The 288,358-nt window shown below is 43.6% G+C and overlaps 2 protein-coding genes, 1 non-coding gene and 1 pseudogene across 5 annotated transcripts; 1 reads left to right on the top strand and 3 right to left on the bottom strand.

Moving 5' to 3' along the window:
- Window positions 1-13,158, bottom strand: part of LOC127547001 (leucine-rich repeat flightless-interacting protein 2-like) — a 19,528-nt pseudogene extending 6,370 nt beyond the window's left edge.
- Window positions 4,638-4,742, bottom strand: LOC127552634 (U6 spliceosomal RNA). Its single transcript, XR_007951492.1, has one exon. It is a non-coding gene; the product is annotated as a U6 spliceosomal RNA (small nuclear RNA).
- Window positions 13,159-127,339: 114,181 nt separating the features above from the next.
- PHYHIPL (phytanoyl-CoA 2-hydroxylase interacting protein like) lies at window positions 127,340-191,369 on the top strand. 2 transcript variants are annotated; one of them, XM_051982625.1, is made up of 5 exons: window positions 127,340-127,612; window positions 177,532-177,728; window positions 179,067-179,241; window positions 184,325-184,442; window positions 190,260-191,369. In XM_051982625.1, exons 1-5 carry the CDS (start codon window positions 127,504-127,506, stop codon window positions 190,792-190,794), a joined length of 1,134 nt encoding a protein of 377 aa, XP_051838585.1. In that variant the 5' UTR covers window positions 127,340-127,503; the 3' UTR covers window positions 190,795-191,369. The 2 variants fall into 2 exon arrangements, with proteins under 2 accessions (XP_051838585.1, XP_051838586.1); XM_051982626.1 differs by lacking the exon at window positions 127,340-127,612 and adding an exon at window positions 169,505-169,521.
- FAM13C (family with sequence similarity 13 member C) lies at window positions 191,351-269,399 on the bottom strand. Of its 2 annotated transcripts, none has more exons than XM_051982623.1 (14): window positions 269,168-269,399; window positions 259,773-259,829; window positions 255,800-255,977; window positions 236,806-236,924; window positions 226,041-226,104; window positions 215,101-215,185; window positions 207,045-207,255; window positions 206,321-206,453; window positions 204,059-204,140; window positions 202,268-202,482; window positions 199,467-199,562; window positions 197,435-197,634; window positions 196,477-196,578; window positions 191,351-193,033 (listed from the first exon to the last, which is right to left on the bottom strand). In XM_051982623.1, exons 1-14 carry the CDS (start codon window positions 269,227-269,229, stop codon window positions 192,910-192,912), a joined length of 1,728 nt encoding a protein of 575 aa, XP_051838583.1. In that variant the 5' UTR covers window positions 269,230-269,399; the 3' UTR covers window positions 191,351-192,909. The 2 variants fall into 2 exon arrangements, with proteins under 2 accessions (XP_051838583.1, XP_051838584.1); XM_051982624.1 differs by having other exon boundaries at window positions 197,435-197,631; window positions 269,168-269,395.
- Between the last annotated feature and the right edge of the window lie 18,959 nt (window positions 269,400-288,358).

The following is a 288,358-nucleotide window of genomic DNA, read 5'->3' as shown; positions in this document are numbered from 1 at the left end:
GAAAAGGATATTCTTGCTCACATATACTTGTGATTAGCTGACCCTTCAAATTCTGGGATTCCGTACTTTCCCCCAAGTTAATCATTAATGTTTGATATCAACCTGGAGGACATTTTCTAATGGCATGAGCGCCCCAGAAATTCAGCCTTGATCTTGTCCAAATTAGCATTTTTTTCATTGACTCAGAGATAACCTTTTATCTATTTCAATGCAGCTGCTTAATAGAGGTAAATGTGCAGTTCTTTATTGAAGTTCACAATGAAAACATGCATGAGGTAAACCAAATCAAGTTAATAAACATTTAACAAGCACCTACTATGTGCCAGATATTATACTATGTGGTGGTAAAAAAAAAAAAAATCCCTTCCCTCAAGGAGCTTACATTCTAACGGAGAGACACTATGCAAAGAATGTATATACAAGATAGATAAATATGGATATTGTAAGCATATTAAGTAAATTGGAGATAATCTCAGAGGGGAAACACTATCAGTGATGGGATGAGGTTAGAGTGGGAATGGGGGCATCAGGGATATTGAGATTATATTTTATCTAAAATAAGATCTTGGGATTTTAGCAGCCTGAAAATTTATTGAATCAGTTGGGTGATATTCCAGCCACCAATCCCTCATGTGATATGAGAGTTATAGTATTCACCAGGAGGGAGGTGAAACTCTCTGTCCTGGATTCTGGCCAGACTACACCTGAGTATGGTGCTTGGGTCTGGACATATAAGTATAAGTAAGCTGGGGATTGTCCAGGAAAAAACAACTAAGATGGAAAGGGCTTTGAGACTATATCATCAGAGGATTCACTCAAAAAACTGGGCATATTTAGTTTGAAAAAGAGAAGATTGGATGGTGGGGGAAGTAATTATTGCCTTCGTACATTTGAAAGGTTGTCATATAATGGAGGGATTATATTATTCTTTTGGCACCAAAAGGCAGAGAAAAGAGCAATGTATGAGAAGTTAGAGAGACCGATTTAAAATGGATATAAAAATAAACTTGTTAACAAGCAGAGCTTCCCCATCGTATAATGAGCTGCCTCTTGAGAGAGTGACTCCCAACTCACTATGTCTTGAAAGGAGAAGGTGATTGGTCAATTATCAAGAAATATTGTAGAAGGGATTAGGACAGATGTTCTCTGGGGCCTGTCCAGCTCAGAGAGTCTATGATTCAAGGAGTGATACGGCTGAAGCTATGGGAGTGGACGAGATCATCACAAGGCAATAGTTTGTGAGAGTTGAGAAAAGGATTAAAGCTATAGTGGGGATCACCCACTTTAATAAATGGCAAAGAAGCTAACATCCAGCAACAGTAGAGAAAGAGAGAAGGGAGATCTAGGAGACTCTTTTGTCTAATAAATCTTGGCTGGGGGAAGGAAGAGAGAATGAAGATAAGAGATAAGAGTCATTTAAATGCTTTAGAAAGAACTAAGAATATCAAAGAGGAGAAATGCATGCATAAGGGAGAAGGAAGAAAGGATGGAGGATCTGGTGCCATAATGGATAGAGAATTAGGCCTAGAGTCAGGAAGATCTGGATTAAAAATCCAGTTTTAGTCACTTACTAATTGTGTGACCATAGCAAAATAACTTCATTTTGTTTGCCTCAATTTCCTCATCTGTAAAATAAGCTGGAGAAGAAAATAGCAAACCACTCTAGCATCTCTGCCAAGAAAACCCCAAATGAAGAGTAGGGCAAGGCTGAAAATGACTGAATAACGATGGGAGACTTAAAAGACCATTGGATTTTGAGTTATAATTCCAAGATCATAGATTTAGAACCTATTTGTGCAAACCTGAGCAAAATCTTTTGCTCTCTGATCTCAATTTCTTCATCTGTAAGATTAAGCGGTTGTTCTGGCTTATTTCTGTGCTCCTTATAGTTTTAAAACCTGTGTGTTTACAGTCTTCAAACAGAAGCTGGATGAACGTTGATCTGGGATGTAGTTGAGAGAATTCTTGTCCAAGTATCAATTGAGCAAAATAGCCTCTGAAGTCTTACCTCCAATTCTGAGCTTGGATAATTGTATTAATGAACTAATCTGAAGAGTTTTTTTCCTTAATTGATCACCTAAGAGCCAGATATCAGTTCTAAAGAAGAACTTAACTTTTTTGTGATCACAATCAGGGTTAAGTGACTTGCCCAGAGTCACACAGTTAATAAGTGTCAGAGACTGGATTTGAACTCAGGTCTTTGTGATTCTAGGTATGCTGCTCCATCCACTGCTGTCACTATCTAACTGCCCCAAGAATAAAGCTTTCATATCACATCTAACAGAACTTTGCAGCACAATATTTGCTTGCTGTCTAGGGGCGGGGATGGGGAGAAGAGAGAACAATTTGGAAAACGAGGTTTTGCAAGGATGAATGCTGAAAACTATCTTTGCACATATTTTGAAAATTAAAAAGCTATTATTAAAAAAAATTTGTATTATGACTTCCAATTTTAGCCAGTAGCTTTAGAGATCTGGTATGGCACTGAACTTGCTGCCACATTTAAATCCTGGCTCAGCCATTCATTGACCTTAAATTAAACGCTTCTCTCAGCCTCAGTTTCTTTCCTCTGTATTTTATATTCTTGGATTTATTCACTGCTAGGCTTCTGTTTGGGGTTTATTTTTATTCCTGCTTACTCATCTGTTCCATTGATTGACTTTCCTATTTTATTTAGCGGTACCAGATTGTCCAAATGATTATTTCTCTCTGTAATATAAGTTGGCGTCTGGTACAGTTTTGCTTCCTTCATTCTTAGCCTTTCCCCATCATTTCCCTGAAGATTATAGACTTTTTCTTCCTCCAGATGAATTATGTTATTATTTTATCTGGTTCTTCATAGCATCCTGAATAGAACAACATTAAATCTGGAAATTAATGGAGATAATATCATGATCTTTATTCTTGTTCTGTGGATTGGGTTGAAGTACACCTCGTTGGCTACTGAGCCTGCATCCTGGCCATGCATGGATCCATGAACCTTGAGATTTAAGAGCTTGCGACGTTGGAGCTGGTTCTCCATCCTGTGATAGCAGAAGGGCCATCACCATTCGTATCAGTCTGTGGCAAAGAGCTTCCCACTCTCACCGGCTTCCTGTGAGGGGCAAGGGAGGGGCCACATGTCCCCCACCCTGGAAAACTTGGAGAACTTCAAGAACATGCAGATAAAATACATATATTGGTTGAAAAGCTTCAGAGGCTGAATCTCAAGCCCAGTCTCTGTTTTCTCTGTGCTTCCATCCTGAGCACCATCTCAAGAGCGATCTGGAGACATATGGATCCAACCTTGGATGTAGTCTTAAGGATTTGGGCTTTCTACAGCTAATAATTCCCCATCTGGAGGTGACTAAGCAACAGGAGAAGCTTCTACACCAGAGACATGACCAAGCTCAGAAGAATGAGCTCCAATATCAACCTGGCTTATTGGGATGTATGAGCTCCAATACTGACCTGGCTTATTGGGAGGTGTGAGCTCCAATATTGATCTGACTTATTGGGAGGTATGAGCTCCAATATTGATCTGGCTTATTGGGATGTATGAGCTCCAATATTGATCTGGCTTATTGGGAGGTATGAGCTCCAATATTGATCTGACTTATTGGGAGGTGTGAGCTCCAATATTGACCTGGCTTATTGGGAGGTATGAGCTCCAATATCGATCTGACTTATTGGGAGGTATGAGCTCCAATATCGATCTGGCTTATTGGGATGTATGAGCTCCAATACTGACCTGGCTTATTGGGAGGTGTGAGCTCCAATATTGATCTGACTTATTGGGAGGGATGAGCTTCAATATCGATCTGGCTTATTGGGATATATGAGCTCCAATATTGATCTGACTTATTGGGAGGTATGAGCTCCAATATCGATCTGACTTATTGGGAGGTATGAGCTCCAATATTGACCTGGCTTATTGGGAGGTATGAGCTCCAATATTGACCTGGCTTATTGGGAGGTATGAGCTCCAATATTGATCTGACTTATTGGGAGGTATGAGCCTGAGGGAATTTGGCTGACTGGTGCAAAGCTGAGGTGCAGGTGAAATGCCAGTTCAGCAGTACCCATCCTGCTTCAATTTTGGCGATATTAAGCCTCAACCTCTTGAGAGAGTATAATAGTAATTATAAGTTATAGCTTATTCAAGTCTTAATTAATTAATCTCTTGTGCTAAGCATTTCTCTTGCATGAAGAAAATAAAAAGCTGTCCTGTAGCTGATTTATATTATAAGGAGAGCATCCTTCTACTTCCCCTTTTGGAGTCAGCCTAGTCATGAGCCAAATATAAACTCTAAGTAATTTTCCCAAAGTCTCAAAGATGGGAGTTTGAGTCATTTAAAAGTTTAAAGAGAGAACACAAGGACAGAAGTAACTTTCTTTTCTCTTTATTGATCATATTCCTCCAGGAGTTAACCTAGTTTGCATTTTTGAGGGCAGAGCTAAGAGGGACAAGGGCCCAAGCTCGGCCTGCTTCCAAAAGTGGCCATTACTGCTATTATACTGTATTATTATTGTATTATATTGTATTATACTGTATGTTGGCGCTCTCCAACAATAAGCAACAAACTTTTCCACAGTTAATTGTGTTTCTTTATTCCTGAAAAGAAGAGTTAAATTTATTTGAATCTTGTGAGTGTCTTAAAAATGTGGAGCGTTCCATAAACGTGGTTGCCTTCCTTTTGCAGGGACTATGCTCGTTTCCTCTAAACCATTTCCATTTTAGTATAGATATATATTCAAAATAAGAGCCATATCCCTCAGTTTGGCAGATAAAAAAAAAAGCTGGAAGAGAGCTAACAAGCTAAATGACAAAGCTGGAATCCAGAAATCCCTTGATAAATTTGAGTATTGGTCTGAAACTAATCATATGATTAAAAAATTCTATTGATATCTATTGCTATCTTTCACATTGCTTTCATTTCCCCATATAGAGTCCCCACCCAAAGAGTCAATTCTTATAAGAAAAGATAAAAGCAAGAGAAAAAAAAAGCAGTTTAATAAAACTAGCCAACATGCCAGTTGAATCCCACACTAGAGAAAAAGTTCCAAATTCATGGCCCCCATCTCTGCAGAGAAGGGAGGGAGATACGTTCTTACATCTGTCTAGTTGGATAGATACAATGACTTGGAATTATTCCATTTTTTGTTGTTATGGTTCCGGGTATTTATGCTATTGTCATAATTGGACATATTCTTTTCTCACTTGACTGTATGAATTCATATTGTCCCTTTTGACAATTTACAATTGTCATTTCTTATCATATAGTAACAATCCAGTCTATTTATTTGTCATAATTTATTTAACAATTTCCCAATGACAGCGCATCTGCTTTGTTCCAGTTAAGGTGAATCTGAATGGGGCTAAATACAAAATCTTCCAGTCTGGTTCCAGCATTCTCGGCATGGAATGGGAGCACAGAGCAAGAGAAGAATTTGTTCATATGAAAAAGTTCCAGAATTTTAGGAGTTTCCCCCACAAAGACAGCATCTGCTGCTCGGCCTGGGTGACTGATGTGACCCCGGAGACTCGTTAGAGTAACCAGTTCATTGGTTCCGACAGTACCTTGATTCGAACGGCAATTATAATCGGAAGTAGCTCGGTGCAGCATCCACGCTCACCTCCGCGGAATTATAGGCTGGAGTGAATAAATAGCTCTTCTGACCCCATCGCTCATGTTTAATACCTTTCCTTTAACAAATACTAGTAATAAATGCATTCCCTGGAGATCTGGGGGTAAGAAAACTGAGAGATCTCCATCAATCACTCAGTGGGAAGCTATTTTCTACGTCCAGCTGTGGAGATTTTTGCCTCTTCTTCGGGAAGCGGACATTTGCCAATGGTACAGAAACCCTTTGTTCTTTTAGGGTCAATTTAATCAATTCTTCTTAGAAAAGGTTAACAGCTAGCCTGCGCGTGGACCAGCCTGGCCTGGTTATCCAAGAAGACAATTGCTGCTGTTTTGTCTTATGGCAGATTTTTAGTTTGGATTCTGGAAATTCTCCAAGGAGGAAGTCTGACAAGCTGGACTTGGAGGGACTCTGTTTCACTGTAACTCTGGGCAAGTCCCAGAAGCTCTCGGTGCCCCGGCAGATATTTAAGGCCCTCACCCAGGAGCTGGTGCATACCTGGCTGTTCAGAAGGGGGTTTTTGCCCTTTACTGTAGTTCTCCAGACAGTGAGTAGAGCACCGGATCAAGAAAACCCGCGCTGAAATTCTTTCTTAGACACATACTAGCTGGTGACCCAGTTCATCTCGTCTGCCTCAGTTTCCTCAATTATCAAATGTGATAATAACAGCACCTCCCTCTCGTGGTGGTTGTACCAAATGAGATATTATCTCTACAGTGTCTTGCAAACCTGAAGCAAGTTTATGGATGGTATTACCACCACCATCATCATTATATCTTAGATCCAGTTAAAAATATGTCTATTTGTAGGTAAATTATCTATAGAGCAATACTAAGGTCAAACTCAAGCCCATCAAGGCAAAACAGCAAACCACCTGCAACTTGTAATTTTTAACAAGGTGTGAAAAACACCGAGAGGCTCACACCCACATCCGCAGGTGACTGCGTCTGTCTATAGTAAGTCCTCTTGTATTTAACAGCAAGATCGGAAAATATATATTTGTAACCTTGTTATGCTCACGCTTTTGCTCAAGGCCACATCCGGGCATAGAATACATTGTGCACTTATTACTCACAGGATATTAATATATACTATAATATATATACTATATATATAATATATATACTATAATACTATATACTATATATATATAATTACTATAATAATATGTAACATATATATATAATACACACACGCACACGCACATGCATACATACATATAGTATATTTCTTGGGGCTGTTACAACCAGGGTTGGTCTTGATTTTGTGAGTCACAGCTCTTTCTTGCCACCTCACCCAGATAAATAAAGGATTTCAGAACGTTGTCCCTAACTCACCCACCAGAACCGAATGAACAGCCAATTGGAGGATTCAAGAGAGGCAAAAATGTGCGCTCACTAAAAGTAACAGAAAATGCGAAAGGAAGTGACTTAGAAAATTCACATCCATGAATAAAGTAGGATGAGCCCACAGAGAAGCTCCTAAGAGTTGGAGAGTTTGTTGAAAATAGCCCGAAGCCTTTTGCAAGGTTCATTAATGGCCTCCTCGCTTGTGGATCTGTATTCATCAGATCTTACCTGATACCCAGTAGAATGTCCTGACCATGTAGGGCGTTAGACCAACCAAGGATTTCCTCCATAATTGTGCCCCAGAAATGTGTGCTTGGTCCTACCGTGTTCCCTAATGGACTTCTGGGTCACAGGATTATGGTTTTGTTTCTGAGAGAGAATGAAGAAACTAATGGGTTCAAGCCTTACGTTTTGCGTCTAAGGAAACTGAGGCTGAAGGGATGGAGTGACTTCATTTCTTGCCTCTTCGTGGCTCACCAGGCTTCTCGCCAGATTCCTCCCTCATTCCCCAGGAACCTCTTCATCCTAGAAGATGATGTCAGCCCTCTGCCTTGGAAGCACCCCCCCCCTTTGGCTAGACAGCTCTTTCTAGAACTTCCATTTAGGGAGAAGCCAAGGCCATCCCTCTCATCAGTTCTCATCCCACTGCACTCCCACACATCCCCTCTCCCCTACTAAAGCTATCTTTTATGTGTTGTCTTCCCCATTTGAATGTAAGTTCCTCAAGGGCAGAGAAGGACTTTCTTTATAGTATTTGTATTTCTAATATTTAGCATAGAGCCAGGCATATAGTAAGTGCTTAATAAATGCTTGCTGAGTGATTAATTGCCCAGGGTCACGTAACTATTAATTGCCTGAGGCAGGATTTGAACCCCAGGTTTTCCTAACTATATGCCCACCTTCCTATCCGCTGTACCACCTAATGATGCCATCTATGTAACTTTGATTTCTTAGGATTATGAGATCTCAGATTTAGAGCTGAAATGGAACTTTGCAAATCAAATAGACCCATCTCCCAACCTAATAGATGAGGAAACTGAGGCACAGAAAAAGTTGGAATTAATGATGGTCTCATGAGAAATAAAAGGCAAGGGAAAGGTCCAATCCCAGCCTCTCCATCCTGAAATTCCAAATGGAAGCCACCAATTACCCCCAAGTACATAGCGCCAGTAACTACATTCTCTCACTGGTGTGGCAAGCACCTGGATTCTAATTCTGCTTGATATAAATAAGTTGCGCGACCAAGAGACTCCGTTATCTAGTGGATAGAGACACTTCGTAGCTCAGTGATCCCGGGCAAGTCACCTTTCTCAGCCTCAGTTTCCTCATCTGTAAAATGAAGGCTGTAGATTGGATCAGCGCTGAATCTAGAATCCTCTGATGAGACTTTTCCCTTCTCTGAATCTGGATCCTTTTCACTGCAAGTTGAGAGATTAGACTGATCTCTCAGCCTCTTCCTAACTACATTTTATGCTGACGTGAAATCAGAATTTCACATGCCCTTCTAAGCCCAACTCTGATAAAAATAGAAAGTGTTTATTAACAGAACTCGAACCTGTCTGCTTAGTAATACAAAGCAAACGGGCAAACATCGGAAAGAAATAAGCCGAAGGAAAAATTGTAAACCCATCCTAGCGGCTCTGCTCTTGTTAGCACAGTTGGTAGCGAGTTTGTTTTTTTCCCTTTGACGTGGAAGAGAAATTTCTCTGTCTAAAGACTCACCTCCACTTGGCTGCTCAAAGACCTTTGCTTCCAATGCTCTTTTTAATTAGCATCAGAGACCAAGTTGGTCACAAGGGAGAACAGAAAGTTCCGACAGAGAAGAAACTGTTTTATATGTTGGCTTTCTATCCCAGGCAGCGCCCAACACAGGTGTTTTGTAGTAGATGTCAAATACTCGTTGTACTGGATTTTGAGCCAGCAAGATTCATTCATTCATTCCACTATATCTATTAAGCTTCTGCTACATTCAATATATTGTGTAAGGAGCTGAAATGAACACAGATTTATATAAAACTCAACTCCTGCTTTCAAGGAGCTTACAGTCTACCAGGAAGATCACCTGTACATACACGCACGCGCGCGCACACACACACACGCACACACACACACACACACACACACACACACACAGCTAGAAGATGTTCTATAGTAGAAAAGGGAAAAGTACCAAGTACTATGGGAATTTAGAGACAGCACACAATCTCTTCTGCCTCGGAGTATTCATCATCATCTCCTCCAATATCCACTGTCTGAAAAAAAAAAAAATCATCTTCTTTATTGAAAGTCCACCAAATGTGGTTTATTCCATGACTTTCTATTAATTAGAACCTTTGAGATCATTCATCCACTTTCTCTTGTTTTGTGGATGCTCAAAGATAAGGGATTTATTTAACATCACAAGGAAAGGCGTGTTTGTTGTTATTGTTCAGTCCTTTCAGCTGTGATTGTAATGCGGGAGAAATAGAGGCAACATAGAGATTAGAGAGTATTTAATCATTTATTTAATGGAGAGATTTATTGGGACCAAATGGATCCATGGTTTGGTCCCAGGGCTGAATGAGACCATCGTCTCCAAGATCCAGCAAAACAATGTGAGTTCTCAAAGACATATATATACGTGGCTTGGGTAGACTGAGGCAGGGGCTGAGTCAGGGTACTGAGAGCAGGAACGGGATTCTGACAGGGTAGGATGAGCCTCCGGAGAGGGGATGACATAATCAGGGAGAGGCATCCCCGACATGAGGGAAGGCATCTTGATAAGATGGTATCTGACATTCCAATAGCTCCGGATGGGGAAAGGCATTCTGGTATTTTAAAACATAAGATCTTTTATCCTTATCAAATATTCTGATAAAGAGGGAGGGGAGGTTTTGCAGAACTGAGAAGCAGGGAAACCGAGGCAGGACTGACTCAGGATAATTAGGGAAACTGAGTCAGGACAATAAAAAAGAATTGTGGCATAACAAGATCAATTCTTTTGAGGATCTCTTGGCAAAGACAATGGCATGGTTTGTCATTTCCTTCTCCAGCTCATTTGATAGATGAGGGAATTGAGGCAATTAGAGTTAAATGATTTGCCCCAAGTCACACAGTAGTAAAAACCTGAAATATAATGAGTTTTCTGACTCTAGAACCTATAATGTTCCATCTAGACTCCAAATCTCCTAACTTACATCAGGGCTATTTCCATCATATCTTGTTTGATTCTGGCACTCGGGAGGACATTTAATAAACGCTTGTTGATTGACTGATTGATATCACTAGGCTTCTGGTGGAGAAACAAATGCCCAGGGAAAAGTTTCCTTAGTGTGAAGTGAAGGAATGGGAGTAGAGTATGAGGAAGTGGACCATCTGCTAGCTTCTTAGTTTAACCGATTTCTCCTGCTCACTCGGTTCTCGCTGCTGATAAAATGAAAGTGATGGTAAAATGTAAATTTAACACATTTTAAAATTATCTGTAAGGTGTGTGCTGGCCATCCAAGATGTGTAAATTCATATGAGTTGCCTAAATGTGGCTTGCAGAAAGGCGGGGATGATAGCTCTGGAATCTTGCCTACCCTTCTCTAAGAGAGATTGCGAGTCTTGCCTTGAGGGGAGTAGGAAGAGGGAACATGAGGCTGACTGGCTGGTCTGTTCTCCGCCCAGAGGGAGACAAGAATATTATCTATTTACCATCAAACACTGAGGGTCCTGTGACTTAATCTTTTGGTTCAAAAACTACAGGTCACATATCTTAGAGGAAAAACATATACAACCCAAGTTTATTCCTATTGTCTTGGTCCTTTCCCACCAAATGCTAATTACACAAACCATCAAAAATAGTGACTAGCCTGTAAATCCCTTTATCTAAGAAAATTCTGAGCAGAAATCAGAAAAGTTATACAGATAAACCAGAAAATCCATGAGAGTGAATGAACTCTTTAGAGAGGATTAGAATGAGATCTTGGTCCCAGCTACTGAAGAGTCTTCTCTCTGAGATTACCATCTATTTACCGGGTACATATCCTGTTATTGGTGGGCCTTTTTCCCAGTTAGAACTGGTTAGGATTGTATTTTTTACTTTCTTGGTATTTGTAGAGCCCAGCACAAAATAAGCACTCAATAATGCTGTTGATTTGTTGACTAGAAAATCTAACTCGAAGCCATTTTTTTTCCCCGGCTTAAGACTAAATCTCTATCTTTGCATTTTCTTTTCAGTGCTGTAAGTTTTTTGCTTTGGGGATCAAGCAAAACAAGCCAAATATCTTTTCATCACGGCCGTCCTGTCCTGACTTTCTTGAAAACTGCTGCTGTGAGTCTTTTCTCCTCCAGATAAACAATCTCAGCACAATGGGAGAGCCGTCACTATTCCAATCTTCGAAACCCTCTCTGGTTTATCAGCTGGGGTGCCCAGAACCGAACTCCCCCCTCAGTATCGAGGATGGCTCCAGTCACAGGCAGAAGGACCACCCTCTCCCTGCTTATTTAGGCGTCACTAATACATTCAAACCATGTTGATATTGATGAGGCTGGATCCATGGGTGTGACAAACGGGCGTCCCCTTCCTCCGAGGAGCTGCCATGGACCAGTGACCCAGACAGAGGAGGGCTGGAGGCGGGCTGCAGCAAAGGACATCTCCAAGATGGCCCCCAGGAGGGGAAGAGCTCTGATTCCAGAGAGAGATTCAGGCAGTTTTCTGTGTGACCCTGAGATTGTGGCTGAGTATTGGGAGTCTGGGTATAGGAATTCTATTTCTATATTTTGCAGGTTTGTGTTTATGATTAGATGTTTTATATATGTAACCAGAGTGAAGGACTCCAAGGAATAGGAGTGGAAGATATCAGGGAATTTTGTGACGGCGAGAGGAGATTGGGGGGTAGGGATGATATCAGGAGAAATCAAAGATGGTTCCAGTTCTTACGTGGAGCTTCCCCAAGGGGCTAACTATGGGACTGGAAGAATCAGAAAGCATAAGCAGACACGGATGGGTTGGGGCGTGCATCCCTAGTGAGAACCTCCAAATGTATAGGATCCCGAATTCTTTGGAACATTAAAAATCCTGTGTGATGGGTACCTGATAGAAAACAAACTCCCTTGAGAACAAAGACTATTTTCCATTTTGCTTTTTTATTCATAGCTCTTAACACGGTAGATGCTTACTAAATGTTTTTTCCCAGTGAATACTGTGTAATGGAAATGGATGACCAAGAAGGAGAGTGAGCAATCACAGGGCCAAAAAGGAGAGTGAGCAATCACGTGGCCAGAAGGAGAGGCGATGGATAGACTGGCCAAGTATCGGACTGAAGGACACAAGACATTAACCGAGAAAGGGAAGTGATCCCAGGGCCTTGGGAAAATTCCCTAGTGCAGGCTTAGAGTGAGACACAGAAAAATTACCCAAGAGCGGGGCTGGGTTACCATCTGCACTGGTGGAGGGAGCGCCCCCAGAGAGGGTCCCACATCGCTGGAGAGCCGCAAGCTCTGCTAAGCCGGCGCCAGTCTACCTGCTCAGGCTGCTTTCACATAATTCCCCTTCTCTGTTCCAGGCAAACTGGGGAGCTGGCTGCCTGCTCCCCACCCCCAAAGCCATCTGCTGCTCGCGTACATCCCCGGGCCTGGAAGGCTCCTCCTTCTCGGCCCGACTGTCAGACCTCCCTGCTGTTGGAGGCTCACTTCTGCCCCATGTTTTCCATGTCTCCCACTTTGTCCCCCCCTCTCCTTCCTTAAATGTTTCTGGGATGCTCTATCCACTGCCCACTTTTTGTCTAGCTTCCCTGGCCCATGTTACCCTCCTCTCTCAGGAGAACGGAAGCTCACTGGAGGCAGGAATTGGACATGTTTGTTTTTGCATCTTCATTGCCTCGTTCCTGGTGGGCGACTGCTACACATTCTATGAATTGGAATAAATATGGTCCCTTTGCCTTGCAAGATCAGAAGGAATTAATGGATGACTAGTCCAAGGCACAGAACAGGGGAAAGAGGGCTGGCTCTGACGTCACAAGCTCAGGTTCAAATCTTGCCTCAGGAGCTTCCTGTTTGTGTGAATTTGGGCAACATTAGTTATTGACTGGTAAAATCAGTAGCTTTATTTGTTTGTTGTTGCTGAAGCAATTGGGGTTAAGTGATTGGCCCAGGGACACACAGCTAGGAAGTAGTAAGTGTCTGAGAACAGACACTTACCTGCTTCTTCCTCAATGGCCATTGTTTCTAGTCTCCATCTCCAATGATATAAAAACTTTGTAACTATCCACATAGGGTAGACATCTCGAGATTCTCCTGGTTATTTTATCTTTTCAACAGGCCTAATAAACAAAATAAGTATCTGTGACATACTTTTGAGTTTAATTTGGATTATTAATATTTCCTCAATCATTTTTAAAGTCGTTACAATGGAAAAGAAGTAACTTATGGCCAGTGTTAGCAGTGCTGTGGTAGATACAAGACACATATAGAAAAGAGCTTGCCCTCAGGATGCTTACAATCTAATTGTAATCTGGGTGCACTATTCAGCTCAATAAAAACCAAACTGGCTAAAAAAGAGCTCTGGGTTTGGCCAGAATCAGAATTCTATTTCTTACCACTTTTCTCAGGTCATTTCTCATTGGAGCCCAGTTTGGTCTAAATGGTCTCTGTGATCCCCTCCAGCTCTAACCAACTCTCCATGGAACCTCCAAAGATGGCCTCCTGCCCCTCTGGCTGGGGCAGCACTAGTTAATAATTGGATTTCCTTTCTCTAAAACCTCAAGAGGTTACTTCCTTATGTTTCTATTAATTCCCCTTGAGAGGTCAGCTATGTTTTCCCAAACTATGCCCAGAAAGTGAACTCCCGTCCTACCTCCTGACTCAGATTCCAGTGAGGCAGTGAGATGATTCTAAGGTTAATCAGTGTCTGAGTGGTCAACAATCCTGTTTGTGTAGGATCTGGCCAAAACCAGAGTTAAAACTAGGGCAGGTCAAGCAGAGTTTTGCCCCAGGGCTCTGACATTTAAAGGTTATTGTTCCAGAACATATTTAACTGATTTAACCATCTCCACCTGGCCTTCCTCCTCCTTGCCCCTGGCATAAAATTCCTCCTTAATTATTCAGGATAAAACTCTCCATTACTGCCCACTTACCCTCTTCTCTTTGAGAAAATAACTGATCACCAATGGACTTGGTGTTAGGAAGATCTGAATTCAAATCCCATTGCAAATACTCACTAGCTCCATGACCATGGGCACATTATCTCTCTGTGCCTCAGTTTCCTCATTTATAAAATGAAGGATTTGGTCTTGCCAGCCTCTAAGTTTCTTTCTTTCTCTCTAAACCTATTATGTCCTGTGATCTCTGGAAAAGAGAATATTCCCCAGAGCCTGTGTTTCCTAAATAGGTCCTCTAGAGCCAAAAAAACAGAATTTCAGCTCTTTCTTTCAACTGATTAAGAATACCAGCTGCCTACAGAAGATTAGTAATCCATACAGAGTCTTAATCCAGGCTCAAATCATAAAGACAATTAAATTTCTCTTGCAATTATATCTGAGCTTTGAGATTTAGCAGGAGGGAGCCTATGGAAACTAAAATTAGTCATTAAATCTACATAAAGTATGCTGGTAGTAATTGGCCAGACCATTTGAACGTCGCAATACGGAGTATTAAATAATTTTGGTCTCAATAGCCATTAATTGCAATTTTGGATTTCAGAAGGGGAAAAAAAAAGATCTGTCCATCAGAGCTGAAGTAAAATGTATCAGAAGCTGAGGAAATGCGTTCCTGGCAAGATTGCCAGTCACCCAAAGGCCCCTGACTCCTAGAATCGTTGACTCAAATCTAAGAGGGCTAATAGAGGCCATGTAATCCAACCTGCTTGTTTTTTCAAGTGAGGAAACTGAGGTTTGGAGGAGGTGCTTGTTTTTTCAAGTGAGGAAACTGAGGTTTGGAGGAGGTTAAGTGCTTTGCCCATGGTCACAGAGCCAGTGAACAGATCAGACCACGCTCTGGCATTCCATGTGGAGAGTAGCCACCCCCTTTCGGTCCTCAGGCATAGGGAAACCGTCCCATTGGGTTAGCTGCCCAGAACTCGGGGAGCCTCCTGGGAGACAGTGGGGCTGAGGAAGGCAGTCACAGCAGACCCCGGGGCCTGGACCTTCTAGGAGAGGAGGGATGCTCCACAATGAGCTGCTGCCCCTGGGATCCTCCCCTCCTTTCCCCCACTCCCTGCCCCCATTTAATCTGTTCATCTTTCATTGTGATCTCATCTTTTCCCTCACCAGAACTCCAGCTCTCAGCATCATAAGGGACTTCAATGGTGGCAATATTTTCTGAAACCAAAATTGGAACAAACGGTCGAAGAGCAGGTGTTGTTTTTGCAAAAAACAAAATATCTCAAAAAGAAAGCTTCCTTTTCTTAAAACTGGGACTTTCTTCATTCTGTGTAGCCCAGATAGGACAACGATGACACTTCTTAACTTTGACCCTTTTTCCTATGTCTGTAATTCTGTATAGACTCATGAAAAAAAAAAAAAACTGAATTTAGAATTGGAGGAAATGATTTCACATTTCCTTATTAGACAATCTTCCTCTTCCCCAACATGTATGTAAGTCATCATGGCCTGGACTTTTAAAAGGTAGAAATCCCCCCCTTAAATCTCAGCCCCTGACACGCCTCTAAGGCACAAGGAGGCTCCCTGCTGTGCCTCCAAGCCTGGTTCTGTACCTGGGTTGGTTAGCCAAGCCAATCTGGGGTCACAGAATATATACTTTGGCTTAGATATTCCCGATATCCTGCCATTTGACTCCATTGAATTTAAAAAGCATTTATGAAGTTCCTACCATGTGCTCCAACTGTGCTGGGGATTGGAGATACAAGTAAAAGCCAAACAATCCCTGCTCTTCAGTCCTTTATATTTTACTGCAGAGAAACAAGATAGGCAAGTGACAGAGAAATGCAAAAATATCTACAGATTAAGCACAATAACTGGGAGGGGGCGGTGGGGACCAACCACTGGGTAAATCTGAGAAGACCTCCTGTAGGTGCTGGCTTTTGAGATGAGCCTTGAAGAAGAGGCAGAAGAGGAGAGAAGGAGAGAGAGAGAGACAGACAGAGACAGAAAGAGAAACAGAGAAAGACGGAGAGAAAGAGAGAGACAGACAGAGACAGAAAGAGAAACAGAGAAAGACGGAGAGAAAGAGAGAGACTGAGACAGAGACAGAAAGAGAGACAGAGAAAGACGGAGAGACAGAGAGAGAGAGAGAGAGAGAGGAGAGAGAGAGAGAGAGGAGAGAGAGAGAGACGGAGAGAGACAGAGACAGAGACAGAGACAGAAAGAGAGACAGAGAAAGAGAGAGACAGAGACAGAGACAGAAAGAGAGACAGAGAAAGATGGAGAGAGAGACAGAGAGAGAGAGAGAGAGAGAGAGAGAGAGAGAGAGAGAGAGAGAGAGAGACGGAGAGAGACAGAGACAGAGACAGAAAGAGAGACAGAGAAAGACAGAGAGAAAGAGAGAGACAGAGACAGAGACAGAAAGAGAGACAGAGAAAGACGGAGAGAGAGAGAGAGACAGAGACAGAGACAGAAAGAGAGACAGGGAAAAGACGGAGAGAAAGACAGAGACAGAAAGAGAGACAGGGAAAGACAGAGACAGAGACAGAGAGACAGACAGACAGACAGGGAGCAGTCCAGCTCTAGAGGACAGATGGAAGGACAGCAAGTAGGTCACTTAGGAATGGATAGGGAGGTAGAAAGTCGGGCAAAATAGGCTGCAGCCAGATTGTCCAAGACTTTAGTTTGTTTTTGTTCCTGAAGGTCCCAGGGAGCCATAAGAGCTTCCTGAGTAAGACAGTGGTTGTTCTGACTTGCTCTTTGAGAGTATCGTTCTGACCCCTGTGGGAGAGTGAATTGGGGAGGGGTCATGGGTGGAGGGAACCAGGTCTGGGGTGAAGGCATGGCTAGTAACAAGGGAGGGGTCCAGAGGGCCCAGGGAGGGCAGAAGGGTGAGCTCCCTTTGGCAGGGGGTGGCCGGGGCATTCTGCCATCACTGCTGAATCTGCTCCATCCTGCGGCACCCGCGCCAAGCCAGGAGGTGCGTTCTTCCCCAAGGGGACGGAAGGGGGCGTGGATGGGGGACTGTTATTAGGCCCACGGTCAGTAAGGGGCTGGCTGATGGAGCAGCTAAAGGTCCCCCACTGAAAGCAAGGATAGCACGGCCATGCTGTCAGCGCCTGGGCACACAAAGCTCCAGCCAGCGCGCTCCTTACGTCTCCGTATTGAGAAGAGATTTTGTCCAGGTTCAGGTTGAACCAGATGTGTCTGAGGTTCTTTCTAGTTCCTAGTTTTGACCATTCTGGGGAAACTGAGGCTTCCAGGATTCACTCTACTCCCAAACGCTCCTTCTTGGCCCGAGGCTGAGTAAGATTCCTTCCAGGGCAGCAAACGCCCAAAAAAGATGTTGCTCCCAGGCTGATCCTTCAGTGACTGTTGCTATAAATAATTACGGAGCTGCTCACACCGCGGGAAGGACTGGTCTCCATAGAGTCCCACCCATGTAGCCAAAACGGTTGCCGGAGCCCAGTCCTCCCTCGGGGAGAGCTTTGGCTTTGGGTTCCGAGCGCCCCTACAGAGTCCAGAGCACCAAGTGAGAAGAAATGGGCTCCCTTACATTAAAATAGACATGTACTGCACCTGCCCGCAAGAAGGTGGCAGTGTGGAGCAGCGGGCAGAGGCCTGGGACTGGTTTGTTGTCAGGAAGAGGGTTCAACTGTTCTTTCCAGCCGAGTGACTCCGGTCAAGCCCCTTCCCCTCTCTGAGCATCAGGCAGCTTCGTGGGTCTCTAAGGGGTCCAGGATGGGCTAGATCTGCCTCAGGAAATCACCCCTGCCTGAGAGTGGGCATCCACGTATTAGAGCGCCTCCGTGTGACCTTGTTTGGGTTCTCAGTTGTCCAAGGGGAGGGGTGGGAGACATCCATGACTTTATTTTTTGAAGTTACTTTGTATTTTTATTTCTACTTCTCCGTATCTGGGGGACTTTCCTACAGGAGAACGGACTCTCCTTTAGAGCCCGGTGGATTGCGAGCATCCTCGCTCCCCGGCCCTAGCCCGGGCCTGGAATACAGTGGGTTTTTCCCAAGCGCTGGTGGAGTAGAAGCGAATGGCACCCGCGAGGGCCGGTGTCTGGCACAGGGAGCCCGGCCGCTGCCCTTTAGTCGGAGAGCGGAGGCAGAGGAAGCTGAGACAGTTGGAGGAGACCTAAAAGCCTCCTAACCCAGAGGTTCTTGGCTTTGGGGGCTGCTCCGGCACGAAGCCCACCAGCCCATTCTCGGAAGGATAGTTTTAAAGGCAAAATTAAGTGCTCAGGGAAACAACCACACGGGAACAGTCACCAAAATGTTCTGAGGCAGGCTCACGGAACCCACGTTAAGAACCCGGATGTGACCCAGCCCTTCCTTTCCTCCCGATGAGGAAGCAGAGTTTTACCAAGGTCCTGGAGCCCCCAATACCCAATCCCGTCCCCCCGGGCCCAGATCCGGTTCTGCCTCCCACCTCGGAGGGACTGAGGGCCGAGAGCCGTCAGGAAGCCCGAGATTAGAGGGATTATTTTGGGCTCCGGCGACTGGACAAAGAAAGAGCTTCCTCGGCCTCTTCGTAGGGAGCGTGAGAACAGTTCTCCCGGGCGCCTCCCGGAGCAGGGCCGGCAGAGCCCCGCGTGGCCAGGCCCAGGAAGGAGCGGCCTCCTTCTTCCATCCGGGATTGTTCCTCCTTGCCCCAAGCGCTGCTGGGAAAACGCCTCGGAACCTCCCAGTCAGTGCCTTTGGCCCCTTCCCAGCCGGGCGACCCGCTTTTCCACGGGAGGCAAAGCCAGCCCCATTGCACCGCCCTCCCCCACCTCAGGCTGTCCTCAGTCGCCCTAATCTCTCGATGACATAGACGTGAACATTCCCATCCCCGCAGGGTCTCCTCCCCCAGGTGGGAGCCGCCCGCCACCGGCGCCTTCCCGAGAGCCTCAGTGACCCTCTGGGGAAAAGCGGCTCCTCAGCCGGGCCTGACGGAAGGAGCCGGGGCTCCACAGAGACTTCCGGGGGCTGGCCTGGCCTTGCACAGGCCCGGGGGCAGCAAGTGGGACTGAGCCGTCACTGGCGTTTTGAGAGTGTGAGTGTGAGTGTGTGCGCGCACGTGTGTGTATGTGTATGTGTGCGTGTGCGCATGCCCCATGCTTGAGTGTGCTTCAGTGACGCTGTTACAAAAAAGCAGACAAGCGCACCCAACTCCCCCCCCCCCCCCATAACCCGGCCTGCCGAGGCGGCTTCGGAGCGCTCCGCCAGGCTAAAACGCTTTTCAGAGGGGGAGGGGAGGAGAGATCGATGACATCCCAGATTGATTTTACTTTCACGAAATCTGGCTTTGGCACCTTCTTATTATAGATCGTTGAAGTCAGGAAATGATTATCAGAAAAGAGATGCACATTTGGGGGGCAGCGGCTGGCGCAGTGGATGGTGCACCAGCCCTGAAGTCAGGAGGACCTGAGTTCAAATGTGCTCTCAGACACTTAACTCTTCCTGGCTCTGTGACCCTGGGCAAGTCACTTAACCCCAATCGCCTCAGCAAAAAAAAAAAAAAGATCTCTATAACAGCCTTGGGAAGTGGGTGCCATTTTTATCCCATTTTAATGGTGAAGAAACTTAGGCAAACAGAGATTAAGTCTCACAACTAGCACATGTCTGAGACAAGATTTGAACTCGGGCCTTCTTGATCCCGGAGGTATTCTTCTCTACCTACCGACTCACTGGATGCCTCGGACAGCACACCACGGTGCCATCAAATAGATCCTGACCCCTTGGGCTAAATCTAAGAGGATGAAATTTAACAGGGAGAAATGTAAAGTTTTTCAATTGGGCTCAAAAAATCAGCTCCCTTTGTTGTTTAAAAAGCTGGGGATTTCGCGCCAATCCCAAAAGGAGCGGAGAGGATGGCCTAGCAGCCCCCGTGAGCGCCATACTGGCTCCATAGGAGAGCCGGGGAGTCCGCGCCTGGGGCGGCCATATCGGGGCCGCAGAACTCATTCTTGTCCAACCGCGTCTAGATACGTCCGCTTGCCACAGGCCGAGGAGCACGCTGGGAAGACGGAGGCTGCCCAAAGCAGTCAGCCGGCGAGGCGGAAGGCCTCGCGCTCATTGCAAGTGAAAGACCGGCCGGGTTCTTCCCGGGCCCAGAGGAGAGATCCGGGAGAAAGGGCAGCAGGAAGAGACGGACTTTAGAGCTGACTCGGGGAATCTGCTCTTGCGAAAGGAAACCCTCCTTCCGGATCTCTCCCCTCAGAAGCCGGGGAGTCCTTGCCGAGGCCCTCTCCGGGAGAACTTTGCCGGCGCAGTTAGACCTCTGTCCTTGATTCTGTGATTTCTGGGACATTATACAACCTCCGTCACCCTTTGCTTTCAAGAACAGCCGGCTGATTTCATTGTTCATAACACTCCAACTCAACAGGCAGCTCCAATGGGACAGGCCCTGGGCTGAGCGGGGGGAAGGGAGAAAGGGGGGACGGGCCCAGGAGGTGGGGAACCACCTTCACTCCTCGGAGCTCCTGCAGTGACCCCTCCGGCTTCTGCATGCACAGGGGAGGGGGGCAGGGAGTCCTGCTATGTGGGAAACCCCTGAGGAAAACGGGGAAAGCCACCCAAGTGACCTCCATGAGTGAAATGAGCGCGATGCACGGGGAGGGGCAGTCGCACCATGTGCGTGTAGTTAATGTGTCCTACACGAATTTGCTTTTGTTATGTAATCATGACTTTTACGCATCATTCAATGAGAATTTATTAAGTATTTGCTTGTGCATATGCTAATATGTGAGGTTTTAAATACACTAAATGGTTTATGCAACACACATGTATGTACAGTCCATATGCGCACATGTACACAGAGATTCATACATGTACATGTACAACATACACACTTCTGATAGCCCATACATACTCCTATATAACATACATATATACACAACACATTTCATGTCTACATATCTTATATACATATATGTATACATATATAATACACATATATACATGCACAATGCATACCTATACAGTTATATATATGTAAATACCTTTACAATATACATATACACATAGTATGAAGACATGTTCGTGCAGAGGAAGGCACCCTATGTGTGTACATGTATGAGCATAAGTGTACATGACATACCCGTGGCTAGTCAGTGCCATATATTAAGTGGCTCAGGAAGATGAATTTAAATCCTGCCTCAGGTAATTACCTGCTATAAAATCTTAGACCTATGTATGGACATGTATGAGCATAAGTACACGTGCATGTACACACTTGTAAGTGTACATGACATATCCATGTGACTGGTCAGTGCTGTGTATAAAGTAGCTCGGGAAGACTTGAATTTAAATCCTGCCTCAGGTAATTTATAAAATCTTAGACCTATGTATGTACATGTATGAGCATAAGTACACATACATGTACACGCTTGTAAGTATACATAACATATCCACGTGGCTAGTCGGTGCCGTGTATAAAGTGCTGCCGCTGGCTCAGGAAGATGAATTTTAATCCTGCCTCAGATAATTACCTGCTATAAAATCTCAGACAAGTCTATCTGCCTTATTTAGTCATCTGTAAAATGGGACTAAAAATAGCAGCTTCCTCCCTGGGTTGTTGTAAGGGGAAAGGAGATTGCATTTGTAATGCACCGTTTAAGCCTGAAGTTCCCCAGAAATGCCGGCTCCTGTTGTAGATGGATGCGGGCGCTCTGCGTCCAGGGGGACTTGGGGTTTTGATGGAGATGCCCGCACTGCTATCAGGCTGCGTTTGCTTACATGGGTCCTGTTTGTCGGAAGGGCTCATGTTTAATGCATAAGCACACCACCAGTGGCCCAGCATGAGGAGGCCCGGGCTCCAGCGGGAAGAACACCGGCTCCGCAGGCACTGGGTTCAAACCTCATCTCTAGCACCTGCTGCCCGTGTGACCCTGGGCAAGCAATTTCTTCCCCTGTAAAAGGTAGGAGTCACCCCTGCTGGTCTCTGAGGTTCAGGAGGTATGAATTAGAGGTAAGAGTCTCCACCCAGATAAAATTAGGTCCCTGGCAGCCATATTTCTGTGGTCCCAGCAAGGCTGGGTAGCCAGGAGCCAATGAGAAGTCATAGAATCAGACATTCAGAAGCCACCAAGTCTGATTTCCTCGTTTTAAAGATTAAAAAAAAAAAAGGGGGGGGGGTTTGTTTTGTTTTGTTTTTTTGTTTTTTTTTTTTACTATAGCGAGAACTCAAGTAGGAATCGGAACCCAACTTTTCCTGGCATTCTAAGGTCTAGCCACTGCACTACAGTGCCTCCTCTCTTTATTCCTAGAGAAATCAAAATGCCAAATTGAGGTGACCCCCAAAAGGGTCATGAAGAAAAGTCCAGTGGGTAGAAGTAGGCGGTAAGAGATGACCCACAAAGACCAATAACATTGCTAGACTTCTCCATATTTGGTTGATGCATAAAAGCAATGTAAGTTAGGTCACTCCAATGGAACATAAGCTCCTTGAAGGTAGGGACTGTTTCATTCTTGTTTTTAGTTCTCTAATTCTCGGTTTTCAGTAGGTGCTTAATAAATGCTTGTCAAATTGAATCGAATTGAAAGGATCACAGGCTCATAGATTTATTTATTTTTCCTCTTAAATCATTTTTAATTAAAACATTTTATTTACAAAATATATGCATGGGTAATTTTTCTCTTTTTTATTATAGCTTTTTATTTACAAGATATATGCTTGGGTAATTTTTCTGCATTGACAATTGCAAAACCTTTTGTTCCAATTTTTCCTCTCCTCCCTACCCCCTCCCCCAGATAACAGATTGATCAATACATTTTAAATATGTTAGAGTATAAGTTAAATACAATATATATATACATGTTCATACAGTTATTTTGCTGTACAAAAAGAATCGGACTTTGAAACAGTGTACAATTAGTCTGTGAAGGAAGTCAATAATGCAGGTGGACAAAAATAGAGGGATTGGGAATTTTATGTAGTGGTTCATAGTCCTCTTCCAGAGTTCTTTCGCTGGGTGTAGCTGGTTCAGTTCATTCCTGCTCCATTGGAACTGATTTAGTTCATCTTCATTGTTGAATAGGGCCACGTCCATCAGAACTGATCATCATATAGTATTGTTGTTGAAATATATAATGATCTTCTGGTCCTGCTCATTTCACTCAGCATCAGTTTGTGTAGGTCTCTCCAGGCCTTTCTGAAATCATCCTGTTGGTCATTTCTTACCGAACAATAATATTCCATAGCATTCATATGGCACAATTTATTCAGCCATTCTCCAGCTGATGGGCATCCACTCAATTTCCAGTTTCTAGCCACTACAGACAGGGCCACAAACATTTTGGCACATACAGGTCCCTTTCCCTTCTTTATGATCTCGTTGGGGTATAAGCCCAGTAGAAACACTGCTGGATCAAAGGATATGCACAGTTTGGTAACTTTTTGAGCATAGTTCCAAACTGTTCTCCAGAATGGCTGGATGTGTTCACAATTCCACCATCAATGTATCATTGTCCCAGTTTTCCCACATCCCCTCCCACATTCATCATTATCTTTTCCTGTCATCTTAGCCAATCTGAGAAGTGTGTAGAGATATTTCAAAGTTGTCTTAATTTGCATTTCTCTGATCAATAATGATTTAGAGCACCTTTTCATATGATTAGAAATAGATTCAATTTCTTCATCTGAAAATTATCTGTTCATATCCTTTGACCATTTATCAATTGTCGAATGGCTTGAATTCTTATAAATATGAATTCATTCTCTCTATATTTTAGAAATGAGGCCTTTATTAGAACCCTTGAATGTAAAAATGTTTTCCCAATTTATTGCTTCCCTTCTGATCTTGTCTGCATTAGTTTTGTTTGTACAAAAACTTTTTAACTTAATATAATCAAAATTGTCTATCTGGTGTTCAATTATGAGTTCCAGTTTTTCTTTGGACACAAATTCCTTCCTTCTCCACAACTATCCTATATTCTTCTCATTTGTTTATAATCTCATTCTTTATGTCTAGATCATGAATCCATTTCGACCTTATCTTGGTATAGGGTATTAGGTGTGGGTCAATACCTACTTTCTGCCATACTAGTTTCCAATTTTCCCAGCAGTTTTTTGTCAAATGAAGAATTCTTATCCCAAAAGTTGGGGTATTTGGGTTTGTCAAGCATTAGATTACTATAGTCATTGACTATTTTGTCCCGTGAAGTTAACCTATTCCACTGATCAGCTACTCTGTTTCTTAAACTCATAGATTTAGATATGAAAGGGATCTGGAGATTGTTTATTCTCCCCCTCCCCCATTTTACAGATGAGGTAAATGTAGATATTGAGAGGAGTGACTTGTCCAGCATCATCTCGGAAGTAAGTTTGCATGCGGGGATTTGAATCTAGTCCTTCTCTCTTTCCTATCCACTGCCTTCAACAGCACTCTCCAAAGCCAGAGGGGACAGCAAACAAGCATGGATTCTGGTTAGTCTGCAGACCACGCCGTCTGTAATAAAGCACAGTATCTTTCAATCCCATGTGTGCCCATGTGCAGCATCTCTCCATTCTGCACTCCCCCGCAGAGCTGCTGAAAGTCTCTATAAGTTTCTCGTAAATGTATCAGTAATCAATCGACAGAGTTCAAGGCGCCCTATGAAGCGACTAGCAGCTTGTTTACCGTCTTTCTCTCTCATTTAGAAAGCATACAATAAAAGTGCCTTGGGAAAGGTGGGAACCAACTGGGGAGTCTTGTACACATTTACATTGCAGGGAAAATGAGGGTAGGACCAATTGCAAGATAGATGTGCCGTCATATAGATCAGGCTGATCGATGCGGGTCGGAATTGACACAGGCAGCGGTGGTATTGACCTGAAACTGGGCCTGCCATGGTTGTCCACCACTTGTAACAGCTAAGATTCAGAAATGTCTTTTAAATGACTCCTGTCCCTGGGAGGAACAATCGGGTGATCCTGGCAGCCACGGGAAAGACTTCTATAATGAAATGAAGAGAAAGAGAGAGAAGATGGAGAGATGGAGATAGAAATGGATGAGGCAAAATGGATCAGTACTTAGCAGGACAGAGTTAAGGGAGAAGGGAGGAGAAGAATTGGAGGATTTGGAGTGGCCCGGTTTTATTATTCATGTCTAAGTGGGGCACCCTTTAAATATATCAGAAGAAATGACAAGACAAAGAAATGACAGCCCAAAGGTGGGTTAACATAGGAGATGAGGAGGAGAATTTGTGTTTCTTTCTGACTAAGTCCCAGGCTAAAAAAAGGAAATCTGATGATTAGAGAATTTGTATGGCATAGAACCCTACTTGAATCACCTTGGATTGACCTTTGTGATATTATCTTAAAGCATAATGGATGGATCATCCAACCCCACCCAGCCCCTCCCTCCACACTCACACAAAAGGACAATAAAAAACTGGCCCACCATCTTCCCCATCCCCTCCTTGGTTCTGACATACTGGGGGTAAAGTGAAGGGAAAGGGGGCAGGAGGGCTAGAGTAAAGCTGTCTGTCCACATTAACTGACCTGTTGGCATTCCAAATGTGATAATTACATCCGGGAGAATACCTGGCTCCCAGGCCAATTTGGGAAGTATTATTAATTTTAAAGAACATGAAAGCAGCATTTGGGAGCTGAAAGCTTTGACTAGTTCCAGGACTATAATTAGCTGCCTAGTCTTGTGCAAGTTACTGCCTCCCTCAGGTTTTCTATTCCTTACTCTGTAAAATGAGGCAATTTGACAGGGGACCTAGGAGGTTCCATATGGCTCTAGGCTTCTTGGTCTGTTTTGATGTATCTGTGTCTTTCATGATGTCATAGTGAAAGTCTGAAATGTCCTATTTTGTGCTTTTGAGGATCTTTTGCAAGAAAAGGCACTGACTGTACTTTGATCAGCAGTACTGCTGTCAGGTATGTACCGCAAAGTAGACAAAGACAGAGCCGCGGGTCCGATGCGTGTCAAATTATTGAGACAACTTTTTTTGTGACAGCAAAAAATAGCCACAACAATAACAAAAATAACCTGGAAACGATACCCAGTGACTGAATACGTTTTGGTGAATGCAAGGATGGAATATCATTGTATGCAAGAGATGGCAACTATAAGGGATTTGTGGAAACATGGGAAGAGTTTTCTGAAATGATCCAAAGGAGAAAAAAAAAAAAAAAAAGCAGAATCAGGGTGACAATGACTAAGGAACATAAAGGAAAATTCCATTAAAAGACATCATAGCAGTGACAAATGAGGGACCAATTTTGATTTTAGTAAACTGGAAATGAATGACATCACCACCCTCTTGACAGAGATTAAGGGAACTATAGGCCCAGAATACAAAGACAGGTACCTCTATTATCAGATGTGACCGATGGATTCATTTGTTTTGCTTAGCTGTGCTTTTTGATTATAATTATTGCAAGCAAAAGTTTTGTGGGACAAGGTAAGGAGCATTACAAAATGAAAGGATTATGGGTATTACAAAATGACAAAATGACCCAAAAAAGCCATCAATAAAACTTATTTAAAGGCAAGTGTAGTTGACATAAAATTAAACTTTGGAACTTCAATTTCATGAGTATGTGAAACTCTTACTGTGGAAATTCCCATCATAGGTGAAGATCAGCAACCATTGGTAAGTTAAATGACACATCTAAGATCACACAAAAAGTATGTTATCAGAGAAAGGATTGTGAATTCTAAAAAAGGTCTGTCAACTACTTGTCCAATTGTTTCACTCAACCTCAGTGTGACTTCTCAGACTACAATAAACTTCTCCTGTCACCACTGAACTTTCTGCAACAATGCAAGATCCTGGCTTGAGGTGCCTTTGTATTTATATTCCTCCCCGTTAACATGGTTCCCAAAACAAATGTACTAAGAGAATTTCTAATTTTTCAATATTTGATCCAGAATAGTCATTTATTTTTTAAAGAGAGCCATCATAATCAGCTGAATCTTTTTAGAATTTATCTGAGAATTCTAAAAGTTTAACTCAGGGGATTCGTTGGTTAACAGTAAAAAAATTTTCTGGCTCAACTTTATTAATTCTCTTTACTTATAATGAGCCTTTCCTGGCTAGTTTGCAAATTTCAGAATAAATCCCTATTGTTTCCTGATCAGTTTACTGTTTACCTGATATGAGATCTTATTGTTCTCTATGTGTTCTTCACCAAGTAAATCTTTACCTTCTCTCTTGGCTTTCTGTAAAAATTCCAAATGTATTCATCCTGCCTTGCCCTAGATAAGTTTTTTGAAAATGCTACTCATGACCCATTAGTTTCTATGTGCTCTAAGCACATAATAAATGGGTTATGAAAAATCTCTGCATATTAATAACTATCGATCGATAAACATTTATTAAGTGCCTACTGTATGCGAGGCAGCAGTATTTTTATATCACACAGTAAAATATTTAATAGGTGCTTTATCATTCCGGACTCCAAGGTCAATCTTCATTCCATTACAGATTGCTTTCTCTTAACATTAATGGAAAAGAGGTATCTATATTTATATATATTCAATCAAATTCGCTAGCATTAAACGGCCTATTTCTGGTTCTATTATTATATAAGCTGGTTATCTCTGTAAAATGAAATCTTGGGTCTTAATGTGGATGAAAGGAAATGATGAAATGTTTCCATGTGATCTCCTTGAGGCAGGATGTTTTACAGGTGCGATCCAGATCAGCAAACATTATTTAAGTGAATCTTACATTTTTCCAGCCATTCTGCTAGGCACTGGGGCAAAGAGCAGTGTCTTTCCTCCAGAGGCTTAAATACTGCTAAGAACTGGGAGGGGATATACCAGAGACACTAGTAAGTAAACACAAGGTCATTTGAGAAGGGAAAGATTTCTACCTTCATTATTTATTTATTTTAAATATTCTTTTTTTTTTTTTAATTTGAGTTCCAAATCTCTCCCTCCCTCCCATCTCCTACCCTTTCCACCGAGAAGAGAAGCAATATGATGTCAATTATACATGAGATATCAAGCAAAACATATTTCCATATTAACCGTCAGGGAACCGGCTCTAGCAACTGAGAGCATCGGAGTAGTCACTTTAGTCCTTTAAAAACCCTCTCGATGAAGTGATGGTATATAGGACAAACCTCAAGCCACAATGATCACTGAACAAGTACAAAGGCTATTTAATTTATGCTTGGTTTTTTTTTTGTTGTTGTTGTTGTTTAAAAAAACACTTTTAGAATTGCACAGATTTAACATGTATTGGATTATTTGCTGTCTAAGGGAGGGAGTGCAGGAAGGGAGGGAGAAAAAATTGGAACAAGGTTTTGCAAGGGTGAATGTTAAAAACTATGCATATATTTTGAAAATAAAAAGCTAAAAAATAAAATAAAAAACACTTACTTGATTTGATCAACATTTTTTTAAATATGGGAGGAACTCATTAAAGTAGATGAGATAAAATAATCCATATTTCAAAATTGTTGTAAGGAAAGTACATTGCAAATTTAAAAGTACAAGTGTGTGTGATTATTAATTATGTAGTCCTTCAAAAAATGTTCATTTGAAAGGTTAATAGCACATTTTATTGAATTTGGGTTTTGAAAGGCTGTTCCCATCACAGAACACTCATGGCTCCAGATTTATAGGACAAACGGGAAAGGATGCCAGAGCAAGAGCTAAATCTAAGACATTTTGTATCTAGAGCAAGAATGGGGCAGGTCTTAGGCAGAAGGATGAGAGAATGGACATGCTTAAGGTCTTGGGGATGTTGAGAGCAGTCTAGTGTGGATTTCAAAGTCCAGTTGGTAGGATTATAGAATCTTAGGTTTTGGAACTAGAAGCTACCTCGGAAGCCATCTAATCTACCCTCCTTTTTCATTTACATGGGGAAACTGAGGCGGTGATTTGCCCTAAGTCACATGAGCAATAAATCTCAGAAACAGGATTTGAATTTGTTTCTTCTGATGTCAGTCCTCTTTCCATCATAACACGATAAGGATAACGTCCCACAAGATCTACTTCACAGAATCGGTTTGAGGCTCAGGGAAATGAAGCCCTTTGCAAACTTCAAAGTTCTATAGAAATGTCAGCTGTTAAAATTACTTCTTCTGAGTGTTTTGCAAATGGCAGGCTCCTTTTTAAGCCTTTGCGGAAGCCTGAAGACGTCCCATATTTACCAAATGACTCAAACGATCTTTTTTTTTTTTTTTTGATGGATTCATCTGAAATAGGGCAATCAGCATGATTACTGCTGACTACTGACTCAATGGAACAGCCACAGGATCGACTATTTCCCCAATTCTCCCAAAGAATCAATGAAGCCAATGACTTCTTTCTTATCCTCTTTTTTTGCCAGAATGTTTTTTTTTTTCCATAAAGATGTTTGGAAAATGTCCAAATCATCCCACCGGATCCTTTGAATCCATTTAGAATTTGCCCATTTACCGACTTCCTGTTCTTCAATGCCAGAAACCCCTTTCATTCTACCATGTAAATAAATCTTTTGGAAGACACAGAGAGGTGATGCATTAAGCTTAAATAAATTCTCACAAAGAAATAAATGAATTCAACAGGGGTCTGGAGCACACGCAAAGAGCCAGGGATAGCATCATCCCATGGGGAAAAGATAAGAAGCTCCGGGAGAGTCACAATGACATGGAATGGAAAGACCTTGGAGAGACTGAAGAGGGTTCCCAAGCAGTCTGTAACTGGTCCCAGCCTGCTACCCATATATTTAGGGAAAATCTGTTTTGATTGGCTGTGTAGGTGGAACAGGGGGTATCTTCAAAAGACTGAAACATCCTTGGTCACTGTAGGTTCAGCTGTTCTCAGGGGAGTCTTGTTGGTCTTTTCTGCCCAATCCCATGATTTTTTAAAAATGCTATAAAGAGAAAGACTTTGGAGTTTTCTTGCCTTGGAGGGTATTTAATCTTGTCAAAGAAAGGACTGAACTTCTTGCCTCTGCGTCCATCTTATTCCATTTTAGGTAAAGGATCTCTGATCTGGTGAGTCGGGAAGGGTGCTCTGGCAGTCCAGTGTCCCAGGTTAGGAACTGCATAGAACACAGCTTGATGCCCTGAGGAACAAGAAGAGTGGGCTTCATGATGGATCTGGGGCAGCTGAGATGAGGAGTCATTGGTGGGACCATTGGTATATAGGAACGGTACCCCAAGGTATTGGGGAGAAATAGTTACATGTTTGTTATTACTTTATCTTAAAAGTAAACACCTCTTTGTAAAAGGCAATTAGTGTTAAGTAGTTAAATAGATCTGGGACACTTGTTATTGCTTAGGAAAGGGAAGAAGATTGGCCAGAATCCTGAGGGTTTCAAGTAATGAGAATGAACCAGAGGAAGACTCACAAATAATTGTTCCCATTTACATAGTGATTTAAGGTTGGCAAAGTACTTTACAGATATTCTCTCATTTTGTCCTTACAGCAATCCTGGGAGGTAGGTGCCATTATTAATCTCAGATGAGGAAACTGAGGAAGGCAGAGAGTAAGTAACTTGTCCAGGGTCACAAGCTAATAGGCCTCTAGGGCTATATTTGAGTTCACATTGACTCCAGATCCAGCACTTTATCCACTTGCTGGCTTCATGTAACTGCTACAGAGGTTCTAGATTCTTTACTGAGAGGATCTCTTGTTGACATGTGAACAAAGAAGGGGAGATACTTAAGGATATGAAAATAAAAGACTCCACAAAGGAACAGGGAGAAAGGATAAAGAATGGAGAGGGGAAAAGGACTGGGTTTCTCAGGAAGTTGATGTTCAATGATCCTGATGTTCAATGTGACCTTGCACTGATCATTTCGTCTCAGGACCTTAGTTTCTTCCTCTGTATAATAAGTATAAAATAATGGCCTCCGATCTCTAAGATCAATTTAATGATTGACCTCTTTGGAATGGAGTCATAGGAGACAATTTAATTTCAATGTAACTTTTAAATTTATAGACTCACATGGTTACAGATAAATGAAAGAGTGGAAGAGATTATTGAGGCCATTGGTCCAATCTCCTAATTTTACAAATAAAAGTTAGAGATTTAAAGGCTTAAACTAGATTTGTGATTTCTTAGACACTGATTAGTTTCTTATGAAAACTCTCTCCACAGTTGCAGAAGGACTATTAGTCTCCATTTGACAGTCTGAGAGAATTCTCTGGGGTCCTAAGAGGTTAAGTGACAACCATCATGATACAAATAGGATCCAGGATGTAAAGATGGATCTCTTCACTCCCTAGTTGGCCTTCTACTCTCTCCCTATTCTTTTTCTTCCTGAAAATATTATGATTCCTTTTTAATAGATATGGAAACTGAAGCTCAGAACAATCAAAGGATTTCCCAAGATCACAGAGATGACAAGTGGGAAGGGCAGCATCTGGATCCTGGCCTTCCAAACTCCAAAGCTAGTCTTTATCCTGTATATCACACTTCCTCTCATAAGAATAGACTATTCAAAAGACTGTCTGGGAGTTCTGAGGATCAATTCTGTACTGCCTCTCTCCCCACTCCAAAAAGAAGAAAAATGAGATGTCAAAAAAAAAAAAAAAACATAAGTGGAGATAAGATCTCAGCTTCTTGAGTACAGTCATCCTCACAGAATGGCCTTTTCCTGTTCTAAAATATATCTCAGTTCTATGGAGCAGTTAAATGCTAAAGACCAAAATCCATTTTTTTACAAACTTCATTGTCACATGGGCTTATTCAAGGAGTTCTAAAAGCTACCTTGGAGAGCTCTCTCTGGGATGTATTCTAAGAGAACAGAGTTGTGTCCCTTTGCACCATGCATCCCCGTACCAGTGTTTTGGAGGCAAAAGTCTAATGATTTGGAGTTTGGAGGTCGACAAGGCAGAGAAAGCAGCAATAAAGGGAAACTTTGTGGGAGAGTGGAACAAAGTATGGGCTCTGGAGTCAGAGAACCTAGTTTCAAATATTATTTCTGCCATCTTGGGAAAGTCACTTAGACTCTTTGATCTTCAGTTTCTTCATGTGTAAAATGAGCAAGTTGGACTGAAATGCCTTTGTGTTCCCTTCAAGCTATAAATCTTTAGCTTTGAGGCACTTTAGAGCTTGGTCAGACATCAAAAATGTCTAGATCCTCCACTGGTTCCAGGCCATCTCCACTGGTCTTGACTTTTGTCCTGCAACTTGGATGACTTAGGAAGGTAGTGAGACTGATGGTTGTGCACCTCTCTGCCTCATTTAAGTGATTTATGCACAAGACATCACCTGGGACATCCTGAGTATTCTTTTAAAATGAAGGAGGAGGAACAACATGCCCCCCTGATACCTGTGAGACTTTGACCAAGTCACTTCTTCCCGGTAGATCTCAGTTCCTCCATCTCATTTTCAAATGAGGATATTTGAGCAGATAATTTTAAGTTCCCCTATGATTTTAAATCTATGACTCAATGGAACATGCTACTTTCTGAAAATCTATGCAAATATATGGGCTCAAATCATTACCTGAATAATGATGGAAATGTTCTTCTCATGAAGATGTAGCCTGTTGGAGAAGCAGGGGAAAAGAAGCCAGTTGAGGGAATAAGCTGGCTGGACACCTTCTTCTCAAACAAGAAAACATCCCTGAAGCATCTTGGGAATCATGGGCATCTCTAGGCACAGAATCGACTTTCCAATAATGGATTTTTGACAGGGGAGAGAGGGAAGTGCATTATGTTTGTAGTTGAAAAGTGTAATTTTTCTGTGCCTGTCTGGAAATTCAATGGGCCCTATCCTGCAGGAAACAATGTATTATGTGGCGATAACTGTGAGAAAGGTGAATTATATGGTGGCTGTTGGACCAGAGGACTAGATTGTGGCTCCAGGGGGAGGAGGGATGCTCAAACTGCTTATGGACTTGTATAGGTGCCAGTAGCTCCAGGAAAAATGGCTGTCATAGGTTTGGAACACCTGCCAAAGACCTGCCCTTCACATCTGCTTTGCCTCGTCTGCAGGCTTCCGGAGGCTCCCCTTCCCTCACTGGCTCCTCTCTTTTCCTCTTCACTCTCTGGAAGTGTGACTCTCCTGCCCACTCACTTTTCAGAGCTGCCTCCGTACTTCTCTCCTCTTCTCTCTCCACCTGTTTCTCTCTCTTTCCTTCCCATCCTCCTCCCTGACTTTCTCACTCCCTGACTGTGCCTTTGCCCCCGCCCTTGAACTCTTCCTCCCTTTCCTTTCTCCATTCTGTCTGCTTCCATCACCAACTACAGCCTCCCCCTCATGGTCAGGGAGCTGGGTCAAGACTTCCCCACAGTCCCTAAGTGCTAGATGCCTCTGACTTCCTCTGGTTTCCTTCAAAGTTCAGATTAAATTCCAGCTAATTCCGGAGGGCTTTGTGTCTCCCTAGATAATAATGGCTTCTTGAATATCTTGATGACTATTTCGATGTTATTAGCTTTCTTTGTAATCTTTGTAATCCTATGTATTCTCAGAAAAAATCCACAGGATTCAACAGAATGCCAAAGAGGGATCCATAACACCCAAAGGCTAATGTCATGATAACAACAGCAACAACAGCAATAAAGCCTATATACTGTGCTTTGAAGTTTTAAAAGTATTTTTACCTATGTTATCTCATCTAATCCTCAAAGCAACCTGTAAAAAAAGTTCCTTTATTACCCCCATTTTACAGATAAGAAAATTGAGACTCAGAAAAGTAATTATCCTCATTCTCATCCTCAACCTCATCATGTATCTCTCCTACCATAAAGCAAGCTCTTGAAGACAAGGACTATTTTGTCTTTTTTTGTATCTTTACCACTTTGTACAGTGTCTGGCACATTATCAGTCCTTAATAAATGCTTGTTGACTCACAAACTAATCATGATGCAGAGTTGGAAGGGCTTTAAAAACCATTTAGTCTGTCCCACTTATCTTACAGATGAAGAAACTGAAACCCAATAATAACGGATTGAAGGTCCTACCACCGGTGGCGATTTGGTTGGGAATTTGACCCCAGAGTCAATGATTTCCCCACTCACCACACTGTCTCCTTGACTGTGATCAAAGGGTTGGTCCAGAGCCATCTCACTCCAATAGATATGTTTTTACTTTTTCTACTGACAAATGTTTTTTTTTTTTAATTTGAGGCTTTGGCAGTGTCCCGTCAGTGTGTGGTTAGTCGAATTATCTCACCCTCTTGAGGGCTTTCAATGCATTTCTCCCAACTAGTGACAAACCAGCTCGTCTCTCATTGGTCATCTCCATTCTGTGGTCGCGAGCTATGGGTTATTCATTTAAGCCGCCAGCTCACTCCTTTGTTGGGTACAACCTGACCACCGATCGATTGTGAGTGGGATAAAAATGATCAAGTTTGCCACCTGCTTCATTTCAAAGCTATTTACAAGCTTCACTGCTGCAGCAACTGCTTAAAAGTCCATTACTTGGATCTACACATTTTGGAGCATGAGACAGAGTTCTCAGGCTTAAGGGAATTACCTCCTCTGACTTTAGTCCCAACCTTCCTCTTCCTACTAAGCATGTGATCTCTGAGAAGTCTGCGCTGATGTGTTCCCATCTCTTTGGAGATCCACAGATTTCACATGAGGATTGAGATCAGGGATACCTCTGGAGATGTCCATCATCTCCCTGGGGGTTCCATCACTCTCACCACCAAATGGAAGACTGGGATCAGTGATGATGACAGCCATTGTAGCCTGGGGAGGGGTGTCCCAGAGTCTTTGTTCATCTCCCCTTCTCCAACCTCAAACTAATTTTATCTTTTTCCCCAGGTGTAGCTTAAACTACTCAAGAATTTATCTAATATGAATTATTAATTCATCTAATATCTAATATGAAAAATAGACATCCTCTGGCCTTTTGCTGTCTAAGCTCCAGATCCACTCCCCTATTCCTGTCTAATATCCTGTCCTCTTGTCCATCGCTGGAAACTTTTGAAAATGTTCGTACCTCAGTTTGTATAATGAGGGCCATTTCAGTCACAAAATCTGACATCCTATGATGTCAGACGCCCTTGAGCAAGAACCAATCCTCTCTCTGTAAAACCCGTGACCCTTGCCTTCATCCCTGAGGTACTATGGAGGTAAGGCCAGAGAAGGTTAGCTGTCCTCCTTTCCAGAGTATGCAGAGGAGTTAGATACGTACAGCTCTAGGACAGCTTCCACAGAACCACTGTGGGTCCTTTTTTTTACTTCTGAACACCATGATGCCTGTGGTTCTAGCAATGTTGCTTCTGTTTCGTTTGCCTATTTCTTGCATTATTGTGTCAAGGTTCTTTTTTTTTTGGTCACGACTGTCAGGCAGTGCAATTATTCTTCTATTTTCTCTTCTTGATCTGTTCTCCAGGTCTGTTGTTTTTCTTATAAGCTGTTCCACATTCTGTTTTATTTTTTTCATGCTTTATAATATGTTTTGTTATTTCTTGCTCTCTCATAGCTTCACTGGCTTCCCTTTGCCCAATTCTAATTTTCATCTTTGAGACTCTATATCTCCTTTGCTAGTTGGTTAACTTTTTCTGATAATCTTTTTCTGTTTTTCTTGGATGGCAGAGACATCGTTCCTACCCCTGAGAATCTCTTCACAGGCCTTAAACTTTCTTTTGTGTAAATTAAAGTGGTCAATATTAAAGTTCTGTAAAACTAATCCCAACCAGATTGCCTGATTAATAAATCCTACATAGGTCCCAAAACAGCAGAAATAGACTAGAACAGTTGGGCTTCATAATACTAATATGGTCCATTAAATGCTTTGGGGGCGGGGTAAAATGTCTGTCCCCAATAATATTTACTTACACCTTAGAAAATCAATTCAAATCAACGAGCTAAATTTCTGGTGGAATGAATAGATTTTTGGACATGAAGTCAGGAAGAAATGGATTCAAATGCTGCCTTTGAGATCATAAGCTGTGTGACAAATCACCTCACTGAGTCTCGGTGTTCTCATCTGTAAAATGAGAGTTTCAGGTCCCTTCTAGCCCTAAATGTACAATCCTATGATGTATCAGGCACTTGCTAGACTCAAGGAATACAAAGATGAAAAAAAAGGCCAGTCCCTATCCTCAGGGAAATTAGAATCTAGTTGAAAATCAGATAGGGTTAGAAATCAGTACTCTACAAGATGAAATGTGATGAGGGAAATGGAGAGATCTAAATTGCTTTTAGAAAAGGAGAGTGAGAAATCACTTCGGGAGGAGGGGATATATAAGAAGCCTTCAGGGAGGAAGGGACACCTGTAGGGGCATGGTGGGTAGAATGCTTGACTTGCAGTTAGGGATATATGAACTCAGACCAAACCATAGATGCTAACTGTATGTCCCTTGAAAGTCATTTAATCTCTCCTTGTCTCATTTGTAAAATAGGGATAATTAGCAACACCTACTTCGTGGCATTGTTGTGAAGATAAAATATGACACTTGCTGGGCATCTTGCAAACCTTCAGCTGCTGTATAAATCTTACTGTTATTATTATTATTATCACGACCAAAATTGTTCTAGCCATTGTCTGGCCTGAGTCTTGAAGGGAGGGAAGTTGTTCCCCAGACGAGATCCCATTCTGATCATGGCAGGAAAGCCTGAGGCAATGCACAAAGGTAGAAGAGTATAAAATGAAACTGGGTAACACTAACCAATCATCTAGTTGGAATCAGATCTAGAGTGCCCTAAGGGTGAGAAGTTAGATAGAACTCTGGCAGAGAGAGCCTAAAATACCAGGCTCAGAGTGAGCTATTCTCCACACTTTCATCCATAATTCATAGTCTCCCCCTCCATGGCATCTATATGGAGCCTTAAGATTTACAAAGGCACCTTATATACACGAGCTCTTCTGCTTCTCAGTCCTATACTATTGCATCTTGGAGAAAGAAGAAAGAAGATCATGCACTTGTTGTAAGCCAAAAGTTGGTGATTAGTGAGAATTCTAGAAAACTTTTCTGCTTGTGTGATTTTACCAGGAGACCAAGCAATCTAATCCAATCCCTTTGTTTTACAGAGGAAGAAACTGAGTCTCGGAAAGGTTAATATTGGTTCGATCACCTCGGTACCCCGGGTCCTTCCCATGACATTAAATATGAGCCTACTATGTTCAAAGTGTCTGGTATATAGTAAATGCTCAATAGATGCTTGTTGCCCTCCACTCTGGGGGTACAAAGCAAACCATTAACGTAATGTAACCAATGTAATGGTACAAAACCATTAGATTCTCCTGAGGTTGCCAAAGAGTGATAGTCTGGACAAGTCCCTTGAATTTCATTTGCCTTAAACCACTGGAAAAAATGGCAAACCACTCCAATGTCTTTGACAAGAAAACCCCATGGACAGCAATGGAACACAGAGAGTCACAAAAATCAGACGCGACTCAACAAACAACAAAGCTTATAGAATGGAAGACCTTGAAAAGCCTTTCCCAGCTCTAAATCCTGTAGTGCAAAGCCAATTGTCTAAGGACACAGACCAAAAATGAAAGAATCAGAGCCCCGGATCAATGGCCCCCAAGCCTATATTTGTCCATTAGGCCTCTAGAGTGGAGGTCAAAGCACTGTCTTAGTTTTCCAGTCTGAACAACTTCCCTCTTCCTTCTCTAAACAGTAGCTTTCTCTCCTCTTGGAGTCTTCCTGTACTATGTCTCACCATCCCCACAGGAAGACGAGCCAGGAAATTCAGTCCCACAGAAGGGGAGAAAGCAGATGGTTTTTTTTTTTTTTTTTACAAGATTCAAGGGCTGATTTTTCTAGTTACACAAAGACGCGGTAGGTTTAACAGAATGGGCATATGTTCAGTTAGAAAAATCAGGGTTTAACAATAACAACAACAACAACAATGACTCACATTTCTATAGTTTACAAAGGACTTTCTTTACAACCACCTCCCATAATGAATAGTATGAATATTATGATATCCATTTTACAGATGAAGAAACTGGCTAAAAATTCACTTTCCCAGAGTGCCATTGCTAGGAGCTAGTAGAGCTGATAGTAGAACACAACTCTTTCATATCCGTGACCTTCTAGTCCTTAGAATAGGATTGCCCCAGAAAGAGGAGATTGTTTGATTTTTATCTTTAGATCCTGGGTACCTAGCACAGTGCCTTGCATATAATAGGTGCTTCATGAACACTTATTGATGAACTAATTCCATGGATGCTGGTAAGCCATCTATACTCATTCACTTGGTGAGAATCTTGTCAGTATCTTCAGAAATATCCTAAATAGTTATCGATCCAACATGCTAGAGCCCTTCCTCTTCCTCTTTCATCATTTTGTGAGCACTTCACACTTCGGCTGCCCAATCGACATCATTTTCTCTTGTTACATGACTGGCCCACTTTCTTTGGACTTTGTCCTGTCATTTATGCTCCATCATGTCCAAAAGTCATTACTGGTAATAAGCTGAAACTTGCTTCCAGCCATCATGTGTTTTGCCATTGCCCTGGGGTCAATGCGATTCTTCTGAGATCATGACACTCCATGACTTTTGGCAATCTCACATCATCAGGAGAATATTGATGCTGAAATGATGGACTTTTGTAGCAAGGGGCAGCCAGAGGTCATGGAAATGGCTGCAGAGACTCTCAAACGTGACGGTGCAGGCAATGACTCTCCTCTCCTCCAATTAGTTAAGTACCCGAAGGGCTGGGGCCTGGGTGTAGGATTAGTCTTCCTCTGTTTGGTCCAGAGTACAAAATAAGAAGTAATAGATGGAAGTTGAAAAGAAGCCAATTTGGGGTCTAAATAGAAGAAATCTGCCTAACCACTTGAGCTGTCCAAAAGCACAAGGAGCTTCCTTGGGAGGTGGGATTCCTTACTGAGGATGCACTGATTGCACAGGATCAGATGACCAATCGCCAAAAATACTGCAAAGGAATGGAGTAATTTGGGTCTATGCCCAAAGAACCATAAAAGCATGCATACCCTTTGACCTAGCAACATCACCATTAGGTATGTACCCTCAAAGAAGATAAAAAAGGAAAAAATCTAGATATTAAAAATGTTTGCAGCAGCATTTTCTGGAGGCAAAGATTTGGAAATTGAGGAGATGTCCATCAATTGTGGAATGGCTGAATAGATGGTGGTATGTGATTATGACAGAATACTGTTGTGCTCTAAGAAACGATGAGCAGAATGCTCTCAAAAAATCCTGGAAAGACTTTCATGAGCCCATGCAAAGTGAAATGCACTAAGTACAAACTAACATTAATATTGTAAGATGATCAACTATGAATGACTTGGCTATTCCCAGAAATAAACTGATCCAATGCAACTCTGAAGGACTTAAGAAATTGCTATCCATATCCAGAGAAAGAAGTGATTGTATTTGAATAGATTGAAACACACTTTAAAAAAGAATACTGCAAAGGAGAGTCCTCTTCAGTTATGTATTGACGTTAGTTGTTCCCAAAGAGGAAGTGGCTTCTGGATTGGGCATTATGAATATTTGGGGAGAGGACAGGAAGCTACAGGAAGAAAAGGGAAGAAGAATGTCTTAAGGGAAATTTATGACAAGAGACCAAAGTTGAACATATACTGATAGATGGTGGGTGGACAGATTTCAACAGATTCTGGGGAAAGATAGGTATAATTTGTAGATTCTACAAAGAAAGGCAGCCCAGTAGTGCTAGGAAGCTCTCAAGAATGAAATTTAAAATACACAAAGAAAAAGCATTTCAATGAGAAAGAATAAAGGTGATAAGTTGAAGAGACAGATGTGAATGCACAGGGGACTCACCAACTAATTTAGATTTTCAAGGCATTTACCAAAGATGGAAACAAGGGCAGGTAATTAAGGAAAACAAAATTAAATATCTTCTTTAAAAACTTGTATTGGGGGAATGGAAGAAGGAATAAGATAAGATAGCAGGATATAGTGTTTAGAGGTCAGGATTTGAAATCAAGAAAGTTTGTGTTCAAATACATATTTACTAATTTTATGGCCCTGGGTAAATTACTTAACATACAATCTACCTCACTTTCTTTATCCATAAAATGAGGGATTGGATTCAATTAGAGATATTTAGATATAAATATAATGCATTTATTGAGTGCTTACTAGAGTCGGGGAGAAAGGTGCTGGAATACAAACATGACTAAAAGAGTCCCTATTTTCAAATTTTCCTTATTCTCAAGATTGCAATAATGAGCTGGATGCTAAGTTATGGCTGTGTTAATCTAATAAATAATAATGAAAGGATCTATGTAAGTATAGCCCTCTGAGCTTTGGAAAACCATGACTCCAAAGGACAGGTGATAAAACATACTACCCACCCCACAAAGAGTTGATGGACTCAAGATATAAAACGAGACATATATTATTGTTCATAACCAATATGGCAATTTGTATGGTTCAGCTATGCATATTTACTCATGAATTTTTTTTCTTTTTCCTATCTTTCTTCCTTTCTTTTTGGTTATTGTGTATTTGTGAGGGATAGGGGGAAAGAGCTTATATTCTCATGGGGAAAAACAATATTTAAAATGGAATTGGAAATCCTGTGACAAGGCTTCTAAGGGGAAAAAAAAAACAGTCTAGAGTAGAGCCAAGAGCAAAATTAGTATAATCTGGATATTTCATGAATGGTGCTTCAGACCAGAGACTCCCATTCTGAGGGGAAGACCAGAAAGAGGAGGAATGTCCATGGGAGAAGGCTGCTGTAGAGGACATGAGTTCTAATGTCTTTCCTGGTTCTAAATTTATGATCTTATGAGTGATAGAGTAAATTGGATGATGATAATGGAAAAGAGAGAGGAAAATAAAGCTGGCGTTCTTTCCTTTTGCTTCTGCTTCCTTAGCCAAAGAGAAAATCCTTTATATTAGAAAAAAAAGATCAAAAATAGCTAAGATACCTAAGATAAACAGGTTTACAGTAAATGCCCTTCATAAATTTAAATCACCAAGCTCAGCTGAACTCTATCCCACAGAGCATGAAGACCTGATAGATCTGATTGCTGAACCACTGTCAGTGATCTTTGATCTAGTACTTCAAGTACTACTACTACTACAAAAGTAGTACCATGGAATTAGAGACACAAAAAAAAAAAAAAAAAAAAAGGAAGAGAAGGGCTTTGTGAACTATGATATAGAAGTATCAGGGTGGCAGATTTAGCAATGAAAGAAGGAAAATCTTCCTAATTATGAAGACTGAATGAAAGAGTGAATGAATAAAAGAAAAGCATTTATTAAAATTTGTATGCAATGAACTCACTGTGAATATAAACATTTTTAAAAGCAAGACAATCTCTGCTCTCATGGAACTTATATTGAAACAGGAGAGACAATGAACCTGGAATCTGTAACCTCTGAAGGTGTGGGTTCTTCGAACTACAGATTCACAAGCAAAAGAAGCATGGCCATTTTTGGAGATATCAAGAAAGGATTCTTGTTCAAGACGGAGTTAAAATAAATGACCTCTGAAATTCCTTCCAACTCAGATTCTAAGATACTGAGATTTGGTCCCACTTCAATATCCTGGAGTGGTAATCCACTGAAATAAATGGCCTCCCTTAAATGTGAATCAATCAATCCATATGCAATTTAAAAATTTTAATATTTTATTTTTATTACATATGAAAACTTTTTTACATGTCTTTTTTTAAATTTTAAATTCCAAATTCTGTCCCTTCTTCTTTTTTCTTCCCACTCATTGAGGAGGCAAGTAATTTGATATAAGTTATACATGTAAAGTCATGAAAAAAGACATGTTATGAAAGAAAATAGACCCTCCCAAAATAAATAAAATTTTAAAAATCACACAAAAGCCTAGGAAGACTTACATGAGCTGATCTATTATTTTCCTTTTATGTCATATTAGCCTTCTAGGTGAATTACAGTTGTTTTCATTTGTATTTCTCCAATCAATAGTGACTTAGAGTATTTACATATGATTATAGATAGCTTTGATTTCTTCATCTGAAAACTGTCTGTTCAAATCTCTTGACCATTTATCAATTAAGAAATGATGTATTCTTATAAATTTGACTCAGTTTTCTATATATTTGAAAAATGAGGCCTTTATCAGAAATGCTGACTATAAAAATTATTTTCCAGATTTCTTATGCAAAAACTTTGTAATTGTCATCAAAATTATCAATGTTATATCCTGTAATACTCTTTATTTCTTGTTTGATCATAAATTCTTCCATTACCCATTGGTCTGAAAGGTAAACTATTCCATGTCCTTCTAATTTGCTTATATTATTATATTTTATGTCTAAATCACATAATCCATTCTGCTATCTGTATCTATTTTTTGGGTGAGTTCTTCCCATTCACCTTCACAGTTATGATTGCTACATATTTCCTTCCATCCTACTTTTCTTTTATTTATCTTTCTCACTTTCTCCTTTCATCCTATCTCTTCTCAAAAATATTTTGCTTCTGACCACTGCCTTTCCCTATTTCCTGATCCCTCTTCTCTCCTGCTTCCCTGCAGAATAAGATAGATTTCTATGCCCAACTGAGAATGTGTATTATTACCTCTTTAATGAAATTCAAATAAGAATAAGATTTAAGCTTTACTCACTATCACTTCTGTCTTTCCCTTCATTGTAAAATTCTTTTGCACCACTTTTACATGAAATAATTTACCTTATTCTACCTCTCCCTTATTTTTTCCTAATGCATTATTTTCTCATCATTTAATTTTATTTTTTTTTAAATTTAAAAAATTATCTCATCATCCCATCCCATCATACCCATGCCTTCTGTCTCTTATACTCCTCCTAAGTGCCTTAATGATGATAAAGTTCTTAGGAGTTAAAAATATCTTCCCATATAGGATTGTAAATAGTTTAACCTCATTAAATCTCTTTTGATTTCTTTTTCCTGTTTATCTTTTTATGCTTCTCTTGTGTCTTGCATTTGAAAGATAAATTTTTTATTCAGCTCTAATCTTTTCATCAGGAAAGTCCTCTATTTCATTTTCATTCCATTTTCCCCCTAAAGGATTATATTCAGTTTTGTTGGGTAGGTGATTCTGGCTTCTCTGTGAAGACCAAGTTAGCACGCTGGATGCCTTAGAATCAGCCAGAGTCAGGATAAGCAAAAGTCCTTGGTCTTTAGGGGTAGAAGCGAAGAGGATGGACGCAAGCTCTCCACGACCTCACTTCTCCTTGTCTACCACCAAAGTGACCCTGGCTTGTCTTACTCCACCCCCTAATCCCTCCTACAATTATCTGTATACACCAAAAGATTAAGACAGCACAGAATAGTGAGAAGGGCCATGTTCCAAGCATATGCTAATAAAGTATTGTCCAATTGGTAATTAGCCTTAAGGGCTCGGTTGTCTGATTCCAGTGTATCAACTCAGAGTTTCAACCCTTTACATCTCCCGCTTTCTTTTGTTTTAGAACACAGGTGATCACAGCCCTCCCCCTCTCATCCCCCCGACTTCTCAGGGAGGTGAAAGCACTAAAAAGAAGATGATCACGCCCTCCCTGACATCTCAGGAAGGGAGATGAAAAGCACCAAAGGAAAGTGGGGGTTGCTAGCAGGTCTCTGGTCTGAAGGGTTTTATTAGAAACAGGGATGCACAAGCCCATCAGCATGGGAGGTATTACACAAGCACATAGAAATAACACAGAGTCTATTAGTGATGACTCTCCCCACAGTCAGTGCAGGCTTGGTGTGGTGTAACAAACATGAATTGTACATGCAAGTAACGGCATAACAAACAACATAAATCAACATGGTGTTGGAAAAGATTGCCAGAAGTCCTAGAAGGAGGGTATGTAAACAACAATTACACATACACCTTCTTCAGCAGCTAAGAGATAGTCCAAAACCAATCTATTGTCCATTGCTTCACATATGAGGGAATCCAATGGTCCCCACAAGTTTTTGAAGTCCTGCAACAGTCTTTTTATATGTTGGGCAATCAAATGATTCCTGCAGATTTTGAAATCCTACAACAATCTTATCATGTCTCAGAGAATCCAATGATTCCTGGAGGTTTTCAGGTCCTAAAACAGTCTTATCATGTTTCAGAGAATCCAATGATTCCTGAGGGTTTTCAAGTCCTCCAACAGGCTTATCATATCTCAGAGAATCCAATGATTCCTGAGGGTTTTGAAGTCCAACAATTTTCTATGTCCATGAGTCAAATGCCAAAACTGCCATGCTCTTTCAATGGTGAGCACAATCAGCAACAGAACCACCCAATATTTCTTGGGTCTTCTCCTTCGTTTCAAGGGTCTGCTCTGTCTCTCTCCAATGGATGAGATTGGCTCATTGGCACCCATCTGATTCTTCTCCACCTGTAGAGATACAAGCAAACCCTCTCCCCCAAGCAGTTAACCTATCTGGTCCCTTCCATTCACCACTTTCTGGGTCTCTCTACATCACCTGGCGATTATCTAAAGATAGTGGAGCTGCTCACACTGGACACTGCCTTTCCAGTGGGTTATAAAACTTGTCTGCCGGAGCCAGTGCATCTTTGTCAAAAATCAAGAAGTTAATAGTATAAAGAGCTACATTTAGAGATTCTCTAGGGTTACTTGTGGCTCCCCCTTTCTTTTGTTTTTGGAGGAGCATTATCTTTCCCTGTCACTCTAGCCAATCTGACATGTGCATAGTGATATCTCAGAGTTGTCTTAATTTGCATTTCTCTGATTAATAATGACTTGGAACATCTTTTCATATGGCTAAAAACAGTTTCAATTTCTTCATCTGAGAACTGTCTATTCATATCCTTTGACCATTTGTCAACTGGAGAATGGCTTGAATTCTTATAAATTAGAGTCAATTCTCTATATATTTTGGAAATGAGACCTTTATCAGAACTTTTGACTGTAAAAATGTTTTCCCAGTTTATTGTTTCCCTTCTAATTTTGTCTGCATTCATTTTATTTGTACAAAAACTTTTCAATTTGATATAATCAAAATTTTCTATTTTGTGGTCAATAGTGATCTCTAGTTCTTCTTTGGTCATAAATTCCTTCCTCTTTCAGAGGTCTGAGAGGTAAACTATCCTATGCTCTTCCAATTTATTTATAATCTCATTCTTTATGTCTAGGTCATGAACCCATTTTGACCTTATCTTGGTGTACAGTGTTAAGTGTGGGTCAATGCCTAGTTTCTGCCATACTAATTTCCAATTTTCCCAGAAATTTTTGTCAAATATAATTGTATGCTATTTGTATAGCTAGTGAGCATAGATCGGTCAGCTGTCATAGCTGCTGTTCAGTATATTCTTGAATTTTGTTGTTTGGAGTCAGAATCTGGGTGACTATCACCAGATTGCTTATTAGGAGTCTTTATCAGTAAACCTGATGCTACTACTTCTCCTGGATGATGTTACACATTGTCTACCTGTATTAGTGACTGAGATATTATCTACACATTCCCCAGTTTCCCACATCAGTGTATGGCTGGACATTGTTTTGTACATACTCTCAGGAGATGAAATTGCCAAGCCTATTGTTCCTGGAGGCAAGGGATCCATAGACTGGAGAGGAATAGATTTCACCTCTCCAAGGGGTATCTCAGTAGTCCCAGCTGCATACAACTCTATTCTCCCCAACTGCAATCCTTTTCTCCCATCAGGTTGCTTCCTGGCTGATTGATTGTGTCTGGGTATTGAACTTCTAAAGGCTCTCTGGGTGTATTTTTTGCCTTGGGCCCTGGACCCCTCATCCTGTTTCCCTGAATCAGTTTACATTCTGATGCCCAGTGGAAACCTCTGTTGCATTTTGGACATGGGGTATTGGGTCTTGTTCTCTCACCCTGTTTTCTCACTCTGTCTCTATGCCAACATTGAGCTTTCAGATGCCCTACTTTAGCACACTGAAAGCATTGATGAATATCCCTAGAAGTCCTTTGCCAAAAGGGACCCTATCTTCCCATGTTGGGATCTTGGGAAGTCTGCACCATAGCCTGTCTATAAAAGGCATTTGTGTCCACTGAGGCACAGCATCTTATGAGCTCCTCTAAAGGGGCATCCTTGTGTAGTCCTAGTACAATTCTTCTACAAACCTCAGCATTTTCTTTAGCAAGTTGCCTTATCATAATGTCTGTTACTGCATTTTCACCATTAGTTCATATGACAGCTGTCTGCAAACGTCCCACAAAGTCACAGAGGGTTCATTTGGCTCTTGGGCAATTTTTGTGAAGACTTCACCCTTGTTGTGGTTACCAGGGAGGAAACCCCATGCTTTGATAGCAGCAGCAGCAATTTGCTCACATACTGCTATGGGGGTAATTAATCTGTACTAAAATGTCTGCATAAGAACCTACACCTGTTAGTTGGTCATAGGTGATTGGAGTATTAACTCCACTATGACTATTTTGTTGGGCTCATATCCTACAGAGCTCACTATATTCACTATATTCAGAAAGCCACAACAAGTTTTGTCCAGGTTCTAAGCATGTCCTTGCTATAGATTTCCAGTCCCTAGGGGTTAAGACTTCATAAGCCAAATTCTGTAATAATATCTTAACATAAGATGATGTAATCCCATAAAGAGTGCAAGCCTTTTTCAGGTCTTTGAGGATTTCTATATCAAAAGGAGTGTATCTTCTACTTTCTTGACCTGAAGAGTTAAACTGTTGAATCACAGGATACATTCCTGTTATCAAATCAGCTAAATCCTGCCCTTCTTCTGTGGCTTTAAGTAGTGCCTTTTGCAATCTAGCCATAGGAGGGAGTGATGCTAGGGGGGAGGTGCTGGGGTGTCACTGCCCCTCCCACTACTCCTCCCTCCATCCCGGAAGGCGAAGTTGATGGGGGAGTGTCAATGACCTGCTCTGTAGGCAGAGTTGAAGCTGCCTTATGAGATAGAGAATCACCACGCCTTCAACATCACTTAAGTTCTCATGCCCTCTGGTGATATAGCCATTAATCCATCCTTTGTCTTCCTCTTTTTCCTCACACTTCCTCATCTGGCTGTTCTTAAAACTTAAAACTTTTCTTTTTTCTATAACTTGCAGGATTCTTTAAGGCCAATTGTATTATGTTGCATATAGAGAATGTTTCCTTGGAAATTAAGTCAGGACCTTTATCATTGTAGTATTCACATAGTTGATCTCCTACTAGTTTCCAATTATCTGGCCCTATCTCTTCTTCCTTTAAGAATCAAGGGGACATGTGTTCCAATTTCAGCCAGAAAAGATTACTAGTTTAGCCCTTAACAAAGTAAGTTCCTTGTTTGTCTATTAAAATACTCACCCTATTTCCTGGTCACTGGGGACTTCTTCAGTGAAATTAGGGTCCTTGGTCCACATGTTGGGCATCAAATGTGAAGACTGAGTTAGCACCCTGCATGCCTTAGAATCAGCCAAAGTCAGGATAAACAAAAGTCCTTGGTCTTTATTCTTGGTCTTTAGGGGTAGAAGTGAAGGGGATGGACACAGGATCTCCACAACCTTTCTTCTCCTTGTCTATCACCAAAGTGACCCTGGCTTGTCTTACTCCACTCCCTAATCCCTCCTACAATTATCTGTATACACCAAAAGTTGGAGACAGCACAGAATAGCAAGAAGGACCATTTTCCAAGCATATGCTGATAGAGTATTGTCCAATCTGTAGTTAGCCTTAAGTGCTCGGTTGTCTGATTTCAGTGCACACATTCAGAGTTTCAGCTCTTTACACTTCTCTATCTGTCAGAATATCATAATGCAAATCCTCTGATCCTTTAGTGTAGTAGCTTCTAAATCATGTGTTATCCTGATTCTGACTTCATGATATTTGAATTGTTTCTGGCTGCTTGCAATATTTTCTCCTTGATCTGGGAATATTGAAATTTAGCTATAAGATTCCTGGGAGTTTTCATATTGATATTTATTTCAAAAGGTGATTAATGGGTTCTTTTCATTTCTATTTTTCCCTCTTGTTCTAAAATATCAGGGCAACATTTCTGTTTAGAAAGGATATAGAGATCTTATGTTTTTGTCTGGGACACCGAGTTTAGTAATTCACTTTTCTCTGTCCCTCCCTGCCTCTAATCATTGGTTTCCCTCAAGACTTTGTCTTGATCCCTCTCTTTTTTCTAAGTCTTTCTTGGTGATCTCATCAACTTCCACTGACTCAATTATCATCTCTGTATAGATGAATCTAGCCTCTCTCCTGAACTCCAGTTCTGTGATGAATATGAAACTCATTATCCTTTCTAATATATTTACCAGTCTCCTAAGTGAAATGCTTCTCCCACACACACACAAAGTTCCTGCTAGTAACTGACTTTCAAAACTACAGTGTCATCTTCAATTTTTTTCTTTTCAATCCCTTCTCCTAACTATCAACTGCCAGGTCTTGTTGATTCAATCTTCACAACATAATATTTGGGTTACCATGGAACTGTTCTTACCCTGATAGGAGACTGTGATAGTTTGAAAAGACTTTGATGATTCAAACTGAGCAGTTTTAGTCTGTAGTTCAGAAGTTAATTAGCATTTCCAGGAATGATGATAAAAGATGGTTAATCTCCCTAGCTTACAGCCTAATTAAGTTGGTAACAACTTCATTTGCCTAACTAATCCTTTAGAATGATTTGCCTTCTTTCTTACTTTCCTTCCATCATCTATTTGTCTCTCTCTGTTTCTCTGAGTCTTTAACTCTGTGTCTTCCTCATTGAGTCTCTCTCTACTTGTGTGTATAGGTATTGCCCTTTATGTCTTAGGTCATCTTTCTTTCTTTTTTCTCTTTTATCTATATGTCCTGCTCCTCCCCTCTACTTCAATCAACCAAAAAACAGAATGTAGGCTCTTTGAGGAAAGATGCTTTTTGTCTCTATGAACTTATTCACTGTAGCATAGTGAATAGGAAGACCTGGGTTCAGTCCTGATAGATAATGATTATTCAACCCTGCGAAGGTCATAAAATCTCTTAGTTCTCTGGACAATTTTCTAAAGCCCATTAAATGGCAGAGCAGATGGCAATCTATATTGATAGAACTAGAAGTTCACTATTCCAATGGTATCATAAATATAGTCCAAAACAAAAACAAAAGCCATCAGGAATTATTTGGGATATCAGTCACGCTGCCTTTCTCTGTCTCTCTCTTTCTCTGTCACTCTCTGTCTTTCTCTGTCTCTATTTCTTTGATTCTCTGTGTTTCTCTGTTTTTCTCTGTCTCTGTTTTTCTCTCTATTTCTGTGTGTCTCTGTCTGTCTCTCTCTTTTTTCCTCCATCTCTCTGTCTCTCTTTGTGTCTGTCTGTCTTTAGTGCTCAGAGTATTGGCCACCAATCACTCCTTAACTCTATCCTTGGGAAGGTGGCTCCTGAGACTTTTGTGCCTGAGTCACTCTAGGGGCATAGATTGATATTTATTCCAATCAGATGCTCTTGGCTCATTCTCTTTCCTGACCCAACCAACAACCTACTTGTTAGGTCACTAGTTGTGTCTCCTCCACTCACACCTATAAAGGACATTTTATATTAGAATGGAAGCAACAAATTAAAGCATGTAGTTTTCAATATACTCTAGTAGTTCATCCCCCTCCCCATCTGTTCCAAAAGTGACAGATGGAACAGAAGCCCAGAAGTTCAGGTCCCCATCACTGTCACTGGGATCAGATAAGAAGGTCATCAATTTAGAGCTAGAAAAACCTTAGAGTCCAAACTTTCTGTTTTACAAATGAGGAAACTGAGGTATAGAGAGGGGACATAACTTCCTTAAGATCACAAAAATTAGAAGACAAGATTCAAATCCAAGTCCCCAGATTGGTCTTTTTTTCTATTGTGCCATGTTGCCCCTTTCACCTAGTTTTTCTTTCAAAAACAATCTATAAATTATTTCACTTTGAAAAATGTTCAATAATCATTTTTGCACTCAAAAAAGGTATCAGTAAATTTGTTCATTTTCACATTGTTGTAATGCAGCACCTCAGAGACTTCTAGAAATTTCTGGAGGCAATAAACATTTCCAGCTGTTCTTCTCAGGAGTACAGAGCTTAGAAGCTGGACAGCTCCGGAAGCTGGGTTTGGGGTCTCTACTCTCTCCTTTCAGGGAGATTTTCTCTCTTTTCTTCTCCTTTTGTTGAGAACAAAATCTGTTGGGCTCTTTCCTCCAAGGCAGTGGCAGCTATTAGAAGCCCATTCAGGGGCAAATATCCTAAGGGAGAGCCAACTCCCCGTTCTCCCTCTTCTTGACAATCCTGCACACCAGCAGTGCCTCTTGCACAAGACTGAGGGTGTATATTCCCAGCCAGCTACCCATAGTAGAAGTATTCTCAATTTTACAATCAGGTCACCAGATTAGTAACATGAGCAAAAGATCTGGAGGCTGAAAACAGAAGACTGAATTCATATCCCAACTCCAATGAAAGTCACATCACCTTACTGATCCAGCCATTCTAGAGACACTATGCCCAAAGGGCTATAAAAGTGCGTGTACTCTTCGATCCAGCAGAGCCACTACTGAGTCTGTAGCCCAAAGAGAGTTTAAAAGAGGGGAAAGGACCCTCAGTTTCTGCACCTATAAAATTGGGATTAAAAAGAACACCTACTATGAAGGACTGTTATGAGGATCAAAAGAAATGATATTTATCATCTGGCATAAAGTACTATTTAAATGCTTATTATTTTTATTATATTATATGTAATATATATATCATATATGAGTCGCAATTAATTATTATTCATGACAATCATTAGTAACAATAATAACTTATTATTTTGTAAAGGAATCTATAAGCTTCATGGAAGGACTCCATGACCCTCCCTAAAGTTAATAACTTCTGGCCTAAAGGAGATCACATCCAGGATCAAAAATCTAGATTCAGAAGGAAGCTTAAAAGTCATTTAGTCCAATTTGTTCATTTTATAGATGAAGAAACTCAGGTACCTCGAGGATCTGGGCTTATTGGGCTGGCGAAGAAAATTCAGAAAGGACACAGTAGCTGTCTTCAGATATGTTAAGAGGTGTTGTATGGAGGCAACAACTTGCCTTGTTTGGCTCCGAAGGGATGAATCAGGAACAAGATCTACAAAGCAGACAATGCTTGATGTCAGGAAAACCTTCCTAGCAATTATACTTGTCCCCAAGTGACAGGGGGATTCTCAAGTTTTTGATGTCACGGACCCCCCTGGCAGCCTGTGGACAGCCCCTTCTCAGAATGATGTTTTCAGATGCATTTGTAATGATTTAAGTGATTATAGGGAACTAGGTGCTAGTTACTGAGCCCCTAAAGTGGGGGGAATACAATAGATTGGGGCTTGAACCAATGTCAGAGATAAGAGACTTCCCAGCCCTGTAAGAGTACTAGAAAGGGGAGGGGACCCTCAGGGAGGAAGCGCCAGAGAAGCAACATCAAACATAGAATTAAATATGTAGAACATAAAGGAAACCAATTGTATATAATTATAAAAATATTTTTAAAAAACCAAGTTCACAGGCTCCCAGGTTAAGAACCCTTGCTTTAATTGGAGGTCTTCAAGCAGAAACCAGAGAACCTTTTATTGAGGAGGTTATACTAGATATTCCTTTTGTGTAGTTCTTTGTTTGCCCATATCAGCAACTATGACCACCAACATCCAACTTTGAAACCCTGAGAGGCTGCATTTCTGGCCCAAAGTCATGTAGTTAATTGAACTTACCAAATTTGAACTCAGGGCCTCTGATTCCAATTTCTATTGTTGCTGTTGTTCAGTCAGTTTTCAATTGTGTCTGATTCTTCATGACCCTATTTGGGGTTTTCTTGGCAGTGATACTGAACTGACTTGTCATTTCCTTCTCCAGCTCATTTTACAGATGAGGAAACTGAGGCAAAGAGGGTAAAGTGACTTGGCTAGGGTCACACAGCTAATAAGTGTCTGAGACTGGATTTGAACTCAGGACATGAGTCTTCCTGAGTCTGGGTCTAGCACGCTATCCACTATGGCGCCGCCTAGCTACCCTAGTTACATGTTCTAAATCACTGTTCCTCTCCAGGGGACCTTGTCTGCACTCTCCCGCCATAAGCTGCAGATTGAGTCAGGCTTTGGTACTCACACCTTCCAAATGCACCCTCCTTACTTATTTTTCTGTTCTGGTTGGAGAGCTAAAGAGGAGAGCATTACACTCCTCCCAAAGACCTCCTTTATAAAAGGCTTGCAATCTTGCTGATAATTCCAATCTCCACCAGCAGCTCTGCTTTCTCTCCCTTTATCCTGATGTCCATTAATGGTCATTCCTCTTTTTCCAACTTCCTTTTGTGTATTTTCTTCCCCCATTAGATTGTAAGCTTTTTGAGGACAGGGACTCTGTGTGTGTGTCTCTCTGTGTCTCTCTGTCTCTCCAGCTCTCATTCCCTCTCTCCCTCCTCCTCTTTCCTTCTCTCTCTCTCTCTCTCTCTCTCTCTCTCTCTCTCTCTCTCTCTCTCTCTCTCTTTCTCTCTCCTTCCCTCCCTTCCATTCTCCCTTCCTCCCACCTTGCCTCTCTCTCTCTCTCTTTTCCTCCCTCCCTCTCTCCCTCTTTTCTTCCCTCCCTCTCTCTCTCCCTCCCTCTCCCTCTCTACTTTCCTCTGTTTCTCCCTCCCTGTCTCTATCTCTCTGTCTCTGTCTCTCTTTTTCCCTCCCTCCTTCCCTCCCTTTCTCCCTTTCTCCCACCTTGCCTCTCTCTCTCTCTCTCTCTCTCTCTCTCTCTCTCTCTCTCTCTCTCTCTCTCTTTTCCTCCCTCCCTCTCTCTCTCCCTCCTTCTTCCTCTCTACTTCCGTCTGTTTCTCCCTCCCTAATTCTGTCTCTTTGTTTCTCTATCTCTGTGTATCTCTCTCTGTCTGTCTCTTTCTCTGTCTTTCTCTCTTATTTGTATCCCTAACACTTAGCACCATGTCTGGTACATAGTAAGTGCTGAATAGATGTATATTGAATTGATTTGAATACTGCCTCTCTAATATTTAATCCTATTATTCACTTGTTTTTTACTTCCATGTTCCCTTAGTCTACTCTGCAGCCCAGCAGCCTTTAACTTGACAAACAGGAACAGCAACATAGTGCAATCCTACTTCCATCAGATGACTATATAAAGCTTATCCTCCTTCCTACCAAGAGAGACGATAGTTAATCATTTCCCTATAGTTTTCAGTCCAGTCACACTTGGTATTTCCAGCTCACCTGATAAGACTTTGGGAAAGTTTGGTATTCCACAGAAAAGATGTACTGCAATGTGCAGACCACCGTTCAAAACCGTGATACTTCTTTGTATCCTGAAGGGACTCCGCTCGGGTATCCAGGACCCTTCCCTTGGCCAAGCAAAGGCCACGTGGAAACACAGCTGAGAAAGCATCAGGAGGGTGATGAGTAGGCCGTGTTGTCAGACAAAAGGAATTGGAGTAAGGGAAGCCAGCTGGAAGGCAAAGATGAGCAAAAGTGATGAGAAACTCAACCAGGATGAGAAGTGCTCTGGAAATAGAGGGTGAGGGGGAAAGGAGAAAGGAGAAAGCAAAAAGAGATGGAAATAATAACAGTATCAATAAGAATGAACTGGGCTACATACCCTCACCCATCCCTACTGTGTCCCCTACTAGAATGGCAGCTTCTTGAGGGCAGATCGTGTCTTTGGTCTCCATTTAGCATTATGTCCAGAATATATAAGGGCCTCAATACTTTTTTATTTATTTTATTTATTCATTCGTTCTAGAACACTTGAAAACTTGCACAATGCTTAAAATACATGAACTTATTTGATCCTCACAAGGAAGAGAGGGTTTATTATGATCTCCATTCTACACATGAGGACACTGAGGCAGCCTGGATGAAGTAGCCTGTCCAGGGTCACATAGCTACTGTGTCTGAGGTTGGATTTGAACTCAGATCTTCCTGAGTCCAACCTCAGGACTCTATCTCCAGGGCCACTAAGCTGCCACAACAGTTGTCACTTTAAATGAAATCAATAAATCAAATGTTTAAGAACTTCTTATATAGAGAGGATTGTCCTGAGTACCAGGAAAGATGCCCAGGTCAGGTGAGAGGCTCCTTGCCCTCAATAATTTTAATGTAAAACATTATTATAAAGAAGTGTAATATTCAAGGTGACATAATAAAGCAAGGAAGTATGGACACAGTACATGTTTGGGCACTGAAAGCCTTCCGGAGTGTCTGGAAGGTAGAGAGGAGATATGGGATGCTGTAAGTTGTCATCAAGTAACCACGTGGCTCAGTGGATAAAACCTGAGTTCAAATTTAACTTCAGACATTCACTAGCTACGTGGTCTGGGCGAGCCACTAGGCCTTTGCTTCAGGTTTCTCAGCTATAAAAAGGGAATCAGTATAGCACCATTCACGGAGCTGTTACAGGGATCGAATGAGACAGCAACAAAGTGCTTAGCATAGTGCCTGGTTCATAGCAGTCACTTAATAAATGATAGTTTTCTTCTTCAGGAATTGCTTTTGCCCAAAATTTCACCTACTCAGAAACCAGAGTCTCAGTGATGAATATCTCCATGCTTGGCTAGGCTGGTCACTAAATTTTAGAGTAGGTTGGAAGCCCAGCAGCCTTCTGATCAATCTTTAACTGAATAAGATTTCCTTTTGTGTTCCAAGTATGGCATCTAGTTTTTGTCTGAAGAATTCCAGTAGAGAAGAACCCATTAGCTGCCACTGTCACCCATTATACAGACCACTCCAATTGTAAATAAGGTCTCTGAATGTAAATCTAAATCTGCATCTTCTCACCATCTACTCACTTGGACAATGATCTATCCCCAAGTCCTTACTCACTGGACATGGCCCTTGATCAGTGGTCTCCTATCAGGCCCACGCTCACTGGATGTGGTCTTTGGATAATGATTTCCCACCAATCCCACACTCATTGGATGTAGTCCTTGATCAGTGATCTTCTATCAAACCCCAACTCACTGGACATGATTTTTGGACTACGATCTTCTATCAACCTCATATTCACTGGACATTGTCCTTGGACAATGATCTGTCTTATTGGACCTGGTCTTTGAACGATGGTTTCCCACCAAGCCCACATTCAGTGGACATGATTTTTGGACTACGATCTTCTCTCAACCCCATATTCACTAGACATTGTCCTTGGACAATGATCTCTCTTATTGGACCTGGTCTTTGAACGATGGTTTCCCACCAAGCCCAAACTCACTGGACATGATTTTTGGACTATGAATTTCTATCAACCCCATGTTCACTGGATCTTCTATCAACCCCATGTTACTGGACATTGTCCTTGGACAATGATCTCTCTTATTAGACCTGGTCTTTGAACGATGGTTTCCCACCAAGGCCACACTCACACCTTTTCTGCTACCTAAGTCTTGCCAGAGATTGGATAGACTGAGAGGATATAGGTTAAGCTCCATTTCATCAAGAGGAAAAACACTCCCCAAGTCAATTCAGCAGGTATTCTACACTGTGTAATGCATGGGGCTGGGTCCCTGGGATATGCAGAGAGAAGAGAAACAGTCTCCATTAGAAGACTGAGTCCCAGACTCCAAGAAAATATTAAACGATTCCCCCCGCTTACATTACAACCCAAATTAAATGTAGAATTAGCAGCGCTGCCAAATTGATCTGACAGTCAGCAGGCTATGTGTTTTCTCCAAAGACCTAAAGCAGTTCCGAGAAAGGGAGGGGGGCAATAATTGCAGCAGAAAAGCTTCGCCTCGGTTACTCTGATTTCTTGAAATGGGCCTGTGAAGACAGGTAGTCTGGGAAGAAATCCCTCGCACTCAGTGTGGGATGAACACAGCATGAGAAGACTCCCGAACTCAGCACAATAGAGAGGGAAGGTCGTAGTTCTAGAGACATTTCAGCCCATCAGCATGATTAAGACCCAATCACTGGGACCTATTCGAGTCCCGCCCTCAGAGAACTTACGTTCTCTTGGAAAAGACCTTGTGGGCATGTGTAGGTATATGTGAAGCAGATGTAAACGCGATTCATGGAGACGAGGGCCAGGGAGGAAGGACGCAGGATCCACGGCACTGGAACGGCTTCGTGTGGAAGGCGGCACCCGGGCTAAATAACAGCAGACTGCCTTTGAGAGAGTATTCCCAATCTAATAATCAACAAGCATTTATTAAACATCCACCATGAGCCAGCATGTGCTAATTCTCCTACGTTATCTCAAATGAAGAGGTTAAATGATGATGGGATCACAGCTAATAAAGAGATGGAAAGTAGTTTGAACATGGATCTCTCCTGATGCTGGTCCAACACTGACCTGAACCAGAAGTGGTATATTCTTGCCACTCTATCATGGAGTCAGACAGAGATGTGTTCATTAATCTTATCTTCCCACCACACACACACACATAATGATTCATCAGTCAAAGGGCTGAGATGGCACCTATGGGGTCCTGTGTCCCCGGGAGATTATTGGTAATTCTGGGGGGAGAAGTATCAATTCAATCTTGGAGTCAGAAGCTCATAAGAAGAGATGCATCAGGAATATTGCTATGTGACCTTCAGACAAATGTAGAGCCACAGTATTAGAAGTAAAAGGGACCTTTAAGCAGAGGGTACTAGCCCAGCAAAATTCGAATCCAGGCCCCCTGACTCTTCAAGTCCCTCTTGATGGCAGGATACACCTAAGGTCATTCTTCAGTGTCTCACCTTTTAAATCTTTCTCACAGGCCTAATTGAACAGTGTTTAAATGACTCGGTGCTGCTTATTTCTGTGTGTACCCTAAGGCTGCGTTCTCCCTCCCCCCCCAGCAGAAGTGGACCCATCCAAATGGCCACTGGTTCTTTGCCGTCACAACTACCCCCAGCAGCAGGGGTGGGGCTGTCCGAGTTCTTTCTGAAGGCCCCACTCCCCTGACCACGAACCTCCCTGGAACTTCCTGTGGACTCCAGGCTCCGAGGGAGGTCTGGGACCCAGCTCGGGCTCTGTCACCCCTTCCTCCCAGAAGCCCAGAGGACAAACAAACAAAGAGCAGCGTGGGTCTGTTTGGAAAGGCTCTCCCCTGCCTACAAAGGGCTCTGGGATTGTTCTGCTAGTCACAATATGGCTTGCCACTCTCAGGGAGACACATGGTTACATTTCTGTCAAACATGGTGTTTTTTCCAGCGACTATTTATCATCCGCTCCGTGAACAAAAACGAGAGGCAACGTTGTCAGCCTCAGCAAGACAATAAGCAGCGCCTGGGTATCGCCACGTTAGCAGGAGGGGGAAAGGAAGGGGTGGGGGAGGAAACGGCTCCTGAACGCTAGCGAAAAGCATCTGTGTTTTTCCACAAGTTAATAGTACCAACTGTGCCCACTCACTGGAACCACCCAGCGAACCAGCCAGCCGGCAGAAACAGCCATTCATCCCCCACGCGCGTTCAGGTGCTTCTGGGGGAAGCACAAAGGACCAAGATCAGCTTCCACAATTCTTGGAAACGCAGACATTTCTATTATTTCCCCCTCTCCCCCACAAGTCCCTCTAAGGGTGGTACTGTAATACCTGAACACTCTGCCCAGAAAATCTCCCCAGAAGGAAGAATATGAAATGATCCTGGAAAACCACACAAAATTGTACACCATGCTGCCATGTCTCCACGAAAGGCAGGGAAACTCCTCGGGCTTCCCTGCACGTGTTCGCCAAAAAGGAAGCTCCTGGAGGACAGATCCCGTCCCATTTGTCTGTCCTAGAACTGACATTCACGACACACTCAGTAAAAGTTCACCTGGCTGGCTACCTAAGAATAGATTTGCTGGATGGACTTTTTCTTCTAAGCTTCCTAAGGCTCCTGGGCCGTAGGCAAGACTACCCAACGTCAGGATGGATCAGACTCTCTGGATAACCAGCCGGCTCCTCTGACGGGTACCAGTGTCAGGTGGTGGCGGGGGAAGTTCAAAAGGGGGATTTGGGTCCGAGACAGGATAGTCAAAATTAATCCTCCTCTAGCAAAGGCTTCACAGAAACAGAAAGTGACACCTGATTCCCCTCTGACTGGAATTGCAGTGACAGGGGAGTCACTTTTTAAGAGGAGATAGGAAGTTCTTTTGAAGGCATATTAAGGGAATCCAAAAAGCTGGAAATGGCGGATTGGGGGATGACTGAAGAAAACCGGTACGTGAGCGGAATGGCATATCGTTGCACTTTGTGGTTGTTGTTTGTCCTTTGTTCTCAAAGAGGACCGTGAAATCAGGGAGGAGTTGCCGTGGCCCGCAAGCGAATTAGATTTAAGTGAGTCCTCTGGAACCATCTGGGTCCAGGGCCAGAGAGAGACCAGGATGACTGAGCTGGCCCCTACTGTACCTTAAGAAATAAGGAATATGAGAAATTTAGAGAAATGTAGGAAGACGAATCAACTGATGTGGATTAAAGTAAGTAGAATGAAGGAAAATGATTTAACAATGGCCGTGATGCTCTAGAAGAAGACGACGCTAAATGGGATCAGAACTCAGGGCAAACATAATAAAAGTTCTTATACCGAGAGGACCGAGGCACTCTCAGGAATGAGACAGCGGCCTTGGATGTGGAATTAGACAGAAGATGACATCTTCTCTGAAGCTTTTAGTCTTCAAGGGTCACCTAGAACAGCCAGAGGTTACCTGGCTCGCCCTGGAGGGCGGCCCACATTTCAAAGGAGAGGACTAGGAAGGGAATGACTGGTCAAATCATTTCATCTTTTTCCGCTTTAGTTTCCTCATCTGGAAAATAATGGAACTGGACACGATGATCCTTAAAGTCCCTTCCAAAGCTTGAAATGTCAGGAGTCTATGATTTCTCTTAATTGGATGACTCGGTGGCAATCATTACCTCACCAGCTCCTTCCTCCACTGATGATAATATAATACTTTTAGGTTCTCTGGGAACCTTGGGTATTTTATCTAATCTTCACAAGAGCCTCATAAATGAGGCAGTTCTGGGATTATTCCATTTAGTCCCACTTCACAAGCATTTATTAGACCCTTACTACGGATAATGTGATAGTCAGGGTCCTAGAAATACGAGTGCAGGAATAAAGCAGTCCCTGTGCTCAAGGAGGTAGATTCCATTTGGGGTTATAAGAATGGGGGGGAGTGTTGTGTGTAAATACCAAGTGTGTAAGGAAACTTGAGGAGAGATGGAGAAGAGAGACACAAGCTGCCTAGTCCAGCTTCATCTTTTCACAGCTGAGGAAACTGAGGTGGGACAAGACTGAGCTGTCCATGGTTACAGAAATAGCAACTACAGGATGTAGGATGAGGCAAAATATCATAGAGGAGATCACTCCCCATTTTACAGATGAGAAAAGTAAGGCCTAAGGGGGTAAGTATCCAATAAGTGGCAGAGCAGAATCCCAATCTGCCATGTTGCCCTTTCACATACGGTGTGTGTATCTATCAAGCTCTAATAGCTAGGGATTTAATCCTAGGCTTTTACGCAAGTTTCATTTGTCCTACCCACACCCACTCTAATATTCCAGCTCCTGATGTCTACCCTGAACATTCAAATTAATTCACTCATTGGCCATTTATTAAGCACCTACTGTATGCTTGTATTATGTGACCGTTTTCAACTCTCAATTCCATTGGACACTACCCAAAGAGAAGTTTCAGTGATTATGAAGCAAATGGAAACACTGATTAAAAAATAGCAGTTTTCAAGGATGAGAATAAGGTATCAGAGGGAGCTACCCTAGCATAAGCTGTCTTCAAGTCATGAGGGATAAAGAAGGCCTCAAATCTGCTTTCCTTTGAGTCAATCTGTCAGGGTTGAAAAGCATTAGTCTAATTACTGCGACGGATCTTTGATGTTGGAATCTGAGCTCCCCAAGAGCTGGGCAGGTTTCGGAGACAGAAGCTGATATTTCACTTCTATCCCTAACAAGGCACTAAATGCTAGAGGTGCCTTTCTTGGAAAGAGAAGGCTAGATTTCTCCCGGCTTTCTGCCGGAAAGTCCCGATACTCTGTCAGCTTGACCCAGGTGTGGAGAGCACTGCTTCATGGTGTCAAAATCAACAAATCAACAAACGGTTCTCGAGCTCTCCTACGTGCCAGACGCTGCTGAGGACTGTTTAACATAAAAACCAAACACTGATCGCATTGAGAAAGACTTTGCTGCTGTGTCAAAGTGGCCCCCATTTCAATGGTCCCTTTAAGGACTATGGGATGCTTTCCTAGATGGCTGGCCAGTTCAGTCAGGGGGACTTGAACTTCCACGGAGACATGCAGGACCGAGAGATTTTCTTTCATTGTATGAGTCAGTGGAATAAGATAACTAAGAAGTCTAATCCTAACCCCCCAGCTGATCGCTTCCTTTGCTAACTCTTCTTACTGGGTAGCTGAGTTCTAGTATGCTATTTTGAAAGTCTTCCAAATTCACCACCTTTGGCTCAAATACTTGTTGCCCCACCTTAGTTTTACTCTGGTAAGAGTGAAATACGAGCTCTGACAGGGCTTACAAAGTTAATTAAGTGTCTTAACTTAACACGGGCCTACTGGCCATTTTCTGTCAGTCATCTGAGGAAAGGTCTCGCTCGCTTTGGCATCGGGGTTTGGCAATGACACGGTGGGCACCGTGACACTGGATGACCATCTGCTAAAGCACAGACGGCTTATAATTTGTTTTGGTGGAGAGAGGAATTCAGGAGAAATCGGAGATCCCTGGTGGACTTAAGACTGATTATTATCCCATCAAAAGGGTGTAGAGGTTTGAAATTTAATGAGAACTTTTCCAACTAAAGCCCTTGTTTCAACCCCAAAAACACTAGGGTATCTGGATACACAATAATTGGGAAGCATTGAGCTAGATCACAGTCTGTGGTCGCTGGTTTTTTTTCCCCTAAAATTAAATTTTGTTCAAAGAAAATTTCTAAGATACTAGAAGTAGATGTATCCTTGAACTTAATATACTCCTTCTCAGTGGTGCATGTTTCAGGCACAGGATGAAGCGTACTTTTAAATCGCCAGTAGGTTTTCAAGATAGAGAGCGTTTAACTAAGTCATTCAGGTCAAGCCAAAGTTAGCTTCCATGTGAATAAGATTTTCTATGTACAAGTATACACAAGGACAACCCTTCATCCCATGCAAAGACAATGCAGTCAGAGGCTGAGATCATTCTCTGCACAAGTAGCACAAAAGTCTGCCTAAAATAAATTACATTTGGCCAAGTGGATTTCGTTGTACTTTAATGAATTAAGGAACCTAATGTATACAGTATTCTGTTTGGGGCTAGCCTTTTCCTTAGTGGGGTGAAGAGGAGGTTTGATGGAAGGGAGATAATGTTATGATTTCATGTACCAGCCCCTCTCCGCTCCTCCCAACTTACTCCAGGAACCTGGGCTAATGCTTAAAATTCAACTTGGAGTTTCATTCATCTAGCTCAAGGCCTTGATTCCTGTAAAAATGCAAATCTTGGGAAAAGCAATATTTGCAATCTTATCAACTCTCTCTCTCTCTCTCTCTCTCTCTCTCTCTCTCTCTCTTTTTTTCTCTCTCTCTCCCTCTGTGTGTGTGTATGTGTGTGTGTCTATCTGTCTCTGTCTCTCTTTCTCTCTCTTTGTCTCTCTGTCTCTCTTTCTCTCTCTTTGTCTCTCTGTCTCTCTTTCTCTCTCTCTCTCTCTCTCTCTCTCTCTCTTCTCTCTCTTCTCTCTCTCTCCCTCTGTCTTTGTCTCTCTGTATCTCTGTCTCTGTCTCTCTCTCTCTCTCTCCCTCTCCTTCTGTTTTTGTCTCTTTGTCTCTTTCTCTCCCTCTGTCTTTGTCTCTTTCTTTCTCTCTCTCCCTCTCTCTTTGTCTCTCTGTCTCTCTCTCTCTCTCTCCCCCTCTGTCTTTGTCTCTTTCTCTCTCTCTCTCTCTCTCCCTCTGTCTTTGTCTCTTTCTCTTTCTCTCCCTTTCTCTTTCTGTAAATTAATCACTTTCTTTATAGGGAAAAAGTTTAGAACTAGGAAAGGGAGAATTGCAGAGCATTACCTAAAGCAGGGTAAATGAGGCTTTACCCCCTCCCCAGAGATTTAACATTTTGTAGCTGAGGAAACTGAGGTACGGAGAGATGTTTTGACTCATCTAAGGCACAGGGTAGAAAATGCAGCAATCATATTTGAGCTCAAGTCCCACGACTTCAAGTTCATCACTCACCACTTAATGAGGGGCCACTTTCTTCAACTGGGAGGCATTCCCTTCCAGGTAAGACATGCTTCTTCCTCACAGAAACTGCCACCCCATGCCTCAGGACACTATAGGACCCGAGCATCCCCTGGGTCACCATCCCTGAGGTCCCTTCACCTCTTTTTCAGGAAGTGCTTGGGTCAGACTCTGAGCCTGGGCTGGCCCCACTCCGGACATAGTTACTCCTGTGAATGGGCCGAGCTCTCTGTCGCTGCTGCTATGGCCCCTTCTCCTCCTCCCTCATCAACTGACTGTGCCCTAAGCATCCGAATCCTAATCAAAGTTCTGCGAAGATGTGCTAGGGCTGACTGCATGTGTGAGGGGGAAGGAGGGACCATGGGCAGGGGAAAGCACAACAAAACAAGAAAGCTAAGGTCACAATCTTCACAAGCCTTCGTCTCTATGAGGTAAGATGATTAAAGAACTAAGGAAATAAAGAAAGATGGGGTGTGTGTATAAATTACACACACACACACACACACACACACACACACACACACACAAACTTTTGGCAATTTCTTTCTCTTTCTTGAACCTCACAGACTCAGATTTTGGAGAGCTGAAGAGCCCTGGGAGATGAACAACAGGTCCCAAGTCCTCATTGTCTAAGGGTCATAGAGCTCAGGGATTTTCCAGAATCACACTGCTGCTCCTAAGTGTCTAAGGCACCTGGCTCTTCATTCTGGGTCCTGTCTGCTGCACCCAGTGGCTGCTGAGTTTCCTCCTCTATTCAGGGAGGGAGTTGTACCTCTAAATCCTTCGATAATACTCACAAGATCAAATTCAAAATCCCCCTCAATATTCTCCAAGGCTATGGGGTTTAGCACAGATGGCTTAGGTACAGCGCAGAGTTTATAAATACGCTTTCAGAGAATTTCGAGTCAGATGTCCTGAGTTCAAATTTAACTTCAGACATTCACTAGCTACGTGGTCTGGGCGAGCCACTAGGCCTTTGCTTCAGGTTTCTCAGCTATAAAAATGGAAACACTGATTAAAAAATAGCAGTTTTCAAGGATGAAAATAAGGTATCAGAGGGAGCTACCCTAGCATAAGCTGTCTTCAAGTCATGAGGGATAAAGGAGGCCTCAAATCTGCTTTCCTTTGAGTCAATCTGTCAGGGTTGAAAAGCATTAGTCTAATTACTGCGACGGATCTTTGATGTTGGAATCTGAGCTCCCCAAGAGCTGGGCAGGTTTCGGAGACAGAAGCTGATATTTCACTTCTATCCCTAACAAGGCACTAAATGCTAGAGGTGCCTTTCTTGGAAAGAGAAGGCTAGATTTCTCCCGGCTTTCTGCCGGAAAGTCCCGATACTCTGTCAGCTTGACCCAGGTGTGGAGAGCACTGCTTCATGGTGTCAAAATCAACAAATCAACAAACGGTTCTCGAGCTCTCCTACGTGCCAGACGCTGCTGAAGACTGTTTAACATAAAAACCAAACACTGATCACATTGAGAAAGACTTTGCTGCTGTGTCAAAGTGGCCCCCATTTCAATGGTCCCTTTAAGGACTGTGGGATGCTTTCCTAGATGGCTGGTCAGTTCAGTCAGGGGGACTTGAACTTCCACCGAGACATGCAGGACCGAGAGATTTTCTTTCATTGTATGAGTCAGTGGAATAAGATAACTAAGAAGTCTAATCCTAACCCCCCAGCTGATCGCTTCCTTTGCTAACTCTTCTTACTGGGTGCTGAGTTCTAGTATGCTATTTTGAAAGTCTTCCAAATTCACCACCTTTGGCTCAAATACTTGTTGCCCCACCTTAGTTTTACTCTGGTAAGAGTGAAATACGAGCTCTGACAGGGCTCATAAAGTTAATTAAGTGTCTTAACTTAGCACGGGCCTACTGGCCATTTTCTGTCAGTCATCTGAGGAAAGGTCTCGCTCGCTTTGGCATAAGGATTTGGCAATGACACGGTGGGCACCGTGACACTGGATGACCATCTGCTAAAGCACAGACGGCTTATAATTTGTTTTGGTGGAGAGAGGAATTCAGGAGAAATCGGAGATCCCTGGTGGACTTAAGACTGATTATTATCCCATCAAAAGGGTGTAGAGGTTTGAAATTTAATGAGAACTTTTCCAACTAAAGCCCTTGTTTCAACCCCAAAAACACTAGGGTATCTGGATACACAATAATTGGGAAGCATTGAGCTAGATCACAGTCTGTGGTCGCTGGTTTTTTTTCCCCTAAAATTAAATTTTGTTCAAAGAAAATTTCTAAGATACTAGAAGTAGATGTATCCTTGAACTTAATATACTCCTTCTCAGTGGTGCATGTTTCAGGCACAGGATGAAGCGTACTTTTAAATCGCCAGTAGGTTTTCAAGATAGAGAGCGTTTAACTAAGTCATTCAGGTCAAGCCAAAGTTAGCTTCCATGTGAATAAGATTTTCTATGTACAAGTATACACAAGGACAACCCTTCATCCCATGCAAAGACAATGCAGTCAGAGGCTGAGATCATTCTCTGCACAAGTAGCACAAAAGTCTGCCTAAAATAAATTACATTTGGCCAAGTGGATTTCGTTGTACTTTAATGAATTAAGGAACCTAATGTATACAGTATTCTGTTTGGGGCTAGCCTTTTCCTTAGTGGGGTGAAGAGGAGGTTTGATGGAAGGGAGATAATGTTATGATTTCATGTACCAGCCCCTCTCCCCTCCCCTCCTCCCAACTTACTCCAGGAACTTGGGCTAATGCTTAAAATTCAACTTGGAGTTTCATTCATCTAGCTCAAGGCCTTGATTCCTGTAAAAATGCAAATCTTGGGAAAAGCAATATTTGCAATCTTATCAACTCTCTCTCTCTCCCTCTCCTTCTGTTTTTGTCTCTTTGTCTCTTTCTCTTTCTGTAAATTAATCACTTTCTTTATAGGGAAAAAGTTTAGAACTAGGAAAGGGAGAATTGCAGAGCATTACCTAAAGCAGGGTAAATGAGGCTTTACCCCCTCCCCAGAGATTTAACATTTTGTAGCTGAGGAAACTGAGGTACGGAGAGATGTTTTGACTCATCTAAGGCACAGGGTAGAAAATGCAGCAATCATATTTGAGCTCAAGTCCCACGACTTCAAGTTCATCACTCCCCACTTAATGAGGGGTCACTTTCTTCAACTGGGAGGCATTCCCTTCCAAGTAAGACATGCTTCTTCCTACAGAAACTGCCGCCCCACGCCTCAGGACACAATAGGACCCGAGCATCCCCTAGGTCACCATCCCTGAGGTCCCTTCACCTCTTTTTCAGGAAGTGCTTGGGTCAGACTCTGAGCCTGGGCTGGCCCCACTCCGGACATAGTTACTCCTGTGAATGGGCCGAGCTCTCTGTCGCTGCTGCTATGGCCCCTTCTCCTCCTCCCTCATCAACTGACTGTGCCCTAAGCATCCGAATCCTAATCAAAGTTCTGCGAAGATGTGCTAGGGCTGACTGCATGTGTGAGGGGGAAGGAGGGACCATGGGCAGGGGAAAGCACAACAAAACAAGAAAGCTAAGGTCACAATCTTCACAAGCCTTCGTCTCTATGAGGTAAGATGATTAAAGAACTAAGGAAATAAAGAAAGATGGGGTGTGTGTATAAATTACACACACACACACACACACACACACACACACACACACACACAAACTTTTGGCAATTTCTTTCTCTTTCTTGAACCTCACAGACTCAGATTTTGGAGAGCTGAAGAGCCCTGGGAGATGAACAACAGGTCCCAAGTCCTCATTGTCTAAGGGTCATAGAGCTCAGGGATTTGCCCAGAATCACACTGCTGCTCCTAAGTGTCTAAGGCACCTGGCTCTTCATTCTGGGTCCTGTCTGCTGCATCCAGTGGCTGCTGAGTTTCCTCCTTTATTCAGGGAGGGAGTTGTACCTCTAAATCCTTTGATAATACTCACAAGATCAAATTCAAAATCCCCCTCAATATTCTCCAAGGCTATGGGGTTTAGCACAGATGGCTTAGGTACAGCGCAGAGTTTATAAATACGCTTTCAGAGAATTTCGAGTCAGATGTCCTGAGTTCAAATCCCATCTCTGCTCCTTTGTGTCTCTAGATTTCACCTCCCTAAATTTCAATTTCTTATATCATTTCTTATATTTTTTAGATATTTTAGAAATATCTAAAAGGGGGAGCAGATGATGGATGAGATTACAGCTGAGACCCCTGAACCCAGGAAGCATTGCCACTTCTAGAGACTCTTAAAAGCAACTGGTTTAGTCCCAGCATTCCTCGAGCCTACATCTGGAAACTAGAGCCAAGCACTGCGGGGCTTGCTGCAACACCTGAATGATTACATTTTATTCTCACAGAAGATAGCTTGAAAAAAAAAGACAAGAAAAAGAAATGTTCAGGAATGATTGATTGTCTTTGAATACAAAAGACTTCACAGCTAGAGAGAAAGGAAGAAATTCTCCTAGACCATGACCACACAAAGCAAAGAAGACAGGTGGGAGGAAATGTCCTAATTGGGCAGCTTCTTCTCTCAGAAATCAAGGCATGTGTAGACAGCAGCGTTCGCTTGCTCTCCCTCTCCCTCCCTCCCTCCATTTCCCTTTCTCCCTCCTTCTCTGTCTCTCTCTCTGTGCCTCTCTCTGTCTCTTTGTCTCTGTCTCTCTCTATCTTTGTCTCTGTCTCTCTGTCTCTCTGTCTCTATCTGTCTCTCTGTCTCTCCTCTCTGTCTCTCCTTCTCTCTGTCTCTCTCTCTGTGTCTTTCTGTTTCTGTCTCTGTCTCTCTTCTCTTCTTTTTTCTTCTCTCTCTCTCTCTCTCTCACATTGTATTTAGGTCACCACTCATAGCTCTTTTCTAGACTGACTGAGCCCTCTTTCTTCCCTTCTCAGCCACTCTTGTTGGGATCAGCTAAGGATACTCAGGTGCTGGGGGTTACTCATGACCTTTGAAAGGTACCAGTTAAAAGCAGAACTAGCAAGGGAGAAATAGTTGGGCTATGTGACCCAGATCTCTGAGGGGGAAAACAAGCTGTCCTGGAGTTGTACTCAGGTGAAAATCCCAGTTTTATCCTCCTATTAGCTATGTGACCTTCAGAAGTGTTATAAAGTCACGGACCTACTGGGGTTCTTAGAGGCTGTTTGTTCCAACCTCCTCGCTTTACAGATCAGGAAACTGAGTTCCACGAATATGAAGCAGCTTGCCCAGATCCTACAGGTCAAAAACATCAAGCACCAAGTCTAAGGCCAGACTCTGACTCCAGAGCCAGAGTTCTCTTTACACCACGAAAATAAATCTGGTGTTTTATTCTCTACCCAACTTTTGCTCTTCATAACTCAGAGTCTAGGATGAAAGCATTTTGTAAAGCATCCAGATTGGCTTAAGTAAACATCCTTCCTTCCTATGGTCAGCAAGAGCATCCAAAAGGAAGCAACTAGAAGAGGAAGAGATATTCAGCAATGCTCACATTCTCCTAACATGAAGGATGATGGGGGTCACAAGCACCTTTTCTCTTTCTCATTCCCTGGACTACCCTCTCTTCCAGAAAGTTTTGACTCGGCTGTGGAAGTGCAATCATTTATAGGAAACGTGATTTTCCACTTTTTAGTGTCTCCTTAAAACACCTTGATTTGGAGCATCCAAAGTTCAAGGAATTAGGACCTAAAACATCAAGAATACTTTCCATTCTTCTGATTTTATCCAAAATGACTTTACAAAATTCTTACCAGGTAAGTTAAGTACATCAAGGAGTCTGTCCTCTGGATGTTTATAATCTGAGACAGATGATGCTGATGTAAACAGCGATATGAAGGTCATAGATGAAATGATGAATAAATTAAATGAGGGAATTTTTATATGCAGCAAAGCCAGTGATGCATGTTAGTGAGTGATAAGTAAAAAAGAAGGTGCCATAGTCTCAATGAAATCACATTTAAAAATGCCATCTTTGACACGGACAATAGACAATCCCGATAGAAAATACTGATGTGGTCCGACATGCAAATGGACCAGAAAGAGTAAAGGAAAATCTGTAATAACATGCAGACAAGTAAAGTATTCAGATGGGGAAAGAGAGATGTGATTAAGGAGATATGGAAGGGCCTTCCAATTATACAACTCATAACCTAGCCACATCTGCTTATCTTGTTTGCTTATGCAGCCTGACAATGAAGCAGAGCATCATCAGGCACTTATTAAACATTTGTTATATGCCCTAGCTCCGCTAATCATCGAGGGTACAAAGAAAGGCAAAAAAGTTGTCCCTTTCCTCAAAGAGTCTGCATTACAATAGGGCAGATAGGTAAATATTAGGTAAATATAGAATTAATGGAAATTAAAAAGAGGCAGAGACACTAGCAGGGCACCAGGATTGGGGTTAGAGAAGGTCTCCTGTAGAAAGTGAGAGCTGAGTTGAGTCCTAAAGCAGGGGGGAGAGAACAGAATATCCCAATAATGGGGAATAAGCTGTGGTGGAAGGTGAAGAGTTGTGTTCAAATGTTCCAAATACATCGGTAAATCTAAATCATCAAATAAATGGAAGGGAATTAAGCATAAGACAGATGGAAATGTGGGAAGGATGCCAAAGAGAGGATTCATTTTTGATCCTGATGCTAACAGAAGTTCATTGAGCAGGCGTGATATTTGGTGGGGAGAAAGAAGGGGTGACATGGTCAGAGCTACATTTTAGAAAAATTATCTTGACAGTTAATAAAGGTTGTGTTGGAATGGGAGAGACTTGGGAAAGAGAGAACAGCTAAAGGGCTCTTGCAATAATCAAGGTGAGAAGTGAGAAAGGTCTGAAGTAGGGCTATGTGAATGGAGGTGAAGGGATATATTTGAGAGATGCCGTGAAAGAAGAAAGGAAAAAAAAACTTGGGAAGGGATTGCATCTTTGGAGGGAGTGTAGGAGGGATAGCCAAGATGACAGCAAACTTGTGAGCTGAGTGACTAGAAAGAGATGGCAGTACCTTTAATTATAATGGGAACATTTGGAAGAAGGTGAAAGGAAGAGAAAGAGATCAATCCTATTTTAGACATGTTGGATCTGAGATCCCTAGAAGCATTTATGATAAGATGTGCAAAAGCTTTGGTGATGAATGGAGTCTCTCAGGAGATGGACTAGGGTGGGATTTATAGCTAGGGGAATCCTATGCATGTTGGTTATCATTGAGCTCATGAGAACTGATTAGCTCAACAGCCAAGAAGAATAGAGCAAAAAATAAAAGCGGGCCAAGACAGTCTTGGGGTACATTCACAGTTAGTGGGTGTGATTTTGATAGAAAACCAGAAAAGGATCCTGATTGAATAGCTGAGATAAAATAAGAGAAAAGTAGCAAAAACCTAGAAAAGAGAAAATTTTGAAAAAAAAAAAAAAAATGATAAATATTTCAGAGAGGAAAGAAAAAGAATAGAGTTTTTTTTTCCTCAAATGGCTTTTCTCTGCATTTTAACCTGTTGAATGAATACCTATCCTTTAAAATCTCTTCCATGATGTTTCCCTTCATTCCTTCTGGGCATGAGAAACCTCTGTCACTTAATCCCATACAGCATTGTGTTCTGCATGTCTTCATTGCAGGAATATTTTTTAACCTGAGGTCAATTAACTCTTTATTTAGAAAATGAAATCTAGATAAATATTTCAATAAAATTGTTTTCTTTTGCAATGCTATGTAGTTTATTTAATGCATTTAAAAAAAACAATTCTAAGATCCATAAGCTTCATCAGACACTGCCAGAGGGCTCCAGGACACAAAAAAGTTAAAAATCCTCAATCTATAACAATTATGGAATAATATGATAAAGGAATTGGTAAGCCATAAGCTTTATAGCTAGAAGGGATCTTAAAAATCACCTAATCTATTATCCCTCATTAGACAGAGGAAGAAAATGAGACCTTGTCACAAAGTAACTATAATAAGTCTGGGAAGAGCTGAACCTGGCTCTCTCATCCCAGTCGCAACGTTCTAAGGTCCTGATGTACAGAAAATTTTCATTTCAGGTCTGGGGGGAAGAGGGTCCCAAGCAGTTCTGGTGCTTTTCATGGAATACTGACTCTGCTTTATGAGTATATTCCCTATTTTTTATGATTTCATGATTTTTGGACCTTTCAGGGGAAGCGTCCATTTGTATTAGATGCTCTTCTATCAGTTGATTATTCACAAAGAGGGAAACTGATAGAGTGAGGTTCGTTTTATCTGTGTTCATTGTTTTGTGTCCATTGGCTGAAAAATAGCAAATATGAAGTGGTGAGGGCACAAAGGGGGGGGGGGAGGAGACAAAGGCAGAGAGAGGGAGGGAAGGAGGGAAGGGGAAGACAGAAGAGGAAATGGAAGAAGAGACCGAGAGAGACAGAGAGACAGAGCAGAGAGTCAGAGAGTGTCAGGCCCTGGTCATGCATGGCCCATCCGTGATGCATCTTGCATAATGTCACATTACATAAGAAGAAACTTACGTAATCATTAGCCAGATCATATTGTGGATGTGTATTTGCCATGGAAAGATCTATATCTAGAGCCTGAGGGTATCAAGCACGGCTTTATGCCTGAAAAGAGCTAATTAATGAAAGGAAGGGCTCAAACATGGGATTCATAACTCATCCTGATAAAAATCTGTACATCTGGTTGATTTTCATTAGGTCTCTGCAAACAAAAACAAGCTGTCGGAGGCAATTCCATGGACACAGATTTGCCACCTCCAAAAGAGGAGAAAAAAACCATTTTATTTTGTGTCAAGCTGTTTAATATCCAAAAGGGGAACTGTGATCTCTTTTATTCAGCAGACCTATATTTTCATCCTTTGTTTTATAGGTTGAAAGAATCTGTGACAAACTTTTTTTTGCTTACCAACCAGTCTCTTCCCTCCCTTCCTCCATTTCTTTCCACCTTGCTCACGTCTTCCCTTCCTCCCTCCCTCTCTTCCTCTTCCCTTTTCTAGCAATGTCTTGCACGTACTAGTCACTTAATAGAAAGCTTGTTAAATTTGAATGGTAATCACCTGACAAAAGACAACAACATAAAAAGGCAAGAAGCATTTAGTAAGCATTTTTATGTGTCTGGCTCTGGGCTAAGGGCTGGGAAAATGAGCAGAAGCAACAAAGAAAGAGAACTCCCGTCCTCAAGGAGCTAACATTCTAATAGGTGGCTACAACACACCCAGGAGAGATGAAAAAGGAGGGGAGAAGGGAGAGGAGACAGGGATAAAGTGAACTGTCTTGAGAGGGGGAAGACATTGAAGTTCAGAAAGTTAGAACACTGGGAGGGAAAATCAATCAATTAATAAGCAGATAAGTTCCTAGAGTTCAGGGCTTATCTCAATTTTTCTCTGAATTCACAGAGCTTAGCACGGGGCTTGACATATATTAAATTCTTAATAAAGTCTTTTTGATTGATTAATAAGAATTGTTGTTTTTGCATTATTTCGAGCATGTCCATTTTTCATGACTCCATTTGGGATTTTCTTGGCAAAGACACTGGAGTTGTTTGCCATTTTCTTCTGTAGTTCAGATGAGGAAAGTAAGGTGAACCCTGTGCCCGGGGTCACATAGTTAGCAAGTGTCTGAAGCCAGATTTGAACTCGCGTCTTCAAGCCTGACACTATCCACTGTCATCTAACTGCCTTTTAATAACAATAACTCACATTTCCATAGTGCATTAAAGTTTACAAAGTACTTTCCTAAGGTATTAATTATCATATCCATCTTGTAGATGAAATAACTAATACTCAGAGATATTAAGTATTTTGCCCGTGATCAAATAGCTGATAGTGTCTTTCTCCCTAAATTAAGTTTGATTCTGTTGCCTGTTTAAAAAAAAATCTGTTCTGTAATATCCATGCTGAACTGCTCTTTTAAGGATTGTTGGAGAACTGCTCCTGGTAGTTAAGAGACCAAAATATCTAGTCTGAGTTTGGAGAGTCAATAAGTAATCTGTCAGTGATAGTAAGAGCAAAAATAATAAGTGGCATTTATATATAATCTTAGTTTGCAATGCACTTTACATACATTATTAAATTATTTGACAAACAAAGCAATAAGCCTGAAAACAAATATGAAAAGGAGATCTGTTGGAAAGGGTTGAAGGACAGTTGCAGGGGTCCTCAAACTTACTGCTCACGGGCCAGATGTGGCAGCTAAGGATGTTTATCCCCCTCCCCCAGGGCTATGAAGTTTCTTTATTTAAAGGCCCACAAAACAAAGTTTTTGTTTTTACTATAGTCCGATCCTTCAACAGTCTGAGGGATAGTGAACTGGCCCCCTATTTAAAAAGTTTGAGGACCCCTGAGTTAGTGGATGAGAACATGGTGTAGCAGATAAGTCGAATAAAACAGCAACCAAGATGTAAATCAAATTGGCTTGTTAATTATCAATCAACCAATCAAAAAGTATTCAACAAACATTAAATGCCTCTTATGTATCAGTCATTGGCTCATCAACAAGTATGTATTATGTCTACTATGAGTTAAGTTCTGGGGATTCAAAGAAAGAAAATAGTTCCTGCCCCTAAAAAACTTAACTTTTAATGGAGGTAAACAGAACATGCGTGGATAAATATATGCAGAATTTTTAAAATGTAATTAAATATAAGTTGGGAGATGGGATGTATAGCTAGAAGAACTGATAGTAAAAAAAATTCAGTGTGAGCACTTATACTTGAAAAATCAACTATAAATCAGGGCTTGATTGTTTTGATGATTGTTTAAATGTAATAAAGTAATGGTGAAAATACTAATAATTGTAAGTTAATGTAAAAGTATATCATGTTTATATTTCCCTCCTCCCTGAGAAGCTGTTATACACTTACCAAACCAGCCCTGGAGGAAGGGGTCAGACAAAGCTTCATGTAGAAAGTGGTGCTTGGGAAGAATCTTGAAGGAAATTGGGGGCTCCTCTGTGAGAGGAAGAGAATTCCAGGAAGAGGGGCAGTCTTTGGTCATAGTTTTAGAAAATTTCAGTATCAAAAGGGACTCAGAAGCCAAAGCTTATATATATACCAGGACTAGAATCTACTCTACAAAATAACCAATAAGTCTTCAAAGACACAGGGTTGGTATATGAAGTATTGTGTGTAAAGAATCGCAAGAAGGCCATTTTGGCTAGACCCTTGAGTGCATGGAAAGTGGTCCTTTGTCAATTCCTGGAAAGATAGGAAGAGACCAGGACGTGAAAGGCTTAAAACAGAGGACTTGATGTATTTATCCCAGAATCAATAGGGACTCATTGAAGTTTGTATACAGATGGAGGGTATGTGTGAGAGAGGTGTTAGATGCTCAGACCTGTGCTTTAACTATCGGAATAGGGGGAGACTTGAGGTAGGGACATCAATTAAGAGGCTACTGCAATATAGTAATGAGACAAGAAGTAATGAGAGACTGATCTGCCTGAGTAGAGAGATAGGTCTACTTGTGAGTGATGAGTGGCAAAATTTGGCAATTCATCACATGTAAAATGGATGGGTGAGGAAGTCAGAGTGATCCTGAAGTTTTTAAACCTTGAGAAAATAGAGGTCTGGTATTGCCCTCAATAGAACTAGAAAAATGAGTTAGACTAAGACTCAAGGAGAAAGATTATGACTTCTATTGACAAGTTGTATTTATGGAAAAGTCTGCTTCGTTAAGATGTCAAAGTTGAAAGGGGAGAATAAATTAATTGGTATGGAACATATTTATTTTCACTTTCAAGATTAGGTCCCAAAAGTCAGTTTTTTGTTGTTTTTTTTTTTTTTTATTGACTCCTCAAGTCTTCTGAAGTGAAATAGCAAAAAGGAAAATTTATAAATGAAAGAACACATAGTCTACTTGCTCCCCACTCCATGGAACTGCATATATTTTCTCTTAGACTTCTTTTCTGCATTTTTTTATGTTACTTTGGTAGAATTCAAGTTCCCTGAGGGAAGGGATTGATTCAATTTTTTTGCCTTCATAGCCCCAGCACATTCCCCATGCCTAGAATACAACAGGTGTTTAATAAGTATTTATGTACTTAAATTCAATTGATCTTGAACTTTTAAAATGAGATGAACAGAGGCTTTTTCACCAAACTCAATTTCTCCAACCTCAATTCCATTACCCAGCCTCTGAGTGTTGACCCAGCAATAGAGCTCTATATTGAGTGATGGGCCAGGGACCATAGTGTGCATCCCCATGGATTTCCTTCAGGGGCTGCTATCAGGTTCCTCAGCCAGCCTGGGTAGACTCATTAATAGTTGCTTCTCATTTGGAGAATACCCAGGACTTAATGAGGTAGGAAAACGAGGATGTTCTTTGGGGGAGCATTTTCACAACTGGGGATAGGTACCTTTCTCAAATGGAATGTGTATGTTTGATGTCACATTAAAGCACTGCAGCTCTTTGAGTCTCAGTTCTCCATCTATAAAATGGTAGGTAGCAAAGCTTCGGTACCCAACTCACAAATTTGTGACGAATAAACACTTTGTCAGCTGAAAACTGTGCTATAAATGTGAGCTAGCTTCTTAAAATTTCTTAGAAGATGTCTTGAGCTTTGTAAATTCGTGTGACTTGGGGAAAAAAAAACTTAGTTACTAATTAGCATACAACATATTCACAAAGCAGCCCAGAGCTACAGAAGAGATCTGATAGAGCAGTCTACAAATCTGGAATCGTGTGTTTTTAAATAGTAACAGCCTGCAGGTATCTGTCACTGTTTAGAAAAGGGCCAGGGCTTCTTGATTCTTGTCAGCAGAATCAGGGAACTGTCCAGCAGTAGTCAGATCAGAGAAAGCAGGTAGGGAAGACTGTGGTCATCCCCCCAGGCATAAAACCCATACAGATAACCCTGGAAGGTATCAAGTATAGCAATCAGTATGAATACTGTGTGGGCCAGAAAATGCTTTTATTTTTTTCATAGAACTCTTTATTCTTTAGGCTCAATTTGATTTGAGTGCTATTGCTTCAGTCTTCTACTTCTGACTCTGTCTGACCCTGCACAACTGATTCCATGTTTTTTTTTTCCTCATTCTCACCTTTCCTTACTCCCCAACCCGGGGGGCTTTCCATCTGTTATATCAAAGGCCCATATACTCAGTCCATGACAACTTGGTGTTGGCCCATAGCCAACAGTGGAATAGTCTTTCTCAGCTCTAGTTTTTCTAATGTAGACCCAGAAGGGGCTGACTCCTGGGGTGATGTCAGACATATAAAAACAAAACTTTGGGGGAGATTAATTAGCACAGAGAAAAAAAATAAGTTTCAAAGAAAAGCAGCAGTAGGCCATCTATTCACAAACCCTTTTAGGAGGTCTGTGTCTAGAAGCAAGCCCAATTTCGGTTTCCACTTAAGAAATGTTGAGTGTTTCCACTCACCTCCTAGTGTTTTGCTTTCCCATTTGTTCTTATCAACTTGTGCCGTGGGTTCTTATAAGGATTAATTGGGAGGCAGCCTAAAGGATTTGATACTCCTTGGGAAGGAAGCGCTCATCATAAAGAAAAATAATAAGCATCCTTTTTCAGTGTTATGTCTCTAGAGTCAAGCTGGGTTGGAACTGAGAGATGAATTCATTTTTGTTATCCAACTTGACAAAGAAAAGTAAATTGTGAGGTCAAATCTTATATGATTGTAGTCCGTTATTTATCGGATGAATGGAGACGAAAGTCTCTAGCATATGTAGCTTTTAGCATATTATTACTAAAGATGCCATCAGAGAGATGTATAATTGGGAATGGATGAAGGGCAGCCAAGTAGATAGAGTGAGAAATCTTTAATAGATGACTGACACTAGTACCCAGAAAATCTCAATAGATTGAGAATTCCCTCACTTTCACTCAGTGCATAAGGTAGACCACCTATGGAGGATTTGTACAAGTGGAAAAGAGTCATTCGGATGAGAACTTGTTCATGAGTATAGTCCACATTGCCTACATCAGAAAAACAGATTGAAGTATGAATGTAATAAACACTTTCTTTATGGAGGAAAATAAGGAAGTTTTAGTCATCTGATGACCTAGAGCCTAAGTTAGTTGGAAGATCTGAGCCATCTTGTGATTAGAAAAAAGAAAAAAAGAGGCAATGAGAAACTCAACTGAAATAAAGCTTTAGGGAATTGATGTAATGCAAGTGGATCTCCATGCAGCCATGGCACTCTTTGTTGTCTGTCACATGTACTCTCCATTTCCTATGCCTTTGACTACCCTTAAACTTGGAATTTTCTCTCTTAGAATCCCTAATTTCCTTCAAAACACTTCTCAAACTGGATGTTTCTCATGAAGCTTTTCCTAAGCTCTCTGAATATCAACCAACTCCCTCCTCAAACTATTATATATTCATTTTGCATATATTATTTATATACTTGTATATATACATGTTACCTTCCTTATTAGGATATAAGATTCTTGAGGGTAAAAGGTTATTTCCATTTTTCCATTGTATCCCCATCACTTAGAAAGATGCCTGTCACACAGATGGCACTTAATAAATGCTTATTAATTATGTGTACACACAGAGAGAGACATCCATATGTCTCATGGAGAAATAAGACAAATGAGGATTTGGTGGTGATAATGCAATCACGGTGTCTCTCTATATCTGCTAGGAAGACTAAGGAGAATGTGATACTTAATAGAGCTATGGAAAGAAATGATGTGAATATCTGACTATGTGTGAACTAGAAAGAGTAGAATCTGGGGAGGGGAAGAGAGAAGAGTATCAAGGACTTGACTTGGTAATGGGATGAACTAGGTATAATTTGTATTTGACATATACTTTTGTTTTAAAGAACTCTCCTCCCCCATCCACATCCCTCCATACACTTCATTTGTGATCTTATTTTCAATTTTTTAAATTCACTAATTATCTACAAAAGTTATTCTCTGATGACTCATCCTGGAATCATAATGATGTTTAGAGGTCAGAATATCCTGCTTGGAAAGGTTTCAAAGTCAAGTTGGTGATAGAAACACACTAGCTGCCTAATTACTAAGGACCAGCCTTCCTAAAATTAAAGATGCTTATCACAAAAATTTTGACATTTGAGAATGATTATTCTTGGCCACAACTCACAATTATGTCAGTCAATATGCATTTATTGAGCACCTACTATATTCCAGGCACTGCAAAGTGCTGAGGAAATGGAGAGGCAAAAGACAATTCCCTCTATCAAAGATTTCATAAGCTAATGATGAGTTATATATGTACAAACAAGTTATATTTGTTATAAATAGAAAATAATTAATACAGAGAAAGCACTTGTAGCATGAGAAAAACTTTCTGAAGAAGGTAAGATTTAAGTTGGGACTTAAAGGAAGCCAGGGAAGCCAGGTGGTAAAGATGAGGAGATAAGGCCCTCCAGGTATGCATGAGGGACAGACAGAGATAACATCTTTATTCAAGAGACGACCTGTCTTGTTGAAGAACAGCAAGGAGAACAGTGTCACGGAAGGTATAGAGGGATTATGACTTTTGGATCAGGTTTCCCTATTGATGGCATTGTGGATCACTGAAGTATTGAAATCAGTCATTCACCAGTTAATGGAGCATTAAAAATGGTTTAAAACTCCCAGTATCCATTCCCAGTTAGCTGGAGTTGTAGTATAATGGATAGAGCACTGGGCCTGAAGTCAGGAAGACTTAGACATTTACTAGTTGTTGTGATATTGCTTAGCAGAGTGCCTAGCACAGAGTGAGCATATTTATAAATTAAAGCATTAATTTATAAATGTATAAAGACATTAATAAATGCCTTTTTTTTTTCCTTTCATCTTTTTCTTTCTTCCTTCCTCCTCATACTTCAGCTTTTTTCCATCCATTTAATTATACCCTCTTTCCCACTTAATTTCCTGGAGCCAAATTATCCTCATTGGTTGTAGGATTGTGGATATCTAGCTATAATTTACCTTAGAGACCATTTAGTCCAACTTCCTCATTTTACATATGAGGAAACTGAGACCCAGGGTAGGGAATATACATACATATATGTAAATAACCAGAGAAGTGGATAATAATTGAAAGGCAGGATTTGAAGGATTTGAACTTAGATCACGTGTCTCCAAGTTAAGCATTCTTTCCTTACCGTTTCTTTTGAGTAAGTGAGCACAACTCACAGAGCTCATTGTACGTGGCTTGACCAAACCTCTTGGTTGAAATACTGAAGAAGCACTTGGTCATCTTTCTTTTCAGAATTCCTTGTTTATCGTTCAGGGGAAGCATTCTGTGTTGTAATTCTTGTCCCTCGCTTTTCTTGTTTTGTAATCTTTCGGAATTCGCTTTACATCCTTTCTATCTTAGTCATTTTTCTTCTGTCTGTTCTGTATATTCCCTATAAATAATCTCCCTTCCTATAGTTTATACTATGGCTTTGAGAGCAAATGAACATGACTATTGCTGCTGTAAAGAGGGCACTGATCAATCTCCTGTGGTTCCAATCTTTCTAAGAAAATATCCTTCCTTATGTTACTTCCATATATATGTTGTCTTCTCCCATTAGAATAGAGTTGGGATTATGTCTCTTTTGCATTTATATGTTTACCACTTAGGGGTTTAATTGGCTCATATTTAGTACTTAATAAATGATTTTTATTCATTTATTTTATCCCTTCTTTTCTTCCTCTTATATTACCCTTTTCTTTTTTTTAACCTCTGACCTCTTTTTCTTTTGATTTGTGGCTTCTAAAATGGCAAGTGAAGAGTGATAATGATGATGATGGTGGTGATGGTGGTAGTGATGATAATAAAAAAGGTGCAGAATGCTGTCATGTTAATTTTTATTTTGTGCACACCACAGTGTTGATCCATTGAGTGCTTCATCTTTAGAAATTTACATGTACTTTCTGAAGAAATGTCCCCAGATCTAGGACTTATTATTCCATGTATCACTAAAGACCTGGGGGAAGACCTAGTCTAGTACATTGGGTAGATCCTCCCTGAGTATTCATTGGAGGTTGTGCAAAAGAATTGCACAGAACAAGAAAATACAGAGGGATTAAAACTCAAAGGAGTGTAATTGATTCATTGAAATAATGAAGAAGTACTTGGTCCTATTCTTTCTCAGAATTCTTTATTCATTGTTCAGTGGAAACATTTTGAGTTGTAATTCTTGTCCCTCACTTTCTTGTTTTATAATCCTTCAGAATTAGGGGGTGAAGATCAAAGAGAAAAGGAGACAGGAAGTGAGATAAATTCACTCAATCAGGCTTCTCCTCACCCAGAAGGCTCTTAGTTTGAGTGTTATCTGGGTACTTCTGCTGATCCTAAGAATGTTTCTATTTGCACAAAACAGCAGCTGGAAGAGCTGTCAGGAAACAAGGTCCAGATAAAACCTCTGAAGCCTGTGTAATTTTATGAATTTAAGAGAGAAAATAGGTTAAATGATTAGCTCAAAGTGGAAGATGAATTTAGGTGTATTTAGTAATTCATCCATCCCATTTTGCCCCACCAGCCTCATGACTTACATTGCCAGGTCATTGGAGGCTTTCTCACTGAAATGATAATGGGTGTATGGCAGGGTTGCTTGCCAAATCACTTGACAATGTTGTAGAGTTGTTTCTGCTTTCAGCCATTAGCTTCCAGTTCCCTTCTCTCATTTGCCATAATCAACAACTGGGAGCCCTCAGAGGAGCCAGAACAGAACCAAGATGTCTTCTCACAGTGACTGTGCTTCAAACAGAACAACCCCAGCCCAAAGAAATTTTCTCAAATCACCTATAAATATGCCAGTCAGTTTGATTTTTCTACCTGATTCTTAAGCATTAACCAGTAATAGTTTTATTAATCCAGTTCATCTTTAGGGGAAAAGAACAAAATCAAATTCTCTAGTGGGAATCGCTTATTAAAATAATTACAATAGTGTTCTGTATAATAATTCAATTTAAGTCACTTGGTTAGGAAATAGACTCATTCTTTTCAAATTATAATTATGCCTGCCAAATTTTGTTTTATAATAAATCTTCCTAGGTCTTTGGGATTCTACGTCATATTCATAAATTTGCAAAGAATGGTGATAGAAATCCACGTTTATCATAATTGCAATATAATTTTTCACTTATCCAACTTAGAATTGAGCATCGTGTACAACAGGCCTGTTTAATACTGACCACCAGCTCAACAGATTTTACAAAACTGGTCTACGGTTGACAGATCAATGATTCTTTGCTAAAGAAAAACAGAATGAATTTTCCTGCAATAAAAATCATTCCAAAAGAGTGAATTTTCCAGAAACCTTATCATGTCTCTTTTTTGGGTCACTTTTTATATGTTTGATTTATTCAGCATGCTGCAAATCTAAAGTACCCTTTGAAAATGTAGAATTAAGCATCTTCTTTTCCGGATAAAAGTTCTGAGGTTAAAAATGATGCATTAAACAAACCCAGTAAAATGCAATTTTATGTCATTAAAAAGTAGAGTTGGATAACAGAACAATCAAATGAGATTACTTGGGATAATGGACAAAGTACTGTGCTGAGAGTCAAGAAATCTGAATTCTTGTGTGCTGTGTATGACTTTAAACAAATTACTTAAATTCTAGGCCTCAAATTCTATAACTAGAAAATGAAAGTTGGCCAGGATAACACAATATCTAAGGTTATATAAATCTAGATGACTTCTCAGGGTCCTTTCAATTTTAAAATTGTATGAAATTACATTATTAAACAGACTCTCTTTCTAAATATCTTCAGACATGGACACTATGAAATATAAGCAATGCAATAGCTTTTTCACCCAGAAAGAGTTTTAGGATCTTAGCATTGGAAAGAATTTTATATGAATTTTGATGCAACGCCTCATTCAATGAAGAAAATTCTCCCATCCCTTCAAAATATTCAGCCTTTCTCTTTCATTTATAAAACACAGGTCTTTGGTTCAATATTTAAAATCCTCCACAAATAGGCTCCCATCCACTTTCTCAATCTCCTGCTCCTGACACCATCTATGTGCTTATTGCCAAATTGGCCTGCTGGTTGCTCTCCACAGAAACCATTTTATGTGACAGCCTTGTGTGATGGTCCACCATGTCTGCAATGTATTCTCTCTGCCTCAGTAAGTAATCCCCATTGTTTGAATTTCTTTTAATTCATCAATGAGTTATCCAATACAAATAACTGGGGCAGTCAATGGCTTCCTCCAAGTCAGAGCTCAGGTCTCACTCATACAAAGACCCTTATAACCTTCCTTATATGTCTCATTTTGCCACTCCGCTGCCCACAAGCCCTGAGATGGATCTTCAGTGTCTACATCATAAAGTTGGTCTACTACCCTCCCATAAACTTGCTCCAACCATTTATCAAACTATTCCTTTCAGGTATTCCACAGTCAAGAAAACTGGCCTGCTCATTCATTCCTGAGTTTGCCTATCAATCTGCCTGGGTCCAGACACAGACTTGGAACCTGACGGGCTACCAGATGAGAATGGCCAGAAAAGTGCAGTTTGGAAAAGATGGCAACTAAGAACCGAGAAGGAAGAGGAGCTGTCGGGTTTGGAGAAGATTTGGGGAAATTCTACTCTTCAAACATGTTGAGCCTAAATACAGAACTTGTGTTATCCCATCAAGTTTCATCCTGTTAATTAGCTCCTTGTAAAAACCTGTTGCAATGTTTTGAATCATAAAATAACAGAATCTGATGATTGGAAGGGACTTTACAGGGCCGATCTCTCATCTGATAAAGGAGGAGGAGGAGGAAGATGTGGAGGACTGGCAGAGACCAAACTGGCGTGACCATCTTCCATATCTGGATCTCCCACTTCTGTATAAATGCAATCCAAGATTGTAGTAGCTTTTCTGACACACTCTTGACTCATTTTGATCTACTAATGCCCTCAAGTATTTCCCTTATAAAACTGTCCTTAAAGCCACATCTCACCAACTTATATTTAGGTTCAAAAAAATCACTTTACAAGTACAGAACTTAATTCTTATCCAACAGTCATCTCTCCATCTGGTGCGTCAGAACATTAGCAGAGGCTTTGTTAAACATCAGGTTCACTTCCATTGCATTTTCTTCATCTGCCAGTCCAGCAATTCTAGGAAAAGAAATCTGTATTCTGTCAACTTGCATATTAGCTATCACTCCTGGCTGCACGCCATCTACAAACTTGATCAACTTTCCATCCATGTCTTCATTTCAGTTAATGTCAGACTCATTCATCTGTAGTTTCTGGGATCCTCTTATTGAAAATTCAATTTATTTATTAATTTTATGTCAATTTCCTCTTGAGGAACATTAAACAGCAAGTCATCATCCTTCTCAGAAAGGACCTTTTGATATTTGAAAACGATAATCAAGTTAACTCAGTCCTCTCTTCTCCAGGATAATCAACCCTTGAGTCAAGATAGTACAGTTTAAAGATGTGAGGTCAGAGGAGGTGGATTTGAAGCCTAATTCTACTACACACCAGCTGCATGAGCTCGAGTAACTCACTTAAGCATCTAAATCTCAATTTCCCCTTTTGTAAAATTCATCGTACTCAGGATATAAAGAACTGTTTGAAAAACCTCAACTAGCTTTTTCTTTTAGTTAATTCATAGAGACACCCAAGACTTGAAGTTCAAAGGGGCTTTATCCCTTATTCAGTCCAACTCCCATTTTAGAGGTTATACTACTGAGACCCTCTGACTTGCCCAAGGTCATCTTGGAATTAAGTGACAGAACCAAGATTTGAGCACACGGTCTGACTCTAAAAACCAGCATTCTTTCCACTGAATCATGTAAGTTGAGACATGCTATTGTGCCATACAACTTCTCAAAACCAAAAGCCTCTGTTCTGTTTCTCTATAATCTAGCATTTCTTGTTGGGTCTTCCATTGGCCAAAGAGTACAGCAAGAAAGGCATGGGATTTTTTGATAAACTTCCTGACATCCTATATTATGGTAGCATCACAGATCATAGACTTAAAGCTGAAAGGGACCTTAGAGACCATCAAATCCCCCTTACTTTACAGTTGAGGGAACTGAGGCACAAAGGTTAACGAACTTGCCCAGAGTCACACAACCAGTCAATATCTGAGATGGGATTTGAATGCATTTCTTTGTGACTCAATGACCAGCACTTAATGCCTTCACATAAATGCTTGGATTCTTAACCTTTTGTCTGCGAACTTTTAAAAAAAAATTGGGATAATTGTATTTTAATAGAATTGTTTTCGTTGGCAAACCTATTATTTTTTTTTATAAGTATAAAATGGTATTCTAAGAAAGGATCCCTAGGCTTCGTCAGACTGACAAAAGAGCCTGTGACACAAAAAAGGTTAAGATGCCCTCCATTAGAGGATGGAATCATGACTGCCCAGCGTTGCACACTAAGTGAGCCAATTAGTCATTATCTGTTGCTGGAGGGTATTGCCATCAGCATTCTCTGTATTTCAGTACCCAAGGGCAAAATTCTGCTTGCCTCCAATTATTTATATTTCTTTTTTCCCTTCATATCTCTTAAAAAAGGGGCAGTGACCCAAATTCAACCCAGTCAGTCTGATGAAGTTTGATTAATACTGGGTCATTTAAAAGTCCTTATGTAACTTTCAACCTCAATAAGTTTAGACTTACTTGTAATCGAGGCACACTGGAAATGGCATATAAAAGCTGAAATCTTAAAGTCCTAAAAATAATGGAGCTTAATTTTTTTTAATTTTCAACCTAGCTGTCATAATTTATGACACAATTTTCTTTATTGTCTCAATAGTATTTTATTTTTCCAACTATAGGTAGAGATCGTTTTCAACATTCATTTTGTAAAACTTTGTTACAGATTTTGTCTACCTGCCTCCCTTACTTCCCCTCTCTCCCAAAGAGCAGGCAATTGATATAGGTTAAACTTGTGCAATCATTTTAAACATATTTCCACATTTGTCAAGTTGTACAAGAAAAATCTGAACAAAAGGGGGAAAATCACGAGAAAGAAAAGGCAAGCAAAAAAGCAAAAAAAGGTGAAAATAAGCAAAAAAAGGTGAAAATACTATGCTACTGTGTACATTTAGTCTCCATAGCTCTCTGTGGATGTGAAGGGCAGTTTTCATCCCAAAGTTATTGGAATTGTCATGACACATTTTTTAAACTAATTGTAAACTCATTGAAAACATTCCTCATGTCACTTGATAAAGAAAAACTATCCTAATACAACATAAATACTTTATAAACTTTAAGAATTCACAATTTTATATGCTATTTACTTTATATTTATGTTATATGTATTTCTAAGGTTATTAAAAGTTTGAGTTACACAATAACTTTATAGCCACACTGTTTTCTGGCATAAGGGAAGATTTGCTTTGTTGTTCTTATATCATCCCATTTATATCAATCAGTTCTTAAAACCCAGCTCCCAAACAAGCTAAAATTGGTGAGTCATTAGTTTGCAGTCAAGTAAAATGACTTTTCTTTAACACTGTCCCCATCATCTCTGTTTATTTTTATTATTACTGTTGCTATCTTCCTTTTCATCATGATCAATTAGGCCTTAATTGCACACACCTGAATGTACCTGTTGAATTTTATTCTGTTTTTATTGGACTGTGTGGGGCTGATTTCACCCAGAAGAGATGCCTTTGTCTCTGTCAGAGTCAATTATAAGAAGGTGGAGTCAGTCCTGAGATATTTAATAAGGGACATGTGAGCACCAAGAATATCTTTACATGTTCCACTTCTCAGATGAGCCTTGTCTTAAGCAGGATAGGAAAGCATAGGGGATAATCATCAGACATTAGGGGGGAAGAGACAGATGATGGGGATGAACTTCAGAGAGATCAATAACCTGAGAAAAATAAAGAGAATTGTAAGATGATAGAGGAATAGCTGGAATATTCAGTGAAAATTGATAAGATACCAAGATAAAAACTGAGAAAACATTGTCACTTATACAACATGCAGCATCCCTCCTCAGAGATCCTAGGCACTTAACATCCAAGTTCTGATTCAGCCAAGGTCACGTTCAATTGTATTCCTTTCTTCCAAGAGTCTCAGCTACTCCTGATGGAATATCATCTGCATATTTGATGAGTGTGTTCTCAATTTCTTCATCTAAGACATCAATAAAGATATTGAACCAGACACCGTTTAGAACTTTTCCCTTTGGGACATCACTCAATCTGTCTGTCCAAAATGACCCTGAACTTGTGGTAACTAATACTTCTGTGACTTCAGGCAGCTGTTCTTCTCAATCTATTATCATATAACCATATGATATCATATAATCATAAGAAATAAATAAAAAATAAGAAATAAAAATAAAGAGATTAATGCTAAAGCAAACTGAGCCCTTTGATCCTGCCATAGACAAATGATAGAAAACCAATACTAAATTAATATTAAATATATCATCAAAAAAAAAAACTGTGATGGCTATCACTTATATAGTATATCAATCTTAGCTACAACAGCTGATCTGGAAGCAGACTTGGGGGCCCTGCTCTTCTTAAGGCTTTTGAATCCTGGTCTTTATCTATTGAGATCTGAAGTGTGTTGAGGTGGATCCCCTCCTGTCTCTTCTTTCCCAGTTCATGGATAAAGAAATTGTTGTGTTTTGCTCATGCTTATAAGACTGATAAGAGGCTTTGAACTCCAAACTTCTTAATGCCAGTTTTAACCCAACACCCATTACTTTCCTTTACTTAATATACTTTAATACGTAATTTAGTTTTGAAGTTTTCAATATCTGGTTACATCTAGAATCCCAAATCAAATTAACCTTAGCAGTAATTATAACCAAATAACTAGACACAAGAGGAAAAATGTTGAAAAAAAAATAGGGGCACCTCCACTGGGATGGTCTACATTTAATCCTACATTGACTGTGTTAAACATTTAGAGATCTATAATCACATTTTAAAAAATTAACACAGTCCATGTTTCTATCTATAACAATCTTTCTCGTTCATTTATCTGGGGGCAGGAGCAATAACAAGCCCACACTGGGGCCTTGTCCACACATTCTCAGGGGGTTGCTGTTGAGCCATTTTTACTGACAACCTAATTTTCAGTTACTTTCCATATGTTTTGTACATGAATTTAATAACTTAGCCTTCTCTGTCTGGCTCCTGACATTTCAACAGTAGCCTCCAAGTGGGCCCTGTGACTAGATTAAGAAAGTAGCTTTACATTGTTAGCAGGGCAAGAGCCTTGTGCTTCAAAACTGACTTGCCCCATGAAAATGGAAAAATGGATGTCACTCAGGTCTGGCAGAGTTTGCAATGTAGAAGGGAAAGTCTTTGTGTCCAATGTTAGAGATCAGAGGTAAAGCAGTCTATATTCTAGCAAGGAGAGGTTTAGTAAGGAGAATGGTTGAATTAGAATTGGGATTGTAGAGAAAGGAAGGAAACAAACTCAAAGAAGGAAGGAAAGGAGGGAGGGAAAGAGAAAGGAAGGAAGGAAGGAAAGAAAGAATGAAGGAAGGAAGGAAGGAGAGGGAAGGAGGGAGGGGGGAGAAGAAGGAAGGGAAGGAGAGGTTAAAAAAATATGCTCCCTCACCTCCCTGTCAGATGCCCAAACTCATTTGATCTTCACACCAACTTTGCAAGATGTCTCAAGCAAGTATTATATTCCCCTCTTTTTACTTGTTTGTCACTAAAGTTCAGATATATTCAATAACTTTTCAGTCACACAACTAAGTAATGGTAGAGTTGAAACTTGAATTCAGGGTTTCCTACTTCAATTCCATTTATTGTTCCATGATATCACATTATTTATTTTAATACATTGAGAAACCTATGCTGGTTTTTCTATTGACTAACACAAAAATAATTCTATCTGTTCTTTTTAAGGAAATTATTATTGTTAATAATCTTTAACCACTAATGCTATCTTTCATCCCGAGAATTTCCTAAATGTGTATAAAGACCCAAGGAGTAAGGAGGAAAAGGAATAAAAATATAGCTGCTTTTCTGATAAGTGTGCTCGGTGTAAATCTCACCTGTTGTTACTCTTACCATTAAAGTATTTAATAAACATTTGAGGACTGGAAGTAAATTAAATAGAATTACTGGCAGGACATTATGTGTAGCTGACAATTAACCAGCTATCCTAAGAAGAGAGATCAAATCCATTGTTATCAAAAGATTGATTTTCTGGAATCTTCATTTTATAGACAACTCCCAAATATCTATGCTAATGAGGAACAAGAATGGCATTAATTAATGAAATCCACAAATAATAAAAAAATTCATTTTGTCTATTACTTTGGGGTTGCATCTATAGAATTGACTGGTTGGAGATTGGTTAACCAGTTCCTAAGGGACAAAAGTATGAACATCTTTTTTGGAGGGGGTTGGATGTGGAAATATGGAGGGATTGAGGGAAGTTTCTTTTTTTTTTTTTTTTTTTTTATTTTTATTTTTTTTTTATTTTTTTTTTAAGTTTTTTTATTTAATAATTACATTATATTGACACTCATTTCTGTTCCGATTTTTTTCCCCTCCCTCCCTCCACCCCCTCCCCTAGATGGCAAGCAGTCCTTTATATGTTGGATATGTTGCAGTATATCCTAGATACAATATATGTTTGCAGAACCGAACAGTTCTCTTGTTGCGTAGGGAGAATTGGATTCAGAAGGTATAAATAATCCGGGAAGAAAAACAAAAATGCAGATAGTTCACATTTGTTTCCCCGTGTTCTTTCTTTGGGTGTAGCTGCTTTTGTCCGTCATTTATCAATTGAAACTCAGGTCTCTTTGTCAAAGAAATCCACTTCCATCAAAATATGTCCTCATACAATATCGTTGTCGAAGTGTATAATGATCTCCTGGTTCTGCTCATTTCACTTAGCATCAGTTCATGAAGGTCTCTCCAAGCCTCTCTGTATTCATCCTGCTGGTCATTTCTTACAGAACAATAATATTCCATAACATTCATATACCACAATTTACCCAGCCATTCTCCAATTGATGGGCATCCATTCATTTTCCAGTTTCTAGCCACTACAAACAGGGCTGCTACAAACATTTTGGCACATACAGGTCCCTTTCCCTTCTTTAGTATTTCTTTGGGATATAAGCCCAATAGAAACACTGCTGGATCAAAGGATATGCACATTTTGATAATTTTTTGGGCATAATTCCAGATTGCTCTCCAGAATGGTTGGATTCGTTCACAACTCCACCAACAATGCATTAGTGTCCCAGTTTTCCCGCATCCCCTCCAACATTCATCATTATTTTTTCCTGTCATCTTAGCCAATCTGACAGGTGTGTAGTGGTATCTCAGAGTTGTCTTAATTTGCATTTCTCTGATCAATAATGATTTGGAACACTCTTTCATATGAGTGGTAATAGTTTCAATCTCATCCTCTGAAAATTGTCTGTTCATATCCTTTGACCATTTATCAATTGGAGAATGGCTTGATTTCTTATAAATTTGAGTCAGTTCTCTATATATTTTGGAAATGAGGCCTTTATCAGAACCTTTAACTGTGAAAATGTTTTCCCAGTTTGTTGCTTCCCTTCTAATCTTGTTTGCATTAGTTTTATTTGTACAAAGGCTTTTTAATTTGATGTAATCGAAATTTTCTATTCTGTGATCAGTAATGGTCTCTAGTTCATCTTTGGTCACAAATTTCTTTCTCCTCCACAAGTCTGAGAGATAAACTATTCTATGTTCCTCTAATTTATTTATAGTCTCGTTCTTTATGCCTAGGTCATAGACCCATTTTGATCTTATCTTGGTATATGGTGTTAAGTGTGGGTCCATGCCTAATTTCTGCCATACTAATTTCCAATTATCCCAGCAGTTTTTATCAAATATTGAATTCTTTTCCCAGAAGTTAGGGGCTTTGGGTTTGTCAAACACTAGATTGCTATAATTGACTATTCTGTCTTGTGAGCCTAGCCTTTTCCACTGATCCACTAATCTATTTCTTAGCCAATACCAAATGGTTTTGGTGACTGCTGCTTTATAATATAATTTTAGATCAGGTACAGCTAGGCCACCTTCATTTGATTTTTTTTTCATTAGTTCCCTTGAGATTCTCGACTTTTTATTGTTCCATATGAATTTTGTTGTTATTTTTTCTAGATCAATAAAATATTTTCTTGGAAGTCTGATTGGTATAGCACTAAATAAATAGATTAGTTTAGGGAGTATTGTCATCTTTATTATGTTCGCTCGGCCAATCCAAGAGCACTTAATATTTTTCCAATTATTTAAGTCTGACTTTATTTGTGTGGAGACTTTTTTATAATTTTGCTCATATAATTCCTGACTTTCCTTTGGTAGATAGATTCCCAAATATTTTATGGTATCAACAGTTATTCTGAATGGAATTTCTCTTTGTATCTCTTGCTGTTGGGTTTTGTTGGTGATGTATAAAAATGCTGAGGATTTATGGGGATTTATTTTGTAGCCAGCTACTTTGCTAAAATTATGAATTATTTCCAATAGCTTTTTGGTAGAATCTCTGGGGTTCTCTAGGTATACCATCATATCATCTGCAAAGAGTGATAGTTTGGTTTCCTCATTGCCTACTCTAATTCCTTTTATATCTTTCTCGACTCTTATTGCCGAGGCTAGTGTTTCTAATACGATATTAAATAATAATGGTGATAGTGGGCAACCTTGCTTCACTCCAGATCTTACTGGGAAAGGTTCCAGTTTTTCCCCATTGCATATGATGCTTACTGATGGTTTTAAATATATGCTCCTGACTATTTTAAGGAAAAGTCCATTTATTCCTATGCTCTCAAGTGTTTTTATTAGGAATGGATGTTGGATTTTATCAAATGCTTTTTCTGCATCTATTGAGATGATCATGTGGTTTTTGTTTGTTTGGTTATTGATATAGTCAATTATGCTAATAGTTTTCCTAATATTGAACCAGCCCTGCATTCCTGGTATAAATCCTACTTGGTCATAGTGTATTATCCTGGTGACAATTTTCTGTAATCTTTTTGCTAATATTTTATTTAAGATTTTAGCATCAATATTCATTAGGGAGATTGGTCTATAATTTTCTTTCTCTGTTTTCAGCCTACCTGGTTTAGGTATCAGTACCATATCTGTGTCATAAAAGGAGTTTGGTAGGACTCCTTCAATCCCTATTTTTTCAAATAGTTTATATAACATTGGAGTTAATTGTTCTTTAAATGTTTGGTAGAATTCACATGTAAATCCATCTGGTCCTGGGGATTTTTTCTTAGGGAGTTGATTGATAGTTTGTTCTATTTCTTTTTCTGAGATGGGACTGTTTAGGATATTTACTTCTTCCTCTGTTAGTTTGGGCAAGCTGTATTTTTGGAGGTATTTTTCTATTTCATTTAAGTTGTCGAATTTATTGGCATAAAGTTGGGCAAAGTAACTCCTAATTATTGCTCTAATTTCCTCTTCGTTAGTGGTGAGTTCTCCCTTTTCATTTTTAAGACTAACAATTTGATTTTCCTCTTTCCTTTTTTTAATCAGATTTACTAAGGGTTTGTCTATTTTGTTGGTTTTTTCATAGAACCAACTCTTAGTTTTATTAATCAATTCAATAGTTTTTTTACTTTCAATTTTATTGATCTCACCTTTTACTTTTAGAATTTCAAGTTTAGTGTTTGACTGGGGGTTTTTAATTTGTTCCTTTTCTAGCATTTTTAATTGCAAACCCAATTCATTGACCTTCTCTTTCTCTATTTTATACAAATAGGCCTCTAGAGATATGAAATTTCCCCTTATTACCGCTTTGGCTGCATCCCATACATTTTGGTATGATGTCTCATTATTATCGTTTTCTTGGGTGAAGTTATTAATTATGTCTATGATTTGCTGTTTTACCCAATCATTCTTTAGTATGAGATTATTTAGTTTCCAATTATTTTTTGGTCTACTTCCCCCTGCTTTTTTGTTGAATGTAATTTTCATTGCATCGTGGTCTGAAAAGGATGCATTTACTATTTCTGCCTTACTACATTTGAGTTTGAGGTTTTTATGTCCTAATATATGGTCAATTTTTGTATAGGTTCCATGAACTGCTGAAAAGAAAGTGTATTCCTTTCTGTCTCCATTACATTTTCTCCAGAGATCTATCATATCTAGCTTTTCTAGTATTCTGTTTACCTCTTTAACTTCTTTCTTATTTATTTTCTGGTTTGATTTATCTAATTCTGAGAGTGCAAGGTTAAGATCTCCCACTATTATAGTTTTACTGTCTATTTCTTCTTGCAGCTCTCTTAGTTTCTCTTTTAAGAATTTAGATGCTACCCCACTTGGTGCATATATGTTTAATATAGATAGTGCTTCATTATCCATGCTACCCTTTAGCAAGATATAGTGTCCTTCCTTATCTCTTTTAATTAGGTCAATTTTTGCTTTAGCTTGATCTGAGATCAGGATGGCTACCCCTGCTTTTTTGACTTCACCTGAAGCATAGTAGATTTTGCTCCAACCTTTTACCTTTAACCTGCATGTATCTCCCCGCTTCAGGTGTGTTTCCTGTAAACAACATATTGTAGGATTCTGGCTTTTAATCCATTCTGCTAACCGCTTCCTCTTTATGGGGGAGTTTACCCCGTTCACATTTATGGTTAGAATGACCAATTCTGTATTACTTGCCATCTTGTTAACCCGGTTTATGCTTTCCTCCCTTCTTTCCCCTTTCCCCCCCTTCCAAGTATTAAGCTTGTGAGCACCCCTTGTTTCTCACAGCCCTCCCTTTTTAGTGTCCCTCCCCCGCCTTAGAGTTCCTCCCCCTATCTTACCCCTTTCCCTCCCAGTTCCCGTATTCCCTTCCGCTTAGCTTATTCCTTCCCTTTCCACTTTTCCCTTCTCACTTTTCAATGAGATGGGAGAAGTTTCACCATAGATTGAATATGTCTTAAGATTTTTCACTTAAAGCCAATTCTGAAGGCAGTAAGATACCCACTATATTCATCCCCCTCCATTCTTTCTCTCAGATATAATAGGTTTCCTATGCCTCTTCATGAGATGTACTACCCCCACTTTACCCTTTTTCTGGTACAATGTCCTTTCCACATCAATTTCTAGAACAAGGTGTACATGTATTCTTTATGCATCTATATAGTCAAAATATAGTTCCCAAGATTAATCTTTACCTTTTTAGATTTCTCTTGAGTTCTATATTTGTAGATCAAACTTTTTGTTAAGTTCTGGTTTTTTCATCAGAAATAGATGAAATTCGCTTACTTCGTTGAATGTCCATCTTCTTCCCTGGAAAAAGATGCTCATTCTCGCTGGGTAAGTTATTTTTGGTTGCATACCAAGTTCCTTAGCCTTTCGGAATATCATATTCCAGGCCCTTCGATCTTTTAATGTGGATGCTGCCAGATCCTGGGTGATCCTTATTGTGGCTCCTTGATACTTGAATTGGGTTTTTCTAGCCGCTTGCAATATTTTTTCCTTCATCTGAGGGTTCTGGCATTTGGCCACTATATTCCTTGGTGTTTTGATTTTAGGATCCCTTTCAGTGGGTGATCGATGAATCCTTTCAATGTTTATTTTTTCCTCTGTTCCTATGACTTCTGGGCAGTTCTCTTTGATAATTTCCTGGAAGACAGTGTCCAGGCTCTTTTTTTCATCATGTTTTTCTGGGAGTCCAATGATTCTCAGATTGTCTCTCCTGGATCTGTTTTCCAGGTCTGTTGTCTTCCCCAGAAGGTATTTCACATTTTTCTCCATTGTTTGATTTTTTTGGATTTGCTTGACTGATTCTTCTTGTCTCCTCGAGTCATTCAATTCCACTTGTTCAATTCTGATTTTCAGTGAAGTATTCTCTTCACTCACTTTTTTAAAATCTTTCTCTAATTGTCCAATTGAGTTCTTTTGTTCTGTGGACTTTTTTTCCATTTCGCCAATTTTGTTTTCCAGTTCACTAATCCTATTTTTCAAGGATTTTACTTCTTTATCCACTCTCTCTTTAACTGACTTCTCCAGGCTCTTTTGCCAAGCCTCCCTCTCCTTTTCCCAAGCTTCCTTCTCCTTTTGCCAAGCCTCACTCTGCTTTCCCCATTTTTCTTCTAGCTCCCTTGTGAGAGCCTTTTTAATCACTTCTATGAGGTTCATCTGTGCTGAGGAACAGACGATCTCCTCCTTTGGGGAATCACCTGGGGACTGCCTGTTTTTAGTCTCCTCAGGATTTAGAGTCTGCTCTCTATCTGTGTAGAAGCTGTCTAGGGTTAAAGTCCTCTTCAGCTTCTTGCTCATTCTGTCTATTAATCAGAGACAAACTACCAAAGAAAAACAGAAAAAACTGGAGTCTTTCTTTGGGGGGGGGCTGGGTGTGTTATCGAGCTTCCTCTACAGACTGCAGGGGGCAGCAGTGAGGCACTAGCAGGACTGTGCTGCGCCTGCGCTCTGAGATCCCAAAGCGTGCTGAGTCACTGAGGGGGGGGCGGGGGGGGGCGGCCAGGTCCTGAGAGACTCCAGCTGTTTGGGGTTGTGTTCTTCAGCCCCGGTGTTTTTAGCTTCTCTGCTGGGCTGTTGACTTGCTGCAGGTTCCAAACCTGTAGCGAAGCTCTCCCCGCAGAGACGGCTACGATCACTCCCCACCCCTCTCAGCTCTGCTCCCGTGCTCTCACTGCCGCTGCCCGCCGCCTGCGCCCGATCTAAAACCGCCCCAGCCCTCCAGTAAAGACAGACCTTTCTTGGCGGATCTCAAGGATGGCTTCTCTTGGTAACTATTTGTGGGTTTTTTTCAGTCAAGCATTGATTCAGAGGCTTGTAATGAAGTGGATAGTGAGAGAAAGCGCGGAGCTTATGCAACTGTGAGCCTCCTCTCCGCCATCTTAACCGGAAGTCCCGGGAAGTTTCATAAAGAATCAATGCTGGGTAGTGGGAAGAATAGTAGACTAGGACCTAGAAGGCTTTAATGCAGGACTGTAATCCCACCTCTGATCCCATATTAATTCTTTGAGCTTGGGTAAGGCTGACTTTCCAAAGGAGGGCAACCAGGATGTTTGAGTTCATGTGACAGAATGATCTATTAGGGGAAATGGGGATGCTTAGTTTGGAGTAAAAAAAAATGTTGGCAGGTGGGAGGCAGGACATGATACCTATGAATGTGAAGGACTGTCACATGGGAAAAATGACTGGATTCGGTTCCAGCATTATTTTCTACATCACAGACTCTTCACCATTTTTTTGTGTCATGGGCCCCTTTGGAAGTCTAATGGAAGCAATGGATTCCTAAAAATAAAGTTTTTAAATGTATACATAGACTCTTAAAAATGTTTTTAAATATACATATATAGGAATTCTTTTTTTTTCCTTTTTATGCTGAGGCAATTGGGGCTAAGTGACTTGCCCAGGGTCACACACCCAAGAAATGTTAAGTGTCTGAGATTAGATTTGAACTCAGGTCCTCTTGACTTCAGGGCTGGTGCTCTGTTCACTGTGTCACCTAGCTGCACCACACATAGGATTTCAAAGGAAATAATAATTCTTCCCCTCTACATGAACTCTCTGAAATCTATCCACAGACCCTAAATTAAAAATCCTTAGTTCCACATAAAAACTTTACTAATCCCCAAAATTCTCATGGCCTCTCTGTCAAATATCTTATTTTGTAGTTATTCTATATAAATGGATTTATATTAATATTGTTTCATGCTGTCTTCAATGATGGAATGTCATAGACATTTCATTTCTGTCCACACATTCCCAGCATTTAACACAGAACCTGACACATAATAAATTCTTAATAAATGTGTTAATTAGTTGAATTGATAGACTAGGAGGCAAAATCAATGGATTAAAGTTGCCAGATTTGGGCTTGATATAAGTACAAACTATCTGATAATTAGAGCTGCTCTAACACACAATGAGATGGTGTGGGAGATAGTAGGTCTCTATGCCCCAACATAAAATCTTCAAGCGAAGGCTGAATGGCCACTTTACACTTTGTGTCATAAAATGTTCCACTTCAGTCATGAGTTGAACTAGATTGATTCCACAGTTTCTTCTAGCCTTAAGATTTAGCTTATTTCTCTGAGTATAAATTTTTCACTTATAAAAACAAGAGTGATAATATTTGGACAATTTAATTTGGGATGCTATTGTGAGGCTATAATGAAATTTGCAAATCAAAAGCACTGTATTAATACTAGTGAAGATGATAATGACAATGGTGGTGGTGGTGATTCGGGAGGGAGTGGAATTTGAAAAATATTGGAGCAATTAAGTAGTGCAGTGGTTGGAATCAGGAAGACTGATCTTGCCAAATTCAAATTGGGCATCATACACTCAGAAGCTATATGATGAGTAAAAGAGCTAAAGAAAAAAGTGGCAAATGAATGAAAACACAACTAAATACTAACACCAATAAGAGAAATAGAGATTTATTTCAATAGATAAAGAATTGGAAAAAGGATCTACAACAGAGTAGAATTGAAGAAAGGAGCAAAGAAAAGTGCAGGACCTGCTTTAGAAAACCACATCATTCAGTGTGATTATAGCACAGAGTATAGAGTTTTTAAGCGGTAATAGTGTGAAATTAAGTTAGGAGGATATATCAGGATCAGATTGTGGAGAAAATGCAATGGAAGCTCAAGGAATTTGTAATTCATTCTAAGGGCCAGGGGGATTCGGAGAGGGTTTATGAGAAGAAAAGAGTAATAGATCTAACAGTTATAGCAAGGACAGATTGGAACAGGGAGGACATGGAGGGATTAATCAAAAGACCACTGCAAAAGTCCAGATGAGAACCTGAATATGGTTGGCAAGAGTAGGAATGAAGAAAAGATATATATATATATATCTGAAGAAGATCAGGCAATTAATTAATTTGAAACGTGGGGAAAGAAAAAGAATAATTGGAAATAACTCTAAAGTTTCCATAACGTGAAGAATAGTGGTATCTTTAACAGAAATGGCAAAGCAAAAAGGATAAGAAGCAGACTGTAAAGAGCTCAGAACAGGTAGAATTTGAGGGGCTTGTAGACCATTCATGTAAACATGTACAGTGAACATTTGAAGTGTAGATTGATGATCTAGGATAGAAAATGTAGTTTTGGAAGTCAACTACATGGAGATAGGAGTTGGATGAGTTTACTGAGTGAAAACATAAAGAGAAGAATAAGAATGGAACTTGAGTGAATATCACTATTTAAAAAGCTGGAGAAAGAAGACAGAGAAGAAAGTGAAGTAGAAAACAATCCTCTGTAAAGATGTAGAAGAGAACCAAGAGAATGCAATGTCATGGAAGACAAGAGAGGGGAAAGAATTAATTATTGAGTGATCAATGGGATAAAAAATACAAAGAGGTCAAAGTCAATGTTGTAAACAATTGTTAAGTATTCACTTTGGGCAAGAAACTATTCCAGTTCTTGTACCTATAAAGCATAGTCTTTACTTTCAAGAAATTTATAGTCAGAGAAAATGGTATCTATGATGGCAGATTAGATGCACAAATACCCAGCATGGTAAATGAACAAAATGAACAAGACATCTCAAGATGAAAAGGTAAGTATGATTTCATGGACTAACTGAAATTTAATTTTTTTTAAAAAAAGTGATCACTGTTATAAAGTTTTTAAGTCCTTACTCTTCAGGAAAATTCTGGGTTTGAGAGATTTCTTGTCCAGTAAATTCTACCACCATTTAACTGAAATAAGATTAAACAAGATTCTAGAATAGGAATTTTTTTAAATTTCCTTTGATATAGTATTTGCTTGATAGGCAATCTTCATACTCTGTAGGGGTCAATCTTCTGTAAAACTCCTAGATACAGCAGCTGCCAATCCTGGAAGTCTTCTATGGAGGGGGAGATGTTTCTTAATAATCTTTGGGTCTGGAAGCCATATTCATTTATTAGTCTTGGAAAGAGTGTGTGGGAACACAAGAGACTCTCCTTAAGAGTTCTGGAACTTAGTTATAATGAATACAGCACACATACACTTCATCTATAATCCTAGGAGGTGGACCAATAGGTCTTGGAGGCCAGTAGGAATGCTCTTTAAGAATCTCAAATGACATGAATTGTAGAGGGGATTTAAGCTTGAGCATGGGATATACTAGATGAAATGTCTGAATTTAAAAGCCTATAATACTATGAGACATTAGATTTAGTATCAGAAGCCCACTGGTAATCTTCAAGAGATGATACTGATCAAAATAGTAGGACAAAGGCATATTGCAAAGGAGTATAATTGAAATAAAAATTTTAGTATGGGAAATAAAAATGTAAATATTCTTTCTACTTTGACAATGAATAAGTCAACAAAAGAGATTGCAGCTGGGACCAATGAGGAGAACACAGTACCTAACTTGTGGTGGGGCAACAGTGAAGGCAGGGACAATAGCTGTTATTTTCCTTTCCCTTGAACCCAACACAACAGTAAGGAAACCCCTCTACACACCCATTTCTCCAAGCATCTTTCTCCAAACCACTTTCCATTTATATATATAATTCTGTTCTCTTTATATAAACATCTGTGGTCAACTTAAAACACATGCATTTGACTTTGTTTAATTGTGGTCAGAGAGTGCAAACTCATTGAAGCTCTGGTTGATTGATGTCACAAAATATAACTGGTTACCTAGTTTAAGGCAAAGACTCTAATCTTAGGCTAATTGTTAAAGGATTTCTTATTTTTATATCAATAAATCTACAAACTCAAAAGGACAGAAACAGTCGCAGCTAGCTAACAGCTGTATATATGTACATGTATGTATATACATACATATACACACACATACATCTGTGTGTGTTATCAATGATAGCTGCTAAACTGATATTTGTAAAGTGTTCAGCAAAGTGTCTGGGTACATTATTGCACTATATAAATGTTTATCACCTTCTCTTTCTCTTTCCCCTCCCTTGTTAAAGAAACAGAAAAGAGGGCAGCTAGGTGGCACAGTGGATAGAGCACCAGCTCTGAAATCAGAAGGAACTGAGTTCAAATCTGGTATCAAATTCCTGGCTGTGTGAACCTTGATCCCAATTGCCTTAGAAAAAAAAAGAAAGAGAGAGAGAGAGAAAGAGAGAGAGAGAGAGAGAGAGAGAGAGAGAGAGAGAGAGAGAGAGAGAAACAGAGAGAGAGAGAGAGACAGAGAGAGACAGAGAGACAGAGAAGAGGGTCCAGAGATTGTGAATTATTGTCTTTTAACATGTATGATCTTGGGCATGGCTGATAAAATCTCCAACTATGACTCTAGTGAGAAAGGAAAGGGAAGGAGACCATGGCACAAAAAAAGTCTCTGCCCTTTTCCTGAAAGGAATGAGATCAGTGTAGAGGAGGAAGTGGTTGTGCAAAGGGAAAACTGTCTTGGGTCACCTTCATGAGATGGAGATAGGCAAGGTATGGCAGCATTCATCCCTTCTATCTTATACCTTCCATCTTTTATCTCTCTGGTTGAGAGGGTAAATTAGGACCGTTGCCACTTAGTCAACTTTGCTCTCCACATTGATACCTGCAGATTACATGTAAAGTAGGTAGTATGAAATAGTCTCAATGTTCTTTTTGGCCTTCAGAGACAGAGGACAATATGCCCTTCTGGGTGTTAAGGGATCTAAATCATCCCTTTACTTCCTTCTTGCATCTTTACCTTCATTCAGTCTACGTTATTCTGTGGTTTTTCAATAATCAGTCCCCAAACCCCTACCTTTCTTCAAATTGTCCTTCCCTGCAGAAGACAAAAGTTAAAGGTAGCATCAGGTCAGTTTTGTCCCCAAACTCTAATGATTTATTGAAAAGAATCAATAAGTAGGGAGATCAAAGAGAAGAACTAGAGATAAATTTAAGGAAGATCAAGTTTTGTAGAGTAGGCTGAGAGGTAAAACCTCTGAATTTGAATGGGGACAGGAAAGATAATTTATCTTTCCCAAACGAACAAAAAAATTTAAGAAGGTTAGGCATAAGGGTGGACAAAAGGAAAAAGGGAGAATCACCTAATATTCTCATCTTTAAATGAGGAAGTGAGAATTGAACTAGACAGTCCATAAGGTGCCTTCCAACTCCAAATCTTATGACCTGTAATACTTTTTTCTCTTTATTAAGATCTCAGAAAAGAGAGCATACCCCAATCTCTCTTAGAAAGCCATTACAAATTCTAATAACCCAATAGTCAGGAAATTATTTCTGATACTCAGATGAAATCCACCATATTTCAGTTAAATGATACCACTAGGGTACAGACTCATTGACAGTATGGAGGAAAACTAGGCAACTTGCCCAAAAATAGTCCATATTACTTCACAGACCACCAGGCAAATGCCCTTTAAGAGAACTCATTCCTGGCAGAGAATCAGCAATCATAATCTGTGTGGTTTTTCACATCTTTCAGATGTTTGACACTGATCTTCCAAAAGCAAGTTCTATATTCCCAGTTTAATCATAGTGTTTGCTCAAGTGGAAGGCAAAAAAAAGTATTTCAAAATTGTTCATTAAGATCAAAAAGAAGTAGCCCAGGATACATTCACAATTACTCAGAATTTCTTCAATCAAAAGAAAAAATGCATCTTTGTAGTATTTCAGTAGTTGGAAAAACACTCTACAAGTAACTATTGGGAAATTCTATCATATGAAACACCATAATCATAATTTCAAATTTATCCTCAGACACTTACTAGTTATGTGATCCTGAACAAGTCATACAACCCTGTTTGCCTTAATTCCTCATCTGTAAAATGGGCTGGAGAAAGAAATGACAAACCACTCCAATATCTCTGCCAAGAAAACTTCAAATGCCATTACAAAGAGTCAGACACAGCTTAAACAATTCAACAAAAAGAAGAAGCTTTTGATTGCCATTCTTATTGTGGAAAGGAGTGTCGCAGTCTATATAACCAAGGCTTGACCCTTTTCCCACCAGGTACATAGCTAATAGCAAAGGGATCTTTTTAGTAAAACAGGTATCTGATAAAGTACATGTAAGAAAATGCATTCGAGATAATACGGATTGAAGGAACTTTCTTATTGGGAGTTTCTTGACTCAGTTCAACCTGGAGAGAAAATCATAAATCTTACACAAGGGGAAAATTTCCCATTGTCTCTAGCATACCAAGCTAAGGATAGGGACATAATAGAGACTGCTAGCTCCTCTCTATTGGCTTCTTTCCAGAATCTTTCACTCCCTTAAGTAACATGGAAACAGTTTGACATCACAGATCTTCTCCCAAAAGCTGGATATCAAAAACTCAGGAACTCTATTGCATTCACTAACTCCACCCCAGCCCTCACTGGGCAGTAAGCATGAGCTCCACTAAACAGTGGAGAGTCTTTCCCAATGGGAAATATCCCCAGAAGGCTGAAATGCACCCAATGCCCTTCCTAAAGTGTCTCCTCTCTATAAAAACTCTAATGTTAGTTATACGTAAGAAAGCACATCATTATTCCTGCAACAACTTGATCTCTATTCCTGAAAAGTCAGATACCCAAAAGGGACTTCTCTTTTTTAGCCTAAATGTGGACCAGGGAAGTACAAACTCCTCCCCAGAAGAGCAAGTCCCCTAAATGACTTCTGAGAATGAAAAGCAGTCCGAGGAATATCACTTCCACTAGGTGACTCCCCCATCTAATTACTGAGCCCCAGTCTGTCCCTCATATTACATCACCTATTGCCTTTTGGATATCTCAAACTGGACAACCCAGAGGATTTAAACTTGGTTCATAATCTTGACATTGTCCAGGACTCCTTACTCTCCCTCATCCTCATATCGGATCAGTTATCAAATCTATCCATTTATTCCTTCACAACATCTTTTGCATACTATTCCTTCCCTCTGTACAAATAACTATCACCTTAGTTCAGGCCCTCATCAGTTCTCATGTAAATGATTGTAAATCCCTGGGTCTAGTCTCCCCATCCTACTGTCCATCCTACACACTGCTGCCAAAATAATTTTCCTTAAATTTAAATCTTACATGTGTCTCTCTTTCTCAACCAACATCTCAACCAATTGTCTCCCAGATCAAAAATAAACTCTTGCCTCTAGCTGGTAAATCCCTATAAAGCCTGGCCCCAACCAATCCTCAATCTTCATCAGGTATTACTCCTTGTCCCACACTCTGTGATCCTGACAAACTGGGCTTCTCTCTGTACCTCCTTCACCTTATACTTCTTTTCACTGACTATTCCCTATGTCTTAATTATAGATCCTTTTCTTATTTTAAGACAGGGATCCTTAAATGAGGTCCAAGGGCTCCCAAGGGGTCTATGGACAGAGTTCAAGGAATCCATGAAACTGGGTGGGGAAAAACAACATACTTATTTTCACTAACCTTTGGTTTCATTTTTCATCTAATGCATTTTATTTTATGCATTTAAATACATGATGCTAAGGATGGGCCCATAGGTTTCACCAACTTGTCAGGAGGTAGTTGATCCAAAGTAGAATAAAGCCACCTTACATCATCTTTGTGAAACGCCTTTAATCCTTTCAAATTATCCTGTATTTAACTACTTTGTATATATTTATATTTATTAACTTTATAATTATGTGAAATAAGCATTGTGAAATGGATATTTGTGATTTCATATAAAATTCTCTTTTTTGTTGTGCTATATAAAGAAACACTCTTTTTTGGTTTCTACATCCATAATAATTTTTTAATATTTTAATATAACAGATTTTTAATTTAAAAACAATAATTTAATTATTAAACATATACTTGTCTCCTCCCATTAGAATGTAAGTTTCTTTAGAGTAGGAATTTTTTTAGTCTTATATTTGTATTCCCAGAACCCAGGATAGAACCTGACACATAGTAGATGATAAATAAAAGCAAATAATTAATTAATTGATTTCTGCACTGCAGAGATCTCTGAAGCTGCTTTATATTTATACTCCAGATTGTCATGCCCAGTAAGAGCATGATCTTTAAGTAAGACATATCTGGCAGGGACACCATGAGGAAACATGCCCTCTAGGATATTGGTGTCCAGGACAAAGCTCTGATGGCTCCAGTCTGGTTACAGCTCTGGTATTTCCTCCTGGAAAATGCCTTTGAAGATTACTGCACCAACTGTCTATCTCAGCTGCTTTGATCTCTTGGAAATGTTCCCTTTAGACCTGCCTATTTTCTACTTGTTCACCTCAAACAGGTGAGTATTCGTTTTTATCAATCAAATGTCAACATTTTTTCAACAACTCAGAGTCGTGGGCTCAGAGGCTTACAGAGCCAGACCCAGAAAGGACCTCACAGCCTAGCGGGACCAAACCCCACCCATTACGGATGATGAGCTGCAACTTGCTGAAGTTCACACAGGTAGGAAGTAGTGGAAGGACTTACTCTCTGGGGTTGGGGGACCAAATTTCTCCCTCCATGTTAAACATTTTTTTCTAGCTAGAGCTGATGCGAATCACAGGATCCTCATCCCCACGACGTATACTAAAGCATCATCTGGCAGGCAGATAGCTGTTCAAGAGGGAGGGGACCCAGAATTGTTCAGCCATACATCATGAATCTACCTTGCCATATGAACAATGCATCAATCAGCCTTCAAGCTTTAGTTCTCATCGATATCTCCCAGCTCATCAGGAAACATAAGGATTGTGCTGCTACACATTTAAGTTATGTTTCTGTGCCTGCAAATGGCCATAAAATTAAACAATTCCAAAGACTAATTGCCCATTATCTCCTGGAAAAAGGCATAATATAAATAGCAGTTAAGTCCACATCCCCAAGTAATTTTGTATATCCATCTGAGGACACCGATTTGTGATTTACAGGGGAATTTTAGCTTTTGTATGCACTGGGTATTTTCCGCCTTTTTAGTGAGAATAACTTCAGGGCCACCATTAGCTCACTCTGCTTGTGGATTTGATGAGGCAGGCAGCAGAGAATGCAGCCTAATCTGAACCTAAGCTGATTTACCCAGAAGGATCAATCAGAGTTTCCAGAAGGTCTCTTCCATCACTCAGAAGACTTGGGGAATGATGTTTTCTTTTCCCTTTAAAGATACATTTAATTTCAAATTAAGCTGCCAAGTGGAAGGAAATTGTTTTCTACCAATATGGATGGGACCAAAGCACTGAAGTCTCTGAGAGAACAAGACTCTGCTAGGGCAAGTCTGGGTAACCTGTTAGCTGTTGCCAGAGCCTTAAGTTTCTCATCACTGTCAGAGTCAATGAGAAATTGCCTAGCAACGGTCTGCATCAAGCCAGCATATACAAAAAGAAAAATAAAACACTGAAAATGAATGTGTGTTTGGTGTTTTTCTTCTTCAAAAGGTAAGAGCAGTGTGAAGTAATTCTTCCTTTGTGAAATAATAATTACAGGAGGAAGTCATCAAACTCTTACCTATTGTCCCCCTTTGCTTTTCAGAAAATAAAAGCATCAATCTTAGTTTTGGAAACATTTTTGTCAACATGGCCACGTGAGACCCAAACTACCAATTGAATTGATTGATTCATTTTGAAACACACACACACACACACACACACACACACACACACACACACTAAATAATCAATTCATTCAAAAAAATTAAATGGATTACTTACCACGTGATTGAATTCCTCTTTCCTTAAGCAACTATATTGTCCTGCAGGTATAAAGCCAGAAAGAAGGAAATGTAGAACAATGAGAAAAGTCTGGAGTCAAAAGCCCAAGAATCAAGGGACATTACAGGTTTACAAAGCATTTTACATACATAGACAATGTAACTTCCCTGAGAGGGGTAATATGCAATGTACACATTTAATATAAAGTAGAATACACAGCTCCTGCTTTAAAGGGTATATACATTTACTTAGGTTCTCATCTAACATTTGTCTTGGGAACACATCCAATTCACAATTATATTTTAGGTGACAATTCATCTTGGCTGATCATAACTTTCTTAGGGTAACAAGGCTTCAAGATGGAAGGGACTCTAGAGACCATCTAGTCCAGCCCCTCATTCCCCAGAGGAAGAAGGTGAAGATGAGACATGATTTTTTAAACATCCAAGTCATGCATTGAAAATGTCAAAGGCCAAATTTGAACCCAGATCTCCTAACTCCAATGTTGATTCCATACCTCAAAGTTGATAGCCTTTAACCTTTGGGAATTCAGAATTTTCCATCTCATTATGAGCATTTTCTTTATAGCAGATTTTAATTAGAAAAGAAATGACCACAGATTTGTTCAGCATCTCATCAGCAGAAGCTTAGCTGTGAGGACATGATGTGGGCAGTGAGATAGGGCTTAACAACCCAGAAAGCCTTCTCCTGAGACAGGGAAGGATGGTCAGCTAGATCTAGACAGGAAGTACCCTGTGTAGGAAATCAAAAGTGGGGTACAGAACTGTCAAAAATTTTACCTGCAAGTCCATTTCTTCTGTCTCCAAATTCATCCCTCTTTCTACTGAAGATCTCAGAAATAGAATATTTTCATCATTTGAAAAAAAGTAAATTGTAATCCTATAGTATACTTTCTGTGATTTATAGGCTGATTTCTATGTTATCAAATGGCTCTAATTATAGATCAATATCAGGTCATATTTTATATATATATATGTGTGTATATATATACATATATACATATATATATATGTCAATAACAGCTATATTTTATGTCAGTAAGAATTAGCCATCTTTAATATTTCGTAGATCTGGAAGATCACTGCAGTGCTTTGTATACCAGGACAAAAACTTCCTATGACCTTCATGAGTTGGTGAAGTCACTTAGAACTCAATTCTTCAAACAACAGTTTATTACTGAATCTCCATTCAATCCCAGTAAAACTTGCCCCAGTTTGTCGTCTACTAGCAAAGTCTTTGAAAAGCCAGGGTGACCTTCACAACAAACTGAAGGGCTGGAAGGATGGCTTCAGTGGAGGCAATAATGACAACATATGCTCACATCAATTCAAAATTATGTGTGTGCTTATGGAAAGTGCTTCCTAGAGCTGAAAATCTCATTGAGATAAACAGTGGAAAATTAAATAAAATGATTTTTATAGAGCAATGACAGTATAAAGTGTTATTTTATTAGAAAAATTCAAGATACCTACTTGGAGCATAGACTGGGGGTCTATTTGCAAATCTTTTGTAGAGATTATGGGCTACAGCAGCAAAGACAGCACCATAAAACCATCGAGTGCAGTTGTTTCTGTCTTGCTTTGTTTAAATATGTGGACAGAGACATGAGTTAAGGTCAAAAATATGAAAAGAGCCCTGGTTTTATTTCAGAGAAATAAAATCCTGATGATTATGGAAGAATAAAGTGTCTGAAGCGCTCTAAATGTTAATAGTCATGGGTTTTGAAATGGGTGGTGATGATTGATTGTAACTTTAATTTCTATCCTTTTCACGAATGAAAGTAAATATTTAGAGTGTGAAATATAATAGCTCAGAAACAAACAATGCAGATTCTACATTTAGAAGTAGATTTTCTCCAAGAATAACTCTGCCAGACATTCTTGAAGGGTCCATTAGACATAGACACAACCAGGAGATGGAGTATATCACCTTGATGTATATGATGACAAATCATAATCCTAGGATTTGGAGCAAGAGGGAGTTTGGAACTTCTCTGGTTCAATCACCTTTTTGGGAAGATGAGGGAATGCTTAAGGAACTTGCTCAAGATCACAGAGCCATTAAGTGGCAGAGGTAAGATTGAAGTCTAGACCCTCCATCTCCTAATTCCATGCTCTTCTCATTGTCAAAAGCTGCTTCCCTATGTTGTTTATGGAAGAGGTGACAAAGTCCCAGCAGAATTTTCTCGTGGTCTCCCTGACTGACGATGAGGAGGGTTAATGGGACTGACATCAGATCCAGCCAGTTCATAAAGTTTTGAAGAAGAAAGGGCAGAGGCAAGGTACAAAGGCACTTGCTGAGCCTCCGGCCAGTTCCATTACTGGGTTCTGAGCTGAGCTTTCAGTAGTGCCCTTGAAAGTAGGCTCAAGGACAGACACCTCCTCCAGGCAAAATGAACACAGTTGAATTCCAGACCCAACAGCAGAGTTCCCAGAACCTGCATCTGGCGTCCTGGAATCCTCACAGCAGCGACCGCACGAATCCCTGACACTGAGATATAACCAGGTATGTTCCATCCACGCTTTCCTGGAAGATGGGAAGTCTATTGTAGGATACTAATTTCTGGGAGAGTTCACTACTTCCTGGGTTCTACAAATGGAGAGGGGAAGAAGATTCCCATGGGAGAGAGGGTTGGAACTAGGAAGGAGAGGACTTTACTCTTTTTATTCTTCTTTTATCCCATTTGATTCGGCTGCCCTATGATTTGAGTGTACATGTTGTTTCTCCTAGATTGTAAGCTCCTCATTTTTGTCTTTGCATAGTCCCTGGAATCAAGTAAGAATTTAATAAATATTTGTGGAGTGATTGAGTGATCAACCTTGAGTGATAGTTTGTGACTAAAGAACACTGGGTATGGAAAGAAAGGGTTAGTCAAGAGTGGGATAGCCCTGTAAGTGACATGTCATATTAAAGTATCCTCTTTCATCAGAGTCCATGGTATAACAAAGAGGGTTAGATTATTGAATGTTTCACAGAAAATTTTCATAGGTTTCAAAGGTTCCAAAGTGGTTAGTGCTGAAAGTGTTTAGATTTGGGACTGTTACTAAATCCTTCAACCCTTCCCTTGGAAGCTCACACTATACTACCAAAAATATAAGGTATATCAAGATGGAACCAATCCATCAAACATACTTTGGCTTAGATCGTGTTGTCACATATATAAATTAGGGGGAAGTAGTTTCCAGGGACAAATGAATGATTTGAAGAATTGATCTAAGTCTGTTATATTGTTAACGCAGCCCTCCTTATCAAAGTATATTATAGAGCCTGAGGAATCAACATAAGGGTTCTTAAGCATGCATTCAGTTCTTAGGCTATTTAAGATGAGTAATTAATTTTCATGAGGATCAATTATAGAAAATTCTCTGGTCAGATACCATGGTAACAAAGCTGATATAAGTAATTTATATTTGTATCGGCTCTAGCCCCTAGCCACTTAGAGAGTAAACATTGAAATTTCTTTTTACTTAGACTAGAGGTACAGAAAAGCTAGGCTGGTTGAACTCTTGAAATTGGTGAATGTTTCATTTTTAGTTGGATGATGGAGATCAGATGAATTAGTCAAGACTGAAATTAAATGTTTTGGCTGTCCTAAAATGCAAGCATTGGAGAGGACCCCTAATGTTCCTTCTAGTTCTAAATCCTGTGATAGAATAGGCATAATAACCATCAATCCCTGATTTCACCTTTTAAAAGTATCCAATAAATAATAAAGTAAAAAAATAAAAGTATCCAACCACTTTTGGACATGTTTATGGAGATCTGTTCTCTAAAAGCGTTTAAGTAATACCCCAAATCAAAATAAAAAGAGAAAAATCTGTCAATGAAAAGGTTTTCCGGATGATTACATGAAACCCTTAAAACACTACAGGGCATCTCTAAAGAAATTCACAATTGCTCAAAAGATACTAGATTGAAAAACATAACAGACAAAGTATTCAGATTATGACAAGAGCTATGTCTAATGCATCCTCTATGCTCATGTATGGATGTTATAGCCCATTGATTTAGGCTAATATTATATAGACAGTGTACTTCAATAAAGAGTTAGTCTTTCTCAGGCATGTCTTCCATAGAAATATTTATCTTCTATAGGTATAAAAGACAGAGAATGATACAGATCCTCCATAGAAACATTTATCTTCTACAAGTATAAAAGACAGGTAATACAGATTCATCTCCAAATTTAATAATAGGGCATTAGTCAGGATTTATTTGGGAAAATGTATATTCAATTATTCCAAGTGGTTCTCTCTTGCAAAATCCCAACTTCTTATTAAAATAATAGTCCATTTGCTCCCCCCCAAGTTTTTCTCCAGGGATAAAAATTATTATATATCATGGTCTCAGAAAAATCAGAACTGTATGTGACTCAAAAAATCAGCTATCTTGTTGTGTATAAGTAGACCACAGCCTATTGGGAGAACTATCTTGTCACAAAAATGGTCAGCAAAGATGTCATTAGTGTCCAATAAGACTGGCAAAGGGGGATGTATCAAGCATAAGAGATAACCCGCATAATACACTGGTATCCACAAGATGCTAAAAATACTAGACAGGTGCCTGTTGTAAGTTGGGTGGGTGCTTTAGGGAGGATTTAAAGAAATAAACTATCAGAATATCCACTTTTAAAAGAAATGGATAGTCTCCCTGTGCAACAAGAGAACTGTTTGGTTCTGTAAACATATATTATATCTAGGACATACTGCAACATATCTAACATATATAGGACTGCTTGCCATCTAGGGGAGGGGGTGGAGGGAAGGAGGGGAAAAATCAGAACAGAAGCGAGTGCAAGGGATAATGTAAAAAAATTACCCTGGCATGGATTCTGTCAATACAAAGTTATTATAAAATAAAATAAAATGGGAAAAAATAAATGGATTAGTTTTAAATGGAATTAGTGGATAGAGGAAACCATTGCTTATGAGTTAAAGAATGTGTAGCCTATAGATTCCTAAACATGGCTTGCTCTTCAGTTCACAATGTTAAAGCTTCAAATCACCACCAGGATATCTCTTCATTCTAGACCAAACCAAAGAACCATTAATTAAGCAAAGATACTTCATTAAAACAGAAATGCAAGGTAATAAACATCCTACACAACTATTCCCAAATGGCAAATCACATGTTATTTCACCTAAAATAAAATAATCCTCCACTTCCCAAAGCAGAATGCTCACTAGATCACTAAAGGAGAAGTACAAGGAAATCCCTTTGCAATGGGAGTTTTAGGAGCAGTCACTTCTCAGTCACTTTCTCAGAAATTTCTGCAGACTTTTCTGAGAACAGGAGCTAAAATCTAAGATATGTTGAGTGAGATCTCACAAGATTTCATTCAAGTCTGCTGGTTGTGACGGCCCCAGAGATCTAGACGTGGCTGTTGCAAAGTCTCTGGTCTTCTAAACTGGAACTGCCCCTCTGCAGGCTGTCGGTATCCCCATACTCTGAGGCCCATGTCAGACTGCTGGAAGAAGCTTCTCTTGTGTAGAGAGAATTTCCTCCAGATGAATGAGGGTCACGTGGGTATGAGCACAAGCAGTGTGCACATACCCTTACCTCACCACAGATGTGTTAACTGGACAGAAATAACCCCTGGATCGTCCAGATGAATCTGAAAGAAAAGAAAGGAATATCCAGGAAGGCTCAAAATGTATCAATACTTGTCTGCAAGTGAGACTGCAAAGTCATTGCAGTCATATTTCTATCAGAATGGCTTTTGCTGCCAATAAACATGACAGTGACTGATTTGAACAAGTGTCAGTGCTGAAAATATTAGAAGATTCACATCTAGATATGGCAAAAAGAAAATGGCATTAGCAGTGCTTCGGGAAAATTAGTTTTCTATATAACAGTAAAACAATCATTGGAAAAGTACAAAATCAATTGATTGTTTTGTTATGTAATTTCAAACAAGTATGGCTGCTTTTCACTGACTTGACAGATTTCTAAAATCTGGCCACTTGTCTTCTGTATGATATTTATAGTCACTGTTTTTCAGTGAGAAATAAGCAGCAGCTTCAGAAGCAGAATAGTGGGGTAGAAATGTAATATAGATCCCTAGGATGGAATCTACATGTCTGCTTCTGTCCTGTGTGAGCTCAGGCAAGTCACATCATTTCTTTGAGACTCATTTTCCTGGATAATCTCTAGGATCACTTCCAGTTCCAAATTCTATAGTCCCATGAGAGCATTTAGGGAAGAGTTTGGGGACGTGTTGAGATGAGGGGTTTTGTTTTTACTCCAGAGTCTGATAAGAAAGGAGGCAAAAAGGATAGAACTGAAGCTTATTGAAAACCGGGAACAAGAGTGACTACTCTCATGTATTGCTGGGAGGAGGGGAAACCACCTGAACCATGAATCTATTCTGCATAATTAAGAAACTGGAAAGTCTTTCCTATCATGTTGGTTTTGTCTTATTTTTTGCTGAGCTAGAAAACTTTGCATAGTCTCTAGATCAAAAGGAGGTTCCTCTTAGAGGTTTTGTGAGGACCTCGCATTTTAGAGGTCAGTCATTTTCTGGCTGAATTTCTGTGTGTGGTGTATTGGGGGGTACAGGGGTTTCCTCTTCCACCTTTGGAATCCACTTGTCACCCTGTGTAAAATGGGTGAGTGGTGAAGCAGCAGGTGCAGCTACACCAGGAGCTGTGGTCACAGCCCTGCAGACATGTGACCCAAGCTCAATAGGGTCATCTTCTCATTGGACTGAAGCAGCAGCCCCCTGGCTGTTTGAGCAACCCTTTTTAAGGACCCCATTGCTCACCTCCTAGATCTGAGGAAGTTGCTGGGGAAAGGTAGCCTTCATCCAACCCTAATTTTTTATCACTAATTTATCACTAATTCTACCATGAAATTGAAATACACACATACACACAGAAATATATTAAAAAATTATAAAAATGATTCTACTCACCATCTATACATGAAATATACACATGCTTATGGATAACACGAAATCCAGTAGACCTGAAATACAAATAGCTCCTGTGTGAGAGAACTCAGCAGCCCCAAGTGAAACAACACTGGCAAATGAAGACCAGCCTACCAATGTGTGAACTGGATACACATTTTTCTGGGGTGGCCATAGAGAAAGGGAGTACGGTGAGGGGAGCTGGTATAGATTTTGCAATAAAAACTAATCTAGTCAACAAATTTGTATGATTCCCAAACTGAATGAACAACGAATCGTGATAGTGTGATTACCATTTAAAAGAAAGGGCCATACCACTATCATCAGTGTATGTGTTCTCATAGTTACAGACTCTGAAGAGGTCAAAGGAAAATTTTATGAAAAGTTGGAGACCCTCTTCATCAATGTGCCAAAAGAGCACAAGCTTATAATTCTGAGTGACTTTAATGCAAGAGTAGACATAGACTAACAGACATGGCAGAGAGTCCTTGGGAGGAATGGAGTTAGATACAACATTAATGATTACTTAATAGAAATCTTATTAATTTCTGATCACCTAAATGCAACAAAATATCATGAACACGCACTTGCAGCAAGCACTGGCGTTTAATAAACTATCATTGTAAGGAGAAGAGACAGTCAGGATGTAAAAATGACTAAGACCATGTGGAGTACAACGTGCTGGACCAATCATAGATTTATCCTCTCCAAGATAAATATTCACATTCAACAGAAGTGGTGGCTCCAAGGCAAAATGCCTACCAAAATACTTAATGTCAATAGATTGAAGCACTTCTCTGAGAAATTGATAACTTTGTTGTTAATTCATAAGGAAAGCTGACCTAACACCTTTGTAACAGTTTTAATGGTGAATGGAGTTGAGTGGGGCAGAAAAGGATGGGCAGCATTCAGAGATTTGGTATATTTGGTGTATACCACTGGGTACATTCATCTGAGCCAGAATACTCACATTTGTTTGTGATTTGTTTTGATTAATTTGAGAAAAATGATGGAAAAATTCAGAAACTGCTAAAGAAACAAATAAAAAACACCCAAGAACTCCAGCAGGATGATTTGTCTATCTCATAGAAATAAATCCATCAAAAATAAAGTACAAAGAAAGCTAAGAGAAATCTTGGCTCAGCAAAAAGGCAGATCAAATTCATTTTTACACTAACAGTCCAGTGCAAAGCACTTCTATGAAGTGGTACAAGGACACTCTCAAATCTGCCGTAAGAACTTTGGAAATGGCTGTGAGACATGGGAGACACTGGCCCAGGACCACCGAGTATATCAAGCCCTAGTGAAAAAAAAAGGTCTTTGAGCAAAGCAGAATTGCAGTAACTCAAAAGAAATATGAAATGCACAAATTTAGAAATATTTCCATCCTAAATATTCATATGGACTGTTTGTGTCTGACCTGCAGTAGAGCCCTGCAAGCTCACATTCATCAGCTCAACCATAGTAAGACACATTTTACATTGACTCCAACATTGTGATGTCATTTGGGTATTTTTTGAGCACAAAAGACAGACAACAACATCTCTGTCTGTGTGCATGATGCACATATGTGCACAAAGTGCTAGGCAGCCCTATGCTATAATGAGAGAAGTATCACATTAGGAGTCAAAGAATTAATCTCCCTTATCAATACACCAGCTTTAACCAAGGCCTTATATAAAAAGAATTGTTCAGCGACTCTCCAAAATTAGACTTCTTAAAAGATTTGCAAGACATGTCAACACCTTCCACACCATCAGTGATTTGCCCAAGATCTGACCCACCAAATGTGTGATTCTACAGACACTTTGTCATTCTCTGGCACTTATCATACATAGACAATCTTATTATCGAGATTTGTGATGCTCCTTGAGTGAAGGTCTTAGGGATCATAGAGCAGCCAAGAGCATACAATGCAATGGGAGTGCACAGCAGTAGTCATTTTCATTTGTGATTTGTCATGCAAAATTAGCTTTTAAGGCAATCCGTGATTTTGCAAAGGGTACCTGTAGGCATTTATTTCAGATTGGAAATAGAAAATTTCAGAAAGGTTTGTTGTGAGGAATAATAAATGTCAGTGATTACAGAGGGCTTTTCAGAGTGCTAAACAAATGTCTGCAGATAATAAAAAGGGGAAGGAAGGAAAGAAGGAAGGAAGGAAGGAAGGAAGGAAGGAAGGAAGGAAGGAAGGAAGGAAGGAAGGAAGGAAGGAAGGAAGGAAGGAAGGAAGGAAGGAGGAAGGAAGGAAGGAGAGAAGGAAAGAGTAAGAGAGGGAGGAAGGAAGGAAGGAAGGAAGGAGGGAGGGAGGAAGGAAGGAAAAGAGGGAGGGAAGGGAGAGAAGGAAAGAGTAAGAGAGGGAGGGAGGGAGAGAGGGAAAGAGGGATGGAAGGAGGGAAAAACGAAAGGGGGGACTAAAGGAGGGAGGGAGAGGGAAGGGAGGAAGGGAAGAGAAGGAAGGAGAGAGGGAAGAAGAAAAGAAGGGAAGGAGGAGAGGAAGGAGGGAAGAAGGGAGGAAGAAAGGGAGGGAGGAAGGAAGAAAACCAAAACCTTTGTAGCAAATATGTACAGCAAAGTAAAATAAATGCCCATATTGGCCATATCCAAAATTGTGTTTCTCATTATGCACCTTGAGTCTATCACCTCTGTCAGGAAGCAACCTTTTTTTAAAAGCATTTATTAATTGTTTACTCCGAGCCAAACATTGTACTAAGTACTTTATTAACATAATCTTATTTTATCTGCACAACAACTGTGGGAAGTAGGTGCCATTATTAGCTCCATTTTATAGATGAGGAAACAGAGGTAAAAGGAACTAGTAAATCTAAGGTCAAATTTGAATTCAGATCTTTCCAACTCCAAACCCCGGGTTCTCTCTGCTGTGCAAGCTCTTCATTATCAGCCTTCTGGAATCTTTGTTGATCCTTGCATTGTTCAGAAATCTTAAATCTTTCAAAATTTGTTTTTATAATGTTGTTACAGCATAAAATCGCTTGCCTAACTTTGCTCACTTCACTCAGTATCCCTTCATGCTAGTCTTCCCAGACTCCTCTGAAACTTTCCCTTTCATAATTTCTTACAGCATAGTAAGTATGCCATTATATTAGTATATCATAATTTCTTTAGCTTCAATTGATTCCTTTCTCAATTGATGGGAATTCCTTTTGCTTCCAGTTATTTTCCATTATAAAAAGAGCTAATATATATTTATACATAAATATGCATGTGAGTCATTTATATACATACAAAAATACATGTGTGTATGTGGAGAGAGACAGAGACAGAGAAAGAGAAGAGAGACAGAGACAGACAAAGAGAAAGGAGAGAAAGACAAATGAGAGATAAAAGAGAAACCAAGAGAGACAGAGACGGAGAGCGACACAAGAACATCTAAAATGATCCTGAAGGTTCTGAGCATACAAACATCCCTAGGATCTGCATATAGGAAATCTGAGATTAGTCTCTCCCCAGGTTTTACCCCAGCATTTGGGTTACTGTCCTTGGGGTGAGTGATCACTGCTGTTTGAGTCACCCAGGCCTGATGACCACTGCTGCTAGCCCCTTCCTCTCTGTCTTGTCCAGATATTTGCTGTGGGACAGTGTCAAATACCTTGCAGAATCCCAGCCTCCTATGATCATGGTGCTTCCCTGAGAGGCCATTCTCACACACCTGTCAAAAAAAACCTGACCAGTTTTTGATGCCGGCTTCATCACTGTCCCTCCTCCTAAATGCTCCCATGTTGTCCATTTAATAATACATTCTAAAGGGTTGTAGGAATCAGAGCGAAGCCTTCTGGCCTGTCGTTTGGTGAGTTTATTCTTTCTCTTTTTCCTTTTTGAAGATGGACACATTTGCTCTCCCTGTGATCTCACTCTTTTCTCTTGTGATTTCCTAATGATCTCTGACAGTGTCTCAACAATCAAAACCTCTGGTGTTTTCAGTGCTCTGAAAGAAGCCAGGAAATAAGCATTTAGTAAGCACCTGCCGTCTACCAAGAACCATGCTGAGCACTTTACAGGTAGCATCTCATTTGATCCTCATAAAAACTCTAGGAAATAGGTATTATTCCTATTTTACAAATAAAGAAACTGAGGTAGACAGATGAAATTAACTGTCTCGGAGTCATATAGATAATCAATATCTAAGACTAGATTTGAACTCACTGACTCCAGGCTCATTACTCTATTCATTGGGCACCTCCCCACCTTCCTCCAGCAAACAGTTTATACAAATCCCAGGACTCAAATTCACTGAATTCAGTTCAATACTTTCCTGTCGTCTATTCATAGAGATGCAAAGGTCTGGGTAGAGCTATGAACGAGTCCAGCCATCCTGGAAAGTAATTTTGGTGTCCCAAAAGTTAGCATAATCGCTGACATTTATATAATGCTATGTTCCAGGAACTGTATTAAACACTTTACAATCATAATCTCGTTTTGTCCTCAAGAACCCTGGATTCTGTCTCTGTCTCTTTCACTCCCTCCTTCTTTCTCTCCGTCCTTTTTTCTCTGTCTTCTCCTTTTCTCTGCTCTCTTCAAATGACCATATATATCCTCTTCTACTTATATCCCCTTCTCTGCATTTAAATATGTATAAGTTCTTTGAGGGTAGAGTTTTTTTAATCCTTACATCCCCAGTGTCTAGCACACAATAGGTGCTTAATTAATGCCTGTTGCACTAAATTATTGCTAGCTAAATGGGTGAGTTCAAGTTGCCTCAAGGAGAACTACAAAGAAGTCAGCCAGTGTGAAAAGCACTTTACAAAATCTCAAGGACTATATAAAATTCAGTCCTTATTACGGCTGCTCATACATGAGTGAAGTCGGCTTTGATCCTCGAGGTGGACGCCCTCGGCAGACTTTATATTCCATTCCCACCCTTGCGCACCCACATCCACCCTCACACAGACCCATGGGACCGGCCAGTTGTCGGCCCAAATCTGTTAAGGCTGTGATCAAGTGGACGAGGAAGCGGAGGACAAGGAGGACAAGGAGGAGGAGGAGGCCAAGGAGGAGGAGGAGGACAAGGAGGAGGACGTCAGCAAGGGGATCAAGTTCAGGTGGTCGTTTTTATTCACTCCGGATACTTTCATGAGTAGCAACAAGGGAGCTGGGGGGAGGGGTAACCCCCTTAATTAATGAATACTGCCGTTTCTGTAAGCCACTGAGATTTTAAGAAGCTTTAATACGCGTGACGTGCTCACTTTACAATAACTCTGGGGTAGATGGTCATGGGCAGCCACGTTGGACAAGGGGATGGTACGGAGGGCAGCAATGGCAGGTCTGAAGCCAGAAAGACTCATCTTCCTCAGACGCTTGCTGTGTGACTCGGGCAAGTCCCTTACCCAAGCCTGCCTCGGTTTCCCCATCTGTACATGAACCAGAAAAGGAAAGAGTAAATCACCCTGCCGGGAAAATTCCAAATGAGGTCATGAAGAGAAACGACCAGCAGCAAATGCTCGCTTGTTTGCCGGCTCACGCCCCCATCCAACTGCCCATTTTACAGATGAAGATGGGGACTCATGACCGTTAGCCCGGAGCTTCAGAGGCAGGAGCTTCCCCGGGTCAGTATTTGAGCCACTGTGGCCCACCCGCTCCAGTCTGAGCTAGACCCCGGGCCACTTCCGGTCCTCACAGTGGCCTTGGCGCGCACGTGATACAGACCCCGGGCCACTTCCGGTCCTCGCAGTGGCCTTGGCGCGCACGTGATACAGACCCCGGGCCACTTCCGGTCCTCGCGGTGGCCCTTGGCGCGCACGTGTCCCGTTATTACTCCGCGCTCCTCGTGGTTATTTATAACTCAGCCCCATCAACCCTGTTCTGACAGCAAACAACTCAGGGCCGGAAAGCCTTGCAGCGCTGACGGATCCTGCTCCTGCCTTCACTGTCTCGTGCGGCTGTGTGTCACGTGGCGTTGCCCTTCCCCATTCCTTGAGAGATTTCAGAGTTACAGAAATGGGAGGTCACCCAGTCTCAGCCCCTCATTTTACAAGTGGGGAAACAGACCCAGCGAGGGAAAAGAATCGGCCCGAAGACTCAAAGGAGTGAGCAAATGGTTCAGAGTTCAGCCCCGTGGCTTCTGCTCCAAATCCTAAGGATTTCTCCTAACCAGCCACTGTATTTCACACATCTCTTCCCCCCAAGGCGCGCGCGCGCGCGCACACACACACACACACACACACACACACACACACAGTAATTCCTTGAAAATAGAAGCCGTCTTGTTTTTTGTCTCCTTTGCACTCGACACATCGCCTTACAAATAGTTGCCTAGTATTGATTTTAATTTGATTTTATTTTAATTTATAGGATTATTAATATTAAATATTAATGTAAAATAGTTTTATTAATTTGATTTAAATTTTAAAATTTAAAGAATAATTTTATTTAAAATTTAAATTTAAAAAATTTAGTAAGCACCTACCATGTACCAAAATTTAAAATTTAAATTTAAAAATCAAATAAGTTAATAAAATAAAATTGAGTATTAGTTAAATAGTAGAATACTAAATATTAATTTATAGGAATAATGATTGGACTTGTAATTTCACTGGTATAGGGAGCTCCCAGATGAGAAGATTTCCTCCTCCATTTCTGGTTTGGCATCCTCTTTGCAACTTAAAGGTTTTAGAGAACTTCCCAGAGTATTGATTAAGTGACCTGCCCAGAGTCTGGCTTTGTTGTCAATTCCCTATCCATTATATCATCTTGCCTCTTAAACTGCATTGTATTAAGTAGGGTCCATCCTATTGGAATGGCATCGGTAGATATGGATACACAAATATGAACATCGAGAGGAGACAATTAGGAGACTGATCTCATTATCAGGAAGAGATACCATTTGATAGATAAGATGTTGACAGATTTTGAAAAACTTTGAAATTTAGATTAGAGTTTATTCCTGATGTAGTACTTGACAGGGAGTCATTGGAGTTCTTGAGCAAATCGGTAACCTGATAGAAGCAATTTTTTATTAACAATAATCTGTTATAAGGCTTTGTGAGATGAAGACTGGGAGGAAGTAGAAGTACTAACTCCAATTAAGGAATCCAGGCAAGAAGAGATAAGATACTATGTTGTGGGGTTATGAAAAGAAAAGGATTAATCTGACAGACACTGAAAATAAGAATCATCTTAGTGATAGATTCAGTGTAAGGACAGAAAGAAAAGATAATGGAAAGATGATTAAAATATTTTGAACTGGGAGGTTAAGACAATGTTGATGTCACAGTTTCATCTTTATAGAGGTGATTTTGAGTTGATAATAAGATGTCCTAGTTTCTCTGGAGCAAATACAGATGTTTTTGTTTATCTTTGTATTTCTCATGCCTGGTACAGTATTTTTGCCCATGGTAAGTACTGATAACCATGCTTGTTGGATCAATTTGGAGTGTAAAGAGAAATTAGCAAAGGGTAGAAAATAAAATGAGCGTTCACAATTAGAAGGCAGGAGGAGAACAGATTGGCAAAGAGATGAGAGAACCAAGATAGTTCCATATCACAGAAATCAAAGAAAAAGATACTTTCAAATAAGTAAGGTGGGGTATCCAACAGTGTCGAATGCTGCTGACCAGTCGAAGAAGATAGAATGAGAAAAAGCCTTAAGACCTGAATAGAAAGAGGCCAGTGGTGATCCTTAATAGTGCAATGTCAGGACAGAAACAGGAACAGATTGGAGAAGATTAAAAAGTGAATGGATAGTGAAGATTTGAGCAGTGAATATAGCTTTCTCATTTGAAAAGTCTGTCAAAGACATTAAAAGGAACAGTAAGCCCAAATGAAGGGATTACAAAAAAAGATAAATGACATATCACCATGTTTGAGATAGAAGAAAAGATTACAGAATCTAAAGAGGGGGCAAGTAGAGAATCAGGGTCCTCTAGGAAGAAGAATGGGTAAGGATGAAGAGCAAATATAAAGAAGTTATCTTTGGAGAAGAAAAAAGACTTTTCTTCTGCTAAGACTGGAAATAAGGTAGAGAGGATAGAGCAGTGGTTCTCAAACTTTTGTTTTCAGTATCTTTATCCTATTAAAAATTATTGAGGATCTCTCCAAAGCATTTTTGTTTATTTGGATTATATTTATAGACTTTACCATATTGAAAATAAAAACAATTTTTGAATTTGTAGACCCTCTAAAAGGGTTTCAGAGATCCCCAAGATTCTCTAAACCATATATATTTTGAAGAGAATAAAATCCATCTTAAGTTTGATAGCCTGAATCTTTTTCAGGAAATCTACTGAGAGTGAAGGTGAGGGTAAGTAGGTCTCCAAGTTTAATGAAAGAAGAGATGGCTGGAAATAATGATTTTGTAGGCAGTAACCCTGAAAGTGCACATGAGAAATATTAAATAATTGACCACCAGCAGCAAGGGTCAAATTGAAATTTGACAGTTTCATTTTGCAGAAGGCCAGATCTCCATGGTTCTGCATTTTTTTTTCTTGCTGCACTTGTCAGCCTGGAATCAAGAGCAGAGGAGTCAATGTGGATGATCCAACATAGAAGTTTACATGACAGGTCCAGCAAATGGTCAAATGAATGTCTTGCTAAATTAAAATCAGAAGCCAAATTACCTAATACATATATGTGTATATGAAATCAAACTCAACCAAACCACAGGAGAATTCAAAATATGGAAATCCTCTGTTCCAAAATACTATTCAAAATGTTTCTTAAGTTTTTTTTTTTTTTTTACCTGTGGAATAAATTGTTTTCCCTTAAAATTTGTCAGCTAGCCCTGTGTGATGAAGTTACTAATGTCCTTGCCTCAGGGAGGTAGATCATTAAATCTTTACTTCAGTTTAGCAATTTAGAGGCTAGCCTAAAATAATCCCAGCAGTGGACAATCTAGTAGCACCTTTCCAATTTTCAGGACCTAGGGGTAAATTCAATTTAATTTTGTCCAGTGAGTAATTGCTCCTAGTGGGAGCTTCACCATGGCAGACCCAAGCACAGAATTCACCATGATCATGATGGAGTGGCTTTTTAGAAGATGTCATGTGGTCAATATCCCCATTCTGAGTTCCCAGGAGGCAGAGTAAAACTAAAAAAGCTCCTCTACTTACTAATTCAGATTTATATTAACATATAAGAATGGACACTGTTTTCTGCTGCATAAAACCAAAACTGGATAATTCAACCAACCAGTTCAATTCAGTGAGTCAGTCAACAAGCATTTATCCAATTCAATGCACCAATCATTTTTCAAGGAACTGTTCTGGGCAAAGCTGTGTTAGAGGCTGAAGATACAAAGACAAAGTGAAAAGGCAGAACTTCCCTTAAAACTACCAGTAGCAGCAGTGGCTCTACTGGACTTGTATCCTATAGAGATCTTAAAGGAGGGAAAGGAACCCACATGTGCAAAAATGTTTGTGGCAGCCCTTTTTGTGGTGACTAGAAACTGGAAGCTGAGTGGATGCCCATCAGCTGGAGAATGACTGAATAAATTATGGAATATTATTGTTGTGAAAGAAATGACTGACAGGATGATTTCAGGAAGGCTTGGAGAGACTGATATGAACTGATGCTGAGTGAAATGAACAGAACCAGGAGATCATTGTACATGGCAATAACAAGATTATACAATGATCAATTCTGATGGACATGGCTCTCATCAACAATGAGATGATTCAGACCAATTCCAATGCTCTTGTAATGATGAGAACCATCTGCACCCAGAGAGAACTATGAGCACTGAGTGTGGATCACAATGTAGTATTTTCACTTTTTGTTGTTGTTTGCATTTTGTTTTCTCATTTTTTTCTTTTTGATTTGAGTTTTCTTATGCAGCATAATTGTGGAAATATGTATAGAAGAACTGCACATGTTTAACATATATTGGATTACTTGTCATTGAGGGAAGGAGGTGGAGGGAAGGGGAAGAAAATTCTGGAATACAAGGTTTTGCAAGAGTGAATGTTGAAAATTATTCAAGCATGTATTTTGAAAATAAAAGCCTTTAATTAAAAAACAGAGGATGCTAACATGGAGATGTGATATTAAGAAGAATGATATAAAATCACAAAGATATCAATGAAACATTTGAAAGCCAAAAAAAAACTGGGGATAGAAGGAAGGGGCTGTGGTGTTTTATACAGATTAGTTTATAAGATCATTGTCAACATGTGAGGGCACTGACATAACAACTAGAGGTATCAGGGAAAGCTAAGTGAAAAATAGAGACCAGTCTTCTTAGTTGAATTAAGTAGATGGTTGACATGGGGAACTAGTCCAATAAGTCAGAGCAATTCAAATAGACATAATCTTATAATCTGAGGAAACAGCATTCTTCTTTCTCTCTTTTTTAATTTTAATGAAATTTCTTGGAGCCCTCTCTCCTCCTTTTACCAGGGAACCATTCTATATAATAAGAAAAAGAAAAAACACTGGGGTAGCAAAACTAACAAAGATATCAAATCCAAGTGATATTTTGTGGTCCACATTCAAAGTTCCTGATCCCTACATAGAAGGGAAGATTCATATATTTCTTCTGGGGAGTGTGTGTGTGCTAATTTGATCATTATTATTACACAACATTAAGTTTTGATTCTTGGTCATTGTTGTCTTTCCACTTGGATATTTTAGGTATTAAATCTATTCTTTTTCCCTTTTTTTCCCAATAAAAGATAAATGTCTTTTTTACTCAACTTTTGAGTTGATCATGTAAGTAGAAAAAAGAAAACATTTATTTTTTATTTGCCATAAATATATTCTCTATTCACCTGAGGTCATATGGGATTTTCCAGAAGCAAAGGGTATTCGGGAATGTCCTGCTCCTGAAAACTCATTGAGCCATAGTGGTAACCCTGGGTTATCAACGATAATACCAAAGGAGTACAAGTTTTGGCAGGTTCTGCCATATTGAAAATATGGATTCTACCATATGGTCTGAAGACAACTGCTTTCAGAGGACCAATTTGGCTACAAGTAGAAAGGGTTAGTATCAGTAGTCTGCCCCTACTTGATGACTTTTTTGGTAATGGTGACCAATGAAAGCTAGAAAACTGCAAAAAGATGGCCCTGTGCCATCTTCTGCTACTTTGGAATGATGATATAGAAAACAGGGAAAAAGGTACCCAGGATCACAATGGGAGAAAACCATCTGGATTGTGCCAAATATATAAATGAAGTCTGTACTGAAGATGACACAGTTTTGCGGTCATAGAAAGACTGAGTCTCAAAGTATCTGAAAGAAGAAATACTGAATGCTTTAAAAATTTACAGATATAATTCAGAGATGTATTATCCCTAAAAGGCAATCAACAGAATGAGTGATATTAACAATCCATCTATCTAAATTCTCATCTCTACATGATCTTGAAAAAATTTTATATGGGGGGGCAGCTAAGTAGCATAGTGGATAGAGCACTAGCCCTGAAGTCAGGAGGACCTGAGTTCAAATCTGACCTCAGACACTTAACACTTCCTAGCTGTGTGACCCTGGGCAAGTCACTTAATTTCAATTGCCTCCGCAAAAAAGAAAAAAAATTCTATAAAAAGAAAAGATTTTATATGTATATAAAAGATATCTTTAGATGAAAATATAAAAAGTAAACAGGCAAGTACTTACAAATTACAGCCTATGGAATCCAACTTCAGTCACACAACTGACAGAACAGAAAAGGCAATACAAGATTTCATCACAAATTATCCAATTCTCAAGGATGCAATGCTCACTGTTGCCTTAGGGACCATGTGACTATGTCATAATGAAAAGAAAACTGTATTTGGATCCAGAGAACCTGGTTCTCTTATGTATAGAAGACCTTAAAAAATAATTTAATACCTGTATTAAACCCATGGAAGTTCTCTTATATAAACTGTGGTTGGGTTAGATAATCTGCAAAGTTCCATTCAGGTCTAGATTATATGACTTAATGCAAGCCCAGAAGATAATCAAAGTGGTTCAAAACTATCAAGGCTGCCCTGTGTACAGATTTATTTGGAAGTGTAAGAACTACCGAATTAGGGATCTGGTATAAAACACCAGTTAGACAACCAAACAGCCCTATTAGGAGATATCATCTTGCTTGAAAACCAAAGCACATATTAAGTACATTTCACTTTAAAATGTACAGTTTCTAACATAAATTTAGTCAACCTGTAGCTGTGCCAAGTCTTGCCAGCTCATTTTAGCTAGTCCTTAAGGTTTATGGGGTTTCAATTAACTAGATTTACTAATGTTATGACTAAATAGATGTGACCAGAAAGTGTAGCATGCAGCACTGTGTATGCAAATTGGTACTTTATTGTTTAACATTTATGTTCCAAATTGAAAAATCAATAAAAAAGAAACTTAAAAAGAAATCACTGGTCAGAATTTTTTCATTGAAATATCAATCCTATGCCTCTCCTGAGAGAATAGCTGAATAAAAGGGGAATCCTTAGATTATAAGGTAGGAGTGAAATTTGGGTGTTTTCCTAGTAAAACCATGAGATGATGGAGTTATATAGGAAGGATCTTGGTTATCTAGTTCCCAGTTTCTTAAACTATGGTTTGTGACTCCACGTGAGATCTCATGACTGAGTGTGGAGACCACAAAATGACATATCATTAAAAGTTTGATTTACATCTACCTCTGTCTTACTCTTCTACACAGCATGTTCTTGATAAAGAAGGCAGCATGGAGTAGTGGTCAGACCACTGACATTAAACCCATCTTAAAAGCTTGCTTCTGAAACTTGCTAAAAGCCTTGCCCTACATCTCTATGCTTTTTTACCTGAAAATCCATTAACAAGCCTTTCTTGAGTTGTGTGCCAGACACCATGCTAGGAACTGGCGATAAATACAAAAAAATGAGACAATCCCTATTCTTAAGAACCTTGTGTTCTAGTGGAAGCGACAGTATGTGCTTGCAAAAGTATATACAGAATAAGTAGAAGATAGATGGATGTGAGAAAGCCTCAGAAACTGAAGAAAACCAGGAAAGGCTCTGTATAAAACAAAGGCTCTTCGTCTGGGGTTCATAGATCCTCAAGGAGCTCATGGATAGATCATTAAGTGATTCATAACCTTGAATGAGGAAAATTACACCTTTGTTTTCAATAAAACCCCCAAATTTTAATTTCATTCAATTATGAAAAAGGGAAGAGTCAATAGGCTTCAGCAGATTGCCAAAGGGGTCCATGAGATAGAAAAGGTATAAACTAGTGGAGATTATGTGATGATCAACTCTGATGGACGCGGCTCTTTTCAACATTGAAATGATCCGAGTCAATTCCAATAGACTGTGATGGAGCGAGCCATCTGCATCCAGAGAGGGGACTATGGAGACTAAATGTGCATCAGAGGTAGGATTTTCACTTTTGTTGCTGTTTGCTTGCTTTTTTTTTTCTTTCCCATTTTTTTTTCCATTTTGAGTTGATTTTTCTTGTACAGCATGGTAAATGTTGAAATATGCTTAGAAGAATTTTACATATTTAACCTATGTTGAAATACTTTCTGCTTAGGGCAAAGGGGAGAAAAATTTGGAACACAAGGATTTGCAAGAGTGAATGTTGAAAACTATATTTGCATATATTTTGAAAATTAAAAAGCTATTATAAAAAAAAAGACCTAGAGGTTTTAGTAGGAAAAAAGAACTGGTGTAGAAGATGGCATATGAGTTGTATCTCTGGGGGACAGATTCTATGAGTAGAGGTGAGGTAAGGTAAGGAGGGGAGTACATTCTAAGTGTGTTGTTCTGTTCCCCAGATAATTTTACAGATGAGGAAACTAGGGTCACACAGCTGAGGATGGATTTGAACTCAGGGAAATGAGTCATCCTGACTCTATCCACTGCACCATCTAATTGCCCCATTCCAAATATTGGGGATGGTTAATGCAAAGATACTGAGATCTAGAATGAGAATATCATGAATGAGACAGACATAGAGAGCTGAGCCCGACTTCTTAAATTGTGGTTCGCAACTCTATATAGGGCCTCATAATTGAATTGGGGTTTGTGAAATTATGATTTATTATCAGCAAATGTTTGATTTGTATTCCTATTTTAGATTTGAATACTCGGGGCCACGTAAAAATTTCTTAGGTGAAAATGGTTAAGGCCTGGACTCTAGAATACATGGAGGGGAGTGACGTTTAGGTTAAATAGGTTATATCCCAGAAGTAATAGCGAGCACCTAATCTTACTGAGCTAGGGAGGGATGGGGTCAGATCCGTGCTTGAGAAAAATCACTTTGGCAGCTGCTTGGAGAACTGACTGGCAAGGACATGCATTAAGAAGCTAATACTGTATTTCAGAGGAGAGGTAACGGGTGCTTATCCTAAGGCCCTGGCACTGGAGACGGCAGAAGAATGCAAGAAATGGTATGGAAGTCAGAGGGAGAAGAGATGGCAAATGTTTGCTCTGAGAGCAAAGACTAAATGGTTCTATAAAGTGGTGGGGAATAGCCTCAACCCACCCTAAGCCTCAACTTGACTGCTCTAAAACAGCCCAGAGAAAGTGCTTTGTGAAACTTCAGGTGCTTTCCCAAGGCCAGTTATTGAGCTTCATGCCATCTGTCTTTCCATTTGGCCCTTTGGAAGAGTCCTCATTTGGTTTTTCTGAGACGGGTGTCCTGTGCCCTGCAGCTACATGTCCTCACTTGGAGAATTCTAGTTTTCAAGAGATGTTTATTGAACTGAAATGAAAATCTCTGCAGAAAAAAAGCCTTAGCTTCCGGAAAGGGAGGGGAGAATGATTGTGGCTCTTTGGCTCCTGTAGAACTGACCCAGGTTTCTAGGGTACTTTTCCAAGGCATTTGCCTAGCTCTAGATCCCTGCTGGAAAGCTGTGGCTGCTCTCCCCTCCTGGGAGGCTGGTGGAGAAGGGCAGGTCCCTTCATATCTAGAACCCTTTTAGGGTTGGGATCCAGAGCTGTGTAAGGAGGTCCTGGAAGGAGCTTCCTCCGCAAACGCAGACTGGCCCCTTACCTGAAATTTCTCTTCAGAGTCGGCCAGGCCCTGAGAGCTTGAGGGCCTTGCCATGGTCCTCAGATATGGGAGGGAACCCGGTATTCCTGATCCTCGGGCTGGCTCTGCTGCCCCTCCTCCTGGCACGCCGAGGGCTGGATTCTAGATTCTTATCTGTAGTTTCCTACATCTATTTTCATGTAGAGTTAGACCATCTCTATACACACAGACATATAGGCAAGTGTTTGATGCTGCATAGATGCACTCTCCACAGTGGGACGCGAGTTCCTCCAAGGCAGGAATCCCATTTCTGTGTCTGTAGCCCCACGTCCAGCTCAGAGTCGGGCGGTGAGGAGGGATCTAAAGGCTTCGGCATTGTGCCAAAAAAGGGGAGAATTCCTTCTGCAGAAGGTGGCGCAGAAGCCGGGTCTTCATGGAGGCCAGATGGGGCGGCGGGAGGAGGAGACGCGATCCGGGCGTGGGCCAGTCCAGGCAGAGAGGGGAATGCTGCTCAGGGAGGAAAGGCAAGGCCGGGGCACTGGGGCCGATGGGCCACGGAGCGCAATCGCTGTCAGAAACTTCTTCAGAGCTTTGGGGGGTGCGCTCCCTCGGCCACTGCGGGGAGGGGGTGGGGGGTAGGGAGGAACGAGGAAGGGTATCTCATTAGCACCTGCTGTGACTTGCCTTGGAGAGCTGCCTGGGGCAGGGAGGGGGAAGAGCCTGCTCCAGGCGGGGAGAGGCAGGGCTGCTGATCATGTCCAGCATTCCTACCTTGTTTGGCGGTTACACAATCTGCCCGGGTCCCACTACTGTTATCCCCATTTTACAGATGAGCAGATTGTGACAGCAAGCCGATAAGTGACAGGGACAGGGTGAGCACATGTCTAAGCCCCGATTGGGACTTTTATCATCCTGGCTCCAAGTGCAGCCTTCTCTTTCCACGGAACCACCCAGCTGCTTCTACATGTCGTCTCCAAACACATGAGGATCATGGGATTATGAAGTTAGAGCTGAGGACAGCAGAGAGCAGTCAACCCCCACTGAGAGAAACAGAGACAGAGACAGAGAGAGACAGAGACACAGAAAGTGAGAGAAATAGAAACAGACAGAGGTACAGAGAGACAGAGAGAGAGCAGAGACAGAGATATACAGAGAGACACAGAGATAGACAGAGACAGAGAGCAGAGATAGAGATATAGAGAGAGACACAGAAAGTGAGAGAAACAGAAACAGACAGAGGTACAGAGAGACAGAGAGAGAGCAGAGACAGAGATATACAGAGAGACACAGAGATAGACAGAGACAGAGAGGCAGAGATAGAGATATAGAGAGAGACACAGAGATAGACAGAGACAGAGAGGCAGAGATAGAGATATAGAGAGAGACACAAAGTGAGAGAAATAGAAACAGACAGGTACAGAGAGACAGAGAGAGAGCAGAGACAGAGAGAGAGCAGAGACAGAGATATACAGAGAGACACAGAGATAGACAGAGACAGAGAGGCAGAGATAGAGATATAGAGAGAGACACAGAAAGTGAGAGAAACAGAAACAGACAGAGGTACAGAGAGACAGAGAGAGAGCAGAGACAGAGATACACAGAGAGACACAGGGACAGAGAAAGATACAGATACAGAGAGAGGGAGAGAGACAGAGACAGAGTCAGGGAGAGAGACAGGGAAAGAGACAGAGCGATGGAGACAGAGACAGAGGAGAGTCGGAGACGGAGAGAGGGAGACAGAGACACACGGAGACATCTGGAGCAGACAGCTATAGGGACAGACAGATGCAGGTGGAAAGATAATTACAGAGAGCAGCGATGGCTAGACAGACAGACAGAGAGACACCAGCACACAGATGCCTAGGCACAGGTCATCCCTGCAGACACACACACCCCGACACAGCGGGGGCGCAGAACATCGGCCGGCTGAGGGCAGACGCTGCCCGGGTCCGGGTGGCGCAGCGCCCAGCGCCGAGCCTGGCCCCTAGGGGACGCTCTTTCATCACCGCAGCTGGGGGGTGGGTTGCGGGAGGAGGGGGAGGGGAGTGCTCCTCCCCGGGCTGCGCACGCGGGTGGCCGTTTTCTTCTCGCCACCCCCACGCCCCCACCGCTCTCCTCACAACACACACACCTCTCCCAGCCCCTTCCTAAGCCCGCGCCGACGAGCCCCGACGCAGCTCCCGCGGCCGTTGGCACGAGCACAGGCTGAAGCACGAGCTCGAGTTGACTGAAGGACCGACGGGCGCGCGCGTGAGTTCAGGAGCGCCCGCGAGCCGGGCGCCCTCCCGTGGGCGTCAGGCCGGCCTGGTCTCTCTCTCCCCACCCCCACCCTCGGGAGCGCGCGCCCTCGCGCCCTCCTCCCACCGCCTCCCTCCCGCCGCCTCGCGCCCCCCTCCCGCTCTCCGCGCACGCGCGCCCGCTCCCTGCCCGGCTCCTCCGCCTCAGTCGGTGTCAGACGCTCACACGGCCGGAGCTGCCGGAGCCGCGTCGGACCCCGACGCTGGGGGAGAGCCGAGAGCAGCTCAGCGGAGCCGGGAACGGAAGGAGGGAGACAGACTGACAGATAGAGAGTCGGAGCCGGAGCCGGACCGGACCATGGACGTGCCGCCGCGCCTCGACCCTGCCCTGGGCAGCCCGGCCAGCCCGTGCGAGGACGTGATCAAGAACCTGAGCCTGGAGGCCATCCAGCTGTGCGAGCGCGACGGTGGGTCCGGGGGCCGGGAAGCAGAGGCTGTTGGGGAGGAGAGGCACAGCGGGAGGGGGTGGATGGGGGGGCAAGGACGGACACAGCTGGGGGTCAGGGAGGGGCACAGCGGGGAAGTCACTGAACAGAGCGGGAAGGCTGAGAGGAGGGGCACTGTATGAACCGAGTCGGGGGGGGGGGTCAGGGAGGGGCACAACGGGGAAGTTGAGGAGGGTGCTGTAGAAACCAATGGGGATCGAAGGGGGTCCGAGACGGACAACGGGGGCGGGGAGCTAAGTGGAGAGCCTGGTGAGGGGATCAGGGAGGGGCACAGCAGGGGGGCTGAGAGGAGAGGCACTGTGGGGAGCAGCGCGGTGGGGGTCAGTGAGAGAAGGGTGCAGAGATGGGAGCTAAGTGCTAAGGGCCGAAGGCCTCCCCGCGGGGTGTCAGGTACGGACCCCGACCCACAGAGCCGGGGAGCGGGCGAGGCCCCGGGAATGGGGTGGGGAAGGTCTCGGGGGTCAGCGGGCTGGGGAAGCCGTTGGAGGAGCTTACCGGGGGCAACAAATGCAGAGATCCGAGGTGAGGGACCCGAGGGGGCAAAGAAAGGGACGAGCTGGAACCTGTAGGTTTTTTTTGCGGCTCTCTGGGGCTGGAGCCCCGAACCCCCCAAGCTGGGCACGCGGACACCCTCATACACACTCACCCTCGCCCCCTCGGAGAACAAAAGAAAGCCGAGCTCGCCCCCTTCTCGCGCAGGGCAGAGGCCGCCTGGCATCCTCCGTGCCAGAGGCCAGACACCTGCCCCTGTCCAGCCGTGTGACCTTGGGCAAGTCACTTGGCCTTCCCCGGAGCCTCGGTTTGCGCGTGTGCCCGGGCTTGGGCGCCGTGCCCCGCTGCCCTGGGCTGCTGCTGACTGCGGCAGGCGGGAGTGCTCGGCCTGGAGGTGTCGGAGCCCAGGGACACCCGGGAGGTCCCCCTGCCTCTGCACAAACTTACCCTTTGTCTGCGAAAGAGTTTGAACCGTAGAGCCCACCGCCCATTTCCAGCGCCGCGTCGAAGAGCCCACCCACCCATTTCCAGCCCCGGGTCGAAGAGCCCACCCACCCATTTCCAGCCCGCTCCCGGCTGCCCGCCATCAGGTTGGACAGCCGGGGCTGTGAGCCTTTCAGCACCACGGACAGACCCAGCTTGCGAGCCTGGGGCTGCGAGTGGCGGGGCCCAGCGGGAGGGGGTCAGGAGGCCGGGCGGAGGCAGCGCCTTTTGTGAGCTGAGCCTGAGCCCCCAGCTCCCCGGCAAAGTTTTGTCTCCGGAAAGGAGCAGGCTGGCACACGGTTACTCTGGCATGGGAGTAGATGGGCTGGGCAGGCGGGGCTGTTCCACTAATGCAATTCACAACTTTATTTCTTTAAAAATCGTCTGCCTCGTCAGAGCTTTGCCTTTGACTAGGAGAAACAATTTTTGTGTTCTTAAGAAGACAACGTTGTCAGATATGAATTAAATTTAACATTAATTGTGGATAAATGAATGTTATCTTAAAGAATTTCTAGTTAGAGCAATGCACAGATTGGAAGAAGTTCACATTTTTGATTGCCAAAATTATTTTGATATATGATCCTCATATTGGTGAGCAGAGGGTTCTTCTGGCCAAGTAATTGAAAGGGTGATAAATTGGTTAGACATTTCAATTCAGTAGAGGGTTTAGGCAATTTAGGACCTCATATTGTTGAAAGGAAATAAACAAGATCATTATTGTTTTTGCAGAGTATTTTCATTTTAAAGGCAATATTTTGTCATATTGAGGCATTTACTTATTGAAACTTTAAATTTTCATCCTTTCACTTTTTATTAATAGTACATTATCCATCCTGATTTATTTCAGACAATGAGGCTTTTTGATTTACTCTGTGCTACTCATAAAATGCTCTTTTTATGCTATCATATCAAAATACACTTATTTTGTTTTGTACTGTATATATATATGTATGTATATGCATATGCATATATATGTTGGTTTGAAAGGAGAAAAATTTTATTTTCACAAAATACAGATTTCATTTTTATTTACTTTGATCATTTATCAAATGCTTATTGCTATAGCAACTGAAGTGGACAACTCATTATTTCAACTGTCAACCCATTAATCTCAGCTTGAAAGAAACTGAGTTTATTATATTGCCCTATACATTTCAGAGAATATTAGAGAAAATTATGCTTTGGTTAAACATTCAGATACATAATACCAAAATATGTCAACGTTATGCTTCCTTTCTTCTGAAATAATAGATGTATTGTTTTGATAATGTGAGTACGGTTGCTTGCACACACTATAGACCTCTGTGATTGGACATATCACATAATATTCCATTTCTTTAGGGTCATCTCCAAGTAGTACTTAGAGTACTAATTGTTGCAGATTTCTAGTTGATTCAACATAGTCTAATGAAGCAATATTCAACTTTATAAAAATAACTTTTAATTTACCAGCCCAAAGAGTTGACATGTATATTTGAAAATTTATTAGAAAAAAGAAATAGCCCATGCAAAAAGTTTATATGAAGATAACTTTCTCTTAAAATCATGCTTTGCAAACTATTGCTCAGGAAACTCAATGTACTATGTCATCTCTATTTTAAAAATAATAAAATATAACGCACATGATAATAATGTTTGTTACTTGTTGAAATTGTCATTTAAAAATCTCATGTTAAACCATAGTTTTTATGCTAGTATATTTTTAATAGAAAGTATTTAAGGGCTTCTACTCTCTAATTATCTTCACTTCTCCCAATTTCCTAATTCTCCACCTCTCTCTTTTTTTCCATCTATAAATCTATAATTTAGAAAGGACCAGATGACACAAAACAATTATAGCCATCTTTTTGACTGGTTAAATTAACTTGAATATTTTTATAGGTTATATTCAGCAGAACACCTCTGATTTATTTTCCCTTTGCATCATCACTTTTTTTTTTACTTTTTCACTCTATTATGATTCCAACTTTTTTACTCTATGAATCTGAACATACTCAACTACTCACACTGTGAACATAAAGCAGAGATTTAAAAAAATTTAATAAATTTGAACAAAATATTCAAGAACTAAAGTAAGTGCAGTTTAGTTGAAATGTATGACTTTCTTTGCACTATTTTTTACTCATAAAGATGTTATACGTTGTTTTATATATTTCCCATCAACAACAGTCATAGTTATAGTATACCATGTGTAGTATCTCTGTTTCTCATGCTATCCTTTTTCTTGTATGTCTGTTTCTCTTGCCATTTTCATAGAATGTAGATTATTTTAGGGATTAATAATAAGATACAATGGCTATCCTTTTTAATATTTTCCCAATATCTTACTTTTATATTCTGTAAGACACGGATATTGAGTCCAGGAAGTACCATGCTTGAATACTTCTTTGAGCAAAGGGGTTATTTTATCTGTCATTATTTTGGATCAGTTCTAAAACCAATATGTTTCTCATGTAATGGATTTTTTTTAGTCCTATGCATCTTTGTTCCTAATATAAAACCATCCCTTACCTAAGTCTTTCTGACAATTTTATAAGCCAAAAGTTCTTTACCTTTGTGTATGTCATGGATTTTTGGGCAGTCTGTTGAAACCTATAGACCCAGTATCAGAAAAAGAAGTTTGTAAATGCATAAAGCAAAATAATATGATTACAAAGAAAACAAATTATATTGAAACATGGTCAAGATATTTATAAATTACCAGATCCCATCTTAAGAATACCTGGCCTTAATAGACTTCTCTCTAGTAGGAAGTTACCACAAGGCTTACCAATAAGTCTCTTACATCTGTTCATTTAGGGGGACCTGCCTGTTTACCCATATCTGCTAAAGGCAGAGGTTTCTACAGACATAAAATATCTGTTTTTTCAGATTGTGTACATGATGGATTTTAATTGTGTTCTTTTGAACAAAGATAAAGATAATCCATATCTGGAGGCATCAATAAAGTGGAACCTACCTACTTCTAACTCATTCCTCCTTCCTTTAGACATTTGCTACCCAGTGATGGGACAGATATCCATCTATATTTTCTTAATCCTTTTATCATATATGTACACAATTCCACTATTATTTTTCATTCTAGAAACAAAACAATTTTATCTGTTTTTTTGTAAAAACTTGAATCCAAGTTCTTTATTTTTTATTTTTAAACCATTTAGAAAGAAAATACAAAATTAATTTTTAACGTACAGCATCGGAAAATTATGTGCTATCTCCCCTACACCTCACTTTCCAGGTGGTGTTAGTTCTTCAATCAGGACATTTTTGTTCGCCTGCATCTACTTCATCCTATGGATAAAAGCTTAAGATGTTAGTCAGCAAAGAACATATTTTAAATGAATTATGTAGTCCAGGTTAATAATTTTTTTCTGTCTGTTCCCAACAAGGTGTTTGTGATGTTGATAGAAATTTTAAAAAATGATACCCTAGCCTTTACACATAAAAAGAATGGGGTAGCCTTTTAGTTAAGCATTGTAATTCCCCACATTGTAGGGGTTCCCTATTCTATGGTGATTTATATGTAAATGATTTAGTATAGATTAACCAAATTTGAAAATCTAAAAGGACATAAAAATAATATGATGCTATTAAATGCAGCACTATATTATTATAGCTTCATTCATGAGGATAAAATGAGATAAATTATGCAAAATGCATTGCAAATCATATGAATATTAGCTATTATCATTACTTTTTCTGAGCCAGCGAACTAATTGTAGTAGTTCTACCTGTTAGAAGTTATCTCTATTAAAAGAATAGGATGACAGACCAAAGATGATTGACACTAACCTTGGAAAATTCATTTTCATGTCTCGAGGTGAACTCGTCCTCTAGTATTGCCATTGATTGAATTGTCTTGTTTTTTTTTCATTCCTGCTACTTATCATTATTAGTTTAGATAAATTACTTTTATCATTTCATTTCAATATCCTTACATGATTGAGTGGATCAGTAGATCTAATGAGAGAAAGAACAGTGTCTTCAAAGACATTTGATTTTTTCTTAAATCTTTTATTTTAATATGCTATTAAATATAAGTAGCATGGAATAGAGAATAGAAATTATTCAAAATAAGAATAATCTGGGTTCAAATCCAGTCTTGACACATAATGATTTTGAGAACTAGAACAAATTATTTAACCTTCCTGAGCACACCCCTCAACCCCCCACACCTCAGCAATCCTCTAAAACAATCAGTTGCAGAATGACTTGGCTAACTGCTTTGGCAGTTCCCACTTCTCTCTAATACCCTCTAACCTTAATTGACAAGATCATTGTCAATTTTATTCCTAAATGCTGTTTTCATTTTCCATTTGAACAAATGTAATATCTTTTAAGCTGTTTGATACATTTTCTTAAACACATTATTTTCTACCTAGATTTTTAAAAACTTTTGAGTTCATTGTAAACTTCTTTTGGCCCTACTTTACAATTGTTTTTATATTTTACTGAGTTGCTCGTTAGTAGCTCATTTGTCCTTCAAAATCATTTTTTGTCTCTGTTATGTATAAAACTGCATTGAGTTTTCATTGAGTGGTGGGGGGAAGACCCCTTCAACAATGTGAGTTTATGTTATAAAGCAATTTATGTTAGTAGGAGTTAGTGGGGTTTTTTTTGAAGGTAGACCAGAAAGCCATTTGAAGAAAAGTCACATCAAAGTAGATGTAACTTGGCTCCCTCCAGTGGTAGGAATGATTCATATCATTATTAATAAGACTGGCCATGTGAATGTGCTTTTTAGTTAGGCTGAAGCCTTCCTTTTTGCAAAATATCTAGGAAACCAGCATAAATTTTACATCCAAGGCACTCGGATTTATTTTTAGTAGTATTTTCCCTTAGCATAAATCGAGTTTCTCTCTTTTTAGAGAGTTACTTGACCTTTTATACACACATCAGGTAACTATAATGCATAGTCTAAAAGGAGAAAGATTAGTTTATGTTATGTATATATGGATAGACAGAGATAGATCGATTGATCCTACTATAGATTTATCACTCTGGTCCTTACCCAGCACTGACTGGATTGTCCTCTATCAATAGTTTTAACACCAATTAGAGTTTGATTTTCTTTCAAATTGTCCTTGTAAAACTTTTTTTCTATTCAATATTTTAATTTTACATTTTGGAATTCTCTTCCTATTTTATGCTTATTTTCCCTTTCTGCTGATTTTTTAATAAAAAGGTTTTCTTTGTTCTCTGTTGATTATCTAGGTTTCTTTTTTCTTTTTTCAAGCTATGTACATTACCCTTTAGCTATAGGAAATCTTTTAAGATTACTAGTTATCTGAAGGATTTATTGAACACATCTTGAGTTGCAATGTTGCTAAAGGATATGAAAGGGATCAATGTACTTCATTAAGTATAGTTGAGAACACAGTACATATTCACATGTAAGTATAGATACATATAAAGAATGATTTTATAGAACAAGAAATAAATCCATGAAAAATACTATTCAGAAGTACTGAAAAGGCCTAACAAAGTAAATATCTATTCTAATAGCTTCAGTTGTGGAATTCTAATTTAAAAAAGTGAATTTGAAGTGGATTTTGAAAGTAGTAAGGGCCATGTCTAGGGGAGATGTGGAAAGAAAGAAAGGAGGCTAAGATTTCAGGCAGAAGAAATGAGTTGTGCTAATACAGAGGTTCTTATCTTGGGATTCATGATCAGATTTCAAGGGCTCTATGAATTTGGAAAGAAAAAAGTTACATGTTTATTTTCACTAACCTCTAACTGAAAATTAGCTTTTTCTCAAAATTTTAATTGAGTGTTAATAACACCCATGAGACATGAGTGTTCTTTTGCTTCCTTGAAATGGAGGCAAAATGAACATGCAGTATGTGGGAAATGGCAAGCAGATTAGTTGATCTAGAGTAAAGAAAGTCCACAAAGTGATATTTGTTAGGTCATGGAACTTGTGGATTTATCATGGAATGTAAAAAGCTCTAGGGTTATAAATGTATAGTCACTTTTTAAAATGGAGTATGAATGTAAATGGGGCAGTTAGGTGACCTCAGTTCAAGAAGACCTGAGTTCAAATACGGTCTCAGACCCTTATCAGCTGTGTGACCCTGGTCAAGTCACTTAACCCCATCTTCATTTGTAAAATGAGCTGGAGAAGAAGATGGCAAACCAACCCGGTATCTTTGCCAAGACCCCAAATAGGGGTCTTCTTGGCAAGAGGAGTCAGACAGGATGGAAACTACTGTATAACAATACAAGTATAATAATAACAATATAAATAATAACTCATCTTTTGTATAAATTTAAGGCTTACAAAATACTTTTCCCATAACAACTATTCAAGGTAGATAGTTTTGTTTTTTCTATGATACAGAAGAGAAAATTCAGGCTAAGAGACTGTAATTGGCCCATAATCAAAAATAACAAATAAATAAACCATAAACTCTTAAGTTGTAAAGGACCTAGTTAATGATCAAGTCCAACTTGTATCTGAACAAGAAACTCTTCTTCACTATACTCCACAAGTGAGGCTCCAGCTTTTGCTGGAAGTGGGAAGTGGAGGTTGGCTCACTCATTCAAAGCAGCCTGATTCACTTTTTAATAGTTTGCATTATATAACTGTAGATAATATAAAATATTTGGGAGTCTATCTGCCAAGACAAAGCCAGGAACTATAATAACACAATTGCAAAATACTTTCCACATAAATGAAGTTAGATTTAAACAATTGGAAGAATATCAAGTGCTCATCATGAGTAGGCTGAGCTAATATAATAAAAATGACAATTTTATCTAAATTAATCTACTTATTCAGTGCCATCCCAATCAACCTGTCAAAAATTACTTTATAGAACTAGAAAAAATAATAATAAAATTCATCTGAAAGAACAAAAGGTTAAGAATTTCAGAGAAATGAATGAAAAAAGAATAGTTCTTATGGTAGCAAGTTTTTCTTTACCTCAAACATAACTTTGCTTCCTTATAATTTCTATCCAGTACAAAAGCGCTTCTCTGGAAGGCCAAGAAGAATAAATCTATTCTCTTCCATGTGGTGGTGGTGGTGGCGTTTGTCCTTTGTTCTTAAAGAGCACCATGAATTCAGGGAGGAGATGACATGACATGTGGGTGAATAGGATCTAAGTGAAGGAAGGCTGTGCAAAGTCACTTGCCTTATTTTCCCCTTCAGAGCCTTATGAGTCCAGGGACTAGATATAAATCAAGAGCACTGGAGATGATCCTGGGTGCAATGGGAGACTGTGGTCTTTTAAAGCTAAGGTCCTCAACAGGTATCAGTTTGACTAGGGCCACATCCATTCTGTGATTTAGGCAATGGAGGTAAAGAATCTCCTCTTTCACCTAGTCCAAAAAATCTAAATGAATGAATGGATGAATGAATGAATATGGGAGGAGAGAACCCTTGGGTTTCCGGCCAGAGCAGAAATGATTGCTATTTACATTCAATCTGAGTCCATCAGGACCCAAACAGTGACCACATGGGGCTTGACCTAGGATCTATTGATGGATAATTAGAATCAGATTATTTTGGGTTTAAGGCCTGGTCCTTCATATACTTAAAGAAATTATAGAACATTCCTCCTTGTTGCCACCTGTCTTGCCTTCTCTGAGATAAACATCCTAATTTCTTCAGATGATGAATGTGTAACATAAACTTAAGCCCCTTATCTTCTTGTTGCCATCCTTTGGGCATCCTCCATATTATCAATATCCTTCTTACAGTGTGGTGCCTGTGTTGGCCCTATATTTGTATCATCCACTCCTCTCCACTTATTTGATAATCCTGGCCTCCTTGCTCTTCTTCTCTTATATATATAATACTCCATTTCCTGACTGACCCCATGCATTTCCACTGATTGTCCTTCATGCCTGGAATTCTCTCCCTTCTCATACCTATCTCCTGGCTTCTCTAATGTCCTTCAGGTTGCAGCTAAATTATCATTTTCTAATCCTTTTCTAAAAGCCTTTTCTAATTCTCCTTAATATCATTGCCTTTCCTCTGATTCTCTCCAATTTATACTATAAATAATTGTTTGTACATAGTCATTAGCATTTTATCTTCCCTGTTATTAGACTGTAAGCTCCTTGAGAACAGGAATTTTTGTTTGTTTTTTGTCTTTATTTGTATTCTTAGAACCTAACACAGAGCATGATACATTAATATATATTTAATAAGTGCTTATTGTCTTCACTCGTTGACTAAACAAACTTAAGTATCGGAGGTGGGAGTTGAGTATCACGATCATCTGGCTATTCAGTCAGAATGTACAAAAGTCAATGATCATTCCACTATATGGAACACATATGGTTTTTCTGTAAAATGTTTCAAGCAGATTCTGTTGATAGGTCTGCACTTTGTGGCTTGGAATAACTAGATGATAAAATTAGGAAAACTAGAATCGATTCTGTTTGAATGATGAATTGCAACTATAGAAAAAAAAGAAGGGGAGGAATGAAAGCAGTCCTCTCCAGAGGGGAAAAAATGGTGATGGATTGGCCATTTTGTTCAAAGAAAAGAGAAGAATAAAAAAATAAATAAAAATTTTCATCCTTTGGGAATGAGAAAGATGATGACAGTGATGGGAATGAGGAAACCAGGAAACAGCAGTTATTTAAAAGTAAGACCATAATGGACCCAGATTTTGACATATTTAGAATTCAAGTAGGATGCCCTGTAAACTGCCATCTTCGTTCTCTGAATCCATCTCTGTTCATAAATATGGATATGTACCAAATTTCTATCTTTGTCCCTTTCCTCCTTTCTTTCTATACTCTATTTCATCTCCTACGGCTTCAATTATAATCTCTATGCAGATAACTTCTAAATCTCTCCGTATAACCTTCATTCTTCCATGAGCCCCACTTCTACCATTTCCACTACCTGATCTCTTCTAGAAACATATACTATAAGAACTCTAATGCAGTATATCCAAAACTGAACCCAACATCCCTATAAAACCTGCCTCATCTGGCAGCTTCTCATTTCTGCTCATTCCTGATCTCATCAATTTATCATTCTCTCAAAATTGTAGAGTCTGGGTTGCCAGGAATCTCAGTGAATATCTAATCTAACTGATATTTAAATAATAGATTGAATAAACACATTTAACAAATAATTGTTATGTGCTGACTTTGTACAAAGTGTCCTAGGCACTAGAGATAACAAAAGCAGAAAACACAAACAGCCAGTTCTTTCTGGAGCTTTCATTTGAATGGGGAAACACAGGTCATGCACATTTAAGTCTGATACAAGGGAATTTGAATAGAGGGAAAAAATCAACTGTTTAGATGAAGGGAAGACTTTTTGAAGGAGATGGGCATCTGTGCTCAGTCTTGAGAGAAAGTAAAGATGCTGAAATTTGAAAATGATGGAGTAATTTCAAAGCATTTGGGGAGGAGCACAGATTGAAGGGGCTAAGTTCAGGGCACAGCTAGTAGTGTGATATAGAGTTCTTGCTCTGGAGTCAAAGGACTTAAGTTCAAATGACCTAGTGGATAGATGCTCTGAAGTCACAAATAGCAAAGTTCAAATCCAGCCTCAGATACATATTAGCTGTGTGATCCTGGGCAAGTCACTTAATGCTGCCTCAGTTTCCTTATCTGTAAAGTGAGCTGGAGAAGGAAATGGCAAACTACTTCAGTATCTCTGTCAAGAAAACCCCAAATGAGATAATATCTAGAAAAAATTAAGGGGTAAGAGAGGAATGCATTAGAAGAAAGAAAAAGAGTTTGAATAGAGTAAATTATCTCACATAAAATAGGCAAGAAAAAATTGTGGGGGGAGGTAAGGGAGAGTGAGAGAATGTTCCTCTCATCAGAATTGACTCAAAGTGAGAATAACATACACACTCAAATGGGCATAGAAATCTATCTTATATATAGGAAAACAGGAGGGGAAGGGGATAAGAAAAGCAGGAGGGAGGGAGTATGGAAGAAAGCAATAGAAACAAAACATTTTTGAGGAGGGACAATGAAAGGAGAGAGACAAATTAGGGAAATAGAATGAAGGGAAATAGAGTTAGCAGTAACTGTAGAAAAAATTGAAATATAATTCTCTGATAAAGGCCTCATTTCACAAACATATAGAGACCTAAGTCAAATTTTTAAAAATAAGAATCTTTCTCCACCTGATAAAATGATTAAATGATTGTTTCAAGGTAGACAATTTGCAACTCAAAGTCTTAAAATGAATGTTAAAAATTGTTTTTACATGTAACTGGAAAAAATAAAGTACTAAATAACTTTTTAAAAGAAAACCCCAAATAAAGTCATAAAGAGACAGCCCCAACTGAAATGACAATAACAACACCTCTATAAACTTTGGCAAGTTCCATCCTCTTGGACTCTTCGTCTCTATAATAGATCTTGAACAGGATGATCTCTGAGAGCTTTTCTAACTCTAGGTCTAGAATCAGGGTAGCCATTTTGTCATGAGTATAGAATTCTTGAAGGTGGGAAACTATTGAAGAACTTTGGTAGAGAAATGGCAGTGTTGGAGCCGTGGTTCTGGTCCTTGTTTATGTGGAGGTTAAATTTAAAAAAAAAAAAAGAAGAAGAGAAAGACTGAAAACAAAAAGTCCATTGCAGTGATTTAGGTCAAAATTCTAACTTGCTTCTCCTCCCACTTTCCTCATCAGGCCTCCTAATTTTCTTCTCTCTGTCATTAGATCTAACTATGGGCATCCCCATTCTCTGCTTGGCTCCTCTTCTCTCCTCCCTCTATACTGTTTCAATTCATTATCTCGTCAGCTGCCATTGATTCAATTATCATCTCTATTCTGATGATTCTTGAACTATTTATCCCTGTCTGACCTCTTTTTTGACCTTCATTCTTATATCTCCAACTCCCTGCTGGACATTCAAACAGGATGTTCAAAACTATATTAATTATCCTCTCTCCTTCCATTTCTTAAACTCAAGAAGCTTCCTGTCGTTCCTGAATCAAAAATAAAGTGCCCTGTTTGGCATTTGAAGCCCTTTATAACTGACCATCTCCTTTCTTTCACCTCACTCATGTATGCTGGGATCCAGCCTTCTTACTATTATTCCGGTAAGATAATTCAGGCTCCTAACTCTGGGCAGTTTCACTGGATCCTCCAGGCCCAGAATTCTTTCCCTCCTCATCTCCACCTTTTGGCATCCTTGGCTTCTTTCAAGTTCTAACTCAACTTCTGTCTTCTACAAAAAGTCCTTCCTGATCACCCTGAATGCTAGTGCTTTCCTTCTGTAGATTATCTCTGACTTATTCTTTTATATATCATGTTTGTACATCATGTTTGCATATTGTTTCCTTCTTTAGATTCTGAGATACTTGAGAATAAGGATGTGTTTTTTTTTCTCTAGCATTTAACGCAATGCCTTAACACAATGCTTATTAATAAATGAATATTGGTAGATTGACTGAATTCTAGTTACATCCACAATGAATGAAAAAAACGTTCTGTGCTTAAGAAATTTAGACTATATTGGAAGGATATAATATGTCAATAAATTAATGTATACTTGAAAATTTCAAAAATAAATTATCCTCAAAATCATAGTTTCCTGAAAAGATAAAACATGTAAAAACAGGTTAAGGTTTTTATAATATGAGGAGTAAAACCCTAAAAATTAAAGGAAACAATGATAAGATTCCCAAGGAAATGTTTTATGAAATCTATCTGTATCTGTATATATCTATCTAGCTATAAGTGTATATATATATATATGTACATGAATGAAGCTAAGATGTAGAAAATATGAGGAAAGATATTCCAGCAATAGGAAACAGTGTATATAAAGTCATGGAGACAGAAGATGGAACACCAGGTTTGAAGGATATCAAGGAAGCCTGTTTCTTTCAAATTTAGTTCGTGAAATATTAGTATTAATAATTCAGTAAGCCTGAAAAGATAAGTTCAAGCCAGTTTACGAAGGATTTTAAATGTCAAATGAAGGAAGTTGTCTTTTTATGGATTCAATCGAAAGCCAGAAAGCTTCCTAAAGTTAGTGACATGGTCAAATTTGTGATATTGGATGGTTAGCCTGGCCGCTATGGGTAGATGGATTGGAGATAGAAGGGTCAGAAAGCCCACAATCCATTTTGGAAGCTTTTGTGAATTCTCATGCTGAGCTAAGGTGATGAAAGTGTCAGGAGAGATGAGAGATTAGATGAGGAAGCATCATGGGAGGAAAACTGGGAAAACTTGGTAAATTTCTAGATATACAGAGTGGAGGAAATCAAAATGTAATAATGACACTGAGTTTGCAAACCTGGACTGGAAGCATCAGGTCATCCTCAAAAGAAGTAGAGAATGGGTCAGTTTAGAGGGTAAACTGATGTTGTAAGGTCTCTTTTGGAAATGATGTTGTTGATATTTATTAGTAGGATATTGGTAGGAAATATGTTAGAGCATTTTGTTTCTATAAAACAGGCAGATGAGGATCTGGGACGTCGGCTTAGAAGAGAACATAAGACTGGATATGTAACTCTTGGAATCATATGTACAACAGTGAAAATAACCCGTGGGATTGAATAAAATTGTGAAAATAAAGAATGCAGAGGGAGAAAAGGAGACCTAAAAAGAACCTTGAGGAAAACTAGTTTTTAGGGGGATAGAAAATGGTTAATAATTCAGCAAAGTACACCAAAAATAGAATGAATAAATAAGCAGGAGGAGAACTAGGTAAGATCAAAGCCATGAAATCTAGAAAGAAGAGAATACTTAGAAGATGGGGTGCTGATTAAGGTGAAATATTGCAAAAATGTCAAGAAATATGAGGAATCAAAAAAGGTCATCATACTAAGCAACTGATAAGTCATTGGTGACCTTGGAGAGAGCAGTTTCTTTTGATTGATGAGGTAGGAAGTCATATTAGAAAGAGTTGGAAAATAAGAACTTAGAAGAAGTAGAGAAAGCTTTTCTAGAAATCTGACTTTAAAGGGAGGATTGCTCAATCAATCAATAAGTAAACATTTATTAAGTTCTTTCTATATGTGAGGCACACTGCATACAGAATAAATGGAAGATAATTTGCTGTAGAAGTTGGGAACAGGAAAGATCTCCCACAGAAGGTAGGATTTGAGGTGTCTTGAAGGAAGTCAAGATGTCTAAGAAGTGTGGATAAACAGAGAACATGAAGGAGCAAAGGCCCATGGAGAAGGGAGATGGAGTATTGTTTGTCAGAAATGTCATTTCTCAATATAGCTGAATTTTAGACTTCAAGGAGGGGAGTAAAAAAGACACTAGAAGTAGGTGGAAACTAGGACTTGTAGAATTTTTGCTTAATACTGTCATGCATAATTCTTTTCATCAACATGGATCAAAAATCATCCCCAGATTCTCATGTGATGTGACCATTTGGCCATTTTTCTCCATAAATACTTTAAGGATGTTTCATCAACATGTCTTCATTTAGACTTCTCAACATTGCATGTGTACCTGTAAAACACACAGATTGTTCATTGAATTTCCCTTGCTTTGACTACAGGACAAGCCTGCTTCCTTTTCTCCTCATACTTTTTTCTGATGATATCCTTTATACTTCTCCTCCTGACTAATTCTTCATTGTTTAGGTGTTGCATCCAAAGAAATAAGGGGAAGGGAATAGGATAAAATGGGGTATGTGTAGTGTTTTTTTTGGGGGAAAGACATCTTATAGTCAAAGCAAGAGAAATCCAATGGATGAGCAAATGCTCACGTCACATGAGAATTTTTGGGTGATTTTTGATCCATTTTGATGGGAAAAATTACACATGACAATATTAAGCAAAAAATTGTTATGGGGATCAAAAGAGATAATAATTTTAAAGCAATTAATACAATTCCTAGCTAAATACTATATAAATATTACAGACCCTCTTCAAATAGATGAGGAGCTCAATGACTCCTCAACTGCTCCATTTTCGTAGTTCTCACCTGTCTTTTAACAACTGCTAGATGTAGAAACTTTAAACTTGATGGACTAATATACATATATTAAGCGAGCACTTTTTACTTTAGTTACCCCTATAATCAAGATGATTTAAAGGTGATATTGTTCACTGCTTTTGATAGAGATAATATGATTTTTATATAGATGATTCTTTGAAATAATATTTTCTGTGATGTTTGTCCTCCCATAATAGCCAAGGTCCTGTTTTTCCTAGATCAAGCAAAAATAAAGAATCTGAGGAAACAAAATGGACACCCTAGTCCAGTTGGCCTGCAGCTGTCAGAGATGGGTGGTCATTTCCAATTGGGATAGTATGTTAGATAAGCCTATGAGGCAAAATTGAGATCAAAAGGGCAGTGGGTTTTCTATATTTCTTCTGGCAAGCATATTAAATATATAATTTTCAATTTCTTTGTGTGCCTTCACATATAAATTTCATATAAAATTTCCCCTCATTAGCCGTATATATAAAATAAACTAGCTACTGGAATTCAGAACAGTGGGGAAATAATAGTACTGAGACTAAAGAAAGACAACACTTCAGCAAGTTTAGTTTGAAGATTTTTTCACTGCATACAGTTATATACTGCCAGAGGTTTTATTTAACCTTGAAACTATTTATTTTAACATGTTTAATGAGGCAAATATTTGTTTACTAGCATCCCAGCTCAGCCATAAATATTCTTTTCAAAAGTTCACCCATGTCTTTGAATAAGTCTTACTGTGCTTATGCCATTTGCATTTTTATAGAAACATTTTTTAAAAATTATTATTTATTGTATTAAGCATTCTTCAAGCTATGTTGAAACTTAGAAGTTATAACTTTTATAATGTATTTTTTATGATGCTGTCTGTCAGTTAAATAAGCCAACTTCCCTAGGGTTTTACATAAATATATATATTTATACGTGTGGGCATTTGTATTTTTAATGAGAAAGCAGGAAAAAATGTTTTTAAATCTCATGGCCAAGAAGCAGGAGATCTGAAATTTGCATCTCATGTTCTTCTAAAGAATCTTTTCTTCATTGAAATTCTAGAAGTAAATTTATATAAGTAAGTTTTAGGGAGAAATGCTGGTAAATATTTGAACTATTATTTAGCAACATTGCCTCCACTTTTATTTTGTACTATTATATAGTTTTCTGTATACTTCATTATTTTCAAATAACATCAATTTTTACATTATTTTGACCCTTTCATTAAGCATTTAGCTCATTCTGTTTAATGCTTTGAGGAAATTTTTTGTTTGTAATTTAGTTTGTCCAATTTTTTTATTAGAGTCTTTCCCTTCATTTATTCCCTTCCGCAGTGCAAATAGACTCTAGAAGGTCATGTTAACAAAATATAAACCCTAGGAGGTCCTACTGAGCTGCAAAGACACTGAATCAGGGCCAGACACTGGGATCATCCACTGCATCCCAAACTATCTCCAGTTTCTTTGACTTTTGTCTTGCTATTTGTCTCTGATAACTCACTTAAATCCAATTTATGCGTGAATCAAAAGATATCCCCCATATCATTTTTACCTATTTCAGAGGCCTGTGGCCATGGGTGAGTGACCAAGCAGCAGATACACTGGGAATGGTAGTCCCAGGCCTGCAGCAGCTCAGGCTACAGGGTCATCTTCTCACTGGACTGAAACAGCAGTGGCATTTGGCAGCCCCTTGGTGTCCGAGCAGCTTTTTAAAGGTCCAGACTCTTTGCTTTCTAGCATTAGGAAGGGGCTAGAAAAGGTGGCTTAAATATTGTCTGCTTCCCCAACTCTGGCCTGCTCACTATCGGAGGCAGTAATCCCACCCTGGAGTATAAACACAAATATACATATATGCAAACACATGTGTGTGCATGTGCATGCATACATATATAATGGATGCATAATATAGGAATATATTTGTGCATATATATATGCGTGTATATATGTGTATATATACGTGTGTGTGTGTGTGTGTGTGTGTGTGTGTGTGTGTGTGTGTGTGTAGATATATAAAAGCTCCCACATAGAAGCAGGGGCCAGAAGCAACATGGAAAATCCATTGTCCTTTTGAGCACTGTTTTGAGGCTTCTTTGCCTTAAAGACATCACTAGACCCAGTAAACCTGACCGCCAAATGACTCTGGTTGTCACATCTAAGTAGCAGCCCTCACTAAGCTGGCGGAATGAGGCTGGCTTGCCAAAGCCAGAGCTGGATGTGTGGCCATGGGGAGGGGAGTACCCCCAAGCTGGTGTTCTAGTGAAACATTTTATGAAAAGTGGGGGCTCTCACCAGCAGGGCGCTGAACAAGGACAAGCTTATGGCTCTGGGATGCCCTAATGCCCGATTGTGCCTGGGCCAGCAGATGTGGCGGGAGTCCTCGGGAACCACGACTGCCACTCACAGACGCGGCTCTCCAGATCTCCCACCTGCATTTACCTACATGCAGTAAAACGTGGTGGAGGCCCTCGTGGAAGAGACTTGACAAATAAAGACTGTGTTCTTGTAAGAAAAGAGCCGAGATGTGAGAATGCAAAGGGCCTGTGTGCCTCAGAGGCCCTCACGGATGTGGCCTCTGCAGCAAACTGCTCACATCTGGCAAAACGCCTGGGAGAAGGCAACACCAGAGCTTCTCTGAGCTGCAGCCGCTTGGAGGGAAAGCTGAGCTCAGTGGGCGGAAGAGGAGTGGGGGAGGAGGGGCTCTCACAAATGGGCTGCTCATCTGGGCCAGGACTCACACAAACCTCCAGACTGATTTGACAAAAATGAGGAGGAAATTCAGAAGTTGCTCAATAAAAAACAAGAACTTCATAGGGTTTGGTCTGTGATTCTCTAAGTCATAGCTGGTAAGGTTCTTGCCAGAGTCTACATTAAGAGACTGATCCTTCACCTGCAAGATCGTCCTCAAGCTGAGTGTGTTATTAGAAAGGACTGAGTGATTGCTATAAAGGTATTTGCTGCCTGACAATTCCAGCAGAAATGCCAGGAGGCAAACAGAGGCCCGTCACATCTGTTGCTCTGACCAAGGCCTTTGCTACTGTCCGTCCTGAGGGCTTATGGAAAATTATGTCAAAACTTGGGTGCCTGGAGCAGTTCATCGGTGTTGTATGGGACTTTCATGGCAGCGTGCTTACATGGGTTCTGGATAATAAGCAGTGGTTTCTGTCCCAGTCACCAGTGGAGTAAAACAAGGCTATGTGCTTGCTCCCATGCTTTTTAGCGCAATGCTTTCAGCCATGTTGTCAGACAGCTTCAGTTAGGACACACACAATCAAGGTCAGTTGTCACACCAATGATAAATTATTTAACTTAAAAAAGGTATGAGCCAAAACTAAGACGGAAGGAGAGCTGGTGTATGAGTTTTTTGTTTGCAGATCATTGTGAACTCAGTGCAGCCTCTGAGGTAAGATGCAACAAAGATGCTGCTGGTGCTAATTTTGGCCTGACAGTTAACACCAAGAAAACACAAGTTCTCCAGCAGTCAGTACCACACCATCCAAACATAGAATCATCAGTTGCAGCAAATGGAGAAATTGTGAATGTTGTGGCTGAGTTCACTTTCTAGGGATGTACACGTAGATGTTGAGTTATTTGTGAGGCTCTGAAGGAAAGTGTGAAAGAGAAGAGGTGTTAGACTGCCTGCTAGACTGAAGGTCTACAGAGCCATTGGGCAGACCTTGTTGTTTTCCTGTGATATGTGGGCAGTGTACCAGCGCCATGGCAGGAAGCTGAATTGCTTCCATTTTAATTGGCTTAGGAAGATCACCTGGAAAGACAAAGTAGTGGACACTAAGGTCCTTTTCTTGCAAAGATTTAAATTCTTCTACAGAGAGCACAACTCCAGTGGGAGGCCCACATTTTATATTTACTTTAAAAAGACTATTTTGCAGAAACTCACATAAGGCAAATCACTCAACATGAAGGTCTGAAGAAGTGCTACAAGGACACTCTCAAAAGTCTTTCTGAAAAACTTTGGAATCATTTGCATCAAAGAAGATTCCGTGCTCTAGAAGCAAATCAGAATTGCAGGAGCTCAAAATAAGAGGTGTGCAAATCTAGAGACATCGTTCCTGCGAATGTGCACATAGACTATTTGTACCCAACCTGTGATTGTTCTGAGCTTATATTGTCTGATCAGCCACAGTCAGACACACTGTGCCTTGACCATGACTGAATGACATCAAGGAAGGCCAACAAACAACCAGCTGCTTTTGGAAAATCTCATTTGCAGAAGGGGTACACGGTTGCTTTTTTTCTGTAAGTATATTTCAATAACATTAACTCATAAAGATATCTTTTAGTAGAATAGAATCCAGAAATTCCCTTCTGGATCTGATTCTCACCAGCAGGAAACAACTGGTTCCTGAAGTAGAAGTAATGTGAATCCTGTAAGGAAGTCAACATAACAGCCTCAAGTTTGTGGCAGAGGAGAAAAGGTCCTTAGGTCATGGTCCAAAAGGCATCCTGGATTTGAGGAAAACGGATTTTGGAGTTCCAAGGAAAGTTGGGCATATTTTCTTGGAATAAAATGCTTCAGGCTAAATCAACCCAAGAGTGGGGAGAAATGCTCAAGAATGAAATTCTGAAGGCATAAGGGGCAATAATTTTAATGAGGAAAGTTGGATTTCTGTCTATAGTGATCAATGTGGTCTACAGCCCAGGGATCTTGCTAATCAACTTAGACTTTTAAACAGAAATGTATAAAAGCTAGAACTAGGAAGAGGAAACAGAAAATGAATATTAGAGGATGGTACAGTCCAGTGAAAGCCCAGAGTGAAATGAAGCTGAAAAAGGAAGCTGAGCACAATAAAAAGTGATGGTGTTTGTTCTTTGTTTCATTGTCCTGGAAGCGAAAAGTAGGATTCAGTAAGGGGAAGGTCTTTGCTAGGGCCAGATGGGGCAATGTTAAATGTTAGCAGAACTTCTAAGTTCTTTATTGGTTTGTTTCTCTTTTCTCTACAAAGTAGAACAGCTTGTTTACTGGCAAAGACAAAATAGAATTGACTTAATGATTGTGCCACCCAGCTGCCCTGATTATTCCTTTCTTACAAATCTCTTCAATCCATTTTGAGTTCTTTTGCATTTTATTTGTTTTTGTTTTGTAACCTAGAGCTGTTATCTGTGTTGTCTCATCTATTGGATTAGTATACCTGTCCAAAACTAGAGGGGCAGGGGGTTAGTGCATGAAGGGAAAAAAATGGAACCATGGCCAAATCCCCTTGATCTACATTTCAGCTCTGTGGAGGAGAGATTGGTGGGCTTTACAGCATTAGAGTATAGGCCTGATTCTCTTACTTAGCAAAAAGAAGTCAGAAAATGTATCGGGGTGATGTTGTGCATTTGGTCTGCTGGATATAAATGAATAGGCAGCATAAACTGGCTTTCACATTGATAGAAGTTGACTGCATATAGAATCTGGAAACTTAACAGGCATAAATCATTAAAAACCGAATGGGAATAAAATGAGGACATTACTGCCACAGGACTCCTAACATCCTCTTCTGTTTATCTAATGAGCTCAAAGGAAACACCCCTTTTTTTGAAACTTTTGTGATGTGGTGCAGGTATAGAAGGACCACGTGATTCCACTCTTGCCACTGAGGTCAGAAAAGAGTCCCAAAAATTGGTGGCCACCTCTGCCTCTGTAGGGCAGATTCCTAATGGTTCTTTGGTCAGGTTACGCTGATAAAAAGAAACTTTTCCCAGTTTCTCTCTGGAGTAGCACCATTTTGAACTCTTTATAAGACCGGGCCCATGATTGCAAGTGCAGTGGCAGCAACTGGATAATTATTCTCAAATATTCAATTTTGTGACAAAAATGAGCAAAAGGTATGACTGGATCTTTACCCTTCTAGTACCTGATATATGGTTTTATATGCCTTGCAAGTTTTGATGGAGTTAGTTAAGACAAATCTTGAAGCATTATCCCATTAGTGATTTAGCAAAACTGACTCTTATTGGCAATGAGGTAACATGTTGAGTCATGAGACTCTTTGTGGCCTCTATGTGCCAACAGCCTACACAGGGGACATCTTAGTACCAGGCCTGCTGACTTGTGGTGTTGGTCAGTCATTTCAGTCATGTCCAATTCTTTGTGACCCCATTGGTGGTTCAGGTTCTTTCTCCAGTCATTTTACAGATGAGGAAACTAAGGCAAACTGGATTCAGTGACTGGCCCAGTGTCGCACAACTAATAAGGATTTGAGACTGCATCTGAACTCAGCTACTTCCTGACTCCAGGCCCAGAACTCTGTCCACTGAACCAGTTAGCGAGCTGTAGCTGTTCACCATTTCTGGCCCTACTGTCCCCTCCCTCTCTATGTGTCCCATCCTTTTCACTTCTATCTCTGGGAATAATAATTATATCAGTGCTACAGTTCCTAGAAAAGACTTGTCAACTTTGTTCTATGACTTGAGTCACAATTCTTATAAGCTCCTTAAGGACAGGGATCCTTGAATTTTTCCTATTCATATTAATAGCCTAGAACCTGGCACAAGTAAATAATAAATGATTTTTCATTTTTACACCATCCTTGCAGTCTAGCCATTTTCTAAGGTATAATTATTATTCTCTCTCTCTCTTTCTCTTTCTCTCTCTCTCTCTCTCTCTCTCTCTCTCTCTCTCTCTCTCTCTCCATATACATACACACACACACTGTACTATATATAATGTTGACAAATTTATGTGAAGTTCACAGACTACTTAAAACTCAACTGAAACAAATGCTGAGCCCTGGTCACAAATGAAGACATCTGGAAACTGTGTGTCATAAATTATTGAAAGAATTTTGATTGTCACAGTAGAGGTTTGAGATGGAGCCTAGGAGCAATTCAAGCAATTTTGAGGAGCCAAAAAGGCCTACTAGTCATGAAAAATCAATATAGATTCTGGATCAAAGCTTCTTGCTCATATACTATGGAAAAATAAACGCCTTTGGCTAGTTTCACTCTTATTAGAAAATTTTCAAAATTAGAAACAACACAATACCATATATAGCTTCTAGGTTAAGGTTTTCATGAGACTGATTCCTGAATCTACTGTATGTGTCTTCAAAATAACATTCTGAAATACATGATGTCCCACCTTCTGGACAGCAACATATCTTTCCATAAAAAGGTATTGGTTTGACCAGACACTCATTCTTGTTCATGAGTAAATAGCTTCAGTTTATTAGAATGCTTCTCTGTTGGCTAATTCATTTACATCTAGTTCAAGGTACAAACTAATATGTGTGATTTGTTAAGACTGAAGCTGGGAGGATAGGGGAGCTCTTCTGAGATCCAGCCTTTCTGCAAAAGTGCCAAAGCATTAAGTAGGCTCTCTCGTGGCAGATTGTTCAGAGCCCAGCCTTCCATTTTGAATTTACAGATTTGTAGGTAACTATATAATTGTATGCATGAGGCCCAAGATACCAGTGTTGTCTACCTGTTTACATCATCAAGTATGTAGATTTAGTTTTGACCCTACAAATTATAATGACAATTTTGAACTTGTTGGTTCTCATACTACCAAGAAGAGTATTTTTCTCATTCATTGTATATAAGTACATTCTAAAGAAAACTTTGTTTTTGACTAGTATTTGGTGCCTTGTTGTTATCTGGCATTTTGTGAGAAACTTCTAGTACCTCCAGATAAAGTATCAGTGATAAGCAGAAGTGGGTGCTCATCATTAAGAACTACCAGATTGAGAAGCTAACAACTATCGAAATCACAGAATGAGAGTTTGTGCTACTTGAGTCCAAGATCCAAGAATGACTCCTTGTCCTTTATTCCCCTCAGTAGTGGATTGATAATGGGAGAAAAACATGGTAGGGAATGATGTATGACTGTGAAAATGGGACTATGAGGAAAGAATGCTATAAAAATTGTTGCTTGTAAATTGTGGTGCTGGAGAAGACTTTTCAGAGTCCCTTGGACAGCAAAGAGAGCAAATCAGTTAATACCTAAAGAAATTAATTCAGGCTATTCCCTGGAAGGTCAAATATTGAAGCTAAAGCTCAGATGCTTTGGTCATATGGTGAGAAAGTGGGACTCATTAGAGAAGACCCCAGTGTTGGGAAAGGTGGAAGGCAAATAAGGGGATTGCAGAGATTGAGATGGATAGTGTCATAGAAACAATGAACATGAACTTGGACAGATTGAGGAAATATGGAGGATAGAAGGCCTTGGTGTGCTATGATCTGTGGAATCACAAAGATCCAAATATTACTGAACAACTAAACAACCACAACAAAGACAAGAGGATGACAATGGGATTTGTGACTTCATATATCTTTTTCTATTCTTTCCACTGAAATTCTTGATATACTGAAATGTTATAGACCTTCTTAAAGACTTTTTTCCTGAGGGCTTGAAGAATGCTTCGTTTTTGGCTCCATACCTCCAGTATAGCATGATGCCATATAGATAACAGGTGCTTAAAAATGTTTGTTACATTTCATGTTGAGTAATGAACTTAAAATCTGCCAGTTGCTGCTATGATCAAAACATTATTCCTGAACTGTACAAATCAGGGTCACCAAAAAACACTAGAAAAAATTGAGATCTGACCTGAAATTGCCAAATTAGAGATGTTCCACAGCTAATAAATTGAGCATTTTCAGCAGTGACAGCATTCGTTGGCTGCTTATAAACTTAACCTCAGCATTAAGGTTGAACATTAAATGATGACATTTTTGAATCTGTGAAAGAGGCACAGAATTGCCAGGGAGTGCAACCAGATGAATGGGGCTGACTAGTGCGCTTTAGTATTGTAGATTTCTGGTGTCAAAGACATACTGGAAGTATGTGAGATGCCACCTGGGAGGCTGACAGTGCCTACAAAGAACCTCAGTGCTTTTGAGCAGTTCTCCCCTAAATGCCACACAGAAAAGGCATAGAAAAGATTATAACCAAAAGACTGATTACGGTAAGAACAGGATTAAATAGATCCTCAAAAACTAGAATAGCAACTTCAGGCTGGTTAGCTCATATGGTTCTATTAGTTGTAAATTAATTCTGGCAAGAAAAATGGTGACTTGGAAACCCTAGATGATCTCAGGAGAGCCACCATCAGAATTGGCCAGTACAGCCAAAGTGACCTATCTATGGTGTATAATTGCTGTAAAACCCTTTAAACATCTATTTAAGTACTATTTTAAAAATAAAATAAACCGAAGTGAGGAAGTAGAGTAGATGGCCTCTGAGTTCCCTTCTATCTTTAGATCTTGGTTCATTCATTCTATTGATTAATGAGCAACTTATTAAGATTTCCTCTGGACTTTGTACTCCTTCATCTGTAAAATTAGGATAATAAAATCTGAACTCTGTAAACTTTCAAACATTAGACAGGTAAGAACTCTTAACACTACTTCACATGTGATTATGCTGAGATTGTAGTGAATAGCCCTCCTACTAAGGAACCAAACTCTTAGGATTTCTTCCTTCCCATTCCTTATGTTAGTTTTTAATGCAGAAAGTTTGAAATTAAAACTTGGTATTCAGGAATTTCTTAAAATTGGGGATGCAAATAGAAAACAAGCCAGAAGCTTAATAATTAACTGTTTTAAGATTATTGGCTCAATGGAATATTTCCAGCCATTTACCTGAAGCTCTTATATCTGTACATGAGGAAATTATCTTGACTGAACTAACAAAAGCAGAAAGACCTTTTGTTTTAATTGCGGCCACAGAAGGTCAGATCAGAGCAAAATGTTGTGGTCTGTGGAGTGTTCAAGGGCACAGCTGGGTTTCGGAGGGACAAATATCCCTTTTTTTTTTCAGGGCAAAATATCATCCCTTCCCACTGACTTTAGTTGTCCAAATAATGCTCGAGTCCCTTATTTTATTCTTATGGGTAAATAGGTTTAAGGTTGCTTAGCAACGTACATTTAGAAAAATTAAATCAAAAGAGTTGTTTCAAATAGAAGTAATAGCAATGTTGTTCTCCAGCTTGCATGTTTTATTTTTCAGTCCGAGGCTTAAATCACTATGATTGTACAAACTTCCACTATAATGAGTTCTCAACTATATTTTATGTTAAAAATTGCAGGGAATTGAAAGGTTATTTTGTTATTCCCTAGCCAGTGAGATTTAAAGTCTAATTGCATACACTTGAACAAAGTTGAGTGATTAAGAAATTGGTCCCACATCACGTGTAAATTACTTGACTTGTTCTCTTTCATGTAATAAAAAGATCTAAAAAAGACTTCTCAGCATCACAATTCTGATACAAAAATCCATGTGAAGGTGATCTTGTGAAAGTGGACTTAAGCTTGTTCTGTTTGGCCCTCGAGGGAAAGAACTAGGAGCACTGGGGGAGAGTTTGAGAATGACAGGTTGTGATGGAGAGGATGGAGCTCCCCCAAAACAGAAGGGACCTCCACTTTGGAGGATGGAATGGAGTTCCCCCTTGCCTAGGGTCTTCAAGCAAAAGCTAAATGTTGTCTTGTCTGCTCTATTAAGTGGGAATTCCTGTTCAGGTGCAAGTTGAACAAGATGCCCTGGAATTCTTTGATGTCAGATGAAGGCCTAGAACAACATAAGAAATTCTGGGTATTGTTTGGTCAACTGGAAAACGATGGATTCCTCCCCAAAACTCTGCAAAGCTTAGAGTAGGAGGGCGGAGCCTTGGTGATGGAGTAAAGGCATCACCCAACCTCTCCCCAAACCGCTCCAACTTCTTTTAAATAATAACTCCACTCACACTTTAGGGTATCAGAACATCCAGAAAGACAGAGTAGAACATTTTCCAGCCAAAGGAAACTTAGAAGTTTGGCAGAAAGAGTTTGTGACCCCAGAGCAGGAGTCCTACAGGCAGTTCCAGCCTGGCCCCTCACCAGGAACAGAAAGGGGTCCGCATGGGACCTCTGAGTCAGAGTCAGTCCTGGAAGTTCCTGGACCTCTCAGCCCAGACACACCAAAGGTGACTCTGGAACCAGCTGGGAGCCTAGCACAATCCCAGCATAGGCCCCACAGCCCTGGCTCCCCCTCCTGGCCCCAGCTGCACAAACCTCCTGAAGCCTGGGACAGAGCACCCTCCACCTGGAAACAGCCCTGCTTTAACAGAGTTCAAAGTGAATAAGAGGCTGGGGAAATGAGCAGGCAGCAGAGTTTCTGATCACAGGAAGTTACTATGGTGACAAGGAAGAGCAAAACACACACTCAGAGGAAGATAACAAAGACAAAGCTTCTGCATCCAAAGCCTCCAGTAAAAATAAGAATTGGTCTCAGACTATGGAAGAGCTCAAAAAGGATTTTGAAAATCAAATAAGAGAGATAGAGGGACAATTATGAAAAGAATTGAGAATGATGCAAAAGGAAATACAACAAGCCAATGAGGAGAAGAATGCCTTAAAGAATAAAATTGGCCAAACGGGAAAAGCTCACTGAGAAAATTATTCCTTAAAAATCATTTTCAGTTGAGCAAATGAAAGCTAATAAGTTTATGAGAACTAAAGATTCAATAAAGTAAAATGAAAAATAGGGGAAAATGTGAAATATCTCATTGGAAAAACAACTAACCTGGAAAATAAATCCAGGAGAGATTATTTAAAAATTATTAGGCGACCTGAAAGTCATGATTAAAAAAAGAGCCTGGACATCATCTTTCAAGAAATTATCAAGGAAAACTGCCCTGATATTCGAGAACTAGAGGGTAAAATAGAAATTAAAAGAATATATTAATCACTTCCTGAAAGAGATCCTAAAATGAAAACTCCCATCAATGCTATAGCCAAATTCTAGAACTCCCAGGTCAAGAAGAAAATATTTCAAGCACCCAGAAAAAATAATTCAAGTATAATGGAGTCACAGTCAGGATAACACAGGATTTAGCAGTTTCTATATAAAGGACCGGAGGGCTTAGAATTTGATATCCTGGAGAGGAATGGAGCTAAGTTTACAACTAAGAATGACCTACCCAGAAAAACTGGTTATAATCCTTCAGGAGAAAACATAGATATTTAATGAAAGAGAGGATTTTTAAGTATTCATCATGAAAAGGAGAGAGAAAATAGAATAAATAGGGGAGGGAGAATACAGTTAGCAATAGTAACTGTAAAAAAAATTGAAAAAAGTTTCTCTGATAAGGTCTCATTTTTCAAACAGAGGAAACAGTCAAATTTATAATTTATAAAAAATAAGAGCCATGCCCCAATTCATAAATGATCAAAAGATCTGAACTATGCCCAAAAGACTATAACATCATGTACATCTTTTGACCTAATGATACCACTACTAGACATGAATACCAAAAGAGATTTATTTTTAAAAAAGGAAAAGGATCTATATGCACAAAATTATTTGTAAAAAAAATTATAGCAGCTCTTTTCAGAGAAAAATTGGAAATTGAGGAGATACCCATTAAGTGAGGAACGGCTGAATAAATTGTGGTATGTGATGGTCATAAAATATTATTGTTCTTTAAGAAATAATGAGCAGGAGGATTTCAGAAAAACCTGGAAAGTCTTCCATGAGCTCAAGCAAAGTTAAAAGTACTGTATACAAAGTAATAACAATGTTCTGGGATGACCAGTTGTAAATAATTTTGGTATTCTCAAGAATAAAATGATCCACGACTACTCTGAAGGACTTATGATGAAAAAGTCCATAACCAGAGAAAAAACTGACTGTCTCAGCACAAATTGAATCATATTTTTTCTTTCCTTTTCTTTCCCTTCTTTCTTTCCCCACTCCCCCTCCCTCCCTCACTCCTTCCCTCCCTTCCTCCATCCGTCCTTCCCTCCCTCCTTCCCTTTCTCTGTTTGTTGAATGTTTTTATTAGGATGGGAGAGCTAAGTTTTCTTTTACAACATAATTTTTATGAAAATGTTTTGCATAACTTTACATGTGGTTTCTTAATGAGATTGGGACTAGGGCTAAGGGAGAGAATCTGGAACTCAAAAGTTTTAAAAACAAATGTAAAAATTGTTTTAAATGTAACTGAGGAAAATTATTTTAAAAACAAAGTAATATTCAACAAAACAAATAAGAACTATTTTCTAAAGTATTATAGATTTAGAAAGAAATTTCTTTCACACACACACACACACACACACACACACACACTCATTCACACATTCTGGCCCCCAGTCATTTTCTGGATTGAAATTCATCATCAGTTTATCCTTATCTTCTTTTACAATCTCCAGTTCTCACTTAAAAGTTTGATAAATCTATGTTGCTACCTAACAGGGTCTATGTGAGGATCAATATAGGCATATAAAAGCTCCAGCTTATTAATAGGCCAGGATGGCTGCATGGCAGGAAGTTTTATTGCCACTTTTGCCGGATTAGATGCTTCTATTTGGCTGTGCTTTCATTATTATGAAAACACAGCCATGTCTCCGAGTTCTCTATAGATTGTGGGATTTTGCTTTGGCCCTTGCTCTGGTCTAACTTCCCATGACCTCAATAATTGAAGTGTGCCAATGCAGAGTGACACCGGTCTGCCATTTAATTCTAAATCTAAGAGAGCTGTAGTGCCTATGGAATCTTTCCAGTGGTAGACTGTGATACTGACTGTGGATTAGAGATTTACATCTCCGTAAGGCATATTGGAAAACATCATAGGTTTTATTGTTCCCTGCAGCCTAGGGCAAGTGTATTGCCAGACCACCTCCCGAACGATGTGGTCACTTATGAAATACAAGGCGTTACCTGCTTGTTCAGTTGTGCATCATTTGCACAAATTAGAAACTATCGATGTAGCAGAATTTAGTCACTATTTGGATTCATTAATTGTCATTTTTTGCTTGCATGTATTATTTTGAAATGGTGGTTAATGAATTTATTCTTTCTTATTCAGACTCACTGTTAGGTGCTAACAGTTTTATATTGTATCTGAATGTCTTCCTCTTCTCTGCCTCATGGCTTTCTTCAAATCCCACTGAAATCCCACCTTCTATAGGCCACTTTTCCTGATCCCTTTTGCTTTCCCTCATCTCCAGTCTATCCTGAATCCAGCTCTTCCTTTGTTGTCTTCCTCATTAGGTTGTGAGCTCCTTGAGAGTTGTCTCCTAAGAGCTTCCACTTTCTGGCACTCTTTCCCCATTCTTAACTGGGGCGTTGTTGCCCAGAACCCAGGCATGTCTCTTTCATGGGTAGAGCCTCCCCAGAAGAAGAGCACAGCTTTAATGTCTAAGGTTAAATCAAGAAGCTGTTAACACACACAAAAATCTGGACCTCTTGGGGGAACTTTTTCTCCTCTCAGGGAACAAGAGTCTTTCTGGCTACTTAACTTTTTCACCCAATTGACACTGGTTTTAGGCAGATCATTGGGGAAAGTATTTTCAGATGGAAACTTTGTGGCCTTCAAATGACGCAGGAGGTCTCTGTCCACCTTGCTTATGGAGCCAAACCAATCTTCAAACTTCAGTGGGTGACAAATGACAAGGCAGGGGGCTCGGGAGCAGTGGCTCCAAGGAGAGAGCCCCCGAAGGAAGGTGCCTGCCCTGAATCACAGCCTCAGGAGGCAGGCAACACAGAGGTTCCGGGACCCTCCGAACTACCCTTTGCTCCATGAGAATGCTGCTAGCAGGTGGTGACTATAAAGAAGACTATGCTCCAGGAAGGTGAAGGCTGTTTCTGGGCCCATCACATGGACCCACCGAGCAGAGAGACAGTCTCCAGGCCGTTACCAGCTTCACCTCCGGTAGCCTTGTTCTTCCTGCCACAGAGAGTTCCTTTGAGTTAGAAAAAAAAGAACTCCTAATTCTCTCTCCTTTCATAGACGTTCAGAGTCTTCTGTAGACGCAGCACTTTGAAGCTGGAGCATTCGTTGGTGGGCTGCCCACCCTGCTTGCAGGCCCGCTAGCTCAGACAACTCAAAATTGGCTCAAATCCTAAAATGGGATCAACGGCTGCTAAAGATTTCCCACGATTCTTTGTAAGAGGAATGTGCAGGTGGCAAGGAGGAGCCAAGGCTCAGAATGAGGGGAGCCGTGGTCGTCCAAGCTGGGAGCAGAGGGGGGCCTTGGAAGTCTAGCTCAGCTCAGGCCGTCATTTTGTAGAGGAAGAAAGTCAGAAAGCAAAAAGGCAGCTTCTGTAAAGGTGCCTCTGAGGCAGACTGGGAAGACTCTGTCCGCCATGGCTGGGAGGACTGTCCGCCACTGCGCATGCTCCTCCCACTGAGGTTCTGTTACAGACCCACTTCCTAGGGCAGTCATGGAATCATTCCTTCAGCAAGAACTCAAGCAGCCACTGAGCCGCTAGGGGGCGCCATGAGGCTAATTCATATTCACAAGTTCGAATCCGGCCTCATACTTGGTAGCCGTGCGACCCCGTCTGCCTCAGTTTCCTCATCTGTAAAATGAACTGCAGAAGGAAATGGCCAACCCCTCTAGTGTCTGCCAAGAGAGCTCCAAATGGGGTCACAGAGAATCTGACATGACCCGAACGGCTGAACAACAACAAAAAGCGGGTCTGAAACCAAGAGTGTTTGGAGTAAATATGGCAATATTCAGATGGCCTTAAGGTCGTGACAGAGAGGCAGCGTAGGCTGGCAGACAGAAAGCAAGCTGACCTCAAGGCCTGCCTCTGACACATGACAACTTGGTGATCCCGGACAAGTTCCTCAGGGAGGCAGCTCTCTGAGACCTGGCCATGAGGACAAGATGCCGGCCCCCTCATCCAGGAGCTCCCAGGCCGAGGCTGTCCCTGTCAGACCCTCTCCCTTTCCTGAAAGGCCGCGGTGCATGTTTTGTGTGGGCTTCTCTCTGTGGGTGCTTTTTCTGTACAACAGGTGCCGAGGGCTGAGTCCGTCGTATTTTGTCTGTGTACCACAGCATCGGTCTTGGTTACTTGGGAATACAGGAGGTGCCCAATAAAGGCTTAAGGAATTGAGTTGCATTGAGTGAAGGCTTTTGACTCTGGGAATCTGAACTGTGCCTTAAGAAGAATTTTTCATGGGCCGTGTGGAGGTTGCACGGGAGAGAGCAGCTGCAGGGAGACCTGTTAGGGTTTCCAGTGGTCCAGGTGAGAGCCACAGTGACAGCTTAAACTAAAATGTCAGTCAGGCACCAACCGGTGCCAGCTGTGTGCCAGGCTCTGTGCCGAATGCTGGGAACACACTTACAAATACAAAGTCTCTGCCCTCCAGGATCTTGTAATCTAATGTGGAAGCTGAAAAGCGGAGGGCAGGGTGGGGGAGGCTTCCCAAAGCAGTGTGGCTTATGGGGAATGGGGAGGAAAACTCTGCTGAGTCCCCTCCCCTTTCGTAAGGGAGACCCTTGGGGCCTGTGCCTCTGCCCTGCTGTCAAAGGGTTAGAGATGGGAGCTCTGTCCTGGAGACAGACCAGGAAAAATGGGACAACAGACTGAAGATGGGGGACATGAGAAAGAGCCACATGGCAGTGCCCTCAAAAGGAGAGCTGTTTGGAGGAGAAGGGAGTTTGGGGGAAATAGAGTTAGACATGTTGCTGCCCCATTTGTAAAACGGCTGATTTTCCCCCTCTTTCACTTCCAGAGTTTCCTTCCATCCTTTGGGTTGCAGGTTGTAATCTCGGAGGCAGCCAGTTTGGCTTTCTGTGGATGATGACCCCTGATAAACTACTTGCGAGTCAGTCCATCTAAAGCCAAGTTAAATTTAATGTTTGATTATCATGAACTAGTGTATTTTAATTGTTAAATAATCTCCTTTAATAGGTCACAGGAGTACTCATTGAATTACATAGAATATCACCTAGAGTGTTACCTAGAGAGATTATTTACCTTCTATTGAAAGGAAATTTGGAAGTTTCTCTTTGCGAATAAAAGCTTAAGATTCAAGATTATAACCCTTCATTGTGACCATTAAATTGTTAGCCAGCTTCCAAATAGTATCTGGCCAAGTAGCCAGATCCATTTTGTTCTGTGGTTCTTGCAGGAAAAATCTCATCTCCAGGGCTTGCACATTTGGCTCAGTAGAGCTGTTGCAAACTTTCAGAAGCCTTCTGTGGCAGATGATGGCAAACTTCTAAAAGGGAACTATCTATGTATGATGTTTATTTTTCTTCAAAGTTACTTTTTAGTATTCAAGAGTTTAAAAGTAGTCTGAGGTAAAGAGAAAAAATTAGCCATTCTGGTGGCTATTCCCAAAGATTCCAAAGATGACTTACTGGAATTCTGGATTTGGGTAGTTTGTACACTTTAAATAGTCTCTATTCATCTTTATCTGAATGTCATTGGAATAAACAGATTCATCTTTGGTTTAAGAAGAAAAAAGTTTTCATGATTCAGGCAGATTTCATTGGTGTCGGCAGGAAGTACTTCACACTTGCAAGTCAAAATGAGACCCTTAAATGACGAAATGCTTCTTTTCAGCATGAATTATTATGACTCATTTAGGCATTAAAATTATTTTCGTCTTAAATATAGATATAAATGCACATATTTCTCCCACCAAGTGAGCATTTCTGCCTCTACCACGGGCCCAGACGGAAGCTCCATTTGGATGCTGGCCCTCCGGAGGAGCGTTCCCTCTTACAAAGAGGCAGCTGCTTTGCTGCAGAATGATGTTGACAGCATCAGTCCGTGGAGAGCTCTCAGCCTCTTCAGATGTAGCAAGAAAGCCTTGTGCATCATGGGGAAAAGCAGCTATCTAGAAAGCTGCTCTGGGGCTTCAGGTCGGAGTGTATCAAAGAGTCATTGCTTGTGTGACTTTGAAAGATACAGCCGAGCCCTGCTCTGCTCAGCAATGATTCATAATCAAAGTCAGCTGAAAAGAACTGAAGTTATTTTCCCCTCAGTAGGCACAGCTTACGCAGAAATAGCTTTCCATCTTCCCTACTCTCATCTGATACTGAATCTTAAAAAATCCTTCACTATGAACGGGCAATTTATCTTTAGTGTCCACTGGACCAATTGAAAATGGTGGCGGGGAAGCCGGTCCAATGTCCTCAGCCCACTCTCCCCATCAGCCTTTTACTCCTTGGTGCTCTTCAGGTGACCTTCAGAGCAGAACAGCTTGGTCACTGTTTCATTAAAAGCCATAGCAACCCAGAGGGAGACGACGCGATGCTCTGAGTCATTGAAATCCCTTTGCTATAAACATTCTCTAATTTCACTAGCTGTTCCTATTTTTGTTATTGCAGCATTTGGTCTCCTATTATTAAAGGAGTGTTCTGAATTTTCTTCCTTAAGCCATTTGCGCAAATTAGACAGATTAACAGTTCTACTGTGATTATTTGTAAAAATCATACAAGCTTGGCTTGCCTACGTAGGCTAAGTCTTTTTTTTTCTCCTAAAGTTATTTGAAACAAAGTTGATGATACAGGCTTACAGTAAGAGGTATGATTTTTATCAGTGGCTTTCTGTGTACACTAGAAGCCATTTTGCAGATTGAATAAGTAATTTAATATGGATTGTCCTCTATGGGAAAATGCTAAGAAAATAAGATAGCATGATATGAACATCCCTAATAGCTTTAAAACCACTCACTTTTGCAATTCAAGAGTTTTTTTTTTACTATCCAATCATATATTCTCTGTATTTTTCAATACCTTTAGACTCTGTGATTTTTGGCTCTCTCTCTCTCTCTCTCTCTCTCTCTCTCTCAGTCTCTCTCTCTCTCTCTCTCTCTCTCTCTCTCTCTCTCTCTCTCTCTCTCTCTCTCTCTTCTCCTCTACCCCAAAGAATAATGTTAAATAGCTACCTGCCCAACAAGAATTTATACAAAAAATTCAAAAACCAATTAAAAAATCAAATGACACAGATGAGAAAACAAAAAAAGAAATCATAGGAACAATCCAAGGAAAACAAGAAGATTATGAAAAGAGTCAACCAATTAGAAAAGGAGATCCAGAGTCTTAAAAAAGATAATGACTATGAACATTTAAAAATGGGCAGCAGAAAGACAGTGAAGTTATAAGACAACAAGAAATAATAAAATACAATATAAAGAATGAAAAAAATAGAAGAGAATGTGAAACCTAAGAAAAAAACAACAGATCTGGAGAATAGATCATGATGAAAAAATATAAGAATAATTGGACTACCTGGAAGCTATGACCAAAAAAGAATCTTGATATAAAAATACAAGAAATAATCAAAGAAAATTGTTCTGAAGTGATAAAAGGGAAAAGTAGAAATAGAAAAAATCCACCAATCATCACCTCAAAGAGATCCTAAGGAAAATATAAAAATATCATTGCTAAATTTCAAAAAACCCAGATAAAAGAGAAAAATTTACAAGCAACAACAACAGAAAAAAAAACAATTCAGATATGTTGTAGCTACAATAAGAATTTCACAGGATTTACCAGCAGCTCCAATAAAAGACTGAAGATCCTGGAATACTATATGGTGAAAATAGAAAGAACTAAGATTATGAATGAAAATATTAAGTGTAACATTAAATGAAAAAAACAGGCATTCAGTGAGCTATCAGATTTTCAGGATTTTGTCTCAAGCCTGAACTCAATGGGAAATTTAATATATAACAGCCAACATCAAAGACTAATTTCAAATAACTCAATAAGGACAAATCATTTATATTTTATAAGCAGAAATGTAGACCATATGTCTAAGAATGACATTAGCAATTGGATAGTTCGAAAGAAGGATTGGGGTATAGCTGAATATGATATAACTCTTAATAGCAAAACTATCTAGGACAAGGTAAAAGCAGTAATTATGCTATACAAATGAGATAGGATAGCAAGAACGAACACAGGAATTAGATGGAGGAGGAGAGCTGGTGGGAATAGATTACACACACACACACACACACACACACACACACACACACACACAGCAAGGATATAGCACACTCTAAGATCTATAAAGATAAAGGGGGAGGGAATAGTATACATTCATGAGTGTGCTTGCCTTTCTTTTTGTGTGTTTGTTCAGTCCTTTGCTTGTGTCCTACTCTTCAGGATAAAAATAAGCTAAATGACTTTGCCAAGGTCTCATAGGTACTAAGTCTCTATCAACTGAGCCGTCTAGCTGCCTCCTTTCTTTTTGTAGTAAGCACTAGTGATTGTTATTGGAGAGGAATAGCATTATGAATGTTTGTGTACACACGTGTACATATATTTGTAAACATACACATATACATTATCACTTCTTTTTGCTAAGACAGTTTTCAGTCATGTCCGACTCTTCACGATCCCATTTGTGTTTTCTTGCCAGAGATAAGGAACAATTTGACATTCCCTTCTCCTGCTCATTTTACTGATGAGGAACTGAGACAAAGGGTGAAGGGATTTGCCCAGGCTCATGTGGTTAATAAGTGTCTGAGGGCAGGTTTGAACTCGGGAAGATGAGTCTTCCTGCCTGCAGACGCTATCCACTGCTGCTCCTCCTGGCACCTGAATTATTGTTGGTGAAGTATAGCCTTCTGCATGTTGTTAGTACATATAGTTATATATGCTTATGTTTGTTTGACTCTGGACAGCTATGCCTTCTTCAAGTGAAACAAATAAGTAAAATGAGAGAGGATTAGCATGATGTGTGTATAATAAATGCATTAATGTGTGTATAATAATGTAGTCTAGACATGATGGTAATTTGTGTGTCCAGTAAATTGTACTATATATGTGGGTTGTTGTCCATCGTTCTCAGAGGACCAAAATGACATCACTATATAAATATATATATATGTAATTTTTTATTTTAAATTTTTTTTTATTATAGCTTTTTATTTACAAATTATATGCATGGGTAATTTTACAGCATTGACAATTGCCAAGCTTTCTGTTCGAATTTTTCCCCTCCTTCCCTCCATCCCCTCCCCCAGATGGTAGGTTGCCCAAAACATGTTAAATATGTTAAAGTATAAATTTAAATACAATATAAGTATACATATGACATCACTCTATTAAATGTCAAGGTACAATGTGTCTGATTGGCTGTCGGACTAATACAGTGTTCCACTACAGATCGGGCACAAATAGTTCTTGTCAATGTTTGGGGTAGATTCTCGAAATCTATGTATCCTTTTCCTTTTAAAACCTTTTTCTAGCAATCAAAAAGAAATTATATGTCTATTACATGCTAGCACTATACTATGAAGTAGAGGTACGAAGGCAAAAAAAGTCAAATAGTTTCTGCCCTCAAGAGGATTATGTTTTATTGGAGAGAGCACAAAGTCCACCCAGATAAGTAAACATACAAAATACACAAAGTCATAGGACTGTGGTGGTGGGATCAGCAAGAGCTCACACATTTGGGGGATTAGGCAAGGCCTCATCTGGGAGTGTGTGGGAATATATACTTTTTTGCTTTCTGGGTTTTAGGTCTCAGCTGAAAAATGAGAGGATTGTACCATATGACCTGAGGAGTCTCTTCCAGCACGAATACTACATCCCCTTCCCATCACTTAGATACTTGGTAGCTATTTAACCAAGGGTAGAATATTTAATTTCCCAGAGCCTCAATTTCCCCATATACAGAATGATGATAATAATATCTAATAATATCTAAACCAAGATTTTTATGAGGAAAATGCTTTCAAACCTTAAAATATCATGCAAATAAAAGGCATCTTTTTTCAATGAAATTGGTTTGTCATCTAAGTCTTAGTGGAAGGAGTAGATATTAAATGAGACCACTAATCTTTCCTTTAAAAAGGTATTCACTGGTGGAGAATTTTATCCCCATTGATGGCTCCATACCATAAAGCTGCATATTTAAATTATATTCTGCTAATCAATCCCATCCATATTTGAAGTGGCCTAGTTCTTTTATTTTTTTAAAGAGTCAAACCAATGTCCATCACTGTACAAGTAGAAGTTTTGGAACTGATAATCCATCCTCATCATTCTGCTTCATAAAGTAATTATCATGTATGATAATTTAATGAATTTACTTATTGACCATTAATTTTTAACAGTAATTCAGTGTAGAGTCAAGTAGTGTTTGTAACTGAATGAATAGGAATGAAGAATAAATTGTTTGCTGGTAGAACCACTTAGCAACGCTTGATAGTTGGTGTTTCTACAGTAAAGTATCTGGGACCAAGCCAGACTGGGGCTTCCTTTAGGGGGAGGGACAGGTTGAGGTCACATTTGCCAGAGAATTATCCTGCACTGGGCCTGATCACTGGACACGAGGGTGGCTGCTGCCTCGGTGCCATTCTTAAACTTTTCCTCCGTCACAAGATTGGGTCCTTGGGATAAATTAGATACGTGACTTCTGTCAGCCAGCCCTGTAGTTCTTACCTGTCCCAATGTCCCAAGTTCTTCTATCACCAAAAAAAAGCCACACAGGAGGGCAAAGAGGATGCCCATGTGATCCCGGGCAGATCACCAACCTCATCTGTAAAACAGGAGCAGCAGCCTGGGCCCTCTCATGCCTCCCAAGCTCTAACTCCATGATCGGATCAATGGGGCTGGAGAAGATTGGTTCTTATTCCTTTTCCTGGGATTCTCCATGGTTACAGATAACAGCAGCAGGTGTGCTGGGTTGGTGCTAAGAAGCCAACATCATTCATTTTATTCCCCAGTGCTCTGCCTAGTGCCCTGAACAAGGTAGGAAGCTAGTATCTATGTAGTCAAACACACAATTCAATTAAAACCCGAGCTTCTTTTAGCTGATGAATCTCAGCATCCTTTGGCAACAGCTTTGTGGAGCTGGTTAAGGAAAGGAAGCAAAATTGGCCGATGACAGTTTTCTTTCCCTGCCCCTGGTGCAGGTACTAATAAACAAGAAAACCAGCTCGCATAAGCGGTGGGCCTGGGATGGCCAAGGAGAAAAAATCCGATCACCCACACAGCAAATGGGAGTCCTGAGCTGAGATTTGACTAAATGAGTTACCTGACTTTGCCTTTAGCCAAGAACTAGTCATTGCACTGTCCACTTGGAGGTGACCCCCAACTTCTTGTTCTACAGAAAAGCCAAGGAAGGTCCAGGGCAGTCAGGAGCATGGTGGTGTGCAGGGCACTGGGCCCACAGTGAGGAGCACTCCTCTTCCTGAGTCCCAGACACTTAATAATGCTCTTTTCCGATTTCAGTGTGACGAGTTGTTTTTGGGAAAGACAGACTTTCCACGTTATACCAACAGCCTTGCCAACAAACAGCATCTCCTCCCAGCTGTCATTCAGTCCTGGTCAGCTTAGCAAAGATGAAAGGACTCTCATGGCTGTTTCATGCAATCCCTCCAAGCACTCGGGTGCACTTTCTAAATTAGAACTCTACAGCGAGTCCTGAGCGAGTTTCACTTTTTCATTTACTGCTCATTTGCGAGAGCTTCGGTCCAAATCCAGGGGGGGATGATCACATCCATTTTAAAATTGATTAGACAATTTAACTTGGAGTTTAACTGCGGCTGTGGCTGAGAGAGATAAGCCTCCGAATGGGAGCACAAAGCATTCATCTTGTGGCGCTCCAGCTGATGGCAGGGAAGCCGGCATTTTGTGTGGCTTCTTGGGCCGCTGCAAAGTGAGCAAAGCAGAGCAAAGGGACCTGGGCCGGCTTCCCACCACGGCTTTATGAAGGAGCCGGGTTCGGCTTCCCTCCGACCCCGGGTCGTGGTCTTAGGAGGCTGCTCAGCAACAGCGCTCTGGTACGAGAGCCGGGCTCTTCTCTGCGCCCTGCCCTGATGGGTGTGGCTGGACCCCTTGGAGGCCTTGTCCCCGAGGAGCCAGGCCAGAAGGGCCAGAGTAAAGGCCATTTCCTTAAAAGTGGGGAAGGAGTGAGTGTTCACAGCCCTCATTAATAGTTCTCAGTTCTTAAAGTGGGGACGGATTAGGAGAGAGATGCTCTCTTGGGAGTGGGGTTCTGTAACAATAATAAGAATCATTGGAGTTCTCACTTATAAAGCACTGAGTGATTTGCCCAGGTTTGCCACACCTTGAGGGGGAGGGAGAGAGGGTAAAGACTGTTCCCATTGTAGAGATGTGGAGGCAGAGACTGAGGGAAAGCAGGGTGGGGCAGGGGATGGAGCGCTGGCCTGGAGTCAGACCCTCACTGGGGGACCCTGGCCCACTTAGTTCACCTCTTTGGCTCAGGTTCCTCATCTGTAAAATGAGCTGGAGAAGGAAATGGCCAATCTCTGCACGATCTTTTACCAAATACAACCCAAATGGGGTCATGGACATGTTGGACATGACTAAAGGAACTGCACCAGGCTCTGCCCTGTGCTTGATAAATAAAATGGGATTTCTCTGTCTATAGAAATGTGGCAGGAGTCAGGATTGCCCAAGTTCAAGCCTTCTCCATCGCAGGCCAGTCATGGCACAGCATGGCACCTGAGGCAATCTCTAGATCAGGGTACAGGCCAGTTACCCTCCTTTATGTGGGGAAGAAATTTCCACACTAGGGCTTACTTAAACTGCTGAGATCATAGGTCCTTTCCCCAATGATTAGGGTCCTTTACTCAAAAAGGGGGCTAAAGATCCAAGTGCTATCCACAAACTTAAACAAGGATAATTCCAGAATGTAGCAGCTCCAGTGAGGGGCAGGTATTTCACAGGTTGGGGAAAGGACCCATGATTTAACATCATGGGTGATTTGGGGGTAGAAGTGGCAGTCCTGTAAATTCGCAGGTGACCAGGAAGTGTGCGACAAGAATGAGTGCAAGGGGGAAATCACATGCAAGAGGCGAACGAACCTAAAGACCGAGGTCTAGAGAACAACACAGAAGCCTCATTCTGGGGGGTGAGGGGAGATGTCACTCAGGAAGAAAAAAATGTACTGAGAGAGTGGGGGGCTCAGACTGAGAGATGTGGCACCTTCCAGGTATCCTCACTGGAAAGAGAGGGAAGGAGGATGTGATAGCTGTTCACAGAAAAGGCTCATGTCCCATCAGATAGTTTGGCCTTTTTTGGTGATTTAAAACTAATCACAAGAATACTTTGGATAATTCTGGACACCTGCATATTAGATGGATGTCAGCAAGGTGAAGAAATCTCAAAAGAAAAAATTTTTTGGGATTGAGTAAAAGAACTAAATAGATGTAGTTTGTCCAAATGGCACATTGGACTGATGATACCATTATTTAAATTGGTCCAGTGGTTTTAATAATCACATTAATCTCAGTTATTCAGAATTTTAAATTTAACCATTATTGGTATTTTGAAATGGAAATAATGACAATGAAAATGAAGCATTATAGATCAGAATCAGATTGAGAAAAATGAAGATATACAATCTATTTCAGGACTAGGAATTGGACCTAAAGTGAAACTTACTTATGTAGGTATCTCTTGACTGGCTTTAGTATCTACTGGACTATGAATGAATCTTTCTGCCCTTATTCTTCTCTAGGCCAGTCCTCCTCACTATTCTTGATACTGCTCGTATCTCAGGGCCAGCCAGCTCTATTTGCCTAGCCTGACATCACTTTTTACTTGGAAGTGGCTCCTTTCATATTTTTTGTGTCCCAGACCCATACTTTCCCCCTAAATTTCTTGGCTTTGGAAAAGATCCTCATTAAAGTATCTTTTTCTTAGTATCTGTATAGAACAGGAATTAAACATTTTTTGGGTCATGAATCCTCTTGACAGTCTGGTCAATAGTCCCCTTCTCAGAATGACATTCAGATGCACAATATAAAATGCAGAGTTTCATAAGAACTCAATTATATGAAAATAGCTACTAGAATATTTTAATAAAAAGTTCATGGACCCAAATTAACAATGTCTGGTCTAGCAGGACAGTTTAAAAGCATGCACCTCTCTAATGTGCCATCTAGACTTGATGAATAGTTGGAATGCCACTAAGAAGTACATCTGGGAGAACAAAGCCTGGCCAAAAATATCCTAAATCCTTCATCGGAAACCTATTCTGGTTTTAATAACCCTTTACCATTAAAATTGTAAAAATGGGACACAACTCCTTCCTGCTACAATTTAAGTAAGATGTGTTGAGATTCTAAATATAAAACAGATTTGTCAACAAAAGAGTTAGGCTGTTTCCATAAGATCCAAACAACTTTTAAATCCATTAAAAATTTAGTTAATGAACTAATATTTTGACTGTGTCTTTTTTAATTAAATTGAATGGATGTTTTAGTGTCAGATAAAAAAACAGGTTGTAGGTCACTGGACCATGAGAGAGACTTTATTTGATGATGCAGGAGGAGGCAAAAGAAAAAAGTTAACCATTCAAGTGCATGATGTTTACATTTAAAAAAAGAAAAATAATAAAGTAATGCAATGAAAATTTTGCTGATTTGGGGGAGCAATAAAGTCTTCATCATAAGGAGTTCCAAAGATTCCTGAAAATTACAGGAAATAAAAGCCTCAGTTTTATTTTTTGTTTGTTTTAGTAAAAAGTATAGTTGCCCTACTCAGTGTATTGTGAGGATTTTATGAGGAAATAAGAGCAGTGTGCCCACAGCAGCAAGGCTAATTTTGGGAACTGAGGATCAAGTAAAACTCAGTAGGCTTCTCTGTTTGGGGTAGCGGGAATGACCAGTTGGCAAGATGAGGGCCAGATTCTCTAGAGAAGGCTGGAAAAGCCCAGCACTCCACTGTACACAGTAGGTGCTCAGCACATGCTTGCTTGTTTGAAGGCTATTTTGAACAAACTAGCTGAGAGAAAACTAATGAGGAAAGACATGATGGTTTCTCCCAGAGCTTTTCCCTGCCCCCTCATCTTTGTGCCTTTGCTAGCTTCTTTCTCACTTCCCAGAATGCCCACCAAGCCCCATCTTTGCCTCTCAAGTCCTAGCATAGCCCAAAGGCCGTCGCTGCTGTGAAATCTTCTTGTAGGGCTTCTCATAATGCTCAAGAGTATCCAATAATTTGTATGCTGGACTGCAAACTTTAAAAGGCCGTATAAATCCTAGCCATTATTGTAACAACAACAACTAAATCATCATCATCATCGAAGCCTTTAATTTAGCTTTGTTACTTTTCTCACCTTTTGATTCCTTAAGGGCAGAAACTTGTTTTCTTCATCTTTATGTCTCCCAAGGCACAGTAAACCATAGCTGAAGGTTGATCCGGTACCATATTAAATGCTGTAGATAGAGGAACCCTCATACTCTTGTCAGTAGGGCAGGTTCCTTTATGTGATCTGTCACAATGGAGGCATAGAATCATAAGGCTAGGAGCAAGCTTGAGAAGCAATCTGATCTTCTCCACTCCTGCCTCAGGGAGAGCCCTACCTAAATCATCCCAGGTAAATAAAAGCCTCTAAGGGAAAATGTCTTAAATCCTTCATCGGAAACCTATTCTTTTTAATAACCTTTTACCGTTAAAATTGTAAAAAAGGAACACAACTCCTTCCTGCTACAATTTAAATAAGGTGTGTTAGATTCAAAATATAAAACAGATTTGTCAACAAAAGACAAAATTAACCTAGGAGAAATAAAGATGTACTTATTTACTCTAAATATTACTGGTTTAAGAGCCCGTAGGTCTGATTGTACTTTCCTAAAGCAAGTTCAGCCCCACAGGAAATAAAGGAGTCACATCAAGTACTATTAGTCAGCTTTGGTAATGCTTGCAGCTTTATTTGCAATAATTGCTGTAGTTAGAAAGGGTATATTTGAAATGTTTGTTCTCAAAAAGTCATTTTTACCTTCTAAATGGTTTCAAAAGTATTTGAAACTACCATTTGCACTGACATTTATGGATACCTCGGCTGCTAGTTTTATGTTCAGTATTTTTGATGTTAGCGGTATATCTGTAGAAGTCAGAATCATATATCAACATATAAAAACATTGTAGCTACAATTATATTTGAAATGAAAGTTTATTAGTGAAAGAAAAAGGAATAAAATATAATTAGTGTGCTAGAATTCATTTTTCATAAATGTTATATCTTGAAATACAGATTTTTATTATTTTTATCAGTTATAAGATGATCTCTAAATATCAAATATTGAATTATATAAGGATAATAGAGGTATTTGTAATTAGTCCTAGGACCCATTGAATAATAAATTCTCTGTTTTTTCTTCTTAAGATGACAAGACCCATTATATAAACTAGAAGTAAATTGGTATTGAATATAAGCTACTTGAGGACAGGCACTGTCTTTTTTTTTTTTTTATCCTTAGTACCTAAAATTGTATTTGGCACATTGTTATTGAGTTACTGACAGATTAGACTTGAATTCAGAAACACACACGTTCAAATATTGCTTTTGGAATACCAGTGAGGTAGCCAGAGGCAAATTATTTACTCAACAATTATTTTTTAAATGTTTCTATATGCTATGTACTGTGCTACATTCTGGAGGTACAAAGATAGGCACAAAAAAGTCCCTACTTTCAAGGAGCTAACAATTCCAATAGGGAGACAATGTGCAATCAACTATGTACAAATAAAATATAGTGCAGGATGCATTGAGGTGATTTAGAGGCAAAACACTAACATTAAGGGGGATTGGGAAAGGCTTCTTTTTTATTTTTTAATTATTATAGTTTTTTAATTGACAAGACATATGCATGGGTAATTTTTCAGCACTGACCTTTGCAAAACCTTCTGTTCCAACTTTTCCCCTCCTTCCACCCCACTGCCTCCCTTAGGTGGCAGATAAACCCATACATTTTAAATATGTTAAAGTATATGTCAAATACAATATATGTACACATATTTACACAGTTACCTTGCTGCACCAGAAAAATCAGACTTAGAAATAAGGTAAAAATAACCTGAGAAGGAAATAAAAAATGCAAGCAAACAAAAACAGGGAGTGGAAATGCTATGTAGTGGTTCACACTCATTTCCCATAATTTTTCCACTGGGTGTAGCTGGTTCTTTTCATTATTGAACAATTGGAACTGATTTGGTTCATCTCATTGTTGAAGATGGCCAGGTCCATCAGAATTGATCATCATATAGTATTGTTGTTGAAGTATATAATGCTCTCCTGGCTCTGCTCACTTCACTCAGCATCAGTTTATGTAAGTCTCTCCAGGCCTTTCTGAAATCATCCTGCTGTTCATTTCTTACAGAGCAATAATATTCCATAATATTCATGTACCACAATTTATTCAGCCATTCTCCAATTGATGGGCATCCACTCAGTTTCCAGTTTCTGGCCACTACAAAGAGGGCTGCCACAAACATTTTTGCACATATGAATTCCAGGAAAAACTTCTTTCAAAAAGCAAGATTTTATGTTTGTAGCGGCTCTTTTTATAGTGATAAGGAACTGGAAATTAAGTGGATGCCCATTACTTGGGAATAGCTGAATAAATTATGGTATATTAATGTGATGGGATATTTTGTTCTATAAAAAATGAACAGGATGGTTTCAGAAAAATCTGGAAAGACTTACATGAACTGATGCTGAGTGAAATGAGCAGAACCAGGAGATCATTATACATGATAACAACAAGACTATATGATGACCAATTCTGATGGACGTGGCTTTTTTTCAACAATGAGGTGACTCACTTAACTTCAACGGTTTTGTAACAGAGAAAGCCATCTTCACCTACAGACAGGACTGAATGTGGATCACAATATAGTATTTTCACTTTTTGGTGGTTTCCTTTTTTTTCTCATTTTTTCCCTTTCTGGTCTGATTTTTCTTGTGCAGCATGATAATTGTGGAAATATATATAAAAGAATTGCACATGTTTGACATATATTGGATTACTTGCTGTCTAGGATAGGGGGTGGTGAAGGAAAGGAAAAAAATTTGGAATGCATGGTTTTGTAAAAGTGCATATATTTTGATAATGAGAAACTGTTATTTAAATTTTTTAAAGACAGAAGAGATCTAAGATTGTTAGTGAGGATGGAAGGGTCAAGTTAGGGGGTTGTGAGTGAGAGAAGTTGAGGATGACACTGTTGTTGTAAGCCTGGACCCCTGGGAGGATCATGATGCCCTTGGCAGCATGACGGAGACACGGGCACGTCTGTAGGCAGTGGAGAAGGAGCCAGCAGACAGAGAGAAACTGGAGAGAAGAGAGAGTGGTGATGAGGGGATGATGTATTGAAGGAGGCAGAATCTAGGCAAGGGTTTGCCTTGGCAAGAATGGTCACCTCTTCATGTGACACAGAACTGGGGCAGGAGTTAGTGACAGAAAGCATCTGAATGAACTGAGAAAGGAGGAAAAGATGGTATTCTCAGAGAATTCTTCTCTTTTTTTTTTCATTGAAATGTGAGGTGAGATTTTGAATTGATATGGTGGGTAAGTACCTGCTTCATAAAGTTATTGTTAGGATCCAATGGAATAAATTGTACAGAGTGCTATGTAAACTTTAAAAAGCTATACAAGTCTCTGTTTTTACTGGTGTTAGAAATGAATCTATGTTTTTGAATACCTTGAGGCTTAGTGAATAAATATCATCAAAATAATAAATGCTTTGTAAGAATGAACATTATAATTTTGTCATTAAATAGTCAGCTTTTCCTACATTTGCTTTGTAATCCCCTCCATCATTACAGTGAGAATTCCTCTGTAAAATGAAGAGATTGTATAGGAGACATTACAGTCCCATGCAGCTCCAGACTGTGATTCTTTGGAGATGGATGAGGGACAAGATGTGCTGCATGTGCAAGACGAGAGGCTGAGCTGGCCCACCATATATGGTTTTATAAAATGTTATAAAAGCAGAAGTGCCTCCAGGAATCAGAAACCAAATATTTGGTTTCTGACAGTAATACTAAGAGAAAATGTACTTCTTGCCCTTCCCAGACATTGTTTTCCAAAATCAGAGATGCACCTCAATCAGTCCAGCCTTTCCCAGGACAATTTGGCATAAATCCATCAAATAATCAGGCTTTTTAAAAGTTTGAATTCTTCATGCATTGCTACTATAATTTGCTTTCAAACTTTTGTATACAGTTAACATACTTGGCAGGGCTTCCCCTTCTTTAGAATTTTTCATTCATCCCCAAATCTTAATCTAGTCTTTTAGCAATGTTGATGACACTTATTCTGAGGATTTCTAGATTTTACATCCAGACTTTGGAAGCATTTTTGGTAAGGGCAGCTGAATTGTGTGGTGGATAGAATATGGGACTGGAGTCAGGAGAGCCTGAGCTTAAATCCAGCCTATTCTGTGACTCTGGGCAACTGACATAATTTCTCTGTGCCTCAATTTCTTCATCTGTAAAATAGAACAAAATAATACCCTCTATCTCCCAGCATTGTTCTGAGGCTAAAATGAGATAATATAAAATCTTAAAACACTATATAAATATCGTTATTTTTTAAATCCACATGGCAGAAAGGTTTTCTCACTCATCAGCCTAGTCTAGTTTATTATTTCAGCATTCTAAATTGATCTTTCAAAGTGCCACAGCTGAAAGACTCTAGTTCTTGAAATAATTATCTCAGAATGAATGGAGTCCCTATTATGATTTGGGTAGGATAGCTACTAAATACTTTCTGTAGCCAAAATATAAGTATCCCATCCAATATTAATTGATTCAGTGAAAAGAGAGCATTTATGAAAACTCAGGGGAGGTTAGTTCAATAAGAGCAATGTTGTAAATGGACAGTTGGCTAGAAATCATCCCAGAGAGGGTTTCCAAATAAAGTGGGGTTTGCTTATAAAATAATTGGGATAAAATTATGTGAGTTGTGCCTTTATTTTAAAAATGAAGACAAGATTATAAAATTTGAGTTGTTTTTGGAGTTTCTCAGTTTAGAATTAGTTTACTTAGGCTATCGTTCTTTTGTTTGACTGAACTTTTCTCTGCCAATGTTAAATTAAGTAGCCCAAGCCCTAGGACATTAGCTTAAACTATATTAAGAGAACAGATGGAAATGGGGTTTGGAGGAAGAAAGATTCTAGGCAAAACTCAACCAGATGGACTCACCTTTTAACAGAGTGTGCTCTGAGGCTTTTGGGAAGAGAGCTAGAAAAGGTTTCATTGTATATTTGGGGGTTAGGAAGAATTTGTCCTAATTAGAATATAGGGCAGCAGAAACTGGCCAGTTTCTGTTACGTAGACCTACCTATGAAAAACCTATATTGGAAAGTAGCAATGATGAAGACTCATCTCAAATCTGACTTTTATTGGAAATGTGACCTTGCTGTGTCCCCCTCGCTCATGGGTCAGTTGAGCCCTGTCAGTTCCCCTCAGCCTGGTTTTTAGGTCATCTACCAAGATGCTTTTCCCTGAGGTCACTGCACATGATCCGGATTCCTAGAGGCACCCCAAGCATGGGCAGGCTGCCTCGGCAGAAGGGGGAGGGTGAGAGCACTTTATCCCCATTGCCATGAGAACAGCTGAAGTGATGCTATGGAACCCCCAGAGTTTGGTCAGATCCCTGCATCTGGGGCATTGCCACTTCCTTGAGTTATTGTTTTGCCACCAGACTTCGATGAGTTTGGAAGAGAAAGTGGGGCTGATAATTCTGTGCAACTGCCTCACTTAAAATCCAGTTCATCCCCTCAGATGTCATTGGCCTGCTTTGAGAAAGGAAAATCAACAGAAGCAGTTAACTCTTGGGTCATTTCATGGGTAAAACAAAGCATCAGATATGGAAGTTAGTTATTTGAAATTAGAAACATTCTGCTACCATACCAAGGGCTCTGTCTTTAAAAATCTACAAGCTGCAGAACAATAATTCAGATTAACTCAATTTACTTTATTACAATGAAAATAAATAATGAAAAAGATGGGGGGCTAGACCCTGGATGGTCAGGTAATATAACACAATACCAGAGGAGAAGGAGGGTGGGCATGTGGGCTTCCCATATAAGCAAATTTAGGTAGTTTTTAATCTCTTGTTGGCTGTTTTTAACTTTGCTCAGTGAGCTCTTAGCTTTAGTTATTTGGAGGTATCATTTTGTATGAACTGTATTAGGACACACTGTATTTTCCATTATACTTTGAGCCAAGAAAAAAAGTTTGTCTCCTCTTTAGAAAATATTGCTAACTTTTTTTTCTCCCTCTTCCATTCTTTGCCATCCTTTTCCCCCCTTACTTACTTTTGCTATTCCTCTTAAGCCTTCTCTGTTCTCTGTTTCCATTAGCACACTTACCCTACTGAACTGCCTCTTTGTGGCACCCTGCTCTCTCCTTGGTGCCGCCTTGAGGGAGCCTTGGAAATATCACCAGCTGGTATTTTGTTTGCCTAGAGTTCTTTTCCTTTGGCACTGAAAAATGCTGTTGTTCATTTATGTCAGGAAAATTACTCAAATTTAGTAATAATCATCCAGAAGCCAGAAGGCAGACTTCCCATTCCATGGACTGTAAGAATAATTTGAAAACAAACTGCCTAAAAGAATTCATTTTTGAAAAATAATGTGTATATATTAAAAGTTAAATAGATGTTCATATTTATCATCTACTATGAAGTTAAATAAGTGCACCACTCTTGTATTATACAATAAACATGTAAACAATAAGTACTAGAAGAATCTTGTTATCTCAAAAATCAGTCTCTGGTTTGGATCCTGGGTTAGCTATTGGTAAGAGGAATGGCAGATGAAATGAATTTCATGATTACATTCAAATTTTCTTACCCAGAGCATTTTCTATTGAGAGCCCCATTTGTGTCCTAACATCTCAGTTATAGTTGTGCTTTTTAATAATACCCAAGAAAATAAAGATGGAAAAAAATAATGGAAATAAACCAGATGTGTCCGGAGGGTAGTACTAGAAAAAGCACAATGCTGAAGACAGTGATGATTGACTCTCAAGTCTTTTGAATGAGAAGAGAATAGCAAAAGGCATGGGAAAAGATCTCAGACCTCTTTATTATTCAAGATTATGACTGAAGAAATTTCTGACCTTAATCCTTATTTTCCATCCATATAAAATGCTTATGAGAATAATTTATAGATGTAGCAATGAGGCTGTTAGAAAGGAATGGCAAACTTTGACAGCAGGCCACTTTTTAAACCATTTTGAAATTGAGTGTGTGTGTGTGTGTGTGTGTGTGTGTGAGAGAGAGAGAGAGAGAGAGAGAGAGAGAGACAGACAAAGAGAGACAGACAAAGACTGAGAGACAGACAGACAGACAGAGACAGACAGAGAGAGAGAGACAGAGACACAGAGACATGGACAGACTGAGTTAGTTTAGTCTCAATATGACTAGAGCAGGCTGAATTGCTTTGAAAAATTACACTGTTCTTTCAAAGACACCAAGCTTTTCATTGAACAAAGAGCCAACGTTTCAGGACCAATACTGCACCAGTAGTATATAGCTATGAGCCACAGAACACTGTCGTCTCTAAATAATGGAGGCAGAGGGCCCCCCAAGGAAAGATGGGTAGCAGCCCCTTGTAAATGAGAGATTTCTCCAAAGAGCTGTAAGGGTCATAAAAGGGCAAGAGGGCTAACCAGTGGGCAGCAGGTGGTCCTGGTGGTAGCATCATGCCATCAGGAAGCGGGAGGAGGAGCCCTGGGAAAGTCCCCTTTGGCAGACTTTGGGAAGATTCGACCACAGGGAGATGGAAGGGGCAGGCTTGGATGAGCATGATCTGGGTGATTGGAGAAAGGGATCAAGAGCTGTGGAAGATCTGGAATCTAATCCAGAGCTGGCCAAGACTTCCCCCTCAGGAAGCCCCTCTCATTCGCGAGACCTTGGTTATACATTTAATTCCCATATGGGCCAGCTTATTTTGGGGAGAAAGAAACTGTTCTGAGTTCACCGACAATATTCCTATCTCCATCTTTCCTTTTTTTTCATTTTAAAACATGAACATTTCCATGTAAAATTCAAATCAACTCATAACAGTTTGTAGTTAATCATTCCATAGAAGTGTGATGAGAGTTACAAGAGAAACAAGTCAAGAAAAGCAAAGGCGGGACTGGGCTCTTCGGGGGTATCGTATGTAGGAGATGAGCTGGATGGCACCTCGGGCCCTCCACAGTTCTGAGCTTCTGGATTTGGAGAATCACTCCTCTTCTGGAAAGGACCAACTCCAGTCTAAGGCCTACAAGAAGCCTGAAGCTGAACTTACTTCAAGAGGCACTATGGCCTGTAAAGAGAATGATGAGCTGAACCTAGAGAGACAAGAGTTTAAATTGAGTTTTAAAAATGTAGTAACTTTTACCATGGAATGTCACCTAGTTTCCATGAAGTTTAATTTTTTCATCTGTAAAATGGGGATAATAATATTAACGGCATTTACATCACAGGGTGCTTGTGAGGTCCAAATGCTAAAACATGTAAAGCACTAAGGAAATGTTTGTTACTTTTGTTTTCCAAAATTCTGCCTTTGACGAACGATTGTCTTAATGATTTTTATGCTTCTTGTTTTATAGGAAACAAATCACAAGATAGTGGCATAGCAGAAATGGAGGAGCTTCCAGTCCCACACAACATCAAAATTAGTAATATCACATGTGATTCTTTCAAGATTTCATGGGAAATGGATTCCAAATCAAAGGACCGGATTACACACTATTTCATTGACTTGAACAAGAAAGAGAACAAAAATTCTAACAAATTTAAACACAAGGTAAATAGATGCCAGTGGATAGCAGCTGTGCTAAAAGGCTGTGTAAAAACTTTTGTGCTTTTTAAAATGTAAACAGTAAATGAATGGTAAATTATCAAGGGCTTTTGCAAGAATGCTTTCTAAAAGGTTAGTGGCCATTAATATCTGAATGGATCTGACATGTCATTAGAGGGGGAGAAATAAGCAGAAGGCACAAAAACAAGCCAAGAAAAAGGTATATTTTAAGGATAAGGGAAACCTGTTGATTAATTTTCCTTTCTATTGTGAAGGAGAAAGAGGATCAAGTCGCCACTTCTTCACTAATCATGGTCACGCAGGAAATCTTAAATCAGGAGGTTGAGCCTCTCACTGTTCAGATATTTTGTTTGGAAAAAAGAAACTCTGTTCTGTGACAAATGCACTCTGCTAAACAAAAATGAGAAAATTCATTTCACTGCACTCCTAGGTTAAAAAATGTTTTCTTTAAACATTTAAAAAAATGCTCTTTTGAGCTAGAAATGTTTCTTCCTCTGCATGCAAAATATTCATCAATGAAATTTTTAAAACTAGTGTTATTTATTTTTACATATTGTTGAGGAATATAAAATGCTAAATATTTTTAAAGTAAAAATATATGTATAAACACATACAAAAACACTAACACATATATACAGACACCTGCTCCTTTGCAAAGGTGAGGATCTCTGATGTGAAACATCAGAAATTTTAGGTGTTCATTTGTTTTATTGAATTTAAAAATCTTATTTAAAAATACTCTTTTATAAATGACAGCTCCCTTGAAGGAGAAGGAAAAATATAGGGTAATGAAAGGTATCAACAGCAATATTGTTTTTAAGATAAATTTTTTACAAATCTTTTTAAAAATTCATTGATGAACTATTATGATGTCATTGGATAGTACAAATTAAGAAATACTTTGACCACAGAGATGATTTTATTTTAGCAATTTAAAGATAATTTACACAGACACAAAGATAATTTACCAAAAAATTATAAGTTTGGTTACCCAATATCCTAATTATCTGTGTGTAGTCAGAATAGTGGATAGAAGCAGGGAGTCAAAATCTAAAACTGACTTCATGTTCTCCCTCTGCCAGTGACTCGGACGGGGCGCTGGCCAAAGCATTGGGCCAAAGGCCGTTCTGCCATCGGCGGGCGGTTGAGTCTTTCCTCTTCCCAGTGTGGTTCCTCTTCTTAACTGGCTCTGTGACCGTGGGTCACTCACAGTCTCCCCAGCAAAGGCCTCCTAGGCCATGTCTTAGGTTCTCTGGGCATCTCTGCACCTGCAGGACTCTGGGGATTCGTGCAGTTTTAGCGATCTTCTCTCTCTTGTCTTAGGATGTTCCCACCAAACTGGTGGCCAAAGCTGTCCCTTTGCCCATGACTGTGCGTGGACATTGGTTCCTCAGCCCGAGGACCGAGTACACGGTCGCTGTGCAGACCGCCTCGAAGCAGGTGGATGGGGATTATGTGGTGTCTGAGTGGAGTGAGATCATTGAGTTTTGCACAGCAGGTAAGCCCACTGGAGAAGGGGGGGAGTGTGGGGGGGAGGAGAAGGGCGGGCGGGCCACAAAGGCCTCCCCAGAAGAAAAAAGGAATCTCTTCTCCAGCAAGTGCCTGTGAATGCGACCTTAAAAACATTTGAACTGGCCAAAAAGCGCTTGCCTTTCTTCCTTTGACTTTTAGGAACAAAATGGCAAAGATACTTTGCAAGAAAAACAAGATTGTTGGAAATGTTTTTGGTATATTTTCTAGGTTTCATATTGTAAGGAAATAAGTTTCTTGTTTCTTCTATGAGGTCTCTTTCTCCTCAAGATCTGTGAGGTAACTAGAGGGGCAGCAGTGCATGCAGGGCTGGGCCTAGTCAGGAAGATCTGAGTTCAAATTCAACCTTAGATACTTAATTGGCAGTCTGACCTTGGGCCAGACATTTACCCTCACCTACAAAATGGATTGTTAGGAGAGTTAAATGAGATAATATTTGTGAAGTAGGTGCTTATTAAGTGCTTGTTTCCTTCCTATAATCCACTAACCATTACAGAATAAGAGAACCAACAGCAATCTCCCCGAATAAGAAAATAGGGAGTCTGCCTCAGTGTGTCCAGCTTTTAAAATAGAACCAGAAAAGTCAGAGGCCGGCTGACTGCCAAACCAGTGACAAAGCCGGGACCTGCCCAGTCAGCCAGTCAACAAGTGCTTATTAGACACCTACTGTGTGCCAGGCCCCCGACTGGAGATACAAGTACAAAGAATCCAACATTTTCTTGAAAGGATTTGACGTTCTAGCAGGAAGTCAAGTATAGTCCTCAGGGGAATAAACACAAATCTGCTCCGAGTAGTTACATATAATGTAGTCTGGAATGGAAAACCAGAAGAAAGGCTGAATCTGAAAGGGACAAGAGGGCAGGTGACTGGAGAGTGGTGATAATAATAGTATCAATCATCAGAGTAACAGCTGATTTTTGTGAAGGGGGGAAATGTCTAGTGAGGCTGGAAAGCTGGAGGGGGGTCAGGTTGTAAAGGCCCCAGAAGCTAAAGAGATGAATGCGGATTTGATCCTGGAGGCGATAGAAGGTCATGGGGTCAGAACAGTGCTCAAGGAAACAGCTGTAGCTTCCAGGAGTCAGGAACTGGGAAAGGCTGAAGGCAGGAGGCCAAGTGAAGGCTGCTGTGATAGTGTGGGGTAATGCCAGTCTGAATTAAGGGAATAGCCTGGAATACTGGAGACATCGTAAAGGTGGACACGGGCAAAGATAATCAGCTCCGTTTGGGACAGGTAGAGCTGTCCCATTTGAACATCCAATTTGAAACGTTCAGTAATTAATTGTTGATGTAGTTCTGTAGATCAGGGAAAGACCAGGCCTGGAGAGAGAAATCGGGGCATCATCCCCATGGAGAAGCTGGCTAACCTCCCGGGAGCTTGGGGTATTATGGGGGCAGCTCAGGGGCCTAGTGAAGCCCTGAAGAGGGAGCGACCATGAGGAGGAAGATGAAGTCAGCTAGGGAAACTGAGGCCTGCGGAGACGCCTCTCTCTAACGGAGATAATCCAGCCTGTGAGAGTAAGAAAGCTACCGTTCCCTAGACTGATTGAGTTTGGAGTCCTTATAACTGTAAAGCATTGTGCGGCTGTTACGGGGGATCCAGAGATGACACTCCCTGTGAAGCGTCTATTGTCCTCTCGTCCGCTTAATTGTAAGGTTTCCTTCATGGCTTCTTTGTCTCCTCCATTGTTTGCACTGAGGAACTGTCAGGAGAGGTTGTGTGTGTAGTTAAACATTCAGGAGCCTGTAGAAACGCCACTAAAAAGGCATCCCTTTTGCCAATTTCCTGTTGCCTAGCAACTTGCTCCAGCTGAGCCCGGTGCTGAACAGAGAGAAACTAGCTTTCTCTCCCATTGCGCTAGCCTCATATTTACTTGCATAATCCCAGGTCCAGGGCATGTCTTAGTGTCTCCTTTATTCCAATATCCTCTTCTCCTTCTGAGCCTCAAACTCAATCACTACCTCTTCAGTTCTATTAGCATTGACTAAATAGTCCCCACTTGTCAGGATAAAAGCCCATGTTTCCAGGTGTTTAGTCTCTGGGTTGGATTTTTACAGATGGATTTTTTTTTCTTGATTTTATTTTCTTGATCTTAGGAAAGCTAGAAATTAGAACTGGAAGGAACTACAAGAAATGAGTTCTATTTTTCCCCTTACTGTATTCAGTCTGATGTGTATTAAAAATTTTCCCCAATTTTAATACACATCAGACTGAATACAGTAAGGGGAAAATGTATTTTGTTTTTCCTTTTTTTAAAATGAATTCATGAGATCTCATTATGTAATTCAGAGATTTTAAATTTCCTTTACCTGAAAATATTTATTGATAAATCTATTGATTTCTATTTCCTGATTTGATATGGGTCTTAATAAAGAATGAAATGAATAAAAATAACTAAGAAAAAAATGAATTTTAATCAGTTACTTAATATTAAGTTTATGCCAAACAAAAACTGCATCTTTGTCCCCTGATTTTCTGGCTTGTTAGCTTGAATGATTTTATTTCCTAACTCAAGTATTCTGAGTGTGTGTAATAATAATTCAGATAAGACAATGCTACAAAATCTAATCTGTTATTTGATGAACTTGGTTGCATGAACTAATCATTTTTAAATAGAGACTCCAATTCAATCAAAATAGTCAAAGAGGATGTTTGTAGCTTTGCGGGGTTGCTTGAGTTTGCAGTGGGTTTGGCTAATCTATTGTTCTCCCAACCTGTTCTGTTGAGCACATTTCCTACCTGCTCCAATACTTAAAATCATAGTGTATATTTCAGGGGATAGAATTCAAATGCTTTGGACTCTGGTTTGTTTATTAATTCTGTAAGGAGATTATTAATCCTGGAAATGAATAGAATGATCATCTTCAAATAGAAGAAAAAATGTTTATTTTATATATCATCATTATTTACATATGTATACTAATAATGATATCGCTGATTAAAGAACAAGGAAAAATAGCTTTTAAATGCATGTGAAGAATTGTGTTCAATGAATATTTGTTAATTAGCTACTATATGACATTTACTAGGTGTGAATTTTACAACCTTGAGATCAAACTTGTTGATCATTAAATAGTGTATCAGAGAAAAGTAGTGACAAGTCCTTTCTAAGAGATCAGAGAAAGAGAATAAAAACATCTTTGTCTGCAGGTGTGCAAATACATGCTGCTTAGCAACATCAAGAGAGGTAATGTCTTGCTGCCCTTTTCAGCTCAGAAGGTGTAAAATGTCATTTGAATGCATTTTCTGGAACATGATGTTTTATTCTTTCCAACACATCAGGCTTAACTCTGAAAGTTTGGGGGCAGAAACCTTCCTGGAATTGTGTACCTCATATAAAACATGCCCGGTGCTGATTAGAACATAAATAAAAGTCATCTGTATAGCAGTGGCACACAGCTCTCTCCTTCCTGAATTCTGGGAAGATGACAGGTTCTCAGGGTTCCCAGAGGAGGCTTTCTGTCAATTGCACGGATCAGTTGCCAGATGATCATTGGTGGGATCCCTGCAGGAACCATTTCTGTGACATCCTGATCCTTGTTTTATTGAGTTACTACTGAGTCTGAAATACTTTGGAATCATTAAAAATGACTTCAAAGAAACCATTTCATTATGTTCAGCTAGACTTTATCAGAATTTATCTGAATTTCAGTCAAAGCACTTTGTCCCTCTTGGTCTTTTTTTTCCATGTACCCCACAACTATTTTGGGAACTTTGTTTTGGAGAAAAGTCGAAACCCCAAAGGACCAAAACGTTCCTCAGTGTAAGACTTTGGTTACTGCAGAAAGGCTCTTGGAATATTGAATTGGTAAACAGAAGCAGACTGCTTACCAAGGACTATATAGCTTGTCAGGAACTTTGAGACCCAAGAGAATTGAACTTGGTTCTGTTTCTTACTCAAGTATTTCTAGCTGTGTGCCCAGGGAAAAGTCATTCTGGAAAATATAATTTCTCCTGTTAAACTGGAATATTATCTAACCCACTTATTTATCTCATAAGGTTGATATGAAGATCAAATGAGATCCTTTTAATTATGAGGTGATTTGAAAACTGAAAAGTTTTCTAAGAATGTACTATAAAGTAAGAGATAATTATGATTCAGCTCATCTCCTATCACTGTTTTTAGTTTTTCATTTAAATTAGCAACTCGGGAAAGGGACAATATGCAACTAATTGTCATGATTTAGATTGGAGGAGGAACCTCTGGGCTCCAAATCCATGATGCAATGAGCTACCTTTCTAAAGTCTCTTCCAGATTTTCACTTGGGGGGGGGGTGGTTATATCTCCATGAGTAAAAACCAAACAGTTTAAGCCCCTCATAAAAACAGAACATAATCATGGAATTGGAAAGAACCATAGTCTAATACGAGTCTCCCAAAGGGACAAGTGAGTGGCTTATTCACAGCTGTTTCTTCAGGGCAGTGGATAGACATGAACCCCAGGCTCCTGTGCCATATCTGCATTCTAAATAAATTATTGCCACTGTGGACAGATATGCAGGTATACATGTGTACGTATTGTGGTAATGTTTGTCCTTTATTCCTGAAGAGGACCACGACATCAGGAAAGAGATGTCACGGCTTGCAAGTGAATCGGATTTAAGTGAGGTAGGGCTGTGTCAAGTCACCGTCTCTCCTGTGGCACCAGATGTGTATGTATGGGCGTGTGTAGTTTGTTGTGTAGTTTGCAGTCACGTCCGACTCTTTGGGACCCATTTGGGATTTTCTTAGCAGATACTAGAAGGGTTGGCCATGTCCTTTTCCAACTTATTTGACAGTTAAGGAAACTGAGGCAAATAGGGTGAAGAGACTTGTCCAAGGTCACACAGCTAGGAAGTATCTTGAGGCCAGTTAAATTCAGATATATGAGTCTTCCTGATTCCAGGCCTGGTGCTTTATCCACTGCACCAACAAAGAAACAGTGACTTCGTAACAATAGTTAAATTCCTACTACCTTAGAGTGAAACTGAATTTCCTTCAGTTTCTAATTTTAATTCAAAGTCTAATTCTTAGGCTCAGTCTTATTAACAAACTATCATCTTTTTTTTTCCAGATTATTCAAAAGTTCACTTAACACAACTTTTGGAAAAAGCTGAAGTGATTTCGGGACGCATGCTTAAATTTACCGTTTTTTACCGGAATCAGCACAAAGAATACTTCGACTACATCCGGTAAGAACTCAAAAATATCATTTTGAGAGAGTAACTTAAGTGTCTCTTGATTTAGTACTTACATAATTCTGCCTACTCCAAATTTTGCACAGAAAATTGCATTCTATTTATTTGAATTCTGAAAGGAAAAGGACTAAAACAAAATCACTCCATTCAGCAACTAATTAGTATGGAAAATAAAAGCCCATGTGAACTCCGACAAGAATTCAATGAATAAAATGATATTTGAAACTCTAACCTGAGATAGCCTGTTGCTGGTGTGGTTAAGTGGCCTTTTACATTTTGTTTTTTCAAATGCCTCCTCTTTGGACTTGCCTGCCTGTGAAGGCGGCCTCCGTGGTGTGCCAGTCTCTGACCTGGTCGCCATCTCCCTCATGCTGCTGTGCGTGCTCTTGGTCAGGGAGCGTCGACGCCTCTGTATCGAGAGAGTGGCCATCTCATCTACCTGTTTTTACTCTGCTAGACATTTAACCTTTAAGTTCTTTTTTTATAGACATCGAAAATGAGAAACTAGGTGGCCAGCTCTGTGCTGTAGTCATGATGAAATCACACAGAAACAGGACAGAGATGCCTTCCCTGGTGCCCTGAAATCCCCTCCCTTGTTTTGGATGTCGGTGACTCCTGCAGATCTTGCTCCTCTGGCTGCCTTTGAACCCTGAAACAGCCATTTGATTCATGTTCCCAAAAGTTGACTGGTTACCATGGAAGCCAAAAAAGCCTTTGATAGGTAGCCAAGAGATTGAGTTCTTTGGGTGTTTTCTAATGTTTTTAGTGAGTTGTTCGTTATAGGAGCAAATTGTTCCCCAGTATTCAAATGTGAATTTTCAAGTGAAATCAAGTTTATAAAGTGAGAAAGGAGCTCAGCCCATGATCCCAACCTGTGGCTGCCAGAGCCGCTTAGCCCAACATGACGTGGCTTTGTTCGGTGTCCTCAACAGAAGGTCTGTTTTCCTGTTGATAATTTCAAGCTTCTTAGCCCAATCTGAATAATCTATGTTTTGTGAGGCTTCAATTCTGGTAGGGGGATAAAGCACACATATAACCACAACACGTGATCAACAGACAGGATAGGATTAGAAATGGGAATAGCTAGACTCTTCAAGGACCCAGAGAGATGATCTGCTTAAGCCAGAATCTTAGACTGGCATTTAACGGAGCCTGTAATCACGGGGCATGTGAGGGAAATTTAACCCGTAGAGGGGCTTAGGCTTCAGCTTTAGATCTTAGAAATTTGTGAACATTTTTGTCGAGGAGAGATCACTGCAAGACGTACTACATTTTTACCTGCTAAAGATTCTCCCTTGGAGTGTGATCGATGGTAAACGCTAAGGAGCGGCCAGGGGGATGTGCTGCTTAAATCTGAAGCCTGTGGGTCAACAGATGGACTAGGAAGAACTCCAGGTCAGCAACCACCTTTTTTTAGACAATATAAAGGAATTGCCTCCTAAAGGAATTACTTTGTGTGTCTTTAGAGACAGTCAGATTTCTAAAGTTAATCTGGTCGTTGCTGTTGCCTTTAACCAGGAATACACTTAGCACTCCAGGCCGGATAAAAATCTGGCATGGAACCAAGTCAAGCAAACCCAGAATGATTTTTGCCAGCCACTGGAGGTCAGTGTTGCTCCATGACATGTACCCACAATGCCATTCTGGGTGTGGTTTCTCTCCAGACTTGTTTCGGCCCTTGCCACAAGCAAAGACCAGTAAATATGGCCTGCAAGTGATGCTGTGCGAAAAAGCTGGGGGGAAGGACTGTACCGTTCTCCTCATGGGTTCACTTCCGGCAGCTGGCCTTCCCAGACAGCCATACCATTTAGGGATATATTTTTCTTACGGGACCTTTAAAAAGGGATAGAACTTTAGCAAATGAATCTTTTTTGGTCATTCACTGAGCCCCTGAATAGAATTCATTTCAGATGTCATCCATACCCTTATAAGTGATGGTTCTAGAAAAATGCTCCCCCCACTTCACTTTGCCCGCCCCCAGGCCTCCGCTTGCTCCTTTGGCTAGGTTCAGGTGCCAGGAGAACAGCAGAGGGGCCCCCGGTGGGCCTTGGCAGCCGAGCCACACGGAAGCAGATAGCCCAGGGACAGCCTTCTGGAGTTCTGGGCCCTCGGGTGGCTGATAAAAGATTTATTCCCTAGGAATTGGCAAGAACTCTGTCAGTTCCTCATGAATTCACCATTTCTCCCATTTATAAAATCCCAAATCAGCAAGGTTGTTGTTTAACTTAAATATGCTTGAGGCAGTCTTCCAGAAAATCCAGGTAGGACCCATCCTAGATTTTTACCTTCTGATAACATCATTGAAAACAATAGCATTTTTTAGGCAAAAAATAAAGTAGGGCAAAGGAATTAAGAAAAGCTAAGGGATGAACTCCCTTAGAGCAAATCTGCTTTCTCTGACCTTATGTACTGGGCAAATGATTTGTTTAATTCTTTGGGAGGAGGTTACCTGAGATAATTAAGGTAGAGGAGAAGGAAGGGCTCCTCTTCCCTCCCCCTGAGGGTGCAGGCTTGGCCCCAGCCAGATGGGGGCGTGAGCCTCTAAGGCTGCTCAGGGACTGCCAAGTCATAGGTGGCTGAGAAAGGGCCGGCTGGGCCCCATCTGCTCCCCTCCCTGGGGTTCAGGGTCGTCTGAAATGAGATGAAGCCCGTGAAGGTGTCCCGTGAAATCTGTGAAACAACCCCAGAGGAAGGTGACTGTGCTCCCCATTTCACAGATGAGGAAGCCTTGGCAAATAGAGAAAAAGGATCACACAGCTAGTGAAATGTCTCTCTGGGCACTGTAGTGTCCCTCCCCACTTCCCTTCCCTCTCCTCCCCCTCCCCCCCCTCCCCCCGCTCCGTGTCCAAATACTAAATGGGGACCTGGAGACCCGGTGGATAAAGGGTGTCAAGAAGAGTTCAAATTCTGCCTCAAACTGAGTAAATCACAGCCTTAATTTCCTTCTTGGGAGATAAATCCCACAAATGATTCTTTCACACCCTAAACCTATGATCCAGTGATTAGTTAGTATTATTTAAGCCCTTCACTTTCCAGACGGGAACATTATGGCCCAAGAAAGTTAAGTACACAGCCAAAACCCCAGGAGGCACTCAGTGCTCATAAGAATTTGAACTGAGGCCTTCTGAATCCAACCACACCCCCTTTACTACAGGTTAAACTGTCCGCCAAATCAGCTTCATCCCCATTACTTCTCTATGTGACAAACAAGGCAGTGGGATTCCCTGGGGAACTTCCAGTTCTGAAATAGGAATAACCAACAAGGGGATGGGCAGGCAGAGTTCTTGCAAATGAACTGTGGGGTGGGCTTGACACCCCTGAAAAGTTGGCCAGAGACTCCTGCCTTATGACAGAGGGAAGCCAGCCACCGCCCACCTCACAGTACAGTGCAGGCCGAGGCATGGGGGAGCTTCTTCTGGGGCCACTTACAAAGCAACATAAACATCTTTAATATTCTGAGAAGGAAAATGGAAGAAATTTTGTCTTTATAGGATGTTGAACCAAATTATTTCCCTTATTTTTTAGTGGATGCTCATTATAACAGAAAATCCAACATTTACTTTTTATTCATCTTTGACCGGTGTGATCAAGTTTTTATATGTACATATAATTTTTGGCTGAGGCAATTGGAGTTACACAGCTAGGAAGAGTTAAGTGTCTGAGACCAGATTTAAACTCAGGGCTTCCTGACTTGGGGCTGGTGCTCTATCCACTGCACCACCCAGCTGCCCCTCAAGTTGATACTTTTAAAAGAAGTGAAACTTCTGTTCTTACAAACAAGAAAGGCCAGTTTTATCTGAATAACTGCTAGAAAGACATTCCTTGTCTTCTTTCAAGTCAGCACTTTGCACAGTACATGGGAGACATTCTATAAATGTTTATGAATGACTTAAGTCTAGAATCGACTAGCTTACAGAGACTAAAATTATCTGGACTGTTAAAGCATATAGTTATTAATAACTTTGTTTATATTTCTATAATAAAAACTTGAATATCAAAAAGTCCCGGATACTTCGGCTGCATTAAATATTTAATCATTAAGTCTTATTTTTTGTTCAAAAAGACAGATTTTTAAAAAAAACTTGATCATTTCTCAAATTGCCATCCTCATTTATTTGACTAGGATAATGTAAGTCAAAAAAGATTCCTTTTTATTCAGATTGTTTGGAAAATGGAGCATTCTGATTAACTGGGAATTCTGGTGTATTTGCATACAGTTCCACAAATCTCCAATTTCCAAAGAATCAGAATCTCCAATTCCCAATACCCAGAAAGGAACCTCGACCAAACATAATTTCACTTAAGGGTGATTCAGATAAGACTTTGGGTTCTTGTAGTGTGTCCCAGGATCAGCAGAACCAAGGTAAGCCTAAAAAGTAGGGGTACTTTTGTGTCTAAAATTTAGTAAATGGTCACCACCTGTGTGTTATGGTTTATCACTGTATGCAGGACAAACCACAGAAAATGAGAATGATCCTCCTCCTATGGAGCTTCTACCTCAATTGGGGGAAAAGACAAATATAACACAAAGAGAGCTCTATGTAGAGTTGATGGGATTTTTGAACTTTGAACTTTGACCCCTTTTTACAGTTTGGAACATTCCTCTCATCTGTGAGGAAGCTAAAGCTGTTGGGCTGTGGGGCTCCTCAGTTCCAGCCCTTCAAGGTTCCACTACTCATATGAGGTGTCCCATAAGTCCGAGTGCCATGTGAATCTCTTCAAGCTTTTTGCAGTGCAATGGCTAGAGCACTAGGCCTGGGAAGACCAAGATGGGAAGGGCCTCGGGTATTAGCAGCTGGGTGACCCTGGGGCAGTCAGGCAGGCAGCCCACTCTCTGCTCCATTTCTTCAGCGGTCAAATGGTGATAGTGACAACCCCTCTCTCCTAGAGATAGAACTGTAAGCACTCAGCAGCCTGCTGACATCTAGGAAGCGCCATATAAATGCTATTATTATTAAGCTTCCAAAGGCACTAAGGTTTTTGGCACCATCTGTGTGTCTAAATGGGCAGGAGCCTTCCTACCTGTCACTCACCTTTTGATCCCACTGCTCCCAACATCCCTGATCTTCTCTTTGAACTCCTTCCGGCACCATGGAATGGGACACCATGTAATGTCCTCATTCTGACCCTTGTGGTGATTTCATGCAAACCAGATCACCCAACTAAGCTTTTGCTCCAGCTTTGCCTAATCTCAAAAAACTCAAAACTACATTCAAAAGGAAAAGCCTGGCCACTACTAGGGATATTTTTAAAAGAAATGGGCCCAATTCCAAAAAGATTTTAAAACTGCATGCTATCGTGTTGTAGTTTTAACTGACATGACCTGTAGGAGATTTGGTGAAGTCCATGGTGACCCTCTGCTATTCTGAGATGATGTTGTGATCAAAAGCTAAGGCACAGAATGGGACTTGACCTCCATCTCCTTATTCCATGGCTCTTCATCTCTCTGATTACAGATTTGGCATTTGGAGGTGGTTTAGATTCCAGGCAAACAGAAATTTACCATATTAGTCTTTCCATTTTGCAGTAGGGGATGTCTCACTGTAATAGTAAAGCTGTACCCTATTTACATAAAAAGCTACATTAACTATGTGACAGTGAAAAAAAAGGCTTGTTCTGGAAAACTGGTCAGCCAGAAAATCGGCTGCAAAGAGCGCTCTGTAACCCGCAGCTCTTATGTTCCACTCCCTGCCCTGTAAAGAGCCCAGCTTGGCTTCTAGAGCAATGCTCACAGGTGTCCGGCAGCACTGGGGGGAGGAGGAGGGGAGTGGCACTGCCAGGCCCTAACCGGTCCCCCTCCTTGCCTTGCAGAGAGCAGCACGGGAACGCCATGCAGCCCTCCGTCAAGGACAACAGCGGCAGCCACGGGTCCCCCATCAGTGGCAAGCTGGAAGGCATCTTCTTCAGCTGCAGCACCGAGTTCAATACGGGAAAGCCCCCCCAAGATTCCCCTTACGGCAGATACAGGTTTGAGATCGCGGCCGAGAAACTCTTTAACCCCAATACCAACTTGTACTTTGGGGACTTCTACTGTATGTACACGGCCTATCACTACGTGATCCTCGTCATCGCTCCTGTGGGGTCACCGGGAGATGAATTCTGTAAGCAGCGCCTTCCTCAGCTCAATTCTAAGGATAATAAATTTCTGACCTGCACCGAAGAAGATGGCACGCTGGTGTTCCACCATGCCCAGGATGTCATTTTAGAAGTTATTTACACTGACCCTGTGGATCTCTCCCTTGGCACCGTGGCAGAGATCACCGGTCACCAGCTCATGAGCTTGTCTACTGCGAATGCAAAGAAAGATCCCAGCTGCAAAACCTGCAATATCAGCGTTGGACGCTAACACGCTCTCGCAGGTCCTTCTCCTCAGCCCTCCCGACACCTCCAGTCCTCCCCTAGGAGCATCTGACCCTCTGTTGTCCATTCTCCTCGCCAGGTGTTGTCCTCTGAAGCATGTCCACGCCGCTGTCACCAAAAGCAGGCAGCTCCGTCTCACAATCTCTTTCATAGCACTTTTAGTACTTCCTCTTCCCTCCCCTTCCCTTTGCTTAGATGATGATAAAAGGTCCTGAGTTTTCCTTCCGGCACACTCGTTTATGGCCTAGATGCTGCAATGTCTTTTCTTTATCCTTTTTTGCCGAACGTAACAAAATGAATCTATATAGGCAGCTTTAGCAGAATACAAATTAATGGCTTACAAATGTTGTTTAAATATGCATTCATTTTAATCTACTGAACAAATATTGGGATAACTCCAAACAGCATGAGAGGTTGTAATCGCAGCATGAGTTAAAAATCTTGAAGCCTAGAATTGTCAGCACTTCCAACTTGTTGTTTGACAGTGTTATTTATGTTATTTATATTAGCTAACAGGAAACAACTACTGTGTTTCAACATAATAAATATAATAGAAAAATATTTTATTTGTACTGTTATATAAAATATTTACAATCATATAGAATATATAGATTACATTTTAATAGCAATTGTTCACATGTCATGAAACCACTTCCCCTTATCAAAGACATAGCTTGTAAATCTCAAGTAAGTAGCTGTGTATCTGTTCCTGTTATTATTAGAGACGGATTTCAATTAAACAAGTTTACGAAGGAGATTATTCTGATTCATAAAAGTTATAAAACACCAAGTCGATACACAGAAAACAACAAGCCAGGGAAACGAAAGCGTCCACTCGTGAAGTGGTCGATGTCTTTCTCATCCAGACTACGAAAACGTGAATTTCTTCAGAAACATGCTCGGACGTTACATACACTAGAAATGCAAATATGATTGGGACCAAAGGGAGGGTCGCCATTTTACATACTCCTGAGCAAAACAAAAATGAACCGGGCTGTGTTGTTTCCATACAGAGTGGCAATCGGACAACATACACTCGAAGTGATGTGACTGACAGGCTCCTCCTCTCTGGTCCTCTTCCCAAAAGCTCCACTGCCCTGAAGCATTTCCTGTATTATGTTAGACAATGGGGCAGACGATCACAAAGCTCTTAATTTTTGCCCAGAAACAAGAAATCACAGCTTGGGAGGAAATGCTTAGATCTCACCAAGTTAGAGCGTTTACATTTAGAACGTAAAGAAAAAATGCCTATTTCCAATGGAAAAATAGTCATATAATCCGAGTTTCAGGAAGCAAAAAGCTTAGCGATCATAACCAGCGATTCAATTATATGCTACATACACTCAGCTATCCAAAATACCTATTTTCAAATTTGAACGCAATATTTTTATTTTAATATAAACATCTGGCAAGTATAGACAAAGAATACTTGATAATTCACAAAGTGCATGCCGTCAGAATGAGCTTTGGTAATTGGAAACACAAAATTTCAAATCATAGGCAAAAATAAGGTGCTAATTCGAAGAGAGAAATTAAAAATCATCAATCACCTATTCTAAGATCCGTTATCTTAGGGAGGGTAATGGGGACATTAAAGGACGATTGAACGTCTGTGGATTTTTGCTCATCTAAAAAAACTTTCTAGTAGAAGCGTAATTAACTATTTTACTACCAATGTTACTCCTTTCTATTTGAAAAAGCAGAATTTCTCCTCTATTGCTTTGTTTTCCCTCAAAGAAGTTTTAACTTTGTCTTCAGAAACTGAATTGGATTCATTTCCTGAGTGAACTCCCTCAACAATGGAATATATTGTTGCATCCCTGTAAGATCAACCGAAGTCAACATCAACCTTAAAAAAAAAAAAAAGAAAAGAAAAAGAAAGAAAAAAGTGTGCTGGGCTGGGAATGGTCTAATCGTACTTGGGGATTCTTCTCCCACAAGCGGCTTCTCAGTTTCTCCCATCCTTACAGTGTCACATTTACCATCCTTTCTCCTCCACAGCTTAAAGTGCTTCTCAACGTGTTCCAATGACCCAGCGGGAAGCAGAGGACAAGAAAAGGTGCCTCGATTGGAAGGATTCGATCAGGACTTCTCTTCCAGCTCAGATAGTTTTGGACACGTCTTGCTTACTGATGAGAACCTCTAGTAATCTTAATTTGGCTTTTATGTGCTTATACTCGTAGTATTCATCCGCCATGGGAATCCGATCTTCCTTCTGTGGGCTCCTGGAGGGGGAGAAAGAATGACAGAACGTGTCAGGTCACAAAAGCCGCCTCCTTCCATCGAATGATGGCTTTGGGGTGGCCCCACACACAGGCCAGGGGTGGTACCGCTCGCCTCATACAGAAGGCTGCCCCCGGGCTGACTGATTTCAGTGTATTCATGGGATCCTCACAGGCTCGTGTGGAAGAGTATGGGGGATAGCAAAAGGGAGAAGCAGAAAACCCCTCAGAGTCTGAAGAAAATGGCCCTTGTTTAGTCTGCACTACCCAGTGTAACTCTGTGTTTTCTATACAAAATAATGTGTGTTGTACCGGTAGGACATTAAAATCATCAACGAGAAATAATGACATGCCTATTTACAGAATCTAAACTACCTAATCTAACCATTTGAAAAACCAGATAGTTACCTAAATGGCTCGATATATGTGTAGTGTTCTGGGTGAGGTCATTTCCAAAAGTCTCAACTGGCATTTTCTTTCTACATAGCAATTCAATTAAAGCTAGACGTGTGTACGAATTTTTCTATTCCATATTCCAAAGCTTATATCCTTATGCTTCCATTCACATTAAAGTAGACTTGGAGTACACCTGTCCATAAAATTATTTGCTTTCTCTTCAGAGTATTTGTGTAGTCAGGAAGTGTTCAAACCACTAATGCGGGGTCCCAGAAGGCTAGAGTTCTAACAGTTGCTAAGATGGTAAATTGTTTGTAAAACATTTTATATTAGTGACCTGGAAATGGAGAATAGGAGTTAACACAAAACCACTCACTGCAATCAATCAGGAAAATATATTAAAAAGAACTTTCAAGATGAGTACGTTTAAGAAAGGTCAAAGAGTCTCCAGAAAATGCTCTTTCTCTTTCTCTGGACCTTTTCTTCCCACCGGCAGTAAGAGACATCAGAGATTCCCAGCTTTGATCTTGCATAGCCAAGAAAGTTAAAAGAGCATCCCAAGTTGATGTAGGTTCTTAAAGCATCGCCCAATTCACTGAAATCAGAGGTGTCACAATATGGCACAGGGCTAACAGGAAAAATTGGTGGAAAGGCTCCCCCCTCTGGCTTTTCTCTAAAAGCTAAATTGCTTCGGCTCACTCGGCTTAAATTCTGGCTTCTAGACCAAGGCCCCCGGACTCAGGATTCTGGGAGCACATGCCAGTAACAGCTGGCACAGGGGCTGGATGGGGGGCCAGTACTAACGGATCCCTGTTGGGTCCGGCCTCAGGGAGAGCCGACACACCTTTCCACAAGTTCTATTTGCCCCCTTCCCATCACATGAGACCATATTAATACAGTGGGGCACCCAGCAGGACGCTGCTCCCCTCCCCTATCAAGAGGTGCTCTTGCCTAATGAGCAAGAGCCAGAGGGTCCTGACCACAAGAGATCAAGGACCCAGAATCCCTGCGGCTTCTGTGGAACTCAAGGGCAGCAAAAAGTGCAACTAACCCACAAAGCGTGCATTTATTAAGCACCTTTTGTGTGCCAGCCAAGGCTGGGCCACAGCACCATCAGTCTCTGTCCTCAAAGGGCTTACATTCTATGGGGGAGACATCCCCTGTGTGCGCATGCACGTGTGCGCATGCGCCCTGTCAGAACAAACCTTCCCAGGAAGCCGGACAGTCTTCAGTACCTCTCCATTGGAGCGAGCTGCAGGGAGGCGGAGCCTTCCCTTCCCTTCCCTAGACTGGGGCCCTGAAAACATACACTCCCATCCCCCACCCACAAAGGCGCTAGGCGTGGGCTATGGTCCTCTACCCAAAGGGGTCTGCACACGTGGGCTCCCTGCACCCTTTTGGCAAGGATCTCGGTGTATTCTGTCTCTCCCTTTCCCTCCCTGCTTCCTTCTTGTCCAGCTCTTCCCTCCCTACCCCCCCCACCCCATCTTGTCTGTCTCTCACTCTCTCAGGAATGGGATCTGGGGCCCTGAGCCCAGAAGGGCGGCGCACCTCGCGTCCACAGCTTAGTCCTCAGGCATCTTGGACCAACAATGTCTGCCCTCCCTGGACTCAGTTTTCCTCCCCCAGGATCCAGGACCCAGCATTTCTCAGGTTCCCAACAACTTCTAGGACGGGGCTAGAAGGGCCGCCCTCGGAACCACGTGCTTTCTGATTCTGTGTTTCTGCTGCCCAGGGCACCTGCCTTTAGGACTGTTGCAAGGACCGGTGCTTTTCAGGCAAACAGACGCATGGGGCTTCTTCCTGGGATGGTCGCTAACAGTCCATCGCCCAGTTCCATCTTTGCCACAGTGAGCAGATAAGAGGGCTTTCCTGAGCCCGATTTTCAGACCGGGGACCCCAGGACTCTCTCCCCAGCAGGCGGGGACTGAGAATGGGGGCTGGAGTCCGGTCTCCCTGCCTCAGCCTGCAGCAGGTTCTTCTCCCTCCCAGAACCCTCTCTCTGCAGGGGCTGCCCATGCCTGTCTGAGAGCTCAGCGGGTACAGTCAGGAAGGGCAACGTGGCGGCTCGCACTGGGCTCAGAGTCACCGGCCGCAGTCCTTGCAAGGGGACCAGCAGGCCCCCTCTCTGCCCTGTCACCGAACCCGCGGCACCGCAGGGCCGTAAATCTGTCCTGGCGGCGTTCGCCCCCTGGGGCGCTGCCATCCTGCCCAAGGAGCCCCGGATCTCAAACCCACCCAAGGCGGCACCCGCCACACTTCTGGGCTCTTCCATTCAAGCTGAACGCATCGTCTCCATCGCCTCCACCAATCAGGCGTGAGCTCCGTGAGGGGCCAGATGCTACCTGTGTGCCTCCATCACTCAGCACAGTGCTGGGCACCCAGAAAGCACTTCATACGTGCCCCTTCACTCGAAGCCCATCGAGGAGCATGTGAAATACTGGTGGCTCCAATTGGTAGAAGGAGCTGCTTTAGCATCTGCTAAGCTGGAGGGCTGGGCACCGGGTGGGCAGAGTGAGCACCTCCACGTGCCAGCCCGAGTATCAGTTACTGCTGTATCCCAGCTCACGGCCCTCATCTCCCCAGCGAGGCGGGCTACATACTGAGAGGACAATGGCTCCCGAGGAGTTCTGGGACCCATGCGGGGTGATCCCTCGCCTTTGGAGGGCCGCCGGCATAAGCGACCCCAGAACATCCTGGGGCCATTTGTGAGGAAGCTGGGAAGCGCGATGGAGGGCACAGATACAAGAGTGCTTGAAATCGGGAAGGCCCGACATGAAATCCAGCCTCAGACACGCGCCAGCTGGCAAGTACCTTGCTCTGTGCCTCAGTTTCCCTAACTGTAAATGGGAATCATATAGCCCCTCCATCTTCCAGGGTAGTTGTGAGGAGAAAAGAAGCATGTGCTGCCCTGTAAAAATGCCGGTCACTGCTGGGGAGTCTAACCCAGTAATCACTCTCTGGCTCCCCACAACCTCACCAGCTCATTCTGCACGTCTGGACAGGGGTCACTGGCAAGGGATGCTTGGAAGGCACCTGCCGGGTCTTACCGTCCAGTCTGCTTAAAAAACTGCTCTTCAAATTCCCTTAAGGCCTTCCGAAGCCTCTTCTTGTCGGCCCTGGTTTCTCGAAGATGGTCCAGTAAAACCGGCCTGAAAAAGGCAAATACGGAGAGGCTGACCGGAAAGACTGTTCATCTGGCCCAGAACATCGTCTGCGGACACCGGACCCCCCGAATGAGTGTCTGGAGTCACAGTAAAGAAAGGGACTTCCCTGGGAGGGGGAAGTGGCTGCAGAGCCCTCACGGCCATGCAGAAAAAGGAGAGCCAGCCTTTGGCACCGGGCAGCCACTCACCCGCTGAGGGAGGGAGGGACAAGTCTGAAAAGCCTTGTTGGAAGGTGACTGGGGCCAGGCCCAGGTGATGGTGGGAAGGCACAGGATCAGAGAGAAAAGAGAGAGTGTCCACTGGTCACTCCCTGGCCAGAGGCCAGAAATGAAGGCCGGAGTCAGAACGCCTGGCAATAACATGGCGGGAAGAATCAGGATGGCCACGTTTACTCCTGGACGGTTCCGTCCAATACAGGAAAGCAGGTGGGCCCAAAGCCAAACAAGGCCGTGTTTCCGGCCAATCGGCGGGTCACCAAACACAGGGAGTGCGGGCTGTGCCGCCTCGTGAGCCTCCCTCTTGTGCCTCCCTCCTGTGGGTCTTACCCCCCAGACCTGCGGGAGGGGCCTGCGGCTGCACAGACCACACTCAAAAAACAGGTCATTGTTTCCTAACAGCATATGCTGTACCAGCAGGAGGCGCTCAGCAGCACCCAGAGCAATGCCCAGAGCTCCCCTAAGGACGACAAACCCCGTGAGCTCATTCCAGATCATGAGCACAAGCAACAGTTGTGGGCTAGCCCGTCCACAGTGGGTAAACTGGAGAAGGCTAGCCCCCGAGAGAGGGAGAATTCTGGACGGGCGCTTGCTGTGGCGGCAGAGAAGCCCCAGAACCCACTCACATGGTGGCCTCGTGCAGGTTGGACATGGAGAGGGCCGGAGGGCGGACTTCCTTCTTTGCATCCAGAGGCAAGGCCGCAGCAGGCATGGCCTCATTGGGGAAGGGAAGGGGGTCGTCGGTGGGCAAGCAGGAGGCTGGATCTGACAAGGAAGGCTGGTGGCTGCCCCGGGGGCACTCGTCATCAGAGTCTTCTTCTTCCTGCTTATCACATGGAAGAGAAAGGAGGGAAGAAGGGAAAGGAGAAAGAAAGGAAGAAAAGAAAGGAAGGAGGGAAGGAGGGAAGGAGGAAGGAGGAAAGGAAAAGAGGGAGGAAGGAAGGAGGGAAGGAAGAGGGGGAGGAAGGAAGGAAGGAAGGAAGAAAAAAGCAGGGAAGAGAAGGAAGGAAGCAAGGGAAAAAGGAAAAAAAGAAAGGAAGGAAGAGAAAGAGAGAGGGAAAGAGGAAGAAATGAAAGGAGAAAAGGGAGGAAAGAAGAAAAGGAAGGGAGAGAGGAAAAGTTACCAAACATTCGGGATCTGTCCTGGTGTGCAGAAGGCCTGCTGGCTTTGGAGGCCGAGCACCTCTGTGGGTCCCCCCTGTGCTGCTCTAGCCCCCAGGGCTGGCATCTCATCTCTCTCTGTATCCACACTACATGGCTTGGGGCCTGGACCTACCATGTGCTAAATGAATGGCTGTCCATTAACTGATTCACTGCTTGGTTATCAGTTTCCTTTTCTGTAAAGGAAGGGGGTCGCACTGGATCATTTCTAAGGCCAGCTCTCTAATAAAGCCTTTGAAGAACTGGAACAGGCAACAAACAAAACTGCACTAAGACTATCCGCAAGGAGCCATCATTTAAGCACATGGAAGCATCTCTCAGGAGTAGCTGAGATTCCCGTGGGATGATGAAGGACCGGACATGGAAGGTTAAAAGAAGTTGTGACCCCAGGGAGAAATAACCTTTGACTTTCTCACCAAGTGCCCCCTCCTCACAAGGCCCACCAAGCCAGCTCCCCCCACGATCCCAGGGCTATGACCAAGAACCAGGATTAGGGCCAGAATGAGCCAGTGGCCCTTGCACCTGTCACAGAGTTGTTATTATGTGAAAAGCCAGGATTTGATCCCAGGCAACCTTTTTACTTCAGAGATGGAGCTTTTCTCACTAGGACCTCGAGTGAAAATCCTGGATGGGGGGAACCTGAGGATCTTCAGTTAAATCCCCACAAGCACAAAACTACAAATCAGAAGGAGCTGGGACATAAACCTCAGTCACAAATTCAGTTAGAGACCACATGATCTAATTCTCTTGCTTTACAGATGAGGAAACTGAGACCCAGAATATAAATAATTTGATCATAATCTCACTGGTGGTAAATGCAAAGGCAGGGTTTCAATCTAATTCTTTGAACTCCTAAGTCAGAGCTCTTTCCCCTCCAATTTCCTGACTTCAACAACAACACTTGACCCTCTCCCCCCAATTCTCTCTCTCTGTTTTACACTAAAGAAAATACAAAGAGCACATAAGATATCAGTTCAAATATTTAAAATTTATTATATATCAACATTTCTTTGTCTTCTAGAACTGCGGGATGCTCAGCATCTGTCTTTGCTCTTACAGAAAATTTGTCAGCATTCCTGGCTGTTCTAATTGCCATCAATTACTCTTAAAATTGATCTATCAGTGATTTCTGAGCACCTAATTCACCCTCAGATAATGGCAAAAAAATCTATTAAAAAACATAATTCCAATTTTCTTTTTAAGGGAAATAAATTCACTCACATGTACAGAATAAAGGACCTACTTCTCCTGGCTGAAGGGTAAAGCATTCGCAACCAATACCAACTGGAAATCTAGGGTTTCCTTCCCTCCCCGAAAAATATCAAAGTGAATGTTAACAATGATCCTAAAAACAGAAGAACTCCATCCTTGGTAGCGACCACTGACAAAAGCAGACAGGAGAAGGTGCATGTCTGTTCTCTCAGCCCCTGGCCTAGTCTGGATCGCCATCACTGTCTTCCTTAAACAAACAAAAGCTCTAGTAGCGCTGAGACTTACAATGGTGGGGATCAGGGAAGGTGTGGACAAAAGCTGCTTGATGATTCTGTAGCGGTCATAAAGGGGTTTGATCAGGCTCTTGTCTGGTTTCGTTACCTAAAAAGCAAGACATTCATTATTGCTCTCCTTGTACCCAACCGTTGTTTGGAACAGGTCAAAGAAATCCCGAGACTCAGTGCTCAGAACCTGAATTCATGGCAAGCACGTAGTTTTTAAAAGTTCTGAACAAAAGCCTTGCCCACGTCCTGCTTAACAGAGCTCCTGTCTACTTTAGAGAGAGAGATCTTAACTTTTAAAGTCCTTCACTGAAAAAAATCCAAAGTAAACAAGGTCCTTCACTGAGAAGTGACTGAGTAAACGGAGTGCAAAAAGTCCAGCTCATTTCACTGTCTTTGCATTAACTCTTCCTGCGCTCCATCTCCCTGATCCAACCAGGGACCAAATCCCACTGATCTGCCCACATCTTCCCTTCCACTCCCACCACCACCATCCTCATCCAGGCTTCATCATCCCACGCCTAGATTGGGGCGACCCCCTTCCGGCCGGCCCCATGCAATGCAGGGCTTCCTTCTGATGCCCCACTGGGGAAAAGCCCTCCCTGCGCCCCACTCCAGAGATCCCCACCCCTTCCCCTCAGCTTTCTCGGCTCCGTGCGGAGACTGATGTGGACTCGCCCCCCAACCCAGACTTGTGAACGACGCAGAAACTAGGACAGCTGATTGAAGAAGCCAGGAGCAGTGCTCAGGGGAGGATCAGAGGAGCAGTGGGAGGACTAACACTCAGAGAAGATAAGGAAGCTCAAGGTGGCAAAGGAGGGCGAAAAGGAGAGTCAAAAAAAGGAAAGGACCTCCGTGCGAGGCGGACAAAAACGACCCTCACCAACCGGGCCCACGGAGCTGCTCAGTCCCTGTGACTTCTGGGAAGAATAAAACAAAAAGGGCGAATGGAGAGCGAGAGCCCAAGAGAAGAAGTTGAAGAGGAGATGAGCCGGCAGGTGACAAAGATCAGCCACAATCCCACTGCGCGGTGGAAAGGGTGCCTGGGTTCTCTTCCTGCCTCGGATGCTGACTTGAGACAGGAGCCTCTGGAAAGGAGGGACCCGGACCAGGTGACCTCAGAGGTCTATCCCATCACTAGATCTCTGGCCGTGAAGCCATCTGAGCCCGCAGAGGATGGGAAAGGTCCTTCTCAGAGAACGGGAAGGGTCCTTAAGGACCAGGACAAATGCTCTCCTGATTTATTTTTTAAAACATGAAGTCCGTGAATTACAGACCAACGACTTTGACCCTGATTCCAGTAAGATCCAAGGCTCTATTGCTCAATGCAGGATTTGTGTCTATCTAGAAAAGGAAGGTGGGGCCCCAAAGACTTCACCGAGAACAGGACACGACAGATGAAGGCTCTTAATACTGACTGACTGCTGAAGTGTACGTCCTCTTTGGACAGGGCCTCTGAGGTGAGGACAGTGGTACAGCCAGGGCTTAACTCGTGAATAGGATGGCAGGAGGTCAGCGGGTTAATTAGACAGGGTCAAAGAACAGTCAGTAATGGCTGCATGCCACCTGAAGGGAGGTCTCCGAGGGCCTGCCCCAGGGGTCTGTGCTTAGTCCGGCCCTGTGCACATGAAAGGTTTCTCAATTTGTGGTAACTACGGGCCCAGAAGGACCAAGGCCGACATGGTCCTAGGATCCACTGGGCAGCGTGGGTGGAATATGGCATTTACAAACGTCCCGTAGTGGGCTCAGTAATCCGCAAGTGCAAAACACCCGAGGGTGTGGGTGGGAGGCAGCCTCCGGGGAGCGGGGAGCACCATGGCAGCGAGCATGGCAGTGAGGAGGGTCACCCCACCGCCCTCTCTTACAGCCCAACCTCATCTGGACGGCACGTCACCACTGCAGCAGGAGACAGGTACAATGTCCCGGGGTAGCTATCCCAAGAGCAAAGGGTGTCAAAGGAATGGAAGGTCAGGGCTACCTGGGAGGTCCCTTCCTTATGACCAAGATCTTAGGGAGGTCCCTGGCAGCAGGGGGCATCATGATGGCATGGTATCCTTTGGGAAGGGGATGGGCACCGGAAGTGAGGGCAGAACGCAGAAAGGGCACTGGGCAGCGAGGGGCAATGAATTCCACTTCCTGGGCTCTGGCCAGGATCGAGGGATAGTAAACATCAGCGTGTCAGATGCCCATGCCCAGCAAAGCTCCTGACTTTAAAGCAAATTGGATCAAAATATAATTTGGAAACGTTTAATAAAATAAATAAGAAAGCAGCACAAGACAGTTAATCTGTGGTTTCCTAAGTCGATATGCTATTTCTTTGTGAGGCTGAAATTCGCTGAGATAAGGGATGGCCTAGAGGGTTGGAAGGGGGTCGTGAGGAAGCTGGGAGCACCATTTTGCCTTCCAAGAAATAAAACAAGGTGGCCACTATTCCCCTTTGGGTCATTTCCCCGAAAGAGCTCCCAGGATGAAATCAGATGTGCTAGCTCACAGTGGCGCAGAACAACAGCCTTTCTGGAATAATCTACACAAGAAAGGTCCCAGTGCTCCCCCCAGGACCCTGATCCTGCCCCCCAAGGCCCAATCCTGCCATCCAGGATCCCAATCCTGCCCCACAGGGCGCCAATCCTGCCCCACAGGGCGCCAATCCTGCCCATGCTTGCAGACTGCGCAGTCCCTGATGGATGGGACGCCCACACATCCCACTTTAGTCGCAAATCCTCAAGGTGCCAGCCTCCCATGACCAACAAATCTTGGAGGAGCAAAAGGCAGCCCTGGCGCCGCTCCGGGCACTTCCCGAGATACCTTGGCATCTTCCTGGGCAGCCAGTGGCTCTCTCTGCTCCTTGGGCTGCTTGACCAGGGCATCTGGCATTTCTTCTCCAGAGGAATTTGGCTCAGTGCCTGCAGCTTCTGGCTTCTCCGGCTCTTTGGGGGCAGCAGCTGGTTCCTGATGCAGGGTCCGGGGAGGCACGGTTTTGGGCACACTCCCCTGTTGTTCCGAGAGCTTGAGCTTCAGTTCTGTGGAAAATACCGCTAATGAGCACAAATGAGCCACCATTACTCAGGGGGACACAGCAGCGGCCTTCCAAATCAGGCCAGCCTGCCGCTGGCCAGGCCTGAAAATGGAAGGAGGTGACGTGGGGGGTCCCCAAAGGAAGAAAAGCCGGCCTTCCTGAAGCAGGATGGGTGCCCCCCTAAGGAGTGGGTCCTGAAAAAGGACTATGAAGACTTCCTGGCCCCCAAATAGCTTCTTCTCCACATGCAAAGGTGCTTGGTAATCCTTCAGCCTCTAAAGACCTGGAGGAGTTCCATAAGCATGCAGCTACCCTAGCAGCACTCATTAGCCAACCCTGGCGGGCTAGGAGCAGGGAGAAGTCTGAAGAGATTCTGGGAGCCAGAGAGAGGGGCTGGGCCGAGACCAGGAACGTCCACCACCAGTTTTGCTGGCGTCCCAGCTGGGCCGGGAGGCCGTGTCCCTGCCATGAGACTTTAAACACCCTTCTCTGTAAACAGACTGTCGGGAAGCAGACCCTCAGTGTCCCAGAATGCTCTGGCAGACTTTATTTATCAACCTCTAAGCAATTTATTTTTCCCCTATCATGCTTCTTAATTACAATCTGAAGAGCAAGCAAAATGGCTAAGCATTTAGATGGATGGCGTTTGGGGGAGAGCAGTAATTACACTATTTTTTTTTCCCAAGCATTAAAAAAAAGCTTTATTGTGTATTGTTTTTACTCCAAAGTCATCTCCTTCCCATTGAGCCCTTTCCTACTAAAAAATTAGCAGTTGTAGACAAAGCCGGTGGCTGCCCCCAGCTGCTAACATCACGGGGAGCCGTAGCTCCCCCACACCAGGGGTTCCCTTCCCTTCCCCTGCTATGAGAAGAGGGAGGCTTGTTTCTCTCTCACTGTTCCAGGACTGAAACCATTTGCTCCATTAATTGGACGATATTGAGCTGTCTCGGATAGCAGGTTAATAAATCAAAGCCTCCTTATGCCTTCCCCGGCCTGGCCTCTTTATGCCTTCCATCCTTTGCTCCCCAAAAGCCTCCCTCATCATTTATAAGGTTGCCCGAGATTCCTCCATCATAAAAGCCAACCTTCAGACAACATCTAAACAGACTTTCCAAAAGTGGGAAAAAAAATTTATTTCATGAAGGAAAAGTCAGAAGAGGAAGGTCTAAAGTTAGTTGATCAATAAGCATTTATTAACACTTACTCAGCAAATCGGTGGGAACACCAAAAAAAAAAAAAAAAAAGACAAAAACATGGATCCAAGGAAAGATCGATATTTATCAACTCAGAGTAATCTCTTCAAAGTGGCTTTTCCAATAGAAATGCGTCAGGGCCCTGGTCGATGATGGCTCTCCAAGGGCCATTCGCTTCACCAGTCAGCGGGCCAGCTGCCCAAATGGGAGCCAGCTTCCCCCCCTCCCCATCCCCCCGAACAAGAGACTGGCCCTGGATGCTCCAGCCGAGCCAACACAAGGGGTGCCCCTGACCCCCATCCCACGCTCCTCAGATGCAAAGGTGGAGGCCCGAGGAGCCTCGGAACCTCCAGATCAGCTCGGCATCCTGCCCAGCCTGCCCCTTACCTTTGAGCTGCTTCCGGCCTCTGGCCAGGTCATTCATCCACTTCAGGACTTCAGGATTAGAAGTCTTGTCTCCGTGAGAAGGCTGCAAAGGAGACAGAGAGTCAGGGGCCAAGCAGGTGCAGGCTGGGGGGGGTCTAGAGTGCTGGGGGAGGGGTCTGCCTGCCTCAGGTCCCTCCCCACACCAATCTATCTCCACTAAAAGGAACATCCAAAGGCTCGGGTCTGACCATCTCACACTTCTGCACCACAAACTCTCCTCCAGAAGCAAACACACAGTGAGCCCTTTCTCGTTTTCTGCTCTTCTCATACCCGACTCTCCTGGGACAAGAGCCTCATGGCTACTCTGCAAATAAGATCCTCCATCTTCTGGCTCTGGCCATTCTCTCTGAGTGCTCCCCATGCCTGAACTCCCTGTCCCCCTCTGTTCTCACTACCCACCTCACCGGGTTCCTTGGCAGGCGGATTAAGAACCCCCTTTTCCCAGAAGCCTTCCCTGCCTTTCGAGCTGAAGGACCTTCCCTCTCTAAAGTGTTTCTCATTTATCTGAAAGCCAGCTTGTTTGTGCCTATTTGTAATCATCTCTCCTCTTGTTTGTTTGTATTTGTCTCCCCATTAGGTGTAAGCTCCTTGCAGAATCTGCCTTATTCTGATTTCTGGTATCCCCAACACTAATCACAAGGCCGGGCACCCAGCGGATGATTAATAAGTCTTTACTGGACGATTTTTCTACCTGTTCTCTCACTTTAAAGTAGGAACAGCCAAGCATGATCTTACTTCCCATAGTGACCAGAAGAAAGGCTCAGTAGGGCAGTGGTTAAAGAACCGGCCCAGAGGCAGGAAGACGAACTCCTGAGTTCAAATCCAGCCTCAGACACTTACTAGCTGGGTGACTCTGGGCAAGTCCCTTCACCCTGTGTGCCTCAGTTTCCCCTGCTATAAAATGGAGGATGAGATGGCAAGTTACTCCAGAGTGTCAAGAAAACCCCAATTGGGATCAGGAAGAGACGGAAATGGCTGAAAGGCCTAATCCCTTAGAGTGTTCTAACTGACTTATGTGTGCGATAATGAAAATGACTAAAGGGAGGGGGGGGGGGGGGGGGGGGGGGGTAGTGCTTGGTCTGGCCCTACAAGTCTCTGAGGGAAATCGCCACTTTTCCTTTGTCATTTAAAGCAGGATTCTGGGCAGGGTCCCCAGCTGCCAGCAGAGGCCCTGACCATGAGGGGTGGGCGGCAGGGAATGACAGAGTGTGTTCCCCAATATCAAGAGGGGTTCCCTGACTGCCTGGGGAGGGAAAGAAGCCTGGGCTGATGGCCACCCGGTGGGCAGCAGCCTTGAGGAGGCCGTTTCTGTCCAGACAAGGCTGTGCTGGCCTCCGAGGGCCTTCTCTGGCCTGGCCTCCGAGGGCCTTCTCTGGCCCAGCCTCCTTATGCCTTCCCCAGCCCGGCCTCCTTATGCCTTCCCCGGCCCGGCCTCCTTATGCCTTCCCCGGCCCGGCCTCCTTATGCCTTCCCCGGCCCGGCCTCCTTATGCCTTCCCCGGCCCGGCCTCCTTATGCCTTCCTGGGCCCAACCTCTGAGGGCCTCCCCCGGCCCGGCCTCCGAGGGCCTTCCCCGGCCTGACAGATGTTCTGAGAGGCCCTCGTTCCCCTGCACCCAGTACCAATCACCACAGAGGGACGGACTACGCAGGACCCAGTGCCAGGAGGGAGGGCAGCCCCATTGGAGCGGCAGTCTTCCAAGGAAGCACAAGGCTGGCTGTGTCCTGCTGCCGGGAGGGCCTCGCCGGGGATGGGGGGAGTGGGCAGCTGCCAGCCTCCGTGACTTCTGTGTGCCCGGCTGGCCCGGCCTGGCGGGTGGGATCGCCCAGTCCCCCCTCGGACTGCAGGGCCAGGGAGCTCTAACTTGGGATTCCTGCCTCCCAGAGATGCTACAAAAACACCCCAAGGGGCAGAGGGGCAAGAGCTAGAGGAGAAAAGATGGAGGGCCACGGAAACCGCTCACCCCACACAGGGAAAGTCCGGGAGGCAGCCACCACCTCCTGGGTCCTCCCAACAGCCGTGGGAGGCAGACTGCTGGCATCTTATGCCCATTTTGCAGGAGAGGAAACTGAGGCAGGCAGGAAAGGCGCTTTCTGTAAGTGCTGCGGGCAAGGTTGGACCCCCGTCGGCCTGGGCCACCCCTTCCCTTCACAAATGGATGGAGGAGGGGAGGAGGAGGGGAGGGAAGGCGGGCCCAAGCGTCCCCCACTCCACCGGCCCTTACCCGGTACTTCTTTTCTTGCTCAAACTTCTCCTCAAACTTCCGGATTTTCCGCTTGAGGCTCTGGATGTGCTTGGTGAGCTGGGTCACCGTCTGGTGCCCCTTCCCGTCCTCGCACCTGGAGGAGCTCCGCGGCCTGCGGGAGGGACAGGCCGTGAGGAGGCTTCCCCGAGCCCGCCCCGGCAGCGGCCCGTCCGAGGCAGGGCCCGGATGTAGGACAGCCAGGGCCCGGGGAGGCCGCCCCGCCCGCACAGCCGCTTCCTTCTGCGGGAGCCCCCGGCCTGTCACACTTTCCGCCCTCTCACCAGAGACCGCCTGCAGCAAACTGCCCCACCCCCAGGCCGGGCAGGTGGGCGCCCCGAGCCTCCCAGGCACCCATTCCAGCCGCAGGGGAAAGGCAGCCAGCCCGGAGGAAGTCCCCGAGGGAGAGGGTGCGGGAGGCGCAGAGCCCGGGCGGATACTCGGGTAGGGGCCGCCCAAGGCAGCGGCCAATCCGCTCGGCCCGTTTGGGCCCCGGGTGGGAGGGGCTGTGGTAGCGAAACCACAGGGGGCGCTACTGATCTAAGGCAGAAGTCTAACCCCGCAGCGCTGAGCGCCCTCCCGCGGCCCCGCCCGCCAGCAAACCCGTCCTCCCCGCGCAGGCACTCGCGGAGGCCCCCGAAAACGAGGTCGGGCCCCAAGTGCGGAGGGAGGAGGAGGGGAGCGAGAGCCCCGCCCGCGGCCTTACATCATGAACGGCTGGGCGCTGGGCGGGGAGGGGGCCGACTCCGGGTCCAGGTTGAAGCGCTGGCTCTGGCTGATGAGGGAGCACCGCGGGGACAGCAGGGGGCGGTCTCCGGCCGTGATGTGGTGCAGCAGGCGGCTGGTGCCCAGCGCGGGCGGCTCCTCGCAGCTGCCGCCCGCCTCCGTGGGCCAGTCTCGGGAGGCGGGCACCGGGTCTGGGGGCGAGAAGGCGCGTTACAGACACGTGCGGGGGCACTTCAGGGCGCCACGCGCTCCCAGCGTGCTCTGCTCCCGGGGCAGCGGAGCGCTGCTGCAAAGGAGCATTATGGACACGTGCGGGGGGCACCTCAGCGCGGTGCGCGCTCCCAGCATGCTCTGCTCCCGGGGCAGCGGAGGGCTGCTGCAAAGGTGCATTATGGACACGTGCGGGGGCACCTCAGGGCGCCACGCGCTCCCAGCGTGCTCTGCTCCCGGGGCAGCGGAGGGCTGCTGCAAAGGAGCATTATGGACACGTGCGGGGGGCACCTCAGCGTGGCGCGCGCTCCCAGCGTGTTCTCCTCCCGGGGCAGCGGAGCGCTGCTGCAAAGGCGCGTTACGGACACATGAGGGGGGGGCATCTCAGCACGGCGCGCGCTCCCAGCATGCTCTGCTCCCGGGGCAGCGGAGCGCTGCTGCAAAGGCGGGTTACGGACACGTGCGGGGGGCACCTCAGCACGGCGCGCGCTCCCAGCATGCTCTGTTCCCGGGGCAGCGGAGGGCTGCTCCAAGGTCCCCTCCCGGGAGAGGCGGGCCGCTGCCGTCCCCACATCCCTGAGAGAAAAACATTCCCCTCTGCCCGTCGCTCTGCCCCTCTGCTCGTCTTTGTCTCTCCCTCTCGCCCCTCCCCTCAGTCTCTCTTTTCCCTTTCCATAAATAGTACATGTATTATGAGGAATGAAATCTAAAGTTAGGATGAGGGGCAGCGGGTGGCGCAGGGGGTAGAGCAGCAGCCCTGGAGTCAGGAGGACGCGAGTTCTAATCCGCCCTCAGACCTGGAACCCGGCCTGGCTGTGTGACCCTGGGAGAGTCACTTAACCCCAACTGTCTCCGCACTAAAGTTGGGATGAAAAAAGAAAAATAGAGCAAAGATGCGTCTGCGCGTGATTGAGACATTTCTTAAGCGCCAGCTCCGAACCCGGTTCTGTGCTGGGTGACGGGGAAGAAGGTGAAACAAAGCCTGTTCCTTGAGGAGCCGCAGGGCCTTCACAAACACAAATGCACGCCCACAGGTGGGCCCACTCAGGCAGCGGGCAAGTCCACAGGCGGCATATCCATAGGTGGGCCCGCTCCTACGCACATACACCCATAGGCGGGCAGATCCACAGTGGGCACGTACACCCATAGGCGGGCCTGCTCCTAGGCAGACTCAGAATGGACAGGAGGTGATGAGGAGACGTGGGGCTGGGCTGGGGAACCAGGTTTCCGTGGCTGGTGACAATTCTGGCCTGAAGGACCAACCACCACCAGTGAGCCTGGATGCCCAAGTTATTTCAGCTCTCTGCCTCGGTTTCCTCATCTGTAAAATCAGCACAATCCCTCATGCACTTAGTCACAGGCCCTCATAAAATACTGCATATTAGTAACATGGAAACACATGGGCAGCCAAAGATTGCCAGAGGGCACAGAGCACAGGAAGTCGGAAAGATTCATTACCCTGAGTTCGAATCTGCCCTCAGACACTTAACTAGCTGTGGGACCCTGGGTACCTATCTGTGCCTCGGTTTCCTCATCTGTAAAATGGGGATAATAGCACCAACCTCCCAAGGTTGTTGGGAAGATCAAAGGAGGAGATTTATGGGACTGGCACACAGTGGGCACTACATGAATGTGCACTGTTGTTATCCATGGGGAGCAAGTGAGGACAAAATGAACCCTGGGAATGAGGGACTCGGCCCGAGCAAAGAGGTGGAGGCAGGAGAGGGCAGCCAACTAGGGTGGTGCGCTGGGATGCAGACCAGGATGCAACAAGCCTGGAGAGGGAGGTGGGGGCAGTGGGACTCTGCAGGGGGTTCAAAGACAAACTTCTATTTTATACCAGAGGGAAGAGGGAGTCACTGAGCTGGCAGGAAGGAGAGAGGGGAAGCAGGGAGACCACTCAAGAGGCTCCTCAAAAAGTCCGAGAGTGAGAAGAGAGAGGGAGATGCGAGAGAGGGGAGGTGATGTGAGTGAGGAGGAGATGGAGGGACAGAGGGATGGAAGAATGGATGGAGATAGACAGATGGATGGATGGATGGACGGATGGATGGATACATGAATAGATGATGGATGGACAGATGGACGGATGGATGGATACATGGACAGATGGACAGATGGATGGATAGATGGATGGAGAAATGGATGGAAGGAAGGAAGGTCAGATGGAAGGATGAATGGGGGGACAGAGGGGTGCTTCCAAGTGGTAATGGATTGTCTGGGGTTGGGGTAAGAGAGATGCACTGAGAGAGTGACTTGAGTATAATCAGAGGAATAAATATGAGCCCACATGAGTCTTGATGCTGTTTGCTCCCAGCGAAGCACGGCTCTCGTTCTTGTTGACCAGGCCACCATCCCTATCTGTACTGCTGGCTACTTATAATAATAATAAAGGTAATAATATGACTAAAAAGTATGACATTGCTAACAATCAATAGCACCTACTGTGTGCCAGCTACCATGCTAAGCACTTTATAAACATTATCTCCTTGGCTCCTCACGATCCTGAAGGGACCTCCTATCACTGTTACCTGGTGTGCTGGGTGTGGGGAAGCCTCGCTATGAATGCTCCCTGGAGCCTTCTTCCTCTCAGGCCGCCACATGGTGGCAGTTTCCCCGATATCTCCTCGGTTAGCACTTCCCCCAAAGACTGTGCATCGAGGTCTCTGGGGCAGCCCCTACCCCAACCCGGCTGAATGGAAACTCCAAGAACACGGACCCAGCCCATCCCCCTTGGGGCAGGGCCCAGGGGGGGCTTCCAGAGCTCCTAAGTGTAATTAATGAATGGCACTAATCACTGATCAGATCAAACAGGGCCTCATGCAGCAACATCGGTGCTCCGGCCCTGGGCTCCCGAGCCGCCCGGGATGCCTGCAGGATTAGTGCTCAGAGACTCAGCAACACTGAGCACTCCAAGAGGCAGGTCCAGCACAGACCTCGGAGGTCGTCGGGTCCAGTTCTTAAAGGAGAAGCCGAAGGGCCCCAGATCACACACCTCGGCAGGGACGACGCTCGGCCAGAGGCCCGGCAGCTTGCCCGTTCTGTGGGAAAATTGCATTTCAAGGAAATGACTACCTCGCTTTTACTGAACTGGCCCATTCCTTCGGTCCATACCAGTAAAACAAAAGCCCCATCTAGGCAGAGCCGTCCCTTTCTGGGCTCCAGCTCCTCACCAGGAGCCCCCTCTCTGACCCCCTCTGCTCTCCTCATTTTCTGAAGTGGCGTCTCCATGAGAATGTCAAATTCTGGTTCTGCTGTATCTGGATCTCCAGCGCTTCGTGCCGTGCCCTTCACATAATGTCGGCTTAGTAAATTGTTAAATAATAGCAATGATGAATTGTTAAATGAAGACATCACTTAACAAGCTTATCAGTATAAGAATAATCCAGAAGTAATAACTGGGGGGCAGCAGAAAGTTTTTAAAATATCCTAATTTAATTCATTTCCTCCTAACAACTCTGTGAACTTAATACTACAGGAATTATCAGGCCCATTTTACAGACAAGAAAATTGAAGCTGAGAGATTAAGGGCCCTGTCTAGTACCACCTAACTAGTGACCCTCTAGGGTCTGAGTCCACTACATCCTCCACAGCCCCATGGCACTCCCCAGCCTAAGGGTGCTTACTATGGGTAGCAGAACTGTGCAAACAGGAGTAACTAGAATATACAGCAATGAGTAACAAGTGCTTTGGGAGAAGATTTCACAATTATTTTGATCAAGTGGATCAGAGAAAGTTTCATTAAGGGGCAGCTTTTGAGTTGGGTTTAAAGGACAAGACTTAAAGGGGTAAAGGGAATGTTCAAGCACACTGAACATCATGAATAAGCTTCCTTTTATACATCCATCCATGTATTCATCCATCCATCCATCCATGTATTCATCCATCCATCCATCCATGTATTCATCTATCCATCCATCCATCTATTCATCTATCCATCCATCCATTCATGCATCCATCCATCCATTTATTCATCTATCCATCCATCTGTTCATCTGTCCATCCATCCCTTCCTCCATCCATCCATCTATTCATCCATCCATCCATTTATCCATCTATCCATCCATCTGTCCATCCATCCATCCATCCCTTCCTCCATTCATCCATCCATCTACCCATCCATGTATTCATCCATCCATCCATCTATTTATCCATCCATCCATTTACTCATCTATCCATCCATCCATCCATCCATCCATCCATCCATCCCTCCGACCATCTCTTCCTCCATCCATCCATCCATCCACCTATCCATTCATCCATCTACCCATTCACAGATTCATTCATCCATTGTTCATTGTTCAGTCATTTCACTCTTGTCTGCCTCTTTGTGATCCAATTTGGGGTTTTCGCCAAAGATATTGGGGTGATTTGCCATTTCCCTTTTCAGATCACGTTACAGATGGGGAAACGGAGACAACAAGATGCAATGACTGGCCTGGCATCACACAGCTAGTAAGTAGCTAAGATCATTTTAACTTGTGCCTTCTGACTGCGAGCCGGTACTCTCACTCCTGTGTCACCTAGCTGCCCCATCCCAGATCCATCCATTTATATCCATCCATCTCACTCAAAAACCACTCAGCACCAAGCTCAGCAGAAAGCCCTGTGAAAGAAACTAATTTTCCAGAAGAACAGAACGCAGCTCTGCCCCTCAGGAGGTTTGCCCAGCAAGCAATGAGCCCAGATAATAAGGTAGCCTATAATCTAAAGCATGGAGTATCCCCTCCACTAATGCAGATTGCAGCTCCTCTGTGAGTAAGCAGACAGATTTGAGGGGCCCAATCCCCTGTACCCTGTAACAAGCACATACCAAAACTCAAAGAGACGGAACGCCCTACATAGGCTTTGCTGAGTCTGATGTCTATGGGACCAGAACATGATCCTGAAAGCAGAACTGTCCTGACTTACTGGGCCAGTCCCTGACCAGAGGCTGCCCACTCCATCCCTAGCCTGGTGCCCCCTGGCTTGTGCCCCCTGCCCTGACAAAGCCCAGGAGCAGGGCTTCAGGAAAGATACCAATAATACCCAGAGTCACCCTGTGTGATTCACATGGGACACCAAAGTCAGAACCACAGCTTGTGAGAGACCACGGGGACCCCAGAAATCACTCACTTGGCCAAGATCACAGTGAAACCCTGAACCTGAACCCGCCCCTCCTGAGTCCCAACAGGGCACAAAATCACCCTCACTTTATATATATAAAATGTGGTAAATATACATTTGAATGTGCATGTGTGTACATGTGTATAATGTATACATGTACAAATGAACACTGCAATTACAGGGAACCAGAAAGGTCCCCTGAGGAGGGACAAGAAGGCAAGGTTCACAGCTCGCCACTTAGACCCTCTAGCTTTCAGCCTTCCTAGGACCTTAAGTGGCCAATCTGCCCCGGGGGAGGGCATTGCCACACTGGGAGTCCCCTCCACCACAACACTGTGCATAAGGAGAAGGAAAGGTTCATCTGGGACAACCTACACAGGCATATTCTCTAAGCTCAGCAGCCTGAGAACAAAGGGGAGGAGCCCCTGGTCATGCTTTCAGGGGCTCTCACAGGGAAGACTGGAATCCAGACCTTTCCATGGGAAGGCTGGCCACTAAACTACACTCATTCTCCCACGAGTATATTCTAAGGAAGATGTAGAAATAGCCAAAATTTTAATTGAAAATGTTGTGCAAACATCGGTTTAATGCTTCAGGCGGTCTTTCCTCAATTACCATCCTAGGGGCATTAAGTTGATGCCTTGGGAAAGCAAGTAGTGTTTGAAGGAGGTGAGTGACCCCACCCCCACTCCCCACCCCCCCATCAGAGGGGAATTAAGCCCATTTCTAGTCTGGTATCCCCCCATGTCTACAGATGAGGGTACCAGGGCCAGTGGCCCACAAGGGTTGGAGGGGCCCAGGCAGCCAGTCTGGCTACAGGATCAATCCCTGACAATAACAGAAATAGGACTGTCAGTCAACGAGCATTTACTGAGCACCCACACTGCTGGGCACTGGGCTCAGCTCGGGCACTCGGGGAAAGGCAAAAGGCAGCAGCTGCCCTCAGGGAGTCCGTGTTCTACTAAGGGAGGCACTCTGCAGACACCACGTGCAAGCCAGTGTATCATGACCATCTGGGGAGGAGCCCGCAGAGGGAAGGCCCCAGCAGCCAGGGGGCCTGGGAAAGCAAGCTGGGAAGCTGCGTTGTACAGGACATCCTAAGGGAGAAAATCACAGCTTTGAAAAGAGATCTTCGCCAATCACTCCATGGGGGGCTGACATTGTTAATTCTCTTGTTATTTCCAAGGGGAGAGAGGGAGAGAGAAAGAAACAGAGAGGATGGAGGAAGGGAAGGAGAGGGAGGGAGGAAGGTAAAGGGAGGGAGGAAAGGAGGAGGAGAGAGGAAGGGAAGGAAGGAAAGAGGGAGGAAGAAAAAAATAAGGGAAAGAGAGAGAAGGAGAAGGAGGGAGAGGGAGCAAGGGAAAGAGAAGGAGGGAGGGAGAGAGGGAGGGAAAGCAGGAGAGAGGGAAGGAAGGAAGGGAGGGAGGAAGGAAAGGAGAAAAGTAAGTAAAGAAGGGAGAAATAGAAGGAGAAGGAGAAAGAGAAAGAGAAGGAAAGAGAGGGGGAAAAAGGAAAGAAGGGAAGGAGAGAGGGAGGGAAAGGATGTGGAAAAGAGAGAGGGAAGAGAAGCCTGAAGAAAGCTGGAAGACAGGGATGATTTTCTGGCTCTCAGGAGACCAGACCCTGGCATCGGTCCTAGGTTGAAGGAGGAGAAGCCGCCCCGGGGCCAGTCAGGTGGCCTCCCGGCCCTCCAGCATCCCCAGAGGCCCTCCAGCATCCCTGTCGGGCTCATGGAGAGTGACCTACTTTTTGGCGGCTGTGAGGAGCCAGCCCCTGGATCGGAAGCTGGGAGTCTCACAGCAGGAGCCCCCGCCCCAGCCTGTTTCCTTCAGCTCCCAAAGTGATGAGCACAGGAAGGATGGGGGAGCCGCCGCCTCCTCCCGCCAAGGAAGCCAATTTAAGGCTGTCCCGGAGAAAGCAGGGAGGAGGGGAGATGCCCGCCCTCTTCCCGTCCCCCAAGTTCCAGAAAGGACCGGAGCTTCCTCACTCCCGGGACCCCTGAGCGCCCGGACTGAGGCGCAGCCTCCTCCTACCAGGCCGGAGCTGTCCCGGGGAAAGATGGTGCTGATATTCCCGGGCAGGCGCTGACCTCTAACATCCCCGAGGGCCCGGGAGGCTGGTCACAGGCACCCGGGACTCTGCTCCCTGGGCTCAGCCCCACCTCCCTCGGGCTTCCCCAGGACCTGCCTCTCACAGGGCTCCGGGCTGTCAGACAGACAGAGGGACCTGCCTCTGCCTCCCACAGGGCTCCGGGCCGTCAGACAGACAGAGGGACCTGCCTCTGCCTCCCACAGGGCTCCGGGCCGTCAGACAGACAGAGGGACCTGCCTCTGCCTCCCACAGGGCTCCGGGCCGTCAGACAGACAGAGGGACCTGCCTCTGCCTCCCACAGGGCTCCGGGCCGTCAGACAGACAGAGGGACCTGGCTCTGCCTCCCACAGGGCTCCGGGCCGTCAGACAGACAGAGGGACCTGCCTCTGCCTCCCACAGGGCTCCGGGCCGTCAGACAGACAGAGGGACCTGCCTCTGCCTCCCACAGGGCTCCGGGCCGTCAGACAGACAGAGGGACCTGGCTCTGCTTCTCGCAGGGCTCCGGGGCCGGACCTGCCTCTGCTTCCCACAGGGCCCCGTGCTGTCAGACCGAGCTGCTGCAAACGTGGAACTGCCCAGCCCCGCGCGTGCGGGGGCCCCACCTGCAGCCCCCCCTCCCCCCAGCCCCTTACCTCCAGCGTGGGCTTCATCGGCCGGCGTGCTCCGGACGGCGGACAGAGCCGGGTCCTTGACGCCCTGCAATGGGGCAGCTTCCTCCTGGTGTGTGAAAAGGGCAGAGCAGAGATCAGATTCGAGGGCCTGGAGTTTGAGCAGCGAACTCTGCCAGCAGTAGCAGAACATCGGGCTGCGGGGGCGGCGGGACTGCAGTCCCGGGAAGCCCCCTCCCGCCCCCGGGATGCGCAGGAGAGGGGGATGGGCTGCCGGAGGAGCGCTCCCGGACGCCTCCCGCACATGGAGAGCTCCGGGCTCCGCAGGTATTTAAATCCCGGTGTACACCAATTAGCCGCCACACGTGGGGCGGCGATGCCGTCAGCGAGGGGCTAAGGGCTCCGGGGACCAATCTGAGCAGGCGCCCGAGTGCCCGCGCGGCTTTTACGCTCGGCGAGGATTTCATTCATTTCGCTGACATCAGGAGCGGACGCGCTCAGGCCCCGCCCAGCGGGCCATTCACAAAATCCCTTCCCCGGGCGCGCAGACACACTGCGGCGGACGGGCCGCCCGAGCTGGGGGGGGAAGGGAGGGGGGAAGTGGGGGGGGCGGCTCCCCCAAAGCCATCCATCTCGCCCCCGCCGCGGGCGTCAGCTCCACGAGACCCACGCCTCTCACGGGAGGCCCCGCCACGCGGCAGGGACTAACCCGCATCGATGCCCCCGCCCACTCCAAAGTCCATTTTCCCCTCCCCCACGGTGCGCGGCTACCTAAGCACGTAGCCCGGCGTCTGCGGGGGAAGCCCGAGGGGCTCAGTCAGCCCCCGAGAGAGCTGCAGTGAGCCCCCCCTCCCCCCATGGTCAATCAGCCAAGCTCAGCCCAAGGGGAAACCCGGCCTGCGGGGAGAGGGCACGCGCGTGCGCGCACACACACGGCCTGTCAGAGAGCTGGGGGCAAGGGCAGGCGGGCGCCTCTGCTCGGCCCGGCTCTTCCTCTACGGGAGAGTGACAGCCAGGGAGCCGGAGGCAGAGACAGAGACTGAGAGAGACAGGGTGAGAGACAGAGGGAGAGACAGAGACAGAGAGAGACACGGTGAGAGACAGAGACAGAGGGAGAGACAGAGACAGAATGAGAGACAGAGAAAGTGAGAGACAGAGACAGAGGGAGAGACAGAGAAAGTGAGAGAGACAGAGACAGAGACAGAGAGAGAGACAGAGAAAGTAAGAGACAGAGACAATGAGAGACAGAGGGAGAGACAGAGAAAGTGTGAGAGACAGAGACAATGAGAGACAGAGAAAGTGTGAGAGACAGAGACAATGAGAGACAGAGGGAGAGACAGAGAAAGTGTGAGAGACAGAGACAGAGACAGAGAGAGAGACAGAGAAAGTAAGAGACAGAGACAATGAGAGACAGAGGGAGAGACAGAGAAAGTGTGAGAGACAGAGACAATGAGAGACAGAGAAAGTGTGAGAGACAGAGACAGAGTGGGAGGAGAGGGAAGAGCCGGCACCCCAGTGGCACAGACTTGAAGCTTGGCCTCTGGCTGCTCCAGCCCCTCCCTTGATGTCTGAGAACATTCTGGGGCCATGGAGCAGAAGGCCTGGGTCACATCTCCCTCCCCCCCCCTTCCTCCTCCAGATTACTCTAGCCCTGCCAGAATCCACAGTAAGGAGGATGGGAACTATGGCTCCCACTTGCTGCTGTCCGGCCCTTAGCAGCCTGGAAGCAGAGAAAGTCAAAAGTAGGGTGATGCCCATTTTACAGATGAGAATGTGGAGGCTCAGGGGGCGGGCCAGGATTTGCTACATCTGGCAACTCTAGAGTGGGATTCATAGCCAGGAGTTCCAGTCTCCCCTCAGTCCCGGAGCATCTCTAACTGAACGCGCCTCCCACCAGACAGCTCGGCCTGGCTGGAGAAAGGCCCTCCCTCCCTGCTCTCACTCCACACTCACTCTAGCATTTTGCAAATGGGGAAACCAAGGCAGAGACAAGTCACGTGCCACCAAGGGTCAGCAGCTGAATGAGGGGCCTCCACTGTCACTGAGCGGCTTCTGAGGCAGCAGCTCTTGGCCTGCTCTGGAGGGGACCCCCCCTCAGCCCCACTGTCCCCCAGCCTCGCCCCCCCCAGCCTCACCCCCCCAGCCTCGCCCCCCTGAGCCGCTGCTCCCCCCCAGCCTCACTCCCCCAGCCTCACTCCCCCAGCCTCACCCCCCCAGCCGCTGCCCCCCCAGCCTCGCCCCCCCCAGCAGTGACTCAGAAAGCACCAGGCTGTGCCGTTCCTCCCACGCTCTGTCCTGCTAACTGCGTAAGGCCTCTGAGGGGCCGCTCTGCGCGTCAGGAAGGACAGAGGCCTCTGGGAACCCTGGATGTCGCACAAAGACCCTCCACCAGGACTGGCCCAGCCCCTCCCTCCCACCTCCCACCTCCCTCCTCTCCCCCCCTCCCCCCCGCCCCGCAGAGGGCCCCGGGCCCCAAGGTCAGAGCCGAGTCTGCCTGTTTCTGCTCCCTTGGCCCTGGGCCAGCTCCGGCTCCTTCCTCGGGGTTGGAAAATTCCTTCCCGTCTCAGCCAAGCGCAGGCTCCCGCTGCAGCCTTCAGACCTGGGGGGGGGGGGGGGATCCCGAGGGCTGCGGGAGGGCGGCTGGGCCTGGGCCCTGTTCAGACCCCAGGGTGCCTTGGCTGAGGGGGGGAGGGGGACACAATACCCCCCCACCCCCTGGACAGACGCCCCCTGCCGGCGAGGAGCCCCCTTTGGAGCCGGCTCCCCCAGGACAGAGCCCCCCCCTCAGTCGGCCAGAGCCGGAGACCTGAGAAGCCGGGACGTCCGCGGGGCCGGAGAGGGCCTGACCCCGGCCCCAGCAGCGGGAATCAGCCCGCCTCCGGCAGCCTCAGATTCCTCATCCGAATTTCCTTCTGACCGGCCCATTACTAGCAGGAGCCGCTGCTCTGCATTTACAGATGAGGAAACAGAGGCAGCCCCGGAGCGCCCCGGAGGTCGGGATCCAGGCCTTCCTTCTCCAGGCCCGGTCTCCCGACCAGGTGGGCTCCGGGGGTCACCGACAAGGCCGCGGGGTCGGCGTTATCCCGCGCCCCCCTTTCCAGTGAGGGGCCCCCAGTGAGACAACGCAGCCCCCAACAACGACCCCAGGCTGGGGCCTGAGGCCGGGAGCTCAAACAGGCAAGAGGGGCCGAGGCGGGACCTGAGCCCAGACTAACTCAGCCACCCCAGAGGGGGCAGGGGAGGCAACGTCATCCTCCCACAGAAGGGGGGGAGGGCTGGGGCCTGAGGCCGATGGGAGCGCCACCTCCTGGGCAGTCAGAGGCCCGGCCCCTGCTCCTCAGTGGCCCTTTGCCAGGAGCAGCCTGGGGGCAGTGGATGCCCCCCCCCCCAGCTGGAAACCATCTTTTCCTCCTTTAGAGGAAGCACAGGAGACTGTCTCCCCAGCTCTGCCGTGCCCAGAGTCCCAAGTTCTCCCAGTGGCCCGGAGGGAGGGCCCCAAGCGCAGGTGGGGACCCCTACTAACTGCGCCCCCACGCCCGGCCCCAATCTGGCCGCAGAGGCCCTTCAAGTGCCCACGGGACCGGGTCACTACTGCCCCCGGCGTGGTTCATCCCCTTTTTTGAGGGTATTTACCTCTCCTAAAAATCACAATAGCAGCAAGATTCAAACTCAAGCCCCCTGACCTCTCAGTCTCTGACCTCTCAGTCTCCGACCTCTCAGTCCCCTGACCTCTCAGTCTCCAACCTCTCAGTCCCCCGACCTCTCAGCCATCTGTCCAGCTCACCATCATTTCCCAGCGAGCTCTCGGTGGGCATCAGACAACAACCTCACGGGGACTTCCCTCCAGCTACCGGAAGAAGACCCCCCGGTTTTCTGCTGAAGCCCCCGGGACCTTGCGATGACAGCCCCCAGCTCACATTTCCAGAGAGCACTTAACATGGCCATCACGGTCTGACTTTCCCCGTCCACGTGGATGGGCCAATGGCCCCGTTTTACAGATGCAGAAACTGAGGCTCAGAAAGCTCAATCACCTCCCCGAGTGCACCCTGGGAGTCTGGGGCACCCCCCAAACCTCCCACCTCCTCCCGGAACCCAGGAGAGCCTCTGCTCCAGCCCGGCCCTGCGTTCGGAAGGTCACTTTCCGCCTCATTTCCCCAAGTGACTTTCCAAGCCAAGAATTAACTTTATTGGCGCGTCCCGGACCCCTCTGACTGTTATGCCACAGTTCTCTTTAACTGTCCTGACTCAGTTTCCCTGTCTCAGTTTCCTTAACTGTTCTGTCTCAATCTCTTTAGTTGTAAATCCGCCTCTGAAAACTAAGGATTATTCGCCCTCAGGTTATAAATTAGCAAAGTAAACAAGAGAGTAGATTCCTGACTGTTTTGTATCCTCAAGGATTTACAATATCCCTTTAACTAGTCCAAGATAACCCACTTTACTTCTTTGTATTCAGACATCCCGTTTTCCCGATTTTTTAGAGTTTTATGGCTTCCCCTTCTGGATAGAAACTTTCCCTCCCTTTCTCTCCTTTGTCTCCAAAAAGGTATTTAAGAAGTTGGGGTTCCTCCATTCATGGCTGGAGAATGGCGTCTGGCAGCTGGAGGCTGGACGCTGGATTCTTTGGGTCCTCCAGCCCTGGGACCAATATGGATTCCTTGGTCCCAGTATACTTATCTCTGTCTGACTGGATAATCTGAGACGAGAGTCCTGTCCAGTCAATCTTACTCTCCCATTAATAAAATATTAAAAACTCTCTAATCTCTCTCCTGCCTCAGTTTCTCCGGCGTTACATGACGGTCCGAGGGACTGAGCCACCATGACAAAGTAACGTCTCTCTGGAGGTCAGGCGGTGTGAACGGAGCAAACGCGTGACAGGGGCCCATGAGGAAGCCTTCTCCCGGCCCAAGGCGCTCCCTGCCAACCGAGTCACACGTCCCACCCCCAAAACAACGGGGACAAGCCCCAACCACGGGCGGAGGGGGGCAACGAGGCGGCGCCCCACGAGGCTCCTCAAATCTGCTCAAGGCCCCACACAGAAAACAAACACAGCCGGCCTTCTTATCTCCTCAGCAAAGAATATTCTTGCCCAGGAAGGCGGGCGTCTCAGCGGGGTCCAAGGCCAGATGTGACGCGGGCGCTCCTTCCCCAAGGGAGCAGCTGCGTTTGGAAACATTCACCATGTCCCCCAATTCCAGTTTTATTTACGCGGAAAGCTCACTGGGCGCTGACCCGGAAGTCGCCATTTTGCAGGCCTGAGAAACTAAATGATGAGCAGGAGAGCAAGGGCTGGGGCTGTGGCTCCCCTTCCCTCAGGCTGCTCCTCCTCCCCTTCCTCTCTCCCACCTCTTCCATGCAGCCTTCCCGGATCACTCTGAGTCTGCCATGATGGAGGAAGAGCTGACTCTGGGGCAGCCTCTGCCCTGTCAGTCACCTACTCTGAACCTCAGGGAAGCCCTGCTCGTCTCCCTGTGTCCCTGCCCCTGCTCCTTCTGTGGGGAAGTGGCCCAGACCCCATCCAGTCCCATCCGGTCCCATCCGGTCCCATCCAGCCCCAACCGGTCCCAACTGGTCCCATCCGGCCCCAACCGGTCCCAACTGGTCCCATCCGGCCCCAACCGGTCCCATCCAGCCCCAACCGATCCCATCCGGCCCCATCTGTGGAGAAGAATCTATTCCCATCCGGAATAATCTGAGTTAAATCAGAATAATAAAGCAAAAAGAGGGCCCAGGGCTCACCTGAGTGGCCCATCCCCCAACAAGGCTTAGGAAACCAAAGAAATCATCTTCCAAGATGGCCGCAGGTCAAATACCAGAACTCGGATTATCCCAAAATCCAAATCAATAAATCAAAAAAATCAGCCCCAGAAACCTCCCTCCCAGCCAGGCTGGGTCTCCACCAAGGTCACTTCTTGAGTCTAGAAATTCTAAAGAATAAAACTGTTCTCTTGGATAGAAAACCTCTCCCCAAGAAGAAATGGGTCTCTAGGTTTCTCCCAGGTCTTGTCTCGAGGCTGGGACCCGGAGCGTCTGTCTCTGAGCCTGCCAATGGCGGGCGACGGCCCGTGGGAAAGGGCGAGCTCGGAGATACCCAAGATCGGCACAAGCTGCTGCAGGAAAACGCCCGGGCCCGGAGGCCCCAGAGCCAAGCGACAGGCCCAGAGCGCAAGGGAAAGGCTCAGGAGGCCGCAGGGCTCGGAGCGGCCGGGCAGTCCTGGCAGGGAGGGAAAGTCGCAGACCAGGCCGCTCTCAGAGGGACAGGGAAGGTGCCCGCGGCCGGGCCGAGGAGCAGGACGGCTCCGTGCGGATTAGGGACACAAAGGGGCAGGAGGCAGAAAACAAAGCAAGGAGCCGTGGGCAGGTCTGGGGGTGCGAGTGCCCGGCGTATACTGTGCATGGGGGCTTGTGTGTGTGTGTGAGTGTGTGTGTGTGCATCTCTCCGTGTGTGTGAATGTGTGTACATCTGTATACGCTACGTACTAGTATCAGTGCATACACAAACGGCACTGTGTGTGTGTTTGTGAGTGTGTGTGAGCATCTCCATGTGTGTGAATGTGTATGTGTACACGAGTGCGTTTATGTGTAAGAATATACCGACTGCGCATTCACACGCATGTGTGTCTGTAAGCGTGTCTGTGTGCACATTAGTGTGTCTGGACACGAACGTGTGTATGCCTTTATTAGCATCTTTAAAATATTTTCTTTTCAAATAGATATGAATATGAGACTACAGTTTCAAAGACATCTAACTCTTCAAGTAATTTCCTGTGCATAAGAAAGGAAACTCAGATTATCACATCTGCTGTTTAATGGGGGCTCGGGGGAGGCTGGGGGGGGGGGGGAGGCGCCTGGGTCTCCTCACTTTGTCCAGGCTGGAGGTGCAGCCGTCACTCACTCCGATGCCTGACTCCGCCCCCTGGTTCTGGTCCATTTCTGACCAGGTCCAGTCCATCGGCCTCGGCCACGTTTCCGGAGCATCGTTTTCTCAGACTTGCGCAGACGCCCAGGCTCGGGCCCAGCTGGAGCTCGGAGCTCGATCCCACCCGCCCCGGCCCCCACGGGATCGGGGCCCCAGGCTCAGCGCCCGCCTTCCCAGGGAAAGCACCTCCCAAGAGGAGGAAATTCCCAGCCAGAGACAGCGCACGGCAGCCCGGGTCAGTGCCAGCTCTGCTCCAAGCCCCGATTCATGCAAAGAAAGGCCGGACCCCAAGCTCAGCTTCTGGCCGACGGCGCCCCGAGGCCCGGGCTGCCCTCCTCCGGCTGCTGCGCCCTGCACTGGACCGGCTCTCCTCAGACTGGGCTCAGCCCTCAGGGACTGTCCTTCCCCCGCCCGAGATGGGGAAGCTTACGAAATCACAGGCAAAAAAACCCAGAAACTGAGCGGATGCCCCTCAATGGGAGAACGGCGGGGTAAACTGTGGTACATGAAGGTTGTGGAATATTACTGTTCGGTAAGAAACGACCAGCAGGAGGATTTCAGAAAGGCCTGGAGAGACTGACAGGAACTGATGCTGAGGGAAATGAGCAGAACCAGGAGATTGTTATACATGGCAACAAGAAGACTATGAGATGATCAATTCTGATGGACCTTCTTCAGCAATGAGATGAACCAAATCAGCTCCATTTGTTCAATAAAGAATAGAACCAGCTCCATCCAGCGAAAGAACTCTGGGAGAGGACTATGAACCACTACATAGAATTCCCAATCCCTCTCTTTTTGCCACCTGCATGTTTGATTCCTTCACAGGCTAACTGTACACTATTTCAAAGTCCAATTCTTCTTGTGCAGCAAAATAACTGTTTGGACACATATATGTATATTGTATTTAACTTATACTTTAACATATTTAACATGTATTGGTCAACCTGCCATCTGGGGAAAGGGGTGGGGAGGAGAGGAAAATTGGAACAAAAGGATTTGCTGAAAATTATTAAAATGCTGAAAATTACCCATACATATATCTTGTAAATAAAAAATAAAAAAATCACAGGCAAGAGCCTGGATGGATCTGATATTCCCTAATCTAACAGGGCGAGGAGCAGAATCAGGCAATGCATTCTGGGTCAAGGTCCCCACTCATGGCCACCAGAATCATGGCACCCATTCTTCAATTGATAAATGGTCAAAGGATATGAACAGACAATTCTCAGATGAAGAAATTGAAACTATTTCTAGCCATATGAAAAGATGCTCCAAGTCATTATTAATCAGAGAAATGCAAATTAAGACAACTCTGAGATACCACTACACACCTGTCAGACTGGCTAGAATGACAGGGAAAGATAATGCGGAATGTTGGAGGGGATGTGGGAAAACGGGGACACTGATACATTGTTGGTGGAACTGTGAACACATCCAGCCATTCTGGAGAGCGATTTGGAACTAGGCTCAAAAAGTTATCAAACTGTGCATCCCCTTTGATCCAGCAGTGTTTCTACTGGGGCTTATACCCCAAAGAGATACTAAAGAAGGGAAAGGGACCTGTATGTGCCAAAATGTTTGTGGCAGCCCTGTTTGTAGTAGTTAGAAGCTGGAAAATGAATGGATGCCCATCAATTGGAGAATGGCTGGGTAAACTGTGGTATATGAACATTATGGAATATTATTGTTCTGTAAGGAATGACCAGCAGGATGAATACAGAGAGGACTGGCGAGACTTACATGAACTGATGCTGAGTGAAATGAGCAGAACCAGGAGATCATTATATTCCTCAACAACAATACTGTTTGAGGATGTATTCTGATGGAAGTGGATCTCTTCAACAAAGAGAAGATCTAACTCAGTTTCAATTGATCAAGAATGAACAGAAGCAGTTACACCCAAAGAAAGAACACTGGAAATGAATATAAACTGCTTGCATTTTGGTTTTTCTTCCCGGGTTATTTCTACCTTCTGAATCCAATTCTCCCTGTGCAACAAGAGAACTGTTTAGTTCTGCACACATATATTGTATCCAGGATATACTGTAACCTATTCAACATGTAAAGGACTGCTTGCCATCTGGGGGAGGGGGTGGAGAGAGGGAGGGGAAAAATCGGAACAGAAGTGAGTGCAAGGGACAATGTTGTAAAAAATTATCTGTTAATAAAAAGTTATTTAAAAAAAAAAAAAAGAATCATGGCACCCCAAGGCCTGATCCAAGCGCATCGATTTCTGTCAAGCTAATTTAACAATATGTTCAGGAGTAAAATCTGGGACAAGCTAATTATAACTTCGATGGGCAGCTACGTGTGCAGAACAATGGGCTCAGACATGGCTGAGTTATACTTTTAACTGCCAAGTGGATTTGCTTCCAAAAAGCTCGGGTTCAAATCGTCACTAGCTGGAGAACCATGGCCCAGCCCCTTTCCTCTCCTACAAAACGACCTCCACGAGCCCTTCCCGGACGACGGTGGGTCGGTAAGCCCGATGGCCGCAGTCTCAGGGGACCAAGAGCTGGAGGACCCCAACCCCGGTTTTTGAAGCACAAAGATGGTTACGACAGGGACCAGAAGTGGGGAACGTGGTTGGGGCCCAAGGCTTGGGAGCAGGGAGCTCAAAGCCTTCCTTCATTGATCTTTTATTGGATTAAAAAGGCGCCACCGATGCTCTCACTTTTGTTTTTGACTCTGTCCTTGGATCTCAGTGATCTCCCCTCCTCTCAGAAGCCCCCACTGTTACCAAGACAACGACCTCGTCTCCAGGGGATGCTTCCTGCCACATCGCCGGCCCACCGCCTCCTATGGAGCCCCGGGATGGACTGGGCCCTATTTTAAAATTCTAATTTGGACCAAGGGAGGACCTGATTCCCTGGATGGAGAGAACTTCAGGGAACTTTCACTGCTGGTCCACGCCTTGGTAAAAGCTGGCAAGGATCCCCAAAATATCTCATACAGATAAGAAGCTGAGCCCCCCACGGTCACACACCGTTAAGTATGGGGTCTCTGCTTATGATTCCTGATACCTTTGTCTCTGAATAAGGACGGGCAGTAAATAGATTTGATTGAGTTCAGCCTCAGACAAACCGAGACCTGTTGAGGACGGAGCCTAAAAAGGCTATTCCCCCCCCCACACACACTGCATCCAGGCCATCTCCAGTCGTCCCAATCTGTGTCTGGCCACCGGACCCAGATGGCTCTGGGGGGAAAGCGAGCCCAGCCTCCCTTGCTGAAATCTATTTCACTCATGCTATGACATCATCTCCCTGATCTCACTGGAGAACAAAGGGCAAACAACAAAAGAACTCTTAATACAGACCAGCGATGAAAAAAAACTAGATTTGGACAGAACCTTAAAGCTTTTCTAATCCAAAAACAATAAAACAATTCATAATACAGACTGGAGATTTAAAAAAAAAACCTCAGATTTAGACAGAACCTTAAAGCTTTTCTAATCCCAAAACAATAAAACAACTCAATACAGACCAGCGATAAAAAATTTAAATTTAGACAGGATCTTAAAGCTTTTCTAATCCAAAAATACCAAAACAACTCTTAATATAGACCAGTAATAAAAAAAAATTAGATTTAGACAGGTCCTTAAAGCTTTTTTAATCCAAAAACACCAAAACAACTCTTAATGCAGACCAGTGATAAAAAATTTAGATTTAGACAGGACCTTAAAGCTTTTCTAATCCAAAAATAACAACTCTTAATGCAGACTAGTGGTTAAAAATTTAGATTTAGACAGGACCTTAAAGCTTTTCTAATCCAAAAACAACAACTCTTAATGCAGACCAGTGGTTAAAAAAAGAAAAAAAAAAACAGATTTAGACAGGACCTTGAAGCTTTTCTAATCCAAATCTGTCCTTTTAAAGGAGCTATCTGAAGCTCAAGGAAGGCAGAGACAGGGCGGTAAGTTAGGACTTGAACCTGGGTGCTCTCTCCAATAGGAAGTTCTTTCCAGCACACTGTGCTAGAAACAGGAAGGGCAGAAAAGAAAGCGCAGTGAGTTGGGGGGTCTGCTTCACGGGTCACTAGTACCTACCTCATTTAAGTCCCGCAGAGGCTCCAATGCTTCCTTTGGCCAGCCAGCCGCCCTCTGATCCGATCTGAAAAACACAAAGAAACGTGTCTCGCTTCGTATCTGCTTTAGCTACAGCGTCCATGACGAGAGGTCAAGGCTCCCCTGCCCCAAGGCCTGGTGTCCCACATCGGACGGGATGGGGATCAGAGAGACGCTCGACCGGCCATCATCCCACGAGTGAGAAATCCATGGGCCATCTCCCATAGTTTCCCCTGACTCTCAGGGATTGGTGACAAATTCGTTCTATTTATTGGTGATAAATTGGTGATTAACTGGTGATAGATCTCTGAACAGTCCATCTTGGTTCTTTGGGTCACAATCAGAATGATGGACCTGCTTAAATAATTGTTTCCTTTTTGTATCATATATAAATGTGTACAGATGTACATCTGTATGTTTCAGATACGGGTTTTATATTTATTCCTATCATAGTTCATGCTATTAGAGTCTAATGGTTTGAAAGTTATTACCCCATTTTATAAATGAGAAAAATGGCGCTCAGAAGGGTCAAAGACACTTTGCCCAGGGTCAGTCGGCTACAAAATATCAGAGCAGAGATTCTCTGTGACACTGTCCCCCAAAATTAATTACTTTGTAAAATCAGTCTTCATGTGCTATATAAAAAGGTCAAAGGGCAAAAGGATTTTAAACAACACTTGCTTTCTCAGAAGTGAGCATCCAAAGGGCAAGAAGATTTTAAAAAATATTTGCTTTCCCAGATGTGAGCATCTAAATAAATCGCTTCGGTTCAGACCCAGTGCCGAAAAGCTCCCGGATTCGGCGTGTGGCCATCAAAGCTCGATCTGTATTTCCAGCAGATTCCCCTTCCCTCTTTTCTAATCCATTCCTGGGCTGAGTGAACAGCATCCACAGGAGGAGCGTTGGTAACCATGGAAACAGTTTGCTGTTGGAGTGGATAACGACTTGCTTGTCTCAGCTGGGGTCCTGCACAGGTCCATTAGGACCCACTGTTGGCCTGAAAAGTCGGGTCCCTTCCCCTCCCGGAGGCCTGTGGCTTTGGGACTCCTCTCCCCCAAACGCAACTCTGACTGTCGGTGTGGACCCCTCTCCCTCTTCTGCCCCCAGACCCAAGGATTTAGAGTTCTTGGGGTGATTTTGTGAATGATCGTTCCTCCCAATGGAGCTTCGAGATTGAGATCTAGCTAGAAAATTCTCTTCAGTTCTATTCGGTCACATCCCCCTCCCCAAAAATTACTACATTGATCCAAACATCTGCTCTAATAGAACTCAAGGAAACAGGGTACAATAAAATTATCCACAGGCCTCCCAAACTTGAGGACCATGAGAAGGGAGCGTCTGGACCCAGAAGGATGCCTTCAAATACCTGAAGGATGGCCACATTCGTGTATCAGCTCAGCAGCTAATCCAATAGTGAAGATAGGTGACAATGGACATTTGTGGGGATCAGGACAAATGCAAGAGGGAAGGGCCCAGATGGGATGTGGGAAGGAGCCCGCTCTTTGGGGGTCGGCTCAGGCACAGACTGGACGAACACGTGGACGCATTATGTCCATATCAATATAGAGGGACACCATGATCCTTCCCAATATAAAAGTGTGGGGTTCGGGGCCAGGGCACTTGAGCTCCCGGCTCTGGAGGCTTTTCTACCTTTCCTCCATGTGAAAACCCATTTTTCCCCTCGATCCCCACTTTACGGCTCCTCTGCATGTGTTGTCCCACCCCTTCCCCCCATTAGGATGCTTGGGACAAGGCATTGTGTCTGTTTATACTGGTATTCCCAACACTTAAGTATACGTATGTATACATTAAGTGCTTCATTAATGCTCATTCAATAAGTGAAATAAAAGGAAAAAGTTTTAAAAATCAGCCTCAGATTCTCCCTTGTGATCTTCATGAGAGACTTGTGAACTCAAGACCCAAAATCAAAATATGTGCATGGATCAGGATCTGTCCACATGGACGGGACCCTCCTCCGCATCCTCCTCCGCAAGCCTGCTGGGGGAGTCCGTCCAGGGCACTGGAGGCCGCCCGCTCTCACCACGGGGGCCCCGACTTGGCCGGACCCTCGCTCCGATTCTTTTCATCACACATTCTCTGAGGGCGCATGAACAAAGACTTCTTTTCTCTTCTTTCTTCGAGTATATTTTGGCTTTGTCTCTCTGTTCACACAAATGTAAGATTTATTCATATTATGTATTCTACGTGTCCACAGGCGACAGACGTTAATGCCGGTTCACTTTTGTTATCGTGCTTGCTGACTGACTGGCTGACCCCCATGACAGACAAGGAAACAGGCACAGCAACGCCCACCGCCGTGAGCGGGCTCCACGCTCCTAAACGCCCCTTTCCCATGTGCGTCACCTTGGAGCTCTTCCCCCGTTCTGGGTTAAGATCTGCGACTTTCTGGCGATCAGATGAGGCCCCCGGCTTCCTTCTCAGACTAGGGTTTTTAAGAGAAAACATAAAGTGCACAGGATCACCAAGGGAAAGCAGGAGTTGGTGACTTTTTGGCTCCTCAGTATCTGCCCCCAGACCCTCTGGGAGGTCCATGGTTAACCCCGAGGTAAGGGCCCCCGTCTTTCGTCTGGGAAGAGATGCTCGATAACCGTTTATTGATCGACGCATCCACAGTGTGCTCTGAGTGCTCCTAGTCCCGAGGGATCGCTGCTCCCGTGTTCCCTCTGGGGCAGAGAAAAGGAAGAGCCTTGTTCTGGATACTGTCATTCTTCCTGGGCTCAGCGTCCCAGCTCCTGAGCAGCTGCCAACGATTGGCGGATCCTCTTGCGTTCACACCCACCGATAAATCAGCAGGGATTTGTGGGCCCACGTTACTGAGGCAGGGATCCAGAGCCCGAATCAGGGGGAGCCTTCAGCACCTCGGGCCCTGGCTTTCCCCCATTATTCTTCTAGAACGCAGCTTCCCTACACTCAGGGACTGTCTCTTTCTGTCTCTGTATCCCCAGACCTGTCTTGGTTCCTGGCATGCAGTAAGCGCTTACTAAATGCTTGATGGCTGAGCAGAAGGTCTATAAAGTGAAAGGATGAGACTTTACTGTCTCCCATGTCTGTTCTCTAGAGAGTGAAGGAGCTAGAAGCTTCTCAAAGTCCAGTCTCCTCCCCAAGAAGATCCTGGGAGCTGGGACCAGCCCACACGGCAGGAACAGGACATAGATGACAGGTGACTGGGCCCCCAAAGGCTCCGGGGGGTCGTGGAGACGTGGAAGGAACAGAGCCGCAAGCTACGAGGGACGCGGAGCTCCAGCCTTATCCCGAGGGACGGCGAGGACCGGGACAGAGCTTCCGGCCAGGGGAAGGGCGGGGGAGCAGGAAAGGCAGAGAGGGGGCTCACGGGGCAGCTTCGGATCCACCCTCTGACACTCCCGTGGCTCTGGGGCAGGGGGGCAGCTCTCTCAGCCACTCTCTCACCTGTTTTCACAGCCAGGGAACCGGACTCGGTGGTCGCAAAGATCCCAGCATCAAATCCGTGGCTCCGAGTGGGAAATAACGGGTCATGTTAAAAATCATTGTAAAAGACACGGGGATTTTCAGCGGATTGTAAAGTTCATAGATACTTTCTAAAACAAACAGACCAAAACCTGACTGTGCTCTCTGGCTGTGAGAAAGGAGCCGGCGGTGGGGATGCAGGCGTGGAAGCCCGTGGCTCCCCCACGGAGAAGGCCCTCCGGCAGGGAGGCCAACGGGGCCCGGAAGGACCGGGAGCTTGTGGCCGGGCCAGCCCTCACCCATTTCCAGCGGATTCTTTGGAGGAAGAGTCCCGCCTGCTCTGCGTGGCCAGGACCAGCGGGAGCAATGGCCCAAGCTGAGCCAGAGTGAGGGAGGATGCTCTGAACTCAGAGCTGCGGCTGCGGGGGCCGGAAGGGGCCGCCTCCCCCCCAGGGCAGGAGGGCTGCTTGGGGCGCTCTGTGAGGGGGGCCCCGACCTCTGCTGGCCGCCCCCTCCCTGCCCCAGCCGGGGTGTTCCTCACTCCCACCAGCTCCCCTGGGCCCAATTATCGTCTGTGCCCGTGTACAAAGGCTTCAGCCCGCCCCCCCAGCGCCCAGTCCTGCCGCAGGAACTGCCTTTTAGACCCGAGGTGGCTCACACTGAACCCTGAACTCATTATTTCCCCCAAACCTTCCCCACCTTCCCAGGTCTCCTCAACGCCCCCAACCGGTGACTTTGGGGCATCCTCACTTCTACTGCACAAATTCTCTGGCACCGGCCCCTTCTCACACAGCCGCCCCTGGGGGTCAGGCCCTCAAGCCCGCCCCAGAAATCTCCACGCTGCTCCCCTACTCCCCCCCATTCTCATTCTCCAGGGCTGTGCCCGAAGGACACTGCGCAAACATAGGCCGGACCAAGACCAAAGGAAAGGTCATCAGCCTGGCCCACTTGGGCCCGACGCATCTTCTCAGCCTCCCTGGACACACCCCCTGCAGCCTGCCGTGATCCCAATCCTTCATCCGCTGGTCCTGCTGGAATGGCCCCCCTTCCCCCTGTGGCTCCCACAGTGCTCCCCACCTCTCAGCCTCCCTGGACGTCCCCTGCCGTGATCCCAATCCTTCATCCGCTGGTCCTGCTGGAATGGCCCCCCTTCCCCCTGTGCCTCCCATAGTGCTCCCCACCTTCCCAGGCCTCCCCCATCCCCAAAGTCCAGCCCCTTCTTCTCTCCCCCCTCCCCACTCTCTACTTCTCACCTCCCTCTCGGGGCACACGCCCGTTCCCTGCCCCTGGCACCTGTTCCTCGCCCCGAGGGAACCATTCCCTGCTTTCTCGGCCCAGGCGGCTGGCAGAGTGCCCGGGGAGGGCGGCACCCCCCAGTGATGGTTAATTGGCCGACGATCGATCAGGGCATTAAAGGTCCCGTTAAGATGGAGATGCGGGATGTAAAAGAAGCTTCCCCATGAGTGGCCGGGTCATCACCAGCTTATCTGCTTAACCCGGGTCCCCCCTGCCCCGGCCGAGGCTGACACTGGGCTGACGCTGAGCTGACGGAAGGGAAAAAGCTGGGAGGGGGGGAGGGGGGAGGGGAAGGGCAGGGGGGAGAAAGGGGGAGGGGAGGGGCCTGACTGGGGCTGGAGAGATTCGGGAAAATCTGAGTGGACAAAATAACCAAAAACAGGAGGGGGTCAGGGCGAAGGCTGCAGGCAGGGACTGAAGACAGGCTTCCATTCCTTCATCCTTGACTATTTTCCTAGAGATCCCTCCCTGGCAAACAGTCAGTTCCAGAATCCAGGGTTCAAACGGCCCAGAAAGGTTATTTATTCAACCCAGTTTAGCTGGTGGCACAACAGGGATAGCTTGGAGTCAGAAAGGCCCGAGTTCGAATCCAGACGCTTGATTCTTTGGGGAACTATGGAATTAAGCTCTGCTTGCCTCAGTTTCCTCAGATGTAAGATGCAGATAATAAGAGTGCGAATCTTGCATGATTGTTGAGAAGATCAGAGATAACATTTATAATGTGCACTTAGCACAGTTCCCAGCACACAGTAGGCGCTGTATAAATGCTCCTTCTCCCACCTCCCTCCCCTCCCAACACATATATATGTATAAAATATACCTGACCACAGATTTGTTTTACAATACTCCCAATACAATGTCGATTAGCCCTTGCTCGAAAACCTCCAATGAGGGGAGACCCCCAAGGGGAGGAGAAAGGGGGAAGAAGGAAGGGAATAAGTATTATAGTATTATCTCACCCTCACAACAACCCTGGGAGGCAGGTGACGTTATTATCCCCATTTTACAGATGAAGAAACTGAGGCAGACAGCCAATAAGTGACGGAAGCCACATCCAACTCAGGTCCTCCTGATCCCAAGCCCAGTGCTCCATCCACCGCGCCCTCAAAGCAACACATCATACTTCCGGTCTGTCCTCCCTTCCGTTCCCCCAGAGATACCATGGACGGCCTCCTTCCACCAGCTGGGATCTGCCATTTGCACTTGCCCCGAGTCAGCAGCCCCGAAGGGCCGACATGGCAGATCCCAGCGGGGGTGTGGGAGGCAGGGGGCTGGGGCAGACCCTGGCTCTGGAGACTTCCCAGCTGGGCCTCCCTCAAACTGAAAGGGCCCACCAGGGGTCAATGAAGAGACCCCCTCCTTAAAGAGTAAGAGAGCGTCAGGGAGGGAGAGCACGCCCGGCGTGGGGGAAGCCCGCAGAGACTGAGGGTGGGAATGGGAGGAGATTTGCAGCATCGATCCGGGGGTAAGGTGATGGAGCCCATATCCGGTGGGACAGTGACAGAGGCCAGACGGAGACTCCTCCTCTTCTCCCTCCTCCTCCTCTTCTTCTTGAATACTCATTCAGAGGATGCCGCAAAGCTGAAATCCTCAGCCTCTGGCCCGTACGGGACATGGGGGTGCGGGATGGAGAGGAATCTAAGATGGCTCCTCGGTTGGCAGCTTGGGGGTCTGGGAGGAGGCAGCTGCCCGCCAGTAAGAGGGAAGGCAGGAAGTACGGAGGGCTCTTTTTGTCGTTCGCTTGCATTTTGTTTTCTTTCTCATTTTTTTCTTTTTTGATTTCATTTTTCTTGTGCAGCAAGAGAATTGTATAAATAGGTTTCTACGTATTGGATTGAACATATATATATTTTATTAAAGCTTTTTTATTTCCAAAGCACATACATAGATAATTTTTTCCAACCTCGACCCTTACAACACCTTTTGTTGCAGATTTTCCCCTCCTTCCCCCCATCCCCTCCCCCATCTGGCAGGTAGTCCAATACCTGTTAAATACAACATATATTTTAACATCTTTAACAAATATGGGACTAGCTGCCATCTAGGGGAAGGGGTGAGGAGAAGGAAGGGAACATTTGGAATGGAAGTTTTTGCAAGGGTCAGTGTTGAAAAAATATCCATGCATATGTTTTGTATATAAAAAGCTTTAATTAAAAAAAAAATAAATAAATAAACCACAATATTCTTCAAATTTGCAAAAAATAAAAAAAAAATTAAAAAGATATTTTAAACAATCGGTTTAATGGACAGCCCGCTCAGCACGTCCGATAAGCATTTGGAGACATAAGGCTGGAGGTCAGCGGAGGTACTGGGGCAAGATTTGAGCGTCATTAGCACAGAGGCGGCCATTAAATCCACGCGAGCTGCTGAGGTCACCGAGTGAGTGGTTTGGAGGGACAAGAGAAGGGGGCCCAGGATGGAGCCCGGGGCCGGCCGGCGAGGGAGCAGGAGAAGCGGGGGAGCCGAGCGACACAATAACGCAGAGAAAGGACAATCGAGGAGGAAAGAGTGACCGCGGTGTCCAGCAAAGCCGCCGAGAGGTCGAGAACCAGGAATGAGAAAAGTCCCTCCGACGTGGGTGGTCACTTTCCGGCCCCAGGAGGCCCTTAAATGTTTGTTTAAATTAACACGGCTTGGCTGGGAGTAAACTGAAAATGGGCGCGCTCAGGATTCAGACCCGGCTCTGGGGCCTGCGAGCCTCAGACTCCCCGCAGACCTTCGCCAAAGCCCCCGGCCTTGATGGTCCCTCTAGCTCCGAATCTGGCCATACAAACACAAGGGAATGGGCCGGCCAGGCTATGTCTGGCTTCTCACACCTGTCCAGTGTCGGTTGTGTTCATTTTTAATTCCAGGAGAAGCTCTCCTGACGTCCCTGCCGGAGCCGAGCAGCTGGGCCCAGAGGCTGTTCCGCTCTCACTGCCCACTCCGGTGACCGCCCCATCCCCAGCCTCGAGCTCAAGGGACCATGAGCTGGGATCCCACTCAGGGCTGTGGCCTGGTCTAACAAGGCCAGGAAACGCCAGACGATGGCCTCGGGACCAGCCCTGGGGGAGGGCCCTCGAATTGGGTCCAGACAGACCCAACCGTCGGGCGTGAGCAGGGGGAGTCCGGGCAGGACCCCCCAAAGCGTTCACCGAGGTGGGGCGAGACCCCCTAGGAGCCCCCCAATGTTTACTCTGGGACCCTCCGGCCAGTGTCTGCCAGCTCAGAGGGAAGCTGGGAACGCCCTCCGCCTCCCCTCTCTCAAAGAGGGCTCTTCCCTAGGCCCAGTTTCTGGCTTAGCCTCTCACCAGCTTTCTCTCCCGTGGGTCAGGAGGCAACCGAAGGCTAGAAAGTGATTTAAATTTTAATCCAGACCACGCTTAATTAGGGAAGCAAATTAAATTCAGCAAATCACAAGCATTCATCCAATTCAATCAGATCTAACAAGCACGTATTAAGTGCCTGCTATTCCTTCAGTCAGCATTTATTAAGCAAGCAGGAAATAAGTGCTCCTGGCGGGAAGAAGCTGGGATCACAGTGACTGGAGATCTGGCTCAGGGGCCATCCTGAGGCTGGATCTCTCTGTTTGCCTTCACTTTCTCATCTCTAAAGTGGGGATAACAGGGGCAGCTCCCCGCCTCCAGACAATGACGGCTGGAAAGCAGCGACTCACAGAGCACCTCAAACGCTGCTGGGAGAACAATGAGAGCACGTCTGTGAAGTGCTTTGTAAAAAAAAAAAAAGAAGTGGAGAACAAATGGGAGTCACTACGACTGTCCGATGTTCGATTAACTGAACGGAAACCATCACAAGCTTGGGATGCGGAGACAGCGGGCTCTGGGTGACAGGAAAACAGGCTCCATCCCCTGTGGCTGGAGCTGGTCCCCCATGGAAGGCCCCTCCCCCTCATGCTGGGAACCCCTCGCTTCAGCCCGCACTCGGCTCACCTCACCCCTTACCTGACCTCACTGGCTGCTCTCTCCCCCAATAATTACACGTGCATTTGTTCTGCATCTCTGTGTGCGTGTGTGTCTCCGTGTAAGTGTGAGGAGTAGGGGCCGTCTCAGTCCGTTCCTGTGCCCGGCCAGTCCATGATCCCATTTGGGGTTTCTTGGCAAAGATCCCAGGGCAGTTCACCATTTCCTTCTCAGCTCATTGACAGGCCAGGGCACAGAGGCAAACAGACTTTCAATGAGTCACATGGCTAGGAAGCATCCGGGGCAGGATTCAAACCCAGGACAGAAGTCTTTCCCTAACTCCAGGCCCAAACTCTAGCCACTGAAACACCTAGCCCCTCCACCTGGCAAACAGTAGGTGCTAAATAAATGCTTGCTGAGGAAGAAATGTCAGACTTTTCCCACTTGTTAATTTTTCTTTTTTATTCTGTTATTGGATGGCTCTCTAAGGAGAAAGGAGGAGAAACTGGGAATGTAGGTAAAGAGAAAACAAAAATTTTAAGGGTTTTTTTTTTTTTTTTAAATAAAACGGCCAGATAAACTCCACCAACGTGACCATTTGGCCACGGGCCAATCTCCTCTTCTCTGGTCATTTTCACAAGGACAGAGTAAAGTCTGGCTTCTATTTAGAAAAGTCTAACCTGTCATTTCCAGAAACAAAATAGAACAGCTAAACAGAGTCGATCGTGAGGCGTTAGGATATCTCAAAGAGCCTTGCAATGCCCCCAGCCGTGAGACAGTCCCTGACACCGTTACGCCATTCGGTCTGGCTTGCTGCAGACAGGGGCAGAGGCAAAGCCCTTCTAGGAAGCGGGTGTGTATGAGAGACACAGAGAGAGAAAGAAAGATAGGGGAGGGAAGGAGAAGGAAGAAGGGAGGGAGGGAAGGGAAAAAGGAGAGAAGAAAGGAGGCAAAGAGGGAGATGAGAGGGAGAGAGGATATGTCCAGATTGTTTTGTTTTTTCCCAGAGGAGAGGAAGCCCTCAGACACATGTCTGCTCATTTTCTACCCCTGTTCCCGTTGGATATGATGGCCACAGTCCAGCCCTGCCCCCACCCGTCTCCATACAGCTCTCTACAGAATTTGGGAAGGGGACCCAGAGGCCAAGAGTTGGAGGTGACCTCACAGGCCACCAAGTCCAGTTCATCCCTAAAGCAGAATCTCCTCTACGCTATCCCTGACAAGCGGTCATCCGGCCTCTGCTAAAGCCTTCCAGTGAGGGAGAACTCGCTTCCCCCAGGCAGCTCGCCGAACTTTGGCTGTGTATTATTAGAAATTTCTTCCTTGCATTAGATTGAAATCCACTTTTTTCCATTTCCACCCATTGCCCCCGGCACATCCCTCGGGCCGAGCTGAGCACCTGTAATCCCTCTTCCGTGTGACAGCCTTTCAAATACCTGAGGACAGACATAATGTCCCCTATAATGATGACATAACGCTGCCCACTGGACACAGATTAAGACTGATGACTCACGACCTCGGCCAGGAAGCTGCCATCCGCGGTACAATTTAACCAGGCAGACCAGCCTTACGAGCAGATCTGACAAGCAGGGGTCCATTTTCATTCATGATGGGATCGAAGGAATACAGGGTCATAAGAACACAGACTTGGGGCAAGAAACCAGCTTGGAGGCCATCCAGTCAACCCCCTCATTCTGCAGATGTGAGAAAGCTGAGGTTAAAAGCTTTGCCCATCATTAGTAGGCGGATCACAGAGCTGAGAGACTGCCAAACTGGAGAAGACTGCTTCTCTCTCACCTCTAGTCAGTCTTGCATTGGTCAGTTTCACAATGGTCAATTTCACACTGGTCCTTTTCACATTGGCCAATTTCACACAGGTCAGTTTTGCACCGGTCAGTTTCAAACCAGTCAGTTTTGCACCGGTCAGTTTCAAACCAGTTGGTTTTACATCGGTCAGTTTCACATAGTCAGTTTCACAACCAGTCACTTTCATGCTGGCCAGTTTCACAATGGCCAGTTTTATGCTGGTCAGTCTTACACTAGTCAGGCTGATACTACACATGTTCACATTTCTGAGAAAGAGACCACCAGTGGGGGGCTCTTACCTTGGCTGATGTCGCACCCCATCCTGACAGTGGAAGGTGACACTCTGAGGACTCTCATTAGCTGGGCCTCCTGCTCTCCCCTGCCATTCCGATGGGCTAGGGGAGACGTTCTCTGGTTCCTGTGAAAAACAACACAGAAAGAGAAGGCGTGGTCAGTGGCAGTGGGAACACGGAGGGGCAAGGTGAGGATTACATAAGATCCTAGATCTGCAACCAGAAGTACCCAAAGGTCCCATCTGCTCCCCAGAGCTGAGGAAAATGAGGTCCACAGAGATGAGAAAGGCTGTCATATAAATAACGATATTATCATTTGAACCCAATCCCCCAACCTCAAACCCAATGCTCCTTCTACTAAACTACTCGCATCTCTTGTAGAAGCTTCTACACTCATTTGACTGGGGGAAGAGTACAGTTCCCTTGACCAGAAAAACCTTTAATAGATTTTTGTTTCCCTTAATTGCTTTACTGTGAAAAATGCCGGCCTGGGAACTTTGAACAGCCATTTCCCCCTAACCCCCAAACTAATTCTTCATTTAATCTCAAGCAAGCCCAAGTCAGTCCACAAAACAAAGTAATTTTTAAAAGCTGATGGGGCAAATGCACACACATGCACATACGACTACTGATGACAACTCTATTCATAGTGCACTTTAAGGTTCACAAAGTACTTTCCATATATTATCTTATTTGAATCTCACAACAGTCCCTAAGGGGAGGGACTGAAACTCTCACAACACTCATTTTTACTAATGAGAACTCTGAGCCTCATAGACAGACAGCTAGGAAGCCCAACGTTTGGAGTGCCAGTCAGGAAGAGCCGAGCTCAACACCAGCCTCAGAAGCTTCCTAGACGTGCGACATCGGCCAAATCACTGAGCCTTTGTCTGCCAGAAGAAGGAAATGCAGTGTCTTTGCCAAGGAAACCCCACACGGGTCCATTGAGAACGAGGTACAAGTGAAATGACTGAGCAAAAAAGAGCCTTCAAGAAGGGGCTTAGCCAGGATCACATAGCTGGGAAGTGTTTGGAAGCAGAATTTGAACTCAGATCTCTCCTGATTCCAGACCCAGTGTTCCATTTACTCACTCCACACCGTCTCTACTCCTGTGCATGAACTCAAGGAAGCGATGTCGCCCTTTAAAAGGTTGCCCCGTGTCTTAAGATGGTATTGTTCACATTCACACACACAGTACCCCTCTCTCTCTCTCTCTCTCTCTCTCTCTCTCCCCCACCTTCTCTCTGTCGCTGTCTCTTAATCTCTCTCTCTCACGCAAAAATAAGATAACATAAACACTTTGTGCTTTGCAAGCTTTTTGTATAGACACTTGCCATTATCCAACTCTGTGAATACACATGTATTATTATACAAGGAAGTTTATCTCATTCTTCAAAGATCAGTGCTGCCTTACAACAGGGTTCACCCCCATACACACACAGAGTGCCCATGCACTTATACACTCAGGATCCCCGCCAGCGAGCAGACATCGGGAACATCCCTGGCCTGGCCATTCCTGAATTACTCCCTTCACTCTGTAGCCAGACTCTCTGGACAGCGGAAACACCCTCCAGGACAGAATGAATGAACCACCCTCTGTTCTAGGCCCCTCCGGGTGTAAGCGGACGCACAGCTGCCTGGTCCCCAGCCAGGGAGCACCCTGGGACCTCGGCCCTCCCTTCTCCAGCCCCTTTACCTCAGCACCTTGCTGGGGGACAGCAGGTAATCTCTTCCAGCTCCTTTGGAGCTCCTGGTCACGATGATGCTTTCACTGCCCCAGTCGCTTCTCCAGTCAGTCAGGACTTGAACCCCAGACCCCCCGGCTCCCAAACCGTTATCCACTATTATCACCCACTCATTCCCTCATTATACACTACGAGTACCTAAGTTGTCGCTTTGTAGCTCTCAAACAGCGTCCTTTCTCAAGTAGCTCTATCTACTGTTGCTTGGCAAGAGGGCTGAGTTCGGAGATGGAGGCTTTAAATTCAAATCTCAGTTCTACAAATCGTTCCCTTTTTCTTGTGTCACTCCGCTTTTCCTCACTGGCCTCAGATTCCCCAGATATAAGAAGGAAGTTTGAAAAAACTCCCTCCAAGCACCTTTCTAAATGGTATAGTCCAGCTACGGAGGCTTTTTTATTTGGAAGGCTGCTTGACCATCTACCTGATTTATGACAAGGCACTCAAAATCCCTGGGTCTCAGTCTCCTTTTTGTACCAAGATGGAAGGTCTTGGACCAGATGATCACTCAAGGCTGCTCCAGCGTTAATATCTGTCGATCCTGGGTCCTTACGTTCTCACCTAACTGGCCCGAGTCAGCAGGACAACAGCTGGACTGATTCCCATTGACTTTCTAGTGTTTCCAATAAACTGCTCGATGTCCTGTTTCCAAGTAGCCTTCGGAATCTGATTACCCAGATGCCATCTGCTTTCCGAAAAAGCCTTTCTCTCCCATATCCCACTGGTTCTTTGGATTGTTCCTTCAATAAATTCAGTTCTTCTCCATTCTTGCTGGGCAAACCAGCTTGGAGGGTCCCATCTACTTTTTGTTCCCTAGTCTCCCATCTCCTCTACCTAACTCTTCTCTGTCCTAAGTACTCCATTTTAGGAGAGGCCCTGGAGAGCTGGAAGGACCTTCTAGCCTAAGTTCCTTATTATAAAGATGGGGAAACTAAGGCAAGGACACTGGGGGGAGGACGACTGAGGTAAGAACATGACTCAAGAGCTGTATGACCCTGGTTCATGGGCTCACATGTAAAATGGAGATAATAACGGCACCTACTTCTCAGAGTTGTATTGTGAGGATCAATGAGACACGGTTTCTCAGCAATATTATAAAGAAAAAATGTCAATAAAAAGTTATTATAAAATTTTAAAAAAAAGAAAAAAAAACTCTTAAAAGATTTAAGAACCCTAACAGATGTAATGATAACCCCAAGTCCAGGTCTGCAAATAAAGCACAATATCTTTTTAACATCAAGGGACAGAGCAAGCCACAGCTTTGGACACGGGCACTAAGGGAATGGACTGTGTATATTTGTGGGGAGTTTATTTTTTTAATATTCAAATTCAAGGAAAATGCCAATCACATCCAGAGAGAGAACTATGCAGACTGAATGTGGATCAAAGCACAACCATTTTCACTTTGTTTTTTTCTTTCTCGTGTTTCTTTCCCCTCCCCCCCCCCTTTAGTCTGGTTTTTCTTGTACAACATGACAAACGTGGAAATATGTTTAAAAGGATTCCAAATATTTAAGCTAAATCAGATTGCTTGCCGTCTGGGGAGAGGGGGGAAGTGAGGGAGGGAGAAAAATTTAGAACAAAAGTTTCCCAAAAATGAACGTTGAAAACTATCTTCATATGTATTTGGAAAAATAAAACACGATTAAAATTTTTTCAAAGTTCAAGTTCAGGAAAAATAGGAGGTACAGAATAAACGCATGTAAAAAATAATTAAATGAGTGGATGAGCAAATAAATGAGGGAGGAGGGAGAAGAATGTACAATGCTTTGCAAACCTTGAAACACTATATAAGTTCTAGAGGTTGTTATTTATGTCACTTATAATTATGCAATAGGTAAATCCTTGGGATTATACATTTCACACAAATATTTGCTCATGAGGTCATCGCTAATCTCACATATACATAGACACACACCCAAAACAATTGACATTCAAATAGCAATTGACCCTGAAACTCCCAAGTCCCTCCCTTCCACAAAAAAGACCTGGACTTCCAAGGAAAACAATTTCAAAATCCAGTCTTTTATCAGCATAAAGATGACGCCGCCTCAGGCCAGAGACTAATGGGATTGGTGTGTTTGGCAAAGGAAGATGGCCTGATGTTGTGTAGAACAAATAAGCTTCATTCTCAGGTTCTGGCCCGTCTGATTTCGGATCTGCCAGGGGCAGGAAGGGTCCCGAGCGTGGGAGCGGACGGAGCAAAATTGTAGCGCTTTCGGGGGTATTTGGGTAGCCTGAGCCTCCCAGAAAGGACGTGGCCTTTAGTTAGCTGTTTGTCTATTGAAACCCTGGAAGGATGTGACGGAGAGGCAGCCCTTGGACAGTCTGGACTCAAGGTCAAGGAGAGCCTGGCTGCAGGCCCGGCTCTGACGGTCACTGGCCCGTGGGCCCTCTCTCTACAGAACAAGGGTGGGAAAACTGCGGACCCCTTCTGCCTCTAAATGCACAAAATGAGACATGAAGGATCACGAAGGAAAGCGGTCGCAATTATAAAACTATATAAAAACAGGTTTGCGGACTGGAGCAGAACCCGATCCCAGCAACCCACACCTGGACGGGATGTCTCCCCCGCACCTGGACGGGATGTCTCCCCCGCACCTGGATGGGATGTCTCCCCCGCACCTGGATGGGATGTCTCCCCCGCACCTGCAGGGGGGAGGAGCTTGTCTTGCTGAGGCAGCGTGTTCCACGCGGCCTGCCAGAATGATCAGGAAGGTTTCACTCAAGCCCTGCCCAGCCCGGCCCCTCGCTCCTACAACGGAACCAGCCTACTCTGGCTTCTCTGTGAAAACCTTCCCAGAATCCCCAGCTATAAACGCTCAGTTCTTCCAGCAAGTCCTTGTGGATGGGCTCAGGTCAGTGCCCTTCCCAAAATGTGGCTCTTTGCCCCACTGGGCTCTGGGATTTTTCTCAGTCGTCACAGACCTGCCAGTGAGGATGGGAAAGAGTGGGAGAGGGGGTGGGGGTACAGAGTGGGGGCGCCTGGAATGTCAAGATCAGGATTCCCGTCATTAGTCGGAGGCCCCGTTGAGTCCACAAAGTCCCACCTTCAGCGTGGCTACGAGAGAAAGCCCCCCTTACTACGACCCCCCTTAATCTGGACTGAACAGGAGGAAAGCCAGGTGGCACGGCGACATCAATTGTGAATCATAAAGAACTTTTAGATATATTCAGGCTATGCTACTTTCATACACATAGTAACCACATTTGGGCCAATTCAAACACAGAAAAGATCTTTGAGCAGTTGTTTAATAAAACAATAACTTATAATAGCATTTAAGTCTGGCCGCCTGGCACACAGTAGGCACTTGATAAATGCTTACTGACTGAACAACTCTTCCTGAGAATTGCTCGAGTGCTTTGAATTTTTCAAATAGGTTTGACCTCTGTTCTCTCTCTCCCTCCTTCTCTGTCTCTCCATCTCTCTCTGTCTCCTTCTCCTTTTCTGTCTCCCTTTGTCTTATTCTCTTTCTCTCTTTTTCTGTCTCTGACATTCACTGTCTCTTTTTCTGTCTCTCTGTCTTTCTTTCTGTCTCTCTCTCATTCTCTCTCTGTCTTTCTCTGTCCTTCTCTCTCTCTGTCTCTTTCTCTCTGTCTCTTTCTCTCTCTCTCTTTCTCTCTCTTTCTTTCTCTCTCTCTCTCTCTCTCTCTCTCTTTCTCTCTCTCTCTCTCTCTCTTTCTCCCTCCCTCCCTCCCTCTTTCTGCCTCTCCCTCCTTTCCTCTTTCTGTCTCTTTCTCTTAGCCTGCCTGTCAATCTCTTGCATATAAATTAATACACCTTGTCAGCAAGGAAGCAAGGGAGAGATCTCACAGTGAATCAGAGTAGGGTGCAGCATATTACCAATTAAAAGTCTGCTCAAAAACAGGCTACATGCATATTAGAAAGAATAATGAAATACAGAGAGAGCAGGATGGCTCAGGATAGCCCAGGATAGCCCTGGGCCCCAAGTCAGGAATCTCATGGCTCAGATTAAGCCCTAGACATTTCCTGGCTGTTTCCATATCTGTAAAACGGGGTTAGTTATAGGACCTGCTTCTCAAGGTTACTGTGAGGAACAAATAAGGCATCTAATCTTATTAATTCTCCAGCACCCTTCAGGCTGCCCTCTGGAACAAAGCAAACCTTTCTAACAATCCCCTTTCCACATGATCCTCGAGAACACTATCTTCTGGTCAATCCTCAGAGCAGACCCTTTGGGGCCAGCCTCCACTTCTGTCCCCATCCAGGGGCCTTTTTTCCTGGCCACCTTCCAGGCTGCCTCCTTCTCTTTCAGGAGACGGCCCTTTAAACTGAACATGCCATTGCAGCCACGGGCTGGCCAGGGCAGAGTCCATCCAGATTATCGCCCTCCTGGCCCTAGGCCTCTTCTGCCTCTCTCTGACTCCTTTTCCACAAGGCTCCATCCCCATCCTCCTCCTACTTGCTTCTGAAGTTGATTTTTTGAACCCGAGGTGGGACTTTGCATTTAAGCAAGGCAAGTTCTCAGCGAAGGTGCTGGAGGTGTTGACAGGAAAACTGGAAAATCTGGTCTCTCCAAAGTTCCTTCCAAGATTTTAATTTTAAGGCAACAAACACTCAGAAAAGGGAACTCCTTCCCACCAAACGGCCCTACGGACACACATCAGTTTTCCAGCAGTCATAGCTTTCTCACTGTGATGTCTGGCAAATCCCTGTTTCTTTAACAAAGAATACAATATTCACAAGCACAAAAATCTCTGTAAAGAAATCTCTTAATTAAATTTACCTTAAGCAGATTTTTGGCGGGGAGCTGGGGTTCAGGAGATATGGAGGCTCTCAGTCCGAAAAGCTCCTAGAATACTCTCCCACTTCATCTCAGCCTCTAGGTTCCTATATTTACTTACTAGCTGTAGGACCCTGGAAAAATCACTTAACCTCGTTTGCCTCAGTTTCCTTCTCTGTAAACGAGTTAGAGACAGAAATGGCAAGCCACTCCACTATCTGCCAAGAAAACTCCCCAAAGCTGGACATGAGTGAACAATAACAAGGGAACGGACTGAACTGAAGTGAGTAATGTTAACCCTCGGACGGTCTAGCAGGTTCTCCAAGGTTGGCTCCCTTCCCATTTTCTGGGTATTCTATACCCAGGGAGAATAAGTGAACCCCTTGGGGTTTCAGAGCAGGGTCCCACTTTCCCGATCCCCAGGTCTGGAGCAAAGATTGTAATTCCATTCTCTGCAAAGCTAAGAGAAAAAAAAAAACAACTAAAAATGGAAATTGAAAATACAAATATATAAAAATATAAAAAATATAAATACTTGGAGGCTCTGGACTAAGTGTCAACTGCCAAATCCTGCCTGCAACCTCTCAGCCGGCTGAATTTTGCTCAGACAGCCCCTCTATCTGACTTCTCTCACTTTCTACAGCAAAACACAAACTCAGATTGCCACTCAAAACCGCGCAGGGTCACAACAAAGCAAATTCCTAAACGTCCAAAAGCACGCCTAGGGGAGCCATTGCCTGCTCCCTAGGACTTTGGGCTGGGGGGAAAGGAGAGGAGAGAAGATTTCACCATGTTGCAGAGCTCTGTCACTGCTGGTCTCCCCAGACCGCCGGACACTCCCTCTCTGGTTCTGTGAGCGGAGCTGGGTCCACAAGAACAGCAGAGGCTTCCCGCTGGAAAGGTGGCTCCTCGCTCTGGCCCGGCGGCTGCTCTCCAACTGGCCGTGGCTTTCCCAGGAGGGCTTTTTAAAACTCCCTCTGGTACTTCTGCTCCGCCCTCAGTCCTGATCTAGATTAGATTAAAGCTCCCCGCTCTCAGCTCAGAACATAAACAGCTCCAGAGACTTCAGGGACTTTAGGTCTGGCCCAAGAAGCGTTAAATTCATTGATCTCATCATCTTTCCCCTGACTCTCCCCCTCCCACTTTCCCTATTACCCCTCTCCCCACCCCCCAATCTCAGGCTGCAGCCCAAAGTCTCCCTGGTCTCCCTGCCAGCTCTCAGCCGACATGCGGCAAGGCTGCCCCATCTCTCCCAAGCATCCCCTTCCCCGGGGGCAGCCCCTTGGCACCCTCTCCTGGGCCCGCCCGTGGGTCTCTCTGCCTCAGGCCCCAGCTCAGGCCCGGCCCTCCCTCCCCCACTCAATAAACTCCAGCATCCCTAAAACACAGGACACTCTGAGTTCGAGGCCCTCCCCCCCCCAAGCTGGAAAGTGAAGGGGTGGGACCAAGGCCCCACTGGGCTCTAAAACTGAGAAGTGACCCTGAAATTAAACGTTTAATTAAATAAAAATTAAATTAAATAAATAAACATACTCACTAAGTCTGTCACGGGGGGGGTGGGGGGTGAGGGTGGGGGGTCATTCTAGAACAAGCCGGACTAGACGGGCCTAATTACCCGCCCAATTCCCCAGATTCTGTGATTTTAAAGAAGGCAACAACAAACCGGGCCCAGAATTCAGGGGGAAGAAGGGCAAAGGTGGCTGCGTGGAGGTCTGACGCCCGGCGTGATGGCGACTTGTGCGGTCGCTCAGGCAGCGAACGTCCACCCGGGTCCATCCCTGGCCTTCTGACCCAAGAACTCTCCCCCTGCAGGAGCTGCCGCCAGAGGCAAGGCCGGGCCGGGCCCAGGGGGCCTGAGTGTACATCAGCATCAGACACCTGCTGGCTTAGTGAGTCACAGACCCAGTCACTCGTCAGGATGACTGAGGGAGGACCGGGGGTCTCCATCATCGGGAGGGGAAGGAGCGGGAATGAGCATCTCCGGCACCTACTAAGTGCCGGGCCCTGCGCCGGACCCTCCCGGGGAGCCGGGTCCTCCTCAGGTCCCAGCTGAGGGAGCCTGCCCAGAGCCACCCGGCCGGGAGGTGACCGACGGCCCCAAGGTGAGGTTCGAGGACAGCCAGAGGCGTCGGAGGGCCACAAACAGAACGCTCCAAGAATGTAAATAATGCCGGCCGTCACGTAGCGCGTAGTGCGGTGTGGGCCACAGGGCCGGGAGCACTTTCCAGTCTGGCCCAGGCACTCACCCCGAGCACGTCGCACCACGGCGCGCCTCAGTTTCCCCACCTGTAAAAGGCCCGATGAGGTCCAGGAGCATGGAGCGGCCTTCCTGACAGCCGGGGGTCCGAGAACAGCCGGGCTAGGGCAACCCTGCTCCAGGGACGGGCAGCGAAAAGCAGGCCCCGGCCAAGCCCTGGGGCACAGCTACAAGGGGGGGGGGGGTCCTTCCCAGCTTGGGGGGCTCTAACGGGCAAGGTTACATAATACATAATCATGGGCTAAGTATGTGTCATCTATCCCATCCCAGCAGATACACAATTATACATATGATCCTATAATGTGGTTACGCAAGATTTATAATGTATACGTTATGTGATATATAATTATACACCAGGAACAATTTATTAAGCGTGTGGTTATATTATATATGACATTTAGCTATATATCATAAATAATTATATCATGTGTATATCATTTGCATTGTTATATATTTAAATATATAATCACATATTATTATGATTACTATATAATTAACTATATGTGGTTTCTATTTGTATATGATCATATACAATTTATGATTATTAATATATGCATATATAATCATTATATGAAATGAATTGTAATATCATTATACATTATACTACATGTAATTATCATATACCATATAATTAATTCTCTGTATGTATTATATAATTTTAATACAAGATAATTATAATATGCTATATAACATAATTATATGTAATGTAATTCTGTATCATCCATTAATCACATAATTTTTACAAAATGACAGGAAGAGAGAACCGCTAGCTCCCGAGGGGTTCGGGAAAGGCTCCCCTAGAAGGTGGCGCTTGGGTGGAGCATCACGGGAAAAGCGGCATTCCGAGAAGCCGAGGTCAGGGGCAGGAGCCTTCCGGGAATGGGGTATGGAGATGGGAGATAGAGGGTCCCATGCACAAGCAGCAGACGGCCAGCACGGCCCAGCACAGAGTGCACGGAAGCAAGAACTCGGTGACCAAACTAGAAAAACAAGTTGGGGGCGGAGTTAAAGGGAAATAAACCCCGAGAAGGGCGGCTGTCCATCACTGGAGAACGGCTGACAAGCTGTGGGACATGACGTAAGGGGCTAGTACTGCTCTACAGAAAACGACAAACAACCTGATTCCCGTGAGCTGGCGCCGAGCGAAACAAGCAGGTCCAGGAATACGCCAACTGTGCGACGATCAACGGTGAAGGGCTCGGTTCTTCTCAGCGGGTCAGTGACCCGAAGCAATCCGACAGACAGAAAATGCCATCTGTGCCCAGAGAGAACTACGGAGACCGAGTGCAAATCAACCCAAGCTGGGCTCGCTTCTTTTTTCTGCTTTTTTCTCTCTCTCTCGTGGTTTTTCCTCTTTCTCTGATTTTTCTCTCCCAATATGATTCATAAAAAATGTATATTAATTGTATTAAAAATAATAAATTAATAATATATTAAAACAAAATAAATAAATAAAATGATGTAATAACGTAATAATAAAATAAAACAAAATGATAAATGAAAAATAATAAATTTGCCAGGAGAATGAAACACTAAGAAGGACTTTCTCTCTGAAGCTGGAGGTTCAGGAACTGGCAGAATGTTGGTTGAGCAGGGGGACTTGCTCCATGAAGAGAAGGGCTTCGGCAGATGGCCGGAGGACGGACCGGAGTGGGAAAGGGAGGAGGCAGGTGAAAAGGAGGCTGACCAGTTAAGAGATGAGGCTAAAATGTGCAGACTTCAGTGACTGACTGGAAAGGCGGGACGAGGGAACTGAGAAAGAGGCTGACACTGAGCCTGGGAACACGGGGACTGGGAGGACAAGGGCCTTTCAATACTAACAAGGAAAGCAGAAGAATGGGTTTGGGGAGGAAGACGATCACCACGGATCAGTGGGAGACGCCCACGGGACGTCACCTCCAGACCGCCTGAGTCAGTGGGGGCGGCAGGAGAGCAGCCCGGGAGATGGATAAGGGCTGATGGGTAGCTCTGGAAGTCCCAATGGCTGCATTGATCTGGCACTCTCAAATGTATAACCCGTTCCACAAAGCGCTCATTTGATGTTGGTGGCATCCCTGGGAGGCAGAAACTGTTCGTGTCCCACTTTTACAGAGAGAAGTGATCTGTAACTTTGGGACAATGGTTGTGAGGCAGACTGAGGCTGAGGAGCTGGGGGTAAGACAGGAGAGAACCCAGGTCTCCGCATTCTCAGTGCAGAGCTCTGCTCATGCTTCCAAGGACTCCAACGAGAATGAAGAGGGCCTGGGCCAGAGCCCTGATGGACAAAGTCCGCTGTGGGACATCCGAGAGAGGCAAACAAACCCCTTCCACTGACACGTTTCTGTCTCAGTCTGACCCCTCCGGAAGCCAGTCCTGGACAGCAGGGACCACATTTTTGGTATCTCCTGGATTTAATGCAATGCCCAGCACACAGAAAGCGCCTAATAAATGCTCACTATTAGCCAGAGGACAGACCGACCACCTCTCTAGCTTGTGCATTCCTATTGTGAACAACTCTAAAAGCTCTAACTCATTTTTCCAAGACACTTTTAAGGGGGCAGAGAGCGTTCTCCATCAAGATCCAGTCAAGAATTTCCCACAATCCCATTATCTGACGCCCATTTCCCCAGATGCAAAAAGTGACGAGGCTGAGTGACTTAATGCAGCATCTCACAACCGGGAAATATCCGAGGAGAGACTCCTAACTTATCTGCCAACTCTCAAGCTCCTCTTCCTCCTGCTATTAATTATTCCCGGCGATGATAACAGGAAGTACTGACCCGGCCCTTTGCGGTTACACAGCTCAGCTCACAACCACAGCACAAGGGGAATAAAATAAAGCAGATGAACATGAATTTCTCTTCTCTCCTCTCAGCGCATCAGGTGCTTAATAAATGCTCGTAAGCGGCCCGGGCGCGGGGGGGCTCCACCTCTAGGAGCTCCCAGTCTGAAGGAGGAGCCGGCACAGGCTACAGGTGAGAGGGAAGATGCTTAGGGAAGTGCTGGGAGCAGACGGGGAAAGGCCTGGGGACAAGGGACAACCTGAGAGTCCTGGTGCTTAGTACTTGTGAGACACTGTTCCGGCCCCAGCTTTTCAGCTGCCGCCCTCTGCCTCAGAATGTAAGCCTCCCAAGGTCAAGGAATGAGGACGGCCAGAAGGCACTCATCGTCCTGGGCCTCGAGACACTCGGCTGTGTGGCCGCGCCCCGTCTGCCTCAGTTTCCCCATCTGTAAAACGATCTTCCAGCGTCTCTGCCAAGAAAACCCCAAACGGGTCGTGGAGAGTCAGAAAGGCCTTAACAACACCATTTCCGGGCTTGATTCGCTGCCTGGCACGTAAAAAGTGCCAAAGAGATCCCTTGCTGAGAGGCCAGATGTCCAAGCAGGAAGCCCGCCTCCTAACACCAGCTGTAGGGTCAGAAGCAAGCCCCTTTCCCTAACGCTCAGTTACCTCCTCCGTGAAATGGGGATAAGGAGCCCTCCAAGCACCTACTTCATCTCTCTTTATGACGTGTGATGTCTCTACGTCTTTTCTGGAGAAGGAGCTGACTTTTCACGTTTTGTTTTGAAGGCCCCCACGGTCTCACGTCCCCATTTCCCATCTGCTGACGGCGACGGGGCAGGGGACAAACAGCCGGACCTTTCCGAGAGTTGGCTGCAGAGGGCAGGGGCCGGGTCCCTGGGTCATTCCCACCGCATCGAAGGAATGGAAAATTGCCAGATCCCCTCTTCTTCCTCCTCCGCCCTGAACTAACTCAAAGCAGAAGCAGAGAAGGAGAAATGCAGACGAACCAGCCTGGGAGAATCTTCCCCAGAGCCCAGATAGCAAGGTCTGGGTGACCGGGGCCTCCACTCGGGAAAGCGACCGACTTCATGTAGTTAATGGGAGGGCAGAGGACCCGAGGGTGAATCCTGCCCAGCCACCGGCTCTCTCTGGGCCTCGGTTTCCTCCCCCATCAAACGGACACCAAACGGCCATAGGGGCCCCCCCGGGGGTCTAATTCCAGGCTGGTCTGCAGTCCACATTCTCCCCCTGAGGTCGGGGAAGGAAGGGAGCCCAAGCTCCCCGGCTCAGAGTGTGAGTGCGGCGCTCCGTCCAAGCCTCTGACCAGAGACCAGCTGGCAGCTACAAGCTCACACACCAGGCAAGGGCCAGAATCCTCCGGCCTCGTTCCTGGAGGAAGAGATCAGTATGGAGCCATGGTATAATGGACCTTGAGGTCAGAAATCCTGGATTCACATCTTTACTTGATCTCTGGTAAAATGAGTAGAGAGAGCTCAAACATCAGTGCCCGGTATACCATAGGCACTTAATAAATGCTTATGCACAGACTGGTTGCTATCCCTAGCTCTAGAGCGCTGTGGTCTTGAAGGCAGAGGGTTTGAGCCCAACCTAAAGGGAAGCCTTCAGTTAATCAGAGCCGCCCCACTGGGAAATGAGGGGCTTGCCACTGCCCAAGGCGTGAGCACATCTAGCCTAGCCAAGGCACACGAATGAGCTCACCGGGCGCTGACTTGTGTCCGCAGCCTCTGGCGGCCTCTGTGACCTCCGACGTCCCCTCCCATTCATCTCGGCTCCACAAACGTTTACCCAGCATCCCCTTGTGCTGTCCACCCAACAGCCTCCGGGGCCAAAAGATCATGTTCCCGAGCTCATCGGCAACAAGAGCCATCGGCCACGATTTGTGTTTTGTATTTTCTGTGTGTGTGTGTGTGTATCTGTGAACCAACCATTAGGGTCAAGAACAAGGGAAAGCCCTCTTTGCTCCATAGGATAAAACACCTTTAACTTATGACTCAAAGAAGAAGAAACCCTTGGAAGCAGAAGCGGGAGCGCGCCCTGTAATACGGCCAGCTCTCTGGGCGGGTCAGGAGATGGAGGTTAAGCACCTGTTTTTTTTTTTTTAGAGAGACTCTGGGTTTGAGTAGACATGGCCTCTTAATCTCATTAAGATACAAGATCCCCTAAGACATATTCTACCAGAAATCCTTAAACAGTCTATGAACTTATCGCATACACGCTTATATATATTTGCACATATATAATAAACATATACGTGTATTGTGTAGATTTCATGTATTTTTGCATAATTGGCTTCCTTTGTGATCCAAGGTATTTTATTCAATACATTTAAAAACATCCTTCTAGGAGCCCCCAGACTTCCCAGCCCAAAAGGCTAAGAATCCCTACTCTGAATCACATGTAATGTCCAAACAGAAGCTAACAAAACAGACCTCTCGGTCCTTCAGCTATCCCGGACTCATCCTCGAGGAATCCGAAAGGAGCTGAGCCAGCTGGCCGGCTCCCGGACCTTGGCCAAAGCCATTCATCTCTCCCTGCCTCTACTTCTTCATCAGGGAAATGGGAAGAGTCGGTCCCCAAGCGGTACCAGAAGAACTCCGTCGGGGACATCCCGTGAGTAGCTGACCCTGCAGCTTTTTCCCGGGGACGCCCCGAGAGCTGTCCATCCCCCACTCTGATGAGAGAATTCTCTTCGTCAGGAAGTTCTCTTGTTGTCCCCTCCCCCTCACTTCGGTGCAGCCTGAGGACCCTTCTCAGAGGGATGACCATCAGGTAGGAGGGCAGGGCTCTTCCTTCGTTCCAGCGTCAGCGTCTCCACTCTCCGCAGCCCAAAGGAGGCTCCTCCACCTCTCTCACCCATTTACAAGTTCCACTTTAAGAAAGGGACCACGGGCTTCACCAACGGGACAGAAGGCTCCCTGCCTCCCAATGGGCCAAGGAGCGCCGGGCCTCCGAGGTTCCGCCTGATTCTGGAACTGGAGTCTCTGGGAATCTCATCACGAGCTCGGTCTGCCCTCCCCCCCGCCGTGGAAATGCTTTGAAGCAGTTTCTGCCATTTTATCCCAGGTGATGCTGAATAACTGAGTTATGGAAACTGAACTGGAAAAGCATCTAAACCAGCCCGTAGTGGGAATTAGAATAAGAATATATGGCAAAGTTCTTTACATATTTAACTACTCCTTATAACAGTTCACCGAGGCAGATGTTATCATTATCCCTATTTTTACAGAAGAGGAAGCTGAGTCTCAGAGACTTGGCTAGGAAGTGGACACAGAGCAGAATCAGAACTGGGTTTCCTAGCTCCGCGATGCTCTCCATAGTGACCAAGAACTCCCCCCACCACTTACGAGATCGCTAAGAAGGGGTCTTGAAGGCCTGCGCTGAGGGGAGACCTCTTCCCTTCCAGAGCAGCCCATTCCACGCTGTTCAGAAACTCTTCCCGATCTTCCCCCCGAGAACACGACACTCCAGTCACAATGAACGGCTCTTTATTCCGAGCTATCCTGTTGTTCATTCAGGAACAGACACTCTTTGTTCGCCTTACAAGAGATCCCTCCCTACTGGTTCAAAAGTGGTTGGTCTATTAAACTCCAACCCCAAGAGGGTGTTGGACACGAGAGTCCATCCTGAAAGCTCCCTAAGCGGCCATGCCAGGGGTGACCCCTACTGCCTACTAACACCCCCGGGGACTACCCTCAGCTTCTGGGAGGGCAAAGGCATCCTCAGCTTCTTGGGTCTATTAAACCGGGAGGAAACAGACAGGCCAAATAAGTGCCTGCACACAGTGGGCGCTTAATCAATGCTACTTAACACCCAGAATCTGTTTTTGTTTTGATTACTGAGTTTCAATACTTTGTGCATTCTCTTTTACCCACTTAAAAAGGCCCATAGGATTCGTCAACTGGACAGAAGGATCCCTGGCACCAAATGGGCCAAGAAGAACTGGACCTCCAGGGTTCCACCCGATTCTGAAATTGGGATCTCTGGGCATCTCAGGAGCAGATTGCCCCAAGAGCTCCCTGTCCTGGCAGAAAAGCACAGAAAGAGGTTAAGTAACGGTGGGCTGGTCAAAGGGCAAAGGGGGGCTTCCACTGCAGATCCCATTTCAGATTATCATCCTAATTGCCGTTCGGAATAAAACTAAAATGTGACTGGATTACCAGCTCCTAAAAATAGGAGCAACCGGTTTTCATCATCGGGCCAAGTGCAGCCAGTTGGGAAATCTGAATTCTCTGACATGTGGGCCCTGTAAACTCATCAGTGAAGTGCTTTTGCCTCAAGGTCTTGGGGAATATTATCTGTCTTGCAAGAGAAATACACAGTCAGACACAGAGCCTCCCACACTGCCAACGGAGACAGGACAAGAAGGCCGAGACCGACCTCCCGGAGAGCCAGGTTCTCCGGGCTGGGATCCGAGAAGCCCCCAGAATAATACTGACTCTGGCCAGCCGGAGTGGCCCTTGGAGAGGAGAGGACCGGGACCTCCATCTATCGTGCTTCAAAAACAACCCCGAGAAATGGGGTCTGGCCCCAGGAAGGAGGATGATGGAGGACGGGGCCCCTCCAACCTTCCCTTTGGGAGGAGGAGGCCTTAATGACCTGGTGATGTCACCGAGGGATGCCTTCTCCACTCACAAAGCTCACGACTCCTCACCAACTTCAGAGGGAGTTTTGTGAGGAGCAGGTGGGGACCCCAAGAGACGGCCAGCGTCCTAGCGAGGAGGTCGGCCTTGGGGAGCCCGCACATGGCACACCATGGGTCCCTGACTGGAGACCACCTAAGTCTGGAAGGAACCAACCAGTACAAGGAAACAGAAAGAGCTGAGTGAGAGACAGAGACGCGAAGAGACAGAGGGAGAGAAATGTTTGAGTGAGAGACAGACTGAGACAGACAGACTGAAGGGAAGGGAAACCCACCAAGAGAGAGATGAGAGTAAAGAGAAAGGAGAGAGAAAGAGAGAGTGTGTACAAGAGAGAGAAAGAGATATAGGGGAGAAGAGGGGGAAAAGGGAAAGAGAGAAACAGAAAGAGAGGGAAGAAGAAAGACTGAGAGAAAGGGAAAGGTAGAGACAGAAAAAAGGGGGCTCTGGAAATGCAAATATTCACAAGAGAGTTATGAAGATAATCGCACCTTTTGTTCCAATAATTCCCACTGTGGGGAGAATATAGCCTTGGACATGATTTAAAAAAAAAAAACAAGCTTCTCTGTTCAAAAATGCTCAATAATAAGTAATTACCAAAAAAGGAAAGAGAGAAGAAAGGAAGGAAAGAAGGAAGAAAGAGAAGGAGAGAAGAAGGGAGGGAAGAAAGGAGAGAGGAAGAGAGAAAGGGAGGAAAGGAAGGAGGAAAGAAGGGAAGGAGGAAAGAAGGGAAGGAAGGAGAAAAAAAGGGAAGGACAGAGGGAGGGAAAGAGGGAAGGGGGGAAAGGAGAGAAGGAAAGAAGGAGGGGAAAAAAAGCAAGGCCAACCTGGCCATACCTAATTGTTCCCCAACAAGCGATGGTTAAATAACTCGCACCATTAAGGTAAGGGGCTTCTCAGCGCCATTAAGAAAGCCCCAGAGGAAGGCCGCTCACGAGGATTTTTTCTGAAGTGACGCCAGGTGCCAAACCGGACGCAGAGAGTGGACGCCGGCGCCTTCTGGCCACATACAAGGAAAAGTGAGTTAAGACTGAACAGACTAACAAAGAATCCAAAGAGGAAATGCCTGAAAACTATGGTGTTCCACCAACCATTAAAGTTAATTAATCAAATGTAAACAGTGACCAAGCAAGTGGATTATTCAAGGGCACTCACTAAGGCTTGAAGCCTGAACGCCCCCCCCCCGCACCGGAACTACAAGGGGCGCCGGGCCCCCAGCCCTTGCCACCCTCTCAAGAAGGCAGAGTCTTACTGGGCAAAGAGACCCTGGGCCGCCCCCCTCATGCCGCGGGGAGCTCTGCCTTCTAGAGGGGTCGTAGCAAGCCCCAACTCCCCCCACCCGGTATTTTACTCTGAGCCATCCACATTACACAAGCATCATTCAGACTCTGGTTTTTAAGAGGCAAGTGACAAGAGGAGGTGGCTTGGACGAGCAGTTTGGGCGGGCCCAGCTGTGAAATCAGAGGGCTGCTGCAGATGGCTGGGCTCCGAGGACCCGGAGCCGGGAGCCCCAGAGCCAGGAGCCCCGGGCCCGCCCTGCCTTTGCTCATCCCCTGGGATGCTGAGGTAGAGCCAGTCAGTCCCGTGTCTGAAGTAAACCCGCTGCTAGGAGCCCTCAAGTCCCACAGAACGTGTCCTGGGCAGCTGTGGAGGGCAGCTCCACGCCGGACTCAGGCCTTCACTCGCAGAGGGCGCTCCTGTTACCGGTCCGTCCTCACAAGCTCGGTCTCGGGCCTGCCACCCGGGGCCAGCCGGCCGCTACCAGTCAGGAGCTGCCCCACGGCCGGCTCACCTGTCAGAGGGCGTTGTGAGCTGGGGAAACCCAGCTCAGCACCCCGGCCATTTGGGAAGGTGGAGAGGCAAAGGCCTGGCAGCCAGCCCAGATCAGTAAGTCCGAACACTACGAGCATCCTCGGGCTGGCTGCCCGACTCTCCGGGGCTCTGGCTGTCCCACTGAGCGCAGTCCCGGGGGCAGCAGACCTCCCTCCCACTTCCCCTCGGGTCAATGGTGCTTAAAGCAAACACTGCGACCCCAAGGTCCGCGGCTATTCCCCCAGGCATCTGCTGCCGCCCTAGGAAGGAAGGGCGCTGAGGGAGGAAGCAGCCAGCGCTGGGGAATCAAGCCCATTTTCCCCTCAACTTCCCCTTTCCTAAGAAAATGTAAGAGATGGAAACCAAGAGCCCAAGGACAAAGCAATGGGCTCAGGGTAGAAAATGGTCTCCTAGCAACAGCACCCCCTGGCACGAGGCCGGGGATGGAACAAGGGATGACCACACGCCGCGTGCCGGCCACCAGGGCGCTGTCCCGAGCATCAGGACCGAGGGAGGGAGGTCAATATTCAGGGTCATTGTTGGGAAAGCACCGAACAAAAATATAAACGAGTGTCAGATTATTGGGTGCTCCTCCCCGCCATCGACAATCACTTATTAAGCATCTACTATGTACCAGGAACTGAGTGTTTGGGCACACAAGGAAAAAACATTCCGGGAATAGGGATCAGCCCCTAAGGTCCAGGGATGGGAGACAAGCATTATGTGTATAGAGCACTGAAGAGGAATGAAACACAAGAAGACAGAGAGGTAGAAGGGGAAGGGAAGCCCCAGAGACGGGAGGGAGACAGCAGGTGGCACGTAAGGAGTGGTCGGCTCTTTAGGAAAAGCACTTTGCCCTCCGAGCGAGGAGGGACTGCGGTGGGAGGAGACTCCAATTAGAGAGCCAATTAATCCAATCCGGGGAAACCAACCAACTTCTCCCTCAGCTTCTGAGCCATTCCTTCTTCCCTGCATGATCACTGGAGGAATTACAGGAAAGCATCCTGGGCTGAAGCGTCTCCTACCTGGTTCTCTCCATGGCCCTTCACGGCCTCCCCTTTGATGATGGATTTGGGTTTCCTGGACTTGAAGTTGCCCATCGTGCATCGCAATGCCCCATGGAACAAGGCCTGCTCTACATGCTGCTGGCTCTCTTCTAGGAGGGCAATGTTGTCGGGGTAATTCTCTTTATTATTTTCATCTCTAAAATTGGAAACACAATTAGGAAAATGAATGAAGTAAGAAAAAACAGCAGAGAATTACAGCCGTGTAGTGATGGTTAGAAGAACACCCAGATTGACTGATGGATTCTCTGTTTTCTTTTGTAATTTTTGGTCTGAATATATAATCTTATCGGTCTGGGAAAGTCCAAGTAAGGAAACTCCCTCCCCCACTACACGGCTGACCTCATGTGGAACAGGAACTAACCTGCCCAAAGTCACAGAGCCGGCAAGCGTCAAAGGCACAAGCCCGGGTTTTCCTGCTCCTAGAGATGCTTCTCACCCTACTCTCTTTCTCTTATAACTCAGCAAACTCCTTTTACAATAAGCGTCTTCCTTTAAACTCAGAGTTCCTGTGAACTAGACTTAGGATGAAGGCTTAGCCAGCCCAAACCGAAATCCAGAGCAGTGAAGTCACTTGTTGAGGTCACAGTGAATGGAAACATTAACGTTTGTTGTTTGGTCCTTCGGCCCTCGGACCAGAGGCTTTTAACTTCCCATCGGCTCGTTCTGGTAACCCTTGGGTTATTAGTTTATTTTCCTTGTAACTCACCACATTTTATTTTACATCCTGGTTCTGAGAAAGGGCCCGAAGGCTTGGCCCTGCTGCCCAAGGGATCCCAGACGCAGGAACCCAGCACCGGGGCATTCTGCCAAAGATGCCCCGATGACGTCAGCACCCAGAATCCCACCAAAATGCCCTGACCCCAAAAGAAGAGCTTCCAGGGAATCTAACAGGCCAGCAATGCTTCAGTATTCAGAAGTGGCAGAAAAAAATTCAGTGTCCTTGAAAATGGGTGAGAATTGGAGGAGGAGGAGGAGGAAAAAATAGCAATTAGTGTCAGAGACTTTCTTTTAAAAAATGTATTTAAAGAGTTCATCACTAATAGGCTAGGAAAGCAAAATCATCCTGAACTAAAAGCATCCTGGGTTTATTTCAGTTTTACTTAAATTAGGAGATATGCTTTCTCCCTTCCTTGGGCAGAGTCTGGCCAAGTCTCAGGCCAGCCCTCCCCCAGAAGGGGTCTCTAGAAAAGGAGGTCGGGTTAGAAAAAAGCCCACTCCACTCAGTGCTTCCAGACCCACTCGCCGTCCTCTGATAAAATTCACCCTAAACAGCCCCAGCTCCAAGGGATTCCAAGAACAATCTCTCTCAGCTCCACAACAGAGAGAGCGAGAGAGGGAAACGGAGAGAATGTGTCCGGCCCGCTCCCTGCCGGGGAGACGGAGCCCTCGGACACCTCAGGGAGAGCCAGCTTATTGAATTATCATTCTCCTCCTTCTGGCCCGTCAGAGGCAAGCGCGGTGAGGGGAGGGGAAGCCGTCCAGCCGAGCGACAGCCACCTGTGGTCCCACAAACCTGCTGCGTCACCCGGGGAGCTACAGGTGGGCTTAAAAAGCAGGATGGACCAGCAGCGTGATCCCAAGGGCGTGCAGGAAAAACCCACTGGCTGCAGCATGAGGGGATGAGCGTAAGGAGGACGGTTATCGGGGAGGGGCTCGGGCCATCATGGACCGACAAGGAAGGAGCTCCAACTATATCTATATCACCCTAAATAGCACCAAGGGATTCCAAAGAACAAACTCTCTCAGCTCCACAACAGAGTCCCCCCAGCAAGTGGGGAAAAATCTACTGACTTCCAGAAGAGGCTGAAACAGAACCACATTAAATTTAACGCTAACTTTTGTCATATTGTATTATGCTGGACTCAGAAGCAGGAACACACATTCTAGTCCCCCCTTAACATATCCTGATTGTGTGACCTGGAAGTGCTCGAGGAAACTCTCCGAGCCTGTCAGTGACTGCACTGATGGATCCCCTATCCCCTCAAGGTCACAGGTCCAGTCACTACCCGTACATTATTATGTTATGTTGGCACATATAATTATATTACACTATACCAGACTGTATTTTGTTCTAAAGTATATTATGTCATGTTATATGATACTATGTGATGTTATATATTATGTTGTATATAGTATATATTATCATACAATATATGACAATAATATTATATATAATGCAATAATATGTAATTATATATTTGTATTAAATAAATTATTATAGTATAACAGAGCGTGTTCTATTGTGTTTATTGTAGCAAATTACATATATATTATTAATGTTATGTTTTATCACATATCATATTATATTTTATTTCCCATGTTATGATATTACATTATTTCATGCTGTTACGTATCTCTATATCAAGTTTCAGCTCGGTGTGTCATTTTTAGCTTTGTTTATTCTCCTTCCTTTTATAAATAAACCCAATAAAAGGCCAAAAGGGACAAGTTTTGAATATGGTCTGGCTTTCTCCCACAAGAGATCCACAGACCATATTAACCTCAGTGGACACTCAGCCCCGCTTACTGGAAAAAAGCTCGGCTAGCCCCGGGCAACTGGCAATTTGCAAGGATGACTTGGATGACTAATTTTAGCACATGGCAGGATTCAGGCGTGGGTTAGCAACAAGTCTCAAGCTTTCCATTATTCAATGATGATTTCAACGGACACCAGACACGAGAGCTGTAACTGGGGTGGGGCAAAAAGGCCACAGGGCCGGGGCAACACACGGGGTAAAGTGCCATCATCATTCAATATTTATGAAGTACCTCCTATGAGTCAGAGGCTATGCTAGGTCCTGTCAATAAAGAGAGAAAGGTGAAACAGTCCCCGGAGAACTGATAATGCAGCTGGGAAAGGCAATCTGCACATATGCAGTTACCTAGGGAGGAATGATAGAACCAGCTCCCATCAGCCCTTAGGAATCTGTTATTATATTAGATTACTTGCCATCTAGGGGAGGGAGTAGGGGAAGGGGGGGGGAATTAGAACACAAGGTTTTGCAAGGGTTCATGCTGAAAAATTATCCAAAAATTAATTTTAAAAAGAATCTATTTATTAAATTTTAAATTAAAAATTAAGTTTCAGGGTAATCATTTACTCCTTGGGAACAGAAATGCTGCAAGTCACCCCCGTATAAGTGTCCACATTATACACACTTGGAAGGCTGACACAGAAGGTTCTCATTAGCTGGAGATTTTTCTGTATAATCTTGTGAGCACATAAAAGTCCTTTCCCCCAGTAATTCTTGGGGAAATAGGATGGTGTGCTATCTGGATTCCTCCTGTGGAAACCTCTGCTGGACAGTGAGTACAGTTAGGGAGGACTTGGAACTGGACTCTTCCCAGGGGCAGACGTCCCTAGTGGCGGACCACACTGGTGAATGCCATTTCCCGGACCTACAGTTCATAAACCAAATACGAGCGGAGGGCTCTGGGACGCAGGATGGAGCCTCTGCCCTTGAACGGGAGCACTGAGATTAATTAAATAGTAGAGGAATAATAATATCATGATCATTAATTATATATTTATATTATATTAATTCTAATATTAAAATATATAATACAACAATAAATAATATAATTAATTAAATAGAAGAGAATAACATAATTATTAATTATAATATTATAATATGCAATATAACAAAAAATAATATAATTAATTAAATAGAAGAGGAATAATAATATCATGATTATTAATTATATATTTATATTATATTAATTCTAATATTAAAATATATAATACAACAATAAATAACATAATTAATTAAATAAAAGAGGAATAATAACATAATTATTAATTAATTATATTAATTATAATATTATAATATAATATTACAATAATATAATTAATTAAATATAAGAGGAATAATAATAAATAAAAAGAAGAGCCCTTCCCCGGCCTGGGGCCCCAGTTTCTCTGCGCCCATACCTGAGACTGGCCCGATCAGGCTGGTCTTCATCAACGGGTACCGGGTCTTCGTCACAGCTGGGGAAGAAAACAAGATCACATCAAGGCCAACAGCTTCCAAAGGGTTGTGCTCAAACACTCTTCCACCCCCCAACTGTCTCCCCTTTCCCAAACCGGATTGTCTCCCCCGTCCTCCTCCCTGTTCTGGCCAGTTGCAAGAGTTCACATTTTCTGCAGACGCAGTGGGAAAAGCACAAGATTTCGGTTTAGATCCCGGCTCTGCCATGTGCTGCCCGTGGGACCGTAAAGCTCGACCTCCTCTGACAAGACGAAGGGTCGGTTCCGGAAAGTAAGTCCCAACTATTCCCAGAAAACTACCGAACGGCCCCTAGCCTGTGACCCAGATGGAAAAAGGATCTTTAAGGTAGATTTATCCTATTAGTTATCTTTGTAACAATTCTTTCTGATGTCGTATATGAATTATATTACATATAATATGCACCACACAACATAATCATAAAAGATAATTATTACATTATATATTACGCTGTAATTTTAAATGGTATGTTAATTATAACATGTAATAATTGTGTTATTATCACTAACATTTACGTAGTGCTTTGTGTATGCCAGACACTAGGCCAGAGATGATCTCATTTGATCCTCAAAACAATCCTAAGAGGCAGGTGCTGTCATTTGCCCCATTTTACAGATGAGGAGACTGAGGAAAACAGACTTTGCCCAGGGTCACCATCTAGTAAGTGTTTAAGGTCAGTTTAAACTCGGGGCTTCCTGTCTCCAGGCCTGGCTCTCTGTCCACTGCCCCCTCCTGCTACCAGACACTATTAGTCGTGTATCCAAAGAAATCAAAGAGGAAAAGGATCTATCTGTGCGAGAAAGTTTACGGTGGATCTCTTCATGGCAGTCGGCCGCTGAGAAGTAAGGGCGCGGGAGTCCTCCCATCAGGAGGGGTGAAGGAGCACCCTGGGTATTACTAAGAAATGAGGAAATGGAAATTTCAGGGGGAACGGGAGGGCCTGAGGGAGCAAATAGAACCAGGAGAATGATTTCTGAGACGAAGACAACATCCCATGGAACCATGATGTGGCTTTACAACCGTGGTCAATATGGCTGAGGGGCTCCCTCCTCACGGAGCGGGGAGGCCCCCAAAATGCGTGTTCAAGGTGGGTAGATTCTGGATTAGGTATTGGGGGCTTCGTTTTTCCAAGTTTTTTTTCTTCTTAATTTACAGGTGACCCTGGGCAACCACTTAACCCCAATTGCTTTATCCAAAAAAAAAAAAAAATTACAGGTGTATGTGAACAATAACAGATTATTATTACTTTTTTGATGCCTGCTAACTGAAAAAAGAATACTGAAGTAAAAAGCTCAGAGGGCTGGGCCGCACGTCCCCGCATCCTGCCCTGTTCTTGGATCCCGTTCGCCTTGCACGCTGCCAAAGCGCTTCCTCATAACCACCCTGCGAAAATCTCACCAGCCCCGTTTTATGGAGGGGAACATGATTCTTTCAAAAGGTTTCCAAAACCTCTAGTTACTGGCCCGAGCCCCACAGGAGGCCCAGAGCTAGGATTCAGACTCATGTTTGGCGGCCCCCATGGAGAGCTCTAAGGGGAAGGGGCTATGGAGGCCATCCAGGCCGATCCCCTGCAGTTGCCGAATCGCCCGCCTGAGGTAGATAAGAGGCAGAATCGGAGCCCAGTTCCTTCATCTCCTCTTTCCACAATTTCCCCAAACCCATCCAACTCAGAGCCGTCGCCGTCGCCCTCCTAGCTTCAAACCGTGCCCGTCCTCTCCACCATCAGCCAGCGGCGTGACCTCGGACAAGTTCCTCCAGCCTCCGCGTTCCAGATCCAGACCACGATCAGTCTGCACTACAAGAACCCAAGGCTCTTCCCGGCTGGCTCGCCCTCGGCCCGGGATTCTCCTCACTTTATTCCGGCAGAGCCAGACAAGCCGGTGTCTGGAGAACTCAACCGGTTCTTCCCTAAGCGTTTCCGTCCAGGCCATTAACGCCACCACGATTTCCCCGGGGCCCAACAAAACCTCAGTCACTTCTCTTTCATCCCCTCGATCGATACCGGGTGAAAGCTCTGTTAGGCTGAAGGCCCCGTTACATGAGTCACCTTCGCCGGCCTTACGGCCGCCATTTTTAAGCGATGTTTCTATATTTCTGAACCGAGAGAAACGACCATTTCACTTGCCTAATTATATCTTTCACCCAGATAATTTATTGAGGCCTGTAACCGGCTAATGGCACGGCTGGTTCCCCTATGGAAAAGGGAATTAACTTTCCAAGGAAGGTCTTCCCATTCTACTAGAACATCCCAATCAATGGGCCATTTGTGTTGGGAACAGAAGCCATTCTGCGAGGAGTTAACGTTAGCAAAACAAGGGAATCTAAGGCTCCCACCTCTGGAACTGTGGGTCAGAAAAGGGCCAAAGGTAAGTTGGGTAATAAGGAAAGACTAGGAAGGATGAAGGAGAGTCCAGATGGCTAGCGGCTCCTCTGGGAAGTAATGAGCTCCCCGTCACTGAGAGGCTGCAAACGGAGGGCAGATGATCACTGGTTGGAAAGTTGGAGCGGGGACTTTTGCTCAGACTCGGGCCGGACCAGGCAGATGAGGGGGGTCACTTCCAGCCTGGCGATTCCAGGATGGCGGACGGCTTGCTGAACAATGGCTATTGTTCAGATTTTGGCAGGGACTCCCCCCGCCCACCCCGATGGAGTTTATTATTCTGCTCCCTCCCGGGACATTCGGTTCCAGTGCAAAACACAACAAAGTGACCCTTGGCCTTTGAAGCTAGGGCTGGACTTCAGTGGGATGGAGGGGCCCGGTTCAACCAGGCCAGGAGCGGGAGCAGGGGCCATCCCGCTAGGGGGCTGAGCCTGGGGACTGATAGAGCTCCGGGAGAGCCAAGCCCAGCTAAACCCAGCCGCATTGTGCACTGTCTGCCCAGGAGGGCGAAGGGAGTGGTGGTCAGCCCCAAGGGGGGGAGGGGGTGTCTGCTGTCAGTCTCTCTTGGGAGGTCCCCACCAGCTGTGTCCAGAGAGGCTCCCGCAGGACGAGGAGGGTTGCGCTCAGTACCGAGGGAGGAAGTGCGTCCTCCTTATGGACGCTCCGCGCGCTAAAACCCCCGAAAAAGACAAACTTAGACTCCCACCTCTGCCTTTAGTTCCTTCCTCTTTAAGCCTCAGTTTTCTCATCTGCAAAGTGGGAATAATAGTAGCGCCTACCTCCCAGAGTTGCCATTATCCTCAATGAGACAATAATATTTGCAAAGTGATGTGCAAACATGAAAGCAATATATAAATGGTAGCTTTTAAAAAGATGAGGTAGGGGCAGCTAGGGGGCGCAGTGGGTAGAGCATCAGCCCTGAAGTCAGGAGGACCCGAGTTCAAATCTGCCCTCAGACACTTAACACGTCCTGGCTGTGTGACCCTGGGCAAGTCACTTAACCCCAATTGTCTCAGAAAGAAAAAAAAAGTAACCCGGCCAATGAGGCCTATTAAAAGTGAACAAGAACCACATGGAGATGTCTCTGGTATTACCATTGTTACTAGAAAGAAAGGTGCACCCCGGAATTACTTCAATTGAGGGAGTTCCCAATATGGAAAGTCCCTCCAGGAACATAATGATCTAAACCTTTAGAGAGCTGCCGGAAGCACCAGCCGCAGGCACCAGCCAAAGGCCTGCCCAGGGTCCGGGACTGGAACCCGGATTTTGCTGAAGGCCAAGGTGGGCCCCCTAGCGGCCACCCTCGGCATCTCTCAGGATTAATGATATCAATCTGTAGAGCTAAGACAGCAGGAATGGCCTCAGGGTTCCTACGCAGCCCAGGAGACAACTGAGACAAGTTTCCCAACCCCTCGGGGTCTGCCGCCCCCTCCCCCATTCACCGAACCCTAAAACTGGAGGCTCTGGGAAAAGTGCTGCCCACAATTCCTCCCCATCTCACTCCCCTCCACTGGGGGACAATGTGCAACTCAGTTTGCGAATGGCCTCTGGGACCCTGAGAGGTTCATCACCCCATCGGCGCGGTTTGTATTTATTTGCGTGTTATCTCAAATTCTGGGGAGGTGGGTACTGTTATTATCCCACTTTACAGATGAAGAAACTGAGGCAGACAGAGGCAGTGACTTGTCCGGGCTAACACGGCTAGGCAGTGTCTGGGCCTGGCTGTGACTCCAGCTCTACCCACAGGCAGTGCCCTCGGGGGCGTTTCGTTTTCACTTGGGAGGGATGCTGCCCATGAACCATGATCCCGCCCCAGAATTATAAACAGGAAGGAGCCAGGGCCCGTATCTGGAAAACTGCACAGATTCCGAATTGTTCCCTGCTCCCAGAATCCATCTCTTTGTCCCCAAGAAGGACTTCCGGGGTCCCTCTCCGGCTGCAATGGCAGGAAAAATCCTCCGTGACCCCGAAGAGCACGAGGCGGGCAGAGCCAGGCCGGGGCATCCCGCCAAGCACAGTCAGGGCCGCCAACACGCACCTTTGACATCTGGCGTCCCAGGGGCCGGAATCAGCGGGTCAGCGCCTGAACTTGGACCCGACTGCCCCCAAATCCTGGGCTCTCCACCCCCGGCGAGGTTGCCTCCACTTCCAAAAATGGAAACCAAGGGAAACGGGTGCCAAAGCCATTCTCCGCAGGGAGGGGGGATGGCGAAGGGAGTGCGCCCATCCCGGGGTGGGAAGTGAGAAAGCGGCCGGGCAGCCCTCCCAAATAACCAGGCCGAGGCACCCGACCGCCACGGGAACATCCATGGAGGGTTTCTGTGGAAAATGCACAACCACACACGCATAGGTACACATTTATCTATGGAAATGCCCGATCCTATGGATTTACATATATAATATATAAATGTGTGATTTTTTGTCATATAGACATTAAAAATATGTGTAAGTGCACTTATATACAAATGCATAATTTTATATATTTTACATATATACATTTTTGATATCAAAGTGATATTTCCTAAATTTCTATATATACAGATCTCTCTAGAAAGTAAATAATTTCATCTAGTTGTATACACATATATATTTTAGATATAAAATGCTTATTTTATATATTCACATGTAGATTTACATATAAAATAACTATGTGTACATATATACATTTTAGATGTAAAGTGTATAATCTGTATTTTATAGGTATATATGCCTTTATATATAAAATTCATCATTTTCTTTCTATACCTATATATTTTACACAAAATGTAGTATTTTATATATTTACGTGTATAGATTATATAAGTATACATTTTATATATTCATGTGCACATATTAAATGTAAACATGTGTAACCGTATCAATTCATGTGTTAGTTTTGTATATAATTTGATCTATTTACACACAAATACATTTCAGACGCAAAGGGCATAATTTAATAAATTAATAAATTTTAGGTGCAAAATCTTTATAGATTCATACACACGTACATATGTATTTGTATATAAATTGTACAATTTTATCTATTTATGCACGCACAGATTTCTATACAAAAACCTATAATTCTATTTCTATATGCATACATCTTAGATGCAACATGTTAATATATTTATACATCCGTGCATATATATTTATATATAAATTGTATCTATTTATGTGTGTACAGATTTCTATACAAAATCTATAATTGTATGTTTCTATACACGTTTTAGCTGTACATTTAAATATATTTCTATATATATACATATGTATTTACACATAAACTTTATAGTTCTATCTATTTATGTATATATTTTATACAAAATCTATCATTTTATAGATTTCTATGCAAATAAACATTTCATACGTGAATTACGATTCATGTTTATGAACAAATGTCTAGATTAAGCCTAAAATTTCATATATATAGTACACCTCCCCGTCATTCCCAGAGTTAAAATTTAAAATATAGTTCTAATCATGTCATTTCCTTGCTCAAAAAGTTCCAGTGGCTTTCTGGGATTGCCTCTGGGAACAAAATAAACTTCTTTGCTAACAGAGGCCAAACTACTTTATAGGTTGGTTTCATATTATTTCACTTAAGTGTCTGTATTTTTCTGTTCCATTTGTTGTTCCCCAAACTCATAGTTCATTTCCAACCTGCGAACCTTTGCACGGGCAGTACCCCATGCCTGGAATTGCTCCTTCCTCAAGACTCTCTCTTAGAAGCCTTAGCTTTCCATGCAGCTCAGCTCTGAGGTCAATTCTTAGAGAAGTCCTTTCTGTTGAGCAGATGGACGGCCCAATGGACAGTGACAGGCCCGGAGGTCAGAAAGGTTCAATACCACCCTCGGACCCTTCCTCGTTGATGCGATCCTGAGAATATCCCTTCATTTCCATCCGTCTCAGTTTCCTCAAAATGGAGAAGGAGCATAACCACCCCTGCCTCCCGGGGCTGTGGTGAGGACCAAATGAGCTAACATTTGGAAAGCACTCACCACGGTACCTGGCGCACAATAGGGGTCTCATTCCCTTCCTCATATTTTCTTGTGTTTCCTTAATATATTCCCGGATTCTATCCCCAGGCATCGAAATCATAGTAAGTGCTTTAAAAATTGCAGATTGAATTGAATTGGGGAAAGGGGGATTGATGTCTGTCTCTAAACAGACACACAAAATACGTATGTTCACATATATACCCACGTATGTAACATATGGATACACAGACATGTACGTCCACGCGTTCCATATCGTTTTAAAACCTTATGGTTAGTGTCATGTGATTTCACTAGTATTTATACCCTCGTGGAACGGGAGGCAGTACGAAGATCCCATAAGTCAGTGGTTCTCAAACTTTATATTCTCAGGACCCATTTATATTAGAACATGGCTGAAGCCCCGCTCCGAAGAGCTTTTATTACTTTTATCTATTCATGTTCATTGTATTTGAAATTATAATTATTTTAGTATTATTATAAAAATATATAAGGTCTCAGAGATATCACCCGGCGGTTCCCTGATAATCCAGCTTCTCTATTTTATAGATGAGAAAACTGAGATACAGAGAGCAGGGGGTCGGTCACACCCCGGTTTGGGGATGTGTGTGTGTGTGTGTGTGTGTATAGTGGCGGCAAAGTAAAATAAAATGTTAGTGTTAGTTGTAAGTTCATGAACAGCCTCGAACATTCATTTTTGAGTGGGTAAGTCTCAGCAAATAACTCATTTCAAAGCCTCAGTTTTTCCACCTGTAAACTGGAGACAATAAGACTACTTCCCTCATAACACTCACTGTGAGGATCTCCTAAGACAATGTACGCAAAGTGTTTTACAAACCTGCAAGAGCTACAGAAATGGTTGTTTGGGAGGCAGGGAATGGAGTCCAAGGGAGAGCTAGCTTTAGATTCAGCATAAGAACACCCCCTCCCCCCCCCACCTGAAGGTGAACCTACCTTCCGGCTCTGTGGCTTCCTAATGATGACCCATTTCCTTTAGGCCCCCAAATCCCTCATCTGAGAAATGGAGATTCTGGACTGCCTCCCACAGCGCCTGCCAGGTTCTTTGCTGCTATGATCCGCTATGGGCCGAGTTCAAGTCTGGCCCACATTGACCCACACACGTTTTGTCTTTGGATTCCAAGCCAGATCTCCAAAGTGGCACAAGACAGAGGAGTTGCCGGGTGCCGGGGGAAGATCGCTTCACCTGGACTCCAATGCACTAATGAAGCAGCAGGTTTAGATTCCTACCGGGGCCCACTTTGATTGCCTAAATCACCTGGATTCCTTCTTGGGCATCCGAGTTCAAGTGTATCCCTTCTAGGTGGCTACTCCCTTAGAGCCTGCTTTAGGGGGAGGGTGCTCTATCAGCCAGGGGCCTGGCTGGGGGCTGTATCAGGGAGTGTGGTTGGGGGACAGCTGTATCAGCCAGGGGATCTGGCTGGGAAGGGGGGTTGTATCCACAGGGCATCTGCTGGGGCCGAGGTGGCGGGGAGCTCTATCAGCTAGGGGGTCTGGTTGGAGGACTGTATCCACAGGCCACCTGGCTGGGGGGGAGGGGGGCTGTATCAGCTAGGGACCTGGCTGGGAGTGGGGGGGCTGTATCAGCTAGGGACCTGGCTGGGGGGAGGGGGGCTGTATCAGCTAGGGACCTGGCTGGGGGGAGGGGGGCTGTATCAGCTAGGGACCTGGCTGGGGGGAGGGGGGCTGTTCCCCCAGGGCACCTGGCTGGGGGGGAGGGGAGCTGTATCCCCCAGATGCACCTGGCTGGGGGGGAGGGGGGCTGTATCCCCCAGATGCACCTGGCTGGGGGGGAGGGGGGCTGTATCCGCCAGGGCACCTGGCTGCGGGGAGGGGGGCTGTTTCCGCAGGGCACCTGGCCGCTCTGGGAAGCAGCAGCCCCGGGAGGGCGGCACACCAGACCTCCATCTTCACACCCGATCCCCCTCCCTGGCGAAGACAAAGTTTGCTTTCGACTTTCGCCGAGGAATCCGACGGAAGCGCCAGGGCTTGTTGTGTTTTGTTTTTAAACAAGCGCTCCGCTCCGAAGGAAGGCTTCTGGGCTCGCCTTTTAAGGACAAGCCAGTGTTTTGAACGCACACAGCTGATGCAAAGCGGCGGCCGTCTCTGGAGAGCAGCCCAGCAGCCCAGACAAAGGCCGGGGGAGGCTCAGGTGCCGGAGACCTGGCGGATCTCGCGCCACCCCGCCCTCCTTCCCTCCTCTCTCACCTTTCCGCCGGGGAGAAAAGCTCCCCCCTCCGCCCCCCGCCTCTTCCTCAGACAAAGCTGCCGCCACCGCGCGTCTCCCAGGACGCCTCCCCCTCCCGCCGCTCCGGTTCCCCCCCCGGCGCGGTCCGGGGCTAGGAAGACTTCGGCGTTCACAAAGTAAGCCCGACTGCGACCGACGAAGGCACGCTTATGTAACGTGAGCCCCCTCTCCCAGGAGCTGCCGGGCCTGGGCAGCCCTCAACTTCCCGGAGCGCTAACTTCTCCCGGGGCCCACCTTTTTTTTTTTTTTTTTTTTGGGGGGGGGGGTCCAGAAGACAAAAGAGCCCAGGGTTTGCCAGGAAAGTTGGCTCCGCAGCATCCCCGAAAGCCAGCGCCCGGAGCCGCAGCGGGGGCGCGGAGCCCGTTCATCCGGGAGCCTCCTGAGGCAGACCCAAGCCACCGGGCATCTGTGCCAGGGGCCGAGCGAGCGCGCGCCGGGTGCTCCCCGGAAACTGCCATGGGCCGTGGCCACACACAAAGAGATGAAGGGAAGCCGGCGTGGAAATGCCAGCCGCCCGCGGGCGCGGGCTCCGGGCTGCCTCGCCCTGCGCCGCTGCCCCACTGGGGTTTCGGCGACACGGAGGGGTCCGGCGCGCCCCTCTCCCATCCACCCGCGGGTTCCCCGGGAGTCCGGGGCTGTGGGCCGGGGATGGGGCGTCCTAGGGGGCTGGGGAGGGGGCTCTCCGGCCGCCCGGGCACTTACTCGGCTATCGCTGGGCTGCTGAAGGACTTCTCCTGCAGGCTGAAACAGAAGCAAGAAAACATCGGCTAAGGCCGGCCAGGCTGGCCCCCATGCACTGGCCCGGCTCCGCCTGCCGCCCCAGACCTGCACGCTCTGCACACGCCCCGAAGGCAGCCCCCGCCGGGATTAGCCGCGCTAAGGACACGCGCCACCAAGCCCGTCCCCCGGCTGCGCTCCCTGCGCGTAGCCCGGCCCAGCCCGGCCCGGCCCAGCGCCGGGGATCCGCGTGACTGGCAGCCCGTGGGCAGGAGGGGGAGGGGCGGGGGAGGGCCAGGGGGCGGGGGAGGTGAGCAGGAGATGGGGGGAAGGGGAAGAAGAGCTGGGGAGGACGGAGGGAAGAGGGGGAAGGGAGGAAGAGAAGCGCGAGGGAGATGGGGAGAGGGAGGGGGAAGGGAGTGAGGAAGTGGAGAGGAGAGGGGGAGTAGAAAGGAAAAAGGGAGAGATGAAGAGGGAAGGGGAGAGGGAGATGGGATAAGGAAGATGGAGAGGGGGAGGAGTGAGAGATGGAGAGAGGGAAATGGGGAGAGAGAAGGGAAGGGGAAGAGAAGAGGAAGAAGAGTGAAGAGGGGAAGAGCGAAAGAAGATGAGGAAGAAGAAATCAGAGACAGAGAGGGCAAGAGGAGAGAGTGGGGAGAAAGAAAGTTTGGGGAAGGGGAGATGAGGAAGAGGAGTAGGGACTGGGGAAATGGGGAGAGCTAAGGGAGGATGGGGAGAGAAGAGGAGGACAAGGACAGGAGAGATGGAAAATGAGGGAGAGGAAATGGGGAATGGGGGCAGGGAGCCCTCCTGAGGTCCACACCTTCCACTCGGTGGCTTCCATCCTCACCCCAAGTCTGTCTGTGTGACCAGAAAGTTGCTTCTTAGGCTTTTGATCTGGGTGTCTCTGACCCCACCTTCGATCCCAGCGATCAATCAATTCACAAGAATATATACATTAATGTATCTCACACAGGGTTGCTGATATAAATGTACAAATTGTGTCTACACAGCGCATTTCACATGTAATGGATCCTACCTCCGCACGAAAGGGAGGTGCATTTTCTCCTTCCTTTTTATAAGGCCGAGGTCAGCGTGCACTTATGGAGTGCCGACTGTTCCAGACCGAAAACTCAAACAGCCGTTTTAGGAAAACAGAGAAGGAAGTTTCAGGGTTTGCAGCCAAGCACCTGAATTCCCCGGTGACTCTGGGTGTGCGTGTGTGCACGTGGGCGTGTGCTTTCCAGGAGTCTCGTTCCCGTTGCCCTGGGAGCTAGACTGCGCCCTCTCCCCCACCGCGCCCCCCAGCAGGATAGCTTAGTCCCTGGGGAATAGAATCAGCCAGGGGTCAGCTCGCCAGTCACACTCACACACACTCTCACACACACACACACACACACACACACACACTCACTCACTTTCTCACAGACACACACACACTCACAGACACACACGCTCACACACTCACTCACACTCACACACACTCTCACACACACGCTCGCTCACACACTCACACACACACTCACACACACGCTCGCTCACACACACACACACTTACACACACACTCACTCTCACAGACACACACGCTCACACACTCACACTCACACACACGCTCGCACACACACACACAACAATGGCCGCTGCGTTTCTCGCCGGCTCCGGGCCCGGAGGCTCCCAGGCAGCGGGGACGAGTGGGTGGGAGTTCCAGCGAGTGCGTGTCACGCTGCGGGTGCGGAGGACCGGAGCCCAGCCGGGGGAGGGATGCTGGCTGCCGGGAGGCGAGGGTGGGGCCCGAGCGCAGCTTCCGCGGAAGCCCGAGCGCTCGGAGACAGACGGAGGCAGAGACCCGGGCGTCCCCTTCTCCCCTTTGCGCTGCAGGGCCGGCGACCCCCGCTCCCTCGGCTCCCGCGGCACCCCGCCTCCCCAGGCCTCTCCCCACCCCCGGGCCTCGGGGCTTTTCTCCCCTGTGCTCCAGTTCCCAGGGCGGGGGAATTAGGATCAGAAAGGAGCAACCCCCACCCCAGAGTCCCGTTCCCTTTTTATGGAGGCGCATTGGGGTGAGCAGGGGTCACCGGAGCCAGGCCCTCCATCCCCGACACCAATTCTCCCTTCCCGGCCGGGAGACGGGCCTGGGTCAGGCTGATTTCACCCCAGAGAAAAGCAACACCCCCCCCACCCCCGTGGTCCTTATCTGCCCCAGGCTGGCCCCATTCCCAGCCCTATGGGAGAGGCAGTATCTTCACTTCGGAGATGAGGGATCCAGGGAGGGCTCTCTCGCCCGGGAAGACTCAGTTTCCCCTAAAATGAAATCCCGAGCATTGAGAAATGTTAGGTTAGACTTCTCTAGCCGCCTCCCAGACTTCCTTAACCAATCTCACCAATACTGAAACTAAATCTATCGATGGAAAACCGATGATTAATCTTGTAGGATCATAGATTTCAAGATAGGAGGCCTCTTAAGGTCATGTGATCCAATTACAAAAAATTAAGGCTTAGAAAAGGAAAAAAAATTTTAGTCAAGCTCACCCTCCGGGGCAGATGGCAGAGGCAGCCTCCAGCCCTGCCCAGGTGAGGGCCCTTGCCACCTCTCGCAGAGGGGGAAACAATGCTGCAACCTAGAGGTTCATCTAATGAGAAATATGACATCTTTCAATAAATGGATATTCCTCAAATTGTGGAACATTTGCAGCAGCAGCCTATAGACCGGGCCGATTTTTGGCTTTTTTAGAGAAGAGCGAGTCTATTGTCTTTGCTAATGGAGTCAATGATCACCAATTAGTGAAAATCTGGCTTCCTAACTCCATGTGTTCACCCAGCCATCAGCTGTGATTTCATGGACAAACTTTTTGAAAATCTTATTTTATTGATCATTTGTTTTTGAAACACTCTCCCTCCTGTGTCATTTCCTAACAAGCCATTCCTTAGGACTAAGATTTGAAAGCAAAGAAAAAGTATCAGCAAAATCAATGGATATTGCATAATATCTGATCCCTCTAGTCACCCACTTTGCAGACGTAAGAGAGCGCCATTTTCACAATAGCAAACTTGACCATTATGATTACACAGTATTCAGTTTGGGGGTTTGTTTTTGCTGTTACTATTAATCTCTTTAATTATTGTACATATTTCTGCTTCTGCTTATTTCATTTTGTTTTTATTAAAATTATTCATTAATATCTATTGATATTCATCATTTCTTTCTTTCTTTTTTTTCCCCTTGAGACAATTGGGGTTAAGCCCAGGGTCACACAGCTAGGAAGTATTAAGTGTCTGAGGTCAGATTTGTACCTTGATCTCAGGGCTGGTGCTCCCCTGCATCACCTAGCTGCCCTGATAGTCATCATTTCTTATTGTTCAGCAGTATTCTGTTACATTAATGTACCATAATTTGTTTAGCCATTCACCAAAGAATGGGTGATTGGGTGGCTAGGTAGCATCATAAGGTCCCAGAGTCATTTTCCCGAGTTCAAATCCAGCCTCAGACACTTACCAGCTATGTGACCACGGCCAAGTCACTTAATCCTATTTGCCTCCATTTCCTCATTTGTAAAAAATCAGCTAGAGAAGGAAAGAGCAAACCATTCTAGTATCTTTGCCAAGAAAACCCCAAATGGTGTCACGGAGAGTCAGCTACAACCAAACAACAAATTAAACACTTATGTTATTTTCAGTTCTCTGCTAACATAAAAAGGGCTACTACAAATATTGTAGTGTAAATAGGACATCTGTGCCTTTGATTGAGTTGGGTCAAAGGGGAGACACATTTTAGTCACTTTAGCATAATTTCAAATTGCTCTTCAGAATGGATGAACTAATTCACAGTTCTACCAACAATGAAGCCTCTAATTCTAAGTAGGGCGCCACAGTCCAACACTGACTATTCCCAATCCTCTGGGCTTGAATTTCTCTTGTTATTAGTGATTGGGAGCATTCATTCCAACGGTTGTTACTTCTTTGCCATTGTTGAGAACTGCTGTCATCCTTTGATTTTTTATCCACTAGGGAATGTCTTTTGGACTTACCTCTCTGATTCACTTCATAAATGTCATCAAGTGTATATTTTTGAAAGGCCCTGGAGATAATGGCAATAATAGCTAATAGTGAATTTTAACAAATTTCAGTTTTGCAAAGTAAAATAAAAAATAGAACAGAAAAACAGAAATTGTCAATTCAGTTAGAAAGACCTGTAATTTGCCTGTGCGTGGTGGGAAAAAAATCATCAGAGAAAGAGAAATTGTCTTAGAGGTCATCTTCAGCATTTTACAGAGGAGGAAACTGAGTCCCAGAGAAGTGAGGTGATTGGGTCCAAATTTCCACCAAAATTGAGTATAGCAGGATTAGGTTCTAGGTCCTCCAACTCTAATTTCAGTGTTCCTTCTCCTATATGATAGAAGAGAAAGGAAGGAAGGAAGGAAGAAAGAAAGAAAGAAAGAAAGAAAGAAAGAAAGAAAGAAAGAAAGAAAGAAAGAAAGAAAGAAAGAAAGAAAGAAAGAAGAAAGAAAGAAAGAAAGAAAGAAAGAAAGAAAGAAAGAAAGAAAGAAAGAAAGAAAGAGAAAGAAGGGAGGGAGGGAGAGAAGGAAGGAAGGAAGGAAGGAAGGAAGGAAGGAAGGAAGGAAGAAAGAAAGAAGAAAGAAAGAAAGAAGAAAGAAAGAAAGAAGAAAGAAAGAAAGAAAGAAAGAAAGAAGAAAGAAAGAAAGAAAGAAAGAAAGAAAGAAAGAAAGAAAGAAAGAAAGAGAAAGGAAGGAGGGAGGGAGAGAAGGAAGGAAGGAAGGAAGGAAGGAAGGAAGGAAGGAAGGAAGGAAGGAAGGAAGGAAGAAAAGAAGGAAGGAAGAAAAGAAGGAAGGAAGAAAAGAAGGAAGGAAGGAAGGAAGGAAAATAAATTAAAAAAAAAAAAAAACTAGAGGGGGGGGAGCATCTAAGTGGCACAGTGGATAGAGCACCAGCTCTGAAGTCAGGAGGACCTGAGTTCAAATTTGATCTCAGACACAACACTGCCTAGCTGTGTGACCCTGGGCAATCTCTTATCTCCAATTGCCTCAGCAACAAAACAAAACAAAAACTATCTGGAAGAAATCTGAGCTGGGAGTGACCTTCAAGGTCATTTGATCCTTTTTGCTTTTATAAGGAAGAATCTAAAGCCTTCACACAAAGAATAAAGGAGAGCCAGGTCCCCTAATGCCAGATTCCATGTCGACTTTATTTTTAACTAGTTTTTATGATAAAGTAAGGGCCTATATAATGCCAAACACTGTGCTAAGCATCTTTCTTACTTTAACCTTAAAATATGTGTAGAAATTAAGTAGAGAACCCAATATATTCCAAGGCGACCTCTGGGGAGACCATTGCTGAGAGACATAGATGAAGGGGAGACATCCACCTGCATTGTCATGGATCCTGGCTGCCCCATTTCCTGCAGATCCCAGGCCTGCCTGCGTACCCTAGTCTCACTGATAAAGCCAGGAGAGTTCCAAGAGACAATGGGACCCTTAGATGGACAATAACTTGTTTCTGGGTTAGAGCTCAGGACCAGTTGACCAGAAAATCACCATGGAAAGCAAGGACATGCCCTCAGTGCCCTGTTATTAAAAGCCCGGCTGCCCTCACCCTAGTTACAGAGACACTGGTATCTGATCTTATTTCTCAGTAAGCTAAATGCACAAAGTGAGAAGAAATAAAAGAAGTGTGTTAATTTTCTCCTGCAGTACTTGCTAAGTGCTAAATTTATTTCAAGTTTACTTACTTTTGTGGTCCCTAATTCTCACATTTTGATTATTTCTGTGGGTGTAATTTTTTTATTGTGTTTTTTTGTCATTATTTGTTTATAACCAGGACTAATCTCCAAATTCTAAATTTAATACAATGAATTGTTCTGTTAAAAGTTTTCTTGTCACCTAGTGAGGATGTTTACAAAAAAAAAATAAAGAAAGGAAAAAGGAAACTTTAGAAAGGAAAAGCTTTCTTTTCAAAAATGTGCTGGCAAACCTTGACTCGGAGAGGGTATGTTAGGGAGGGGATGTTGAAGGGGGGCGGTTTCTGCGCCCAGAAACATTTCATTTCGGCTTCGGTCTGTTTTGTCCTCCCTGAGACGTACTTTCTTTTCAGATATATCCCTGGAGAAACAGACAATTCTGAGAAATCACTTTCAATGGAGCTGAGGAAGGGAGCCAGCAAGTTGACAATGCCAGGAAGTGAGCAGATGTATGAAGAATGGGACTGGACACTGTGACATGTCGTTTCCTGTCAATACATCTGAGCAAGGAGGAGGAGGATTAGCAGAGCGGGGAGGGCGCTAGCACACGGAGACGATGGGGGTCTTTAACTGGAGAAGAGAGGATTCTGGGATGGGGGGAGCACCCTGGCTGTCTTTGAACACTCTCTTGCAGGGCTGTCCAGTAGGAAAGGGATCAGTGTTTTTCTGCTTTGCCCAAGAGGCGAGAACCAGGAGCGACGGGGGAATGTCCCAGAGAAGTGATGTCAGCACAGTGGGAGACTGGCCCTCACGCACAGGGCTGGAGATGCTGCTGCTGCGAGAACGGGGATGGCAGCTAATGGCGGTGATGGGAGAGAGCCCGCGTGGTGTCCTGGCTCGGCTCTGCTTAGGGGGAGCTTTTGGGCCTGGCTTCCAGCTTTAAAAGGCCATTGCCTGGGATTTTTCTTCGGGTGGATATCTCCTCTTGGTGACCCTTCCCTGATATCAGCCAATGGGCCATACTAGTGGGGAGAGGCCGTGAGCACTCCCCCTCTGAAGCCAACATGTGAGCCATGTTCTTTGAGGCTCTTTTACATTTCCCCACTTCCGAAAGCTGGGACCTTCGAGCACCTAAGTTTGAGAAGGGCAGAAAAGCGAGATACCCGGTGGCACCTGCCGTCCTGGGCATCCAGAGTCGGGTATTCCTTTCCTTTTTCCTTCTAAGGCAATTGGGGTTAAGTGACTTGCCGAGGGTCCCACAGCCAGGAAGTGCTAAGTGTCTGAGGCCAGATTTGAACTCTGGTCCTCCTGACCTCAGGCCCCGTGCTCTCTCCACTGCCACCCAGCTGCCTGGATTCTGGGAATTCCGAGAGCCACATCCCGGCTTGGTCTTGCAGCCACTCGGAGCCACAAGGACCACTAGGAACACAAAGCGACTGTGAAAGCCAACTTAGTGATATGAAACTATAGCCAGCACTTCATGGAACCGGGGCTGTGTGGAACCGGGTTGTCAGAACCCGCTGCACAGAGACGAAGCGGTCCCGGGGAGACTCTGCGGGAAGGGTTCATCTTGGGTCTTGCTGTGCTTTTTACAAGCTGGTGGATAAATAAAGCTGGGGCGCTGGTTACTCATAGTGCCTGACGGCAAGAGAACACAACTGGTGGGAGCTCAGGCCGAGGTCAGAGAGAAGAAACAGCCAAACCCCTCAGAGGTACCTTGGGGCCCGTAGGGCCTCATTCTGGCTCCAGAGGAGCTCCCTCACTGCCTCCTAAAAATCAGGACGATCCAAAAAGGGGATGAGGCTCCTCCAGAGAAGGTCGCCTCCCTGTGACGGGGGTATTCCGGCGAAGGCCGAATGACCATTTGTCAGGGATCACGTGGACAGAAAGCTGAAGCCGAAAAGGACCTAAGAGGCCATTTAGACCAATTGCCTTCAAGGTCACAGAGGTGAAACGCCAACAGAATCTCTTCTAACATAGATGTTGGCGGGGAGAGGGGGAGGGGGGTACTCAGGAGCAGGAATTGGGGGGGGAGCAGATCATTTCCACTTCCCAGACTCTGGGAGCCATCGAGTTTACCCACACAGCATGATTTATGGGACATATACTCACCCTAAAAAATGTTTTTGCCCACCCCCTATTGCTCCTATCTCCTTTAAAGACAAGGAAAGGACCCCTGATAGGGAACTCACAGAGAAGGAAAGTCCCTGCACGAATGCAGGTTGGTGCTATCTCTGCAATTATCATTTCAGCCCTTCCAGGCTAAATAACCTTCACACAGCCAGGCTGTGTGGGAGGCGAGACTTCCCTACCCACTCGGTGGCACTACCTTATCTGAAGTGCTCGGGATTTCCTTATCAGATTCATTCCTTGAGTTCAGTGAGTGGTGATCCAGGATCTCCTTTAAAAGCCGAGTAACTGGTGATGGAATGAAACTAAATTAGGAACAAGATTAGAAATCTGGCCCATGAAGGGCCCCCGAGGCCAGAGAGTCGTGATCGATCGCCTGGTTTCACCAAAGAGGAAACCATGGTGCCGTCCAAGATGGTAAAATACCCTGTTACAGAACAGCGGAAAGACGATGGGCCTGGAGTCAAGAAATCCTGAGTTCAGATCTGGTCCCAGATGTTCAGTAACTATGTGACTCTGGGCTAGTCTGTCGGCCTCAGTTTCCAAATCTATAAAATGAAAATAATTCTAGCACTGATTTCCCAGGGTTGTTGTGAATATAAAGAGGCACTATTTGTTTTGTTTTTTGGGGTTTTTTTTGGAGAATTTTTTTTTAATTTTAATATCTTTTTATTGATAGAACGCATGCCAGGGTAATTTTTTACAGCATTATCCCTTGCATTCACTTCTGTTCCGATTTTTCCCCTCCCTCCCTCCACCCCTTCCCCCAGATGGCAAGCAGTCCTTTACATGTTGAATAGGTTACAGTATATCCTGGATACAATATATTTGTGCAGAACCGGACAGTTTTCTTATTGCACAGGGAGAATTGGATTCAGAAGGTATAAATAACCCGGGAAGAAAAACAAAAATGCAAGCAGTTTATATTCATTTCCCAGTGTTCTTTCTCTGGGTGTAGCTGCTTCTGTCCATCTTTGATCAATTAAGGCTCTCTTTATCGAAGAGATCCACTTCCATCAGAATACATCCTCAAACAGTATCATTGTTGAAGTATATAATGATCTCCTGGTTCTGCTCATTTCACTCAGCATCAGTTCATGTAAGTCTCGCCAGTAAGAGGCACTATTTGTAAAGAACCAAGCAACACTTAAAAGTTTCTTAGAAATGACCATTATAATAATAGTAATCGTTATTAGTGTTGTTATTTATCTTTCAAATTTGAGCTCCTAACTGATAAAATGGGCGCGAGATTATTTGTAGAACCTGCCTCTCCAAATGCAATAGGAATGAGAGAGATTATCAATAATCCACTTTTAAATCCTACATTCCCGGGTGTAGATGAGCAGGGAAGACACTTGATTTTAGTTCGGTTTAGGACAAGCTCTACCTTTGAGAAGATAAAGGAGTCCAAATGGAGATGGACCCCAGGTGAGACCATAGGAGAGCATTAATTCAGTGGCTACATTTCTTCAGAAGCGTCAGTTCCCCTTCCATTCCACGATTTGCCTTCTCTTCTTTCCAGGCTATTTTCACTTTATGAATTACAAAGAGCATACTTCATATCCCTGGAGTATTTCTTATGCTTTCCCCAGGCACCAAGATTGTTACTTATGGCTCTCTCCCAATTCTCTTCACAATAGCCTCCAGGGAATCATCAAAAAAAGAGGAATGGATTTGATGGCAAAAACCTGGGATCAGATCCCCATTCTGTCCCTAAGGAGCTGGGTCATTTTGTTTTCCTGGGAGATGGAGAAAAAAAAAAAAAAAAAAAAAGAAGGGAGGGAGGAGGAAATGAGACTCCTAACCTAGAGTCTTTGGGTAGATTTCAAGCCTAACTTGGACTTGGGGCTAAAAAAAAATTATATTTTTATTTTCATTAATCTTTGATTTCTTCTGTATTTTGTTTCATGCATTTAAATACATTCTCTTTGGAAGGAGTCACATTAAAAATGGAATTCACAATGGAGGAAAAAAATAGTCAGGAACCCGTGGATTAAGTATTCTTCAAGGTCTCTTCCAGTTCTAAGTCTTACAGTTCTAGAAATGGCTTTTGGTAAAGCAATGATGGCCTTCTCCCCTCTCCAAGTCTTTGACTTCCCTGGCTAATATGCTGCCCACCTTCCTCTCAGCTGGTTGACCCCATTAATATGTGAGCTCCTAATGGACTCTGTGACCACCCATCTTCATCGAATGGAAAAGGAGTCTTGAGGAACAGAAAACCTGCAAGACCTAATAGATATATTTCCAGGGAATCTCAGAAACGAGGCCAGAAGGTGAGAAAAGGAGTCTGGGAAGGTCTCCCCAGGCCCCCAGTGTCAGGAAAGCTGTTTGTGCACCCAAGACAAGGTGGGATCAAATGTAAACTCCTTAAGAGCAGGGATTGTTTCATGTTTGATTCTGTATTCTCATTACCTTGTATATAATGAGTGCTAAATTAATCTTCAAAGTGGCGTTCATTGTGCTAGTCTTCTCCAGTGGGCCGTTTTCTTCTCTAACGCAAGATTTCACACCCATTGAAAGGTCTCAGATACTTACTAGCTGTGTGACCCACCCTGTTTGCCTCCATTTCTTCATCTGTAAAATGAGCCGGAGGAGGAAATGGCAAATCACTCCACCATCTTTGCCAAGAAAACCCCAAATGAGGTCACGAAGAGTCAGAGATGACTGAATAACAACAATAACATCCGGGGATGGGGAATTGAGGGAATGAGGTTCTGGGAGTGGCCAGCACTCCCAGATTGGAACAATGGTACCTGGGGAATCGGAATCACTGGGTTAAGGTAGGTATGGTGTTAATCACAGAGGAATGAGTTCAGTTAAAGGATCCTCTGAAGTCCCAACTTGTCCAGGTGAGCTGGAAATGAGAGTGTTCTCTGTATGGTGGTCATCCGGTCCCTCCTTGCAGACCTCACACAAGGACGAACCCCCTCCCTCCCAAGAAGCCCACCCCACTTCGGTTTGTTTCTAAATAAACATGCAGAAGGTTTTTCCAACACCAGGCCTTAATTCACCTCCATAACACCTACCTGTTATTCCCAGTTCCGACCTCCGGGAGTTCAAAGAAAGGGTCAAGTTCCTCTTTCAAGCCCCGGCTATTCAAATCCTTAAAGACAATGATCTCGGGCCCCCTCCTCCCCTCCCCGCAACCTTCTATTTTCCAGGCTAAACATCTGTACTTCCTTCCACTGACCTTCCTAAGTCAGAGATCTCAGTGTTCTTTGCCATCCTGGCTGTGTTCTCTGGATGCTCTCCAATTTATCACAAAATAAATTGATTTATCAAAAATAAATACTGGCCTTCAACTGAGAGTGCAGTGTCGAGGTATTAAAAACATGAGCACTTATGAAACATCTCTCCCCGTGCCTGAAATTTCCCAGAACTCTATTCCTCTGGGATCTGAAGCCTTTTTTTGTCTTTCAGAATTATGTTCCCTGCATCGAACATAGAATCTTCCACACAATACTAGGCGCTTAATAAATGTTTTCTTGAATACTTAACAAACCAGCTTGTCTGCCAGTCCCCGGCCTTTGCCTCAATCCTGCTTGGGGGACTGGGCCGGAATTTCTTTGTTCAGGCTTTTCCTCAGCCTTTCCAACCCTTCCGAAGAAGATTGGGGAAGGAGTGAGTTTAAGCCCACATGGACAAAGGGCTCTTGGCTGGTTAATGGTTGACCTTGGATTGGTTAAAGAAACCCTCATCTTGCCCAGATCTACCAAGGCGTGCCAGGGCCAATCATTTCATCGAGCATTTATTAAGCTCTTGCTGTTTTCTAGGTGCTCTGTTGGGTGTTGGGTATAGACACAAGAAAAAGAAACATTTCCTGCCCTCAAGAAGTTTATATTCCTCTGGGAAGAAACAATAGGCACAGACACAAGGTAAACCTATATATATATTTATGTGTGTGTGTATATGTCTATATCTATGCTTGATATATATAGTGAATATAAGCATAAGTGCATGTGTGTGTATATGTATATATGAAAATATGCATAATACATGATGTGTGTATATATTTTATATATATATATACAAAGTAATTGATGGGGAGGGACGACAGGAACATTAATGATTCCTGGAATCAAGAAATGCTTCATTGGGGGCAGTTAGTTGGTGCAGTGGACAGAGCACCAGCCTTGAAGTCAGGAGGACGTGAGTTCAAATCCAGCCTCAGACACTTAACACTTTCTGTGTGACTTTGGGCAAGTCACTTAATCCCAATTGCCTCAGGAAAAAAAAAAGCTTCATGGGAGGAAATGAGCTTGAACTGAGTCTTAAAAAGAGCAAGGAGCCCCAAGGGCACAGGTAAGGAGGGAGAACTCTGGTCCAGGAGAGTTGGAAGGTTATTCCCCTTGAGCAGGACCTCAGAGGTGAGAAAAAAGGAACTGTCCTTTGGAGAGATGGGGTTTGAAACCCTTCTCTGTGCTGAGTGAACACAGGCAGATGAATCAGCCCTTCTGATTCTACTTTATGGGATGATTGTGGGCATCAAAAGAGATAATGTAGATAAAACCACTGAGGATTACTTTCTAGTATACAGTAAGCCTTTAATTCACGCTTTGCATCCGTCTATCTGCCCATTCTTACATTCACTGAACCTGAGCTCCTCCTTTTAGAGATGAGGTAATTTAGAGATAATTCCTCCAAAGGTCACCCTGGTGGTGAGTCCTGTGATTTCACTGAGCCTCAGTTTCCCCATCTGTGTATAGCCCGGGTCCCTCCGTCCTCCGCTGCCATTACCTGTGAAATGAGCAGCTCGGATCATTCACCTGGGAAGGCTCTTCCAGCCCCGTTTTATGGCTGAGACTCTGCTCTGAGGACTCTCAGTTCAGCTCTTTCCATTAATCCTTTCCGACTGTCTCAGAAGCCCTCATGCCCTGTCTCTCCAAGATTACTTCCCAGTCCTGGGCTTCTGGCGAAGTAATCCTACCCTGGATATCACCATAATCTTTTCTATTCCACAAGAAGGCTGAGCTTCTGCTACTGTAATTAAAGGATAAGCCTTGGTCTAACATTCATGTCCTCATTCTCTTCCCACCAGCCTTCACTTCCTTTGCCTGCTTACAACTCGATAAGAGTCCTCCAAGCCTCTGGCCCTATTGGCTTAAAACCCACCTTATAACCTTCTGGAGATAACGACTGTTGGACTCTGAGCCTTAGCTCCGCTTGGGAACATTATCTTAGCCAGTCCCTTTGGTTTATCGTTGACTTTTCCCAAGTAAGGGGCAGAGCTAATCACTTCTTTCTTAAAAAATATTTTAATTGATGCTTTCTGTTTCTCATACCACCATAATCTCTCATGTGTTCTTGCCCTTCCCCATCTCGTATAACAAATGGTATTCTTATTAAAAAGGAAAACAAATCGGGGGCACGAAGGTGGTGCAATGGATAGAGCACCAGCCCTTGTAATGCCGGAGAAACTGAGCAAGATAGAGATTAGAGAACAATTTAATAATTTATTTAAAAGGGAGAGATTTACTGGGACCAGATGGATCCATGTTTGATCCCAGGGCTGAATGAGACCAGCAGTGAATGTCAGATACAAGATTCTTTTATAGGGTAATAAGAACAATGACATAATGGGGAAGGTATCTGGATGGGGATGTCCATAATAGGGGAGGCACCTAGAATGATGTAATAGGAGGTACAGGAGAGGCTCCTGATAGTCTAATGATGTCTAAAATGGATAAAGATTCTTATCCCATAAAACATTAAAAGGGAATAAGTATAGCCAGAGGTCTAAGATATAAGACCTTATCTTGTCAAACATTAAGAGGGAATGGTTATAACCTGAGGCAGAGTCACTAAATAAGACAATTAGGGAAACTGGGTCAGGACATTAAAAGAGAACTGTGGCACACAACACCCTGAAGTCCTAAGTTCAAATTTGGTCTCAGACACTTAACACTTTCTAGCTGTGTGACCCTGGGCAAGTCACTTAACCCCAATTGCCTCAGGGGAAAAAAAAAAAAGGAAAACAAATCAAAGCAACGTAGCAAAACACTCAAAAAGTCTCCAGACTTGACACCCATGGACTTCCCACTTTCAAGAAGGGATGAGTTGGAACTGTGTTCTTATATCTCTTCATCCAAGACAGGCTTGATCTTATAATTTTGTCATATTCACTTTTGTTTTTTTGTATGTCATTGTTCTTTCCGTCTACATTATTGTAGTCACGTGTATATTGTTTCCTTGAATCCATTGACTTCCCTCTGCATCAATTCATGGAGCTCTTTTGCTGCTTCTCTGCATTCGTTACACACATCCTTCTTACAGCGCAGTAATATTCCATTATATCCAAGGACCGCTGGGCATCTACTTTATTTCCAATTCTTTGTTATCACAAAAAGTGCTGCTGTAAATCTTTTGGTATCAATGAGGATTTTCTCTATAACTTCCTTGGGATCTAAGCCTCTGGTTCAGAGTCTCTGGTTCAAAAGATATGAACATCTTCATCTCTTAATTTGAATAATTCCAAGTGAATTTTGAATCCACTCCACCAAAAATGCATCGGTATCCCCTCCCTTCACACCTTCTCCAACACTGAGTATTGCCATTTTTCCTTATCTTTGTCACTTTGTAGAATGTGTAGTAAAATCTCAAGAGTTGTTTTAATTGGCCTTTATCTTTTAAGTAGTGATTTAGAGCGTGCGTTGTGAAAACTTTGCATTTTTTCTTTTGAGAACTCTATTTAAATCCTTTCATCGCTTATCTGTTGGGGAATGAGCCACTCTTTTTAATGCTCTGAAGAATTCTCAGCTGCTTAGGAGAAATATTGGAACTAGCTCAAATGGGCTGGAGGAAGCCACTTGTTAAATTTTCATTCTGAGCATTGACAACTATAAAAATGACAAGGTATAAACCAGGGCTTGATTTATTATTTTGTTGATCATCTAGAATTCAGAAAACGATGGGGGAAATTGTTAATATTATAGATTAAATTTAAAAATATATGTCCATACACTTTTCAGAGGAGAGCTTGGTGTTAAATATTTATCAACATATCACTGCCTAGTAGGCATTTATAATAAAAGCACTGCAGGTTAGCTCTTCATTTCCGTGGTAAGAAGTAGGATCAAAGGGACTCGATAAGGACGAATTATGTCTGTTTTATATGTGGAAATGTAAACCACATCTCGAAGATTGTCATTAGTAATGGGAGAGTCCAAAAGGAAAATTGGGATAGAGTTGAGGATGACGTGATTATAAAAAGCAAAACTGTGTTAAAAAGGTAAAAACAGTAATTATTCTATACGAATGCAGTGTGAGAGCAAGAATGAACAGAGAGGAATTAGATGGGGGAGGATGTTTACTAGTTCTGAAATCCTACTCATCTTGGGCATGGATTAAGAGGGAAATTTGATACATACATATACTCCTAGAAGGGGGTAGCATCCTCCAAAATTTATAAAGAAATGAAGAAGAAAGGAATAGAATAAGGGAGAAAAATTTCTACACAGAAGAGTGTGTGGATTAATGGGACTGGGATAAGGTGTTTAAATGAATGGGAAAGGGATACAGAGGGAGGGAAAGGGCGGAGGGGAAAATATGGGAGGAATTCTTGTTGGGGGAGGTTAGGTAATAGCAAGGCAAATTAGCAGGTTAGAAGTAAAGTAGATGAATTAGTAGAAATGGCAAACAAGAGATAATACACATATAAGTATGCATATATTGTGTGTATGTATGTGTGTAGGTATATATGTTATGTGTGTGTGTATGTATAAGATATATATGTAAATACAAATATATTTGTGCTTAATTGTAGCCTGCTTGAGGAAGGTGGTGGGAAGAAAGAAAAAAAATAAATAAAAAGCACACAGCAGAGAACCTACAAGGAAGAAAAGAAAAGATGGACAGCTCTGAATACAGTGTTTTATTATGATGTACACTTTCTTGAAATGGAAATTTATTGTTATATATTTTGATTCCTCTCATATGTTTTGCTGTGCACGTGACAATGTTTTTTTTTCTTTTTCTATTTTGTTTTCTTTCTTTTTTTCTATTTAACTTTTAAATTTTAAAAAAGCTCTAGAAGGGCATCTGGATGGCACAGTGGATGGAGCACTGGCCCTGGAATCAGAAGGACTTGAATTTAAATCCAATCTCCGGCATTTATTAGTTTATAGATTAGTGTATCTGGACAAATCACTTAACTCAATTGCCTCCAAAAAATTAGAAATAAGAGAATCAGAGATCACAGAGTCAAACTATTCCAAGTTCTTTATTTTCCAGACAAGAACTATGGCCCGGGGAGTTTAAGCCATGTCTGGCTCATGGTAAATGTCCCTACCTTCCTGTGGATTCATCGGTGCTTTGTTTTGCCAAGGTTCACACATAGAGTGAGTAGCGGAATGGGGATTCCATCCCCTGACTCTAAAGCTTCTTTGCTTTTCATTGCTATTCTCAAGCTCAAGCCCTAACAAAGAACTCGGTGCTGATGGAGATCTTGGAGGGCTTCCACTTAACTTGGTGGAGAAGTCAAGAAGATCTTACTTCAGCCTCAGACTCCTATTAGCCTGGGCAAGCCATTTCACTTCTGCCTTCATTTACCCATCTGTCAAATGTTTTTTGTGGTGAGAATGAAGTGAGATGGTAACCATAGCCTGACATACAGTAGGTGCTCTATAAATGCTATTTATAGAATGAATGTGAGATGGTAACCATAGCCTGACATACACTAGGTGCTCTATAAATGCTATTTATAGAATGAATGTGAGATGGTAACCATAGCCTGACATACAGTAGTTGCTCTATAAATGCTATTTAATCCAGTCTTCTGCCATCCCAGAGGGATTCTGCCCGATCTTCTGGGGCCTAGGGAACTGATGCTAGGGGCTGAGAGGAGTGGGCCCCAGAAGGCCCTTTTAACAAGCCACCAAAGTAGGGTCCATGTCCCATCAATGCCGGGATGGCCTGCCTCCACAGCAGCCTCTCCTCAGGGAGACGGCAAAAACCTGGGGTCTACAGGGCATGAAAACTTAGTCTTAGAGAGAGCATTAGGCGATCTCCGAGCCCCGCTTTCCATCCAAAGTTCTTATAACTCATCACCAGGCCCATTCTTGGACGCTTAAGATGGATCCATGATTTCATCCATGCAGAGACTCTAAAGAGTGCATGACTCAGAGCAGGAAACTACTTATTGCTTAATGGATTGATTAACACTCTCCGTGGGTGCAGATGTCAGACCCTTTTATTCCTGTCTCGGATTTCCATTCCCTTTCCCCATAAATTCCTCATGGCCGAGTCACAGAACTGCATCTCAGAAACTGCCATTTGCGTCCTCCCGGCCTCAGGGGAGACGGGCTGCTCTCTCTCCTCCCTGGGATGGGCGCCCTGCTTACTCTGCAGAGACGACTCAGGCGCCTTCCCAAGATGGAAGGAGGCAGGGCTCCCTGGGGCCCGGGGCCCAGCTGCCAGACACACTTCTATATTTGGTATTGATCACTGCATGCAGGATTCAGCCCGGATCACTGCCGAGCCGGCTGCGGGAGCTGGAGTTGCTTTTCCACAGACCCCAACGAATTCACGGCAAAAATGTCTTCCAAGAAGTAGCTGGAAATTTGTACACGGGATGGTGGCAGTCAACCAAGGAGGGCCCAAATCCATGCTGGGAAAATCCTAGGATGGATCCCAGGGTCGTGAAAGGGAACCCGACCCTTCATTTCAGAGAGAAAAAACAGCCCCTTCAAGAAAGAAATGGCTTGGCCCAGATCCCATGTTTTAGGAAGGGGCAGAAGCAAAACTAGAGAAATATTTCTCTCTCTCTCTCTCTCTATGTATCTATTTATCAAACCCCTGAATTATTCCACTTCCCCACAGGTATCGGGGTGGGGCAGCTAGGTGATGCCGTGGTGGATACAGTGCTGGGCCTAGAGTCAAAAACACTCCTCTTCCCTATTCAAATCTGGCCATAGACATTTACTAGCGATGTGACCCTGAGTGACTCATCTTACCTTGTTTGCCTCAGTTTCCTCATCTGTAAAGTTAGCTGGAGAACACACAAATCACTCACGTATCCTTGGCAAGAAGACCCCAAATGGGATTGTGGAAAGTTAGACACGATTGAAACAAGTGAACAACAACCTGGTAGGTATCACAATAGCACCTGCCACCTAGAGTTGATCTGAAGTGAGATAAGGTAAGAAAAATGTTCTGCAAAATTTAAAGTATTATAGTAATTTTACCCAGTAGACATATTTTTTTGTTTTGTTTTTATACCTCTTATTTTTTCTTTTCTTTTTTTTTTAAGTTAAAGCTTTTTATTTTTAAAACCTATGCATGGATAATTTTTCAATTTTAATAAAACTTTGTATTCCAATTTTGCCCCCCTTATCCCCCTTTTCCCTAGGTGGCAATATACCTCTTATTTTTGACCTTTGGCAAATACTCACTGATTATCATGATAAATATAATGAGCCAGGGACAAGTGACAGCTTCATATATCTCTGACCCTTTATAATACCAACAGCTTCATCTATAAAAGGGATACAATATTCTGTACCTGCCGCCAGGGAGCTGAATCAGATCGAGTCTTGTGCATGGTTCAAGCTCTGGACCCTTTTATTCTGTGTTCCAAGGACCACTCACACTTGGCAGCCATCAGCTTGGAGGTCTCAGATTTTACTTATGGAGGATTTTCTTTATAAAAAAATAAAGGGACTCCAGCCAATTCAAGACTCATTATTTAGAATTGGCCTTTGACTATTTAGAAGAACCAAGAAACGTGTTTCTTCTGCAGAGGGCTTTTCTTTTTCCCACCTTCCCCCGTCATTGCACTGGAATGGTACAAATGTATGACTGCTGAGATAGGAGTGATATAAATACAAAGATGAAATGAGTCACATCTTTTATGAAAAGAATATTTTTTTCTTCCCAGAGCAAATCTGCCAGCTGTGTGCACTATTCCCCAAATCTCATCTTCTTTTCTCTCGTCTCCTCTTCCTTTCTTCTCCCTTCCTTTTTTCCTTTCTCTCTTATGATCTGGGACATTAGGCTACACAGCTTGAAAGCCATTAACAAACTAGCAGGGTGAAATCATTTTTCCTATTTTGACCTCATTTTCATCATCTATAAAAACAAGGGGATTGACATCAGTATTTCTCAAACTGGGTTTTCAAAATCCAAGTATCTAAATAGTTATTAAATTGTGTGTATCATTTGACCCAGTGAAATCACTGGCCTCCCAAAAAATTATATGGCCCCCCCAAAAAAATCAAAGAAAGAAGAAAAGATCTGTATCTACAAAAATCTTTACAGCAGCTTTTTTGTGATAACAAAAAATTGGAAACAGAGAGCCTGCCCACCAATTAGAGAATTCGTGGTAGAATGCTATTGTGCTACAGAAAATCAAGATGGTTTC

This window comes from Antechinus flavipes, chromosome 2 (assembly GCF_016432865.1).
Source record: "Antechinus flavipes isolate AdamAnt ecotype Samford, QLD, Australia chromosome 2, AdamAnt_v2, whole genome shotgun sequence".
NCBI lineage: Eukaryota > Metazoa > Chordata > Mammalia > Dasyuromorphia > Dasyuridae > Antechinus > Antechinus flavipes.
This window is presented reverse-complemented; position numbering and strand designations above follow the sequence as displayed.

Bases quoted from the DNA above. Each gene is read 5' to 3' on its own strand.
- PHYHIPL (XM_051982625.1), top strand. From the start codon at position 127,504: ATGGACGTGCCGCCGCGCCTCGACCCTGCCCTGGGCAGCCCGGCCAGC. The intron at 127,613-177,531 runs GTGGGTCCGGGG...CTTGTTTTATAG, and splicing joins CCAGCTGTGCGAGCGCGACG to GAAACAAATCACAAGATAGT. The intron at 177,729-179,066 runs GTAAATAGATGC...CTCTTGTCTTAG, and splicing joins CTAACAAATTTAAACACAAG to GATGTTCCCACCAAACTGGT.
- FAM13C (XM_051982623.1), bottom strand. From the start codon at position 269,229: ATGTTTTCTTGCTTCTGTTTCAGCCTGCAGGAGAAGTCCTTCAGCAGC. The intron at 259,830-269,167 runs GTAAGTGCCCGG...TTTCTTCCCCAG, and splicing joins AGCAGCCCAGCGATAGCCGA to CTGTGACGAAGACCCGGTAC. The intron at 202,483-204,058 runs GTAAGGGGCAGG...TATTTTCCACAG, and splicing joins AGGCCGGAAGCAGCTCAAAG to AACTGAAGCTCAAGCTCTCG.